Source organism: Capra hircus, chromosome 6, assembly GCF_001704415.2.
Source record: "Capra hircus breed San Clemente chromosome 6, ASM170441v1, whole genome shotgun sequence".
NCBI lineage: Eukaryota > Metazoa > Chordata > Mammalia > Artiodactyla > Bovidae > Capra > Capra hircus.
The window spans coordinates 110,634,300-110,895,492 of record NC_030813.1 but is presented as its reverse complement, the minus strand read 5'-3'; the positions used below and the strand labels follow the sequence as shown (position 1 = coordinate 110,895,492).

Genomic DNA, 261,193 nt, shown 5'->3' with positions numbered 1-261,193 from the left:
GATAGTTAGGGAGCTGGGATGGACATGCACACTCTGCTATATTTAAAATGGATAACCGACAAGGACCTATTGTACAGCATATGGGACTCTGCTCAGTGTTATGTGGCAGCCTGGATGGGAGGGGAGTTTGGAGGAGAATGGATACATGTATATGTAGGGCTGAGACCTTTTGCTGTTTATCTGACACTTTCACAACATTGTTAATTGGATATACCCTAATATGAAATAAAAAAGTTTAAGAAAAAAATACATAAATAAGGCAAAAAAAAATCTACATCAGAAGATAGTTGTCAAGTTTTGCTCTTAATAGTATGGAACTAGGTATGATCTTGCTATTTAGGTTTGAATTTGGAACACAAAGGATTCCAGATTCTCATTGGAGCTGCTCATTTATTTCAAGGAAGGCAAGTGGATTTCTTGTCAAGGGTGTAGTCTTGTCCATGGATGGTGGCCTCCTGGAGATTTTGCCAAGCAGAATTCTGGACACAGTGGGAAGGAACACTGTGATCGCTTAGCAATGTTTGCTGTGAGTTCAGAGAAAGGACGGCAATCACTTGTTTTCTGCTTCGGATGTACTATGGAAACAGACTTACAGGGTTTAGGGGGCTTGTCTCAAAGTCATGCAAAGCTGGTTATTGGAATTGCCAGTACTGAGGGAGTCCGAGCATGGGTTGGAAAAGCATTTCCAGATATAGAGCATTTTAGAAGGGAGTGGGTTTATTAAGAAGAAAAAGCAGAGATAATGTGAGCACTGCAACACAGCAGGCTGACCTCCCAACAGACCAGAGAGAGTTGACAGTTCTTGTGGTAACCTACTAGCCAATTTTTATAGCCTCAAGACAAAGTAAATTCCTGGATGCTCGGCATTAGGTGATTGGTTGAGACACTATAGTGTATTTACTGAGTGGGTATCTTTGCTTAATTGGGAGACAGGAAACTTGTTAGTAATGATCAAGGGGCTTTTAGTAACAATTACAAAGGGGCTCAGCCAGCTTTGAAGGTGACCTGGGTTCTGGGCTCCACTTCGGAGGCCTTGGTGTGAGGTCTCAGATCTGTGACCCTGGGACTCAGGACTAAACAGTCGGGACTAGGTCTTCTGTCTTCTGACTTTCCATCCAGCATTTCTTATGTCTTTCTGAATCAGTTAAATCTGACTTTGATGCTGTTTCAGGAATCTAAGAATCCCTTCTCATAAGAAAAGCTGCTTTTTATTATAGGAGAAATTAATGCGTAGCCCTTCTGAAAGTCACTTGGATTCATGTCATGCCTTTGCAGGAGAATTCTAGTGGGGTAGAGTTGCCAGATTTAGCACATAAGAATACAGGCCACCCCGTTGAATGTTTGGTTTATTCTTAAACAGTTATTTGTTGCACTAGATGAAACTCAAATTCGATCGAACATCCTGAATTTAATCTGAATTTTGTGCCTAGGAGGAGTCAAGTGGATAAGGACTTCTTGGGCATGTATTTAACTTTATATATTGATGTATATCAGAGAAGGCAATGGCAACCGACTCCAGTACTCTTGCCTGGAGAATCCCATGGACGGAGGAGCCTGGTAGGCTGCGGTCCATGGGGTCGCTAAAAGTTGGACACGACCGAGCGACTTCACTTTCACTTTTCACTTTCATGCATTGGAGAAGGAAGTGGCAACCCACTCCAGTATTCTTGCTTGGAGAATCCCAGGGACAGAGAAGCCTGTTGGGCTGCCGTCTGTGGGGCCACACAGAGTTGGACATGACTGAAGCGAATTAGCAGCAGCAGTAGCAGCAGCACTGACGTATACATATTCTGGTTTGGGGTTTCCTATGTGGCTTAGTGATAAAGAATCCACCTGCCAATGCAGGTTCGATCCCTGGGTCCGAAAGATCCCCTGGGGAAGGAAATGGCAACCCATTCCAGTGTTCTTGCCTGGAAAATCCCATGGACAGAGGAGCCTGGAGGTCTACAGTCTATGGGGTCACAAAAGAGTAAAACATGACTGAGCGATTAAACAACATATGTATCCGGGGTTCTGACCATCTCATCTACCAACCATCAGATTATTATTTGCCAATAATCTGACCACGGGAACACTTCAGGCACCTGTACTTTAATTTTCGTTCTCAATACAGTTGCTCCTCAGTATAGCGAGGGGTTGTTTCCAGATGCCCTGTGGATGCCCAAATCCCTGGGTGCTTGAGCCCCTTCCAATCAGCCTGCAGTATCAGCTGAAGTGGAATGGGCATACCAAGGCCCGATTGCACAGTTAAACCTGGGGGTTTTCTGCAGAAAATCCTTGAAACACCATCATTGTTTCAAAGTAATTTCAGTAACAATAGGGATGCACTGCTGTGCTAAGAATGTTGTCTGAAGCTGTGGCAGGGAGAGACTATAGAGACAGATTTTTCCCGTTGTTTATTTCAGCAGGGGCAGTCTCTCACAAGCAATCTTGTAAAAGATAGTGCTGTAATTTAAGAGGATGGCTGCAACATTTTAGGATTTATGATTTTTCTGCATTCAGTGATTTCAGATTATTTCTTGGAATTCTGACCAGATTGAGCAAGGCTTGAGTTCCATAAATCCTGCCACCTCCGTGATGGTCCTGGAGCCAAGCCATGATCCAGTCTTCTTCATATGGCTGCTCATAAACGCCTTTGCCAGCCAGGAAACACTTTGGTTCTAAATGACTTCATACTGTGGGTAACCCTTTGGATTTATAGTTCCTGACTAATAAAACACAATAAAATGATGTCAATTCAAGACTCATTTCCTTCCCTGTTTAAGCTAGGGTGGGATAATTTAAAATATATATAAACTAGGATTGTTTTGATTTATTTTTGCTTTAAAGAAATCTCTGGATTGGACAAGCAGTTGTGTCACCAGAAAATTTCAAAGATGGTGTTCATGCATACTTCAGCCTATAGTGTCAAGATTTTTTTTCCTTAGACTTTTTTCTCTGCAATCCTTTGGAAGTGTAATCATGTGTGAAGACACTGACAATCTAAGAACTTATATAAAAATTTTATGCAAAATATATTATAAAAATTGAAGTTCAAGATCAAAAGGGTAGAAATAAAAAAAAAACTCTGTTAGTAACTACTTTTGATGCAGACTCTTTCTATGCACATGCAAACAGACGTTAAAAATGGGATAATCACTGAGAAGAGCTTAAAAATGGGATGACCACTGAAAAGATTCTCTAGTAACCTACTTTGTTCTGTTAATATTTCTTGAACATCTTACGGTGCTGAGGCATTTCCATCCTCATAACTTTTAATGACACTGTATATATTCTACTGGATGAGTGTATCACAGCTCATTTAACCACGGTTCTATCATCAGACACTTAGGCTGTTTCCCAATTTCCCATATTATAAACCTTGGTGCAGGTTCTTTCTTGTAATTAAATCTTTGTACACACGATCAATTATTTTCTTGGAATATGTGCTTCGAAGTTGGAGACTCTGTGAGTTTTTTGTCCTAGACAAAACAGAAAGGAAATATGTTGGCTAAGGTGAGAGGGAATGGGGATGAGGGCATCCTTTCTGGCTGCTTCTTGCGTGCTTTCAAGACAGGATACAGTTCAGCTGGGGGTTCTCAGAAGGGAGCCAGTTTCTTACCTGAAATGGTAACCAGCCACGTGGGTATGTCTGTGAATAAAAAGATCATTTGGAAGATGGCTGTTGGCAAACAGATTGTGGGGACAGAGTAGACTCTGTCACTGAGAACATACTGTACAGAAGTTCTCAGCTGGGACGATTTTGACCCCAGGGATGTTTGGCAGTGTCTGGAGATATTGCTGATTTTTCGCTACTGAAGGGGAGCTGGGTGCTCCTACGACCCCAGGGTAGAGGCCAGGAATGCTGCTACATGTCCTAGGGTGCTCAAGACAGACCACACAGAGAAGATGCTCTGTCTTCAAACGTCAGTGTTGCTGATGTAGCAAAGAAAGCAGAGACGTGTCCGCGTCAATGTGTCTTTTGGAAACCATGGCACAGAATTTAAGCAATCCTCATGGCAAATTTCTTTTTTTCTTTTTTAAATTTTCTTCTCCAAAAAACTCTGGTTACCCGACATACTCAGTACATCTTACACTTGATCTTGTTCCCACATTGAGGGACGCATGAAGCCCATGAAAAGTGTGGTCCTGCATGCTCCTGGCTCTGTGTGTGTGTGTGTGTGTGTGCACACGTATATGTGTGCGAGTGTATGTGATCACGTACGTACAGTAGAGACTGCCTGGTGAAGAAAGCCAAGAGGCATTGAGGCTGCCTGGTTTTTCTAAGCCTGTGATATAATGATGATAATGGTGAAAGATTGCCCAGGTTCTCCTTGGCAGAACTAAACCAGACCCATGGACCCGGCACCAGTCTCTTAGGGCCAGTCTTTGTCCTGGGTGCAGAGCAAGGGTGGTGGGTGCAGTTTTCGCTAAGCAAAATTTACATGGTCTAGCCAGAATGAATATTTTGGTCATGCTTGAGCACGTCCTGATAGTGACAGGCTTAGTTACCCGTTGAAGTAGGAAGTATATTAACCAGCATGAAAGGAAGACAGTTGAGGAATGGGGCTTTTCGCTCATAGCACAATGATCTGTCTATAAAACAGGGTCTCTGTGAAGTGGTCTTGAGAGGCAGGGAGTAAGCTGTGTGTGCTCATAACAGAGCAGGGGTGAAGCAGGCAGGAATTCCAACCCCATGTATATTAAGGCTTGACTGTGTCTTCTTGTTCAGTGGCTCTCAGAATTGCTTTTCTCATCTCTAACAGGGTAAGAGGAACACTTAACTCCTGATGAGCTGGAACTCTGGTAGAAACTTGAACCCTTGAATGTGCAATCAGCTACCTGTGGCTTTTGCAAGTTTAGGAGAAGGATTTACGGAGGGGACACTTCTTCAAAATCTGTTAATCATGGCCAGGTCTTGGCCCCAGACTCTAGTGTAATCTTCTTGTAATTGGACCGGAACCACTCTGAGGCGCGAGGGCTCCTTATGCTTGAACTGTTGACAGCCCTAAGCAGCTCCAGGAGGCGTTCCTTCTGCTCTTCTCAAGATGGGGCAACAGAGCTATTGCACCCCCTCCATGGAGCTTTGAAGAGAAACTAGAGAAGGAAGGGATTAAGGAGAGGGGCCCTGGTGGTCCAGTGGTTAAGACTCTGCACTTCTACTGCAGGGGCATGGGATCAATCTCTGATTAGTGAACTAAGATCGTGCATAACATGTTGTTGTTGTTATTTAGTCTCTGAGTCGTGTCCAACTCTGCAACCCCATGGACTGTAGCCCGCCAGGCTCCTCTGTCCATGGGGTTTCCCAGGCAAGAATACTGGAGCGGGCTGTCATTTCCTTCTCCAGGGGATCTTTCTGACCCAAGGATTGAACCATGGCTCTTGTATTGCCAGGCGGATTCTTTACCATGGAGCCATCAGGGAAGACTTACTTGTCATGTAGTGAGGCAAAAAAACACACAAAATAAACAAACCAAAAAAAAGAACCAACCAACCAACCAACCAACCAACAAACAAACAAACAAAACAAGCAACCCCTTACAACAGAAAACCAAAAAAAAAAAAGAGGAGTCCTGCGCTGTTTAATTTCCACTTGCTCCCACCCCGATTCTTGACTCCTCTTCACTTGTCTATCCTTCCTAGCACAGTTCTTTTCCCGGGAAGCCCCTCTCTGCACACAGCATTGCCCAGCCTCCCTTTCTTCCTGAAGCTGTTGGGTTTGTCTGGGGAAGGAGAGAGAGAGGATACTGGAGGGTGGAGGAGAGCAGGGTCAGAGTTTCCCACCTTGGCTCGCTCCCCACTTCTGCTTGTTCCTAGTCATGGCCAGGTGCTACCCCAGGCGTGCTTCCTGGAGGAAGGTCTTCGCGTCTCCCACTCTCGACTGCGTTCAGTGTCCACTGTCACACCCCTCCCCTCCAGGCCTGGGGCAGTGATGGCTCCTGCCCTGGAGAGTGCTTGGACCTTAACACTTCTGCTTGCTTCTTTTCACCTTGCCTGCCCTTCTGAATCCAGTTGTTCCACTGACCTTTCTATAGTGAAATCCTTTTTAGTGTGTCCTGTTTGGATGCTGAGTGGCACATTCGAAGGAGAGAAGAACCCATAGAGACTGTGGTAGGTGGCCTCAACTTTGATCTCATCCCGTGTCATTCTTAAGCAACATCCCAGCATTGAGGGGCCTGATGTGTCCATCCTATGCTGCTCCTTCGAGGGGGAGATGGAAGTGGGAGAGGCACTGCTTTTCCTGAAAAGGAAATAAGGTGCAAAGCTAAAAGGACCCAGGATGGTACTGGTTACAAAGACAGAGAGCAAATGGCGGCTGCTGGTGCCTTTAGGAATCAACTGATGATCTCTCAAGAAGCAAGAAGGAAAACAGGACGATAGTGATGCAGCCAGACTGATGAACTAGGATAGCATTTCAGTGCCCAATAGCAGTGCTATTATTATGTTGGCCAAGGAAGGCATTGGGTTTACTGGCTCTTCTTTGATTCTACAAAGAGACTAATCTCCAAGGATGCTTTGCTCCTTCTTGTTTATAATTATCAAAGATAATTGCGTAGATTTTTGTACATATTAGGATATTGATATAAAAAATCAGAAGATTTTAGGGGAAGAAGAAGATTTCAATTGAGCACAATCCATTCTTTCATTAAAAGTTGACTGGGAGCTAGCATTAAGACAGCCTGTAGTGAGTGATCATCTCAGATGCCAGGTTTGTAGAGTGCACAATATTGAGCAAGTCTGACAAAATACTGGTGTTCCTTGGTGGCTCAGAGTAAAGAATCCACCTGCAATGCCAGAGACCCAGCTTTGATCCCTGGATCAGAAAGATCCCCTCGAGAAAGGAATGGCTACCCACTCCAGTATTTTTGCCTGGAGAATTCCATGGACAGAGGAGCAAAATTAGATTATCTCAGAGAAAAGCCATTTTGGCAATGGATTGATTTTGTATAATGCAGACAAAATAAATATGGTTTTGATTTTATATGAAATCAGCCTACAGAGGTCACCTGTTGCTTTTGACTGACCATCAATAAGCTCTCTTTCCCTAGACCTGGTGCCTTTATCTTCCGTATGACTTAGGTGGGGCTGATTCTGTCCTTTGCTCTAGGAATGGACATGTGACATGGCCTAGCCAATGGGAACGCCACCTTCCCTTAGCCAATCATTGATTAAGGAGCGTACTCATGACTTAAGCAGGACCAATCAGAACTAAAAGACTGTCATCCTTAGATCTTTTGCTAGGAATATGGAGAAAAGAGAAAAAGAAAATGTATATATTTTTTCTGTTGAGACTGCAAAATGCAAACCTGGAGCTGTTGGTGGTTGTCTTTGTCACAAAGGCAGGTGTCTGCCTGAAAGTGAAATCTACACTGGGGAGAACCCATCTGTGAGATGGGGAGAGATGAAATCCTGGTGACAATGAATGAGAACCCAGAGATGGCTAGAGAATTTAATGCTACTTCATTGAGTTCCCCATTCCTGAGCCCTTTTGAACTGGATTCTATCCATTGTAATCGTAAGAGTCTTGGTTAATGCACAGGATGGTCACAGGGCTTTTCTGGGGTACTATTTCGCTCTTCACCTCCAAGAATTTGGGATAAATTGGGGAACTGGGATTGACATATATACACCATTATTTATAAAATAGATAATTAATGAGAACTCACTGTATAACAGAGGGAAAAAAAGAAAGTACAACCTGTTTGTAGGGCGTATATTGTTAATCTTGAAATGCATTCCAATATATAGCAGGTGCAGAAAATAGTGTTTGACTTCACATATATGAGGTATAAGGCTCCCTGGTAGCTCAGCTGGTAAAGAATCCACCTGCAATGCAGGACACCCTGGTTTCATTCCTGGGTGAGGATGATCCTCTGGAGAAGGGATCTACCCACTGCAGTATTCTTGGGCTTCCCTGGTGGCTCAGCTGGTAAAGAATCTGCATACAATGCAAGAGACCTGGGTTCAACCCCTGAGTTGGGAAGATCCTATGGAAAAGGGAACAGCTACCCACTCCAGTATTCTGGCCTGGAGAATTCCATGGACTGTATAGTCCTTGGGGTCATAAAGAGTTGGACACCACTGAGAGACTTTCACTTTCACATATGAGGTATCTTGAATAGTCAGATTTGTAGAGTTTGAAGGCACATTGGTAGATGTCAGGGGTATGGAAGGTGGGGTAGGGAGATGGAACAGGGACTTAGTGCTTATTGGGGACAAAGTTTCAGTTTAGGAAGGTGAAAAATTCAGGAGATGGATGATGGTGAGAGTTGCACAAAAATGTGAATGTACTTGGTGCCATCAAATCATACAGTTAAATGTGATTAAGATAGTACTTCTTATATATGTGACTTTTATCACAATAAGAATCATTAAAAAAAGAAATTAAACATACATTTTATATCACATGGTATAATCTATTTATTGAGATAAAAATGTGAATTGTTTACTGGTTAATACATGATAAATGACTAATTTTTAAATATTCAGGAAAAAGTAGGCAGAGGCTAGATCTCAAAGAGTCTAATGCTTAACTAAAGGCTGTTTGCAATAATATTAGGAAGGATAAGATCTTTTACAAGTGACTGAATACCCTCCTCAAAAAGACTTAAGTGAAATGGCATTTAATGGCAGCCATAACTGAAAAGTCCAAAGGAAGAGCTGGATATTATAGACATGTCTAGATCAAGATCCAATTGATCTTAAATTTCTCTCTTTATCTCTGTGTTCTGACACCATCTGTGCATGTTTCCATTCTCATGTGGTTTATGTTTTATGATTGTAATACGGTTGTTAGAGTCTCACAGGGTCAAGTCCAATGGGAAAGAAAGAGAGTCTCTTTTATACACATACCAGCAAAGTCTCACAGTTCTGTTTAAGGTACCTGAATGAATTATTTTGGTGAGCAGAATGCTATGCTTTGATAGATCAGGCCTGAGATTAACAAGCTGCAAGAGTCAATTCTACCTAGAAGCTCAAAGATGTAGCATGTGAACGAAGGTGGTCTGTTAGGAAGACACGAGATATGAATACCAGAAAAATGATATGCATGTTAGGTAGTAAATAAATAAATTCAAATTGTTGTTCAATCACTAAGTTGTGTCCAACTGTTTGACACCATGAACTACAGCATGCCAGGCTTCCCTGTCCTTCACTATCTCCTGAAGATTTCTCAAACTCATGTTCATTGAGTTGGTGATGCTGTCTAACCATCTCATCCTCTGCTGTCCCCTTCTCTTCCTGCCCTCAATCTTTCCCAGCATCAGGTTTTTTTCCAGGCTCTTCACATCAGGTGACCAAAGTAATGGAGCTTCAGCTTTAGTATCAGTCCTTCCAGTGAAGATTCAGGGTTGCTTTTCATTAGAATTGATTGGTTTGATCTCCTTGCTGTCCAAGGGGCTCTCAAGAGCCTTCTCCAGAATCCAGTTTGAAAGCATCAATTCTTTGGTGCTCAGCCTTCTTTATGGTTGAACTCTCACATCCATACATGACTACTGGGAAAACCATAGCTTTGACTACACGGTTCTTTGTTGGCAAAGTGATGCCTCTGCTTTTTAATACGATGTCTAGGTATGACCTAAATAAAATCCCTTATGATTATACAGTGGAAGTGAGAAATAGATTTAAGGGACTAGATCTGATAGATAGAGAGCCTGAAGAACTATGGAATGAGGTTCGTGACATTGTACAGGAGACAGGGATCAAGACCATCCCCATGGAAAAGAAATGCAAAAAAGCAAAATGGCTGTCTGGGGAGGCCTTACAAATAGCTGTGAAAAGAAGAGAAGCAAAAAGCAAAGGAAAAAAGGAAAGATATAGGCATTTGAATGCAGAGTTCCAGAGAATAGCAAGAAGAGATAAGAAAACCTTCTTCAGCAATCAGTGAAAAGAAATAGAGGAAAACAACAGAATGGCAAAGACTAGAGATCTCTTCAAGCAAATTAGAGATACCAAGGGAATATTTCATGCAAAGATGGGCACATTAAAGGACAGAAATGGTATGGACCTAACAGAAGCAGAAGATATTAAGAAGAGGTGGCAAGGATACACAGAAGAACTGTACAAAAAAGATCTTCATGACCCAGATAATCACGATGGTGTGATCACTAATCTAGAGCCAGACATCCTGGAATGTGAAGTCAAGTGGGCCTTAGAAAGCATCACTATGAACAAAGCTAGTGGAGGTGATGGAATTCCAGTTGAGCTGTTTCAAATCCTGAAAGATGATGCTGTGAAAGTGCTGCACTCAATATGCCAGCAAATTTGGAAAACCCAGCAGTGGCCACAGGACTGGAAAAGGTCAGTTTTCATTCCAATCCCAAAGAAAGGCAATGCCAAAGAATGCTCAAACTACCGCACAATTGCACTCATCTCACATGCTAGTAAAGTAACGCTCAAAATTCTCCAGGCCAGGCTTCAGCAATACGTGAACCGTGAACTTCCTGATGTTCAAGCTGGTTTTAGAAAAGGCAGAGGAACCAGAGTAAAAATGCCAACATTCGCTGGATCATGGAAAAAGCAAGAGAGTTCCAGAAAAACATCTATTTCTGTTTTATTGACTATGCCAAAGCCTTTGACTGTGTGGATCACAATAAACTGTGGAAAATTCTGCAAGAGATGGGAATACCAGACCACCTGACCTACCTCTTGAGAAATCTGTATGCAAGTCAGGAAGCAGAAGTTAGAACTGGACATGGAGCAACAGACTGGTTCCAAATAGGAAAAGGAGTACATCAAGGCTGTATATTGTCACCCTGCTTATTTAACTTCTATGCAGAGTACATCATGAGAAATGCTGGACTGGAAGAAACACAAGCTGGAATCAAGATTGCCGGGAGAAATATCAATAACCTCAGATATGCAGATAACACCACTCTTATGGCAGAAAGGGAAGAGGAACTAAAAAGCCTCTTGATGAAAGTGAAAGTGGAGAGTGAAAAAGTTGGCTTAAAGCTCAACATTCAGAAAACGAAGATCATGGCATCCGGTCCCATCACTTCATGGGAAATAGATGGGGAAACAGTGGAAACAGCATCAGACTTTATTTTGGGGGGCTTCAAAGTCACTGTAGATGGTGATTGCAGCCATGAAATTAAAAGACACTTACTCCTTGGAAGGAAAGTTATGACCAACCTAGACAGTATATTCAAAAGCAGAGACATTATTTTGCCAACAATGGTCCATCTGGTCAAGGCTATGGTTTTTCCAGTGGTCATGTATGGATGTGAGAGTTGGACTGTGAAGAAAGCTGAGCGCTGAAGAATGGATGCTTTTGAACTGTGGTGTTGGATAAGGCTCTTGAGAGTCCCTTGGACTGCAAGGAGATCCAACCAGTCCATTCTGAAGGAGATCGGCCCTGGCTGTTCTTTGGAAGGACTGATGCTAAAGCTGAAACTCCAGTACTTTGGCCACCTCATGCGAAGACTTGACTCATTGGAAAAGACTCTGATGCTGGGAGGGATTGAGGGCAGGAGGAGAAGGCGACGACCGAGTATGAGATGGCTGGATGGCATCACGGACTCGATGGATGGGAGTCTGAGTGAACTCCGGGAGTTGGTGATGGACAGGGAGGCCTGACGTGCTGCAATTCATGGGGTCGCAAAGAGTTGGACACGACTGAGCGACTGAACTGAACTGAACTAGGTTTCAAGAAACAGTTTATTTTGTAGAGATTGAAGCGCCACTGATGGCTTTCAGGCTGTGGAGTGACCTGACCATGTATGTAATATAGAAGGACAGATCAAGCTTAATATGGAGAATGGATTGGAGGATTGTGGCCAGGGGCCAAGATTCAACTAAAAGTTTTATTTTTACTAGTTCAGAGGAGATGGTAAATGTACAAATGAAACCTTGACACTGGCAATGGAAAGCTACAATGATTCAGAAATGAACTCTTCAGTGCTAGAACCATAAACACTCATGGTGAATGAAATTCACCAAGGAAGGGAAAGAAGACATCCAGGATGTCCCTTAGGTTTTTGCTTTGGTGACAGGCTGAGTAGTGATGTCATCTATTGATAGCAGAACTACAGAAGGAGAGAGAAAGGAAGGTATATAGTAACAATAGCGTTAATCACTCGGTTGTGTCTGACACTTTGCGATCCCAGGGACTGTAGCCTGCCAGTCTCCTTTGTCCATAGAATTCTCCAGGCTTGAATACTGGAGAATCTCTTCTCCAAAGCAACAATAACTAATATTTAAAAAGCATTTTGAATACAAAACATCCATGATCTTTTTCATTGGGTGGCTGAGAAAAACTGTATTTAAAAATCATGGAATCTTTTTTATTTTTTTCCATTACAAACATCATTCGCAATGATGAATGACCTGGCAATGCTCTTCTGTATACCCCTATACAAGGAAACACATGTGTTCTGTAAATGTACAACATAGGTACATGCATGTTCACGCAGACACAGTTTTATATTAATCTCACCCTTTCATTTGTATTTGTTTTGCCCTTTTGTTCTCATCCTCTTTTGCCTCGTGTGTCCTTTCTGTATTTTATCAATCTTTCCAAGTGGCTTTAAATCCTCATGGAATGAGACAGTACATTGTCAACCAACATTTCTTGATACATGTTCATTACAAGTCAGCTCTTACGAAGAATGACTGGAATGGGACTTGGAGTTTTTTAAACCAAAATTGTTCTTCTTTCTCTACACAAATATCAGTAAAAGTGAATAAATTGTATCTGTCATTTTTTTAAGGAGTAAAAGACACCTGCTTTTGCTTAAAAATTTATCCTTTTAAAACCAAAATAACCTTTCCTTTCCCACTTTAGCTCTCTGATCCCTATCACAATCCTGCCAGATATTTCAAAATAAAATTCATTCCTTGGCCTAGAACCAAGACTCCAGCTAAAGAAACTTCAGTTTAAAAAGCTACTCAAAATAAGCGTTGCAAGAAACATGTAAGAGATAAGTAAATAAAACGGAGTCCAAAAAATGAATGCATTAAAAGATCATGATGAGAAGAAAGTATAAATTACATAATACTCTTCTGGGTCATGACTGTCTTCCATGACTTCTCCATCTTCAGTTTCTTCAGCAAATCACACAGTCTTCAAAGGGCCTGTATTTTGTTCTTCCCCAGATAAACTTTTCCTATTGGCTAGTTGTTGTTTTTTTTTCCTTAAAAAAAAAAAAAAAACAACTTTGCAGCTTGGAATTCTAGGTTCAGCTGCTGTTTAGAGGCAGATGACTATCTCAAAAAAAAAAAAAAAAAAGATGTCCTTTTCATTATAGGGGACTGGAATGCAAAAGTAGGAAGTCAAGAAACACCTGGGGTAACAGGCAAATTTGGCCTTGGAATACGGAACAAAGCAGGGCAAAGCTAATAGAGTATTGCCAAGAGAATGCACTGGTCATAGCAAAAACCCTCTTCCAACAACACAAGAGAAGACTCTACACATGGACATCACCAGATGGTCAACACCAAAATCAGATTGATTATGTTCTTTGCAGCCAAAGATGGAGAAGCTCTATACAGTCAGCAAGAACAAGACTGGGAGTTGACTGTGGCTCAGATCATGAACTCCTTATTCCCAAATTCAGACTTAAATTGAAGAAAGTAGGGAAAACCACTAGACCATTCAGGTATGACCTAAATCAAATCCCTTATGATTATACAGTGGGAGTGAGAAATAGATTTAAGGGACTAGATCTGATAGCTAGGGAGCCTGATGAACTATGGACGGAGGTTCATGACATTGTACAGGAGACAGGGATCAAGACCATCCCCATGGAAAAGAAATACAAAAAAGCAAAATGGCTGTCTGGGGAGGCCTTACAAATAGCTGTGAAAAGAAGAGAAGCAAAAAGCAAAGGAAAAAAGGAAAGATATAGGCATCTGAATGCAGAGTTCCAGAGAATAGCAAGAAGAGATAAGAAAGCCTTCTTCAGTGATCAATGCAAAGAAATAGAGGAAAACAACAGAATGGCAAAGACTAGAGATCTCTTCAAGCAAATTAGAGATACCAAGGGAATATTTCATGCAAAGATGGGCACATTAAAGGACAGAAATGGTATGGACCTAACAGAAGCAGAAGATATTAAGAAGAGGTGGCAAGAATACACAGAAGAACTGTACAAAAAAGATCTTCATGACCCAGATAATCACGATGGTGTGATCACTAATCTAGAGCCAGACATCCTGGAATGTGAAGTCAAGTGGGCCTTAGAAAGCATCACTATGAACAAAGCTAGTGGAGGTAATGGAATTCCAGTTGAGCTGTTTCAAATCCTGAAAGATGATGCTGTGAAAGTGCTGCACTCAATATGCCAGCAAATTTGGAAAACCCAGCAGTGGCCACAGGACTGGAAAAAGGTCAGTTTTCATTCCAATCCCCAAGAAAGGCAATGCCAAAGAATGCTCAAACTACCGCACAATTGCACTCATCTCACACACTGGTAAAATAATGCTTAAAATTCTCCAAGCCAGGTTTCAGCAACATGTGAACCGTGAACTTCCAGATGTTCAAGCTGGTTTTAGAAAGGGCAGCAGAACCAGAGTTCAAATTGCCAACATTCACTGGATCATGGAAAAAGCAAGAGAGTTCCAGAAAAACATCTATTTCTGCTTTATCGACTATGCCAAAGCCTTTGACTGTGTGGATCATAACAAACTGTGGAAAATTCTGCAAGAGATGGGAATACCTGACCACCTGACCTGCTTCTTGAGAAATCTGTATGCAGGTCAGGAAGCAGAAGTTAGAACTGGACATGGAACAACATACTGGTTCCAAATAGGAAAAGGAGTACATCAAGGCTATATATTGTCACCCTGCTTATTTAACTTCTATGCAGAGTACATCATGAGAAACACTGGACTGAAGAAGCACAGCTGGAATCAAGATTGCCGGGAGAAATATCAATAACCTCAGATATGCAGATAACACCATTCTTATGGCAGAAAGTGAAGAGGAACTAAAAAGCCTCTTGATGAAAGTGAAAGAGGAGAGTGAAAAAGTTGGCTTAAAGCTCAACATTCAGAAAACGAAGATCATGGCATCCGGTCCCATCACTTCATGGGAAATAGATGGGCAAACAGTGGAAACGGCATCAGACTTTATTTTGGGGGGCTTCAAAGTCACTGTAGATGGTGATTGCAGCCATGAAATTAAAAGACACTTACTCCTTGGAAGGGAAGTTATGCCCAACCTAGATAGTATATTCAAAAGCAGAGACATTATTTTGCCAACAAAGGTCCATCTGGTCAAGACTATGGTTTTTCCAGTGGTCATGTATGGATGTGAGAGTTGGACTGTGAAGAAAGCTGAGCGCTGAAGAATGGATGCTTTTGAACTGTGGTGTTGGATAAGGCTCTTGAGAGTCCCTTGGACTGCAAGGAGATCCAACCAGTCCATTCTGAAGGAGATCAACCCTGGGATTTCTTTGGAAGGAATGATGCTAAAGCTGAAACTCCAGTACTTTGGCCACCTCATACGAAGAGTTGACTCATTGGAAAAGACTCTGATGCTGGGAGGGATTGGGTGCAGGAGGAGAAGGGGACGACCGAGGATGAGATGGCTGAATGGCATCACGGACTCGATGGACGGGAGTCTGAGTGAACTCCGGGAGTTGGTGATGGACAGGGAGGCCTGGCGTGCTGCAATTCATGGGGTCGCCAAGAGTTGGACACGATGAGCGACTGAACTGAACTGAACTGACTATCTCAAACCACCTCTTATCTCTCTTCTCTAATCTTTATTGTCCTTGGCCTCCCAGACCCACGTTCTGACAAGGAAGGAGAACCATGAGTGGAAAATGCATGGCAGTCAGAGGAAAAGGATGAAAGCAAGATAGGTCTGCAAGATGGGAGAAGGGAGTATTGCCCACAGGTACAGCTTCTTGATCATCATAAATTTCACCCTCAATAATAGTAGTAGCATCCAGCTCTGGAACACACAGGGGCTTCATACTTTCTTATGAATAAAACCTCCAGTTCTCAGGTTGCCATTCGAGACTCTTGCAGATACAGCCTATGGATTGGCCTCTTTTGGGTCTCTGCACTCACTCTCATGCTTTGTCCCCATTGTTCCCCCTATTGGAAGTGCCCTCCCTCCACTTTGGCCATTCCAAGTTCCATCTGTCACTTCAGGCCAAGGGGGCAGAGATTTCCCTAATTGTTTTTTCTCTCACATCCCAGTTTTGGAGTTAACATTTTCCCCTCAGCATTCCTTCCAAAGTATTTTTTCTTTATCTCCAGTTTGCTGCTGCTGCTGCTAAGTCGCTTCAGTTGCGTCCAACTCTGTGCGACCCCATAGACGACAGCCCACCAAGCTCTCCCATCCCTGGGATTCTCCAGGCAAGAATACTGGAGTGGGTTGCCATGTCCTTCTCCAATGCATGAAAGTGAAAAGTGAAAGTGAAGTCGCTCAGTTGTGTCCGACTCTTAGTGACCCCATGGACTGCTGCCCACCAGGCTCCTCCATCCATGGGATTCTCCAGGCAAGAGTACTGGAGTGGGGTGCCTTTGCCTTCTCCTATCTCCAGTTTAGTGCTTGTCATATTTTAGCATGATTATTTCCAGAATTCTAGGTATTTTGTGTGTGCATGCATGTCATTGCCTTTCTTAATTCCTTAGAAAGTGGATGGCAGGGGTTGCACCAAATTCATCTTCTGTGAATATAAATACATCTGTGTTGTATTATCTTCACAGAACCCAGTGTATTGATTCATGAATAGAGGCATTGAATGATACTTATTATATGAATGAGCAAAGAATGTGGAAGGATGGACAGGATGCCGAAAAAAGAGGGAGCTAGGGAATACCGATACTATTGGCCAGGGGAATGGGCGTGAGAGTATTATGGGCGAGATTATCTGAGGAATTGCAGTTCCGTGGGGAACGATGTTGACACTGAGAAACAGTGGAACTAAAGGGTGTGTGAGACTTAGAGGGGACAGTTATTTGCTCAGATGTTTGGCCATGCCTTCTCCTCCTGTTCTCCCCTTCCATTAACTCATTCGTAAATCAGTGTTCATATGCTTTGCTTTATTAGAATTTATTACCTGGGAAACCCATGAGAAACAATATCTTACTACAATGGAAAGCCATGCCCTTACCTGTGTTAAAACTAAATCGACAAATATTTGTCCTGAGACATTATCATGATAAAGAATTTAGGAAAATAACCTACTGACTAATCTCTGAAACCCATTTCTCTTCATTGCCATTACCACTCCCAGGGTATCTCTAGATTTTTTTCACCCCTTCCTGATTGCAAATACCACTGGTGTTTTGAGGATGAGATGGGAGAGACTATAGCTGTTGAATTCCTTGTTTTATTTGCATATCTCCCACCTATTTAAAAATACACATCTTAGCACATACAGTATTCTTCTAGGTATAAAATCTTCTCTTGTTCCAACCCCCAGGAATAACAAGCCCCATGTGCCTCCAGCACTGAGTCAACCTATTTGCCATGGCACTTATCATACTGAACTGTGACAGTATACTCAATACTCAATACACATTAGCCTAGGGATTTTGTCTTAACTCATTATTAAATCTGACCCAGCAATATAGTGTCTGGATCCTACAGTCTCATGAAAGAATTATTGAGTATACTTCATATATAAGCATGAAGGAAAAAATAATACAGCAAAATAATCACTTTAGTTTTTTTGAAATTACTTGTCATCTCTCACCTTTGTGTTTTTACTTATTACAGTCTTTTGAGAATTGTCAAGGACTTTGGGATGTTTTGATCAGGCAAAAATGCAATTTTATGAGGATTTAATGAGACAATATCATTGCCAGCTGGTTTTAGGACTCAAGAAATTTAATAGAAAATTTGTAACATTGTCTTTAATTTGTTTAAATATTTATGAACATCACTTTTGAGAGAACATATGTGGGGTTTTTTGATATAATTCATTTTAGTGTGGTTTCAATGGTTTGCTGGTTCAACTTGTGTTAACAGATTCTGCTAGAATTGTCTGTAAATGCTCTGGAATCTGAGTGGGTGTCTTTTTGGATCTTATTTCCGCTGCTTCCAACTTCCAGGGCCCCAGATTAAATCAAAGTGTCTGCCATAAGGATCTTGGGACATTTCAGACCAACAGTCCTCATCAGAGCTCATCGTCTTCTGATATGGAGTCTAGATAATCTGTGTCAACATACAGGAGAAATCCAGAGAACAAGCTGTCAGCCCAACCTGGGTCTGAGAAGAGCCCATTCTGGTCAGTGAAGAATATCTCCAGCCAGACTTCATCCTCTGGCTGCAGATAGATGACTGTGGACCCTGAAGCCACATCATGGTTTCCTGTGTTGGCATCAAAGGTCTTTATCCGATACTGCCCATTGTGTACCAGCCCAATGGCCAGGTGCTTATTTGCCAATGTGATATCATAAGAAAAATAATAGATCCCTGGGAAGGCACAGATGAACTTTCCCGTTGCAGGGTTGTAGTGCTCTCCCTCATTGAAGAGGACCTTGTTAAATATAATTGGCAGCCTTTCTTCTGGGTAGCTGGTTGTGATGCCAACAGAAAAGGCAGATTTGAGCACGATGCTTCCACATCGACACACTCCAGGCAGCCCCGGGTCCCCTTGCTCTCCTCTGTCTCCTTTTGGTCCAGGAGGCCCAGGAGGACCTACTTCTCCTTTCTCTCCCTCAGGTCCTATGGGTCCCTTCTTCCCAGTCTCTCCTTGGTCCCCTTTCTCTCCAGCAAGGCCCAGGGGTCCAGCCTTACCTCTCAAACCTTCAAAAAGAGTTTAAAGTTTAGTTAATAGTTCCTGTAAATATAGAGTCACAAACAACATGCCCACACACCACAAGTCTGTCTTCCCAACTTTCAACAGTATACTACTGAATAACTCATATATTTAAAAAAAAAATCACTGATGTGCTGCAATGAAGACAGAAAAATTTCATCAAAATATCAAGAAAATTTTCCTGATTATATGAGAAATCATCTAAAACTTACTAATTAAAAAAAAATTAACCATCATTTTGATGATGAATCCCCTGCTGCTAAATTAGATACACACAGACACTCATCATTACTGGAGGAATTCAAAAGCATGATGATATTATTCCCCAGAGTGGGGTCATGCAGGTAGGCAGGACAAGATGAATCCTAGAGGCTACTTAGTTCCATGCCCCATTCAGCTTTTATCAGCATTATTAATAAAAAGTTAATTCAAGTTAGATTAGCTCATATTTATTAAACATTTACAGTGTCCCAGCTGCAAGCCTTATGTGGATGCGTCATCTGCTTTAAGTCTTGCAACAGCTTTGTTAACTAGGAATTATTATTACTTCTAACCGTAGATGAAAAAACTGTGCCATGGAGAAGTTAGTTTGTTCAAAGGAACAGAGTTAGTGAAGGATGGAGAGGTGATCTGAACTCCAGCCTGCCTAACTCTGGCACCTGGACATCTCTTGAGAGATGTGTAAATTGTGAAGTGCAGCACAGAGAGGGCTCTTCAGTATGTCACGATAACCAAACAGCTGTGACTGCCATCACTGTGTGGGAGTTCTTTTTGGTGGAGAAAGCTGAGTCCCAGAGAGGGAAAGAAACTTGCGTCAGTAGCAAGACTAGGACTGGATGTCAAGCTTAATGATGTTCTGCCTTCATCACAATGCCTTTTACCTTTGGGGCTGAAATTAAAAGAAAAAAACTTTTTTTTTTGACTCTACAGCTAAGTGGATGTGTTATTTTATTTTATTTTTTATTTATTTTTAATTTTTTAAAATTTTTTAAAACTTTTTATTTTTACTTCATTTTACTTTATAATACTGTATTGGTTTTGCCATACATTGACATGAATCCACCATGGGTGTACATGCGATCCCAAACATAAATGTATTATTTTAGTCAAGTCCTTTAATTTCTCTGGGTCTCCATATATGTAGGAAAGACATAAAGGCTGTGAAAAATAACAGTGACCTACAAGTATAAAAAATGTCATTCAGTGCTATGGCCAAACCCACTTCATAAATAGCTTCTTGAAAAGTATCCAGATTATTGGTAATTTGTAATACATTTTTATAGTCAGAGAAAGTATATTATTGTTATACTGTGTAATTTTACTCTTAACTATGTATCTGTTCTCAGGAATTTTATTAAGCTAGGTCTTTTATCTTGATGGAAAAGGAAATGGCAACCCACTCCAGTATTCATGCCTGGAAAATCCCATGGACCAAGGAGCCTAGTGGGCTACAGTCCATGGGGTTGCAAAGAGTCAGACACGACTAAGTGATTTCACTTCACTTCACTTTATCTTGATAGTACTTTGATATCACTTACTTGGCTATTAACACATACATCAATTTATGAGTTTTGATTATTATTTTTTTTTTCAGTTATTTGGCAAATTTAGCAATGAAGTGTTCTGGATAATACAAGTTTCAGGAGAATTAAAGCTGTACTCTTAAAGCATCAAGTATTTTGTCTCAATGATTTGTTTAGTAATTTATGATGCATAGAAAAATGCTAGTAATGAATGTAACCCTGTTTTGGCAACATGGGGTTGAGAAGAGCTGGACACAACTTAGTGACTTGACAACAGCAACAACCGGATACAGCAGCAACAGCACAGTCAGCATTGTTAGTGATCATAGGGCTGTTCTCCAGCTCTGGATGACCTTTGCTGTTAAGTTAAAATTCTGTTACAGGGAAAAGCCAGTTCTGACTCCATGTTGGAACTGTTTCTCTGACCCATTTTTTATTACTTTTCTTATTATAATCATACATAACGGCCCATCTCAGAGAAGCCTGTCCCTCTGCCTGAATGTTAAAGTGCCTTGTTTAACACCCAGCCCATCTGTAGAAGGCAGGAAGAAAGAAATTAACACATCTCCTGCCTGAGGCTTGCCATTTCAGGAGATATTTGCAAGATTAATGGCCTTTTTACTTTGTTTCCTCACCTTCCCTCTTCTCTGGTCTATAAAAGAACCTGAAATCCAGTCCCATATATGGTTATTTTGAGACATTAGTCTAACATCTCCTCAATCAGCTGGCCTCCAAATAAAGTCGTATTTCTTGCCTCAACACCTCGTCTCCGATTCTTTGGCCTGTTGTACGGTAAGCAGAGCAAGCTTGGATTTGGTAACAATTCCACTAGCCCCAGCCAAAACAAACTAGTATCTATTTCTTGAAATAAGGCCATGATAGTCTGATCTTTTGATGTTTGTTTCTGTTTGGTAGAAAAGGAATATGAATACTATTTTACTGTGAAATTAACTTTTGAATCAAGGACTACGACTTACACATGGCTATTTTATTTCCAATAGGAGCTGTCTTCATACATGACTTTGATGTATCAATAAAAAAACATTTTGGCATCAGTAGCAATTCCTACCACTAAATTTCATTATGTACTAAAATTCCTCTGCCCCTATAACTTTGGGCAAGTCAACTCTTGTCTGAATTTCAAATGCCACGTTTATACTATGAAAATATTGGATCTAAATCCACTCTAAACCCGGCGGGGAAAGTAGCAAAAGGTGACTCAGCAGACCCAATAAGCTCTGGTTCAGCTGTGGATTAGTTGGGTGAGTGCGAAGAAGGGGCTTTATCTCTACAACTTTAGTTTCTCAGTCCTTGAAATGAAGGTTTTGGACTAGATTTCTTGAAGTCTTATTCTCTTGAAAATCTTAGCGACCAGACCATAAATACTAAGATGCAGTTTTACCAAGCCAAAAAAGGTCTTTATAATCTCAACACTTGGATCTCTATAGTTATTGAATATTTTGAACTGCTGGGAGTTAGATAACCAGGGACTAGCTGTAATAATTTATAGTAACTCTTCCTGTGTGCTTGAAGGATTTGCCCTGTGATAAGGGCCAATTAATGAAGAATGGAATGAAGGGATAAATCACTCTCCCCTCCCTATTCAGTCAGACATATCCTCGGTAGAGAGGAGAATTATGGAGTGTTAGTCTACACTTAGATACTGAAACTTGGAGAGAATGGATTTCTTCTTGGTCCTCCATGAAATGAGCTTAAAAGGATTTTTTTCTTTAGTGCTATTTTTTTTCGATCCATCCACCCATGCACTCATCATACATGTATGTGCACAGGCATAGATCCATCTAAACCATCTAATACTGATTGAGCATCCGCTACAGGCTAGGTGCTGTGCTGGGTCTGAGTGCCCTTGACTTGAATGACAACTGTCTTATCCCCAAGTTAGCTATTATGACATGTTACATTGTGATCTGCAAATATGGGTCATAACTAAGTTCATAAACATCCAAAGCAGTATAGCAAAACAGAATGATCTCTTCACAAGGTGGTTCTAGTGTTTCCTCTGTCCATGAAATTTTGCAGGCAAGAATACTGGAGTATGTTGCCATTTCCTCCTCCGGGGGATGTGATTTCACATTATATTAATTAAAAAAATATGCTACCACAATAATTGCTATACAGCAGTTAGGGAGATGGGCTTCCTTGGTGGCTCAGATAGTCAATAATCAGCCTACAATGTAGAAGACCTGTCCCTGTGTCAGGAAGAGCCTCTGGAGAAGGAAATGGGTACCCACTCTAGTATTCCTGCTTGGAGAATTCCATGGACAGAAGAGTCTGTGTCCATGGGGTCACAAAGAATCAGACATGCCTGAGGGACTAACACTTTCTGTTACAGTGAGGGAGACATATTTTAATGGAAGGTTAATAATTCAAACTCTGTAATTTAGAGTAGGGAAGCTGGACAGAGCATATACTTGACCGTGCCAGGGGGTTGAGGTGGATGTGGTGGGGATAAATGAGAAGACATACACAGTATTAAAGGGAAAACAGGAAGCAGAAGCTCCCAGCCTCTTTGTGTCCAGTTCCAGACACATTAAAAGCTAATCCTCAAAGCCCCAGGGTTCTGTCCTTATTGTTTGTAAATGAGATGTGCCTTCACTGACCACACAGACATTCTTGCTTTTCTTAAATCCTTACCTATACGTATGTATACACTGGATTTATATAAAACTGGGAAAGTCTTTTTACTTTTGAATATCAATTTTGTCTTTTGTAACATTATTATTGATTATGATTTTTGCTAAGAAGGTTACAGTTGAAATTAAGTACCTAATGTAAAAATCACTGGTACAGTAAATTCTTAATAAATAGTGATGATGATGATGACATATTGTAATCCTGTGCTCCCATTGGCCTGCCCCACCCAATGTTTGCTTATCAAGATTGCAGCAATGTTGTGTTCATGTTCACATTCCCTAGAATGGGGTTCTCAACCAGGTGCAATTCAGCACCCAGGGAAAACTGGCAATGCCAGGAGACATTTTTGGTTGTCACAACTGGTGGGGAATGCCCTGGCATCAAATGAGATGTGGCTAAATGTCATTCAACGCACGAGATAGCCATCCCACGGCAACAATTATTTGGATCCAAACATTATTAGTGTGGAGGTTGAGGAACTTTGGTTTAGAATAATACTGGAGAGCAAGAGGTGTGCAAAAAGTTTGCTGAACAAAAAATGCATGAATGGATGGATGAGTGAATGGACTGATCAGTATGGGGGTTACCTGAGCTCATATATGGTTAAAATTGTAGCAGTTGTTGTTGTTCAGTTGCTAAGTCGTGTCTGATTCTTTGGGACCCCATGGACTGCAGCACGCCAGACTCCCCTGTCCTCCACTATCTTCCAGAATATGCTCAAAATCATGTTCACTGAAGCGGTGATGTTATCTAACCATCTCATTCTCTGCTGCCTTCTTCGCCTAATGCCTTCAATCTTTACAGCATCAGGGTCTACTCAGTCACTCAGTCGTGCCAACTCTTTGCAACCCCTGGACTGTAACCTGCCAAGCTTTTCTGTCCATGGAATTTTCCAGGCAAGAGTCCTGGAGTAGGTCGCCACATCTCTTGCATATCCTGCATTGCAGGCAGATTCTTTACCACTGTGCCATCTGGGAAGCCCCCAGGATCTAACTACTAACATTCTATTTCAGCACCAGGGTCAATTACTAACATTCAGTTTACTCTGAATGCATATCCGTATGTTTAAATAGCACTACAGTTACCTCATGAAATAGATAGGTCATTTCTAGTTTATTATATGGCTTTGGAGAAGACTCTTGAGAGTCCCTTGGACTGCAAGGAGATCCAACCAGTCCATTCTGAAGGAGATCGGTCCTGGGATTTCTTTGGAAGGAATGATGCTAAAGCTGAAACTCCAGTACTTTGGCCACCTCATGTGAAGAGTTGACTCATTGGAAAAGACTTTGATGCTGGGAGGGATTGGGGGTAGGAGGAGAAGGGGACGACAGAGGATGAGATGGCTGGATGGCATCATGGACTCGATGGATGTGAGTCTGAGCAAAAACTCTGGGAGTTGGTGATGGACAGGGAGGCCTGGCGTGCTGCGATTCATGGGGTTGCAAAGAGTCGGACATGACTGAGTGACTGAACTGAACTGAACTTGGATATTCACAAATGTAGCTATGACTAATATTCGCAGATCACAGTGTAATAGATAATAACAGCAAACATTTACAGAATGCTTATCACATGGCACTTATTCTTGAGCACTTTGTATGTATTATTTTTCTTAATCTTCACAATCACACTTAACAACACCAATTTACCAAGAGGAAACTGAGATTCAAAAGTTTTTTCTCCCCCAAGGATGCAAAGTTAGTAATTGAAAGAATCATTATCTTTCTGACTCCAGTGCATTTTTGTGTGACCACTACATTACTATTTCCAGACACAGTAAGCTAAAAAGGCCAGTAATATCTAACTATGATCATGGTGTCATTATAGAATTTCAAGCATATTCACGACACAGTAGTGTGTTCACAGGTGTTACCAAATAGAAGACATTGAAAGATGACGCGAGAGCTCCAAATGAAAGTTTACCTGATGTTGAAACTTCACCTAAAGATACTTTATCTAGTGTTGATTAAGGGCCATAGATTCAGTAGCTGCTGATTTGCCAAATATTTTCTGCATAAGAAATTCAGCAAAGAATTATTATCTAATCACTTGAATATATCTATAATGATATTGTTTCCCATAACATCAGTAAATCACTTGCAGTGACTAGAGACATATTGCTTAGATCTATTGATTTTTTTCTTCCTATCTTTGTCCCACATTTTACACTCTGAAACTTGTTTTCAGAGATTGATTCCATCCAAAACTTCCTTTTATTTTTTATCATTAACACAGTCTCACTAGAATTTTAATTTGTTTTACTTTGAAGCATTGCAGAATCTGGCAAGCTTCATGAGCCAACTTATTTGTGGGGGGAAAAAGTGACAATTACTGAAAGAGTAGGGGACAATCATCTTGCTGTATAGAGCTGTAAGAAATCTAGAGTTTTAGCTGCTATAGGACAGGTGGGAGAGTGTTGAACTAAGAAAGATCAACAAAGGTTATACAGTACTACTGTCATTTCACCTGTTTGAGAAGTAAAATCTGGAAGCCTTTTGTGTCTTTTTGAGGCTCTAAGTGCAGAGAGGATGGTCCTTGTGCCTCTGGCTCCTAATTCCTGCCCCCTGCTTCATCCGCCCGTCTCCCCAGCCATCTGTCTGTCTATCCATCCATTCCCCCTCTCACAGGCAGCCACTGTACCAGCCCAGAGGTCGTGGGTATCAGATGTTCCAGGTGAATTCAGCTTTGCCAGGCATTACCCTGCTCTTCCATCCTCCTTAACTTATTGAATCATCTACCACTCTGCATTCTCATTTATAAACGGGACCACATCCCCCTGAAAGAGCTGTCATGGGGAAGCTGCAGTGAGATTGCAGTTAGAGGGTTTAGAGCAGCAACTGCGGCATAGCAAGGGCTCAATAAATGGTTCTGATTAATGAAGGTGAGGTCAGGAAAGGACTGAAAGGGAGCTTCTCATTTGAAAAAGCAGCAAAGCAAGGGAGTCATCTTAAGGTGGGGGCGACAGAGGGTTTTTACGGAACTTCATTCATTACCTGCAGCCCCCTTTTCACCTTTCTCTCCTTTCCTGCCGTCTCTACCATCTCGTCCTGGAAGGCCGATCCGACCATGGGGCCCGGGGGAACCATTCGCTCCAGGGGGGCCTGGAGGCCCAGGCAGGCCAGGAATGCTACAGATATACCTTGGGGAGTAGCTGTCTCCTTTGAACTGATTACCCCGCGGTTGTCCACTGGCGCAAATGGCAAAACTTGTAACATAGAGCAAGACAAACATCTTTGGCTCTGAAAGAGAAACACACGGACATCAGTGCACCCTCTCAGGTGGGGGTTTCAGGATAAAGGAACAGGAGAGTGGGCATTGTCAACAGCTCACCCCAGGGACCACCTCATCATGGGTGGCTAAATGCCGTGTTTGCCCTCATAATTCCACTTGAAGTTTATTGGCACATTATTCCTTATTATAATTAAATTTATTTACCTTTAATTGAAGGATAATTACTTTACTTTATTGTGCTGGTTTCTGCCAAACATCAACATGAATCAGCCATAGGGATACCTATGTTCCTTCCCTTTTGAACCTCCCTCCCACCTCCCTCCCCATCTCACCCCTCTAGGTTGTTACAGACCTCAGCTGAGTTTCCTGCATCATACAGCAAATTCCCATTGGCTCTCTATTTTACATATGGTACATATTACTCTTTTTATTAATAAGCTTTATTGTAAAATCAAAATATTAACTTAAATCAGAAGGAAGAAAAATGTATTTATTGAACAAAATTACTTTGGTGGAATGCTTTTGTAAAATTCCTAGTGACTCAGAAAACATTGTCTGAATTAGCACATTACTGATAGTTCTCAGTTGGTGGAGATGAAACACTGATTTTTAAAATTCCAAAATAAATCATTTTGTTGCATTTTTTCCCTGCAGGAATTAATGATGGACTTTGAAAAATAATGTTTGTGTGTGTGTTTTTTTTTTTTTTGCAGAAGTATGCAATTTTTAGCTTCCCTGGTAGTTCTGCGGTAAAGAATCTCCCTGCCAAGCAGGAGACTTGGGTTCAATCCCTATGTTGGAAAGATCCCCTGGAGAAGGCAATAGCAACCCATCCAGTCTTCTTACCATGGACTGAGAAGCCTGGTGGGTTACAATCCATAGGGTTGCAAAAGAGTTAGACACGACTGAGTGACTGAACAACAACATGCATTTTAAAAAAGAAAAAGAAATGCAAATGAAAAAGATAAACATCAACATTATTCTCACCATGCAGAGATAATTACTGTTTATACTTTGATGTATATGTTCTTCTGGTCTTTTTTTTTTTTCCTGTACTATGAAGAAAAGTGATATTATGACATTCCTGGGAGTCTTTAACTTTTTTTCACTGGACAATATGTAAGGAGTATCTCCCCATGTCAGAAATTTTCATAACATTAAAAACATTTTTGCATTTGTCTCCGTTGTCTTTTATGTACACCATTTCCCCTTATAGATCTTTGTTTCCAGTTTTTTTTTTTTTTTTTTTTTGCCAGGATAAGCACCATGCTAGATAGACACCTTTATGTCTAATCTTTGTATGCATCCACGGTTGTTATTTTTAGAATATATAGACTTTTTAAAGTAAGAGAAGGGAAGTGACATTTTCAGGAAAATCATGTTTTCCACTTGCTAATCATGTGTAATGCCAATTAGTGTTAATTGGAGTTCTTTGCATGTCCTGAGTGGAGGGTGTCTCAAACTTTAATTTAAAATCTGCAGGATAGAATACTTCAGTGTCCCATTAAGCTGTTAGTCTTGGGGCTCAATTAAATAGCTGAGTGAAATTAAACCATGCAAGTTGCCATGTGCTCTGAGTGAAATAGGCAACAGGTCTCATCAGCTCTGATTTAATAGGATTTTTTTTTTTTTCTCCACAGTGCCTGGATGCTGACAATGATGGATCATCTATTAGCATCACATTCGGCATATAGACGGAGTGGTGGGTAGTTAGGCTGGGGACAGTTGATTTTCTAGGCTAACGGCCTTAGAGGTATCTGCCTCTTGGGTGGGGGAAGTATACACGTGTATTTGGAATGGTGTAAATGAGTTGTTTTTGTGTGGTTGGACCTGCGCTTTAATAAGAAATCTGTACAATGCCTGATGTCTATGCCTGGAATATACTTGTCCAAAGGAAATAATCATAGCTTGTGAGAAAAGCAATTGGATAGAGTTCCTTTATTTTTTGACAGCCACATGAGAAAATTAACCAGCACACTGTACCACTTTTAAGGCACCCATGGGGAAATTGCAACATCTTGGAATCACATCCAGAAATTTGCCAGAGCCTAGGAATGACAAACTGAGAAAAACACAGAGTGTACATGTGGTTTGCAATAAGTCTGATTCCTAGAAATCTTATTTAATGAAAAACTGAAGTAACTTATCCAAATATAGGCTCTGTATCTTTGACCAAATCTCCATGTTCCCAGTGCCCCTGCCCTTCATCAAAAAAAAAAAAAAAAAAAAAAAAGAAAGAAAGAAAGCGAGTATTTTTGCTATGCTCTGTTTAGAGCACAAACTCAAAATTATTTATCCTATTACTTTACTGGAATTAAGGCACTTTCTGAAAACTCCAACAGATCAGATAAACATACCAGTCTTTCCAAAGGTGCCTCAGATGAGAGAAAGTGGAAAGAATCTTTTTATCCAAACCCTTGTCAGTTAAAACAAGACATGGTTATTAAATTGCTACTTTCTTCCCCTTTGTAGAAAACTGATTAGAGGAAGCTTTGAGAAGGGATTTGAAAGAGAAGAACAGGTACTTATAAGGAAGATTTTAGTCAGACCTGGAATGGATTGTTGTAGCTGAGCCCACTAGCTGGTCTTAGGAGGGACCTGAAATGATTTGAAGGGAAGATGCTTTGGGCAATGGCATCTCAGACCCTGAAGGAGATGCTGAAACACACATGCCCATCGTTGGGGATCAGTCTATGGAGAAGCATGTGGTCAGAGTTGAGGTTATGATGGATAGAGGGTGTAGACATTTTAAAGATGTGCTCAGAAGAAAGGATATTAATATTTCCTCAATGGTGAAGAATCCTCTTGCCAGTGCAGGAGACCCAGGAGATGTGAATTTGATCCCTGGGTGAGGAAGAACCTCTGGAGAAGATAATGGCAACCTACTCCAGTATTCTTGCCTCAAAAGTCCCATGGACAGAAGAGACTGGTGGGCTACAGTTCATGGGGTCACAAAGAGTCAGACATGACTGAGTGACTAAAAAACAGCAAAAGCAACAAGCCAGACCACGGTGCTCAAAGGAAGGATAAATGAAAACTAAAACTGGTCCAGACAGGGGGAAGAGGCAGTGTGAAGGTCCTATGGCAGAGCAAAGCTGGTATCTTCGAGAATCATCAAGCAATACAGTTGTGGTACCTGATGAATGATGATAACACGATGATGAGTGCCTATTCAAGGCTTGGGACTTGAGTCATCAGGATAACAAGGGAATGTGGGTTATAATAGAAAACTACAGGGGCTTCCCTGGTAGCTCAGACAGTGAGGAACCTACCTGCAATGCAGGAGACCTGGCTTCAATCCCTAGGTCAGGAAGATCCCCCTGAAGAAGGGACTGGCTACTCACTCCAGTGTTCTTGCCTGGAGAATTCCGGAGACAAAGGAACCTGGCAGGCTACAGTTGCAAAGAGTCAGACACCACTGAGTGACTAACACACACACACACACACACACACACACACACACACACACTGTGGGATCACCTTGTAATTGTCCTTCATTTAAAAGTCAAAAGCCTCGTGGTACATGGTCTACATGTACCTACCTTGTCCACTTTCCTTACCTCTCTGACCTCATCTTCTTCTACTCTCTTTCCCATTCCCCCAGCTTCAACCACAAACTGTATTGCTTGATGCTTCTCGAAGATACCAGCTATGCTCTGCCATAGGACCTTCACACTGCCTCTTTCCCTGTCTGGATCTCTCTTCTCCAGGATGCCTACGTGTCTCATCTCCTCATCTGCTTGTGTCTTTGCTCAGATGCTTCCCTTTCATTAAACCTATCTCCTTTGTCTAACATCACAAACCATCTCCTACTCCCTGACCTGCCTCATGCTGCTCTAATATTTCTCTTGTCCATTGTTCTCATCATTATTAGATTATTCTTAAATATTCTTATTTTGTTTATTATTAGCAATAGATTGTTATATGAAATATTTTATTAAAATTTTTTTATAAATAAAAAAAAATATTCTTTCTGATAGAATGCAAACTCCATGAGGGCAAGGATCTTTGCCTTAGCCACTGATGTCTAGAATAGTGCTTGGCACACACACACACAAAAACTCAGGTTGGGGCAGAGGAGAGAGGTGTGATTTTTGAGTGGAAGAAAAATGAGAGGAATTATAGAATATGAAAATATTACAAAAGGAAGAGGAAAGAGAGGACTTAAAGAAATATTCCTGGAGTCTGTGGGTTCCTTTCACAGTGTTTGAGAAATACAGATAAAGGACTTCAGTTGTTTTAATTGTGTATAGTCTAGCGTTTTAAAAATATTTATTTTTTTGTATAGCTAAAGCATGCACCTTCATAAAATTAAAAAAAAAGAGATGTACAATAAAAAGGAAATCTCTTCTCCTTCCCCACTGTCTCCCAGACATCCAGGTTCCCTCTCTAGAGGCAATTCCTGTTGCTTGTGACTTCTATGTCCTGCCCCTTATAAAAGTACTGTATGCAAATTCTTGCAACTTGTTTTCTCACCTAGCTTGGAGATCTTTCCATATCAGCATATAGATAAGCTGCCTCATTCTTTTTTTAGTGGGTATAGAATATTCATCATAAAGGTGTATTATATTTAACAGGTCACCTACTGATGAATATTTGGGATATTTTTATCCTTGCGCTGTTACAAACAATAGTGCAATGGATATTTATATATATGTTTCTTTGCATGTGGTTTATAACATGAGCAGCAATAGCTTTTCCTAGTTTGTGTTTTCACTTCATTTGTGTATTTTTAAAAATCTTTTTATTGTGAAAGTAATTTTTGAAGTTCAATTTCCTATGCTTAGAAGGCCATTCCCATTTCAAGATAACAAGAATAATTCTTCTTTTCTTTTAGCTTTTTGTTGCATTTATATACGTAAAAATTTTAGTTGCTCAGTTGTGTCCAGCTCTTTGTGACCTCATGGACTGTAGTCCACCAGGCTCCCACCAGAATTTCCCAGGGAAGGATACTGGAGTGTGTTGCCATTTCCTTCATCTTTGTTTCATTTTTCATGTTTAAAATTTGAGTTACTGGAATTTTTTCTGATAAAAAGTGTGAGGTAGGGATGCACCATTATATTTTCAACACTTTGTATTAAATGATCCACCCTTCACCCATTGGTTTGCAGTGAATTTGGTTATTTTGGATGAGAATAAACTATGTGAGTCATGACTCTATACACATTACAATATTTTCAAAGTTTTTTGAGGTTTAATGTGAGCATCATAAAACTGATCAATTTAAAACATACGATTCAATGTACACCACAATCTGCTTCAGAACATTTTCAAAACCACAAAAGGAAACCTTATACACATTAGCACTGACTCCTCATACAAAGTATCCTGAAAGATTGCACTGAATTATGTAAATTTATGTAGAATTTGTGTTAAAATGTATTTTTTCCCCACTATTGTGCTCCTTTGGAGTTATAAAATTAAAAATCTGGAACTACTGTTAATTTGAACAGATCTGTCCTGGGTATTAACTATAAATGACTCTCTATGCAATTTTTCTTAAGGATTACAAAGTAACAGAACTTTAATTCTTTTAAACATATATTTTAAAAATTACTCTGTGGTACTGTAGATTTCAAAACCTTCATGTTAATGTGCATTTTGGATCTGTAATGTAGGAATGTAGTATGCAGTGTTTTACAAATCTTCTTGGTCATAGAACACTTTGTTTTTGTTAAACTAGCTATGTAAAATGCTTGGAAAACCACTGGATAAATTAGAGCAAAGTTTCAACTTTTGGAACATCTGTCCACAGTTGGAGATCTTTCTGTAAATAGCATGGTCTTCCTTTATTGTAAAATAAAATAAACTCATGCATACATGGTCAACTAATACTTGACAAGGGAGCCAAGAATACTCGCAAGGCAAAATGTAGTCTCTTCAATAATAAATGATGTTGGAAAAACTAGATATTCTCACCCCCCCCTCCCAAAAAAACAGAAAAGAAACTGGAATCATGTCTCACATCACTCAGAAAAATAACTCAAAATGGGTTAAAGACTTAAATGTAAGGCCGAACATCATAAAACCTCTGGAAGAACACATAGGAAAAAAGCACAGTAACATTGGTCTTGGCAACAGTTTTGGGGATATAGTACCAAAAGCATAAGCAACAACAGCCAAAATAAACAAATGGGACTATATAAAATTAAAAAGTTTCTGCACAGCAAAAGAAATGACAAACAAAAGGAAGAGGCAAATATGGGAGAGAAAATATTTGCCAATCATGTATCTGATAAGGGGTTAATATCCAAAATGCACAATGAGCTCGTATAATTCAATAGTAAAAACCAAATAATCCAATTAAAAATGAGCAAAGGATCTGAATAGGCAGTTGGTCTTTCTCAAAGAGACATATGAATGGACGGCGGATACATGAAAGATGCTCAACGTCACCAGTCATCAGGAAAATGCAGATCAGAAACACATCGAGCTATCACATCTATGAGAATGATTGTCATCGAAAAGAGAAAACAAGGGATGAGAACCTTGATGAGAAAATGAACGTGTATAGCCATTAGAAGAGACAGTATGGAGATTCCTCAAGAAATTAAAATGAGAACTACCATATGACTCAGCAAGCCCACTTTTGGGGGATATATCTGAAGGAAATGAAAATCATTACCTTGAAGAGATATCTGAATTCCTACAAAAAATCTAATTCAAAAAGTATATCCACCCCAGCATTCATAGCAGCATCATTCACACTAGCCAAGACATGGATGCCACCGGTTTCCATTGACAGGTGAATGGATAAGGGAAATATATGAATGAAGAAAGGAAATATATAGAATATACAGGGTAATATTATTCATCCACAAAAAAGGAAACTCTGCCATTTGCGACCACATGGAGAGCCTGGGGGCTCAAGTGCACATAGCCCTAAAACCAGCCTGGGTAGGTAGGATGTGAACCAAGCTCTTTTGCCTCTGAACACTTGGGTTTCTTCCTGACATCATGAGAGGGAAACTGTAGCATGGCTTCACGGCAAAGGGCTCGATTACTAATTCAGTTTGAAAATGTGCTTTGCCTGGAAGTCATTAGGATAGGTAAGCATGGCTGCCAAAGCGAGACGCAGCCTTGGCTTACAGGGGAAGGGATTTCACAACAGTGGGCTGTGTCCTCCTCTGGGCTGTGAGCAGGACAGGACGGGAACTGAGGTGCTCACACCCTAGAGCCTTCTGTCTGTGCTTCCTCAACTCTGCCTTGGGGGCCTGGGTTTTCCTTCTCAGACCGCCTTCTTCTGTTGACCATGAAGCCCCTCCCTCTCCTGTCTCTACTCCACCCTCCATGATCGCGCAGCCACATGGTGTGTTGGCTGACTATTGGCTTTTCTCCACCAGAATGTAAACTCCATCACTGACCCTTAGGGCAAAAGCCTTGTTGAGCCTCTACCGCAGAGGCTCAACAAGGGTTGAGTGGAGGAAAAGAGTTAATCGATATTTATTCTTATCAACAGCTTCTGATTCATAAAGCTCTGGCTGCTTTATATAAAAGGCAATGATGCTACAGCAATAATCAGTGCTGACATTTGTCAAACAGTTTGTTGTCTGTTTGACACGTGAAGCCCTGTCTTCCCAAAGACCCTCTCCTGGTAGGTCAGATAGAAAAGCCATGTGCAGAGAAGTCAGGTGACTTGTCTGCAGTCACAAAGCTAGTGCTACACCAGGAATTTGAACCCAGGTCTTCAGTTTCATGGATTCTTCTCCCAGAGCTGTTTGATTCATAAACTTAAAAGCTACCCTAATGAAATAAGATGTTGCAGCTGCCATCTGCCAAGATTCTAAAAAAAGAGTAAACACCATACCTTGCTCTGGGGTGGGGGTTGCTCCAGAATTCTAAATCCACAATAGACTGAGGATCTTTCATGAGAGCTCAGAGAAAATCTTGCTTTGGTACCAGACAGAAAAACAGATCCAAGTTCTCAGAGATTTTCAAATAGTTGTGCTAAAAATAATTCCCTCCTCTTGGTCCCAGAGAGACAGAGGCACTGGAAGTCATTCATCGGGTGAGGCTCAGTCAGGGCCAGTTGAAACCACGGTTTTGTTTGATATAAACCTGGGAGCGCCGTCTTCTCTCGCCCGTTAAGTGTAGAGGCGCCTCCATCTCTTGTGTGTCGTGGCCTCGTTTTCAGATTTGTTTACTTAATTTTTTCCCCTCTTCATTTGTTTTCCACCGAGTGGATGTTTCAGGAAAAAAATTACTCACTGACTGGAAATTAGTTGTTAACTTAGAACAGTTACGTCCTATTTGAGCATTTTCAATGTAGAATCTTCAGATTCTGGACTTGGGCTGTGTCTCCTGGGATAGCAAGGGGAGTGGTCCCTAGTCTGGGTAAATACGGCAGGAAAATGGTCCCTCATTCTGCACGCTGCAAAGTGAAAGAGGGGGACGAATCCTCTACTGCTGTTTTCTTTGTTCTCTGCTGAATGGATAAATGATTGGGTATTTTTAGAACATGAATAGTCTTTGTTCCTGTAGAGAACTGATCACAACAACTCAAAAAGGCAGATGGTTCTCCAAACCCTATGACGATTCCTCGTCACTGCAATTAGTCTCCTTTTGTCCTTTTGGTACGAACTTCACGTATCTTCTCAGCAAAAGTAGTATGTAATTTATGATGGCATTTATAGAAAATAAGTCACCGAAAAATTTTGTTTTTTATCTTGCTTTCCCCACTCTACTTTTCAAGCTACTTAGAATGCAAACTGGAAGAAGTACTTCGGGTTGGGGAAGTGGGCACAAGTCACAAATTTGACCAAGAAGACTGGTGGACTCCTTACTCTGAGAAGGTTTATTTTGCCTTGGCTATCTGTCCTCCTACATTTGGGTTAATTGCTCAGTGGGTAAAGAATCTGCCTGCAATGCAGGAGACACAGGAGATATGGGTTCAATCCCCAGGTTGGAAAGATCCCCCGGAGAAGGGAATGGCAACCTGCTCCAGGATTCTTGCCTGGAGAATCCCATGGACAGAGGAGCCTGAGAGGCTAAGGTCTTTGAGGTCTCAAAGAGTCGGACATGACTGAGTGACTAAGCAAACATGCGCATCCACCATCACCCCGCAATCTGAAAAAAACAGTCTTTTGAATTTGTTGGCTGTGCAAAATCTGAGTGCTAACATAGGGTCACAAAATCAATGCCTTGAGCACAGACATGAAGCAGAGTTTTTGTTAATCAGAGAGAATCCCTGGGCTTATTTTTCTCATCCTCAAAATAAGATGGTTGTGTTTAATTATTCCTAAGTTTTCTCATAGTTTTTAAAATTGTTTCATCTCATGATTAATAAGGTAGAACTTAAAAACGAATGCCAGCTTCAGCATACATGCAGGTAGAGAGACAGGTCACTTGGAAGGAGGTGCTTGTTATTGAGAGAAGTCCCTCAGGTGACCCTGTTAGTGCATAAAGGGATGACTTGATAGTGGCTTGATGAAGGCTTGCCTCTCAGGGACCTTTGGAAGGAGAGGGGTTGAGATTGTTTACTTAAAGCCTCCACAGCCTTCAGGAAAGGAAGGAATCAAGGGTGTTTACTTGGAAAGGAAAGAATCAAGGTCCCAGTTCCTTCTCTCCATGATGCAAATTTAAAGAGTAGTCATGGGTGACAGGATTGGCCCGATCCAAAGTCTGCTGTGAAGAAAGGACACTGTGGACCAGAGGATGCAACTGAGCTGGTGATATGTGGGAATCTGGGCCAAAAAGCCTAAAGGATTTGTAGTTGGCTGGTTTTGGAAGAATACGTGGATGAGGCTGACTGTTCATCTGTCTTCAGTCATTCTGTCATGGCGGCTCTTCTTTAGGAAACGGTGGTTGAACACACCGCGGTGAATTAAGAGGGTCATTATATTGAAGCCTGGTGAGTGAGTAATAATGTCAGCTAGAACATCTCCTGCAAATGGACAAGCATCCCCCGGACTCTGCACAGAGTGAGGCAGTTTGGTAGAAGCTAAAACAACAAGGCAAGTGGACCATCAGAGGTTTTTTTTTCTCACTTTCTGCCTGAGTTAGAAGTAGAAATGACCCCATTCAAACCAAGAAAGCCCCTAGACTTCTTAAATTGTTCACGGAGGGAGAGGATTTAGATCTTGACTAGTGTATGTGTGAACTTAGTCACTCAGTCGTGTCCCACTCTTTGCAACCCCATGGACTGTAGTCCACTGTAGCCTGCCAGGTTCCTCTGTCCATGGGGATTCTCCAGGCAAGAATACTGGAGTGGGTTGCCATGCCCTTCTCCAGGGGATTGTCCTGATCCAAGGGTTGAACTGGGGACTCATGCATTGTAGGCAGATTCTGTATCAGCTGAGCTACCTGGGAAGTCCCTTGACTAGTCTACCTACTAATAAAAGCAAATGGAAACCTGAAAAGCAATTGGAAGAAAAAAATGGCATGACTATATTTGACCTTGAATTGGCACATAGATCTAGAGGCTGAATGCTTTCATTACTTCACTCCTAGGGTCGCACCACAAAACAACTCACTGTCATATGTAAGAAAATCCGGACTATCTGAACTTAAAGGAATCTCCCCACACTCCCCTCTGAGGCCTTCTAAAAACCTGGACTGGAATTTCAGTCCTTATAATCTTAATTACCAGAATGCCAGCCTGTGGATATGTATATATACATTTGTATACAAGTGATGACTTTATTTCTATTGAACTATAGTTGATTTACTAAGGTCCGTCTAGTCAAGGCTATGGTTTTTCCTGTGGTCATGTATGGATGTGAGAGTTGGACTGTGAAGAAGGCTGAGAGCTGAAGAATTGATGCTTTCAAACTGTGTGTTGGAGAAGACTCTTGAGAGTCCCTTGGACTGCAAGGAGATCCAACTAGTCCATTCTGAAGGAGATCAACCCTGGGATTTCTTTGGAAGGAATGATGCTAAAGCTGAAACTCCAGTACTTTGGCTACCTCATGCCAAGAGTTGACTCATTGGAAAAGACTCTGATGCTGGGAGGGATTGAGGGCAGGAGGAGAGGGGACAGCTGAAGATGAGATGGCTGGATGGCATCACGGACTCGATGGATGTGAGTCTGAGTGAACTCCGGGAGATGGTGATGAACAGTGAGGCCTGGCATGCTGCGATTCATGGGGTTGCAAAGAGTCAGACACGACTGAGCGACTGAACTGAACTCAACTGAACTGATTGGCTTCTGGTATACAGCAAATTGACTCAGTTATACATATATTTTCCTTTATAGTTTCTGACAAGATACTGAATATAGTTCCCTGTGCTATACAGTAAGATCTTGTTGTCCATTTATTAAAACATTTTATGTGAAGTGGTTGTTGTTTTTCAGTTGCTAAGTCGTATCTGACTCTTTGTGACCCCATGTACTACAGCATACCAGGCTCCTTTGTCCTCCACTATCTCCTGGAGTTTCCTCAAATTCATGTCCATTGAGTTGGTGATGCTATCCAACCATCTCATCCTCTGCCGCCTCCTCCTCCTCCTTTTTTTTTTTTTTAACTTTCCCATGAGTTTTCTTCAAACTCTTCCAGTGAGTCAGTTCTTTGCATCAGGTGGCCAAAGTATTGGAGTTTCAGTTTTAGCATCAGTCTTTCTAATGAATATTCAGAGTTGATTTCCTTTAGGATTGACTGGTTTGATTTCCTTGCAGTCCAAGGGACTCTCAAGAGTCTTTTCTAGCACTACAATTTGAAAGAATCAATTCTTTGGCACTCAGCCTTCTTTATGGTCCAACTCTCATATCTTTAATGAACACTGGAAAAACCATAGCTTTGACTATAAGGACATTTGTTGGCAAAGTGATATTTTTGCTTTTTAATATGCTGTCTGTGTTTTCACAGCCTTCCTGCCAAGGAGAAAGTATCTTTTAATTTCATGGCTGCAGTCACCGTCCACAGTGATTTTGGAGCCCAAGAAAAGAAAATCTGTCACTGCTTCCACTTTCTCCCCTTCTATTTGCCATGAAGCGATGGGACCAGATGCCATGATCTTTTATGCGTATTGAACTTCAAGCCAGCTTTCACTCTCCTCTTTCACCCTCATCAAAAGGCTGTTTAGGTCTTCTTCACTTTCTGCCGTTAGAGTGGTATTATCTGCACATCTGAGATTTTTGCTATTTCTCTCGGCAATCTTGATTCCAGCTTGTGACTCATCCAGCAAGGCGTTTCACACGATGTACTCTGCATATAAATGAGTACATGTCTCTTATGTCTCCTCCAATGGCAGTTGGGTTCTTTACCATTCGCACCACCTAGAAAGCCTCATGTAAAAGAGTATATATCTGCTAATCCCAAACTCCTAATTATTCCCTTCCCTCCCCTTCCCCTTTGATAACCGTAAGTTTATTTTCTATATCTGTGAGTTTGTTTCTATTTTTTGCCTGTTTCTGTTTTGTAAATAAGTTCATTTGTTTTTTTTTTAATTCTTAAAAAATTTAAATAAGTGCTATCCTGTGATATTTGTCTTTCTCTGATTTACTTAATATGATCATTTCTAGGTCCATCCATGGTGCTGCCAATGGCATTATTTCCTTCATTTTTAATGGCTGAGTAATAGTCCATTGTACATATGCACCACGTCTTTATCTATTCATCAGTCGATGGGCACTTGAGTTGCTCCCATGTTTTGGTTATTGTTTATAATAACAATAAACGTTGCTATGAACATTGGGGTGCATGTAAGTGATGATTTCTTAAAGGGCTTTTCTCATTTACTTCTCTTTGTGTTGACACCGCCTCTGCCAAGTAGCTTAGAAATGGATGAATTTGTTGACTACCAGAGAGATAGACGTGTTCTTATTTTTCTGTTTTAGCTTGGCCACGTTTTGATACAATTTATGGATGGCATCACTGACTCGATGGACATGAGTTTGAGTGAACTCCCGGAGTTGGTGATGGACAGGGAGGCCTGGCATGCTGCAATTCATGGGGTCCCAAAGAGTCGAACATGACTGAGTGACTGAACTGAACTGAACTGAACTGAACTGATGGGTGTTCATATTTGCTTTTCAGTAACATTCATAATTTACTTAAGTTCCCTATAGTGTTTGATGGCAAGGTTTCTTATATTATTAAAATCACAGTATTTTTTTCATTCTGCAATATTTGATTCTTTTCTTCATTATTTTTCATCTCAGATAAATTTTTATAATCTGTTTTCCTGGATTTATGCTTCTTCACAGAGAGAATAATTCTTTGAAATAATCTCCTAGTGTTCAGACCTTGACAGAATTAAAGGTTGTTATTGCCTATTTCACTCAGCTATTTTCACTCTAATTTTAGAGACAGAGGCAAAAAAATGATGGGTAGAAAAATATGCTGAAGGGAGTATGGTGGTTGTTGTTTAGTCGCTAAGTTGTGTTTGACTGTTTGCGACCCCCAGGGACTGTAGCCCACCAGGCTCCTCTGTCCATGGGATTTTCCAGGCAAGAATACTGGAGTGAGTTGCCAGTTCCTTCTCCAGGGGATTTTCTCGACCCAGGGATTGAACCCAGGCTTCCTGCAAGTCTCCTGCACTGACAGGCGGATTCTTTACTGATGAGCCACGGAGGAGAGAGTGACTGAGGGTAAGAAGTGGGGTTCTATTTTCACCTGCCACCCATGCTCAGGCCAAGGTCTTATTCTGTCTTTCAAAGGCAGATTTTTTTTTTCCTTTCAGCTTGTGATTTTTTTTTCCCTGTGGCTTAACTCACTTTTCAACTGAATTCAGTTCAATCTAGACCAGTCCAATCAATGTTCATGCAGCATTTCACAGTGTGCTGGTGAAACAGCTCTCAAGAAAATGGCTCAGATTGGTAGTTTTGTCAATTTCCTTGGTGTAAATATTCCCATCAGAACCAGTTTCCAGCTACCAACCTGATTTACTGAAAGCAAAGCTGTGAAGAATTGCCCATTGCTTGCTGGTCTCAGCGAATTCGGCACAACACTGAGAATACGTACATACGTACATATCTATATGTCGATTCTAGGTACTAGAATTATTTTAAAAAAGAAGATCCTAGCTTATGTTCTAGGGCTTCCCTTGTGGCTCAGCAGATAAAGAATCTGCCTGCAATGTGGGAAACCTGGGTTTGATCCCTGGGTAGGGAAGAACCCCTGCAGATCTCCTGCAGAAGAGAAAGGCTACCCACTCCAGTATTCTGGCCTGGAGAATTCCATGGACTGTACAGTCCATGAGGTCGCAAAGAGTTGGACTTGGCAGAACGACTTGCAGTTTCTCAGCTTATGTGTGAAGACATTACATCATTTTCTCGTTTAATCCTCACCCTAACCTCTTTTTAAAAAATATTCATTTATTTTTGGCTGTACTGGGTCTTTGGGGCTGTGTACGGGCTTTTCTCTAGCTGCGGTGCATGGACGTCTCATCGTAGTGGCTTCTCTTGTTGCTTCCGTAATTGTGATGCAGGGGTTTAGTTACCCCACAGCACGTTGGATCTTCCAGGACCAGAGATCGAACTAGTGTCCCCTGCATTGCCAGGCAGATTCTTAGCCACTGGACCACTGGGGAAGTTCACCATAACCTCTTAAGGTGATTAATTTTATCATCCTTCTTTTGAAGATGAGGAATTTAGGCAGGCTGACCCACCATGGGCCCAAGTAACCCTTCAGCCATGTGCCCTAAGGGCTCACTGACTTTACAAGACCAGGTTCCTGCATCCACATGCTCAGCTGGCAGTCTGTCTTACACACCTGACTCTCCTGATCCCCTCTTCTCTTCCCCACAGCTCTAGATTCGGGTGGGAATCTAGTGCTTTTAGCCTCAGAGCCTTGCTTATGTCACTTTCTCTGGCTTGCAAGTCCCTGCTAGCCATGTCTGTCCAATGTCCGTTTCTTCATCTCCTCGCTTTTGTCCTCCGTATACATCACATTCTCCAGAGAGCCTCCCTGATGCTCTCAGCAGGTGCAGCCTTTCCTTCCCTTGAACCTTCTTACCATATTGTTTAGATTTCTCTTATGCTTCTTAACTCATGGGTTCTTAACTGGATCTATGGCATCTGCACACTAGTAGATTGGGTGGAGGTACTTAACTTTTTTCAAAGACTGTACGGGCAATTCTGAAAGCCTCAGTGGCCAGGTATCAGGAATCTTTCCCTTATCTACTTCTGCACAACTTTCCAAGCCAGGGAATGTTAGTGATGTAAATCTGATCTGGTCTTCTTACTCTTTCATCCTGTTTTTTTTTTAATTCATCACTTTATCACATATTTATTGAGCTCCTATCATATGCCAGATACTGAGTGTTTGATCTTGGTATTCAACAGCAAGCAAACATGGAGTCCTTGGAGACAAAAAGTCTAGGGGGGAAGACAGACATCCATCAAATAATCACAAGACTGTGTTGAACAGATGTTAACTGGGAATCTCCATCCTCTTGGAGTCTCAGCTGAGGACTCAAGACAGAGAATAATGGGCAATCTGTGCCCATACATTCATTTAAGACTTGCCAAAACCCAGTTGGATCTGATACTAGCCATCTCCCATTTTTACCACTTTTTATAAGAGAAAACTAGAAATTCAAACCGAATGAATAGTTGAAGCAAGTCATCAAGGTAGAGAGGTATTAGTTGATAAGGGAATGCCCTCTCCCTTCCCTTTGTATGTGGGAGGGTAGGGAGGAATAATACTGTCCAGCTCCTAACCTGGTGGCATGGTCCTCAAGACATCGCTGAGAGTGTCAGAGGTGACTGCAAGAGAGAAACCATCTGTTCTCCAGGTGGATGTGTACTGAGTTTGAACCTGAAAGCCGTTCAGCTCTTATGGGATCAGAGAAATGTGAGGGAGCTTCACCCACCCCCAGTGTTTGAAACTGGGGAATTCTGAAGGCAGAAGGCTATTTGGACAAGAGAGAGCAGTGTAGAAGCAGCTATTAAAGAGGCAAGGATGTATGCATTTCCCTAGAGATACAAGGTAGTAAGGATGGCAGCTGGAAATGGAGCACTTCAGTGGGAACTCTTGAGCCAGGAGGGTGTTCTCCTGGGATGAGGAGGCCAAGAAGAAGCCATGTAGTGTATCACCAAGTGCAGAAGCTGAGGCTGGTGTGGGGACAACTCAGGGCAGCCTTCCAGAAGTCTATCACCCTTTGTTGTTGTTGATCAGTCCCTAAGGCCTGTCTGTCTCTTTGCGACCCCAGCAAAGAGTCTGCACTGCAGCATGCCAGGCTCCTCTGTCCTTAACTATTTCCTGGAGTTTGCTCAAATTCATGTCCACTGAGTCCGTGATGCTATCACCCATATCAGAAGCCTATATACTACTGATACTATGTATAAAACAGATAACTAATGAGAACCTACTGTGTAGCACCCGGATCTCTACTCAAGCTCTGTGGTGACCTAAGTGGGAAGGAAATCCAAAAAAGAGGGGGTGGATGTATATGTATATATATGGCTGACTCATTTTCTTGTACAGCAGAAGCTAACACATTGTAAAGCAGTTATATGACAAGAAAATTAATTTAAAAATAAAACAAAACCCATTGGAAGGACTGATGGTTAAGTGGGAGCTCCAATACTTTGGCCACATGATGAGAAGAACTGATTCATTGGAAAAGACCCTGATGTTGGGAAAGATTGAAGGCAAAAGGAAAAGAGGGTGGCAGAGGATGAGATGGTTAGATAGCATCCCCGATTCAATGAACATGAACTTGAGCAAACTCTGAGAGATAGTGAAGGACAGGGAAGCCTGGCATGCTGCAGTGTAAGGGCTCACAAATAGTCGGACATGACTTAGAAACTGAACAATAATAACTCCTCTGGGTAGACAGCATCGCCGATCACCAGGACCTGATTCCTGAGTTCCTGACTGGAGAAGACACAGCAGTATTTTTCATACACATAAATACCTATTATTATGGATAACTGAGAATTAACATAAAGATATTATCCCAGATCATAATACTTTATTCTCACCTTTCTGCCCCAAACGTCACTTCTTATATTTTAAGTCATAAGAAAATTCATAAAAATTACAGAAAATATTGAACATACAGAAAAGTAAGAGATCAAATGGAAAATGACTTGCAGCATACCCACTACTCCAGCTCAATGGTTCCCAGGGGGAATATTATTTCATCAACACCCCTAACTCACTGGTCCCCCACCCCTGCATTTGGTATGTTTGGAAGCAAATGCCATATATCATATTATCTAACTATTTCAGGAAAACCTAGGAATTTTTATCATCTTGGATAATAACAGAGCGATTGACACCATGCAGCCTTGTTGGCCCTGGAGACCTTTAAAAAAAAAAAAGGCATTCTTTAGGCAATTCAAAAATGTCTTAAGAGCACTTTACGCACAAACTGTTAGACTGTGCACTAAAAGTTCCGAAATATAATTTTATGCAGCTGTCAGGCTTTCTCAGTGGTTTTCAGAGTTCACAGGGAGCTCTCTGATGACTTGTTACAGAAATTCCAAGAAGGTTTGAGCTCTTTAAAGGCCTGTCTGTGGGCCCGTGGGTTTTGGGAAAGAACACAGTTCAGGGCTGGCCTTTGGTCCTGCTGCACGTGCAGGAGAGGTGAGGCTGCTGCCAGCTGCTCTGGGTCTTGGCTTTTGCTAATGTAACCTGTCATGCCGTCCGAAGATTGTTTAGGAAACACAAGAGAACTAGCGCCGTCCTTAAAATGTTAGGGAGTCCTGGGATCTTGGGATGGGAAGGCCAACAGAGTGGTGTGCATTGCCTCGGGAATTTAATCAGAGTTGGCAGGCACAGAATGGAGCCTGTCAGCCCTGGGGAGGGATCTCAGCGGGGCTGGACAGGCCTCCTCCATCCATGCAGTGGTGCAGACAGAAAAGAGAGACCGGGGAAACGCTGACCTGGAAGGCAGACCACAGGAACTAGAACTACACGCCTTTGCATAACCACGTTTGTGCTTCCTGTAGCACTGACTTCAATTCGAACATCTCCCTGAGAAAGATTTGGCATATGAGAGATTCTGCATCTTTTTTTTTTTTTTTAAATTTTTATATTCTGGTGTGTGTGTTCTTTTTTAAATTGACATTAGCCGACATATGACATTTTATTAGTTAGAGATGTACCAAATAATGGTTTCACATATGCAACACTGCAAAATGATCACAGGTCTAGTTGACATCTAACACCGCATGTAGTTACAAACTGTTTTCTTTTTTTTCCTGTGATGAGAACTTTTAAGATTTACTCTTTACAGTTCAGTTCAGTTGCTCAGTTGTGTCCGACTCTTTGCAACCCCATGGACTGCAACACGCCAGGCCTCCCTGATCACCAACTCCTGGAGTTTACCCAAACTCGTGTCCATTGAGTTGGTGATGCCATCCAACCGTCTCATCCTCTGTCGTCCCCTTCTCCTCCTGCCCTCAATCTTTTTACTCTCTTAGCAACTGTCAAACATACAATACAGTATGATTAATCATGGTTGCCATGCTATATGTTATATCCCAGGACCTATTTATCTTATAACTGGAGGTTTGTGCCTTTTGACTGTCTTCACTCATTTCACCTACCTCCCGCCCCCACCTCTGGCCACCAACAATCTGATCTCTGTGTCTGTGATCTCACCATTTTTTAAAAATAATATTCCATATAGACATGAGGTGATAAGGTGTTTTATTTTCTGTCTTGCCTATTTAATTTAGCAAAATGTCCTCAAGTTTCATTCATGTTATGGCAAACGGTACGATTGCCTTCATTTTTATAAGGCTAAATAATGTCTCGTTGTATAAATGCATGTGTATACACTAGATTTTCTTTATCCATTCATCCACTGATGAACACTCAAAGTGGTTGCTGAGATGCCATATCTTTGAGCAATAGACAATAAAATATAGTTACCATTCATCAAGAGTGTATTAGGGCGAGGCACTGTCCTAAGTGTTTTCTGTGCATTTCTTCTTTATTCTTTACCAAGAGCACATGAAGCAGCAACTATGATTTCCTCATGATAAGGGAGGAGGGCTGAGGTTAGGGTCAGGTGGGCAAGGCTGGTAAGGGGCAGAGCTGGACTCCAAAACCCTCACCTTCACTAGTGACCACCTCATCCATATGGGTAAAATCCAAGGATTGCTCACATTTTGGATTAGGAGTCTGTCTTTCATGACATTCAACATGCTCAACAGCAATGAGAGTGGGAAGCTTCTATTAAAATGTGCTGCTTCAGAATCAAGCACAGAAAGGAGACGGGGTGATGGTGGAGGAGACAGCCTTGCCCCTGCTCCTTCTGTCTTCAGGAGGAGGGATTTCCCCAAAACACTCCACCCCTTCATTTATTCTACCCCACAGAAGGGGTATAGATGGATTTGGGACATTTGGGAAAAACTAGGTTGTGCTCCACTCAATTGGCTGGGGATGAAAATCTGCTCGGTTTCAGGGAATCTTGATTAAGAAGCTCCTTTGCCATCACACTAAAGCAATATTCCTAAAAAGGTATAATTTATAGAGAGTATAAATCACTCATTTCTGTGTACTGTCCAATGAGTTTTGACCAACGTATATAGTTGTGTAAGTCACAGATTAAAGACAGAGCAGTTCCATCCCTTCCTAAATGTTTCTTCATGTCCCCCTGTAGTAAGAACTCTCCCCGTTTCTAACCACTGGCAGGAACTGATCTTATTTCTGCCCCTACAATTTTGCCTTTTCCAGGATGTCATAGAAATGGAGTCATACAACATGTGGGCTCTCGAGTCTGTATTCTCTCTTTCACTGAGTGTAAGCTTTTGAGAGTCATTCACGTTCCTTTCCCTCCGGAGGACTATTCTGCTATATGGGAGCACCACGGTTGGTTTGTCTATGTACCAGCTAAGGGATGTTAGACTTTGCTCCAGCGTTTGACTCTTCTAAATTAAAGCTGCAATAAACATTCATGCACTGATCTTTGTATGGTCTTTCCATTTCTCTTTCATTGGTCTTTGTGTGGACACATATTTCCATTTCTCTTGGCTAAATACCTAGATTGCTGGTGAATACCTTAAGTGTATTAAGTGTATTGAGAGTTTGGACCATAAAGAAAGCTGAGTGCCAAAGAACTGATGCTTTTGAACTGTGGTGCTGGAAAAGACTCTTTGAGAGTCCCTTGGACTGCAAGGAGGTCAAACCAGTCCATCCTAAAGGAAATCAGTCCTGGATATACATTGGAAGGACTGATGCTGAAGCTGAAGCTCCAGTACTTTGGCCACCTGATTCGTCTAATTGATTCATTGGAAAAGACCCTGATTCTGGGAAATATTGAAGGCAGGAGGAGAAGGGGACAACAGAAGATGAGATGGTTGGATGGCATCACTGGCTCAATGGACATGAGTTTCAGAAAGCTCAGGGAGTTGGTGCTGGACAGGGAAGCCTGGCCGTGGGATCACAAAGAGTCAGACACGACTGAGCGACTGAACTGAATTGAACCTTAAGTGTATATTTTACTTCATAGGAAACTGCTGAACTGTTTTCCAAAGAGCCTATGCTATTTTGTATTTCAGCAGCAATGGATGTAAGTTCTTATCTCCACATTCTTGCCAGCACTTGGTATTACCGGTTTTGCATTCAAATTTTAGCCATTCTAATTTGTATATGGTGGCATTGCACTGGGCTTGCCTGGTGGCTCAGTGGAAAATAATTCGCCTGCAATGCAGGAGTCACAGGAGACACAGGTTGGATCTCTGGGTCGAGAAGATCCCGTGGAGGAGAGCATGGGAACCCACTCCAGTGTTCAGGCCTGGAGAATCTCATGGACAGAGGAACCTGGAGGGCTATTGTCCATAGGGTCACAGAGTTGGACACGACTGAAGTGACTTAGCACGCATGTCCAAATGGCATTGCGCTGTGGTTTTAATTTGCATTTCCCTAATGATGTTGAACATCTCTTCATGTATTTATTTGCCATCTGTATATCTTCCTTGTTGAAGAATCATTTAAAATATTTTTTCATTTTGGGTTATCTGTTTATCATTGGTTGTAAAAATGTATATATCTAGATATAAATCAGATGTGTGTTTTACAAATAGTTTCCCTAGTCCGTGATTTGCTTTTATGAACTATGTCTTTTGAAGAGAAGCATTTCAAATAGAGTTCATGAACTTTTTTCTTTTATAGTTAGTGTTTATATATCCTATTTAAGAAATCTTTGCCCAAATCAAGGTCACAAATGTATCCTCCTAGAAATTTTACAGTTTTAGTTTTTACATTCATGTTTATGATCCCTTTTAATTTTTTTTATATGGGGTAAGGCAAGGGCGAAGTCTTTATTTCTTTGCACATTAAGGGTCAAGTTTTTATTTTTTTTGTGAATACATGGAGAATGGCCAGACCATATTTACAATGGACTTTGACCCACAACCTGGGGCAACCTGCCCAGGAGACCAACCCTCTTACCTACCATGACCGCCAAGAAAGCCGGTCTGTTATATACTAGATTCGTGGGAAGTCACACTGCTATTTCCAGTAACAATCCAGGAAATAAACAATAACCTCTGCAACAGTCAGCCTCAAGTGTACAGAACTTGATTAACAACTGACAGCTTTCCTAGTTATTATCTCTACTTCCAACTTAAAGTCCAGCCAGAGAAAGCCAAATATACACTGCAACCAGTCATATAGGATGCCCCACTTCTAATTACCCCACCTGCAACTCTCCTATGCAATTGGGGCATGCCTGAAGCCCCCTCTGTCTCCCACCATAAACTTTTCCACTTCTCTGCCAGCCTTTGAATCTCTGCCAAAATTCAAGTGTTGGTAGCTGACTCCCTTGCTAGAGCAAGCTCTGAATAAATAGCTTGTCCTTCTCACTTGGTCTTCATTTATTTTCACAATGTGAATGCCAACAATGCTTTGTTTATTTCTCAGTTTCCATAAAGCTCTGGCAGGGAACGTGGGTACTGTTTATTACAGTCCTCAATAAATGTGGATGCTTTTGAACTGTGGTGTTGGAGAAGACTCTTGAGAGTCCCTTGGACAGCAAGGAGATCAAACCATTCAATCCTAAAGGAAATCAACCCTGAATATTCACTGGAAGGACTGAGCTGAAGCCCCAATACTTTGGCCACCTGATGGAAAGAGCCAACCAATTGGAAAAGACCCTGATGCTGAAAAAGATCATAGGCAAATGAGAAGGGGGCAGCAGAGGATGAGATAGTTAGATAGCATGACTTACTCAATGGATGTGAGTTTGAGTGAACTCTGGGAGATGGCGAAAGACAGGGAAGCCTGGTGTGCTGCAGTCCATGGGGTTGCAAAGAGTCAAACATGACTCAGTGACTTTACAACAACAAAATGCACTCAGGTTCCATCCATGTTGTCTCAAATGGCAAGATTTTCTTCTTTCTAATGGCTGAATAATATTTCATTATGTATACCATCTCTTCCTTATCCATTCAACCTTTGATGGGCACTTAGGTTGTTTGCATATTTTGGCTGTTGTGAATAATGCTGCAATGAACATGAAAAGGCAGATCTCTCTTTGAGATCCGGTTTTCCTTTCCTTTGGATAAATACCCAGAAGTGGGATTGCTGGGTCATCTACTTGTTTTTTCTTTAACCCAGTATTATATCATAAGTATTTCTCCTCTGTTATTCTTTGGAACCATTAACAGCCAAAGAATATCCATCAAGAAACTGTACCATCATTTAATCTCTACCCCCTTTTATTAGACAATTAAACTGTTTCCATTTTTTCCTATAATAAATGAGATTATATTGAAAAATTTTGTGCAAAAGCCTTCATCCCTATTTAGGATTATTTCCTTAGGATAGATTCCCAGAAATGGAATTACTGGGTCAAAAATTTTGGATGTTTTATGTCTCTCTTGGTACATGCTGACAAACTGCCTTCCAAAAGGCTGTGTGAATTTATACTGCCCCATCCCTTTATGAAAACAAAGGCGCGGGAATGTAAGCCCCTTCACAGCCAGGCACTGATAGTCCCTGGAACACAGGCAGAGCCAAGAATCTCTCATTTGGAAGTAACGCTAAAGGTCAGCAAATCTGACCTCCACTGAGACTCAATCCTAGAGGTGTGTTTTGTGGAGAGAAAGTCCAAATTTGCTTCACAGCATTGTTGGTAATTGTACCCTCTCTGGGATGGGTGGCCCCAGAGTCTTTACACAACCCCAGCCTGGGGCTAAGCCCTGGTCTTTGCAATTTTGTAGAACTAGTCCCACGATCGCAAAGAGTCGGACACGACTGAGCGACTGAATTGAGCTGAACTGAACTGAGTCTCATGATGGGCACACAGTGGGCACTCCACCCATCTGGGCAGATGAGATAAGAGGCTCAGAGCCTGATTGAAGCCCTCTCATTATCCCCCCGGGTAGACAGCACTGGCAAGACACTAGCGGCACTTTTGTGTTGGGACTGAACAGTTGCCCCTGGTATTGCCAGAGCTCAAGGGCACCAGAGACCTTAAGTCCCCAAGACTCCTCTTCTAAGGGGTCTTGGTAGTATGGGACACTCTTAAAAAGCTCTATAGGGATCCTTGCTCAAAGAGTCCCATGATCAGGGAGGAATCACCTGACCAGGGAGGAATCACGTGACCAGGGATGTAGACTCCATTTCTATGTCTTCTGCACTCAAGGTGTCAGGCCTTCCCGGCCCTCATCTCAAGGTTCTATCCTGACTTGGACCTACCCATGGCTTTCACCCTAATCAGGCCTTTCAACCTGGCCTTCCCTCAGCTCACAGGCTATTTAGAACCGGTCACTTTTCCAGATCCTGCTGGAAGCTGGCTCTGCCAACTCCAGGCAGTTGACTCATTCCATGGAGACCTATCCAGCACCCCCAGGACCAGCCACTGGCCATGTGCTCAGGGTGGGGGGTGGACAAGCCCACTCTAGTCCTTGTATACACTTGATTCTCTTCATGCTTTGTGACTTTGCACATTGCTCCGCTCTTTCAACCTGCAAGATCTTTCTCTCTGTTTCCTTGCCTGATTCACCCCCACATTCATTCAAAAAAATCTCATTAATTTTCAGCTCTGTGCCCAGGCATTGGTCAACACTCGGTCATTTCCTCTTCTTACAACCTTGGAAGGTAGTTACTGTTACCAGTATTTTCATTTTATACAGGAAAAAGCTGTAAGAGGTGAGTTTCTCATCTGAGGCTGAACAGTCTTAGACTCTTAGCCACTATATTTTACTGCCCCCTTCTAGTAGCTACATATGCTGAAGACAGCAAGAGCTACAAAGCAAAAGAAGAGAGGCTGGTGACAGAGAGGAAAAATAGGGAAACTACTTTAGTTTGAGGGATCAAGGCAGACAACTCTAACACTCAAGAGGATTCCTAGGGGTGACTTCAGTAGGTAAAGACAGGAAAATAGCCTTCCAGGAAGGGAGACAAGCATGTATAAAGGTCTTGTGGTAGGAGAGGGCTTTGGGAACTCTAGGAAATAAAAGGACAGCGAGTTGGAGCTTATATGATAAGATAGCCTGCAAGAGAAAAGGTCAGAGAAATTGGCAAGGTGATGTCATTTCAGAGCTTGAAAAGCTTGACTTTTATTATAGCAGCAATGTGAGCCATTAGTCAGGGGGAAACTATCATCTCTATCATGCTGAAAATGAGGCTTTTGTTGTGTGGGGAATGGGTCCAAGGGGGCTGGGCTGGGGAGATTTCTGATCAGTTGGGAGGCTGATGCAGATAAGCGGGCAAGAGATGGTTATGTTGGTCACTGTGGTGGTAGGAGATAGAGAAAAGGAGAGATTTTTGAATAGGAGAGATTTTTGAACATATGCTTAAGTCCTGGAGGATCAGACAGGGTGTCCTGGGGGAAGCCCCTTCTGCACTCCTCAATACCAGCGGGCCCCAGCACTGTCTCTCTGCTCCCACGGGACCTCACTCTCTAATCAGCCTCTTGCCACAGGGCTGAAGCTCTGCATCTTATCTCCTCTGCTTCTTCTCTGGGCTGTGAACTATCTGGTGTTTATTGTTCTGTCCACGGCTGTACCCCTACTCTAGAGCATGGTCGGTGGTTGATAAAGGTTTTTAAAATGTGCTGAATGGGTCATTTACTGTGTGCCATCTCTGAGCAAAGATTCATACGTATCATCTTGTGTACCAGGCTCAGCAAGCTCATATGGGGTGGTTACTATTTCATCTCCATTTTACAGATGAGGAAGCCTTGTCCACACTCATGTACTGTGAGGTGTAGAGCCAAGGCTGGAATCCAGGTGTGCTGGTGACAAAGACCCGATGTGGGTCACCCAGCTATGCTTCCTGCTTGCATCTCCCCCAGGTGCACCCATCAGGAAAGCAGGGCTTTTCTTGGATTGCCATCACATTAGACTACCCGGCCCAGGGCAGGAGGCACCAAGGAGGTGTGCATGGCACTCAGTGTGTGTGTCCTTGCTCAGTTATGTCTGACTCCATGACCCCAGGGACTATAGCCCTCCAGGATCCTCTGTCCTTGGAATTCTCCAGGCAAGAATACTGGAGTGGGTTGCCATTTCCTCCTCAGGGGATCTTTCTGACCCAGGATCAGACCTGTGTCTCCTGCACTGCAGATGAATGCTTTACCAGCTGAGCCACTGGAGAAAGCATGGTACTCAACCAAACCTAATTAGACAGTGTCAACATTCAATGGAACATTGTTCAGCCATTAAAAGGGATGGAGTGCTGATACTTCTTACAACATGGATGAACCTTGAAAACATTGTTCTGATTGAAAGAAGCTAGACACAAAAGACCATGCATTATATGAGTTCATTTGTATGAAATATCCAGAATAGATAAAGTCATAGAGACAGAAAGCAGATTGGGAATTGCCAAGGGCTGGAGTTGGGACTGAGACATGGGGAATGACTGCTAAATGGGTTCAGAGATTTCTTTGGGGATGATGAAAATATTTCAGATCTTAATAGAAGTGGTGGCTGTAAACATTGTTAACACAGTGGATGCCACTGAATCAAGATGGTTAATTTTAAGTTATGTAAGTTTCACCTTGATAAAACATGCATTGGAATGAAATGTACCAGCTTCCAGTTAGTAGTTAACCTAGGAGCAAGAAAAGGATCAAAAATGGGATTTTAGCTAAACCTATCATTTTTTATTTCTTTATAAATAATCTTTAAATTTCTTTATAAAAGATCTGAAGCAAAAAAAAAAAAATCTGCCATTCCTTAAGTGGTTGCTGGAAATTCTTTCATATAGAGAAACGGAGCTTAAAGACAGTGCAGCAGCTGAGCGAGAAGCAGAATTGGCCACAGCTCAGCCCAATTCTCTTTCCGTCGAAGCCTCTGACTTCAGTGTAAAAGGAGGGAGTTCACACTGTGTGTTGTGGCCACAGTTCCTGTCGCAGGATGAATGCAGGGTTGAGGTGAGACCTAACCAATGGCAGGGATCTGCTTCCCACCACTAGCCTCTCTTCTTTCCAGTGGAAGAGGAGCTGTCAAGGCACCCAGGCACATGAGTGGAAGGTTGAGTCTCCCCACCTGAAGCCAAATCCAATGGCGTGGAAAGAGCTGGTGCTGCTCAGGCTTGTAGGGGAGCGGGGTTCAGGCACCAGCACTTACTGAGAGCCCCCAGAACCCCTCCTGGATCCCACCACTGAACACGTGCCAACATGGCTAACTTTCAGAGCCACCTCTTGGGTAGGTTGTATTTGCCTGCGTTCTGTAGCTGAGAAGATGATGGCTCAGATGAGAACCATTCTCAGGGTAACAGGGGAACAAGACAGGGATGGGATTCAAAGAGAGAGCCTGTGTTCACTGCAGTGCCTCCAGCCTGAGAAAACCCCTGGCACGTAGAAGGTGCTGAGTCAACATTTGTTCAATGAATGAATGAATGGCAGCAAAACAAGATACACTTTCTAATCATCCAATAGCTTGGCAAAGATGCAGAGAATCCAAACCTGCCAGGAGGCAGGGTTGTTCATAGGTCGTTTGTGCAAATATGAAGTGACACACTTAGTGGTACCATATTTATATTGACGAAGACATACAAAGAGTCTGAAATTTTACAACCTTTGTCTCAACATTTCTACTCTCAGGACTTAATTTTAAAAAATTGTAGGCAAATCTATACCTGTGATGATGATGCTCACAGAATGAGATGCCTTTCTTTTTCGTCATTATAAGTTACTTGTTCTACAGTTATAGATTGGTTAAGTCAATGGCGCATCAGCAAAAGGACCACTTTGCAGCCATTAACATCTATGTTCTGTAAGAACATTTAATAACAAAGGCAAATGATCACAATCTATTACTTAAAAGAAAAAAAAGACTAATGTAGTGTTAGTTGCTCAGCTGTGTCTGACTCCATTTGATCCCATGGACTGTAGCCCACCAGGATCCTCTGTCCATGGGATTTTCCAGCCAAGAATACAGGAGTAGATTGCTATTCTTTACTGTCTGAGCTATAGGGAACTCATTTATTTAAAAGAAAAAAAGAGTAGGTGACCAAATACTGTCTCTAGTGTTAGAACACTCATTTTGATTTGCAAAATAATATATGTATCAAAAACATGAGTTGCCTCAATTCTGAAATACTAATGTGCCTGTGGAGGGGTTATGGATGATTTGTATTTTCTACTTTTATTTCTAGTGTGTTTTTCAGGCTTTCTATGAGGGGCAATAAGCATATTCCTTTTGGTTTTTACAAAGGCAATAAATACTACATAGAAACAAAAACTCACTTTGCCCACACAATGGCCAGTATCCTGTGTAGATGATAAGAAAGTCCCTTTTCTCAAAGAAATAGAAAGTTGGTAATATAAAAGATCATTTGCAGATGTTTACCTCAGTGAATTTTATCTTCTTCTTTTTTTTTTTTTTTTGGCTACTTAATGTATAATTTGAACTTTTTCTCTTCATGATACCAGATTTAAACATTTGATTAAAGTCCCAAGTTCTCTTCTACACTTCTTCATTGATGAATTTGAGAGCAAAGGGTCTTGAATTTTAGGCATCTAGGAAAGGCCACGATTTTGGATTTGTTTTGTGAAACGATGTATTTGTTCATTTGAGCAAGTGTGAAGCAAATGCTTTCAGCGTGTCTGTTAATCTTAGGGGCCTGAGTGATGTAAGTGTACACTCACTCGTGTTTTATAGTGTTTGGTTTCATAAAAATATGTTTAGTTTCAAGGCATTGGCCCCTGTTCTCTGTTTACTAGGAACAAATTTGGAGTATGGAAGGCATCTTGAATTTTTTCCCAAACCTAGTTTGTTTTTTAATCATCGACTGGAACTGTGTGATGGTTATGACTAACACATTTTGTAAGTTCATGAAAACATTTATTTTAATAGGAAAAGCCTCAATAGAATAGTACTAGAACCAGAAGTGCCCAACACCACATTTTACCAAAAAACTCCTGCTGGAGGGTTTTAGGGATAGATTTGAATGGCTGTTCCTGCTCACCATACCCAGAAATCATGACAGCATCTTCATTTGGGTCATGGATTCTGAAAGGTAGAGGAGGTGAGACAAAGGGATTTTTCTGGAGAGCTGAAGATCTGAAGCCTGATTTATAATAGTTGGAATGCAGGTGAAATTCCCTTTGGATTGCACCAGAATTGTGGTTAATAATGTACTCAATGACATTAAATTATTTTGTGCCTCCAAGAAACATGTTAGACAATTCTTTATCTTCATCAGGGTTCAGAAGTATGAGATGGCACGTGGCAATGCTTATGTTGTAATGTTTAGTAAGAAAGTTCCAACACAGAAATGCATGCATAAAATTTTATAGGCAGAAAATAGAAAGAAAGAAAAAAACATTTTATATTTTTAAAAAAGATCAGAAAGAAATGTAAGAGAAAAATTTTTTTAATGATTTGGAACTGTGTTTGTTGCTCTCTACCTTTCTCTATTTTCTGACGTTCCTAATGATCAAGGATTTGTTTTTAATAATAAGAGACTTATCCATTTAGCCAACAGACAAATGCCAATCACTAAGATTAGAGATTCAAAGATAACTAAGTCAGGGGTCTGTCATGAATAAGGTTGTAGCACCCACGGGGAAAGACACAGATAGAAAAGAAATGAAGAGCTGCCGTGAAGGATGTATATTTGAGGTCAAAGTGGGAATTATGAAGCCAGTGGCCATTATACTTGTGTGCAGAATCAAAAGTTTACAATAAACGAATGCGCATGAGTTGACCTTAAGACACAGTTCTCTATGTGTGAAAGCACATAATCTCTGTGACTCTGGGTCATTCTAGTTGTGTGTATTTGAGAGCGTGGAACCTCATGTCTGAGGTGGTCCATTGTGCAGGGGGCTGAGTGAATCACACAAATGCTGGAGCTGAAGCTTGGCAACTTGTCAGGTTGAGGAAAATGTCATGAATTAGTCTCTTAGATCTCTGTCTCCATCAACAGAGGCTGTAAGTTTAATGATGTGTCTCTTGAATATTATAACAGTGAAGTACAGTTATCTTGCTCCTTTGGCTCCTGTGTTTCAGACGGATAACCTTCCTTTACTATTTTGACTATAACTGAAGTGTATCCTTTTAAGCAGGAAGTAGAGTGATAAAGAACTCAACAAATTGGTTAGAAATCACTTTTCAGAATGAGAGCACAGGCTCTGCATTAGGTCTCTAGGGGTTTCCCAAAGAGATAGAGCATTAACTTGGATTGAGAGCTGTTTATTTTGGCAGCTGAGAACTCTTATGGGGGGTTTTGGTTAATTTTTAGCATCCCATCCGTGTTGTAAGTGGTTGAATTTGCTCAAACTGGTTATCTCTGCATCAAAGGACTATTATTAATTTATCACAGAAATATTTCTTTAGTGTCTGCTCTGTTCTGGCCTGTCACAGAGCTGACGGGATAGCAGTCAGAAACAGACAAGATCCTTACCTTTGTGGAGCGATCGATAATAAAGACATAGACAAATAATAAGGAAGTGGGTGACAGAGGGGTGGTGTGCAGAGGGCTGCCCTTGTTAGATCCTTGTTGCTGGCGGTGTTCATTTTGATAAATTTTGGTGTCAACTGTCAGGGCAGAGTGAACAACACCTGGACTTTGGGGTCGGAGTCATCTGAGTCCTAATCATAGGCCTGGTGCCCAACACCATTGCTAGCTGTGTGACCTCAGGAGAGTTACTTAACTACTCTGAGCCTCAGTTTTTTTTTACTTCTATTACGGGGACAAGGATACTCCCCATCAGTGTTGTGAAGATGAAATTGGTTAAGGGAAGTGAAGTACATGGATCATAGTGGGTGCTCAAAACTGAGATGCCTGCTCTTTTGTATTTAAAAAGTTGTTTGAAATTAATTTTTATTGGACATAGTTGATTTACAGTGTTGTGCTAGTTTCTGCTATACAGGAAAGTAAATAGTTTACATAAAGCCACTCATTCCCACATGGGTCATTAGAGAGTAAAGAGCAGAGTCCCCTGTGCCTCACAGCAGGTCCTTGTTGATCATCTGTTTTATATACAGTAATGTGATACCTGCTCTTTTTACACTCTCTCCATCTCCTATTGTTGGTTCTGCTGGGACCACTGGAATCCTACATTCGACAGCTTTCCCCGATTGTGTCATCTCCTGAAAAATAACTCTGCAGGTATACTTGTGACTTTTCCAACTGTCATTTAGCTCTCATTACTGATTGTAAGCTGAATAATGTCCCCCAAGGATGTTCACGTCCTCACCCCCTGCACCTGTGAATACAGAGAAGGGGCTTAGCAGATGTGATTAAGTTCAGGGTCTTGAGAGAGGGAAGAGTATCCTCAGTTGATCACATCGGCCACTGAGTCATTCATTGCAAGGGTCCTGAGAAGAAGGAGGCAGGGGGGTCAGAGATGTAGAGAGAAGGTGATGTGAAGACAGAGGCAGAGGAAAGTAGAACTGGAGGGAGAAGGTGCTTCGATGCTTTGAAGATGGAGAAGGGAACCAGGAGAGGTGAAATGGAGGTGACCTCGAGGAGACAGAAAAGGCAAGGAAGCAGCTGCTCCTCTAGAGCCTCCGAAAGGAGCACAGGCCATGAACCCGTTTCAGACTCCTGGCCTCCAGACTGCAGGACTGATAACTGGTTGTATTAAGCCACTGAGTTTGTGGTAATTTGTTACAGAGGCCACAGAGGATGGACACGAGTGACACCAGCAGACCAGGCCTGAGCCGCAGGCAACAGCGAGAGTAGGGGTCTCTGGGGCTGGGCTTCTTAACATGGTTTCTGAAGCTAGAATGTATGATTTGAAATTCACCCTACCACCCACTAATAGTGTGGTCTTGAGAATGTGACAGTCTCTCTGAGCCTCAGTGTGCCTTCTATACAATGGGATGAAACTTAGCATTCGTTTAGAAAATATATTAACCCATTTGTACATGGTGAGCACTCAATCAACAAAAATGGTTGGAATAAACGAGTTCTTACTGAAATGAATGACTGTCTCCCTGGAATAGTGGAGGATGAATGAACTGTTGTTTTCAAGGTGCTAGTTGAAACTCTCCAGCTGTTTGAATGGTATGAAAAATGATTTTAGTTAGTATATATGTTCATTGGGCTTCCCAGGTGGCTCAGCAGTTAAGAAAGAATCCACCTGCCAAAGCAGGAGCCACAGGAGATTTGAGTTCAATTTCTGGGTCTGGAAGATCCCCTGGAGGAAGAAATGGCAACCTTGCTCCAGTATTCTTTGCCTGGAAAATTTCATGGAGAGAGGAACCTGGCGGGCTACAGTCCATGGGGTCACAAGGAGTCGGATACAACTTAGTGACCGAGCGCGTGCACGTATGTTCATTTCCTTAGCAAGTTTCTCTCCACGGGGGCCAATGGCGGTGCCTTTCTCTTCTTGTTCATGTATGGAAAGGGTTGCAAACTGGTAACAGGTGTTGATATTTCTCAAAACTCTGTTTTGTCTCTTTCTTAAATTCAGAATTGATTTTGAAGATAGAGCGAGCAAATAAAATGTTGCCCTTTGAACTGTTTGCAATTTCGTTTGTCTCTGGTAGATCACAGGCTGCCGCATTTCTGCTCTGCAAAAATTAATTCCCCTGATCACTCTGAAAACCAGGGAGATGGCACGTTCACATGAAATGGCTGTAATTTCTCTAGGTTTATCTAGTTAGATTCATACTGTTCTTTAATGCAGTTTTATTTTTGAAAAACAGAAGGCACCATTTGTGTGAAATTAGCCTAAGGAAATAGTTCTTGATTCAATAAAAACATCTACACAGAAAGATGTTCATTGCAGCATTAAAAACAACCAAAAAAAATCAGAATAAACTATAATGTAACACAATAGAATTGTTAAATGTGTTATGGGATAGTCACTCAGGGGAATACCAGGCAGTTAGTTGAAAATATGGTTATAATAAGGAAAATATTTGGAATACACTGTTAAAAGAAAAATCAGAAGATGAGGTTTGTTTGGTGTGGATATAACACTTTTTATGATTATAACTCACACATTAGCAACCTAGAAGGAAATATACCAAAATATTGTCATCCATTGTGTTAAGGTGATAAAATTTTGAATTGTTTTTTTCCCCTCTTCTCTTTATTTTCCAAATATCTAATAAAAGTTATTTACATATCTAAGGGAAAGAATTAGTTTAAAAATGTAATAAGCCAAAGCTTCAAAATGGTATGGAAGAGGCCCAAGAAAATTATAAATACTCATGCTCATCTAAATGAAAATGTCTCAAGAGCTCTGATTTCTTAGATCAGTACTGATGACAAGAAAACTGGGGTGAGAAATCATGGCCATTGGCACTTAGGGCAGGCGGGGACCTTTTATTCTGGCGCATATGCTAGGTTTCTAGCTTAAAGTCAACTGATTTGGTTTCATGAAACAAAGAAGAGCTTTTCTTTCCAAAATAATTCAGTTCTGATCATATCAGTATCCCCATTCCAGTGCGAGGGTTGTGGAGAAAAGGAAGAGAAAGAATAGCGATTATTCCCTGCGGTCTGGCTGTGTGCCGAGCTCTGTGCTGAGCACTGTGCAGTCCTTGCTTTCACTCGTTCTCACAGGTGTGCTAGGCGGGTCCGCCCACATGGATTTTACAGGTGAGATGCTCAGAACAGGGAATACTCACTGGGTCAGGGGCAGGTTCAGACCTGGGCTGTCGGACTCCTAAGCTCATTAGCTCAACTGAGGACTTGACTGAACTAGGCTGCCCAAGACCCTAAAGCTGATTTTGCATAATGCCCTATTTTTAATTTGGAGTATAATTGCTTTACAATGTTGTCTTAGTTTCTGCTGTACAATGAAGTGAATTGGCTATGTGCATACAAATATTCCCTCCCTCTTGAGCCTCTCTCCCATCGTACCCCTCTAGGTCATCCCTGAGCACTGAGCTGAGCTTCCTGCGCTTACAGCAGCTTCCCACCAGTCAGCTGTTTCACACACGGTAATGTATGCTTGTTAACGCTACTCTCTCTACTCGTCCCACCCTCCGCTTCCCCTACTGTGCCCACAGTCCATTCTCTACATCTGCTCTAGTTTCATGGGATGCAATGTTGTCTCACTAGGTCTGTGGTTCCCTAGTGTGGCTATGCAGGGGGAATTTTTAAGTTTAATTTCAGATAGGCAACATGCGACAGTGTTTGAAAAATTCATACAATGAAAGCATGTATAATGACAATGCCTCCTTTCCACATTCATTCCTCATTCTCCAGCTTGTCTCTTCTGAGAAAATCATTGCAAACGGGGAGCACTAAATAAATACGGGTATCAGGGACCCATTTTTAAGTTTTAATGATGTAAAATCTAGGTTCACCCGGCAACCTGGATTTTTAGCCAGCTTTCCAGATAATCTGGATGAAGGGCCTGGGGCTAAGGATTATTGTTCCATGGATGCAGTGATGCCTAATCAAGTAAAAAAAAAAGCTAATAGCAAATAATAATATTTCACTTGCATACAGTCTTTTGGGAATATAGATGTTTGATAAAAACGAGTTCAACTTTTCTTGGATTTGTGCAATCCGGCAATTTTAGAGTGGTACATTTTAGTTGGAAATGTTTCTGAGCAGACGTGGAACTGAAAATGATCTCAGGATTCTGTGTGTCCTCAGACCCCAGCTGGCGTCCTGGAAGGAGCACTCCACCTAGCAGAGACTGGGTGTCTTGGTCAGCTCAAGCTGGTGGGTAACAAAATGGCACACACTGGGTGGCTTAAAGAACAGACATTTATCGCTCGCAGCTCCTAAGACTCGGAAGCCCCTAGCGAAGATCCCAGACAGCTTGTTCCTGGTGAGAGCCCCTCCCTGGCTTACAGATGATGCCTTCCTGTTGCGTCCTCATATGATGGAGAGAGAGAGCTCTGGTCTCTCCTTTACTTATAGGGACACTAATCCTAGCAAGGGGGTCCCATCCACGAGACTGCAAGTAAACTTAATTACTTCCCAGATGCCCCACCTCCAAATGCTATCACATTGAGAATTAGGGCTTCAACCTGCGAATTTTGAAGGACAAACATTCAGTCCAGCATACTAGGCTTCCAGTCCACTCTGCCAATGGCTGGGCAAGGGCTCTTAACCATGTTACTCCAATTGTCGGGCTTGTTTCCTCACTTATAAGGTAAGCTGATTGGACCAGCTCAAGGGTTTCCAAAGTGGTCTGGAGGGAGATCTGGAGCTCTCTTTGAGGTTGAGATGGAGGGAAGTGGTGGTAATTGAGTAGGTAGGTTTCTACCTTATTTGATTAGTCCCCTCTTCATCCCCATCATTCCTCAAGAGCACTGGCCTCTTTATCTGTCTACCTACCTATCCATTTATCCATCTATCATCTATCCGCTTATCTACCTATCTATCTAAATATCTGTCTAATCGTTTATCTATCTAATCTATCCTCTATCCATCTATTGGGCTTCCCAGGTGGTGCTAGTGCTGAAGAGCCTGCCTGCCAACGCAGGAGACATAAGAGATGCTTGTTTGATCCCTGGGTTGGGAAGATCCCCTGGGGGAGAAAATGGCAACACACTCCAGTACTGTTGCCTTGAGGATCCCATAGACAGAGGAGTCTGGAAGGCTGCAGTCCATAGCATCGCAAAGAGTCAGACACGACTGAAGTGACTTACCACATCCATCTATTGGCTATCTAATCATTTATCTATCATCTAGCTAGCTAGCTAATCATCTACTCATTTATCTTTTTTCTACCTACCTATTCATCATCTTTTTGAAAAGTGAAAGTTAGTCATACAGTCATGTCTGACTGTTTGCAATCTCATGGATGGTAGCCTGCCCAGCTCCTCTGTCCATGGAATTCTCCAGGCAAGAATACCGGAGTGGGTTGCCATTTCCTTCTCCAGGGGATCTTCCTGACCCAGGGACTGAAACCGGGTGTCCTGCATTGCCGGCAGATTTGTTACCAACTGAGCCACTAGGGAAGCTAGTTTAGGTTAAACTTCAGACTGTTCAGATTTTATCACTAATGCTCTTTGTCTTTTCTGGGACCCAACCCAGGATACCACATTGCAGTTATTGTTTTATTTGATTTTGCCTCTGATTAGATTGTATTCAAACTAAGAGTTACAGAATAGCAACACGAAATATTTTATCTCCACTGGGTAGACTGCTCACTAGGGGTTTTCCACTTGTTTGGGGTAGAGGTTGACACATATGAAGATGAATTGATGCACAGAAATAAGCAAGGTCTTTGGAATCAGTCTAGCTTTTACCTTGGAAGACATTGAACAATTCACTGAGCTCCAGAATTCTCATCTATAAACTGGGTAACACCTGAGTTGCACATTCTGAGGATAAAGTGAGTCTGACACAAGATGCAACTCTAAGTGACATTTTGACTCTGGGGGCTATTTCCCAGGTCCGTATGGTGTTGCTGGCCCTCACTTTTAGTGCTGCAAGGCCACCTCCTGGCTGGACCCTTGGTCTTGCCCTACTGACACTTCTGCCCCATCTCAGCCGAGCCTTTTAAATGTGTGCATGTGCCTGGAAGAATATTTAACAGCAGGCTGTTCTGCTCCAAGGAAAGGCCTTCTGATACCTAGCGCTTCTTCATGCTGTTAAGATGGGCTTTAAAGCATGCATCCTGATTTGGTTATTTGAAAGTAGGAAAAAAATGGCCCAATTAATATCTATTAATCATGGGAAAATTAGACTATACAGATAAACAACAACAGAAGAGAAAATAGAAATCAGCTGTTAATCAGACCACCCAGAAATAATCCTGTTCTCATTTTGGCATCTACATCTGGAAAAATACATATTCTTTCTCTCTTTTAAATTACCATTGTTCTATGCATTATGTTTTTTTTTGGGGAACCTTTGTGTCACATACTCTATATTTACTCATATTTGCATATGAGTTCAGTTCAGTTCAGTCGCTCAGTCATGTCCGACTCTTGGCGACCTCATGAATCACAGCACGCCAGGCCTCCCTGTCCATCACCAACTCCTGGAGTTCACTCAGATTCACGTCCATCGAGTCAGCGATGCCATTCAGCCATCTCATCCTCTGTCGTCCCCTTCTCCTCCTGCCCCCAATCCCTCCCAGCAGCAGTCTTTTCCAATGAGTCAACTCTTCACATGAGGGCCAAAGTATTGGAGTTTCAGCTTTAGCATCATTCCTTCCAAAGAAATCCCAGGACCAATCTCCTTCCGAATGGACTGGTTGGATCTCCTTGCAGTCCAAGGGACTCTCAAGAGTCTTCTCCAGCACCACAGTTCAAAAGCATCAATTCTTCAGTGCCCAGTTTTCTTCACAGTCCAACTCTCACATCCATACATGACCACTGGAAAAACCATAGCCTTGACTAGATGGACCTTTGTTGGTAAAGTAATGTCTCTGCTCTTCAACATGGTATCTAGGTTGGTCATAACTTTTCTTCCAAGGAGTAAGCGTCTTTTAATTTCATGGCTGCAATCACCATCTGCAGTGATTTTGGAGCCAAAAAAAATAAAGTCTGACACTGTTTCCACTGTTTCCCCATACATTTCCCATGGAGTGATGGGACCTGATGCCATGATCTTCATTTCCTGAATATTGAATTTTAAGCCAACTTTTTCACTCTCCACTTTCACTTTCATCAAGAGGCTTTTGCGTTCCTCTTCACTTTCTGCCATAAGGGTGGTGTCATCTGCATATCTGAGGTTATTGATATTTCTCCTGGCAATCTTGATTCCAGCTTGTGCTTCTTCCAGTCCAGCGTTTCTCATGATGTACTCTGCATGGAAGTTAAATAAGCAGGGTGACAATATATAGCCTTGACTTACTGCTTTTCCTATTTGGAACCAGTCTGTTGTTCCATGTCCAGTTCTAACTCTTGCTTCCTGACCTGCCTACAGGTTTATCAAGAGGCAGGTCAGGTGGTCTGCTATTCCCACCTCTTTCAGAATTTTCCACAGTTTATTGTGATCCACACAGTCAAAGGCTTTGGCATAGTCAGTAAAACAGAAATAGATGTTTTTCTGAAACACTCTTGCTTTTTCCATGATCCAGCGGATGTTGGCAATTTGATCTCTGGTTCCTCTGCCTTTTCTAAAACCAGCTTGAACATCTGGAAGTTCACGATTCACGTATTATATTTGCATTATATTTGTGTTATATTTGCATATAATAGAAGATAATTCTGCAATGTAATTTAAAATTATAAGTATGTATGGAAATTGTCTTAATTCGCTCCCCATTGTTGGAGGGTTTGGTTGTTTTTAACTTTGGCTTTTGCCAGTAACATTGCAATACATCAATTTGGTGAGATCTTTGTGCATCATTCTCCAGTTTGGAAATTCGAAGCTGGCGGCTGTCATACTCAGCCCACACCCTCCTTTCCTCTTGCTTCCCTCTGCAGAGTTCCCTGGATGGTTTGTTATGTGTGCAGTGGAGGTTTGCTCCTTTGAGGGCAGTGAGCATGTTATTCATCTTCTTCTTTTCTTTTTTATGGCACCATTATGGGCTCTCCCTGTGTTCCTCCCCTATCTGCTACCCTGAATGCATGTTGCTGTTGCTGGTTTTGTCTGGATAGTGTCAACTACAAATTGGCACTTGCCACGGGCACCTGGCATCTGCTGCTACAAGATTAAATCATGTGCTGCTGTAGCTGCTGATTTTCAGCCCTCCCCAGAATAAGTTCAGGGTGGAGAAGCAGAAATGAGACATTTCGTTCTCTGGGAAAAACTGGCAGAAGAGATCTTCAGATAGTTATATATTTTAAGGAGCAGATTGTATCAGCCCTATTCTTGCATCCCTTCATATCTAGAAAAGCATCAAAACCTTCACAGTGACAACTGCTCCTCGTGACAAGCAAAGCTTCACAAGACTAGGAGAAACTTTCTGGAAAAACATGTGCTTGATTGCATGTATTCCCCACCACCAAACTCATGTCTATACTGACATTCCCTTCTGCCTCTTTGAGGCAGTTTCTCAGAGCTATCTGAGAGGCTGTCTCCCAGGCTATAGTCCTCATTTCCCCCAATAAAACTTAACTCACAAAATGGATAACCAACAAGGACCTATTGTAGAGAACATGAAACTCTGCTCAATGTTACGTGGCAGCCTGGATGGGAGGGGACTTTGGGGAGAATGGATACATGTATATGTATGGCTGAGTCCCTTTGCTGTCTATCTGATATCACCACAACATTGTTAATTGGCTATACGCCAACAGAAAATAAAAAGTTTAAAGTTTTAAAAACAAAAACTTAACTCTCAACTCTGACATTGTGTATTTTTTTTATAAAGTGGCAATATTGTTGTCTGGACTCTTAACTCTGGTCCATCCTTTTACTCATTCAATAGAGATCAATTGAGAACCTAAGATGTGCAAAGCAGGGATCCAGACTCTGGGAAAACAGGGCTAATTCAACAGAAAATGGTCTGGCTCTTGGGGAGTGGTGTGGTAGAGTGGAAGGCAGACATCAGTTGATGGAACAAATCCAGTGATAACCTCAAACAGCGGGAAGCGCTGGGAAGACTAGAAAACGCTTAGGAGGATGGCACGTCTTGGGGAGGAGATCAGGTAGGCTTCCCTGAGGAGGCAGTGACAGACTAGAGACCTAAATGAAGCGAAGATGAGACCTATGAATCTGGGGGGATGCCACTGCCAGGACACTGCGGCAGGAAGGACACAAGATGACCGGAAGTGAGAACAAAACAAGATGAGCTGGATTTTGCCGGGCTACATCATGCTGGGTCTTGGAGGTCATGCTGCTGCTAAGTTGCTTCAGTCATGTCCGACTCTGTGCGACCCCAAAGACGGCAGCCCACCAGGCTCCCCTGTCCCTGGGATTCTCCAGGCAAGAACACTGGAGTGGGTTGCCACCTCCTTCTCCAATGCATGAAAGTGAAAAGTGAAAGCGAAGTCGCTCAGTCGTGTCCGACTCCCAGCGACCCCATGGACTACAGCCTACCAGGCTCCTCTGCCCATGGGATTTTCCAGGCAAGTGTGCTGGAGTGGGGTGCCATTGCCCTTTCCTGGAGGTCATGGGGAGGAGTTTAATCATATTTGAAGTTCAATGGTAAGATCTTGAAGGAAGCAGGAGAGGAACATGTTCTGGTTTTCATTTTCAAAAGATTGCTCTGTTCAAAATGTATCCTACATCAATTTTGTCATTACCCAGAAAACAAAACACTCAGCAGGGAGAATGATAACTCCTCAGCAGATATTAGCTAGGAGAAAGGAGGAGGGGATTTCTGAATTTTCAGTTTCCTGAGCTTTCCACATTTCTTTTCGTGGTTGATACTGTTGTGAAATCAATATTTGTCCCCCATCTACTTTTGCTGCCAGATTCCAATTTTGTCAGATGGCAATATAAGCCCATTACATAGCTTCATTTGCAGCTGGGTTCAGGAGACATGTGACATGCCTTTAGCCAATCAGGTATAAGAAAACATTGAATGGAGAATTCTGGAAATGTTTGCTTTCCTGATAAAAGCTCCAGACACAATTGGCGCCTCCTCACTTTCTCCTCTGCCTGTCCTGTGAGGAGCACAGAGGTGACGTCTCAAGTGCAGAGTCATCTTGATGACAAGCTCAGGGGTGAAAGATAACGTGTTAAGGGTGCAGTGGTGGGAAAAGAGAAGCAGCCTGGGTCTCAGTGACTTTAATGAGCAGCTGAACCCATGCCAGCGACCGTCTGACTTTTTGTTATGTGAAAAAATAAAAACCCTCCCTAGTTTAAGCTGCTGGTTCCTTGGATATGCTGTTGGTTGCAGCCAACGCATTCCTAACTGATGCATTTATCACTGAGAAAAAGTGGGCGCTGACTCCATTAGCAACTCCCCAGAATAATATGCAAATCATTAAAATTCCAAATAATTCAGTGTGTATTAAACTGAGACACTTACTGAGCCCAGCTTGGGAACCCTGAGTGCTGTGGGTTGGAGTCTGTGATCTCCATGCTAAACTTAATGTCTACTTGAAACGACCTGAAGAAAAATAAACTAGGATCGAACTGAAGGAATGTTGAACTTCTGATAAACACTTGTTCGTAACGACTGAGATTAATGCCTAAAAGAAGCCTCTAAGGTTCAAAGACAATTTTGAGAAAATATAAAGAGCTTATTATTATTTTGCTTAAAAAAACAAACAAACAAACTCTTGTGTGTTTCCACTTTATATGATACATACTTACTTTCTGCCATGAAGGGGGAGGATTTTATGTACTTCCTGCTCCCTTCTATCTCCAGTCTCCTGATTTTTGGTTAGTTTCATTATTATTTTTGGATTACCTAGAGTTATCATGTTTATATTCTGTTCTGCCAGCGGATTCCCACTGTTCCTTATCCTCAGTTCTGTGATTAAATGAATCCAGTGCTTACTGTTGTCCTTTTCTCCACGGCTGGGTGTTTAATTTTGAATCAAGCCTTGCACTCTGGATTTCATCATCAGCTATTTCTCAAGAAGCGCTTTGTTACCATAGTCCTTGAATTCCTGAATGCTTAAGAACATTTGCCTGTTTCTTTTATAGTCACAGCAGAATTTGGCTGAGTGCAAAGCTCGTGGGTCACCCTTCTCCCCTTAGCACGGGTAGATGCGATTCTGTTTTCTTGTGTCGAGTGTTGTACGGGACTGAGAAAAATTGTGTGGTTTCTGTTCTTTGCATGATGCAGATGGAACACTTCCCCTTGAATGTCAGTGTCTTCACAGTGCATATCCCTACATTCCCAACTCTACGTTTTTCCCCCTAGCATATGGTGCATGCTTTAAATCTAGAGACATAGTTATTTTTAATTTTTTAAGAGTCTTTTAAGTTTATTCCTGTTCCTTTCTCACCCTCGTTCAGAACACCAATTTGTGTCCGTCAGTTTTGTATTGTCTCGTCTGTCATCATTTATATCTCACTGTTCTTTCTATTTCGTTTTGTGTGATTTCTTTCACTTGCTTGGCCTGTGCTTTCAACAGTATTTATCTATTTTCTGTCACTTCTAAGTTGTTTCATCTTTCTAATTGCTTTATTTTTCATCTTCCATTTATTTCCTGAGCTCTACCAGCTCACTTTTCAACTGGTTTTCTTCTTATTTCTCGTTTGATCATTTCTATTGCTTCTTTGAACTTTCTTTCTGAAAAACTGTACGGTCAGTTCCTTGAAGACAGACGAGGACTAAACTCTGTTCTCTGGAACAGATCATTTGTGCCGTATATATTTGTCATCTGCCTTCTGTATTCGTTTCTTCCTTCTTGCAATACCCGTGCTGGGGTCCTTGCTGCCTGGTTTATTTCTTGGTGTTACTCAAATAGGAATAGGTGAGCCTAGCTTTTTGATCGACAGTTGTGTGGAAGGGGGACAGGGGGCATGGTTAACTGGGCTCAAAATTTGGTTATGGTCTCTGCCCTTCTACCCAACAGGCCCTGGTGAGTTGCCTCCTTCAGGCTTTGGTCTCCAGAGGGTCAGTGTAGCTTGTAATGAAAGACTTACAGCTATGACTCCAGGGCTGTCTCTCCTCTGACCTACGTACCCCTTTGCATGCCAACCAGGATTTCCTAACCAGAGACTTTTCCTAAACAACAAACATGGTGTGTCTTCCTGGTTCCTTTTCATTTATTTGCTATTCCCTTCCCCTGCAGCTGTCTGCAATGTGATATAGATTTTCACAATGTATGTTTACACAGATGTTCCGACTTCTCCTTTGTGAGGTACACAGCACTGGTGCCCACCAGTATCTCCATTTCTATCCTCTTTGGAGACACCCCCTTCCTCCATTTTCAAAGCTAGACATGGCCAGATGGATTGTCTGGCCAGCAAAATGTGAGCGGAAGTGACATGAGTCAAATCTACATGCTCTCCTCCCCTTCCACAGTGAGCTGTGAAGACTCATGATATGATGGTGATACAGGAGGATGGGGGAGATGGGCAGGCCCTGCGTGCCTACTCTGTAATCGCCCATGAGCTTGTGGCTATCACAGTATTGTGGCAACAACAAAACGTAGCAATAATAACAACAGCAGTAAACCATGTAGAAACTTTGCGGTCTTAAGCCACTGAGGTCTGGTATTTGTTACTCCTGCATATCCTAGCCTCTTCGACTAATAAAGGGAGAGAAAAGCCAGCAATTTCTGCATGAAATGTTAGGACGTGCAGACACTGAAGAGGTTGGAAGGGCTGGTTGGAAAGGTGTGCATCACAGCACACCATCCATCACCCGCCCTGGACTCTGACCAGCTTCGTGGTTTCCCTAGTGTCAGAGGGGGAATCTTGTAGACTCGTTGCAGAGGGTTTCAGATTTCCTGTGTTCACCAGGAAACGAAACAATAGAGCCTAGCCCTGTTCTGTTTCTCTCTGCTTACTTTCATATATCTTCTTGTGCGCTGAATTTAGTGCCGTTGACAGCGATATTTACTACCTCTGAACAAACTTGGCTGATTTCTGATGGGCTCCCCTGATCATCTAACCCTGTGAGAGCCATGGGAACTGTTGTCTTCAAGTCTTCCTGCCATTTGCCATCTGTAAATACCTTCTTCTTTTTTTAAATAAAGTGTTTCTCCTTGCCACAATTAAAAAATGAGTGTGCAATCCTAGACATTCTCTAAGAAGAGAGGATTACATCTTTGATTTACTATTGTGCCTAGAGATGATGATCTTGGCTCTAGTCTCATTTCCCTAAACTCCAGCATGCATGTTAGACCACAGTCGTATCTGGTTCCTGGAGCCAGGCAATTTGGGCTCAAACCCCTGTCTTGCCATTCTTTAATGGCACAGCCCTGGAAAAATTGCATAAACTTTCTGGGCTTATTTATCTCATCTGTAACAATGTGATCATAGCAGTGGACTTTTTCATCCCTCAGGAGTATTGTGGCGAGCAGATGAGCTGATACCTGGGAAAACCCCTGGAGCAGTGCCTGGTCCCAAGTGGGTACTCAGGACAGATTACTTGAAAGCATCTTTCAAGGTTTGCAAGTGGTGTATCAATTGATTCATTTATATACTCAACACCTATATAATTATTTCTAGTAACATAAGGAGGTGACGAGGCTTCCCAGGTGGTTAAGAATATGCCTGCCAGCGCAAGAGATACTTGAGACGTGGGTTCAGTCCCTGGGTCAGGAAGCTCTCCTGGAGTAGGCAATGGCAACCTACTCCAGTATTCTTGCCTGGGAAATTTCATGGACAGAGCAGCCTGACAGGCTACGGTCCATGGAGTTGCAGAGTCGGACCTGACTGAGCAACTGAGCATGCACGCTTGCAAGGAGTTGATAGTCAAATTAAGGTACCAGTTAAAGTCAAGGATATGTATTCTGAGATTCCAGCAGCTGACGTTTGAGTGATTACTCTGTGCTCAAGCTCCAGGCTAAATCTTTATGTGGACCATTTCATTCAATCCATATGACAACTCTACATGTATTACTATCATAATCTTCATTCTTTTTTTTTTTTTTTTTTTTTAGTCTCTAAGTCATGTCTGCCTCTTTGCGGCCCCATGGACTATAGCTTATCAGGCTTCTCCGTCCATGGGATTCTCCAGGCAAGAACACTGGAGTGGATTGCCATTTCCTTCACCAGGGGATCTTCCCAACAAAGGAATTGAACCTGGGTGTCCTGCATTGCAGGCAGATTCTTTACCGTCTGGGCTATGAGGGAAGCCCCTTCATTCTAGACAGAAGGAAACTAAGCCTTAGGAACACGAAGGGACAGGTGCAGGTCACATAGAAGCCAGTCACATAGAGTTGGGATGGTCAGTGCAGGCAGTGACACTCAGAATGTGTGTGCTTATCTAGAGCGCTTACAGAGATACCACAGACCCTGGAAGCTGACTGCTGCCTCCGGGTGGATGGGCGGATGTCACCAGAGGTCTTCTGGAGAAATGGCTGGGTGAGCTCAGGCCTGAAGTGTGTGTAGGAGGTGCCCACTCAGTAGAGACCTGAGCTTGGGTGAAGATGGTCATGGAACAGAAATGCTGAAAGCAAAGTTTTCGAAGGTCAGCTTTGAAGGAGAAGCCTGGAATAGCAGGCAGGAATCTGATCAAGACATCAAATAAAGGAGTTTGGACATTTACAAGACTAATGATAGAGGTGTGTTAGTCACTGTGGCGATTTGTAACCGTCTGAGTCACCATATGGGTGGGGCTTTTTTAGGCGGGCTGCTAGGTGCCCTGTGACTATCTAGGATCTAGGGGGAAGCTGATTTCAAAGAATGCTACTTGTTTTCATTTCTCAGGAAGCACGTTTCTCAGCCTATGGAGCCATCACGACTCTTGGGCATGTTCGTGGACTGGAGGGCTAAGATTGTTTCCCTCACATGACTGTGAGCCCCTTGAAGGTAAGGGCCATGCCTTGGTGTCCTCAAGCCCAGTGTGGCTCACAGCATATCTGTGGAGCCTCTAGTGATGCCTGGAGGAACTGGGAGCAGATGGTCACCTGAGCGGGGATGGTCGCCAAAGGCTTTCTGGAGAAAGGGATGCCTGAGATCAGTCCTGAAGTGTGACGAGCGAATTCCCAATCAGATGAGGGCCTGTGTGCTGAGCTGGTGTGCCAGGTAATTGCAGACAGGTCAGCGTGGAAGCACAGAGTCTGCAAGGGCTTTCTGAGGATCAGAAGCTGGGCTTGCCCTTCCGCATGGCCCTCGACCAAACCTACCCTGACAATTGCCCCAGAGCTGCCCATGGGGCTCTGCTTCCTTGCCCGAGGGGCCTACTTCCAGGCCTTTTCAGCCAGACTGTGGGCTGCCAGGAGGTACTGGAGATGGGAAGCCCAGAGGAGAACCTCAGGCCTTGTAAGATACGGGATGGTGAATATAAATAAATAGCCAGCCTGCCATGTTTGATGAGACCACTCTGAGGCATGTTCTGTGTGACTCCTTAGGGTCCCTGGAGGGATGGAGCCTCAGCTCCTCACAGGGTTAATCTATTCAACAATATGCCATTTTCTGGCTTTCTTATCCCTTTCTCCCTCACTTCCTGCTTTATGCTGCCAAACCTTCGTCTTAGGCTTTGCTTTCGTTGTTGTTGTTTAGTCGCTCAGTCATGTCCAACTCATTCGTGACCCTGTGGATTTTCCTCCCAAAGCTCCCCAGTTTGTGGAGATAGCAAAGGGCTGGCCTGGGAAAGTGCCTCTCCATTCGAAGTCCAATCCAGAGCCCAGAACCTCAAGCAGCTCCTTTATCCAGCTAACATACCAAGCCAACATTCTCCCTGCCCTAAATCACCCAGGGACAGGTGCCAGGCAGCTGGGGGCAGTCCCTTGGCCCCTAAGCTGGCTAGAAGTTTTGAAACCAGCCAATCCTCTTTATCCCGTTCTTCGGAAAATGCAGTAAAGGTCCTGGTCTAGGGTTTTCTCTCTCCTTCAGCCTCCTGACCAGCCAGGGGCTTCCCCAGGTGGCCCTGGGGTCATGACCTCTCTGTGTCATCGTCAAACAGGTCCATAACTTAAAATCCTGTGGGTCTATTTTGAGGCACTTTTACTTTGGGGAAACTGATGGAGTGTTCAGATTGTTATTAATGATTAGAACCCCTTGGGTGCAGATTTCTTTCCCAAGGCCCTTTAGGCCGTTCTAGGTAAGACAGTGCTAGAACCAGGTCTCATGACCTGTGAGGTTCTTCACCATCTCATCTGTGATTGCTGAAATGTGAATTCCTGTTCAGTTTGGATCAAACAGCTGTATGGGTGCATGTGTGAGCTTAGTTGCTGAAGCAACTGAAGTTCTGTCCGACTCTTTGTGACCCCATGGACTGTAACCCACCAGACTCCTCTGTCCGTGGGATTCTCCAGGCAAGAATACTGGAGTGAATTGCCATGCTCTCCTCCAGGGGATTTTCCTGGCCCAGGAATTGAACCTGAGACTCCTGTGAATCCTGCATTGCAGGTGGATTCTTTACCCACTGAGCCACCTGAGAAGCCCCCAGTCGGCATTTTTGTTGTGAAAATTAAAACGATCTGCTGCTGCTGCTGCTAAGTTACATCAGTCGTGTCCGACTCTGTGCGACCCCATAGATGGCAGCCCGCCAGGCTTCCCCGTCCCTGGGATTCTCCAGGCAAGAACACTGGAGTGGGTTGCCATTTCCTTCTCCAACGCATGAAAGTGAAAAGTGAAAATGAAGTGGCTCAGTCGTGTCCAACTCCTAGCGACCCCATGGACTGCAGCCTACCAGGCTCTTCCGTCGATGGGATTTTCCAGGCAAGAGTACTGGAGTGGGTTGCCATTGCCTTCTCCGTTAAAACAATCTAGAGGTATAGAAAGAAAACTGTGAACCCCTTTTTCACAAACCCTCTCCTTTGAATCCTAGTTCTCCAAGATTCCCATGAACAGACCCATAGGCACAACACTCCACACTTTTCTTTTTTTTTTTCCAAACTCTGCACAAACACGCGCACATACTATGATAATTTTCTTTAGAAAGCTGGATGTTTGTTTCCTACAACTTGGTGTTTTACTCCATGGTGTTCAGTGAGTGTCCGTCCCTGCCCTCGAGTCTGAGGTTCTGTGTTCTGAGAGGAGTCTGAGTCATCCAGACATTCCCCTAAGGATACACATCAGGCTGCCGAGTTTTGTCAATTCAGCAATTTCTTTTAAAGAAATTTTTTTAAAAATTGGAAGTTCGTTGCTTTACAATGTCGTGTTGATTTCTGCCATACAACACAAATCAGCCATTGGAATGCATACGTCCTCCCCCGTCTTGAACCTCCCTCCCACTGCACGCCCTCTTCCCACCCCTCTGGGTCATCGCAGAGCCCCAGGTTGAGCTTCCTGAGTTATACAGGAACGTTCTGCTAGGTATCTGCTTTACACATGGCAATGTGTATGTTTCCCTGCTGCTCTCCCCATTCGCCCCACCTTCTCCCTCCTCTGCTGGGTCCGCAAGTCTGTTCTCTATGTCTGTGTCTCCACTCCTGCCCTGCAAATGGGTTCATCAGCACCATTTTTTCTGGATTCCATATATGTGTGTTAATATACAGTATTTGTTTTTCTCTTTCTGACTTACTTCACTCTGCATAACAGGCTCTAGTTTCAGCCCCTTCCCTAAAACGGACTCAAATTCATTCCTTTTAAGGAATTTAGTGATTTCTTATGAGCTCTCTCTATGCCCCAAGCTCAGAGAGGTGATCTGCCTTGCCCTAGGTCACACAGCAAGGGAGTGACCAGGAGTGATGGTTCTCAAACTCATAAGAATTTTCAGGGGGCCCTCTTAAAACCACAGATGCCCAGACTCCACCCCACCGGTTCAGAAGCAGGATCTTTAGGGGTAGGGCTTGGGAGTCTGCATTTTAACAAGCTCCCAGGTGATTCTGGGGAAGGTCTGGTTGGGAACCCGCTGTTCTAAAACACATGTTAGCTTTCCCAGAGGGTCTGCTCCCTCCTGCCCTCTCACAGGCAGTGTAGGAGAGTCCTGCAGAGTGGGCCCAAAGGATGAGTATCCAGTTAGGGAGACTGTGTCTCCAGGCAAACTCACAGTCTTATTTCTGAGCTTTTTCTGCCATTGTTATGACACCTTGTGGCTCAGCTGGTAAAGAATCAGCCTGCAATGCGGGAGACCTGGGTTCCACCCCTGGGTTGGGAAGATCCCCTGGAGAAGGGGAAGGCCCACTCCAGTGTTCCGGCCTGGAGAATTGCACGGACTGCATAGTCCATGGGGTCGCGAAGAGTTGGACATGGCTTAGCGACTTTCACATATGATCCTTACTTGCTGGAGGTTAGCAGGCGCCCAGACTTTGACATTCACCTCTCTTCCTGGTTTCTCTCACTCTGCACTTTCACTGAAATCCCTCTTGAAAGTGCCCTTAATGCTTTTTTTTTTTTTTTAAAAGAATGAGAATTATTGTGGTTTCTTGCTAGGAGATGGAGAAAGGACATATGTTGACAAGGAGACAGAGCAACTTCATAAGGAATTCCTGGCTCAGGCACCTCTCCCATTATACCCTCTAATCTCCCCTCCCTGGGAGCCTCATGATCTCAGTGCGCACTCTGGGAAGGAGCCTGCCTCTCAGGGAGGTCCCGCAGGCCTTGTGGACTGTGCAAGGCAGGGCTCACACCCCTGGGCTGGGGGGCTCTCTGGGTCAGATGTGTGTAATGGAGCTGAAGGGGCACTGGGCTTGGGAGAGAAGGTTCTGTTCTTCTACAGGGCCTGCCCCTCCTTCCTTTTCAGGCCCTGTGGGGCTGACGTGAAGGTTGGATCCATGCTGGGCCACTGTGGTGAGGAGTGAATGAGATGAGGTAAGGTAAGTGCCTCTAGATACAGAGATACACATGGCATGGACTGCGATGGGATGAATGTGCAATTTCAGTCTCCTGGGAGAAAATGGAGCTGGGTTTCTCCATCTCTGGAGTGGAGTCTAGGGATTTTGATAAGAAGAGCATTTAAATGCCATGTGGATGAGACAGAGGATGAGATGGTTGGATGGCATCACTGACTCAATGGACATGAGTTTGAGTAAACTCTGGGAGTTGGTGATGGACAGGGAGGCCTGCTGCAGTCCATGGGGTCTCAGAGTCAGACATGCCTGAGCAACTGAACTGAACTGAACTGAAAACTTCCTCTAACAAAGCCGTTCAAACACTATCATTCAATCCAAGGCAAAAAGAAATATTCTAGAAGACCTGGTTTACTCCTGCTTAAAGTAAGTCCAGGCATAATCTAGACATGATGAATACTTTCTCCTATCCCTCCTTCCCTCCGTGGTCTCTTGCCTCCTGCCCTCTGCCTGTGTGTGTGGGACCCTGGTGAAGTTGAGAGTTGAAGTCTGTAAGATCAGGGTTCAAGTCTTACCTTATCTACTCAATTTCTTTATGCATCAGCTTTTTAATCCAGGAAAAAAAAAAAGAGAATTAAAGTACCTACTAATCCAGATGATTTTGAGGGCCACTAACAATTGCTGATATTTATAAGACACTTTGTATATGCCCCCTGGAGAAGGAAATGGCAACCCACTCCAGTATTTTTGCCTGGAAAAGTCCCATGGGTAGAGGAGCCTGTCGGGCTACAGTCCATGGGGTCTCAAAGAGTCGGACATGACTGAACATGAGTGTATGCCCAGTGCCTTACCTGTATTGGCACATTCAGTCTTTATAGTTATGCTATGAGGCAGGACTACTATGATCCCATTTTGCAGATGAGAAGACTGAGAGAGTGAGAGATTAAAAACTTGCCCAAAGTCATACACTGCTGCTGCTGCTAAGTTGCTTCAGTTGTGTCCAACTCTGTGCGATCCCATAGATGGCAGCCCACCAGGCTCCCCCATCCCTGGGATTCTCCAGGCAAGAACACTGGAGTGGGTTGCTGTTTCCTTCTCCAATGCATGAAAGTGAAAAGTGAAAGTGAAGTCGCTCAGTCGTGTCCGATTCTTTGCGACCCCATGGACTGCAGCCCACCAGGCTCCTCCACCCATGGGATTTTCCAGGCAAGAGTACTGGAGTGGGGTGCCATCGCCTTCTCCGAAGTCACTAGTAAGGAACAAATCCACAGTTCTCACTAGTGTGTGTGCTCAGTCGTGTCCATACTTTTACAACTCCATGGACTGTAGGCTGCCAGGCTCCTCTGACCATGGAATTTTCCAGGCAAGAATACAGGAGTGGATGGCCATTTCCTCCTCCTGGGGATCTTTCTGACTTAGGGATCAAACCCATGTCTCCTGCATTGGCAGGCAGATGCTTTACCGCTGAACTACCTGGGAAGCCCAGTTCTCACTATTTCAATTTGTTTTCTCAGATAAAAATTCTGAATGTAAAGGATCACCTGCATTGACTATGTTAATAGAAGAGAACAAGTCTCTCAACTTGTGGGTAATTTTGCCCAGATAGTGATACTTTTTCCTGCTAGCTTTTTTTCTTCCCACATCCCCTTTGCAATACAAACTTAAGCCCCACCACATGGATAAAGCTCTCTCCATATCTTATTTTCAAATGGTTTATGATTTACAAGGCATATTTGCATAGATTGTGCTTGATTTTTAGTAACACTTGTAGCCATGAGACACAGTAGGGGTTGTTATGAGCCCTTATTTGGAGATGAGGAAATAGAGCCTCAAAGGAGCCTGTCCTTAGGGCAGGACACCCAGTGGGATTCTCAGCTCTCTTCTGACTGGCACTGGTTTCTGGACTGTGAGTTGTAACGTTCCTACAGAGAGCCCTGCTTTTTACTGTCTACCCGCGATCTGTTCCTGCTTCTGGAAGGGCCTCTTGATTTTCCACGGGGGACCTTTTTCTCCCTCCACCCATGTTCCAGCCTTTCCAGGTTATTACATTGCTCTGGTCACAGTGATTCATTCGTGGGGGTGGGGAAGTGCTAGTGACTTACACGAGTCCAGGGAAACTCAACACTGGGATGACTGCTCTAAGATGTGAGCCTGGTACTGTTGCTGACTCAAGAGACCTGATCAACCACAAAACCATCTCAGAGAAAAGCAGAACTAAGAGATGCAGAAAGGACAGGAGTTCAGTCTGTATTCCTTAGAGTACCTGGATCCAACCGAACCTGAAGTTGGACATCTACCCGAGACTTATGCATCATGAATTCCTCCTCCCCAATTTTTTTTTTTTCTTGCTTTGAAGCATTTGAATTGGGTCTTCTCTCACTTTAAGTTGAGAGAGTGCAAGCTAATAGCTTTTCCAGAGAAATTGCTTCTCAGGGCATTATTTAATTTTATGATTTAATTATTTTTCCTCTATTTTCATTAGAATGCCTGATACTGATTAGGTGCCCATAAATATCCATCAATTCATTAATCATAAGTTTAGCAGAAGATGGGAATTTTGAACTATTGCTTAAAAATCTTTGCACACTGGGCAAATTTGACCTTTCTTGAAATATCCAGAGAAATTTGGAATAACTTTTCTTTGGGGTTCTTTCCAACTTGCTTTATTTCCCTCTGAGATCAACCATAATTCACATGGATTTACACTGGAGAAAGTCATATTTTATTTTTAGTATGGTGTGCTCAAATTCCTTCCTAAGAATTTTTACCACTTAAGCCCCAAAATCTGATTTTTCTGAAGTACAAGGTGGACCATCTTGCTCCTCTTCGTATAATGCTCCATGAATTCTTGTTTACAGAAGGAACCCCTAAAATGAATCTATAGATTTTAAGGAATATGCCGATGTCACGCTCAGTTTGATATATCAATTTGGTTACAGTTCAGTTTCCAGTTTTTCACCAAACACTCATCTAGCTGTTGCACAGAGGGTATTTTGTAGATGTGATTAGAATCTGTAACTGGTTGACTTTAAGTAAGGGAAGGTTTCCTAGATAATCTGGGTGGGCATGAATCAATCAGTTTAAAGGTCTTAAGCACAGAGCTGGGGCTTCCCTGAGAAAGAAGAAATTCCACAGATAGACCTTAGCATCAGCTCATCCCTGACAATTCTAGTCTGCCTTTCCTGGAGGTCTCCCTGACAGATTTCAGACTCTCCAGACAATCTTCCCAACCACATAATCCAGTGTTTCACAATACATTTCTTAATACATATTACCTCCAACTGGTTCTGTTTCTCTGGTTGAACACTGACATATATAACTGGCAAACCCCTCATTCCCCAAATAGTTATGTGGGAGGGGAAACAAAGCCATCATGTTCATAAGGGCCCTTGTTCCGTCACAAAGACCAAGTCTATTCGATAAAGGCTGAAGTTTTCAACATGATGCACAGTTCTCCATAACCTGCCTCTGCCGACCCCATCAGCCCAATTTCCTGCCTCCCCAGCCTTTTCACATCTCAGCCAGGGTTACAAATTCAGCTGGGCCTCTCTAGAGGGTTCATGAAAATCTACGTTGGGAGCAAGGAAGGCATCTCAGAACTTCCTGGGGGCTTCAGGTAAGGCTTTCCACTCTCTCAGCTCCAAGCCTCTGTGGATCTGTCAAGGTTCTTGCTTCTCCTTTCCTCACCAGCCTCACTCACCACCACTCTGCCTTGAGACCCTCAGGGAAGCCTCATCACATCCTTTATGCAACTTCATGTCCTTCATGGTCCCAGGTCATCACTCATCCTATGGACTCTCATTCTGATGGCCCCTTCTGCAGCCCTGGTGGCTCAGACGGTAAAGCATCTGTCTACAATGCGGGAGACCCGGGTTCGATCCCTGGGTTGGGGAGACCCCCTGGAGAAGGAAATGGCAACCCACTCCGGGACTATTGCCTGGAAAATCCCATGGATGGAGGAGCCTAGTAGGCTACAGTCCATGGGGTCACAAAGAGTTGGACACGACTGAGTGTCTTCACTCACTTCTGCAGCCCAGCTCCCACTCCTTCCAGGGGTAGACCAGATGTCCTTCCCTGGTTTCCCTTGGAACTCAAGTTCCATCACCTACCCTGGCTTGAGAGTTTCTGTTGGAGTGTAATAAATACACAACATACATTGTATAGAAATAGAAATTATCTGGGTGGTTATATATACATATATAATCATACAATAATGTGTAGAAATATAGAAAGTAAATTTTATATATGTAGTAATTTATATTACTCTATATACTAGGTACATTACTCATGTGTTAGCTTCTTCAGACATTTCCCCTCCAGTCACTGCCCCATTTCATTGGTCTTCTTTATTGTTCAGTTCAGTTCAGTTCAGTTCAGCTGCTCAGTCATGTCCGACTCTTTGCGACCCCATGAATCGCAGCACGCCAGGCCTCCCTGTCCATCACCAACTCCCGGAGTTCACTCAGACTCGCGTCCATCGAGTCAGTGATGCCATCCAGCCTTTTCATCCTTGGTCGTCCCCTTCTCCTCCTGCCCCCAATCCCTCCCAGCATCAAAGTCTTTTCCAATGAGTCAACTCTTTGCATGAGGTGGCCAAAGTACTGGAGTTTCAGGTTTAGCATCATTCCTTCCAAATGATCTCTACACCTATCTACAATTTCAGCCCTCATAGTCTCTCCCAAACCTAACCCGCCTGGCTTCAGCCCACCACTCCTCTGAAATCACCTTTGTCAAGGTCATCAACAATCCCACGTGTCTAAATCAGTGGTCCCTTCTCAGTCATTTTGGTGCTTGACTTACTGCTCTTCCTTTCTTTCCCAACTTGTCCTGAGGAGCCACTGTCTCTTTGTTATCCTCTTGTCCTTTGTTTTTCATTGCCTCCCTTCCTGGGTTTGCTACTCCTCCTAACCCATAAATGTGGAAACCCAGGCTCAGTCCTCAGATCCCTTCTCTTCTCTATCGACATTCTCTCGCTTGGTGAGCCCATCCAGTCACATGACTTGAGATGTCTAATTCCAATTCAGAGCTTCCTCCTGAACTCTGGACTCACATCCTATCACCCCTAGACATCTACACGTGTGTGTCTAATAGATTCCATGACCCTAACATGTGCGACAAGGAGCTCCTGATGTCTGCTTCCCCAATTGTTGTTGCTTCTCCAGATCCCTAGTTGATAACAAACTCAGATGTCCAGGCCAAATAACTTGGAGAGCCTTTGATGCTCTTCTTACCCATGAATCCTTCTGAGTCTCCTTAATGTTATCTCAAGCATCTCGCCACTGCTCAGCATCTCTGTGGCTGCCACCTTTGCCCTTATCAACAGATTCTCCTGCCTGAATTAGTGATTGATCTGGACTTCTTGCTCCTGCGCTTCCCTGGTAGCTAAGACAGTAAAGCATCTGGCTACAATATGGGAGACCCAGGTTCTATCCCTGGGTCAGGAAGATCTCCTGGAGAAGGGAATGGCAACCCACTCCAGTACTCTTGCCTAGAAAATCCCATAGACCAAGGAGCCTTGTAGGCTACAGTCCATGGGGTCGCAAAGAGTCAAACACGACTGAGCGACTTCACTTCACTTCTTGCTGTGTGAGTGGGAAGCCACTCACAGAGAAATATTGTTATGATTCCCAGATTGAAATGAAAGGCCTAGAATGAACCACAGGTCTGCCCTTCTCCACCACGTTACCTCATAGCGTACTTCTCTCTCATTCACTCATTGCGGTTCCAGCCATACTGCCTCTGTGCTGCTCCTGAAGCATATTCCTGTCACAGAAAGATTGCTTACATTCTTCTTCCTGCCTGGAAAGACTCCCCTCAGATGTGTATCTCTGTCTCTATCTCTATTGCATCTCTATTTCTATGTCATTGTGATATTGTGATATATGTATATTTGGTCTTCCATTAGGTTCTGACACAGAGCTTCTAAAACTCTTGGGATTTCCTAAGTGATGAGACCCATAAAGATATCTTCTGTTATGTTACTGTTGTTGTTTAGTAGCTAAGGTTTATCCAGGATCAACAGAGAATTGCAATCTGTGCTCTGCAAAACCACACTGAGCTGTGTGCAAGCCCCTGTACAGCGGGGGAAGAACATTTTTCTTCTTTTTAAAAAATTTTACTGGAGTATGGTTGCTTTATAATGTTGCATTAGTTTCTACTCTGTGGCAAAGTGAGTCAGCTATTTGTATACATATATCCCCTCTTTTAAAAATTTCTTTCCCATTTAGGTCAGCCCAGGACATTGAGTAGGTTCTCATCAGTTGTCTGTTCCATACATAGTAGTGTATATAGGCCAATCCCAGTCTCCCAACTCATCCCACCTCCCTGTCCCTCTTTGATGCCCAGATGTTTGTTCTCTATGCTTGTGTCTCTATTCCTGCTCTGTGAATAGGTTCATCTGTACCATTTTTCTGGATTCCACATATATGTGTTAATATATGATATTTGCTTTTCTCTTTCTGACTTCCCTCTGTATGAGTCTACAGGTCAGAGGAAGAGGAAGTTGGGAGGGCTCTGGTAAAGAGTCGGTGGCTTTTAACTGGCTGAGCCCTTGCCAGGAAGGAAGAGGAGTCTTTGATCGCAGGGCATGAGAGCGTCCCCTTCTAGTCTCCTAATTTTATTTAATTGAGGTTTCTGTTTATTAGTTTTTTACATTTATTCTCTACGTTTATCATCTGTACTTACCTGTAACTCCATCTATACCAATACCTACACCAACGCTTACATTGACGTCTACACCTGTATCTGCACTTGTATCATCATTTTCTACCACTTTTTAACGATCTGCTCTCAAGCTGCAGTTGGTCAATGAAGCCTCTCTGGACCATTATTCTAAAAATTGCAAATCAAACTATTCCACACCCTTTTAAACTTTATTTTCTCCATCACATGTGTCATCATCTAACATGCTATTGTGGACAAAAAATGTGGCCTGCCACTTCAGTAAACAAAGAAGGTTGCCTGCCATTCCTGTAAACAGAGGATGTTGTGGTCAATAAGCTCTCAGCCATTTCAGCCACCGCAGACGGCACACCCTGAGAGGATTCAGCATGGAGAAAAACAGGCCGCTGGTCCTAGACAGTTAAGATGCGTAGCTCAGAACTGGTTTCAATGAGGACAGACACTTGCGTCTTCCAGTACATAGGAGAGCAGTAAAATCATTAAGTTGTTTGTTTGTGATTAGCAGTAATCTTTTGATGTTTGATTACAGCAAAAACTCCTATATATCCTGGCTCCCTCTTTCCCTCTTTGAACAGTTCCTCAGGATTATCTGAGAGTTTGTCTCTTGGGCTACAGTCTTTAGCAAGTTCTCTGAATAAAATGTGACTTGCAACTCTTAGATGGTTCATTTTTTGCATTGACACTGCATGATTACTTATTTATTTTTGTATCACCTTTTCTCCTCATAAGATGTAAGATGCTTGAGGGTAGGCATTTTCATTCATGCTTTTGGTTGCTGAGTACAGAGCATTTAGAACAATATCTGGTGAGTTTTAGGGATGTGTATAGGTTGATGAAATAATTCAAGCTAGCACTATTGATACTATGCATAAAATAGATAATTAACAAGAACTTACTGTACGACACAGGGACCTTTACTTAATGCTCTGTGGTCACCTACATGGAAAGGAATCTAAAAAAGACGGGCTATATGTCTACATAGAGCTGATTCGCTTTGCTGTACAGAAGAAGTTAACACCACCCCGTAAAGCAACCATTGCTGTTCAGTCGCTAAATTCTGCCTGGCTCTTTATGACCCCATGGACTGCAGCATGCCAGGCTTCCCTGTCCTTCATTACCTTCCATAGTTTGCTCAAATTCATGTCCATTGAGTCAGCGATGCCATCCAACCATCTCATCCTCTGCCACCCTCTTCTCCTTTTGGCTTCCATCTTTCCCAGTATCGCTCTATTCCAGTGAATCAGTTCTTTGCATCAATTGGCCAAAGTACTGGAGCTTCAGCTTCAGCATCAGTCTTTCCAATGAAAGTTAATTTTAAAAAAGCTAGCAGTGTTGATAAACACTATTTAATGGGGACCCATGAGTGCTTACACACATCTAAGTCTTTAATTATACAGTTTCTGTAGTCAGCCTCCCTCCACATGGGCCCTGGAGGAGTCTCAAGGGAAAGAGACAGGCCAAGCAAAGGAAGATTTTGTTAGAGCTGGGGCTTGGGTCACAAACAAGGAAGAAGGACCCCAGAACCCTAGTGGGTTGGGCTGGGACTCAGGCATGGTTCGTGCTCTCTGCAGATATTACTCCCATTGCCAGCAAAGGCAGGTCCAGGGAAAACAAAAACAAACAGACAGCTTTTTCCTTTGGCTTCTAGGTCTGGGTTTGAACATAACAGTCTGGTATTTAAGCTTTTTGGCTGGTGAAATAAAATGCCACAAATAGAATGTTCTTAGTCAACTTCATTACATTTTATGATTGGGCTTATGATGGGGTCTGTCTGTCCTTAGGCTGCTGCTAAGTCACTTCAGTCGTGTCCGACTCTGAGCAACCCCATAGACACCAGCCCACCAGGCTCTGCCTTCCCTGGGATTCTCCAGGCAAGAACACTGGAGTGGGTTGCCATTTCCTTCTCCAGTCCTTAGGCAGAGCGGCTTAATGTAAGATGTAATCTGTAAGGTAAAGGTTGTCAGACTTTCAGTGTATGTCCACTTTATTGTGAATTGTTTGTCAAGGGAGTCTGCGATTGGTATTGAAACCATAAGTGTCCTGGCAAGTCTACTGAGTGCCAGAGTGAGGATGATGTCATCTCTCTAGCCTGGCCACCCGACAGTCCATTTTCAGAACAATGGTCCTAGTGGTCTTGGAACTTAAGTCTGAACCTGTCAGGGCTCTCCTGTTCACAACCCGGGAAGAGCTTTGAGCATCCCTCAGGATGAAGCTCAAAGCCCTACGTCTGAGATGCTCTGGACCTCCACTCCCTTCTGACCTCATGTGTCCAGCTCATGTGCTTCTTTCCAGTCACCTGGCATCCTCATATTCCTGCAACAAGCCAAGCATCATCAGTCCTGCCTCCTCTCCTGCTCATACAGCCCAGCCCAGGTGCTGGTGGGCTCATTCCTCTGCCTTCAAGTCTCAGCTCAGATGGTGGCTTTCCATGACCCCAGCTTCTCTGACCCATCTGTCTAAACAGCACACCTGCCCCCTCTTGCTTCACTTTCTTCTTCATGGTCCCCATCACTTGTGGCACACACACACACACAGACACACACACACACAGACACACACACACACACACACACACACCCCTGTGTTTTCTTTGTCTATGCTTCAAATGGGCTCCGCCAGGAGGGAATTTGTTTTCATCACAGGTCTGTCCCAAGTGCCTAGAATAGTGCCAGCCCTTTATAGAGTCTTAATCCTGTTTCCCTATGACTCTAGTGGTTTTGTGGTAACCAAAAGTCCTAACAGGCAAAGCCAAGTGTCAGCTGCTCAGTTGGGTCTGACTCTTTGCAGCCCCATGGACTGTAGCCCACCAGGCTCCTCTGTCCATGGGATTTCCCAGGCAAGAATTCTGGAGTGGGTGGCCATTGCCTTTTCCAGGGGATCTTCCTGACCCAGGGATTGAACCCAGGTCTCCTGCATTGTGGGTAGATTCTTTACCATCTGAGCTACCGCAGAAGCTAACAGGCAAGCCAGAGAGACCAGTAATTAGTTACATGAGATGAAAGAGGGGCTCCTCTAGTGGCTCAGTGATGGGAGGGTGGAGGGTCCACTTGCCAATACAGGGGACATGGGTTCAAACTCTGATCCGGGAAGATTCCCTGTGCCACACAGCGACTAAGCCCATGCCTCACGACTACTGAGCCTGTGCTCTGGAGCCTGGGGGAACGCAACTGCTGAGCCTGTGAACCTCAGCTACTGAAGCTGGAGGGCCCGGCGAGGCCATGTTTCCGCAACAAGAGAGGCCGCCATAATGAGACGCCTGCGCACTGGAGGAAACCATCACGGCACAAAGACCCAGCACAGCCAAAAACAAATTAAACAGAAATTCTAAAAAGAGATGAAAGAGAGGGGAATAGAGAAGAAGAGGGGGGCAGGGGAAAGAGAGGGAGACTGAGATGGAGGGACAGAGAGACAAAGAGAGAGGCTGAGGAAATCACTGCTCAAGAAACCCGAAACTCCTTCCCTTGTCCTCACAAGAGAATTCTCCTGGGATTTCTGAAACCCTGGCTGAGTCTAGACCTGGTTCTCTCTTGTCTGTGCTCTTCCCATCATAATGTGGGTGAGGGGAGGGCGGGCCAGGAAAGGAGAAGCCAGGGCTCCCAGCAGAGGCCACCGCCTGCTCCATTTCTTCCACCAGCTGCCCCTCAAGTCTGAGCACAAAACTTCCCCTAACTAACCCTTACGATTTTAAATAATCCGAGGGAGACAGTCTAAATCTGAAACGTTTGGGAGCAAAGAACCTGATCTGGCTCCGGAAAGCTGATGCTTATTAAGATCTTCAAAGGCCAAACAGGCGAACAGCCCGTGTTTTAAATTATCCCCCTCTTGTTTGTCATGTCGGCAGCAATTTCCACAGCACTAAAATCCAAAGCTTCAAGAGAGCACGTCTCCTCCTGCACACACCTCTTTGCTGGAGAAGTTCCAGAACGTTCTCCAGACTCGCGGGTCACGGAGAGAGAATCCGTGTGGTCACAGGGCCTCTCTGACACAAGCTGCACTTGGTCCAAGTTATTTCTAAAACTGAGATGAGTTTAGAGAGGCCTTTATAGTTCCTAGTTTAAAAGTTTAGGGAAGGTTCACGTGTTTCACTTAAAATGCAGAATATATGGATGGTGTCCTGGTGGCTATTTTTATACGAGGCCTTTTGTAGACAAACATTTACTATCGATTTCAACCTGCCAAGGGGAAAGAAGGGACTATAATTTTTTTCTAGTGCTTATTTGCTTTCTTACAATAACTTGTCTGGATGCTTGCAATACACACTTAGCTAGCTCACTGTCCTGATCTTAAGCAATGGTCCCAGTTCCAACCTTCTAGAGAAGAACAAAGAGTATCGTCATGATTCCTTCAGTTTCCCTCCTATCCTTAATTTGGGCTTCCCTGGTGGCTCAGTGGTAAAGAATCTACCTGCAATGCAGGAGACCAAGGTTTGATCCCTGAGTCAGGAAGATCCCCTGGAGAAGGGCATGGCAACCCACTCCAGTATTCTTGCTGGGAAAATCCCATGCACAGAGAAGCTTGGTGGTCTACAGTCCATGGGGTCACAAAGAGTCAGACACGACTGATGAGACTACGTGCATGCACGTGTGCCTGCGCACGTGTGTGCGCGCGCGCGCGCGCGCACACACACACACACACACACAGGACCTTCCTAATTTATTCACACTCCCATCTATCCTCTCTTGCTTCCTGCCTGTCTCAGTGGACACAGGTGTGACTCAGGACTCATGATTGTTCAAGCCCAAGCCTTTCCCAGTTAATCCTAAAGGAAGTCAACCCTGAATATCTATTGGAAGGACTGATGCTGAAGCCGAAGCTCCACTACTTGGCCACCTGATGCAAAGAGCCGACTCACTGGAAAAGACCCTGACGCTGGAAAAGATTGAAGGCAGGGAGAGAAGAGGGTGGCAGAGGATGAGAGGGTTGGATGGCATCACCGACTCAGTGGACATAAATCTGAGCAAACTCTTGGACATAGTGAAGGACAGGGAAGCCTAGCATACTATAGTCCGTAGGGTTGCAAAGAGTCAGACACGACTTAGTGACTGAACAACTGCAACAGCAAAGCCTTTCAGGGGTGGTTGTTTGAACCCACCTCTCACTTCACCTGGATGACCTTCTCTCATTCTCTTGTATCTTCAACCTCCACCACTGGCTGGTTGCTCTCAGCCTGTACTAAGGCACAAGTCTCTTTCTGCCCTTGAAATAACCTTGACCTGGCTCCCGTGACCCACCTCTAACCACCATGCCTCTCTGTTCTTCTAAGGAAAACAAAATTTGTTGGTTAGTGGCATATTGTAGACCCCAAGAGGAGATGACTTAGTGACTGAACTATACCAGAAGGGGTGAAGGGGACAAACCTACTTTTCAGAGGTTACTCCCTAAAAGCATCTATGTACGTCCAGCCGTCCTGTGCTTGGGAGTAGGTGGTGATGACTATTTCCTAACTACATCAAAGTGAAGGCCCAAACCTTGTGAAAAATTTCCCAGATCTCCTTGGTTTCTAGAGTGTTCTAGCCAAGACCAGCTAGAAATTAGAGACTGACCTAATTAAGGGTGAGAGGCTTGGGGGAGGTGTCTGCAGAAATATCTAAATAGGGCAAGGATCATATAAGGACAGTGGAGGGTCTCCATGGTTTCTGTTCTGGTTTTGAGGCTCTATGGACTGAGTAATCAGTGTCAGGAGGGTTTGAAAGGAGTGTTTCCAGGAAAACTTTTCAGGAGGACATTTCCAGTAAAGACTGGAGTCTTCGAGTATAAGCGCAGCTACTATGGGGCCAGGCGACCCAACGTGTGGACATGGTTCTCTCCCTGGTGGCTCAGATGCTAAAGAATCTGCCTGCAATGCAGGAGATGTGGATTTGATCCCTGAGTCAGGAAGATCACCTGGAGAAGGAAATGGCAACCCACTCCAGTACTGTCACCTGGGAAATTCCATGGACAGAGGAGCCTGGTGGTCTACAGTCCATGAGGTCACAGAGTAGGACACAACTGAGCGACTAAATGACAACAACTAGCATGTTGCTAGTTGATCTTCTTATTAACAGGTGAGATAGGAGGGGCAAGCATGTTCACTTTTTTGTTTTTCCAGCTAAGAATCCAAAAAATAAGTTTAAATAGATTGTTAAAAGTCACAGAATTCATATGTGAACAAGAACCTGTGGCTTCGAATTGCATTCTCTCATTTTTCCCTGCCTTAAAATAGTGCAGAAATCAGACTTTGGCTGATGGCTAGATTCCGACTCTGCAAATCTGTGAGCTCTTTTCGGTTTGTTTCGTTTCCTCGTTTTAATTTCACAGCGGTGACTATGAGGTGATAAGCTCTAATCATCCATCTTTGACTGGAAAGGTTGGAGTGACATGGGCAGATAATTAAAACGGAAAGAAAGTCAGTTTAAAACCTGGCTTCCTGGGGTAAGATGAAGATAATGTATTGAAACAGCTGAACGTCTCTGTGAAGGTTTTAGTTCACATCTCGACAACACAGAACAAACTGCACAAATTCTAGGAACCATATCCCTTGGTAACAAACACTGAAGTCACTTTTTAAAAGGTCACCAAATGGCTCTATTGACTCGGTTTTGTAACATGTCACAAGCAGATGGCACTTTGAAGCAAACGAAGCAGCTTGAAAAACAAAATTGCTTAGACATTTTTGTCTGGTTTGCTAAGATAATGTGATGAAGCCCCAAATGAAAGAATCTTGGCGTGTGTTCATCAAGAAAGCCTACACACCATTCAGCGGCTTTGTTCTAATTTCTTGCAATCAAAGGGTTGAGCCTTCAACTGTCAGCTCTTGGCTGAGTTGGGTTTTATAAAGGTTTTTGCACTTGCAGAATAAACGGTGCAAAGCAAGAGACGAGAACGACTATTTCTTGAATGTCTATTACCTGTCAGACTCTTTATATATTATTTAATTTAATTCTAATTCAATCCTATGGGTAGCTATTATTACTCTTATTTTGAATAAAAGAAATTGAGGTCCAGAGACATTCCTCATCTAACTATTTACTGAGCTGGGATTCACACTTTGGTCTGACATCCAATCCACTTCTTTCCATTACTTTGTAGTACTTCAGATAGAATGCTGTCCCCACCTACTTCTTACCACTTTTTTTCAAAAACTATTTTCATGCTTCCAATGGAGTACTAAAATAAATGCAGCTAAAATTTTTTATGTAATGTAGTATCAATTACAAACATAGTTATAGCATATTTTGACAAATACTCTAGGTTGGCTCACTTGCAACCCATCCTAATCCACTTCTCCCCTGCCTTTTTTCTACATGGAAGACTGGAAACAGTACAAAAGTCCCAGAAGAGGGTTTTCCTTCCCAAATAAAAGCCAAAGTTTGACAAGAAGGTTTTTGCTTTCTTGTCTGGGATAGGCACTCAATGCCTGGAGCTGCAGCAGCCATCTTGCTCTCAGGAGGATGAAAGCCACCTGCTAACACTGATGAAACAGGAATATAAAAGGATCCTGGTTTCTTGGTGATGAGTGAATGTTATACCATCTTTTGATCCCCTACTTCTCAGCTTCTTCTTATGTGAGAAAAACAAACCTCTTCCATGTGAAAGAAACTGGGTTTTATAATACTCACAAATGCAATCCTACCCGATATACATAATAGCTAGAATTTTAAAAGACAGTCTTGCTTTCCAACAATGTTCCAACTTTGGTCCTGATTTTATAGTTCTGAAGCATTGGAAGTACAGGCTCAAATTAGGTAATAGATTCATTGGAATGGTGTTCATTTAGTTGGGCACAAAGTAGGAGAGAGCTGAGATCTGTCCCTAATTGTGGGAAAAGGACTAGCAGTGACTGAGTGGCTACAGTTCTTCCAGAAAGTCTAGCCATCCCTTCAGCCAAGGCGATTGGCATGGAGCAGGGGAGGGACAGTAGGAAATGGGGACTAAACCCGTCACCCCCATTTCTGCCTTGCAGTGATAGAGTTCATCTTTGGATGGGAAAACGAGAAGGAAACTTGGGAAATCATTTTGTTATCTTTTCACCTTGGGAAAGGACCACACTGGAGTCATACCAGATGTATATGCTAACTGATCTGGTTTTAATAGACCTCCAAAGAAGACAAATCCTCTGCCTCTTCCCTCAGGAGGCCATTTCAACGTTTAAAACCTTGCAGTAAATTCTGTTTTTAACTTAAATAGGATGTGTAGTGCATGTGGGAATTAAAAAGTCCTTTATCTTTCTGAAGCAGAGTAGTCAAGTGGCATGCTGATTGGCTGCGGACTAAGGCAGCCCTAGATTCAAGTGGTAGTTCCACCATTTACTGGCTGATGAACTTAACTACTGTTACTCAATGACGCTGTGTCTCAGAGTCTCATCTGTAAAGTAAGCAGAGACAAAGCCACACTACGGTAGGATCGTGGCAAGGAGCTAATGTACGTAAAAGGCTGAAATATCATTCGCATTAAACATAAGTGCACAAGGAGGTGAAGGGAGCGTGGGATGAAGTTGGAGATTGGCATTGACACATATACACAATTGTGTGGGTGCGTGTGTGTGCGCGTGTGTGCATGCGTGCTCAGTCACTCAGTTGTCTGACTTTTTGCAACTCCATGAACTGTAGTCTGCCAGGCTCCTTTGCCCATGCAATTTTCCCGGCAAGAATATGAGTGGAATGCCATTTCCCTACTCCAGAGGATTTTCCCGACCCAGGGATCAAACCCTTGTCTCTTGCATCTCCGGCATTGGCAGGTGGAGTCTTTATCACTAGCACCACCTGGGAAGCCCCATATACACTATTGACATTTTTAATCTGTATAAAATAGATAGGGTTTCCCTGGTTGCTCAGTGGTAAGGAGCCCATCTGTCAAGGTAGGAGATGCCAGTTCGATCCCTGTGTCAGAAAGACCCTCTAAAGAAGGAAATGGCAACCCACTCCAGTATTCTTGCCTGGGAAATCCCATGGACAGAGGAGCTTGGCAGGCTATAGTTCATAGGGTCACAAAAGAGTCAGATAAGACTTAGTGACTAAACAACAACGTAAAATAGATAACTAACGAGAACCTACTTTATAGCTCAGGGAACTCTACTCAGTGCTCCATGGAGACCTAAATGAGAAAGAAATCCGGAAAAGAGGGGATATATGCACATGCATAGCTGATTCACATTGCTGCACAGCAGATATTAACACGGCATTGCAAAATAACTACACTGCAATAAAAATTAATTTGAGAAAAGTAAGTGCACAGTAGTAGTTCCCTACCCCATTGCTCTCCCTACTGGACAGCAGTTCCCTGCTTATGATCATTTTAGAGCTTCAAGGAACATCACAAAGTTGCCCACAAGTCTCTCTGCTATAAGGGCTTCCCTGTGGCTCAGCGGGTAAAGAATCTGCCTGCAATGCAGGAGACGTGGGTTCGCTGCCTGAGTTGGGAAGATCCTTTGGAGAAGGGAAAGGCTACCCACTCCAGTATTCTGGCCTGGAGAATTCCATAGACTGTATAGTCCATGGGGTCGCACAGAGTTGGACACGACTGAGCGACTTTCTCTCTCTCTACCGGTTAATTAACTCCAATGTCCCAGTCTCATCCTCTTTGCTCTAATACTTCAGCCTTTTGATTCTAACTCTGGATTTTCTAATATTGGACCGTGTCTTCAAAACAACTTTTAAAAATGTGTTTGCAATTTGGACAGATCACGATTTTATAAATTGAGCGCCAAATATCAGCGTTTGAGAATCGAAAATATTGACCTGTACATTTTAGATATGAACACAAAACTCTCGTTCTAAGCCGTTGACCCATGATTGGGGTTTATCCCGTGGTGCTCACAGTAAAGTGGAGTAATTAGACAGTCATCTGGATCACTACAGCCAAGAATACTCTGGCCACAAATATTTGGCGAATTTAGAGACAATGACTCCTCGGGTACAGGTTATCTGCACTGCGACCTTCGCTTTGGATGGATGCCGTCTCAGCCCCACAGGAGGTCTGCTGCACCATTTTAAGAAAGGAAATGTTTCAGACCAGGCATTGTTTTTTAAAGCCATGCACATGACTCTTGGCTAGTAGAGCGTTGGATCAACCAACTTCTGGCAGCTTCGCGTCTTGGCTGCACTGACATGTGCGATTTCAGACTTGAAGCCACACATGAAGTCATTGGGAAGCTACACAATTCATCCCTAAAAATCTGCCATACGGTGGTTCTTGTCTTTTCCAGCAATGTAATCCCTAGGAATTGTGATGATTTGAGCTTTATGAAAAGAATCATTAATTAATCTTCATTCATTGAGGACCTACTCATTTATCTATGTTAGGAAAAACTTTTTGAAAAAATCCCCAGGAGATGGAATGAAAGAATGAAATAACTGTAGTATAGTTTAGTTCAATGATTTTTTTTTTTCCCATACAATTACTCATGGCATAGGATCCCAAGACAGGCAAAGGAAACTACTAAACAGACTTTCAGGACTAACTAGATTTCCTCCAGCTCTGCAGTTTGTAGGTCATGAAGCCCAGATCTAACAAGTTTCAGTGACTTGCTTGGTGTCACGTGGTGAGTTAGTGGCCTAACATGGCTTTGGTGTTTTCCTTATGATTCCAGACTGTGCTAACTACCACTTCCTCAGTGAGGCAATGGCTGACCACCTTAGGTGAAGAAATAGCCCCATTTCTGCCCTTGCTAGTCACTCTGTGTCGTGATCAGATTTTATTTTTTTCATAGCACTTTTCAGTTTCCCAAATTACATTATGATTTGTAATTCTGTCGTCTCCTCGTCTAAAGATACGGAGGCATAGACTTAGGCTCTTGTTTACTGTTCTATCTACGATAATACTTGGCACATAGTAAGTGCTCAATAGGAGATCCAACCAGTCCATCCTAAAGGACATCAGTCCTGGGTGTTCATTGGAAGGACTGATGTTGAAGCTGAAACTCCAATACTTTGGCCACCTGATGTGAAGAGCTGACTCACTGGAAAAGACCCTGATGCTGGGAAAGATTGAGGGCAGGAGGAGAAGGGGATGACAGAGGATGAGATGGTTGGATGGCATCACTGACCCAATGGGCAGAAGTTTGGGCAGACTCCGGGAGTTGGTGATGGACAAGGAGGCCCGGCGTGCTGCGGTTCATGGAATCTCAAAGAGTCGGACACGACTGAGCGACTTAACTGAACTGAACTGAACTGAAGTGCTCAGTAAATAATTGCGGCTTGAATGGACCACAATGGAGAGGAAAGGAACCCCTGTTCGTTGAGCACCTACTATGCTGGGTTCTATGCTGAGATGTTTATGTCTGTTGAGAGATGACACACCAGCGAGTCTTGGAGTTAAAAAGTGGTGAAGCCAGAATACAAGGCCAGAGATACGTCGCTTCACACCCTGAAGTTTGCCATCACCAGAAATTATTCTCAACGTTCAGTGGTTCCTGTTCTCCCATGCCCTCTGCGGCCTCTTTCTGAGGCATCTGAAGCTCCCAAACTGGGTTATGACATCCCCCTGTTGTTGCTTGTATCTTTCTGTGCTGCCTTAGTCTCCAGAGGAATGGATCTGATGATACTTTATTCAGCACAGTAAACATTCCATGTTGCTGGTTCTCGGTGTAAAGCTGATTGAATCATTTTCTCATATTATGGACACAGCTCATGCTACTCGAATATGGTGGTGAATTCCACCAAGTTGTACTGACTTGTGACAAAAAGCCTCCAAAGGGAAAGAAATGTATCTTCTGCTAATCACCAGAGACTGATGCAATCAGAGGGGTTGATGACAAGCAGTTCAGATGGTCACGGCTTAGAAGGTGACGTGTGCCAAGACATGAGGAAAACACTGGGATAAAAACAAGGAGTAAATAACTCTGAAATAACATTGATTCTGACCACAGGGTAATCCATAAATTTGAATGGGGGAAAGAGCTCTCTTGTCCTTAACAGAACTTTTCACCTCCTTCAGGTGAAGTTTGTATGAGATGTGGTGATCCATTGTGGTCCAGTTTACAAAACATGTTGAGGACAGCAACTGCTCAGCTTGGATGCATCCAAACCCTCTGAAGAACTATTAATGCAGGGACCTGGGGACCTGCCTTAGTTAATAGGCATACAGGGAGAGCCTTCTAGAGGATAACCATCACCATCTTTCACTGGGCTTCCCTGGTGGCTCAGCTGGTAAAGAATCTGCCTGCAACGCAGGAGACCTGGGTTCCATCCCTGGGTTGGGAAGATCCCCTGGAGAAGGGATCTTTCTACCCCAGTATCCTTGCCTGTAGAATCCCATGGACAGAGGAGCCTGGTGGGCTACAGTCCATGGGGTCACAAAGATTTGGACACAACTGAACGACTGAAAACAACAAAACAGTAGCTTGTGTATGACAGACGAAAACATTACTTCCATTCATTCTCAAGCTTCACATGAATAGTGAAAGTGAAAGTGAAGTGAAGTCGCTCAGTCGTGCCCGACTCTTGGCGACCCCATGGACTGCGGCCTACCAGGCTCCTCCATCCATGGGATTTTCCAGGCAAGAGCACTGGAGTGGGTTGTCATTGCCTTCTCCGTATGCTGCTAATTAATCAATTAAGGTTAGTCACTCAGTCATGCCCAACTCTTTGCGACCCCATGGACCATTACCTGCCAGGCTCTCCCATCCATGGAACTTTCCAAGCAAGAATACGGGGTTGGGTTGCCATTCCCTTCTCCAGGGGATCTTCCTTTGATCCAAGCATCAAACTTGGGTTCTCCACTGTCATTACCTTTATTTTATGGACAGGACATTGAGGCACAGACGAGTTAGATAACTGACAGTGGGTCACACAGAGGCTAACTGGGGACAAGCTGCCGAGTGCTCTGGTTCCAAACACACCGCTTTTCACCAGAGCCACCTGCTCCGCAGACCACGAGACACATGGCAAGCAGCGTGCCAAATGCATGGCAAAGGCTCAGTACACGGTTCCCCATATTTGAAGAATTTCCTTTCACATTCCAAGCGTGCAGCCGTCCATCTCATGACTCCCTGCACCACATATGTTCCCGCAGCCATGGGGTTCTTGATGAGGGACCCTGGAAAAGCACATGAGGTCCCGGGGGAAGCTGTGGGAACTCATGGAAAAAGGCCCATCAGAACAGAGCTATTTCTTTTAAAAGAACTACATTCTGTCAATGACTTCTCAGATCTTAACCACAGTCTGATTGAAAGCCATGTGTTAGTTATGAAACTACGTGATCCATTCATGCAATTACATTTATACAAACCCATAGTTTTACTAACACAATCTAGATATTTACATTCATATATTGCGATGAATGTATTATCTCCCTTACAGCCACGTGCAGGGACAGGCACATTTATTTAATAAAATAAATAATAATGCATTTATTATTTATTTTAGTAACAAAATAAAAGTAATACAAGTAAATACACAAATAAAAGTAAAAAAAATCAGTACCCTTAGCCCAAAACAAATTGAGGGGGGTATAAGCGCAGTGGTATAGCATTTGTTTGCAAACATATAAATTGAGCACACAGCTTATACTGCCACAAGGCAGTCTCCACAGGAGAATAAAAGGGCTAACGCTTTCTTTCTCCTGTACTCAAAAGCCTACAACACAAAGGGAACGCCTTTCACTCAAATTATTTAGGCTCAGAGGCGGTGATAATTTTGTGTTTCGGGGGAGGCAATGGAGCCCCTTCCGTTTGTTCCACAAGTGCACACATGCAGCTCACACTCCTGTTGTTTATGGATCTATAACCACGAGGGAGGATGTCTACCCAGTCAGGGCTTTTTGTAAAATGAAGCCAGCAAAGCCGATTCTGACGACTTTTGCTTGCTTTCTTCGGTTCCGCAGGAGCAGCCCTCAGAGGAGATGTGTCATTGAGTAAGTCCGGGTCAGTAAACACCCTCTCACCCTCAGAGTAGAGCAGAGAAAGAGAAACACCCGCCCGAGCCAAAAAAGACTCATCTCTGGGAGAAAAAATGCCTACAGTTGTTCATCTGAATCGCAAGAGCGGACGCTGTACTTACATCCCTTGCAAGACCTTCCGGCAGCTGGCGTCTTTGAACTCTACTGCACACAGATGCGGAGCTTTCCTGTGAAATCCTCTTCCCGTTGGCAGTGAGGAGGACGCATAGCTCTTTGGGGCTTTAGATTGATAAGTAATTTCCTGGTTTATTTCCAAAGCATCTTCCCAGACTTTGAGCAGAGGCAGGGGGAGAGAGAGACCAGCCAGCCCCACGCAACGCAGAGATGCTGCGGCCTACACAGACCTCCCAATGGTTTGACTGAGCCTGAAAGAAGGGTTTGTGAATCTCACAAACAAAAACAAATCTCCTCCTCTCTCCGTTGGCTCACTCCCCGAATCGCACTTGAGAAACAGCAGAGTCCAGATGATATTTGCTCTACAATGTAAAATTCAAGTGAAATGGTGTCTCACGTTTCTTGCTGGGGAAAAACCGGGGGCACCTTTGACAAGTCTTCAGGGCGAGTGGTGAGTGTTTTCTCACAAACCTCTTTAGAGATTGTTCTTGGAGACCAGGCCACCCAGCCCCTTCGGTTTACAGAGGGAGGAGATCAAATCAAGGGGTAACAAGTCTAAACTAGGACCATATGGGTGGTGAGGGGATGGAATGGAACCAAAGGACTTCCTGGTGGTCAAACCAGAGCTCTGTCCCCTGTTTGGAGGTGAAGACAGATACAAAGGTTTGAAATCTGGCTCTTGATGTTTACCATGAGACCCCATGGACTGTAGCCCACGAGGCTCCTCTGTCTATGGAATTGTCCAGGCAAGAATACTGGAGTGATTAGTGATTCACTTCTCCATGGGACCTTCCCAACACAGGGGTCAAACGTGGGTCTCCCACATTGCAGGCAGATTCTTTACCTTCAAAGCCACCGCGGAGACTGGAGACTCTGCCTGGAGAATTCCATGGACAGGGGAGCCTGGCAGGCTACAGTCCACAGGGTCCTGAAGCGTCAGACACCACTGAATGACCAGCGTTTTCACTTCTTTTCACTTACTTGATGTTTAGTACACGTCCCTGGATACTTCTGTCCTTAGTTTTTCTGTGTCTCACTTTTCCCAGCTACACAATGGGGATCCTAATAACGGCTCTCCCTGCTTGGTCATATGTTGGGCTGGCCAAAAGTTTTGTTCAGGTTTTTCTATAACATCTTACAGAAAAATCAGAATGCACCTTTTGGTCAGCCCACTACTATGGTGATCACTGTGAATAAGCATCAAAGAAGAAAGCAATTACACTATATGACGGATTTTTACCAACCTGGCCCACATTACATGCTTCTCATCTTGTGATGCTCATGTTCCACCAAAATTACTTTCTGTGCTAGAAGAAGCTGTCGAGTGACTTGGAGGGAGGAGAATATAGGTTGGAAAATGGGATGGAGCATGGAGAAAACTTTCAATTCAGAAAATCAGATCAAGATCAGACGACAAGGTAGAGCAAAGTTTAACATTTGCCGTGGAAAGGATGCTGGTTCTGAAATCAGAAAAGCAGGGCCTGGCCACTGCCTCTACACTTGCCAGCCAGGGGTGGTGGTGATTTAGTTGCTAAGTTGTGTCTGACCCTTTGCGACCCCATGGATTGTATCCTGCCAGGCCCCTCTGTCCATGGAATTTCCCAGGCAAGAATACTGGGAGTGGGTTGCCATTTCCTTCTTGGGGTGGGGGTGGGGGGGTCTTCCCAACCTAGGGATCCAACCCACACATCCTGCTTGGCAGGCAGATTCTTTACCACCAAGCCACCCTGGCAGCCATATTAGCCATGGGAACCTCATTTAAATATTTCCAACCATAGTTCCATCCCTGAGGACAGGATACCTCTCTGCTGTGCTCGCCTCTGTAGGCTGTGGTGAGATTCAAATGAGGTCCTCACTGAGCTGCTACATGTCAGCCTGTGCAGGCTTTGGAATTGGAAAGCAGTGTTTGCCCGTGTCCAACACAGCACTTTACAGAGAACACACTGACAGGGGTATGGTCCCACAGTCACATCCAATTCATCTGTTGGATCAGTTCACACTTCTTAGTGCCTGGGGTCCCGGGCCCTTGACTTCTCGTTTTTCTCCTTTGAAGGAGAATATTTCTCTTTTCCCCTCATCATCCCATCTCTTGATGCTTGTCTCCCCATGCTGGCCACTGCTTGTTTTCTTAGAGTCTAAGTGTATTTCCATTTCACATGCAACAGTAAGAATAAAAACAAGGAGAAAACATTTCTGTTCAACCAGATAGGAAAGCATCATCTGTAGTCTTGACCCAGATTGGGTCTTTATTTTGGAAGTCATCACAGCCAAATACCAAATGAATTGAAGCTTCCCCTGTGGCTCAGCTGGCAATGAATCTGCCTGCAGTGCGGGAGACCTGGGTTCGATCCCTGGGTTTGGAAGATCCCCTGGAGACAGGAAAGGCTACCCACTCCAGTATTCTGGCCTGGAGAATTCCATGAACATACAGTCATGGGGTTGAAAAGAGTAGCAAATGACTGAAGGACCTTCACTTTCATGTTTACCTTTGGAAAATGCTCAAGCCTGAAGCTAGCTCAAGTTTAATGATTACACTCACTTCTTTTGCCTTTTCAGAAATCCATTCGTTGGATGTCATTGCAGTTATGATCTGAACTTGATGATCTGTTAAGAGCAAGTTTCTAATGGAGACTTGTTTTAGTTGGCTTCGGCTGCCATAACAAAATTTCATAAGCTAGTGGCTTCAACAACAGAATCAAAAAAAATTTTTCTTTATTAATTTATTTTTGGCTCTACTGGGTTTTCGCTGCTGCGTGCTGGCTTGCTCTAGTTGCGACAGGCATGGCCTACTCTCTAGGTGCAATGCACGGGCTTCTCACTGAGGCGGCTTCTCTTGTTACGGAGCATGAGCTTTACATGTACTGGCTTCAGCAGCTGTGGTGCTCAAGCTTAGTTGCTCCAAGGCATTTGGGATCTTTCCAGTCTAGGGATCGAACCTGTGTCCCCTGCATTGGCAGGTGGACTCTTAACCTCTGGACTACATGGGAAGTCCAGCAATTGACAATGTCAACTGACAATTGACATTCCAGCTCAAGAGGCTGAAAACTTGAGATCAAGGTGCCTGCATAGTCAGGTTCTCATGGGAACCCAACCGTAGTTGAAGATGGCTGCCTCTTCCTGTGTCTGCTCACAAAGGAGAAAGGGAGAGACCTTTCTCTCTCTTTCTCTTTTATAAAGTCACGATACTGTTGGATCAGCCCCGCTATCCAGCCCTTATGACCTCATTTAACCTTAATTACCTCCTAAAGACCTATCTCTAGATACACCAGATACAGCCACATTGGAGGTTAGGGCTTCAGTGTGTACATTGCAGGGCAGGGGATATATTCAGTGCATATGGAAGCTGGAGAAAGTGAGAGAAGAGAGCGAACATTTATTGAGTCCTTACTGGTGAGAAATGGAGTATTTCAAGAAATAAAATATTTCCTGCCGTATCAGTAAACAAGGATGTCACCATCATCAGGGTGAGCTGGTGAGCCCTGAGGGAACTCAGGAAGAAGAATACCTGCCGTCTGGCGGCCGTCAGACTGCAGCCACTCCCAATGGTGAGCCCTGAGGAAACTCAGGATGTGAAGATACAGGACACTGACCCCAGATCACTGAGGTGAATATCCAAGGAATGATTTCAGTGAGCCCAGACTCCTGTATCTTCCCATACATAGAAAAGCACTCAATTCTTTAACTTGACATATCTGGTTTCAGATTAATTAAAGGTAATTTTTGGATGTTTCTGACTATTTACTCCTTGTTGCAAAACCCTTATATGTCCTAACTCCTCCCCTCACCTCCTCAGAGCAGTTTCTCAGAGCTGTCTGAAACACTGTCTCCTGGGCTTCAGTTCTCATTTTGTCCCAAATAAAGCTTAACTTGCAGCTCTCACATTGTACAAGTTTTTTCAGCACTGGATACAGTGTCCTGCTTGTTTCTATTCTCAGTCAATCCTCACAACAACTATGAGATGTCATAGCACCTTTTCCAAGGTCACAAAGCTAAGATGTTGGCTGTTTCCAAGTGTGAACTCTGGTAACCAAAGCCCTGCTCTTTCCATGACACATTCTGCCTCCATCTCCATTTCTCTCCTTGATTCAGGGCCATGAACCTCCATTTCTCCTTCCTGCTAGGTCCCAGCTCAGTTGCCTGGAAAGATGACATTGTCACCCACAGCACTCTGTGAAGGACAGCAGTGTAGAGGCAGCTCTGAGGATTCCCTTGGGATCCCCATGGAGTTTAGACTGACAGCTTTGGAAAGCCTGCCCAGAAGGTTCTCTCTCTTTCTTCTCAGCCTCCTTTATGTTGATACTTAAAAAAAATTGGCTGCACCAGGTCTTAGTTGGTGGATGCAAGATCTAGTTCCCCGACCAGGGTTTGAACCTGGCTCCTCTGCATCGAGAGTATAGAGGCTTAAATACTGGACCACCAGGGAAGTCCCTAGACTGATACATTTTCTCCCTCATCATTTCAAAGTCAACTTGTGTTCCTCCCTCAAGGATGCTTTCTTTGACTTGCCCTTCTACCTGCCTTAGCTCTCCCTTACTCTCTCTTATATATTATCCTAAATTGCCCTTTCATGGTTTTTTCCCTTTTGTATAACTTCATAAATGTTGCTTCATAAATGTAGTAGTTCTAAGATAATCTGCATAAAGTTTGTTTTCCTACTGGTCTGTAAACTCCCTGAGAGCAGCAAGGTTTTGCCCCTTGAAATATCTGTGGCCATCAGGACACTGACATGAAGACCTACAGGGGAGGGAAAGGTGACTCAAGGAAAGTTAATGGCAGAAATAATCTACCAAATTCATTTACAGTTGTGTGACGGGCACAAATATGCCTGAGAGAGAGCTCCTTCTAACTGGGACCTTTATTAAGTCCTTGCCTACCACCAACTTTATCCTTCTCCTTTTTATTTGGCATGGGGGTGCTAGATTTGGCTGGCCAAGGATTAAGTCCTTGGAGTAGGGAGAGGTGGCTGAGGAATAGATCTTGGTGTGCTGGTCAACTCTGGACTCTCCCAAGGGCAGCACATCTGGGGATGCCTGTTTATATCTTATCAGACTCAGTCTCTTTCAGGAAAAGGAGGAAGCAACGTCTTGGTGGAACAGAGTATAAAGAGGCACAGGGCCTTCCAGGAGACATTTGTAACAGCTAAAGAAGCCACATACATGAAGACATGAAAAGATGGTGCTTCTTCTTCAGAGAACTACAAAATGCACACTTTTACTGGTGAGTTGCATGGAAATGTGATAACGTAAATGAAAGAGTTAGACGAATATTCAGTGTTTTCATTATTATCTATTTCTATTTCAACATGGTTTGGTGGGTGCGTAAAACCGTTCATGTGGAATTGTTTTATAAACTGGAAAAATCCTATGAAAACTTGCTTACTATAAATTCTTTTGGGTGAAGATACCTTAGCCCAAGAGATACCAAGAAACTATGCTGGGAACTTGAATTATTTATGAATTTATTTTATTTATAAACTGAAAATTTTGTCTAATTTCCTTTTTCTAATCCCCTTTTCAAAGATTAGATTATAAATCTATGGATCTATGGTATCTGTTATTGTGAATATCAGTGGTCTGGGACTTGTGATTTTAGCTTGGCATCATCCACCCCTGGACCTTTCTACTCATACATCAGTGTGGCTTCTTAGCAATCCTGCCCTCCTGGGTTTCCAGCACAACAGCGTGTTCTTCCTCCAAGCTGGTTCCACAGTCCCCTTGTAAAAAAACGTTTTTTATTTAGAAATAATTATACACAAATCAGTGTATATACTATAACTAACATACTCTGTAATAATCAATGTTATGATAAAGAACTGATGTAAAGCAATCATTTACAATGATGATTTTAATTCAGAGGAAGTGAGGAAAAAAGCTGCATAAAAACCCAAATAAAACAAAAACTAACCTCCTTCAGTAGGGACATCTTGTGTGCATATGTGTTCAATTGCTTAGTCATGTCTTACCCTTTGCAACCCTGTAGCTCACCAGGTTCCTCTGTCCATGGGATTCTCCAGGCAAGAATACTGGAGTGGGCTGCTATGCCCTCCTCCAGGGGATCTTCCCGATGCAGGGACTGGACCTACATCTCCTGCACCTCCCGCATCTCCCGCACCTCCTGCATCTCCCGCATCTCCCGCATCTCCTGCACCTCCTGCATCTCCCGCATCTCCTGCACCTCCCGCATCTCCCGCATCTCCCGCACCTCCTGCATCTCCCGCATCTCCTGCACCTCCCGCATCTCCCGCATCTCCCGCATCTCCCGCATCTCCCGCACCTCCCGCACCTCCCGCATCTCCCGCACCTCCCGCACCTCCTGCATCTCCCGCATCTCCCGCACCTCCTGCATCTCCCGCATCTCCCGCACCTCCCGCATCTCCCTCATCTCCCGCACCTCCCGCACCTCCCGCATCTCCCGCATCTCCCGCACCTCCTGCATCTCCCGCATCTCCCGCATCTCCTGCACCTCCTGCATCTCCCGCATCTCCCGCATCTCCCGCACCTCCTGCACCTCCCGCATCTCCCGCATCTCCTGCACCTCCCGCATCTCCCGCATCTCCTGCACCTCCCGCATCTCCTGCACCTCCTGCATCTCCTGCATCTCCTGAATCTCCCGCATCTCCCACATCTCCATCTCCTGCACCTCCTGCACTGCGGGTGGATTCTTTACCCACTGAGCCACTTGGGAAGCCCAAGGACAACATACATCCCTGTAATAGGGTATCACAACTGGAAACTGGCATCACTGCTCTATTAACTAGACTACAGAACTTATTCAGAGCACAGTTTTTTTCATGGATTCATTTGCATATTGTATGAAAGTGTAAGTGGAGCTGCTCAGTCATGTCCGACTCTTTGTGACCCCATGGACTGTAGCTTGCCAGGCTCCTCCGTCCATGGGATTTTCCAGGCAAGAATACTGGAGTGGGTTGCCATTTCCTTCTCTAGGAGATCTTCCCAACCCAGGGATTGAACCCAGGTCTCCCGTATTGTAGGCAGATGCTTTACCGTCTGAGCCACCAGTGAAATTTGACCCTACATATATATTCTCTACAGTTCTTTCAGTGATTGTTTAAGACTTGGATTTTTCATCCTAAATTCCTACCTGGAGTGATTTTCCCCAATTGGTTGTGATTGGTTTGATGGATAATTTTCTGGTTTTATTTCATATTTAAAGCCTTGTGGTTAAGTTTTATTTCTTACGTTCCATTGTGTTCATTCATTTACTCAACTAAAATGTTGCTCACTGGGGTACCACCTCACACTTGTCAGAATGGCCATAATTAAAAAGTCTACAAATAACAAACACTGGATAGGGTGTGGGAAAAGGCGATGCTCCTCTCTGTTAGTGGGAATGTAAACTGGTGCAGCCACTGTGGAAAACTGTATAGAGGTTCCTCAGAAAACTAAAATGTGACCTAGCAACCCCACTTGCATGTATCCATACGAAACTATGCATCTAAAAGATAGGTGCAGCCCTGTATTCATAGCATCTCTGTTCACTCTATGTATATATGAAACTGGACTAAGGTCCGTCTAGTCAAGCCTATGATTTTTCCAGTGGTCATGTATGGATGTGAGAGTTGGACTGTGAAGAAGGCTGAGCGCCGAAGAATTGATGCGTTTGAAGTGTGGTGTTGGAGAAGACTCTTGAGAGTCCCTTGGACTGCAAGGAGGTCCAACCAGTCCATTCTGAAGGAGCTCAACCCTGGGATTTCTTTGGAAGGAATGGTGCTAAAGCTGAAACTCCAGTACTTTGGCTACCTCATGCGGAGAGCTGACTCATTGGAAAAGACTTTGATGCTGGGAGGGATTGGGGGCAGGAGGAGAAGGGGATGACCGAGGATGAGATGGCTGGATGGCATCACGGACTCAATGGACACGAGTCTGAGTGAACTCCGGGAGTTGGTGATGGACAGGGAGGCCTGGCGTGCTGCGATTCATGGGTCGCAAAGAGTCGGACACGACTGAGCGACTGAACTGAACTGAACCACTTTACTATACAGCAGAAATTAACACATTTTTAATTGATTAATTTTTTAATTGGAGGATAATTGCCGTACAACGTAGTGTTTGTTTTCATTTTACAACAATGTGAGTCAGTTACATACATATAATTATATCCCCTCCCTCTTGAACCTCCCTCCTGCCCCACCATTTCACCCCTCTAGGTCATCACAGAGCACCAGGCTAGGCTCCCTGTAACCCAACATTGCAAATTAACCATACTCCAGAAAAAAATATTGCTCAGTGGTAGTTTTTTCTGCCTGTTTTTCTATCCATTGTCTTTGCCCAGGGCATTGTCACATTACGTCATTTACTGCAATGCTCTTTTAGCTCTCAAATAGCTGAGAAAAGAGGAGAAGTGAAAGGCAGAAGAGAAAAGAGTGGATAGGCCCATCTGAATGCAGAGTTCCAAAGAACAGCAAGGAGAGATAAGAAAGCCTTCTTAAGTGGACGCTGCTGTGCACGAGCCCTAATGAACTGCATTGGCGACATCATCTTATTCTAACTAATTTAAAAAGTAAAATTATAAGAAAATGTTTTGTAAATAAATGGTACGAGTGGTACTACATAATGACAAAAACTGTGAAAGTGATGTGAAGGCTGTTATCTGGAAAACCCAAATGTAGTGGAAGTCCCGTCCCAAGGCTATGATCCTGATCTGTAGGTGGAAGCCCTGTCACGAGGGACTGTTTGGATTTGCTTCCAAAATTGGAGTTAATTCTTTAGAACGTCAGCACTTTAGTAAGGGTAACAAAACTCTCATTTCTTGCCAAAGTTTAATTGAGAATGCTTTGTTTTCCCCAATGATAGCTCTCCTTCAAAGACTAGACATTGCTTTCTTCCTAAGCTTACTTTTAAGGTTTTGATTGAAGACATTCAAATGCAGGCCTGGCTTCAAAGCATAGTTTGTAACCAAGAAGGATTTCCTGGTTTACATTGCTTAATTAATGATAATATTGATTTGAAAGAAGAAAGAGTTTCCAAATCTCAGCAATTTCCATTAGTGGTAGATGTAACTCCTGTGTAAACAGATAAACCAAAATGTCCCTTGAAAGAATTCAATCTCAAGCTCCTTATTTCACAAGCATCACCCTCTGCTTTGCTTTGCTTTGCTTCCCCCGACCCCTGGTTTTCTCATTCTCCACATTCAGCATCATGCCCATGCTGTCTCAGCCAGTCCACGCTAATTGCACATGTACTTCTTGTCCTAATCAACAGGGAAGTTTCCACTTAGTGGATTAACCACAATAAATGTATTTACTGAGGCTGGCGTGTTTTAGTCAAACAACACATAGCAGCTCCTCTGAAGATCAGAAGCAAAATCTAAATCACATGTTATTTGAAAGGTGACTATATTGCCAAACAAGAAAGGAAAAGAAAACGAAGAAAATAAGAGAGAGAAGGGAGGAAGGTCAGAAAGAAGGAAGATGGGAAGAAAGGAAAGAAAGAAAGGGAAGAGGAAAGGGGGAAAGAAAAGCACTAAAAGGAAATGAAGAAAGCAGAAGAGGAAAGGCACAGAAAAGGGGGCAGATGCTGTAACTTTAAATAAAAATTTGAAGTTGCATTTTCCCATGGGACTATCTACCTACAATTTCAATGGTTTTGGATGTACCATGCACATCATTCTTCTGCTGATGCAAGAACTAAGAAACTGACCTAACAGGGCTTCCCTGGTGGCTCAGATGGTAAAGAATTTGCCTGCAATGCAGGAGGCCATCTGCAGTGCGGGAGACCCTCTGCAATGCAGGAGACTCAGGTTTGAGCCCTGGGTTGGGAAGATCCCCTGGAGGAGGGCATGGCAACTCACTCCAGTATTCTTGCTTGGAAAATTCCATGGAGAGAAGAACCTGGTGGGCTACAGTCCATGGGGTTCCAAAGAGTTGGACACGACTGAGTGATTGAGCATGCATTAATGCAGGCAATATTTCACTGTGTATTTACCAACAAGACCTCAACTGCAGCTAAGGTTTACGCTTTACAAGTGCCATCTTGGAGCAGGGTGACCAGCTGTGCAGGTCTTCCTGGGACTATGGAGATTCCCCAGTTGTGGGATTTTCTGTTTTAAACCAAGCATAGTCCAGATGAACTGAAATGTTTTGCCTGGGCCTGAGGAATTTTCCAGGGTGAAATTTAGAGTGTTAATACCAAGAAAGTGGTGGGCAAATTGAGAAAAGTTGGTCACTTTGTCTTGTGTCTCTGACTATAGTGTAGGAAACTCTCCAGTTAATTTTAGGGCGTCTTCTGCTTGCCAGCGTCTGTACTAAGTGCTGTACATACGGTAGAGGACTTTCTTCCCCTGCCTGCCTAGCACTCCAGTGTTCTTTGGGAACTGTTTCCCTAACTTCTGTGGCTCTAGCCAGGCTTCGTGTATGGGTCCCTTTGCTCCTGTCATCTCTCTGGAAGTGAGCAAGTCAACCAGGCTGGACCAAGCCTAGTAGTTGGCACCAGACACAATGGAAATGGTGATTAGTTGAGGGCCGAACATGTCACACAAGAAAGACAGCCTTTGGGAGAGAACAGTTCCTTTTCCTTCTGGTGAAGACTATCTTTGGTCATCCTGCCCATCATGTATGACCAAGTTAACAGATGCGAAGGAAGTGGAGCAGCAGAGAGAATGGGGATACAGAGCATCCTTTGAGCCCCTGGATCCTGCCATGCCTGAAGCCGACACCATTCCTAGATTGTCCAATTTTATGAGCTAATGCATTCTCTCCCCTTTTAAAGACCTTCTAGCTTTATTGATGTATAATTGACCAATAAAATCAAAAGACATTTACAGTGTACACTGTGGTGATTTGATATATATTCCCTTTTCTAAAGCTAGTCTGAGTTGGGTGCCTCCCACATATAACAATAGAGTTGTGACTCATAAAATTACATGGACTTAGTCTTCTATTCTGGACTCGATCCTGTGCCACAGGTATAGGATGAACCATATGAGATCATGGATATTTGACTTCTCTTGACTTCAAATATGGCAATTTCACTTGGTTCAATTTAAGTATTTTCATTTTGTAGATAAGGAAAAAACTCAGTGGTGGTAAGTAGTATGCCTCCTGTTACACATTTATTCTATAGCAGACCCGGAATCAAATCCAAGTCTGTTTGATTCTAAAGTACATGAATACATTTCCAGTTGTTTATCCTGCCGGACAAAAAGAAATCTCTTGAGAGTTGCCCTTTGCTACCTAACAAATGCCTTGAAAAGACACTGTGTTATGACTCATACCCCGTGTGTAGGAAGCTGTATGCGGTCCCAAATTCATTTCACTGAATGTATTGTAAAGAGAGGTCAGATACCTAAATGTATCAAGAAAGACAGAAATCCCATACTACACTGGTGTGAATTTACATTCTGGTCTCCAGGAGACCACATATCAGATTTCCAAATTTACTCCAGCTTTGGTTTTCACTGACAATCAAGAGATGCAATTTTTGACAAAGGAAAAATTCTTTACCCTACAGAGGTTGCTTAATTGCTTCCCATAAGTCAAACCTAACGCATTTGTCATGCATTCATCAGTGAGATAAGCGTTCTGGTTATTTTCTTTTATGGTAGGCACCCTATGTGTTTGCCCACTGATACAACAAAACGATGCTTTGCCCAGAAAACATTTCTTTCCATGGTGGTGTTCTGCATGCTCTAAAAACCTCCGAGTAGGGGTTGGAGAAGCTCCTGTGTCACTTTTTAGCATTTATTGTATGTGAGGTTATCACAATTCAGGATTGTCTGTTAATTTTAACAAATTCTAGAAAACAAAACTTGTTAGAGCATGGATGCTATTCTGTAGTACCTGTCTTTGATGTTATCTGATGATCTCTTTTGCAAGAATTTCCCTCCCTCACTACCTGCTTCTTTGCAGGTGGCACTAGTGGTAATCTGCCTGTCAACACAAGAGATGCAAGAGGTGCAGGGTGGATTCCCGGACCAGGTAGATCCCCCAGAGGAGGGAATGCCCACTGGCTCCAATATTTTTGCCTGGAAAATTCCATTGACTGAGGAACCTGGCAGGTTACAGTCCGTGGGGCCGCAAAGAGTCGGACACCACTGAGTGAAGGTATGCACTCCCTGGCTGTGGGCTGCAGCCTTCAGCCACCGCAGCTATAATGCTGAAGCACGGTCAGCAACCTCAAAACAAGCCTTTCTTTTTTCTCATCACGGCAGGTTTGAAACGCCCAAGCTCACGCAGCTGGCAAACAAGGAAACTGAGATTCACTCGTTCAACAGATAACATTGAGCTCCTACTAAGTGCCAATCAGAAGATGCTGATTAAAAATCCAACCAAAGGCTATTTATGTCTTAGCTAATGAAGTTACAAGTGAAAACAATATCATGACAGCTCTGGAGAGAAAATTCAAAAGAGGGACTATATCAAGCAGGAAAAGATCTGACATGATCTAATAACGTCAGCAGTGCTGTTTGCCAGAAGTTGCGGATATGGACACACTGGCCAGAACAGCAGCCCGAGTTAGATCATAGCAAGACCAATTAGTCAATGCACATATGAAAGCACTGCAAGAGAAAGCTGGTACTGCGTTCCTAATTTCACTTGTGAAAGAGGACAAAGAGAAGGGGAATGTTTGAAATCGTTTTCGAGCGTCTCTTCTGAGCCAGGCATTGTCACATGAGAAAAATTCAAATGGAGCTCCTCTGAGGAAAAGGCATGTCATTTCACATTTTACGTCTCTCTGGATATCATTTTTTTTAGGTCTAATGCAAGAATAATGTTTTTTCTTTCTTAGCATTGTGTTGTTGTTGTTCAGTTGCTATATCGTGTCTGACTCTTTGTGACCCCACCGACTGCAGCACACCAGGGTTTCCTGTCCTTCGCTATCTCCTGGAGTTTGCGCAAATTCATGTGCATTGAGTCAGTGATGCTATGCAACCATCTCATCCTGTGGCCCCCTTCTCCTCTTGCCTTCAGTCTTTCCCAGCATCAGGGCCTTTTCCAATGAGCTGGCTCTCGGCATCAGGTGGCCAGAGTATTGGAGCCTCAGCATCAGCGTTGTCTTAGTTTGTGTCTGACGTGCTGCAGATCTCCGATCAATGGTCGTCCTCCCAGCAAACTCTTAGTTGATTCCCAGTGTCGATGTCACTATTCGTTTTTACTAACGGAGGCCTTGTCTGCTTGGGGGCGGAAATGGCACCCAGTAATACCCATCTTCCCAGACTCCCTGTGACCAGGGAAGGTCATGTGAGCCACCCAGCAGGAACAATGATGCACCCAGCAGGGTTGATGGAAGAGGTTGCCAGGAAACCTCCTAAAGGAGAAAGACGGCTGGTGCCACCTGTTCAGATTTTGCTCTTTGTATTTTGCCTTCATGCAGAAGGCAGTCTTGACATTGATGTAGACTTGACATTTTGTGATTGTGATAAAGAGTTCCATAGGCCAAGATGGAAGAGCAGAAAGGCAGTAGGAACCTGGGTCTCTGATGACCTTGTGAAGCCATTGTACCAACGCTTGACTGAATATCTCTAAACTCACTTCTGTTTAAAAATAGGTGTACCATAAACAAGCCACTGTTGAGTCAGGTAACTGAAGTTGCATTTCTGCTACATGAAATCAAACATTTTCTAATGGCCCAGCTTTTCTCCCCCTCCTCGTCCTGTTCTGAATATGGACAACCTTCACATTTGCGTATTGTACTTCATGGTTGCAAAAGATGCGGCCTCTCTTTGAACAAACTTTCTGGAATAGCTCATTGTTCTTTCTAGGTGAGGCATTATTTGGCTGCCAGTATAACAGAATTCTGCTCGAAAGAAAACAGCAATTAAACATGTCTTTTTTTTTAAAACCAGCCATCCAATACACAATTATGATAGCCTACAAAAACACCTCCAACCTGGCTAAATGACTATGCTGAGCTTGGTTTTGCCAACCATGGCAACATCAGATAAAACAGAAGAAAAAATCAGAATTTAAAATAAGATAGGACATCCAATGGAACTGATATAAGCCAAGAATTCGTGAGGCTTCTTTTGAGACTTGCACTCCTATAATGTCAGCAGTGAAATTTGGTAGAAGAAAAGCAAAGACTTTCAGGGCAGAGAATCCAGGTTCAAATCCCCACTGAGTCCCTTACCAGCTGTAGAGTTTGACAAAGTCTTTTCCTTGTGGCTCAGCTGGTAAAGAATCCACCTGCAATGCAGGCAGATTGGGAAGATCTGGGATTGAGAAGATTCCCTGGAGAAGGGAAAGGCTACCACTCTAGTATTCTGGCCTGGAGAACTCCATAGACTGTATAGTTCATGGGGTCACAAAGAATTGGACATGGCTGAGTGGCTGTCACATTCACCTTTCATCTGTTTAGGCTTTGGTTTTCTGCATTGCAAAATTGCGAAAAATACCTCCGTAAAGAATCGATACAAAAGAAAGGGGGAAATATGTGAAAGGGATCTGTAGGTACTAAAATATGACGCAAACTTTCATTGCTACTGAGAGGTGAAAAGATACATTAATTGTGGAGTAGCACCAAAATTGCCTAGCTGCCTTCTGCCATGGATGCAAGGTCTAGAGGTGTGAAGCTGAGATGCTGAAGGGTATATGGAGTGTAGATTCTCTGTTGAAGGTGAGCAGTGCAGGTAGGTCTTTCATGGCTATAATTAAATGCTTCTTGCAAACACAGGCATCATTATTGACGTCAGCAGGGAAAGGAAGGAAGAAAACAAACAGCTTTGAGCACTTATTATGGCACTTTGGTGGGGCTTCTCTGATGGCTCAAGCTGTAAGGAATCTGGCTGCTAATGCAGGAGACACAGGAGACTTGGGTTTGATCCCTGGGTTGGAAAGATTTCCTGGAGGAGGCAATGGCACCCCACTCCAGTATTCTTTTTTTTAATTAATTTATTTTAATTGGAAGTTAATTACTTTACAATATTGTGGTTTTTTTTGCCATACATTGACATGAATCAGTCATTGGTGTACGTGTGTCCCCCACCCTGAATCCCCCTACCACCTCCCTTCCCATCCCATCCTTCAGGGTCATCCCAGTGCACCAGCTCTGAGTGCCCTGTCTCAGGCATTGAACCTGGACTGGCGATCTGTTTCACATATGGTAATATACATGTTTCAATGCTATTCTCTCAAATCATCCCATCCTCGCCTTCTCCCACAGAGCCCAAGAGTCTGTTCTTTACATCTGTGTCTCTTTTGCTGTCTTGCATATAGGGTCATTGTTATCATCTTTATAAATTCTATATATATGTGTTAATATACTTTACTGGTGTTTTTCTTTCTGATTTACTTCACTCTGTATAATAGGCTCCAGTTTCATCCACCTCATTAGAACTGATTCAAACGTGTTCTTTTTAATAGCTGAGTAATATTCCATTGTATATATGTACCACAGCTTTCTTATCCATTCATCTGCCAGTGTACATCTAGGTTGCTTCCATGTCCAGGCTATTATAAACAGTGCTGCGGTGAACATTGGGATGCACGTGTCTCTTTCAATTCTGGTTTCCAGCAATGTCCAGCAGTGGGATTGCTGAGTCCTATGGCAGTTCTATTTCCAGTTTTTTAAGGAATCTCCACACTGTTCTCCATAGTGGCTGTACTAGTTTGCTTTCCCACCAACAGTGTAAGAGGGTTCCCTTTTCTCCACACCCTCTCCAGCATTTATTGCTTATAGGCTTTTGGATCGCAGCCATTCTGACAGGCATGAGGTGGTACCTCATTGTGGTTTTGATTTGCATTTCCCTGATAATGAGTGATGTTGAGCATCTTTCATGTGTTTGTTAGCCATCTGCACGTCTTCTTTGGAGAAATGTCTGTTTAGTTCTTAGGCCCATTTTTTGATTGGGTTATTTATTTTTCTGGTATTGAGCTGCATGTGCTGCTTGTATATTTTTGAGATTAATTCTTTGTTAGATGCTTCATTTGCTATTATTTTCTCCCATTCTGAAAGTTGTCTTTTCACCTTATAGTTTCCTTTGTTGTGCAAAAGCTTTTAAGTTTAATTAGGTCCCATTTGTTTATTTTTGCTTTTATTTCCATTACTTTGGGAAGGGGGGTCATAGAGGATCCTGCTGTGCTTTATGTCAGAGCCACTCCAGTATTCTTGCATGGAGAAACACATGGGCAGTGGAGCCTGGTCGGCCAGGGTCCATGGTGTTGCAGAGTCGACATGACTAAAGGGGTTGAGCACACAGTGACACACGCAGGCACTGGCCTCTGGTATCTTGCATACGTGATCTCCTAGAACTAACTGGAGATGTGAAACTGCATCTGCAAATCCTCTGAGGACAGAGTTCCATTTTTAGTTAATTTTCGTTGCATACAGTTGCTTTACGATGCTGTTAGTTTCTGCTCTACAGTAAAGTGAATTAGTTATGCATATATCCCCTTTGTTTTAGATTTCCTTCCCATTGAGGTCACCGCAGAGCTTTGACTAGAGTTCCCTGCACTATAGGCTAGGTTCTCCTTAGTACAGAGCTTTCCAATTTACAAAAATGGAGTTATCCTGGATGCAAAGTTGGTGGGATAGCTTGACTAAGACACAAGGTTCAGGGATGTGGACACAAGAAAGGAGGTCTGGGTCTGGACCAGGCTTAGGTGAAAGGTCTGGGATCTGAAGTTACCTTATCAGGCACTCACAAAAAGGTGAGAGCCTCCTTAACCTTGGATTAAGCCCTGCTCATCTGGAGGAAAAGAAGGGAAAAAAAATTTCTAGCCATAGAGACCCGTTCCATCAGCTTGCCATATACCTCTAGGTAATAATGGGTGCAAACATTTGCTGTGTGGCTGGCACACACAAATACTTTAAATTATTAAGTCACTTATCTCTTCAACAACCCTGTGAGGTGGGTATGATGATTATCCCCATTTTTCAGATGAGAAAACTGAGGAACAGAGAGGTTAAATGACTTGCCCCAAATCACCCAGTTGGATTGGAATCAAGGCAGCCTGACTCTGGGGGCCCCACCTTTAATGATGATGTTATTTTACCTCTTCAAGGGAGAAATAAAGTAGAACATATATCAGACAGCTGTGCTGTGGATCTTGAGGACTCTGCTCCTTCAGTCAGTTCAGTTCAGTCGCTCAGTCATGTCCGACTCTCTGTGACCCCATGAATCGCAGCACGCCAAGCCTCCCTGTCCACCACCAACTCCCAGAGTCCACTCAGACTCATGTCCATCTAGTCAGTGAGGCCATCCAGCCATCTCATCCTCTGTCGTCCCCTTCTCCTCCTGCTCCCAACCCCTCCCAGCATCAGAGTCTTTTCCAATGAGTCAACTCTTCGCATGAAGTGGCCAAAGTATTGGAGTTTCAGCTTCAGCATCAGTCCTCCCAATGAACACCCAGGACTGATCTCCTTTAGAATGGATTGGTTGGATCTCCTTGCAGTCCATGGGACTCTCAAGAGTCTTCTCCAACATCACAGTTCAAAAGCATCAATTCTTTGGTGCTCAGCTTTCTTCACAGTCCAACTCTCACATCCATACATGACCACAGGAAAAAACCATAGCCTTGACTAGATGGACTTTGTTGGCAAAGTAATATCTCTGCTTTTCAATGTGCTATCTAGGTTGGTCATAACTTTCCTTCCAAGGAGTAAGCTTCTTTTAATTTCATGGCTGCAGTCACCATCTGCAGTGATTCTGGAGCCCAGAAAAATAAAGTCTGACACTGTTTCCACTGTTTCCCCGTCTATTTCCCATGAAGTGATGGGACCAGATGCAAGTCCAAAAAGTTCGTGTGTTTTCTTGGTGAGATAAAGGCTGAAGACTTGTTCAGCGATCCTTTCAGCATTTCAGTGAATTAAAATGTAACCCACAACACACATACAGCAAAGTTTCTCCTTATTTTAATGGGAGATTTAGGGATTTGAGAAGGCATCTGGAATTTATTTATGATGTTTGGGTTTTGAAATTCAATATTAACTTCTTATAATGAAAAGAGACAAAGAAGTCAGAGTGGGCCAGATTAGTGAAGTGTGACACACAGGGCATAGGCTTGAGAACTAGACGTTAATGTCTGGGTAAAATATGGCTCCAAATACCCTGGACCTTTTGTCTTTAAAAGGAAAAAGTCCACATTTTAAAAATCATTTTAACTCTCTGTATATATGTCAATGGAATGGCCTGTATGTTAGGGTTTTCTTTCTCTTCCAGACAACACTGTAGATGCTCAAGTATTATTAATTCACTTGCCAATGCTGAGATTAAATATGGCACCAAGACAATTAGAAAAATATCACATTGACTGTCTCAGTTTTTCATTCTGATCCAGAGGAGGCAACATGGGTTTCAGAGTCAGCCAGCTAGTACTGGTTTTACCAGTAGTAAAATATTTGGGTAATCTCGTCAAAGGAAGAAAGCTCAAGTGTTAGTCGCTCAGTCATGTCTGACTCTTTGAGCTCCCGTGGACTGTAGCCTGCCCGGCTCCTCTGTCCATGAGGATTCTCCAGGCAAGAATACTATTCTCCAAGGGATATTCCTGACCCAGGGATCAGACCCAGGTCTCCTTGCAGGCAGATTCTTTACCATCTGAGCCACCAGGGAAGCCCCATCTCCCCAGACCAGTTGGGGAGATGGGGAATAGAGGATATCTCAAAGCAGAAGGTATAAGGTGGAAAGCAGGGATAAAAATTGGGCATAATTTAAGTGGTTCATTATGGTCAACGTGGAAAGTATCAATACTTGTAAGGCCAGGTAGTTTATGGAACCTGAGAGATAAGATCATAAGAAGTCTCATGTCCCAAGCCAGATGTGTGGACCTTTTTCTGAAAGCAACAAGGAACTACCAAAGTGTTGCTTTAATTGCAGTCTTTTGGAACACTGAACAGAATTGCTTTTCCTTACTATGAATGTAATAACAGCATAGGAAGAAATAAAGAAGAAGGGAAATACTTTGAATTTCGAGAGCTTTTACCAAATTCCTGGGAATGTTCTCCTTTCTTGTAGATGGATGTTTTAATAACATGTAACCAGGTTACAACCACTCTTTTACAATCTTTTGTATTACAATTATGTAAATACCTATGTAAGTCAATGTAGATTTATTCATATTGTCATTTTAATGGTTGTATGGATATGCCATAATTTCTTTAATATTGTTCTATTCTTGGCTGTTTCCATATGTTGGGATAGTAAAGGTTCCTGTAATGAACATCTTTTCATAACTAAGTTTTACCTTACTTTTAATTTGTGTGTGTGTGTGTGTGTGTGTGTGTGTGTATTTTTGGTCCTGCTGCATGGCTTGTAGGATTTTAGTTCGCTGATCAGGGATTGAACCTGGCCCTTGGCAGTGAAAGTGCAGAGTCCTAACTACTGGCCTGCAGGGAATCCCCTATAACTAAATGTTAGCCCACGTCCATAATAATTTCCTTTAACTCCCAAGGTGGCTCAGTGGTAAAGAACCTGCCTGCCAGTGCGGGAGAGGCGAGAGACATGGGCACAATCTCTGGGTGGGGAAGATTCCCTGGAGTAGGACATGGTAACCCATCCCAGTATTCTTGCCTGAAAAATCCCATGGACAGAGGAGCCTGGCGGGCTATAGTCCATGAGGTTGCAAAAGGGTCAGACTCAACTTAGTGATTGAGCATATACATTTCCTTAGTATAAATTTCCTTAGTATAAATTTCAAGACGTGGAATAGTGTCCTTATTTTGAAAAGTTTCACATAGATTGCTATGGTATTCATCAGTGAAGCTGTTTAAAGTAACAACTTTAACAGCAGAGTTTAGGCTACTCATTTCACTCTAGAGCCTAAGGAGGACATGGCAGTTGATTTCTGATAGATTAGACACACTGTTCAAAGAAAACAACAGAGAGGGTGAAATTGGAGTAACTGGGAGAAATGGGGATGCCAACAGTGGGAAAGTGCATCTTGAAAGGGAACTGGTTGTATCTTCAGATATTTGAGACACCACCGTGTAGAAGGAGGCTTGGCTCCATCCTAAGTTCTCAAGCACAGAACTAGTTAGTGAAAGTGTGAGTCGCTCAGTCGTGTCTGATTCTTTGCGACCCCATGAACTGTAGCCCGCCAGTCTCCTCTGTCCATAAAATTCTCCAGGCAAGAATACTGGAGTGGGTTGCCATTTACTTCTCCAGGGTATCTTCCCAAGCCAGGTATCAAACCTAGGTCTCCTGCATTGCAGGTAGATTCTTTACCTCCTGAGCCACCAGAACTAGGATCGATTTGTAGAAGTTCCAGGGAGAGAGTCTGCCTTAATAGGAAGAAGTTTTTTTCAAAATCAATTTCATGCTAAAATAAACAAGGGGCTGATGTAGTATCTTGCTAAGATGTCACAGGGATAATTTCGTTTGGTGTCTGTGTCCTTTCGAGGGAAACAACAACAACAAAAACCAATTCTATACTGCAAACATTGTATCTTTTATAATCGCCATGATGTCCTCCAGGCTAGTACTCATAGATCTTAAAAACAAATTGAGTTGTTAGAAATTGACCAGAGTCTTGCCAGGCTGAGTTTAAATGCAAATGGTAAGTGTGTGAATAACTTTTAGAGACAGTCAATACTCATTATCTATGAATTCCTCATTTGCAAATTCACCTACTTGCTGGTATTTGTTTGCAACTCGCAAATCAATACCCAGAGTGCTTTCCTGGTCATTTTCAGACACGCACAAAGCTGCAAAATATCTGAGTCACCTGACATGCATGTTCGCAGCGGAGGTCAGCTCTCATACTGTAAACGAGTATGTGTTTTACAGTCTCTGTGCTGCCATGCTCTTTGGTTTTTGTTGGAGATTTTGCTGTTTAAAATGGCCCCCAAGCAGAGGAGCGCTGTCTGGTGGTGCCTGAATGCAGGAAGGCTGTGGTATGCCTTACGGGGAAAATATGTGTGTTAGGTAATCATCTTTCAGGCATGAGTTACAGCTCTGTGGCTGTGCATCCAATGCTAATGAATCAACAATATGTACTAAATAAAGTGTCTTTAAACAGAAACACATGTCGCACCAGGGTATGTGTAGATCAATTGCTGAAAATGCTGTGACCAGAGGCTTGCAAGAACCTAACTCTGTTTTTCCCCGAGGAGCAATGAACTTGCTAATTCAGTCTTTGGAATGACCTGAAATAGAACACAGCTACTGTGAACAGCAAGAATTGACTATACTATGTTCACAAAAGACTGATGGATTGCTTTTGTTCATAGAACCCAGCTCTCATATGCCTGGTCACCCAGTTCAGCCCCCAAGCCCTGATGATTCAGAGGAAAGCTGGCTGTCCAAGTGGAATACCTGAGGCTTTTCAGAGGGCCCAGACCACCCTCCTACATCTGCCAGACCTTGATGAAGGAGGCCAAACCCAACCAGGTCAGGGCTCAGGGACAACCCAAGTCTAGCGACATTGCTCTTTGCTGTGATGGAGGGCTTTGAGGTGGCATAGTAGTAAAGAATCCGGCTGCCAATGCAGGAGATACAAGAGATGTGGGTTTGATCCCTGGATCGAGAAGAGTCCCTGGAGAAGAGAATGGCAACCCTCTCCAGTATTCCTGCCTAGAGAATCCCACGGACAGAGGAGCCTGACAGGCAGAAGTCCATGGGGTCGCAAAGAATTGGACATTTAAATACTGTCTGTCCTCTGGTAGTCACGACCTGTGTTTTCCTCATATTTTATCCCCCTTAACACAGAGCACAGTTTCGAGTGACACGAAAATCTTTCTAGACGGGGAGCAGAGTGAACCTTAATGGAGCCTTAAAAACAACTGCTGTGATAAGACCAAAACTTTCATTTGAAAAGATGCATGCCTCCCGTGTTCATAGCAGCACTATCTGCAATAGCTAAGACATGAGCAACCTGAGTGTCCATCAACAGATGAATGGATAAAGAAGATAGGATACATATACAAAAGGGAATACTACCCAGCCATAACAAAGCATGAAATAATGCTGTTTGCAGCAACATGGACGACCTTGAGATCATCATGTTAAGTGAATGTCAGACAAAGGAAGACAAATATCTTATACTATTACTTATTTGTGGAATCTAAAAAAATGATACAAATGAATTTATTTACAGAACAGAAACAGACTCACAGACAGAGGAAACAAACTTATGATTACCAAAGGGGAAAGGGGGTGAAGCATAAATTAGGAGCTTAGGATTAACAGATACAATCTACTATATATAAAACAGATAAACAACAAGGACCTGCTCTATGGAACAGAGAACTATATTCAATATCTTGTGATAGCCTATGATGGAAAAGAATCTGAAAAAGAACATTGAATCACTTTGCTATACCCCCAAAACTGATACAGCATTGTAAATCAGCTATGCTGCTGCTGTTGCCAAGTCGCTTCAGTGGTGTCCGACTCTGTGTGACTCCATAGATGGCAGCCCACCAGGCTCCCCTGTCCCTGAGATTCTCCAGGCAAGAACACTGGAGTGGGTTGCCGTTTCCTTCTCCAATGCATGAAAGTGAAAAGTGAAAGTGAAGTCGCTCAGTCGTGTCCAAATCTTAGCTACCCATGGACTGCAGCCTACCAGGCTCCTCCATCCATGGGATTTTCCAGGCAAGAGTCCTGGAGTGGGGTGCCATTGCCTTCTCCAAATCAGCTATACTTCAGTTATTAAAAATTACTGTGGTCACTTGTTGACCATTAAAGAGATAGAGAGCTGGATGACGGGCTTTGGTGAAAGACGTGCTGCCTACCTCTCACCCACTAGACCTCCCTGAAGACCTGTAACTAAAGGGTTAGTGTCTGGCACAGCAAGGGGCTTCCATACCCAGCTCTAACCTGCTGACTGTGGAGCCCTGTGCATCATCTCAGTTAATCTCCACCGCTGCTCTCTGCATTGCCCTTCTTATCCATGTTTCTTTGATGAGAAAAGTAAGATTTAGAGAAGGTGCGAAAGGTGTCTAAACACACACAACTAGCACGTGGCAGAGCTGGGATTTGTGCTTAACTGTTTGCAATCAGCTGATCCATGTCTGCAAACTGGCAGCCAAGTTTGATCCACAGCTTTGTTTGGGGTTTTATAGATGATCTGAATTAGTTATTATTTTTACATTCAGGAGCAAATTGAGTGTGACTGAGAAGTTGGTACCCTGTTTGGGCTGGGCATGGAAGCTCTGGTTTTCAGGTCTTCCCTCAGGCCCCTGCATTCGTTTGCATTCCCTGCCTGGCCTTGGAGAGAGGCACGTGCTGACCTCTGTAGTCAGCCCCTTACTTTGTAATGCTGTCATCCGTATTATTTCATCCGACCTTCATGCTTTTACGGCTGTTCTGCAGCCAAATGAATTTGCCCCAGATCAGATGTCTAAGTGAGCTGAGATGCAATCTTCTCCAGGCTTTCCTCCCATATTGTTTTCTTATATTTTTACAACCTGTAAGATGCATAGATCCACTCAGCCCCCACAAGCAAGGCTTAGTTAGGATGTTTCTAGTTCAAGGGTCTCTGGAGATAGCTCTGAGCAAAGCAAGAATTCAGTGGTGCAGATGTGAGCAGGGCTGCGGTGAAACAACAGTGTCTCTATGGAAAAGAATTCTTTCCCCAGTAGTACAGTGGCTAAGACTCTGAGCTCCCAACACAGGGGCCCCAGGTTGGGTCCCTGGTCAGAGAACTAGACCCCGCAGGCCGCAACTAAGAGTGTGCACGCCACAGCTAAGAAAGATCTCATGTGCTGCAATGAAGACCTAGTGCAGCCAAATAAATACATGAAATAAACATTTAAAAAAAAAAAGAAGAAGAAGCAGCAAGCACATTTTTTCCCCTAAGCAGTTTGCTTCTCATCACCATCTCCTCGCTTCCTAAGGTTAACATGCCGGTCACGGGGTCCTCTCTCTTTAGTGGGTGATCTCTGTTGGAAGAGTTCCTGGAATTCACTCACTGTCAGGATGACATTTCCACATCAAAGGCCTGGGTAATTAGGCCATTTCAAGGGAGCACATTAGAGCACAAACAGCCTGAAGTTGCATGCTGGGACCAAGCAGCGCAAGGCACAGCACGCAGGGCACGCGGAGTCTCTCAACGACCTCAGCCTTGAGTGGCACGGAATTCTTCTCAGGAAAGTCCCCAGGCTGGCCTCCCCACTTCCAGTCCCTCTCTCAAACCATGGCCAACTTGAAGTGCTAGTGTTGGTCACTCAGTCATGTCTGCGTCTTTGTGACCATGTGGACTGTAGCCCTCCAGGCTCCTCTGTCCGTGGGATTCTCCAGGCAAGAACACTGGAGTCGGTGGCCATTCCCTTCCCCCGAGTATCTCCCCGGCCCAGGGATCGAACCTGGGTCTCCTGCGCTGCAGGCAGATTCTTTGCTGTCCGAGCCACCAGGGAAGTCCCGTATGGCCAGCTTGGAAGTGAAAGAAAGTGAAAGTGAAGTCGCTCAGTCATGTCCAACTCTTTGACTGTAGCCAGCCAGGTTCCTCTATCCATGGGATTCTCTAGGCAAGAATGCTGGAGTGGGTTGCCATTTCCTTCTCCAGGGAATCTTCCCTATCCAAGGATCGAACCTGGGTCTCCGGCTTTGCAGGCAGATTCTTTACTGTCTGAGCCACCAGGGAAGTCCCATATGGCCAGCTTAATTCTTCTCAAACTCTGTTCCCCATGTGCCTCCCTCACTCAGAAGCCTTTGATGGGGTCCCAGTTCTTTGAAAATAAAGTCAAAATCACCTCTCCCATACAGTAAGTTCCCTACATATGAACCTTCAAGTCGTGAACTTTCAAACACAAGTTTCATAAATGTTAGGCGTGAGTGAAATCGCAGCTTACCCTCCATCTCCTATTGCTGACGATCCTTCAGCTCTACCAGCCCCCGTCTCCTCTCCCTCTTCTGACCAGCAATTCTTCTTGCCTGATCACTGGATGCCAGATCCTGTATGAGAGCTGTTGTCCCGTACCACTGAACTTTTAAGGTACTGTACTATAAGATTAAAAATGCTTTCTTCGTTTTTGTGTTTTGATGTATTATTTGTGTGAAAAGTATTATAGACTTATTATAGTGCAGTGCTCCATAGCTGATTGTGCTAGTTGGGTACCTGGGCTCACTTGCTTGGACTTATGAACAAATGGGACTTAAAAACACGCTTGCAGAATGAAACATTTCAGTATGTAGGGGGCTTACTATATTCTGAGTCCTTCACGGTTTGAACCCTATCCAGCCCTTGTCTGACTTGCATCTCACTACTTTCCTTCCGGAATATTCTTCTCTGATCAAACAGGGCTACTTGACCATGGCTAAGGGATTCCATCTGCAAATCTTTTTTTCTCCTGTTCTCCACTGGGTGTGTGGGTCCGTATCATTTCCAGACCTTGTCCAGCCTTCTCTCTTCTGATGTTTAAGGCTTCTGACACTCATTGTCCCTAGATGCAAAGTGGGTTGTGATGAGCATTAAGCTCACTTAACTAGTCCACCACAAAACAGCTGTGGAGGAAGAGGGGCTGGCTCCTCTTCTCCAGGGAGATCCATGCATATTGGGATGTGCCTTGACTGAAGGTTTAGGTTTGAAGGAGACATCAGCTTCCAGTTTCTAAGGGTTGAAATGGATACAGGGCTTATTGAGTCCTTGTATATTTCTCTTCTTTTTTGTTACTTTGTAAGGTTCATTCATTTATTGATTCAGACCCATTTTGAATAAATAGTAGTTTCAGTCTGAATTCTTCAGCTCATATCTCACCCATACACTAGCCATACTTATTTTTCTCTCTTGATAAATGGAGCTAATGGGGCTTCCCAGGTGGCTCAGTGGCGTAGAATTCAGCTGCCAATGCAGGAGACACAGAAGATGTGGGTTCAATTCCTGGGTTGGGAAGATCCCCTGGAGGAGGAAATGGCAACCCACCCCAGGGATCTTACCCAGATAATCTCATAGACAGAGGAGCCTGGCAGGCTACAGTCCATGGGGTTGCAAAGAGTGGGACATGAGCGAGTGACTGAGCTGAGCATGCATGCACCCAAATGGGACTAAAACCATTCTGAAGGTGTAATTGTGAGGACTGACTGGTACAATGCTTGTCCAGTACCTGTTAGGATGCTGGGCACGTTCTAGACACACAGTGGACACCGAGAAAATGCCCCATCTTTCCTTTCAGTGAATTTTGTAATCAATCTGGCACCTCACATATAAGAATCTCATTCAAATTAGCACAAATACCCCGGAATGATTTGTTCTGAGATACAAGCTCTATTTGAAGTGTTTGTTTTCATGGGTGTATTGCATGGCTTCTCTTCAATTTTTGTCAGACTAACTTTTGAAGAAAATCTGAAAATAAGAGCCAAAAGAAAATATTCAGCCAACCCTTCCTTTTATGGACATGTTGGCAATTTGTCTGTCCAAACTAAACAGTCTGTTATGGTCTTGCCCAACTTGATTCTCAAAGAGTCTAAAATGTGTCCTTGAATGACCTTGCTGGCCAGTTTCCTTTAAAATACAATATTAAAATATGTTTGAAAAAGGCAGCACAAAATGTTGCTGGCTCTTTCCTGCCGGACATTGCATCAGCAATTTCCAGGCCTTTGGATTGGAAGGAAAAACAATATTTTGCTCTCTCCCCCATCTGAGCGTAAGGATAACTGGTAATAATATCTACAGATGGCAGCCCAAATGGAAAGCATCTCTTTGACACAGATGATGCAGCTATTTGGAACTCATATTATACTTTTTATTACATTCCATTCCCCTCTAAGCTAAGATCCCAGAAATCAAAGCAGTCCTCTGGACCCCAGATACCTGGATGTACTTTTGTTGATGTTCAGTTGTTCAGTCTGACTCTTTGCGACCCCATGGACTATAGTCATCCAGGCTCCCCTGTCCATGGGATTCTCCAGGCAAGAATACTGGAGTGGGTTGCCATGCCCTCCTCCAGGGGATCTTGATTCAAGGGTAGAACCTGAGTCTCCTGCATTGGCAGGTGAATTCTTTACCTCTGAGCCATCTGGAAAGCCCCTGGATGTACTAGGAGGAAAATATTCCTTGCAAATGCAAGCTAATCGGTTTCCAGGGATAATCAGGGGATGTGGAGATTCAGTTTCAGCAAGAGAAGGTGGCCAAATGAGTGGGTGCAAGTTGGATGATTGGGTAGGCAGAAATTAGCAAGGATGACAAGTCCAGGGGAGGAGAAAGGCGTGGACAGATGGTGGAGGAAAACGATGTTAAGAGTGGCCGTTCCTGCCCAAACTCTGCTGCACTTGAGCACAGGGCTCAGGGCACGGTGTTTTCAGGTTCATATCAGTTGTGGGCAACCCCAATTCTGGCTGCCCCTCAGCTATCTTCCTGGGCACCTGTGTCACTGATGGCACAGACCTCATGCCTGCCTCTCTCTGGAGTGCTTTGTACCCTGCTCAAGTGCTTCTGCAACCTCTGATATACTTTCCATTGATTTCATCCAGAGGCCCTGGTGCTGGGGCACCACCCTTCCGGGCATTGTTTTTTCAGTCGCTCATTATGTCCAGCTCTTTGTGACCCCATGGACTGCAGCACTCCAGGCTTCCTTGTCCTTCACCGTCTCCCAGAGTTTTCTCAAATTCATGTCCATTGAGTTGATGATGCCATCCAACCATCTCATCCTCTGTTGTCCCCTTCTCCTCCTGCCCTCAATCTTTCCCAGCATCAGGGTCTTTTCCAATGAGTCAGCTCTTCGCATCAGGTGGCCAAAGTATTGGAGCTTCAGCTTCAGCATCAGTCCTCCCAATTAACATTCAGGTTGATTTCCTTTAGGATGGACTGGTTTAATCTCCTTGCTGTCCAAGGGACTCACAAGAGTCTCCTCCAGACTCTTCACAAGAGTCTTTCAGGGCATAGTTTTTGTCTTTTTGTAGGTTTCAAAGGAAGCATGCAATTCTCCAAGGATTCAATTTGTGCTTTTTCTGGAAGTACAGAAGCGAGGTACAAAGGCTGTGGGCTTTGGGGTCACTCAGATTCAGGTGTGAATCTCAGTTTGTCGCTTATTGACTCTGGAGAAATGGAGGGGGCCTCTCTGAGTCTCATTTCCTCATCTGGAAAGCTTCCTCATCTGTAAAGTGTGAGGCAGCCTCTTTATGGGCTCTTGTGAGGATTAACAGAAGCCATCAAGTGACATGTTTGACCAGAAAGCAGAAAGTTGAACAAATGACAATTAAAATGAAAGGAGTCACGAGGCATAAAGCAGAGTGCATGCTTGGTCAAGAGCCTGCTATGTATCTGAAATCATCAAAATCAAATCTACCGGGTCAATGTAAATATGTTTTTACTATTTTCCCAAATTTATATTTCACTTTTTAAAAATGTATTGACTTTTTAATTGGACCATAATTGCTTTACAATGTTGTGCTAGGTTTTGCAGTTGTTGATATTGTTGTTTGGCCACTCAGGCATGGTCAGCTCTTTGCAGCACCATGGACTGTAACCCACCAGGGGCTTCTGTCCATGGAATTTTCCAGGAAAGATTTCTGGAGTGGGTTGTACAGTTTTTGCTGAACCACAATGTGCATCAGCTATCAGTATACTTACATGCCCTCCTTTAGGGCCTCCATCCCACCACCCCCCGTCCTGCCCCTCTAGGTCATCACAGAGCGCCAAGCTGAGCTCCATGTACTGTACAGAAGCTCCCTGCTCACAGTCTAGTTTACACGTGGTGGCGTATAAATGTCAGTGCTTCTCTCGCAGTTTATCCTGCCCTCTCCTCCCCGTGTCAACAAGTCTCTTCTCAATGTCTGCATCTCTATTCCTGTATGACAGATTCTAGGTTCACCCACATCTCTTCAAATGACTGGATTTCATTCCTGTCGTCAAGTAATATCCCAGTATTCCATTCTACTGTGTGTGTGTGTGTATACACACACATCTTCTTTATCCATTCCTCTATCAATGGACATCTAAGACGCTTCCTGGTTATTGTAAATAGTGCTGAAATGAACATTGGAGTACATGTGTCTTTGACTTATGATTGTCTCGGGGTATACACCCAGGAGTGGGGTTGCTGGCTCATATAGCAGTTTTCGGAGAAGGCAATGGCACCCCACTCCAGTACTCTTGCCTGGAAAATCCCATGGACGGAGGAGCCTGGTAGGCTGCAGTCCATGGGTCGCTAGAGTCGGACACGACTGAGCGACTTCACTTTCACTTTTCACTTTCATGCACTGGAGAAGGAAATGGCAACCCACTCCAGTGTTCTTGCCTGGAGAACCCCAGAGATGGGGAAGCTTGGTGGGCTGCCATCTATGGGGTCGCACAGAGTTGGACACGACTGAAGCGACTTAGCAGCAGCATAGCAGTTTTATTCCCATTTTCTTAAAGATTTCCCCAAACTTTAATTGCAAATGTATAAGATGTGGTAGGCTCATCTTTGACTGAAACTTGTTTGCGTCTCCCCTTCTCTGGAAATAACTTGCTTTGCTGTTGCTCACTCCTCAAGCCACCTTCCTCCCTCTCGCTTTCTGGGTTCCACCACATTTGCGGAAGGATGCGCCTACTGCGTACTCTTCTTGGCCACTCACTCCTTCCTTTCAAGCCTGATTTCTGACCCCAGAGCTCTCCTGAAAGGTCTCGCCAGCGTCTAGGACGTTATCGATGTGCTCATACTTTGCATACACATCCAATCTTGGCAACTGCCACTTTCTACACCACTGGCCACTAACTTTCTCTAAAACAGCAGTTCTCAACCTTGGCTGCACATTAGAATCAACGGAGGGACTTTAAAAATAAATTATGCCCGAATTCCAGCATCAGGGGTTCTGAGGTAATGGTCTGGGTTGCAGTCTGGGCGCTGGGATTTTTCAAAGCTCCCTTGAGGGTGATGAAGGTGCAGTGAAGGTTGAGAACCACAGCTAGGAGTCTCTCCCTCTCTCTTTTATTTACATAATTTTTCAAAGCTCTGTTTCATATCTTCTGAATATCTTTTGGGGTCTCATTCAAATCCTGCTTTTAGAGTGTGGCTTTAGGTAATAAAGGATGCAAGTGCTGTAATTAAGGCAATTTATAGCTGGAGCTTTTGTTTTGGCATTGCTAAAGGAAATCTGCTACTCCTGGTTAATCAGAAAGCTTACTGAATGGAAATTCAAGGTATGACTGAATATGGATATGATGCATAAAGAATGAGGGGAGGAGAAAAGGAAAGAAAATCATTGGATCTTATGATCCAAACAATAGCCCTCTCTATCTAATGCTTTCTCTTCTATTGTATTCCAACAAAAGTACCAAGAATATTCATCTTCGCTATGATTGATTTACCACCATGTTATGTGGTCACGGCAACCTCGGCCAGATGTATGCTATTATCATAATTGTTCACATCAAAAAAGTGGAGATAGACAGAGTTCCTTCCCCAAGGACCCAAGCCTAGAAAAATGACAGAACTATGATTTTAACTCAGGTCAAAAGCTCCTTGGATTAGAAACTGAGGAAATTGATGCCAGTTCAGTTCAGTCGCCCAGTCGTGTCTGACTCTTTGCGACCCCGTGAATCGCAGCACGCCAGGCCTCCCTGTCCATCACCAACTCTCGGAGTTCATCCAAACTCATGTCCATCGAGGTGGTGAAGCCATCCAGCCATCTCATCTTCTGTCATCCCCTTCTCCTCCTGCTTCCAATCCTTCCCAGCATCAGGGTCTTTTCCAATGAGTCAACTCTTGGCACGAGGTGGCCAAAATATTGGAGTGTCAGCCTCAGCATCATTCCTTCCAATGAACACCCAGGACTAGTCTCCTTATAATGCACTGGTTGGATCTCCTTGCAGTCCAAGGGACTCTCAAGAGTCTTCTCCAGCACCACAGTTCAAAAGCATCAATTCTTTGGTGCTCAGCTTTCTTCACAGTCCAACTCTCACATCCATACATGACCACAGGAAAAAACCATAGCCTTGACTAGATGGACCTTTGTTGGCAAAGTAATGTCTCTGCTTTTTAATATACTATCTAGGTTGGTCATAACTTTCCTTCCAAGAAGTAAGCGTCTTTTAATTTCATGGCTGCAATCACCATCTGCAGTGATTTTTCTTGGAGAATTGCTTCCAAAATCTTACTTGAGGGAGACTGACAAACACCTGAAATCATTCTCACATCTCCCATCAGTTTTGCCATCTCCAGGGTGAGACCTTTCATCTTTGTCTGTGCGCTTTGGTCTAATTCTTCTCGTCCTCTTGTCTGTCATGCCACCTCCATTTCAGCTTGACAGTGACCCTACTGACACGTCCTGTCCAGAGTCTAGAGTAACAGTGATAGTCCTAGACACTGACCAGTTATCACACATGTCCGGGGGTCATGGCTAAGTTAGTAACCAAACAGAATCTTTGTGATGATGGTAGATGGGTTCAATAAAGGACAGAAATGATATGGACCTAACAGAAGCAGAAGATATTAAGAAGAGGTGGCAAGAATACATGGAAGAACTGTACAAAAATATCCTCATGACCCAGATGATCACGATGGTGTGATCACTCACCTAGAGCCAGACATCCTGGAATGTGAAGTCAAGTGAGCCTTAGAAAGCATCACTACACACAAAGCTAGTGGAGGTGATGGAATTCCAGTTGAGCTGTTTCAAATCCTGAAAGATGATGCTGTGAAAGTGCTGCACTCAATATGCCAGCAAATTTGGAAAACTCAGCAGTGGCCACAGGACTGGAAAAGGTCAGTTTTCATTCCAATCCCAAAGAAAGGCAATGCCAAAGAATGCTCAAACTACCACACAATCTCACTCATTTCACATACTAGTAACGTAGTGCTCAAAATTCTCCAAGCCAGGCTTCAGCAATACGTGAACTGTGAACTTCCTGATGTTCAAGCTGGTTTTAGAAAAGGCAGAGGAACCAGACATCAAGTTGCCAACATCCACTGGACCATCCAAAAAGGAAGAGAATTCCAGAAAAACATCTATTTCTGCTTCATTGACTATGCCAAAGCCTTTGACTGTGTGGATCACAATAAACTGTGGAAAATTCTGAAAGAGATGGGAATACCAGACCACCTGAGCTGCCTCCTGTGAGAAATCTGTATGCAGGTCAGGAAGCAACAGTTAGAACTGGACATGGAACAACAGACTGGTTCCAAATAGGAAAAGGAGTACGTCAAGGCTGTATATTGTCACCTTGCTTATTTTACTTATATGCAGAGTACATCATGCAAAATGCCAGGCTGGAAGAAGCACAGCTGGAATCAAGATTGCTGGGAGAAATAACAACAACCTCAGATATGCAGATGACACCACGGTTATGGCAGAAGGTGAAGAGGAACTAAAAAGCCTCTTGATAAAAGTGGAAGAGGAGAGTAAAAAAGTTGGCTTAAAGCTCAACAGTCAGAAAACAAACATGATGGCATCTGGTCCCATCACTTCATGGCAAACAGATGGTGAAACAGTGGAAGCAGTGGCAGACTTTATTATTTTGGGCTCCAAAATCACTCCAGATGGTGACTGCAGCTATGAAATAAAAAGATGCTTACTCCTTGGAAGGAAAGTTATGACCAACCTCGACAGCATATTAAAAAGACATTAAAACAAGTTAAAAAGAGACATTACTTTGCCAACAAAGGTCCTTCTAGTCAAGCCTACGGTTTTTCCAGTAGTCATGTATAGAAGTGAGAGTTGACCCTAAAGAAAGCTGAGCGCCCAGGAATTGATGCTTTTGAACTGTGGTGTTGGAGAAGACTCTTGAGAGTCCCTTGGCCTGCAAAGAGATCCAACCAGTCCATTCTGAAAGAAATCAGTCCTGAATATTCACTGGAAGAACTGATGTTGAAGCTGAAACTCCAATACTTTGACCACCTGACGTGAAGTGTTGACTCATTGGAAAAACCCTGATGCTGGGAAAGATTGAGGGCAGGAGGAGAAGGGTACGACAGAGGATGAGATGGCTGGATGGCATCACCGATTCAATGGACATGAGTTTGGGTAAACTCCAGGTGTTGGTGATGGACAGGGAGACCTGGTGTGCTGTAGTCCATGGGGTCACAAAGAGTTGGACACGACTGAGCAATTGAACTGACCTGAACTTACATTCTATGTTCAGGAGAAAGTGCTAGAAATAAAGGACTAGGTTTTCATGAGAGGTGGGGGTGGGATGGGAGGGTAGTCTGAGATGGAAATAAGAGTTTTTCTGTAGGTGTTAAGAGTGAAAGTGACAATCACAGAAAAGGAGAAAGAGTGAAAATGTGGAAACTGAATATCTTTAGAGGAAAATAGAAAAGGATTCAGAGACCGGGGCTTCCCTGGTAGTCCGATAGTTAAGAATCCTCCTTGCAATGCAAGGGGCACTGATCTGATCCCTGGTCTGGGAAGATCCCACATGCCTTGGAGCAACAAAGCCCTTGTGTTGCAACTACTGAAGCCCGAGTTCCAGAGTCCGTGCTGGACAACAAGAGAAAGCACGGCAGTGAGAAGCCTGTACATCACCAACTAGAGAGTAGCCCCCACTCGGCCCAAATAGCATGCAGCAATGAAGACCAGCCCAACCAAAAGCCAAAAGTAAATAAATATAAATCTTTTCAAAAGAGGATTTGGAGAACCCTTTCCTCCCGCCCTCTCTTCCCTCCCTTCTTTCCTTTATCTGATATTTTTCTTCTGTGAATCACACAGCTGTTGCTTGAACCCTCATTCAGTAAGCTTTCTGGTCAACCCAAGATTGCAGCTTTCCTTTAGGAACCTCCTAGCAACCACTTCAACGCCAAATTGCCTTCATTATCAGGTTTGCATTCCTTACGACACAAAACAACCTTCTAAATAGGACTGGAGTGAGCTTTTAACACCATACGGGGCTGGATAGTCAGTGCGAGATGAATGGAATGTTGAAAGGAAAGCTGAGATATAGAGAAAACAGTTGTTCCAGGGCAGGACGCGGGTCAGGGCAGGAGGGACGGAATTCATTTCCTTTCCTCAGAGAACACATGGGTCACTTTAAGTCTGAAAGGACTCTGGGTTTGGCTGCCAGGAAGTGAAATTTCACGCTCAATCACAATAACCAGATTGGGCCTTATGGTTCACATAGTTTGTTTTCTTTTGTCTCATGGCTTTGATTTTTTAATTTCCACTTAAACTGCTTCATTTTGCACAATTCTTTTAACTTGCCTCAAATCTTGTATAGCTGGAGCATTCTGACATTTACAAGATTTCTGCTACATCCCAGACACTGCTCAGGGTGTTGTAGAGAAGAACCAATTCTGATTCCATGTTGGAACTGTTTCTTTGACTTGCTTTGTGTTGCTTGTGTTATTATTGTCATTGTTGTTGTTCAGTCGCTGAGTCATGTCTGACTCTTTGTGAACCCATGAACTGCAGCACGTCAGGCTTCCCTGTCCTTCATTATCTCCCGGAGTTTGCTCAAACTCATGTCCATTAAGTCCATGATACCATCCAACCATTTCATCTTCTGTCCCTCCCTTCTTTTCCTGCCCTCAATCTTTCCCAGAATCAAGGTCTTTTCCAATGAATCAGTTCTTCTCATCAGATGGCCAAAGCTTTAGAGCTTTGTTGTTATAATCATGTATAATGGCCTGTCTCAGAGGACCCTGCCCCTCTGCCTGACTGTTACAATGCTTTTGTTCAGCTCACAGAGAGATAATCTGACCCTGCCTGCCTGTGTATGGCTGCAAGAAAGATGAGGTTAACACATCCCTTCCCAGAGGCTGGTCATTCCTGGAGATGTTTTGCAAGACAGATGGCTCTTTTTACTTGATCTCCTCATTGCCTCGCCCTCTTTATATTGTCTTTTGACTTTAGTTCCTCACTGCTCTTCTCTCCGGTTCTGTAAAAGAACCTGGCATCCAGACCCCAATAAGATGGTTATTTTGAGACATTTTCTGCCACCTTCTCTGTCAGCTGTTTTTCGGAATAAAGTCTCTATTCTTTGCCCCTACATCTCCTCTCCTATTCATTAGCCTTTCGCATGGTAAGAAGATCAAGCTTAGACTCAGTAGCAAGGGCAGTCCACTCAGGGTGCGCACATACTGCAGGGTCTGAAGTGCAGAGAAAAGCAGGCAAAAACACAGAATTTACACTCTGGGGGTTGTTCTGGAGAAGAAAATGAAGAGGAAGGAGGACTTTGGAGAAGGCGATAGCTGGCATTAAAGAGAAAGGCTGAGAAAGAAGAAGAGAGAAACAAGTGGAGAAGGCGTGAGGACTTCCCTGGTGGTCCAGTGGTAAAGACTCTGCACTTCCAATGCAGGGAATGTGGGTTCAGTCTCTGGTTGGGGAACAGATCCCACATGCTGTTGGGCCAAAAAAAAAAAAAAAAAAAAAGAGAGAGAGAGAGAGAATGAGTGAAGAGGGGTTAAGCAAGTGAGAAGCTGTGTTGAATAATGAATTGCAGGACTCAAAGAACGGGGTTGAAAGAGGGAAATGGCTGAATGATGTAGGCTGGGTGGATTTAGGAAGATTTAGGGTGAGGGTAGAAAAGAGAAAAAGGCAGGAGAGGCTGATTATCCACAGAAGAAGGTTGGGTGTTATGGATTTAGTTGTGCCCCCACCCCAAATTCATAGGTTGAAACGTCAAATCTTCAGTGTGACTAAACTTGGAGGCGAGACCTTAAAGAAAGTCATTAAGGTTAAATAAGGTCATAAAGATGGGGCCCTGATCCAACATAACTTATGTCCTTACAAGAAGAGGAAGAGACATCACAGCAGATTTCTCTCTTTTTCTCTCTCTGCGCCACATGAAGACACAGTGGGAAGGTGATCACCCGCAAGCCAGAAAGAGAGTTTTGGACTTCCCTCCTCCAGAACCACAAGGAAATACATTTCTGTTATTTAAGCCCTCAGTCAACGGTGTTACCCTGTTGTGACTGCCTGAGTAGACCGCCACGAGGCATATGGAGCTTTCAAGTCACCAGAAGAGGCCAGGAGAATCATTGTTCACCCCAATCTGCCCATCTCTGGGCATGTGAGCAGCCACACACACTTTAAATTTCTTCCTGAAATTCAAGAGATGGAAGACTTCGGCTCTGTTGGTGAGGGGATCGTGTATTCACGTTCATGTGCGTCACTGCTAACTGATGGTGAGGCTTTGGATTCTACTTGTAAATCAGTCATGTCTGACTCTACAACCCTATAGACTGTAGCCCTCCAGGCTCCTCTGTCCATAGAATTCTCCAGGCAAGAATGGTGGCGTGGATAGCCATTCCCTTCTCCAGGGGATCTTCCCTACCCAGGGATTGAACCTGGGTCTCCTGCTTTGCAGGCAGATTCTTTACTGTCTGAGCCCCAGGGAAGCCACATATGTGTCACTGCTAACTGATGTCGAGGCTTTGGGTCTCATTTGTAAAATAGGGTTAAACACCTTACCAGCCTGACTGGTGTGTTGGGAAGATTTGATGAAGGTTTGCTTAGAAGAAAATGGGAACTCGTTTTATGCCTCTAGATTGTATTAAATGGAACAATATGACACTGTCTTTTCTATAGGACTAAGACACATCAAATATTTTTTTCCACTTGTACACATCCTTCTTTTTAAGGTTCTTTCCCATTATAGCTTATCATAGGATATTGAATACAGTTCCCTGTGCTATCAATTAAAACCTTGTTGTTTATCCATTCCAGATGTAATAGTTCACAGCAATTGTTTTTAAAATGGGAACATGCCACATAAAACCCCAGGTACATGGATTTTCCTGCAAAAAAATTTTTTTGAAAATCTGGTACCTTAGAACTACAATAACCCTGGAGAGCCCTATGGGGTGGGTGATGACTGCCCATGTTGTTTGGAGAGTGTGGTTTCAGGCCCCCTGGGTCTCGGCCACATTGTAGATTTCGGGTGTGGCCCCTGATGGAGTGTATGGTATAGAGTTATGATAACGTGTGGCTGACAACATCCAGAGAGATGGGTATATTTTCTTTTCTGGCAAAGCATTAGGTCATCAATGTCGATCTGTGTAAGCAGATGGCAAGCACAAATCATCCCAAACCAAACATCTTTGACCTTGAATAATCAAAACAACAAGGGAAAGGCGCTCTGGATTTCACTTTGACAACTCAGTGGAAACACTTTGGTCTTGGCCAGAATTCTTTCCCTTGACAAGTTTATATTCTCATGCAAGTCCATTCACGGCGTACCTAGTGTGTGTCCACGCCTCTTGCTTATACTTTTGTTTTTAATCCCCAAGAGTCGACTCATTAGAAAAGACCCTGATGCTGGGAAAGATTGAAGGCTATAGAAGAGGTGGGCGGCAGAGGATGAGATAGTTGGATGGCATCACCTACACAGTGGACATGAATCTGAGCAAAATACAAGAGATAGAGAAGGACAGAGGAGCCTGGCATGCTGCAGTCCATGGGGTCGCAAAGAGTCGGACACGACTGAGTGACTGAACAGCAACAAGAGAAGCTGTCAGTTTGTCCATTGAGAAGAAATCCCCTCAAAGAGGCCGAGGTAAAAAATGAGCTGGCTGGCCGAAAGCAACAGCTCCTGACACTGAGCAGAATGTGTATTTCATCTTCTGACTTACAATCGTTTTCTCATATAATATTTTACTTAAGATACCAGTGGATCCGCTGGAGTAGGTACTTATTTTTCTCATTTTCAATGATGAACGGAGGCTCAGAGTGTTCAGATAACTTGCCCACAATCACACAGCCAGGAAGGATTAGGACTGAACATGTCATACCCGCAGGTCACAATTTCTGATTCCTCATTCTTTTTAGCTAACTACGGAGAAGGCAATGGCAACCCACTCTAGTACTCTTGCCGGGAAGGTCCCATGGATGGAGGAGCCTGGTAGGCTGCAGTCCACGGGATCGCTAGGAGTCGGACACGACTTCACTTTCACTTTTCACTTTCATGCATAGGAGAAGGAAATGGCAACCCACTCCAGTATTCTTGTCTGGAGAATCCCAGGGATGGGAGAGCCGGGTGGGCTGCCGTCTCTGGGGTCGCACAGAGTTGGACACGACTGAAGCGACTTAGCAGCAGCAGCAGAGAGAAAAGCAGAACCGCAGCATGGATGAAAATCAGCTTTGCTACAACTAAATTGAAAAAATAATCTGGGGCTTCCCTGGTGGCTCAGTGGTAAAGAATCTGCCTGCCAACACAGGAGACATGAATTCGATCCCTGATTGGGAAGATCTCATATATTCCAGACAACTAAGCCCGTGCGCCACATTTACTGAGTCTGTGCTCCAGAGCCTAGGAACTGTAACTAATGAAACCCACACCCTAGAGCCCGTGCCACATAGCAAGAGACGGTGCTGAAAGGAAATAATCTGAGCAACGTACTTGATCTTTTTTTTTTCCAAAATGGGCTGACTAGCAAAGCTGATGCAAATTTAGCATTAAGGAAAACAGAGTATTTAAATCACAGAGTAATAGCTTCCCTGTGACCTGGACTGTCAGACAGTGTCCAGTGTAGTATTAATAGTTAAAGCAGTTCTGGAGAGTATCTGCTTCTCCTTAAGCTATCGCTAATTGAATTTTACATTCTTTCCTGCGAACCCTAGATTGGGTTCAGATTATTTCTCCATACAGGTTTCTGCATAGCTGCCACCCATCCCAGGAAACTGATGTGGAGTTAGCACTGACTGTGAAAGTCATCTGGTATCCGGTGTCGAGGTCTGGACGTTATTTCCAGAGGGGCGTGGGTATGTTTGGTGAACCACATAGTGTCAGGGACATTTCTCCCTGCAAGTCCATGGAGACCCTGGAGAGGGTTAGGTAGGCAGATGGTGATGGTCTTTAAATGTTTAAGAAGCCAGAGGAAAGTGGTGGTATTCCTGCTACTTCTAAAAATAGAACAAGACCAGTGGAGAAACATTTAAAAGGGTCAGATTCTGGCATAAGAAAGAACTTTCTGGTGACTGGTGGTATTTTAATGGAAAGTGAAAGTAGCAAAGAGTATCCAATTCTTTGTGACCCCATGGACTATACAGTCCATGGAATTCTCCAGGCCAGAATACTGGAGTGGGTAGCCTTTCCCTTCTCCAGGGCTATTCCCAACCCAGGGATAGAACTGAGGTCTCCTGCACAGCAGGCAGATTCTTTATCAGCTGAGCCACAAGGGAAGCCCAAGAATACTGGAGTGGGTAGCCTTTCCCTTCTCCAGGGGATCTTCCCAACCCAGGGAGAGAACCCAGGTCTCCCACATTACAGGTGAATTCTTTACCAGCTGAGCCAGGGAAGCCCAGGGCTGCCTTACAAAAAATGAACATTTCGCTATGATTGGTGTTGAAGCTGAAGGTGGAGTTTGTAGTGTGGATAAATTCTCAAAGTTTGTCTGGGACCATTTCATCTCAGACTCAAGAAAAGACAGGAGGATGGAAATATGACAATTTCTGTAATATTATAAGGACTTTGTCCCTAAATTGTTTTTAGGAAATGAGAGTTTTTATGTCTCTAGGTTGTACTGGAGTAATATAAAATTGCCATTTTGTGTAGGGTTTCCCAGGTGGCACTAGCGGTGAAGAGTCTGCCAAGGCAGGTTTGATCCCTGGGTTGGGAAGGTCCCTTAGAGAAAGGCGTGGCAGCTCATTCCAGTATCCTTGTCCGGGCAATCCCATGGACTGAGGAGTCTGGCAGACTATTGTCCAAAGGGTCACAAAGAATCAGACACTATTAGCTCACAGCACGCACGCAATAGAACGGTTGAAGGTCAGCCGTTGCATATGGTTCAACATAATTCATGCAAAGGGAATAGACATGACTCTTTAAACCTACGTCACACGGAGAGAAGGAAGGCCTGGGAAACTGTGATGACTTCACTGTGCATAGCTTTTGGGGTGTTCTGCAGCGAACGGGGCTTCCCTGAAAGTCACCTGTTGACGTACCTCACCAGCTGACTGTACTTGGAGATAAGGCCTTTAAAGGAGTGATCAAGATAAAATGAGGGCCTGAGGATGGGCCCTAATCTGATCTGACCAGTGTTCTTATAAGAGGGGGAACTTGACCACATGCTCTCTACAGAAAAATGGCCACATGAGGACACAGTGAGAAAGCAGCTGTCTGCAAGCCAAGGAGAGAGGGCTCAGAAGGTATCAAACCTATGGCACCTTGGTCTTGAACTTCTAGCTTCTAGAACTGTGAGAAAATCAATTTCTGTTGTTTAAAGCACCCAGTCTCTGGTATTTGGTATACATGGGTATATGGATATATGGAGGCCAGCAGTAGGGATAAATGGGATGAGGAAAAGGGTAAGAGACAGATTTTCAAGACCCCCACCCATCCAGGATCATACCAAGAAATGTGGTCTTTATCGGAAAGGAAGAGAGAGAGGTGAGGCAAAGGATCGGAGGAATGCATATGAACACCCGTGATAAAATAAAATGGGTTGGTAACTCAAAGAATCCCTACACTGAGATGCTACCGATTTCAAATTAGATTTTACAGCAGCCTGGGGTCAAAATTACCTAAAGAAGTCTTTTTCCAAAAAAATTTAAAGGTGCAAGAAAGAAACTGAAAAAAATAACTTCCTAGTTTAAGAGAGTAACCTGGTTTGAGGATGCTGGCAATTGGCAAGGCCAACAAGTGAAGTTTTAATGACACCTCTCAAATATCATTTGTGTACGTCTAGCAGGATGCGTTTTAAGGCAACAGTGTCAGCTATGATTTTCTGTTACGGGCCGTATGAGCAGGCACTAAACGTGCAAATATTTAACGCTGTCTTATAGATGACTTCTGATTAATTAGGACTAACTCCCCCCCTTGCTGGGGAGACAGACTGAGAAATGCATGTGGGACTTTGAGCTCCCGTCTAATCCTTTGGCCGTGGACAGGTCACTTTACCTTGCTCTCATCTTTCAAATAGGATTAAGTCTCCATCCCTGCTGCCTCACAGATGGCTGATGAGATGGGGTAAAAAGCCATTCCATGAGATTGTCAGTATTTCAAACAGAGTTAGACTATGTTCGTGGTGAAAAAAATCTCCACTTTAAACAAATGTTGTAGAGAACAGATCTATAGGTTGCCAAGGGAGAGGAGGTTGGGGAGGAATAGATTAGGAGTTTGGCATTAGCAGAGGCAAACTCTTATACAGAGAATGGATAAACAACAAGGTCTCACCGCCGTAAAGCACAGGGAACTAGATCCAACACCTTGAGATAAATCACCATGGAAAAGAATATGAAAAATGTTTATATGTATGTGTGTGTATGCATAACTGATCACTTAGCTATACAGCAGAAATTGGCACAGCATTGTAAATCAACTTTACTTTACCAAAATAAATTAAAAAAAAATGTTAATTGGAAATATCTCCTCTGGGATGAGTCAATACCAGGGCTCTGAACTGCTAGTTAGAGAATTAGGAATCCTTGCCAGAGTCCATGTGGCAGGGTCGGAAGGGTGTGGGTTTTGGAGATGAGTACAACTGGAATTTAACTACCTATGCTGCCCTACAGTGCTCGTAGGGTGTTAAGTAAGTGATCCACCTCTCTCATCTGAAAAATGGGGACATGTAGACAATATAGGCAAGGTACAGGCACATAGTAGGTTCTTAATAAAAAGCCTGATAAGCTCTGGTGATCAACTGAGCAACTTTGGAGATGCCGTTTCATCAGTTATCAGAAGATGTACTCCACTACCACTGCTGAATGCCTGTTGGGTTATGTGTCAAAATAACTTAGGGAAATACCTATTCATGTGTGTTCTCTACTCCCAACTTATCGCAAGAAGGTTGCCTGGCTCTTTGGGCTCCTTTGTTTCAAGGTTATACAGGCAGAGCAGGAAGCAGACATTTCTTGAAAATAATATTTCTTCCTTTCTTTCCTAAACCCAAGTCCAAGAGTAGACACTGGGAAAGGCAAGAATGCAGGGCTTTTGACGGGTGACTTCCCCAGGGGACCAGGGCATCCGTGAGAAGTGGAAACATTGTGGCCAGACTGCAGAGGACAGGACAGCTGAGGACCACTTGGACCCCAGCTTCCCGGCTGGACAGTGACCCTCACTTCCTAAGCAGGGCTGGAAAGCTGAGTACACAGACATCAAAGGGACAGGCAATTTATAAGAGAGGGCACAGTGATCTGAAGGAAGACCTCCCCAGTTCTGGTGACGATGGGGGTAGGAGCCTGATCACTTTTGAAACTAAACTTCCTGCTGTCACGAACTCTTGGAATCAGATTTATGTTGTACGAAATAAAATGGAAAAATGTGAGATTTCCTGCAGACCTGTGTTTGTAGATTGATTCAGATCTGCTAGAGTTGCAAGGCACTGGAAAATCTACATGATTTCACTCCTGCTCTCTGAAGCTCACCCTCTGTGGGAGCTGAGTGCTGAGTGCTAAGTCGCTTCAGTTGTGTTCAACTCTTTGCAACCCTGTGGCCCCCATCCCACCAGGCTTCTCTGCCCATGGGATTCTTCAGGCAAAGAGTACTGGAGTGGGCTGCCATTTCCCATGTGGGAGCTGGTGGGAGCTCAGCACGAATAACTATTATTCAAAGCACCACAAGGGGGCTCCCTGGGCGGCTCAGCGGTAAAGAATCCACCGGCCATCTGGGAAGATCCCACATGCTGTGGAGCAACTAAGCCTGTGAACCAACTAAGCCTGTGAACCACAACTACTGAGACTGAGCTACAGCTCACGAATTGCAACTACTGAGCCCATGTACCAACTACTGAAACCCAAGCACCCTAGCGCCTGTGCTCCTCAATAAGAGAACCCTGGTCTCCTGCATTGTGGGCAGATTCTTCACGGTCTGAGCCGTCAGGGAAGGCCACAATAAGAGTAGCCACTGCAACGAGAAGCCTGTGTCCTGCAACTGAAGTATAGCCCCTGCTCCCTGCAGCTAGGGAAAAGGCCTCACAGCAACAAAGACTCAGCACAGCAAAAAAAAATCCCCAACCCCGCACAAGATCCTGGGGTGGTATCGCACCACAATAAGTGTTCTCGGACACAAGGGGGGGACAGCTGAATTTTTGCAAAAGGCAGACAGCCAAGAAGATGGATAAAAATTTATCCTGAAGGAATATACGAAAAGAAATCCTCCTGTAATCCCTGCACGCCAATCTCATTATTATGCAATTGCTATAGCTGTAAACTCATAAAAATTTTGTAGACTCTCAAGTTCTTTTGGAAACAGGCCTGTTTGTAGGAACAAGTCTGGAAACTGGTGATTGAATGGTGAAATGTATGGGTAATGATGTCCATAACAGCACTCGGAGTTTTTAGCTCCATGGAGTCTGAAAGCTGAGAAGGCCCTCAGAGGTCCGCCTGCCCCTCTTGCTCCTTCCATTCCACCCCCTGTTATTGTAAGGGTTAAATCTGGATGTAGTAAGGCCTCAAGGTCGTTTCTTGGAAAGATCACTGTGGTGGTCATGGCTTTGGGGTAGCAGAATTAGGAGCCTGGGTCTGACGAGCATCCGCATCCCTTAGGGATTGTGGGAGCAAACAACTGCTGTCTCCCACCTGGACAAACATGGCTTCCCAGTAACTGGAGGTTTCCTCTTTGCCCCTGCTGCACTAATCATCTTTAGTTATCTGCTCTAAAGCACTGCCAGGCTGTTACTTTCTTGTTTACAAAGTTTTAATGATTCCTCTATTAAAGAAATCCAAACTTTGTGGTTTGGCATTCAAGGCTTTCTATGATCTGATTCCAAACACATCTTTTTTTTTTTTTTTTCCCAACCAAGTCTTTTTTTTTCCCAGAAAATAACATAAATTTTCATCAATTACACATTTCTATAACAGCATTTGCCAACATTTTTGTAATATCTTTTTGAGCATTTTCTAGCTATTTTTTTTCTTTTTTAGAATTTTATTAATTTTTTCTGTTTTTTAGTTCAGATACAATTAACATAGAACATTCTATTAGCTTTAGGTGTACAACATAATGATTCAACATTTGTATGTGTTGTGGAATACTCACCACAGTAAGTCTAGTTAACATCCACCACCAAACATCAAATTTTTGTTCTTGTAGGTGCCAAAATGGTAAAGAATCCACCTGCCAATTCAGGAGACTCAAGAGATGAGGGTTTGATCCCTGGGTCAGGAAGATCATCTGGAGAAGGAAATGGCAACCCACTCCAGTATTCTTTCCTGGAGAATCCCATGGACAGAGGAACTTGGTGGGCTACAGTCTATGGGGTCACAAAGAATCAACACGACTGAACACTCAGACAACGAAAACTTTTAAGATCTAACCAAGGCTTTTGAGCTCATTTCCCTCTTCTTTCTATGCACACCCTTTGTTCCATCAGGTGGATTTTCTGACACTCCCCATACTGGTCTCTTCCATGACTTTGTTAATTTTCTTCTCACTGCCTGAAATTCCCCTCCCATTAATCTGTATCCATCCTTCAAGGCCACACATCTCCTCTGAAAAGCCTTTCCTGGGTGAGGGATACAGAGAATCAGATGGACCTGAGTTTGAGACGATACTCTACTTCCTGGAAGACTTCAGGCAGATTACTGCCTTTCTCTAGGGCTTAGTTTGTTCATCTGTGAAATGGGCAAGTCAACATTCACCTTATAGCCTTATAAAGTGCACATGAGTTATCATTGCAAAGTACTTAGCGCAGTTTCTCACACTTGGTAAATGTCAAAGAAAGTTACTTATTGCTCTGATCATTCCAGAGACTTGAGGTCTCGCTTTTCCAGAATTCACTTTGAGCCCCTCCTATACTCTTCCTTGAAAACCTAATTTCACATTTTAGAAATGAGAACACACACTTTATTTTCTCTACCTGATTGACAGAGTCATTGACTCAACGGTCATGAGTTTGAGCAAACTCTGGGAGATGGTAAACTCTGGAGATGGTAAAGCCTGATGTGCTGCAGTCCATGGGGTCCCAAAGAGTCGGACACAGCTTAGTGACTGAACAACATTCTGACTGATGGCTCCTTGAAGATGGGATCATGTTTTATTCTAGCTTACGTCCTTGCCTTTGCCCACCAAATATAGGCCCTCAAACCAGAGGCAGAGGTTGGCCTTTTGGGTGTGAAAGTGAAAGAATTTGCTTTGCTCTTATTTTTCTCTTCCTTATAAAAACTGACAATAGTTTTAAGGAGAAAAACTCAATTTTTTAGATAGGAGGAACTCAGTTTTGGGGTTTCTGTTTCATTGTAATAGGGTGGCATTCATGCAGTGGCAGGTGAAGACTGATAAATTTTGATTAAATCTTAGAAAACTTCATGGGCTTGCAGGCCTCGGTAGTCTCAACTCCTTGGGCCAACCCAACCATATTCCAGCATGCATTTAGAGTTCCCCATGTGTGACACTTTTTGGGGACCAAAAAAAAAAGTGGTCTCATATTCTAATGAGTTAGAAAATATTAGATTCTAATGACCCACTCATGGAAAGATAGAGGACAAACCAAGGAAATAAAACATGTGAGAATTCCTGCAGCAAAGAAAGTAGCGTCTAATAGCTAGTCAGAATAACTAACGTTCAAGGGGCCAGACACTTTGGCCCCACGACTTTGACCAGACACTTTGATAGTAGGCCTTTTTCATTAACACTCTAATTAAATCCTCCAAATGTCCCTATAAGAATGCAGATAATGGTCCTCACTTGACAGATGGAGAGATCTGGGTCCAAGTTTACAAGGCAGGTAAGGGGTGGAGTTTGGATTTGAGTCACGTGTTTGCGATCCCGCAGCCTGAGTTCTTGGTCCTCTGCGGTGTATATTTTCAGGCTTTCCCACATTTGCCTGACCAGGCGGTGCTTCTGGTTATCCTCTTATTAATGACCCATGAAACTGACCTGAAATACACTTGGGGAAACAGCCTCACCACCTCCCTGGGAGCAGCCATGACCTTTAATCTCTCTTTGCTCCTTGGCTTCTGCCTAGATGCTCTTGACCCTCTGGTCTCTCCCATGATATTTCACTCCTCCGCCAAGGTCTAGCTCAGATGCAGCTAGAAGCTCTCTTTGATTTCAGTAGGCTGATTTACAAAGCCCCTCTTAAGTTTTCCATAAACCTTCCAGGCTGTTACCACTTGGTGTCTCCATCAAGGGCCAAGTTCACGAGCCCCGGCAAAGCTTCTGGACCTCGTGGACACATAATTAAGGTCTACTGAGTTGCAATAGTGTCTCCTCCCCAGGCGCCCGAGTGGCTGAGTCCCGAGTCTGGGGCTTCCCGGGTCCAGATCCATGGACTCGGGGTGTGCTGCTGTAGCTGGCAACCTGGTCTAAGTCTGGTTCCAACGTTTTTCAAGGTTCAGACAGCGTGGCGCTCGCACTCCGGCAGTTCATTAGTTAACGCTCTCGTCCCTCACAGATGTGGCCTCTGTCCCAGCCTCTGAGGTGAGGAGGCACGATTAGGTCACACTGGGCCGTACCTCACCATCCTTTTTGGGGACAACCCTGACCCGTCTTTTCCAGGTTTCATCACAAAGCCCCACACCCCGACTCCCGCCCCCTGTGGCTGCGCCCCAGATGAGTCATCTGGCTTGGGGCTTCATTAGCAACTCTAATTGCCTTTTTGTTTTGGTCCTCTCTGGGGCCTCCTCAGGGCCCAGAGGTGGGGCCTGGGGCCTCTGGCTTCCAGAAATGCCGCCAGCCTCTGTGGGAGCCCGAGATGGGAAGTGCGCCCTCCATCCCGGGGCGAGTCCCTGACGCCACGCCGCGCGCGCGTGGCCGCACCCATCCCCGGGGTGCACTCAGGCGCCACGCAACCCCTGGCCATCCCAGCTCCCCGGCTGCCTGCAATGAGGTCACGGGGTGGGGTCCTGGAGACCCCCTCCAAATAGGGCGGGGGCTTCCCCAACTGGCCTGGGAATGGTCGGAGAGGATGAGAAGGAGGAGATGCTAGCCTGTCTGTCCAACCCACTGTTCCGCCTCTGGAGGTTGCGTGGCTGGCGTGGATCGCCCAGGAAGGGGAGAGGGAAGCAGCAGGGACAGTGAAGGGGCAAGGCGGGGGTCCGATTTCCTCCACTCACCCGCGGGGATGGAGAAAAGGGCTAAGCTTTCTCCCCACCACCTTGCCAGTGAGCAGATGGAGCTGCCTTCTCAGTTTCTCTACAATCCCTGTCCTTCCGTTTGAGCTTAATCTCTCTCCCATCCCCAAGAACCCCAAAAGGCGGGCAAGCCGCTGTAATCCACTTCATGTCATTAGAATTTGACGCAGAAGGAAAAGCTTTCCAGAAACAGATCAACTGCTGGTACCCGAAAAGCCGATAGACCCCTATGGACGCCGAAAGCCAGGGCTCCCGGGAGCACCCCACTTTCTCACTCAGGCCTGAGAGACCTGTGATCAGTTTCTGCCAGCAGTGGGTTTCACAGATCGAGGTCAGCTTAGTGTCCCAAACCACTCAGACTCCAGCAAACGCACAGGGTTTTCTAACCTCTGCCTGCAAGTTCATGTGTGTGCTTGAGGAATGAGTGTGAGCTCTGATAAAATCTCAACCTGCATGCGCGGGGCTGGGGGGCACATTTGCAAATCTCTTTTGTTCTGTATCAAGTGTTTTTGCACCTGGAACTCTCTCTTGAAACGATGGCAAGACTGATATCACAGACTTTCTCAAGGAAACAGAAACACACATCACCTACGTTCCCCTTCATCTAAAACCACAAAGATGCTTCTCCTACGATCCTGGCGCAGAAAAACAGCACTGTCATAATCTCTCTTCCTCCTACCTGCTTCTGAGGCACAACCAGGAAGACCCAGCCACCCGATCCAGTCCATAGCATTGCCTATCAACCGCGACTTCGCAGATTTTGAGCTGAACTCTTTCTCCCTCCCCAGGATATAATATCTGTAACAGTCTTGTCACTCCAAAAGGGAAGCCAAATGATTTATTTAACTTTTAAAAAACGTAGGCTGCAGAACAAGCTTATAAGCACACTTCAGAGAATTTCTGGACTAATGTTACAGTCTTCCATGGGAAAGATTTCTGAGTTAATAGCAAGATCACGGTTTCAGAAGTTAAATTGCCTATAACGGGATAAGAAAACATAGACACTGTGACCTTGGCAATACATGAGCCCGTCAGCACACTGGCAAATGCTGGGCACATCAGATTGGAGACCTGCACACAATTTCTGAGAGAAATGGCATTTTTCATAGACTCAAAAATGGTTCACAGAGGTTCCTGTGACAAGCAGAATAGAAAGTGGGAGAAAACACCACAGCTGAGGATTTCCGACCTCTGACTTATCATTTGTTGACATACTTTCTACAAGTTCCCCATTTCCCTACAAGTAGCCGTCTTAAATCCTTTCAGTAAATATTGTTGATGAAAGCCAATAGGAGGGGGGTGGGGAAAAAAAAAAGAGAAAAAACGCAGAGAAAAGGGAAGCTTACCTTTTCTAGGCATTGCTGATATCAAACCTTCCACCAAATCATGAGGCTTTCTTGCTTCTCTTGTCCCATGAATTCAGAAACCATTAAACAATGTTTCCAGCAGAAATATGTGTTTATTATTTGAAGCGGCTTCAAAACAACTCAAAAAATAGCTTGATGAAAAATACAGTGCTGGTCCGCGCGTGAGAATACTTTTGAAGCCTGGAGCTCATACTGTTGTACAAAGTTTTGCAACTGTCTTTCTCGGTTTAAACAACCTCCTGCTCCTCCCAGGCACTTGCCAACTTCTATAATTTAAAGCAACTGCGATCCTTCCCATAATACTCACATTTCAAAGAGCTTAATATATACTCTTGTTAGGAATGAGTGGGAGTGGGTGACGTCCTGCAAACCCCAGGCTGAGGCAAATGAAAAGCGAGGGTTTCAGATATCTAAATGGTTCTATTTCTCTCTTTTATCCATTGCTCTCCTCACCATGTTCCTTCAAGTGGCTTTTGCCTTTTAAAGTGATGCTTTAAGACCAAGTGGTATCACTTCATTGGAAGCAAATAGCACATAGGAAAGTTTAGGTCCCTATTTATGGAACAGTGATGCTAGTGAAATTGTGTTTAAACATCACTTTTACTAGCAATTATTTCCATACAATTTCTCCCTAATGCAGCTGTTTGAAAATTTAAATTAGTGTACACTGTGTTTTACTAAGAGAGGAAAATATCTAAAGTGATGTTATTTGCATTCTGCAAGAAAATTGTCGTCTCTGGGAAGGAAAATTTGTTTTGCAGTCTATATCCATGTAGCTGAATAAATCTTCTGACATTAGACCTGTAATCGCTGTTAGCAGTTTTTACTATTTTCACCACCCTTCCCCAACTGCCATTAAACATACAGATACACGCACGCACACACACACACACACACATTTGTGAGTTGAAATTTCAGCCAGCTTCAAGTGTGGTCAACTGAAACTGGTGATTTAAAAATATTTATAGTCTATCTTAAAGCATGTCTTACTTAGCACCTGATAGATGGCAAATATTTAATAAACATTTACTGAATGAATAAAATATTGCATGGATTCAGATCAAGTAACGATTGTAACAATTTTGGTTTGCATTTATGTTCCAGTAGGGAAAGTTAATATGTGGAAGCTTGTACAGAGAGTAAACATTGGACAGCGTGCACCTTTGCCAGATTTAATGAATGTTTATGACATAATAAAATTCCCTAAATGAATACAGAAAGCATTCATTAAATAAACCATTCGGCGGAGAAATGGCGGAGAAATATTGACAGAGGCACGATCTATTAAGTAAGCTCACTGTGTAAACTTATGCAAACAAATTTCAAGACAAGAACCTCATTCATTGTTTCAAAAACTACAGATTATTTTTCCACTGGGTTTTTGAGTTGTCTTGAGTAACTCTTATTTTTCTATGGATAGAGGGTAATGCCTCTGAAATAGTGCGAAGAGAGAAGGGATCTACAGCTTCAGGGAATGCTCGGGTTTCCTTTGCTATAGAAGCAGAGAACATGGTGGAACATATTTTTGTTTTGGCTTATACTGTGTAGCCGTCCAGAGACACAAGCATAGGTGGTGTCATAGACTTGGATCAGTTATCCCAGATATGTGAACTCTGATGTGTTACTTACTTTCTTTCTTCTCAGTCCCTTCACTCATATCCAACTCTTTGCGACTTTATGGACTATAGCCCACCAGGCTCCTCCATCCCTGGGATTCTCCAGGCAGGAATACTGGAGTGGGTTGCCATGCCCTCCTCCAGGGGATCTTCCCAGCCCAGGGATAGAACCTGTAGCTTCTGCAGCTTCTGCATTGCAGACAGATTCTTTACCACTGAGCCACAGGGGAAGCCCAATTTCTTTGAGCTGGTTTCTTTAATTAAGAAAGATTAAACACAATTATGTTCAAACAACTAATTTGCATATAACACCTAATACTGCATTTTCAGTAATACTAATAAACATTATAGCAGGCTGTGTGGCAAAGAATTGATGCTTTCACATTGTGGTACTGGAGAAGTCCTTTGGATTGGTACTTGAGAGTCCTTTTGATTGCAATAAGATCAAACCAGTCAGTCCTAAAGGAAATCAACCCGGAATGTTCACTGGAAGAACTGATGCTGAAGCCAAAGCTCTAATACTTTGGCCACCTGATGCAAAGAGACAGCTCTTTGGAAAGAGACAGCTCTTGTTGCTGGGAAAGACTGAAGGCAAAAGGAGATGAAGGTGGCAGAGGTTGGATGGCATCATTGACTCAATGGACATGAATTTGAGTAAACTCCAGGAGACAGTGGAGGACAGGGGAGCCTGGTGTGCTGCAGTCCATGGGGTTGCAAAGTTGGACATGAGTTGGCAACTGGACAACAACATGTATAAGGTACTTAGCAAGACCTGATTATGGGATCATTGTGATTTGTCTCAGCACCTAGAGTTATCTCCCCTGACAACTACCAAAATCGGTAATGCACAAGGGATACTGCTAGCAAAATCTTAAACTTGGAGGCATTGGCCTAATAGTCAGGATGTGGTATCTTAGTTCCCTGACCAGGGATGGAACCCAGGCCCTCTGCATTGGGATGCCGATTCTTAACCACCAGGGAAGCCTAATAGTCAGGAAGTAGGTGTTAATTCGATACCAAATGCTGGAAAGATGAGACTCTGTGTTTTGCAGTGACAGCACATTTGATGAAATTAACACCTGCCATAACGTGAAAGTTCATATGCGCCAAGTAACCTTGTAGCTCTAGAAGGAGAAAATTGGGGAAACATCATTAATTGTGTGTGTTGGCCACTATTGACCGCATTTGGCAAATGTTTCAAGAGTGACATGAGCCCAGGAATGAAACAGCTAAGTTACAAAGAGAAATAAAAGGGAATACAGAGACGGTACAAGATTTAATGGCTTGCAAGAGCCTGAAGATTTTTTGAGGGACTTATGTTGCTAAAATAACCATAAACCTATATGGAAAATGTCATGAAAGAATGAAAATAACTTCTTCCACAAATAAGAAGTGGACTGCCTGGAGAGCTGGCTCTTAAACACACATCTTAGAGGTAGAGGAACTGCTGGTCATTGAGAAAAACAAAGGAGTTCCCCAAAAGAGCAGATCCAAGGCCGCATCCAGAACCTTCTCTGTGCACAAGGTAGAGGGTGGGTATATCAGCCTGGCCACATGTAGCATCAGTGCTGCTGTGATTTCTGTCATTTTTCCTTCCCTGGATGGGGATTTTTATTATGGTTATTCTGTTGCTGTTATACCATTTGTATTGTGTGTATGTGTGAGAGAGAATACACTTTTGGTTTCTCCATCACTTTCCTTTTCATTCATAGGACACTGAATCAAGAGATGCCACATCCATGGGACTTCCCTGGTGGACCAGTGGCTAAGACTCCATGCTCCCAATACAGGGGGCCAGGGTTTGATCCCTGGGCAGGTAGCTAGATCCCAATGTCACAACTAAAGCTTCCACATTTCGCAGTGAAGACTAGAACATCCTGCCTGCAGCAACTAAGACTCAGCACAGTCAAATAGATAGATATTAAGAAAGATATTATATCTGGACTTAACAACAAGAAATTCACAGAACCCAGAAGACCTGGACTATGAGCTGGTTGCAGTGACCAGATGGAAGTCGAAATTGTTTCCTTTGAAAGGAGTTAAGTGTGCTCTGTTTTTAAAGAGAGGGAAGGAAATATATTCCATGACCACAGGCTAAGTTACATGGCAGATACTTTTAGTATTTACTGGTGTCTGCATTTTCCTCACCATTTCCCAGCTTCCCTTGCAGTACAGTTGACCATGTGACTGATTTCTGACTAATGGCGTGTAAGCAGAAGTAATATAGATTAATTATGGGCTGCAGTATTTAGAAACTGATATTCCCTGATAGCACAGTTGATTAAGAATTTGCCTGCAATGCAGGAGACCCCGGTTCGATTCCTGGGCGCAAAGATCCGCTGGAGAAGGGATAGGCTACCCATTCCAGTATTCTTGGGCTTCCCTTGTGGCTCAGCTGGTAAAGAATCTGCCTGCAATGCGAGAGACCTGGGTTTGATCCCTGGGTTGGGAAGATCCCCTGGAGAAGGGAAAGGCTACCCACTCCAGTATTTTGGCCTGGAGAATCCCATGGACTGTATAGACCATGGGGCCCAAAGAGTCAGACACGACTGGGCGGCTTGCACTTGCTTGCGCTATACCTCCTCCGCGTTCTTCCTCTCTCCCCTGTCTATAGAGCAAGAAGCAAAAGACTCAGAGGTGCTGGAACCCCATAATAGAAGGAACCCCACACCGCAAGGCATCCCTTAGAAGAGTGCTACCTAGGAGACTCACCTGGCCTGCAGCAGACATTGTTTAGTAATATGCAAATGTGTACTGGGTCGGGGGGAGTTCCCAGGTGGCCCTAGTGGTAAAGAACCCAACTGCCAATGCATGAGACTTTAAGAGACACTGGTTTAATTCCTGGGTCAGGAAGAGACCCTGGAGGAGGGCATGGCAACCTACTCCAGTACTCTTGCTTGGAGAATCCCCATGGACAGTGGAGCCTGGTGGGCTACAGTCCATGGGTCACAAAGAGTTGGACATGGCTGAAGTGACTTACCATGCACACAAATCTATACTGAGTTCCCCCACTGAGTGGGTTAATTTGTAAGGATTAGCTAGCATCAGTTATTCTAATACACATAGCTATCTTGAAAGATTCTTAGAATACTGATTGAGATAATAGATGTAAAAATGCAGAAAGGGCCTAACACAATAATAAGTGCTCAACAAATGATAGTTATTTTTATATTAGGCATTATTTCCCACTTTCTTGCTCTTGCAAAATGAATCTAGCTAAAAGCCAGTTGTATTTCTATAAACTTAGGTTTTCTGCATTGTGTGCTAATGGGCAAAATAAATTGGAAACCATGATAAGATTAGAGACCGAAATAGATGTTGAAAATAAAATTTATTCCCTGTCTTCTAAAACATATGCATTTATTAAGAAAGCTGTCAATACTTTCTTGTCAGATTTTACAAGCAACCTTCAAAGCAGGGCATAAAGAAAGTTATAAATTCCAAGTTACAAATTAAGTACTCTCCTTAGCTTCTAACTGGTATAAACTCCATTACCCAAACATTTGTTTTACTATGTGTACACAAACAAAGCCATCCTTTTGACATTGACGGTTCCAGGCTGCTCTTCTGTAGGAATGGGTGACTATCTCATTAATACTAGTTGAGAGCTAATTTTTCTGAGAATTACCCTCTACTCAGGCCATATTTTTTCTTTTTTTATACGGTGTTGAACTGCTCCAGGCGGAGGTACAGAAAGATCTAGTGGATACATTTTGTTTCTACCTCAGTTATTTTGAGCAATTCCCAATAGACATGTGGCTTTCTTCATTCCACAAACTCTTTCAAAAAAGAGCCAGACCTTTTTCTCTTCTACTATTTAAAAGCAACAGCAATGATCAGTACAAACATTCATTGAGCACCAGCTGAAGTGAGGTGAAGTCGCTCAGTCGTGTCCGACTCTTTGTGACCCCGTGGACTGCAGCCCACCAGGCTCCTCAGTCCATGGGATTCTCCAGGCAAGAATGGAGTGGGTAGCCATTTCCTTCTCCAGGGGATCTTCCCGACCCAGGGATCGAACCCGGGTCTTCCACATTGTAGGCAGACGCTTTAACCTCTGAGCCACCAGGGAAGCCCTGAGCACTAGCTATGTACTAGGAATTGTTTTATTGCTCTGTAAATGTGTTAACTCATTTCATTCTTTCAACAATTCTATAAGGTAGATACTAATTTTATTCTTATTTTATGGTTGGGAACCTAGAGTTCAGAGAGGTTACAGGACTAATTCCAGGTCACACAGCCAGTAAATAGAAAAACTGGGATTTGAACTTAGATTGCCTGGTTACAGTACCTGAAGTTTTAAATGCGGGTTAAAGCACATTTTTCATGCCAAATAAAGAGAATATGCATATATCATGTATTTTCCTTAGTATCCATTGCCCTGGAGATGAGTACTGATTACCTCTGAAAAATACTCTAATTTCTTAGAGGCAGCAGATTGTTTTCTTTGGAATATATTCACTTCCCTATCTGAATATAAAGTTTGACCATTTTTCATTTATTAAACTTTGTGTTCCTATAGTTGACTTTGTTTCTTTTCTTTTGCGTGCATAAAGCAGCCAAGTTTCAAATTATATCCTGAAGCCCAGGTGGCTTCATCTGGATTTTATAATCAAGCCTTTGCTGAATTTTGTCAAACATGTGAAGATGTTGAGGAAGAGGCCAAAGGAGAAATGAACCTTGTTGGGAAACTGTCTTCCTCTTGGAAGAGGTTATTAAAGTTTGGAGATTGGAGACCAAATAAAATGTTATTTATTGACAGTGGTAGGAAACACAGTCATACCTCAGTATCTAGGGGACTGGTTCCAGGACCTTGGTAAATTACTTGTTCAGTCTTTGTGACCCCATGGACTGTAGCCAGTCAGGCTCTTATGTCCATGGAAGTCTCCAGGCTAGAATACTGGAGTGGGTTGCCATTTCCTTCTCCAGGGGATCTTCCCAACACAAGGATCAAATCCAGGTCTCCTGCATTGCAGGTGGATTCTTTACCATCTCAGCAACCAGGACCCTGGCAGATGCCAAAATCTGAGCATGCCCAAGTCTCTTACGTAAAATGACGTAGTATTAAAATTTGCATATAACCTATCACATTTTTCCTGTATACTTTATATCATCTCCAGAATACTTACAATATCTAACACAATGTAAATACTATCTAAATAGTTGTAAATATAGTGCAGATGTTATATAAACATTTGCTCGTGTGCAGCAAATTCAAATTTTGCTTTTGGGAACTTTCTGAAATAAAAAAAAAATTTTTTTTTCTATTTGTGGTTGATTGAATCTGCAGATGTGGAACACATGGATATGGAGGGCTGACTGAATGTAATTCAATCCTGACCTCAAGGTGTAGCCACATAGGATATACTGCTCCTCTCCCAATTGGCAGGTGGTACACAGATGTGTACTGTCTGCTCATCACTGTTGGGTGTGAGAGGCGCAGATGGAGCAGAAGACACTTCTTTGAGCCTGAAGTCTCCAGCTCACCTTTTATGAGTTTTGGTCATGGGGACCCAATCTGAAGGCCCTTGTTTTGCTTTCTTGGTGATATAAGGTAGCAGATCTGCCTGGTGAGAATAGTCTAAATTAGGAAAAGAGACAGCTTATTTGTATTAATAGATGCAGGATCTCAGATTTGGAAGAAGCCATGAGGGTATTTTCATTCGCTCTCATACTCGTCATCATCCGTCTGCAGAATCTTGGGAGATGGCTACTCCACTCCCCTTGATGATTCCCTGGGGAAGGAGCCGTGCCTTCACAAGGCATAGAAGAATCCTCTGAGGCACAGCAACTGTTCCTGCTCTGCTTTCCACCCATAAAAGCCTTTACAGGAACTGAAAGCAATGCCCAGCTTTCCCCTCCCCCACTTCTCCCGCGTCCTTTTTCCAAGTTCAAGGATTCTGGCTCTTTTAGACTGTTCTTCAGGCAGCATGACTGCAATTAGGTCACTATCTTGGTTGGTTGCCCTTCTGTGAATCAATATCCAATTAATGGCTAAATGACTCACGAACGCTGTTGTCAGGTTACCAGGAAATCAACAGTTGGAGGTATATATAGTCTTGAATCTGCCTCAAAATGTACCTCAAATGAGAAGCGGTCTCGTTTGCCTGTATGGCCTCTGTATGTCTGGCTCACCGGTGTCACCGCGTTTGGAGATGCCTCACTTAGCTCCTAAATTTCTTCCCTCGGCAGGATCTTCTTTCATGAGTTGATTGTTCACCATTTAGAATCTTCAGAACCAGTCTGATCTCTCCCTGGCATTGTTCTTGTTTTTTTCCTGATGCCTGCTAAGTCTCATTTATTAAAGATAGAACATTGCCGTCGGGTTTAATCTCTCTAAAGCCTATCTGTTGTTGTTGTTCAGGCTCTGAGTCATGCCTGACTTGGCGACCCCTTGGACTGCAGCACGCCCGGTTTCCCTGTTCTTCACTATTTTCCCTCAAACCCACTTCTCCTGAGTTGCTTGATTCTGTCTTCAAGTCCACAGTCTGCTCAGGTTCTCTGGTTTTTAAACATGTTATTTGTTTTACTCCTTTCACTCTCCCAGAACACTCCATCATTAAATCTGGATTGTCCTTTCTTTATTATGTCTCTAAAATATGACATCCCAGGGCACTTATTTACTGCAATTTATTCATCCCAGTATCTCCCTGGATTGTTGTCTATGAAATCATATCCTGAAATGTTCCATGGAGAGGGACATAATGGTAAAATAAATTTGTGAAAGTGTTAGTCGCTTTAGTCGTGTCCAGCTGTTTGCAGTCCCACGGACTGTAGCCTGCTAGGCTCCTCGGTCCATGGAATTCTCCAGGCAAGAATACTGGAGTGGGTGGCCATTTCCTTCTCCAGGGGATCTTTCTGAGCCAGGGATCGAACCTGGGTCTCCTGAATTGCAGGCTGATTCTTTACTGCTGAGCCGCCAGGGAAGCCCCAAACCCGTCTGCATGACAATTATACATGATACTCCCTTAGCCTACGTGGGCCTCCGTAACAGAGCAGTGGTTCAAACAATAGCTATTTCCCTTCTCACAGTTCTGGAAGCTGGAAGGCGGGTCAGGGTGCTTGCATGCTCAGGTTCTGGGGGAGTCTCTTCCCATTGTGGCGGGTGCTTTCATGCAGTCATCCCATGGTAAAAAGAGATATGTCTGCAGTCTCTTCCTTTTCTAAAAAATAAACAAATGGTTTGGCCTTGAGGTGAGGCGTATGGGGTCTCGGGTTCCCAACCAGCGATCAAACTTGTGCCCCCTTGCTGTGGAAGCACAGAATCTTAACCACCGGTCCACCAGGGACGTCCCTCTTCTTTTTCTTAAAGGGCACTAATTTCATGATGGCCCTCCTCTCAGGACAGCAAAACCTAAATTACCTCCCAGAGGCCTCATCACTGAATATTGGGTTGTCCAAAATGTTCGTTCATGTTATGGAAAAATCCAAACTAATGTTTTTGCCTACCCAATGCCATCAAGTTGAATGTTAGGATTTCAACATATAAATTTTTGAAGAACGCAATTCAATCCATAACATTCTGCCCCTGACTTCCCCCCAGTTCATGTTGTTTTTACATTCAGAATGCATTCATCTCATCCTAACAGCCCCCACCATCTTAACTTTTTCAGGACCAAAAAAAGTTTAAACTACAAATTCTCATCTCATATCATTAAATCAAATATGGGTGAACCGTGAAGTAAAACTCATCCTAAGGCAAGATTCCTCTCCTGCTATGAACTTGTGAAGCCAGATGAGTTACATGCTTCCAAGATACAATAGTGGTGCAGTATGAGAAAGACAGTCTCATTCCAAAAGGGAGAACGAGGGAGGAAAGACGAGGTGATTGACCTGGGCAAGCCCCAAACGCATTATGTCGGTCTGCATTAGATTTAAGACTCTGGAATAATTCTCTTCAGACTTTGGTTCAGTGCTCTGCTCTTCAGACTCACTGAGGGGGTTGTCATCCCCATGTCTCAGTGGGGTGACCCCACCCATGTGTCTTTGCTGCCAGTGGTCCCACCCTGTCAAACTGAAGTGGCGGCAGCTTTGATTCCTGTACCTGTGCCTACTGAGGTGGGAATGGTGACCTTGATGGTATCTGAATTGCCTTGGATATTCTTCTTCTGTCTTCTTGAAAGATAACACACATTTACAGACAATTAGCTCTATGAGGGGGGCTTCCCTCATGGCTCAGCTGGTAAAGAAACTGCCTGCCAACGCAGGAGATGCATGAGATGTGAGTTCCATCCCTGGGTCGGGAAGATCCCCTGGAGAAGGAAATGGCAACCCACTCCAGCATTGTCACCTGGAAAATTCAACGGACAGAGGAGCCTGGCAGGCTACTGTCCATGGGGTTGCAAAGAGTCGGACACAGCTGAGCATGCACAAACATGCACAGCTCTATACACCTAACTTGTAATAGCGAAGATGTCTGACAGCCTTCCTTAATTTATCTTGACATTTTCTGCCCCAAACTGGCAATATTTCTGCTAACATCATCTCATATCTATTCACGGCTTTCTATTGTCTGATTAAGTTCATGTGTTTCACCTAGGATGCTTTTGTTATACCCTTAATGTTTTTAAAATAGACGTTAAAATTTTTTTTACAATATGGATCAACTGAGAATTTTCTAAACCTTTGAGTTCTGGCCCCTTTTTGCTTAACAATTTCTCTTAATTTCTGTCTTTTCACATTTTACTCCAAGCAGTCAGGAAGAACCAAGTCACTTCTTCAGCACTTTCCTTAGACATCCCCTTAAGTAAATACTTAATTTCCTTCCTCATGAGTTCTACGTTCCACACAATAGTAAATTCAATTCAACCAAATTTTCTGACAGTTTATAACAAGGGTCACCTTTCCTTCAGTTTGCAATGTCGCGTTCCTCATTTCTGTCTGAGAGCTCATGGGAATTGCCTTTAATGTCTGTATTTCTCATGCATCTCAAAACTCTTCCAGCCTCTACCCTTTACCCAGGTCCAAAGTTGCTTGCACGTATTTAGATGTTTGATAGAGCAACCCACTACAGCTTCGTACCAAAGCTGTCTCAGTCTGCTGGGCTGTCATAAGAAAATACCATAAACAGGTGGCTTAAACAACCAAACAGTAATTTTCTCACAGTTCTGGAGGCTAAAGTTGAGACCAAGGTGCCAGTGTGGTTGAATTCCGGTGAGGGTTCTCTTCCTGACTTTTACATGGCTGCTTTCTCATGGTGTCATCCCAAGGCAGAGAGAGAGAGACAGGGGTCTTGTGTCTCTTCCTCTTCTTATAGGGCACTGATCCTATCATGAGGGCCCAACGCCTCCCGTCCTCCTCTAAGCCTAATTGTCTCACAAAGACTCTATCTCCAAATACCATCACATCAGGGGTTAAAACTTCAACCTCTGAATTCTGTTGTTGTTCTTCAGTCACTAACTCATGTCTGATTCTTTGTGACCCCATGGACTGCAGCACGCCAGGCTCCTCTGTCTTCCACTATCTCCCAGAGTTTGCTCACATTCATGTTCACTGAGTCAGTGAGGCTATCTAACCATCTCACCCTCTGTGGTCCCTTTCTCCTTTTATCTTCAGTCTTTCCCAGCATCAGGGTCTTTTCTAATGAGTTGGCTCTTTTCCAGTCAGGTGGCAAAATATTGGAGCTTCAGCATCAGTCCTTCCAATGAATAGTTAGGGTTGATTTCCTTTAGGATTGATGGTTTATTCTCCTTGCATAAAATTCTGGGGTGACACAGTTCAGTCCATTGCAATCTTCAAGAAGGGTATATCACTTAGTTACATCTGTGTTTATAAAAAAAAAAAAAGGCAACACAGCAACCATTTATTATTCCTCATGAATCTGTGGGTCGACTGGGCAGTCCCATTGATCTTGGCTATGCTCAGCTAGGCAGCTCCGGTCTTGGCTTGTCTACATGTCTTGTGGCCTCCTGGCTGTGGGCTGACCCTGGATGTCCTTGGCTATGCAAGTGACTTCGTTCCATGGTTCTCATTCTCCAGAAGGATATTCTGGACATGTCTTCAGATAATTAGAAGAGTCCAAGGGAAGAATATGCCAAGAATATGCCACTCAATATGCCAACATATTTGGAAAACTCAGCAGCGGCCACAGGACTGGAAAAGGTCAGTTTTCATTCCAATCCCAAAGAAAGCCAGTGCCAAAGAATGCTCAAACTACCACACAATTGCACTCATCTCACACGCTAGTAAAGTAATGCTCAAAATTCTCCAAGCCAGGTTTCAGCAGTATGTGAACCGTGAACTTGCAGATGTTCAACTTGGTTTTAGAAAAGGAGAGGAACCAGAGATCAAATTGCCAACATCCACTGGATCATTGAAAAAGCAAGAGGGTTCCAGAAAAACATCTATTTCTGCTTTATTGACTATGCCAAATCCTTTGACTGTGTGGATCACAACAAAGTGTAGAAAACTCTGAAAGAGATGGGAATACCAGACCACCTGACCTGCCTCTTGAGAAATCTGTATGCAGGTCAGGAAGCAACAGTTAGAACTGGACATGGAACAGCAGACTGGTTCCAAATAGGAAAAAGAGTACCTCAAGGCTGTATATTGTCACCCTGCTTATTTAACTTATATGCAGAGTACATCATGAGAAATGCTGGGCTGGAAGAAGCACAAGCTGGAATCAAGATTGCCAGGAGAAATATCGATAACATCAGATGCGCAGATGACACCACCTTTATGGCAGAAAGTGAAGAGGAACTAAAAAGCCTCTTGATAAAAGTGAAAGAGGAGAGTGAAAAGGTTGGCTTAAAGCTCAACATTCAGAAAACGAAGATCATGGCATCTGGTCCCATCACTTCCTGGCAGATAGATGGAGAAACAGTGGAAACAGCATCAGACTTTATTTTTTTTGGCTCCAAAATCACTGCAGATGGTGATTGCAGCCATGAAATTAAAAGATGCTTACTCCTTGGAAGGAAACTTATGACCAACCTAGATAGCATATTGAAAAGCAGAGACATTACTTTGCCAACAAAGGTCCATTTAGTCAAGGCTATGGTTTTTCCAGTGGTCATGTATGGATGTGAGAGTTGGACTGTGAAGAAAGCTGAGTGCCGAAGAATTGATGCTTTTGAACTGTGGTGTTGGAGAAGACTCTTGAGAGTCCCCTGGACTGCAAGGAGATCCAACCAGTCCATCCTAAAGAAGATCAGTCATGAGTGTTCATTGGAAGGACTGAAACTCCAATACTTTGGCCACCTCATGCAAAGAGTTGACTCACTAGAAAAGACCCTCATGCTGGGAGTGATTGGGGTCAGGAGGAGAAGGGGACAACAGAGGATGAGATTGTTGGATGGCATCACCGACTCGATGGACAAGAGTTTGAGTGAACTCCGGGAGTTCGTGATGGACAGGGAGACCTGGCGTGCTGTGATTCATGGGGTCGTAAAGAGTCGGACATGACTGAGTGACTGAACTGAACTGAAGGAAAAAAAATGAAATTTGCAACCCATTTTTCAAGTTTTTGCTTGCAGCAAGTTTGCTTTTAACCCACTGGCCAAAGCAAGTTGCGTGTTTAAGCCCAGGGTCATCATTAGACTACCAATTTAGATATGGATTCAAGAAGATGCAAAAGTTCACGTTACAGGTGCAATCAATCTTTAACTAATGGGTTAAATATTCCATTTCTTCCAAAGAAATACTTGATTCAAAGACTGCTTATTTTGAGGCACACAGTATGTTGCAAATATTGTGCAAAGCAGATTTAGGAAAAGGCTTTTTTAAGGTAATGGCAGTCATGGGGAGAAAGATAATATTTATTTTCTATTTTTTAGCTTTTAAAAGTCATTTTTTTTAATTGAAGTATACTTGTTTTATAATATCATGTTAGTTTCAGATATACAGTACAGCAATTCAGATCTATCTGTTTTTGTTTCTATCTGTATCTTGTTTTGTTTTTGTTTAGTTGCTAAGTCATGTCCAACTGTTTGTGACCCCATGGACTGTAGCCTTCCATGTTCATTAGTCCATGGGATTTCCCAGGCAAGAGTACTGGATCAGGTTGCCATTTGCTTCTTCAGGGGATATCTTCCCGATCCAGGGATTGGACCCACATATCCTGTACTTGCAGGCAGATTCTTTGCCACTGAGACACTAGGGAAGTCCATTTATCTATCTATATGTTTCTTTTTCAGATTCTTTTTGAAAAGGACTATTTCTATCCCCCTGCTCACATCTCATCTCCAGGCAATAGGAGAGAAAGAGATAATGTTCTTGCTTTGTGTTTCTATAATCTCCTTTTCCTTGTCCTTCTAATGGAGAAAAGTTGATCCAGGACTCAGTCTGGTTGGTCCAAAACTGAAATTTGCTGGTCACAGTTGAGTAGTAGGTGGAGACATTGCCTTGACAGACTGGGGCTTTCCGGTCTGAGCTCCCTTCTGATTCTGTGATAGATCAGGGACTCATTTCTGTCCTCAGAGCTGGACAGAGGTTCTTCTCTGGTTTTACTCTTTCACTTCCTCTGCTCCCGGTGAGGGGTGTGGTTTTCAATTTCCTGTTTCCAGGTGATAACAGAAAAGTCACCTGCCCAGAGGTGGGTCCACCATTCCTTCACTTTGTTAGACTTTTGTCCCACACAGTTGCTTCAGTAAGTGGGTTCGGCTTTGGCTTTGTGGATTAGGGGGTGGAAAGAGGAATGTGTAAGAACTCATTAGAAATTTGAAGCAAAATCTTGTGCTTCGGTACTCTATATGAGAAAAGATCAACTTTGCTTCTCTTTGCCAAGGTAAGAATGGGCATTTGCAAAGCTATTAAACAGCATTACTTTATTCCCTACTTGGTGTGTGTGTAGTTTTCTCGTCCCAGCAAAGCCTTGCCTGCAGTGACACTCAACGCCTTCAAACTGAAGTCATTTATCTCACTCTCAGGGTACTTATCTGTTTCATGTCATATTTCTTTATGTGAGTGCCTTTTTTTCACATCAAAGTATAAGTTTCTTGAAGGCTGGGATTATGTCTTAGCCTTCATTGTAACTTTCTATTATTCCCATGGTGACTCACATAATACCTTGTATTTATGTGCATACAAAAAAAAAAAAAAAAAACCTGCCAAATGAAACCACATAAGGGTAAAACCATTTGGAAGGCTATGTTGTGAGAATGTGTTCAGAGCTATGAAGCAAGTTTGAGGTGAGTAACAGTGTTTTTACCCATTTTCAAGCAGTTGTAATACCAGATATAGTGCTTGGGACTGGATGTTATCACATTGTGAATCTTAAGAGGAAAGAGAAAGACTGTGAAGTTGAAATCATTTCATTCTGATGGTAGGTCATTGCCAGGATGAAAGAGGAAAATGGGAAATGAGTCAACAAAACGTTTTTGCTCGAGTTTGGTTTCGAGGATGGACAGAATCCCAGGATCGACTTTTTATTTTGCTCTCATGGATAAACTTGTACCTGATTGTGGACGGTGATTCTTTCAGTTCGCAAAAGGTCAAGATAAAATGTTAGGATAAATCTTCAGATTTATTTCAGAGTTGATCATAACTTGAAACAATATATTTTCATTGATGATAGTGGTTCTTGAAACTTGCTGTGTGCTTTATGGCTTTGCTCTTCAAAAGAAAATACTAGACTGGAAGAAAGCTAAAAGTTCAGTAATATAACATATATAGTGTTGTGTATCTTTTAATGTTAGAGCTTCCCTGGTGGGTCAGTGGTAAAGAACCTGCCTGCCAATGCAGGAAACCTGGGTTTGATCCCTGGGACTGGAAGATCCCCTGGAGAAGGAAATGGCAACCCACTCCAGTATTCTTGCCTGGGAAATCCCATGGACAGAGGAGTCTGGTGGGCTACAGTCCATGGGGTCGAAAAAGAGTTGAACACAACTTAGCAACTAAACAATAGCTTTTTAATGTTATCAAGGTTTGTAATAATTGTACCATGATGTGATGGAGTCTTACTGAGTAATTCCTTCTCTTGGTACCTGTCTTACAAGCACAAGTATAACCTCAAGTGTATTGGTGAGAAATATAAGTTTACTACAGGTTTTGTGAGAAGATAGAGAAGATTGCATCACACATGTAACAGCAAAACTTAACCCAAAATACAGGGCTGTTATCGCTTGACCTCCTCTCTCAAATCACTGGTGGCACAGATGGTAAAGTGTCTGCCTGCAATGCGGGAGACCCAGGTTCGATCCCTGGGTCACGGAATCATGACTGATCCCATGTGCTCAGTTGTGTTTAACTCTCTTGTGACCTCACAGACTGGGGCTGCCAGGCTCCTCTGTCCATGAAATTGTTCAGGCCAGAATCCTGGAGTGGGTTGCCATTTCCTTCTCCAGGGGATATTTCTGACCCAGGGATTGATGGAACCAAAGTCTCCTGCTTGGCAGGTGGATTCTTTACCACTGCCCACCTGGGAAGCCCAAGCAAACACTTCAGAGAACTAGTTGGCAGCTTCATATAAAAAGTAAACTGTAGGTTTATTATAAAACTCAGCAATTCCATTGCTAGGTTATTTGCCCAAGATAAATGAAAAAATATACCTGCAAGCAGTAAATATAGGAATATTCATAGCAACCTAGTTTAGTTAAGTTCAGTTCAGTCGCTCAGTCATGTCCGACTCTTTGTGACCCCATGAATCGCAGCACGCCAGGCCTCCCTGTCCATCACCAGCTCCCGGAGTTCACTCAGACTCACGTCCATAGAGTCAGTGATGCCATCCAGCCATCTCATCCTTGGTCGTCCCCTTCTCCTCCTGCCTTCAATCTTTTCCAGCATCAGGGTCTTTTCAAACGAGTCAGCTCTTCGCATGAGGTGGCCAAAGTACTGGAGTTTCATCTTTAGCATCATTCCTTCCAAAGAAATCCCAGGGCTGATCTCCTTCAGAATGGATTGGTTGGATCTCCTTGCAGTCCAAGGGACTCTCAAGAGTCTTTTACAACACCACAGTTCCAAAGCATCAATTCTTCAGCACTCAGCCTTCTTCACAGGCCAACTCTCACATCCATACATGACCACAGGAAAAACCATAGCTTTGACTAGACCTAGTTTATGATAGCCAAAATCTGGAAACAAAATATCCATCTATAAGGGAGTGGATGAACAATTCAGAGTAGATCCATAGCGTAGAATACTACTCAACAATAAAAGTGGAAACATTTCAAATGTCCATCAACACGTGAATGAATAAATCAGTTACGTTAAATTCATACAATGGAAGGGTTTCCCAGGTGGTGCTAGTGGTCAGGAATCTGCCTGCCAATGCAGGAGAAGCAGGAGACACAGGTTTGATCCCTGGGTCAGGAAGATCCCCTGGACTAGGAAATGGCACCCCACTCCAGCATTCTTGCTGGAAAATTCCATGGGCAGAGGAGCTTAGCAGTCTACAGTTTATGGGGTCGTAAAGAGTCAGACATGACTGAGCGACTGAACGCATACAATGGAATACTACTCGGGAAAAAGAATAAAGGACAGTTACATGTAACAACATGGATGAAACTCAGAAACACTAGGCTCAACCAAAGAAGCCATACAAAAGAGAATATACTATATGATTCCATTTACAAGATATTCCAGAATTGCAAGTCACCTATGGTCGCAAAGCAGATTAGGAGTTGCCTGAAAACCTAGGGTGAAAAATTTTGGGAGTAACAAGAACACTTTGTGTCTTGACTGTGAAGACAACTACAATGGTAGACAATTGCCATGGCTCATCAAACCGTACACACAGATGGTTGCAATGCGAATTATATTTAAATGAGGTTGATTAAAAAAAATCTGCACTTGTTTTGAGGATTCTGATTCTTCAGGTTCTCTGTCTGCTTCAGAAAATTGAATGCTGCCGTGGTAAGGCAAAAGTTATGACTATTTGTTGATATTCTCATATGCCTTGTGTTGCCTTCAGTTCATTGTATCAAGGGTGTTTGCTTGATAAACTTTAGAAAGCCTTGAAATGTACTGTAATTTGGTACTTGTTTTGAATACTTATCTGTAATCCAGCCTTACTTTTGTATATATTTTTTTTTTTTCTCATTTGTTTACTTATCCGGGCACAAGATCCTAAGCCGAAAATTCTTAAAACTTACGTTGGCTCCAGACATCCTACCCTTGGGACTATTTTCCTGACTCACTTTTGTCCTCTTTTCATTAAGCCTTCCTTAGTCTTGGATTTAAATGTCATGTGATAATAAAAGTCCAGCTTGGAAGTAACTATGCACCCACTTAAGTGAGTTTGGTCATTAAATCATTCCAAATATCAGCTGCTAACACAACTCAGGGGATGCAGACTGGCATCTGGTGGCCAGCTGTTCAGGATCTTCAGAGAAAGGAGACTTGAAGAAACTTCCAGATGAAACAAAGCATGCAGGTGGCATCATTTAGCTTGATGACATGGCTCACCATGCTTCCTAAGTGGGTCCCTAAGAGCTTTCCACTTGGGCTATTAAAATGCCAAAGGAGCAAGTAGCCCGGTGGTGGGCACTGAGGGGTCTGGTTCAGTGTTTTCAGCAGGACTCGAGTCCCAGAACCAGTAGACATCCACACTACCACTGAAGCCAGGCATCCTCCAGGTCCAAGGTAGGGCCACGTAGACTGCTGTCAATAACAGAGTTCCTCCAGACCACCTCTTTTCAGCCTACTCTAACGCTACTGGCTTTCTTGGCTTCTGCTCAATAACTTAGACCCAGCTCTCTCTCCAAGCAGGCAGACTGAGAGCAGAGCCAGCAGCCACCAGGGCTGGGATGGTCTCTGAGATATGGTTTTCAGATATTTGGTCTCCTCCTTCCGTATGCTCTTTTTTTTTGTTGTTGTTTTTACACCTTACTGCTGTCTCCATGGGAGAATTCTTGAACAGAAGGATCATAAAGTTAATTTACCAACCAAGGTTTTCCAAAACCTGAGGCTCAGAGGTAGCACATGACATCGCCTTTGATAAATGCAGATGCCCAGTTGAAAACCTGAATACTAGATTCTAGATTCCTCCAAGGCAAGTGTTCTTTTCTCTAGGCACAGACTCGTGGTATGCCTACTCAAATCCCAGGGTACAATGTGAAGTATTTAAGAGGCAAGTTCCTCCATCCAAAAATATCTCCTCAAAATTGCTATTGGAGTGCCTTGTTTTTAAATTGACTCTCTTAAATTGCAAGTCATTCTGGAAGGATTATCTGAGCTTCCAAGACTAGGTTAGAATCCCTCACTATTACCTGGAGCTATAAAGAACCCACTTACAATGCAGGAGATGAGGCAGGAGCCATGGGTTCAGTCCCTGGGTCAGGAAGATCCCCTGTAGAAGGAAATGGCAGCTCACTCCAGTGTTGCTGCCTGGGAAATCCCATGGACAGAGGAGCCTGGTGGGCTACAGTCCCTGAGGTAGCAAAAGAGTTGTACTTGATTTAGCAACTAAAAACAGCAGTTAGCTCCTGCAGTGCCCTGTCTGCTGACTGTTGACATCCTACTTCAGTGGGGACAGAGATGAGAGTCTGTCTTGTTCGCCAGAGCAAGTCACTCACCAAACATTGGATCATTTAATTATTCTGTTAGTCTTTTACATGTTACAGACATACAAACGAACAATATCAGAGTTTCTTTTCTAATAATCCAGGAAAACCAGTCTCCCTAAGTGTATCAGTTCAGCTCAGTAGCTCAGCCATGTCTGACTCTTTGTAATCCCATGGACTGCAGCACGCTAGGCCTCCCTGTCCATCACCAACTCCCAGAGCTTGCTCAAACTCATGTCCATTAAGCCGATGATGCCATCCAGCCATCTCATCCTCTGTTGTCCCCTTCTCCTCCTGCCTTCAATCTTTCCCAACATCAGGGTCTTTAACAATGAATCAGTTCTTCGCATCAGGCGGCCAAAGTATTGGAGCTTCAGCTTCAGCATCAGTCCTTCCAGTGAATATTCAGGACTGATTTCTGTTAGGATGGACTTGTTGGATCTTCTTGCAGTCCAAGGGACTCGCAAAAGTCTTCTCCAATACCATAGTTCAAAAGCATCAACTCTTCGGCGCTCAGCTTTCTTTATAGTCCAACTCTCACATCCATACATGGCTACTGGAAAAACCATAGCCTTGACTAGACAGACCTTTGTTGGCAAAGTAATGTTTCAGTGTATAGGAATGTTACTGGGGGGAAGGAGAGAGGAAGGAAGCATACTTGACTTAAAAAATGTTTTTACTGGAATATAGTTGCTTCACAATATTGTGTTTGTTTCTGTTGTACAGCAAAGTGAAGCAACTATGTGTATACATACACCCCCTCTTTTTTGGGTTTCCTTCTCATTTAGGTCACTGCAGAGCACTGAGTAGAGTCCCCTGTGCTATACAGTAGGTGCTCATTAGTTGCCTACTTTGCCCATAGTATCAATACTGTACATGTCAATCCCAGTCTCCCAGTTCATCCCATTCTCCATTCCTCCTTTCCCCTCTTGGTGTCCACACATTTGTTATCTGCACCCATGACTCTGTTTCTGCTTTGCAAATGATTTCATCTGTACCATTTTTCTAGATTCCACATACGTTCATTAACATACAATATTTGTTTTCTCTTTCTGACTTATTTCACTCTGTATGACAGTCAATACAAACAGCTCATGAAGCTCAATATTAAGAATAAAAATCAAGAAATGGACAGAATACCTAAATAGACACTTCTCCAAAGAAGATATATGGATGGCCAAGAAGCATGTGAAAAGCTATGCAGCTCCACTAATTATCAGAAAATGCACATCAAAACTACCATAAGATATCAGCTCACACCAGGCAGAATGGCCATCATCAAAAAATCTACAAACAGCAAATGCTGGAGAGGGTGGGAATGTGGATTGGTGCAGCCACTATGGAGAGCAGTGTGGAGGTTCCTTACGAAGTTAAAGACAGAGTTACCATATGACCCAGCAATCCCACTCCTAGGCTTATGCCCCGAGAAGACAATAATTCCAAAAGTTACATGCACCCCAGCGTTCATTTCAGCACTATGTACAACAGCCAGTACGTGGAAGCACCCAAAATATCTACCCACAGAGGAATGGATAGAGAAGCTGTGGTGCTTGTGACCAATAGAGCATTATCCAACCCGGGAAAGGGGTGAGAGTGTGCCATTTGTGTGCGCGGCTTTTAATCAGGAGTTCAGGTTCAAATGTCAGCTCTTCTGTGCATTTGACCTGTAACCTTGGCAAGAACGGCGTGGCACTGAGTCTCAGTTTCTTCTTCAGAAGGGGTGTATCCATGACCACATGTAAGTTGTTTGAAGAATGAAATGGGGTAATGCAAGTGTAATCTAAAATGAGCTGTATTTACTCATAGTTTGCCCTATGTGTTTCTCCCATCTGGCTGTTCTAGAGTTACACCCCTTCAAGATAAACTGGTCGTGTGTTTAGTAATAAACAATATATATATATATTATCTGAGCTCTGTGAGCTGCTCTAGAAAATGTACTGAACCTGGGGAGAACCTCTCACTCACAGCCAGTTGTTCAGAAGCACAGCCTGGACTTGTGACTGGCGTCTGAAGGGTGGAGAGGCAGCCTTGTAGCCTGCGGTATCTGATGCGCCTCCAGGGAGGTAGCAGCAGGAGTGAGTTACATGCGTGGCGTGCCCGGTCCGTGTTCACTGAGCACTGGAGAAACCCTCGAGGTGCTGGGAAAAAACACATATCATGCAGGCTCATCCCTGCATCCCATGGATGGGAGGAAATCTGTCTCTGGTGACTGTGTTTTAGGGCGTGGCACAGTTGACCTGAGGAGAGGGGCATTATCTGGGGGAGCGGGCAGGCTTATCTGATCACCTTGTTCTTGCTTGGTTGCTCACTGTGTCTGACTCTTTGCGACCCCATAGACTGTAGCCTGCCATGCTCCTCTGTCCATGGGATCCTCCAGGCAAGAATACTGGAGTGGGTTGCCATTTCCTTCTGCAGAGGATTCTTCCCAACCCAGGGACTGAACCTCTGTCTCCTGCACTGCAGGCAGGTTCTTTATCACTGAGCCACCCCTCATCTCATCACAGAAGCCCCCGAAAGCAGAGGACATCTTCTGGCTCATTGGTGGCAACACACATGTCAGAGAGATTCCAAGGGCGAGAAGGATTCAACGTGCTGCTGCTGCTTTGAATGTGGAGGAGGCCATCGGAGGAGAAGTGCAAATGCTGAGAGTGAACCCCAGGTTAGAGCCAGCAGGGAAGAGAAAATCTCAGTCCTGTGACTGCAAGAAAATGAATCTGCCAACAATCTGAATGGGCTTGAAGCACACTCTCCCTCAGGACCCTCACATATGAGTGGTCTGGCCAATAACTTGATCTGGGGCTTAGAAGACTCTGAGCATGAAACTCAGCCAACCCTGTTCCCCATCCCACCCCAGTTTTTGACCTGCAGGACTGGGAGCTGACAAATGGATCTCCTTTCCATTCACTAAGATCCATGTATATGTATAACTGAATCACTTCCTTATACACCTGAAACTAGCGGAGCATTGTAAATCAACTCTACTCCAATTTTTAAAAATTAAGAAAGAAAATTAAAAAAATAAGTTAAAAAAATTAAGAAAGAAAGAAAATTAAAATTTTCTTAATTTTATAAAAATTAAGAAAAATGTTTATGACAGTTTGTTACGTAGAAATAGAAAACAAATACACCCAAGGGTCTTGGTAAAACAATTCTTCTGAAGCTGCAGGTCTGGCATGGAGCCTGAGATTCTGCATTTCTAATGAGCTCCCCAGTGATGCTGCTGGTCTAGAGATTAAACTGGGTAGCAAGAGGCTAAAGAACACAAACATTACAGCAACCCTGGTCAAACTCTTTTTTCCACCAATATACCATTTAGGAAATAAATGGTTATTATTAGCCATACCTTTTCCCTAGGACTATTCTCATAGTTTGCTTATTTTACAAGTTAATTTGTCTCTCCATATTGTAATGTGCTGGAGTAGAGAGAGTGGCCTTCATCAAGGGTCAAGCTCTATTTTCCCCTGTCATTAGTGATGTGACCTTGGATAAATGATCTAATGTCCAGGGCTTCAGTTTCCTCACTCTAATGCGCCTAGTATAGCCATCCTTTCAGAAGTGGTGTTCAGTCTTGTCTCATCCTGGCTATGGTGTTAACTGTTTGGTCGAACACTGGTCTGGATGTTGCTGGAAAGGTGATTGACTATAGATAGGATTACCATCTATAATCAATTGATTTTTAAGTAAGGGAGATTAGCCTCAGTATTATGGGTGGCCCTCATCCCATCCAAGGAAAGCCTTAAGAGCAAAAACTGAGGTGTCCTTGAGAAGGAATTCTGCCTCAAGAGTGTAACATAGAAATGTTCATGGGATTTCCAGTATGCCAGGTTACCCTATAGATAAAGAACTTAGCAGCCTTCAATCACATGAGCTGATTTCTTAAGTGTGCATATATATACACACACACACACACACTCACATATACAGGGCTTCCCTGGTGCCTCAGATGGTAAAAGAATCTGCCTGCAAAGCAGAAGACACAGGTTCAATCCCTGGGTCAGGAAGATCCTCTGTAGAATGGCTATCCACCCCAGTATTCTTGCCTGGAGAGTTCCATGGACAGAGTTGCCTGGTGGGCTAAAGTCCTTGGATCACAAACAGTTGGACATGATTGAGTGACTTACACTTTCACTTTCATACACATATATACGTGGCAGGAAATGGAAACCCACTCCAGTATTCTTGCCTGAAGAATTCCAGAGACAGAGGAGCCTGGCGGGCTACAGCCATGGGGTTGCAGAGAGTCAGACATGACTGAGTGACTAGCACACGTGTACACAGAGAGATAATGTACATATATATTATATAATAATATATATGTATATATACTTCAATGAACTTCTTTCTATCTATCTGTCTGTCTCGTTGAGTTTTGTTTCTCTGGAGAATCCTGACTGATAACACAGGGGTTAAGAAAAATAGTGTTATATTGGAGGCACTAATAAGTGTTCATCATTATTTTTTTTTTAATTTGTATATTTCCACATCACAGTAAAGTAGGTGGAGGAATGTACAGAGGAAGTGTTCATTGATGGTTCCCATATTTCCTCCCTCTTATTTGGTCACATGTGTTGGCGATGTGCTTAGTCCTTATTCCTATTCCAAGAGTGGGTGGTGGTGGGAGATTCAGCAGGTTTCAACATGTTACAGACGACAGAGATGGTTACCACTGACAAGAGCAGCCAAATTGGGGACCAAGTTATAATGATTCTGTGAAGGGAACCTGAAAGCAATTTCTGGGACCTTATGGGCAGGAAGGAAGCACGTCTCCTGAAACCATACCAGGACCATGATGATGACGGTGCTAGTGTTTCCCCTTTGAAGCCTTGTCTCTGATCATCCCCATCTGTCTTCTAATGGACTTATCTGCAGCTTCTGCAGACTGAAGACGTCAAGGATTGTTTAGTGGTTCTGAATGTGGATAGAAGAATCACAGTGTGTAGGAGAAGCTGGAAGTGCATGGATTGAAAAATAGCAACAATCTTGTGTTTTTGTATAGCTATTGTACCTTAAGAAGTGGTTTCACTTCCATTGCCTCATTTAACTTTTAAAAGTAGACTGTGGCTGCCTTCATTTAGGTATGAAACCGTGGAGGCACTAAGACTTGAGGCTTCCCTCTGCACATTTTTTCAGCAAGCCAAATGCAGAGCCGGGGTCTGTCTGGTTTTAAGATTGTCCCTCTATCTCCTCAGGAGAAGGCAATGGCAACCCGCTCCAGTGTTCTTGCCTGGAGAATCCCAGGGATGGGGGAATCTGGTGGGCTGCTGTCTATGGGATTGCACAGAGTCGGACACGACTGAAGTGACTTAGCAGCAGCAGCAGCCATCTCACTATCAGTGCAATCCAGCAAGTTACAAAAATCATTGGCATCAAGGGGTCACAAACTCTTCTTTGATCTTCCTTCCTGTGGTGAGTAGAGAAGCCTAGAGAGAAGCTCTTGGGGCATGGAGCCCTTCAGTGTTGGAACCACTGTGAAGTGACTCAGGACAGGAAGGAGGGGGTGGAGCTGGCAGGGAGGATAGGGACCAACTAAGGCATAACGTGGCTGAGGCTATTAGTGCTTAAGAAATGAGGTCAGTTATGCAAGGAGCAGGATTACAAATTTTTAATGCAGACCAGACAAGACTTTTCAGAAGAAATATATCCTCTAGTGGTGAGGCACATTTAGCTTTGTACATCCCAGAGAATTTCAGGCTCTAGCTTTTGGGGGCCAGAAGGAGCTGGCTGTGTACAGGATGCTGGAGAGTCAAGGCTACTCTGGAGAATCCAATCAAACATGTCATCTGCAGGTCAGGTTCTTCAGGCCATGACATTCCTATCTCTGTCTCTAGGACCAAACAGTCCTGTTCTTCCTGATCATAAGGCAAGAGCTCGTGTTCATTCTCCTGGGCAACTGGAAAACCACCAGCTGGAGCCCAGCTCTCTCCTCCAAGTGGGAAAAGGAGACAAACCTATGACATTAAGTGGAGCATGGTGTCTGGGGTCCCTCTCAAATGGGAAGAAGCTCAGGATCCAAGGGATGGATGAGGTCACCAGGATACTTGGGGAGGATGTGACATTTTGAAGGGTTTGCAAAGAATGCGGTAGGAAATAAAAATCAGAGATCAGAGCTATCTTCAAACAGGGAGGGAATCCGCATGACTGGCTAGAGATTCACAGTTCAGGTTTGCAGTGGAGCCCATGTCCAGAGAAGGCTGAATGCTTGAACAGTCTGTGGACCATAACATCATAAGGTGAGTCTCCTATGTTACTTGACCTGGGTGGCTCACCAGCCGGCCAATTGTGCTTTGGCTGATTTTGGTTTTCATGGAATAATCTCTTTGTTTTCAAAAGTATTATTCACTGGATTTGAATATTTGTGTTTTCAACTTTTTGTTTTCTACGAATAATTTCCCTTGACTTATTTAAAGTCACATCAGTTCAGTTCAGTTCAGTTCAGTTGCTTAATTGTGTCTAACTCTTTGTGACCCCATAGACTGCAGCACACCAGGCTTCCCTGTCCATCACCAACTCCTGGAGCTTGCTCAAACTCACGGCTATTGAGTTGGTGATGCCATCCAACCATCTCATCCTCTGTTGTCCCCTTCTCCTCCTGCCTTCAATCTTTCCCAGCATCAGGGTCTTTTCCAATGAGTCAGCTCTTTGCATCAGGTGGTGAAAGTACTGGAGCTTCAGCTTCCATCAGTCCTTCCAATGAATATTCAGGATTGATTTCCTTTAGGATGGACTGGTTGGATCTCCTTGCAGTCCAAGGGACTCTTAAGAGTCTTCTCCAACACCACAGTTCAAAACATCAGTTCTTCAGCATTCAGCTCCTTTAGGGTCCAACTCTCACATCCATACATGACTACTGGAAAAACCATATCTTTGACTAGATGGACCTTTGTCAGCAAAGTAATGTCTCTGCTTTTTAATATGCTGTCTGGGTTTGTCACAGTTTTTCTTCCAAGGAGCAAGCATCTTTTAATTTCATGGCTACAGTCACCATCTGCAGTGATTTTGGAGCCCCCCAAAGTAAAGTCTGTCACTGTTTCCATTGTTTCCTCATCTATTTGCCATGAAATGATGAGACTGGATGCCATGATCTTTGTTTTTTGAATGTCAAGTTTTAAGCCAGCTTTTTCACTCTCCTCTTTCACTTTCATCAAGAGTACCTTTAGTTCCTCTTCACTTTCTGCCATAAGAGTGGAGTCATCTGCATATCTGACGTTATAGATATTTCTCCCAGCAATCTTGATTCAGCTTGTGATTCATCCAGTCCAGCGTTTTGCACGATGTACTCTCCATATAAATTAAATAAACAGGGTGACAATATACAGCCTTGACATACTCCTTCCCCAATTTGGAACCAGCTTATTGTTCCATGTCCAGTTCTAACTGTTGTTTCTTGACATGCAGACGGATTTCTCAGGAGGCAGATAAGGTGCTCTGGTATTCCCATCTCTTTAAGAATTTTCCAGTTTGTTGTGATCCACACAGTCAAGGCTTTGGTGTAGTCAATGAACTAAAGACACGCTGATGTTAATTAAGGGATGATGGCTGTGCATGTAAGTGCTGATAGGAGTAATAATGTGCTGATCCAAAATGGGGCAAGGCTCAAGTTCATTCTTTGAGAATATCTGGAAGAAATCCCATTTTCATAATTAAAGGCCTAATACATAGAGCTGGAGATTTGGCAGTTATCACAACAGGCCCTTGTACCTTGTCTCCCCAGCACTCATGGGGAGAGAGGTTGGGAGACACCAATCTGAGCTTGGAAGACTGTGAATTCATGTGACATTCTGTTTATACTCCTGGAGAGAACAGTCTGTTAAACTCATATTTGGCTAGAAGCTTGGGATTCTTTGGTAGGCTTATCATGATATATATAACTATAATGAATCAGGGACCCCTTTGAACTTTTAAGTGAGAATTATTAGTCACTTATTTGTCTTTTCATTTATTTGGCAAATGGTTATCAACTACCCATCTCATGGCAGGCTCTGTCCTAATTAAATCGATTCACAAAATAAGCAAAGTTCTCCTCTTCCAGAATGAATGTTCCAAAGAGCTGGGGCAGACCACGAAGGCCAAGTGAGCAAAGATTGCCTTCCATCAGTTCTTAGATGTGCACTTTTAAAGTGGAAGTCATATGAATGGGAAAAAAATGAAGGCATACTTACATATACACAAACTCAGTATATCTTGGTACATATTTCACAACCAGATTCATAAACAAACAGGCAAGACTTTGCTTTTTAGTGATTACTGATTTCAGTGCTATAAATAATCCCACTGCAGCCAATTTTAAGCTACCAATTTGATGTTTTCACTGAATGTGGAGTTGGGAAGAGGCTAGCAATAAATGAAAGTAACATCAAGAGCATAGAGTAAAATGTAGTAAAATAATGAAGGTGTTAGGAGTTTCCCATATTTGTTACCTTTTTTTTTAATGTAACTCATTTAATTTGAAGTTTATATAATTTGATTTTAATAGCAGTTGTTCTAGCAATGGGCTCACAGGCTGTCTGGAAATTTAAAAATGAGATCTCATGAGCAAGTACAGCTGTCTCTGCATGCCACTGACACACATACATGTGTACAGTCACGTGCACACACACACACACACACACACACACACACACACATGTTCATTCGGGGAATGATAGTATGCACTGACTAAAACCTCTGAGTCCAATCCGGATGGTGGCTCTTGCTTTTTCCCTTTCCATATTTATTTATTTATTCCATTTTTAAAAATGGAAATATAATTGATTTACAGTATTATTTAGTTTCAGATATACTGCATAGTGACTCATTTTTTTAAAGCAGATTATATTCCATTATGGGTTATTATCAGATATTGGTATCTTCTCTGTGCTATACAGTAATATTTTATTGCTTATTTATTTTATATGGTAGTTTCTACCTGTTAATCTCATTTTCTTAGTTTGTCTCTCGTCTCTTCCTCTCCCCTTTGGTTACTGTAAGTTTGTTTTCTATGTCTGTGAGTCTATTTCTTCTTTGTATATAAATTGATTCCTATTACTTTTTAGGTTCCACATACAAGTGTTATCATGTAGTATTTGTCTTTCTCTGTCTGATTTATTTCGCTTAGTATGATGTTCTCTAGGTCTGTCCATGTTGCTGCAAATGACAAGATTTCATTCTTTTTTATGGCAGAGTAATATTCCATTATATATGTATAGTATGTCTGCTTCAGCCAACCCCTGTTCCATATTTAAATTTCCTTTCTTCCCTAGTGAGAACCTTGGTATTAACAACCTCAATGACACACTAGTCATTGGCTCAGTCCTATTATACATCCTGAAAGTGCTCATACCACCAAGAAAAGCAAAGCTACTAACAGGACTTCAGTTGTTCCCCTATCCTCAAGCCTGTTCAAAACTGTGACATGCTGTGCCATAGTTATTCAAATTAGCTATCCACCTCCTTTATCCCATCAGTGCGGTTTGGGTATTCATGTTAAATATATTTGGCTTTATTTATTTCACTTTATTTTCTGTTTTAGGTTTTCTTTCCTCCATCCCATCCTCCTTGATTTAAGATTGTTTTTAAAAGATGTAGACAGTGAACCTAACTGTGAAAGTCAAATCTGTGCGGAAAGTGGACTCAGAGGAATGTCTCTCATGCCTGCATTTCATCCACCCCTTTATCCCACACTCAATATCAGTACATTCTGCTTTATCCTTCCTGGGTTTCTTTTTGTAAAGATAAACAGATATATGTTTCTTAATTCCTCTTCCTTTTTACACAAAGGATATATATATATTTTGCATGCTCCTTTCATCATTTAACACTATTTCCTGGAAGTCATTCCATATCAGTTCTTAGAGCTCCTCCTCATTCTTTTTCCCAGATGCATAGTACTCCATTGTCTATGTCTTCCAGTTTATTCAACAATATCCTATATTTAGTCACTTAAGTGGTTTCCAGTATTTTTAATTATAAATAAAGCAATGAAATTGCATGCATATATGTTTTTGTACTGTTGAAAGAGTATATTTGGGGTAAATGCCTAAATGTGGGATTGTTAGGTTGATGGACACATGCTTTATGCGTAGGTTATTTTGTTAACTATTACCAAATTTCTCTCTCTAGGAGTTGTATCACTTTGTATTTCCTCCAGCAGTGAATGAGTACATGTTCTTTCAAAGCCTATTGTATTTCTATACTTAAAGTGAAAAATAAAATTAAACATGAACTGGATTTGAAGTCTGGGAGTCTTGGATTTGAGCCAAACCTCTGATTTTTATCACCTGTTTGAGTTTAGGAATTCCCCAGGTACAAGTTTCAGTTTCCTTATCTAGAAAGCAGAGATGGTGGTTGCAGGATTGAAGAGATGGTGTGATGTATCAGACAAAGCTTTGGAACCAGAGAAGACGTGCACAAAGATTGCTTGCTTATACTGTGCTTTTGCTTGCTTTATATAATCTTGATTAAGATAAGTTTCACAAGCAAGAATTCTGGCAACTCAAGGTTCCAGGTAGATAGGAATATCCTGACTTACGGTTTTATTGTCTGTAGACCAGGGGACTGCCCGATAAAATACAAGACTCACAGTTAAATTTGAATTTCAGATAATGAATGGTTTTTAGTATGTCTCAAATGGTGTATAGGGCACATTTACACTCAAAATGTACGTGTATTTTTTTAAAACTGGAATTCAACTAAACATTTTTATTTGTTAAATCTAGCAACCCTATGAAGAAGATGGAAGAATAAAGATTTCTAAGTGAAATATCATGTCCTTGGTCCAAGAAGTTTAAGAATCCAAAGTCAATGCCAATTGATGAATGACTGAATAAACAAAATGTGATATATACATGTATGCAATGAAATGCTATTCAGCTTTACAAACAAAATTTCCACACCTGTCGAATCTTGAAGATGTAATGCTAAGTGAAAGAAGCCAGACACAAAAGGTTACATATTGTAAGACTCCATTTACACATGATCCTTAAAATAGTCAAATTCACAGAGACGGAAAGTAGAAAGAGTGGTCACTAGGGGCTGAGGCAGTGGGGTCACTGTGTGCTCAGTCATGTCTGACTCTTTGTGACCTCACTGACTGTAGCTCACCAAGTTGCTTTGTCCATGAAATTATTAGGCGAGATTACTGAAGCGGGTTGCCATTTCCTTCTCCAGGGGATCTTCCCAACCCAGAGGCTAAACCCACGTCCCTTGCCTCTCCTGCACTAGCAGGCAGATTCTTTACCACTAACCACCTGGGAAGCCCCAGGCATGGGAATTATTGTTGAATGGCTATGGAGATGACGAAATGTTATGGAGATGATAAAACGTTATGGAGTTGGATGGCAGTAATGGTTGTACTACAGAGTGAATGAACTAAATTTGTGAATTTTACGTATATTTGACCATAAAAAATTTAGGGTGTTACTTGCCTTTGGTTTTTCCAGTGATCATGTATGGATGTGAAAGTTGGACTGTGAAGAATGCTGAGTGCCGAAGAATTGACGCTTTTGAACTGTGGTGTTGTTTAAAACTCTTGAGAGTTCCTTGGACTGCAAGGAGACCCAACCAGTCCATTCTGAAGGAGATCAGCCCTGGGATTTCTTTGGAAGGAATGATGCTAAAGCTGAAACTCCAGTACTTTGGCCACCTCATGCAAAGAGTTGACTCATTAGAAAAGACGACCATGCTGGGAGTGATTGGGGGCAGGAGGAGAAGGGGACGACAGAGGATGGGATGGCTGGATGGCATCACTGACTCGATGGACATGAGTTTGGGTGAACTCTGGGAGTTGGTGATGGACAGGGAGGCCTGGCGTGCTGCGATTTGTGGAGTCGCAAAGAGTCAGACACGACTGAGCGACTGAACTGAACTTGCCTTTTCTTGTTCTCAGCTTTCCCATCCACAAAGCAGGCCGCTAGGCCAATGAAGAAAGATCAAAATAGAGGGCAGTTCCCTGCTTCAGAGTCACCTGTGGTCTTGTCGAAAATACAAGCTCCTCCCCCACCCCTACCCCTGCACCTGGACTTCTGATTCAGTTCGGTTCAGATATGGCCAGGAAATCGATAGTTATAATAAGCTTCTCAGGTACATTCTAAGCAGGAGGAGAGCCTCATTTCCAAGAAGTACCTGGACACTCTAACAAGGACTTCGGGAACTGAAATAATTAATGGATCTCACTGAATTCCTGTATTCACACCAAGCATCTCCTCTGGAAGAAATATCTCTAGATGTTTTTGGAAGACGTCCAAAGCCGTTAGAATTCAACCCAAACAAGCTCAAAAGCTTAAATAAAATATGTCTAGGTTGATTTTCTGCCCTGGCCTAGATTTTATGAATCCATTTTTTCCCTTCATCTTTCAACTTTCCTCTCATATATTTTGTATATTTTCCCTTCTGAAGTTTTCAGCTTTAACTTTGAGCTTCACTCTTGGAGAAACATCACCACACAAAAGATAGTGATCATTGTCTTATTTGTCCCTTTTATCAGAGAGCATAATTTCCAATGTGGTGTTAATCTATAGATTAAAGGGGATTTCAAATTGTCTTTAGAGAAACTGCTAAGCAACATCAGTTGTGTCCAACTCTGTGCAACCCCATAGATGGCAGCCCACCAGGCTCCTCCATCCCTGGGATTCTCCAGGCAAGAACACTGGAGTCGGTTGCCATTTCCTTCTCCAGTGCATGATAGTGAAAAGTGAAAGTGAAGTCACTCAGTTGTGTCCAACTCTTCGTGACCCCATGGACTGTAGCCCACCAGGCTCCTCTGTCCATGGGATTTCCCAGGCAAGAGTACTGGAGTGGGGTGCCATTGCTTTCTCCGAGGTCTTTACTATTCATTACTGGAAGAAAGAAAGGACAACAGATTTTAGACTCCTAAACATCACTTTTCAAAAAAAACCCCAAACAAAAACAAAACCCTATCCCTGCCTGCACTTTGGAACTCCAAAGCTGTCTCACTGGTTCATATTAAAACACTTAATAAAATCGCTACTGTACAGGATTCTGTGGTCCAAAATGGTTAATGAAAGCAAGCTGCCCCATCCTATATGACCTTCTTTGCTTGTTTTATAAGATCTAATATTGTCTGCCTAATCTATAAACGGGGCTAATGAGGTCAGCCTGGGAGTAAAAATTCCAAAGGCTGTGCTAATTCAAAGAGCTCAAACCAGTCAATCCTAAAGGAAATCAACCTGAATATTCACTGTAAGGACTGATACTGAAGCTGAAGCTACAATTTTTGGCCACTTGATGTGAAAAGTCGATTCATTGGAAAATACCCTGATGCTGGAAAAGATGAGGGCAAGAGGGTAAGAGGGGGGCAGAGTATGAGATGGTTGGATGGCATCACTCACTCACTGCACATGAGTTTGAACAAACTCCAGGAGATAGTGAAGGACAGGGAAGCCTGGCAAGCTGCACTTCACAGAGTCATAAAGAGTCAGAGATGACTTAGCGACTAAACAGCAATTGCCAATGATATCATTCATCTCCGAAAAAAATCAGGAAAACCCACTTATTAAGAACTTAAATGACTCTGAGAAAGGAACCATGTGATATAATTGTCTATACTAATCAATGTATACAAAATAATTTTTTTCTCAAGGGCAGGTGGAGAAGGAGCCGGGAATGTTTATAGTGGGTAAATTTTCAATATGTCAATTCTGGAGACAGATTTTGCTCAAATTTTGGCTCCGCCTTTAGACATTGTGTCATTTTAATAAAACTATTCAATCTCTTTGTAAAAGATAGACGGCAGTCCTTACAGCCAGCTCTGTAGCTGGTGCTAGCGTTACAGAAGGCAGATAATAATAATAATAATAATAATAATAATAATAATAATAGCAACAGCTATTATTTAGGAGGCAAATCCTTACATAGCCCCTATTCTGTGCCAGATATTGTTTGAAGTGTTTCATATTTAAAAATTGAATTTCCCTTACAACCCTGGGAGGAAAGTTCATTCCTTGTTGCTACGTCACAGATGGGGAAACTGAGGCATGCTTTGAGGATAAACAATGTCACTATAACAGAAGCTCCCTGAAGGCAAGGACTTTTGCTCTTACTCTGCTTTTTTCACTGCTGCGACCTCAGTTTTTAGAACAGTGCCTGGTTCCTAGAAAAGGCATAATAAAGCTCACTAAACAGGGCTTCCCTGGTGGCTCAGCAGCAAAGAATCTGCCTGGAATGCAGGAGACGTGAGTTCGATTCCGGGTCAGGAAGATCCCCTGGAGGAGCATTGGCAATCCACTCCAGTATTCCTGGCTGGAGAAAATCCCATAGACAGAAGGGTCTGGCGGGCCTCAGTCCATAGGGTTGCAGAGAGTCAGACATAACCAAGCACAGGTACACACACACACACACACACACACACACACACACACACTTCATTGAATAAATGGTTGCATGAGTGCCCAGTGGAGAACTCTTCGTAGCTGGCTGACCACTCCACCCAGTGTCTGCTGCTGCTACGAAGTCGCTTCAGTCGTGTCCGACTCTGTGTGACCCCAGAGATGGCAGCCCACCTGGCTTCCCCATCCCTCGGATTCTCCAGGCAAGAACACTGGAGTGGGCACCCAGTGTCCATGGCGCCCCAGTTGGCAGGTATTCATTAAGTGGTTGCCCTATGCCACGCAACATCATCAGATTCTCACTGTAACTCCATATGAATGGTACATTATTCCTCCTAATTTTGCAGATGTGAACACTGAGGCCCTGAGAGAGCCTTACTTGTCCAAGATCATACTCTTAATCAGAAGCACAGCCAGGTCTCAGAATCAGGTCCTTTTAACCTCAGAATTCATGTTATCCATACCGTGCAGTAACAGTAGAGAATAGCGTAGACCCTTTACAGAAAAGGTCTCTACTATTCATTACAGAAAGAAAGAACAACAGGTTTTCAGACTTTTAAAGGTCACTTTTCAAAAATAAAACAGCAAAATGCCATCTCTGTCGCTGGTCCAAGAAGTTTAAAAATCCAGAGTCAAAGTCCCTCTCCCCTTTGGTTATCATGTTTGCTTTCTATATCTGTGAGTCTATCTCTGTTTGTATATAAATTCATTCCTATTATTTTTCAGGAATAAACTTGTCACAGACCTGTCTCCCTTTTGTACTTGGCGGGGAGAGCTGGGCTCCAGCTGGTGTTTCTCCAGTTTCCTCAGGTCCATCCCTGCCACTCTCTTAGCCAGAGATTTAGAAAATCAGACTGAACTTGATAGAGGTGATGGAGACGCACACAGCTTAGCATTTGAGAGAGAAAAGGTTTAGGTACTTTTCAATTGGATAACAACACATTCTCTCCCTTTTCTTTCTGCATCTCAGCTCTGATTTTAACACAAAGCCCACCAATGACATGTGAGCCCTGACTCTTCACAAAGTCGCCAGCACTCACTGGTGTAGCTGGTGGTCACTAGATGTTTGCTGTGCGAATGGACCTGTTCAGTGTGTGGCCTGATTTCTCAGTTTCTCTGCATGTGGCCCATGTGTAGTTATGCTGGCCTCGAAAGGCTCATGTGCCTCCCTCAGGGTGAGCAGGACAGGACCTGGAGGACAGCAGGCTTTTTAAAATCAGCATTTTTTGAAAGAATGACAAGTTTACTAACTTTCAATATTTAAATGTGTACTGAGAGCAATTAAGTTCATTCATTCATTCGTTAGTTATTGACAAACAACATATTTCAGATTCTATGCTTTATAGTAGAAATGCAGAAATGAATAAAATATTATCCTTGTATGTTGTGAGAAACAGTTAAACAATCAACTTTAAAGAAAACCACAAAATTGAACTGAAAAGAAAAAAAAAGCCCTAAAATGAGGCTTGTATATACTTGGACTATAGTCCATCAGGCTCCTTTGTCCATGGGATTCTCCAGGCAAGAATACTGGAGTGGTAGTCATTCCCTTCTCCAGGGGATCTTCCCAACCCGGGATCAAACCTGAGTCTCCTGCATTGCAGGCAGAGGCACCAGGGAAGCCCATATACTGTAATGGAGTCTAGCAATTCACTTGTTATTTCTTCATAAAATTTCCTCCAAATTTTATTTTTAAAGCACTTTCTAGTCTATAACTCATTAATTCCAATTATGGTTGGATCAAGATCATCTTAGAAGCATTTCCAACTCTTTATTCTGTTGATTGTGGTGGCTCAGAGGTTAAAGCGTCTGCCCGCAATGCGGGAGACCTGGGTTTGATCCCTGGGTCAGGAAGATCCCCTGGAGAAGGAAACGGCAACTCACTCCAGTATTGTTGCCTAGAGAACCCCATGAATGGAAGAACCTGGTGGGCTACAGTCCATGGGGTCGCAGAGTCGGACAAAACTGAGCGACTACACTTTCACTATTATTTACACAAATGTGGGAGGATTTTAATCAGATTTAATACTTTGGTAAAAAAAAAACACACACACACAAAAACGTTCTAGGTAGTAAGATATATTTTCCCCTATCTGAGCATCCAGCTATCCATCCGAATACCTGTCCATCCATCCAACCATCCACCCATCCATTCACATACCTACGTACCTCTCCATCCATCCAGCCACTATAAAGCAGGAGCCTGAGGCCAGCAAGGATGATGTGAAGAGTGCCTGACAAATAGTAAACTTGCAACTGGGTGTGAGTGCTCAGTTGTGTTCAACTTTTGCGACCCCATGGACTATAGTCCACCAGGCTCCTCTGTCCATGGAATTTCCCAGGCAAGAATACTGGAGTGAGTAGCCATTTCCTTCTCCAGGGGATCTGCCCAACCTAGGGATCGAACCTGTGTCTCTTGCATTTCCTGCATTAGCAGGTGGATTCTTTACCACTGAGCCACATGGGAAGTCCAAACTTGCAATAACCACTGGATATTACTATTATTCACGTATTCGGTCAGCCTTTACTGAATGCTATTGATTACTATGCCAAACCCTGGGGATAAAAAATTTCACTCAGACCTGGGAGGCAGATATGCACAAATGTATCGATAGTAGAATAAATTCAATAAGAAGAGGCATCTGTGCTCAATGAAGGGTCTTAGAAGACTTAAGGGCTTCAGCTTCTTTAAGACAATAGACTTATTTTTCACCAAACTCTCCAGAGACATAAAGTTGGATAGAAGAACTCAGGTGTTGTTGCTAGGAAGATCTACCCTCGTCCTTTGTGACCCAGATGGCCTTTGGCCTCAGTTTCTTCATCTCTGCTTTCTGTCTAGAGGCTCTAGTTGTTGTTCAGTTGCTAAGTCTTATCTGACTCCTTGTGACCCCATGAACTGCAGCATGCCAGGGTTCCCTGTCCTTCACTATCTCCTGGAGTTTGCTCAAGTTCATATCTATCGAGTTGGTGATGCTATCTAACCATCTCCTCCTCTATTGCCTCCTTCTTCTCCTGCCTTCAATCTTTCCCAGCATCAGCGTCTTTTCCAATGAGTTAACTCTTCACATCAGGGACCAAAATATTGGAGCTTCAACTTGATTATTTTTGAATAATAATAACCTTCCAATGATTATTCAGGGTTGATTTCCTTTAAGATTGACTGGTTTGATTTCCTTGCAGTCCAAGGAACTCTCAAAAGTCTTCTCCAGCACCACAACTCAAAAGCATCAATTCTTTGGTGCTCAGCCTTCTTTATGGTCCAATTCTTCCATCCACATGTGACTGCTGGAAATACCCTAGCTTTGACTATCTGGACCTTTGTTGGCAAAGTGATGTCCTTGTTTTTTAATATGCTGTCTAGGTTTGTCATAGCTTTTCTTTGAAGGAGGAAGCACCTTTTAATTTCATGGTCGCAGTCACCATCTGCAGTGATTTTGGAGACCAAGAAAATAGGGAACTTATTTCTTGGTCTTTTCTACTTTCTAGAAGCTGATCTGATTTCTTGGCTTATCCCGTTTTCCATCTACAGTGTCAGCGGCGACATCTTGAGTCTTTACACTGTATCAAGCTCTTTCCTGCCTCTCTCTTCCATTTGTAAGGACCATTATAATTACCTTGGGGTTGCTCAGAAAACCCAGGGTAGTCTTCTCGTATCAAGGTCCTTATTTATTGATATCTGCAGGGTCCCTCTTCACCATGTAAGGTAACATATTCCCAGGTAGTGGGGGATTAGGTTGTGAACATCTTTGAGCTATCATCATTCAGTCAATTTCACTGAGTGACTACACATGAATTATCAGTAATTCACAAGGAACAATAGGGAGGAAATGGTAAAGACCCAGGTTTGAGAGGAAACAGTGACAGCTGAGTTTGAAAGAAGCACAGAGCCTTGGATGTTCATGGCTAGGATGTAAGATATTGGGGTTGCAAATATCCCAAAGCCAGAGAGACATCAGGGTGAGGTGGGGATCTCTGCACCGCAGGGCAAGTGCCCGGGCTGGCTGAAGATGGATGGAGGGAGGGCAGAGAATGCCTGAGGGACGAACAACAGGTAGAGACAGGATGAGAAATGGTTGCAGGTGTCAGAAAGAGAAAGCCTCAGAGAAGAGACATAACTGCACTCGGCTCAGTAACTGGGTTTTAATGGACTCCTTCAAGAAGACAGGTCACCCCTCTGCTCACCATCTACAGGGAACCCCAAGCAGTAAATCATCGTATCACCCCCGTGCAAAAGGAGAGAGGAGACTTTGGCCAAGGAGGTTTCTGGGGTCACTTTCCAATTGAAAGCCAATGACAGAGATAGAGGTTGGAACTCGAAAGAAGAAAATGTGGAAATAAAATTCACTTTGACCTGAAATTGCAGATGGGAGGCTAACCAAGCACATGTTTCTATATGAACAGCTAGGAGAGGAGGAGCTTGTCTAAATTCAGCCCAAGTAGGGCTGCTCAGGGCCACGCCTCCTGCTAGGCAGCCTGGAGGGGTCCTGCTGTTAGGTGTCAGAGAATGACTGTGGACTTGAGCCTCCCTTCCATCTCTCAGCAGTCGTGCAATGTTGCTCAAACGATTAAATCTCCAAGGGCCTCAGTTCTCACTGGAGAATGCAGGTAATGGTATCTAACTTCCATGGCTACTGTGAGGATTAATGAAGCTAAATGAGAGAACATATAGGAAGGACTCACCACATTATTGGACATACAACACATACCAGCTGACACGTAGTCATGAGCGTGGCTGCCCATCCTTACACTGTCTGGCTATTTTTCCGTGTTTTCTGGGTCCCTTCCTCTCTTGCTTGTTCTGCTCACACTTTTTTTTTTATTCAGCATCATGTAATTTAAACCATGGCTTCCGAAGTGGCTCAGTGGTAAAGAATCTACCTGCCAGGGCAGGAGATGCAGATTTAATCCCTGGGTCAGGAAGATCCCCTGGAGAAAGAAATGGCAACCCACTCTAATATTCTTCCCTGGGAAATCCCATGGACAGAGGAGGCTGGTGGACTCAGTCCATCAGATCGCAAAAGAGTTACATGAGCTAGTGAGGAAAACAACAATTTATACCAGCGCAGCGTATGACTCCTCTCCCCCTTCACTCGGTATAACACAAGATCGTTTGGTGAAAAGTCTTCTGAAGTTCCCTGTTGCCTTCAGGTTGGAAGCACAAATTTCTCAGCCTATTATTTAAGGTCAACCAGTGTCTGACCATCAGAGAAGGCAATGGCACCCCACTCCAGTACTCTTGCCTGGAAAATCCCATGGATGGAGGAGCCTGGTAGGCTGCAGTCCATGGGGTCGCTGAGAGTCAGACATGACTGAGAGGCTTCACTTTCACTTTTCACTTGCATGCATTGGAGAAGGAAATGGCAACCCACTCAATTGTTCTTGCCTGGAGAATCCCAGGGACGGGGAAGCCTGGTGGGCTGCCGTCTATGGGGCCACACAGAGTCAGACACGACTGAAGCAACTTAGCAGCAGTGTCTGACCATAGCCTTTCTGTTCCCCCGCCCCAACTTTACTGCTTCCCAAACAAGAAGGAACATTTGTTGCTAGTTCAACAAATAAATCCCTACTGTGATCCCCTCTCACTCCGACTCCCACAATCTGCCCTTAAGTCAGCCTTGTTCTCATCTTCAGCCACACCTTGACCTCTGTTTGGAATGTCTTTCTTGCCTATAAGTCATTCCATTAGTAATGTGGGCTGATAGAAGGGCAGAGATGAAGAGGGTTATTAGTGATGAGACCAATAATGATGGGAGAAATGGTGTGCAGGGTATGGGGGGATACGCTGATGGACATGTGGAGAGAGGGAGGTTTGGGGGGTGAAAACTGCTTACATCCTGAAGTTTGGTCTATAAAGTCAGGTAGGACAGGGACCAATGGTTTTCATCCATACAGAACTACTGCCAAGGGAAGCAGATGCCAACTCTGGGTTTTCCTGGGTCACCTAACACTCTGAAGCTGAGTTTACCAAGGAACCAGTGAAAGGCTGTACAGACCAGCACACAAACAAAACTCTTAGGTGAATGCACATCAAGACATCTTTTTATCTCAACAGGGGCATGCTTAAAGCTGAGGCAAGGGCAGCAGGGGGCCTTCAGCATTCCTGCGTTGGTCATTCTTTTCATCTTCCTCCCTATGTTTTCTTGAGTTTGTCCGCTGTTCCCCTGAAATACCCTGGAGAAGGAAATGGCAACCCACTCCAGTATTCTTGCCTGGAGAATTCCATATACAGAGGAGCCTGGCAGCCTACAGTCCATGGGGTCACAAAGAGTCTGGCTATCTGGGAGCAACTATCACTCCCTTGATATACACAAGCTTGTATACCATTGACCTCTCCAACTCCACTTCCCCTATGTGACTTTTAGTTTACAGCTTCAGTGGCTAGGAGTGTGGGGGGTGACTTGACTTCCTGGGGTCATTTGTGGCAGAAGATTTAATTTTTGTCTTTAAAGGTACCCTTTGCATGTTGAACATTGGCCCCTCGTGGTGCGTGTTTGCAGAACGTAGTTGTGCTTGGCATTGTAGCCTGTCCGTAGGATTCTCCTGGGCCTGGAGAGAAGCTGCCAGAATTTTCAACATTGTTAGTTTCTCAGATGAGGAACGGGCTGACCTTCCTCACAATGTGTCTCTTCGCTGTACTAATTTTTATCTTCTGAGGAAGAATGTGGAGGGATATAGCCTAACTCAGTTTTGAACCACTCAAGATAGGCTTTGCCAAGCTGGCTCTATTTCATGTCAAATTTCACATCAGATGCAGACAGCAAGGGATGGGATGATCTTACTCCAGGGACAGACCTTCCATCTTCCTCTTTGGATTCCAGTGTCCCAAACAAATCTGGGAGACTTGGCTCAGCCATTGAAGCTAGACAGGTCCCTCGTGGGCAATTAGCTCAAGCTCAATTTTTCAGCTTCAAAATTCTACTTCCTTTGACCTGAACTAGGCAGGAGAGTGGTTTTATCCTGCAGGTGTCCCTTGGTGAGAGAATTCTGCCAAAAACTCAATCTGCATAGTGTTCTGGATCTCATGATTTTTCTGCTTGGAGTGCTCTTCAAAGCATTTCTAGTCAGCCCTGGCTGGTTTTTTGACAGTCACCCCAAGGACCCCCTCCTCCGGAAAGCCTCGCTGTTACCTCCTCCGAGTCTGTCTGAGTTGGGTGGTCCTCCTCTGGGCTGCTACAGCCCCTGAGGTCTACTGCCTTCTCGGCATTCCCCACCCTTTGCTCTAGGACCCAGAAGGAGCTTCTTGGGTCTCCTCGGGCTGTGTCCTGGGCCAGGTCTTCATGCATCACATCTAATCCAAAGCTCAAGGTCAATCCCATTGGCTTCTTCATCTTGTAGGTGAGGAAATGGAAGGTGGCAGGGATTAAGGAACATGCTTCAGGTCACACACATGGTTAGCAACTGGCACTTTGGATTCACATCAAGGCAGCCCAACTTCACATGGGCTTCCCCACAACTCCCCCAACTGTACAGATTCAGGGACCGTGTGTGTCCATCTCTATGTCCCGAGTACCCAACAGAGTGCTCAGCACATGGCGAGAGCTCTAGAAGCTCTAGCTCCAGCTCTAGACTGATCCCAAACAGAAGTAAGCTACGTGCAGGTCTGTCTTGTGAGGCTGTGAGCTCTTTCATTTAGGGGCCATACTACTTATAACTGCTGGCTGGACATCAGCAAAGACTCTGGAGCAGAGCAGGGAAATAAAAAAGAACCGCATACGCAACAGTGAGCCCATTTCCTGTACGCCAGGCACTGGAAGCGCTTCACAAGTATAACATTTAAAATCTTGACAACAACCCTATGAGGCAAGTGCTCTTGTCATTTTTCTTTTACAGATGGATGCTGAGGTCCAGAGAAGCCAGATAACTTGCTCAAAGTTGCAGAAGGTTGGGGTTCTGATCTGCGGTCCTAGTCAGTCTCTAGAGAGTCAATGCATGTCATGAAATATGTATGAAACAACGAGTGGGTGACTTTCTGCAGTTGGTTTCGGTTGATACCGGTGTAGCTTCTTCCTTGAGTGTCCTTGGATTAAAGAGTTACCGAAGAGGAAACTGAAGTTCAGGACCCCTTTCTCACAGTTTCACCAGAGGTTCCTGTGTGAGCATACAGCAAAGAAGAGTCACTAGTGTGTTCCTTCCTTGTGCCTTTCAGGCAAAGTAGGCAGCGTTGTGGCCACAAGCAATAGAAAACCAGTGCTTCCCAGGTATCTCAGTGGTAAAGAATCTGCCTGCCAATGCAGGAGACACAGGTTCGATCCCTGGGTCAGGAAGAAACCCTGGAGGAGGAAATGGCAACCTATTCCAGTATTGTTGCCTGGGAAATCCCATGGACAGAGAAGCCTCGTGGGCTGCAGTCCATGGGGTCTCAAATAGTGGGACATGATTGAGTACACACACATACACATACACACACACACCACACCTCACATGTAGAGGGATAAGAATAACACCGGGAGGGTGCAGAAGCTGTTGCGCCCCTCCCTTGGGAGACACCTTCTCTGAGGAGGTCACAACAGCACAGTCCACAGAAATCCCAAGTTCCACCAGATTTCATCCTCTGTTGACAAAGAAGGAAAATAAGGCCCAGAGAGATGCTGACTTGCTTTTATCACACAGCAGCAAGGGGCTGTTATCAGAAGCTCATCTCTCCCCAGACCAGGTCAGAGGAAAAAGAATTCAGTTGTATTTGAAAGAGAAAGGCCACCAACTTCTTGGAGACTTAGTATGTTCTCTAGGGTCTTTCACAGAACCTTGAGAAACCTGATTTCATGGAATCCTCAAACAAACCTAGGAAATCTGGAAGATCAGATTTCAGACAAAGAAATCCACACTCTGAATACATTTGCTTAAGCTCATGCAGCTAGTATGGATTTGAACCAGTGGATTCTGAGTACGTCTAGAGGCTCTTAAATTTCCAAGGCGAAAAATTATTTGGCCTGAGACCAACTGCCCAGCATTTGCATCAGAATAAAGAATAATAAAGAATAAAATAATAAAGAATATTACTCAAAAGGCAATTAGTTTACTGCTGCTATAATGATAAAGAAGGCTTCCTCATCTCTGACTCCATTTCATTTCTGAATATATATTTCAAGAGCTAAGCACATTGATGGTTTAGTACAGATTAGAATCTTTCACTCAATCGGAATGTCCAGTTCAGTTCAGTTCAGTTCAGTCGCTCAGTCGTGTCAGACGCTTGGAGACCCCGTGAACCGCAGCATGCCAGGCCTCCCTGTCCATCACCAACTCCCAGAGTTTACTTAAACTCATGTCCATTGAGTCAGTGATGCCATCCAACCATCTCATCCTCTGTTATCCCCTTCTCCTCCTGCCCCCAATCCCTCCCAGCATCAGGGTCTTTTCCAATGAGTCAGCTCTTTTCATGAGGTGGCCAAAGTATTGGAGTTTCAGTTTCAACATCAGTCCTACCAATGAACACCCAGGACTGATCTCCTTTAGAATGGACTGGTTGGATCTCCTTGTAGTCCAAGGGACTCTCAAGAGTCTTCTCCAATACCACACTTCAAAAGCATCAATTCTTCTGTGCTCAGCTTTCTTCACAGTCCAACTCTCACATCCATACATGACCACTGGAAAAAACATAGCCTTGACTAGACAGACATTTGTAGGCAAAGTAATGTCTCTGCTTTTTAATATGCTATCTAGGTTGGTCATAACTTTCCTTCCAAGGAGTAAGCATCTTTTAATTTCATGGCTGCAATCACCATCTGCAGTGATTTTGGAGCCCAGAAAAATAAAGTCTGACACTGTTTCCACTGTATCCCCATCTATTTCCCATGAAGTGATGGGGCCAGATGCCATGATCTTCGTTTTCTGAATGTTGAGCTTTAAGCCAACTTTCTCACTCTCCTCTTTCACTTTTATCAAGAGGCTCTTCAGTTCTTCTTCACTTTCTGCCATAAGGGTGGTGTCATCTGCATATCTGATGTTATTGATATTTCTCCTGGCAATGTTGATTCCAGCTTGTGCTTCTTCCAGCCCAGTGTTTCTCATGATGTACTCTGCATATAAGTTAAATAAGCAGGGTGACAATATACAGCCTTGAGGTACTTTTTTTCCTATTTGGAACCAGTCTGTTGTTCCATGTCCAGTTCTAGCTGTTGCTTCCTGACCTGTATACAGATTTCTCAAGAGGCAGGTCAGGTGGTCTGGTATTCCCATCTCTTTCAGAATTTCCCACAGTTTATTGTGATCCACAGTCAAAGGCTTTGGCATAGTCAACAAAGCAGAAATAGATGTTTTTCTGGAATCCTCTTGCTTTTTCCATGATCCAGGAGATGTTGGCAATTTGATCTCTGGTTCCTCTGCCTTTTCTAAATCCAGCTTGAACATCTGGAAGTTCACAGTTCATGTATTGCTGAAGCCTGGCTTGGAGAATTTTGAGCATTACTTTACTAGTGTGTGAGATGAGTGCAGTTGTGCAGTAGTTTGAGCATTCTGGGGCTTCCTTGGTGCCTCAGACAGTAAGTGTCTGCCTGCAACGCGGAAGACCCGGGTCCAATTCCTGGGTCGGGTAGATCCCCTGGAGAAGGAAATGGCAATCCACTCCAGCACTCTTGCCTAGAAAATCCCATGGACAGAGGAGCCTGATAGGCTACAGTCTATGGGGTCACAGAGAGTGGGACATGACTGAGCTATTTCACTTTCACTTTCACTTTGAGCATTCTTTGGCATCGCCTTTCTTTGGGATTAGAATGAAAACTGACCTTTTCCAGTCCTGTGGCCACTGCTGAGTTTTCCAAATTTGCTGGCATATTGAGTGCAGCACTTTCACCGCATCATCTTTCAGGAGTTGAAACAGCTCAACTGGAATTCTATGACCTCCACTAATTTTGTTCATAGTGCTGCTTCCTAAGGCCCACTTGACTTCACATTCCAGGATGTCTGGCTCTAGATGAATGATCACATCATTGTTGTTATGTGGGTCGTGAAGGTCTTTTTTGTACAGTTCTTCTGTGTATTCTTGCCGTCTCTTCTTAATATCTTCTGCTTCTGTTAGATCCCTACCATTTCTGTCCTTTACTGAGCCCATGTTTGCATGAAGTGTTCCCTTGGTATCTCTAATTTTCTTGAAGAGATCTCTAGTCTTTCCCATTCTGTTGTTTTCCTCTATTTCTTTGCATTGATCACTGAGGAAGGCTTTCTTATCTCTCCTTGCTATTCTGTGGAACGCTGCATTCAAGTGGGTATATCTTTCCTTTTCTCCTTTGCTTTTTGCTTCTCTTCTTTTCACAGCTATTTGTAAGACCTTCTCAGATAGCCGTTTTGCTTTTTTGCATTTCTTTTTCTCGGGAATGGTCTTGATCCCTGTCTCCTATACAATGTCACAAACCTCCGTCCATAGTTCATCAGGCACTCTGTCTATCAAATCTAGTCCCTTAAATCTATTTCTCACTTCCACTGTATAATCACAAGGGATTTGACTTAGGTCATACCTGAATGGTCTAGTGGTTTTCCCCACTTTCTTCAATGTCCAGTGCATCTCAAATAAAGATGAGGGAGAGTAACTTGTTTAACCTCACAAAGCATACAATCCAAGAAAGCCAGTACGATGATGGAATAACCAGCCCCTCCTTAGAGGTGCTGTCTGTGATTCTGGAGATGCCTAGCATTCTGGGTGAACTGGGCACACTCCGGGCATGGTTTTGGCCCTGGCACAAGGCTTTCCCACTCTGCAGACCCCTTTTGCTCACCTGCAGAAGGTAGGGAAGGGCAAGTGTGGGCTGAGGTCACACCCATCTCCTCAGGGCATCTGGGTCTTTCTCAGGCCCTCTCTGGCTCTATTGCCCAGGCTGGGACAAGTCCAGATCCGGGACCGGGGGAGGTGGATGCTCCTGGACTGGGCTGAGGCATTTTCCCAATAAGAGGAGCTTGTTGATGTGAGAATCCACTCTAAGTTGACAGTTTAGTGTGAACTCTTATCAGGAGTGCAGTGATCTCCAAAGAAGGTAAGGGGACAATTTCAGTTTATGAGAAGAGAGGAAGGACATTTGTCTTGGCATCATCCTTAAATGAACTGAGAGACAGATTCGCTCTGGATCACATTTTGAAAAATCAAATTTCTTACACATATTGTTATACCATAGAGTGTCTTTAAGCAGCAAGTTGATAGAAACAGTGAAAGAATCAGAATATTCTCTGGAGGCGAAGCAGGAAGTTGGAGATATGGTTTCTGTCCACCTCGTCCGGGATTTATTAAGTGTTATCTTCAAATCATTTAGCTTCATCTTATCTCAGATTCCTCAACTCTCGAGAGGAAAGGAACTCATAGGCCAGTTAGCTTAAACTTGAAAATATTTGTGATTCTGGGACACTGTAGGATAGAAAAGAAAAGAGATCAGTGTTCCCTCATTTGGATTTCCCTGATGGCTCAGAGGTAAAGAATCTGCCTGCCAATGCAGATCAGACACAGATTTGATCCCTGATGTGGGAAGATACCCTGAGGAAGGAAATGACAATCCACTCCAGTATTTTTGCCTAGAGCACCATGGAGCCTGTCGGGCTACAGTCCATGGGGTTGCAAAGAGTCAGACACGACTGAGTAGGCACACACGCGTTCACAAATGACCTATCAGATACAAGGACTTTTTCTAGGCACTGAATCATTACTCATACGCTACTTTATGTATTTAAGTTATCTTGAGATCTTCATACATGTCTAACTCAAGCTGTTGTCTGGCACTCGCTTGCTGGAGGGGTTTCAGGCCCCAGATGATGTCATCTCCGCCTCTTCCTTTTATCCAATTACGGTGGTAACCTGGATGACACAGAATCACTTCTAAGCCATCAGTCATAGCTGACAAGCCGGGGCTGATTTATTGAAGCCTCTTTTTCCATTTCAGAGAAGTTAGACTCGTGCCAAAAAGCTGCTGGTGCACAAAAGCCTCAGGAAAAAATTAATCTGCGACTTGTCATCGGTAACAAAGCTACAAACATCATGATACACACACCCTCTCCTCCTTGTCCCATCCTCGTCTCAGGGCTCCATCGTCACATGCATCCCAGGTGATGAGATGTGTAATCACTCCTATTGTCACAGCATCCCCCTCCCACACAGCACACGTGTATGCATGCTCCTGAGTGATGCAGTCCAGGGACCGAAAGCGGGTGTGGTTCAGTCTTCATTTTCATCCCAGATCTGCTGTAAACAGATGATGCTATTCAAGTTCTCTGGAACACCAGCCATCATCCCTATGGACGCTTTTTTCCCATTAGCGTCATCAACCATTATCCACCATGGAAGATCCATGGGGCTCAAGGAGTCACAGTGTTTTTCCAAGTGGTTATATAAATTTGTTGTCGTTCAGTCACTAAGTCTGTCCATTGCTTTGCAATTCCATGGACTGCAGCACGCCAGGCTTCCCTGTCCTTCACCAACTCCTGGAGCTTGCTCAAACTCATGTCCATTGCATCGGTGATGCTATCCAACAATCTCACCCTCTGTCACCCCCTTCTCCTGCTGCCCTCAATAGTTCCAAGCATCAGGCTCTTTTCCAGTGAGTCAGCTCTTCACCTCAGGTGGCCAATGGAGATTCAGCTTCAGCATCAGTCCTCCTAGTAAATATTCAGGATGGGTTTCCTTTAGGATGGACTGGTTTTATCTCCTTGCAGTTCAAGAGACTCTCAAGAGTCTTCTCAAGCACCACAGTTCAAAAGCATCAATTCTTTGGTGCCCAGCCTTCTTAATTGGAAATCTCTTTGTCCACTCAGCTATAATTTTGCTTTTACCCATGGTCTGGATTGTAGATTAAGGGGACTTACTTTTTTCTATAAAGGTTTGCATCAGAGACTTAATGTAAGTCTTTACAGTGGATCTGAGCAGACAGCATTCTAAGATTGCAGTCCTGGCTCCAAGACACTTTTCACTTAGATTCTCCAGAAGGCAGCAGGGGTGCAATCATTCATTCACTTAAGCCTGTCAGGAAGGAAATTGCTTATGAGAGGAAGGGAGCTGTTATGTGAATTTCCATGAGATTGTGAGCCAAGACAATTACATGTCACTACTTTTCAAATATCGGGGAAAAAAACCCCACCAGCACCCTATCATTTCTCTGGCTAAGTGCAAACTGCTCTTCTATTTATTCAATTCACTGAAAAAATTGTATTGAGCTGCTTAGAAAATTGCAAGATAATCTCCCAGAAATCATGTACTGGATATTGTGTTTGTTACGTGGGTTTTGGCTTGTGCTCCACACACTTGCTTTAGCTCACTCTGCCAGCTGGGGTTTGAACTGTCTAGGGAGAAGGGGGGGGGGGGTGTTGTGGAGGAAAACCTCCTCCATCAATGGTTTTCATTCACCTGTTTAGGGAAGAGATGGTGCCCTAAGTATTTCCTGCTGTGCATTGATTCCCCTTTCAAGGTATCAACATCCCATACTTTGGGAAATTGCTCTTCCCCTCCCCATGGTCTGGGTAACCTGTTCTCTAGTCATTGAGATGCTAATCAGTTTCACCCTGGCCACAGTGACTGGCTCAGAGATGGACCTATGAGCAAAGTAGAGCCAATCAATCAGGGCCTTCATTTGGATTCATATACGACCATCAGGAAGAGAAGTCCTTCTTCCACTAGAATTGGTAAATCGGGAGGCTGTGAGTCCAAGGCTCTGTGTGGCTATCTTGTCAACCATGCGAAGAGGATAGGTGTGGTAATTAAGCCTAGAAGAGGCAAGTAGAGCTGAAGGATAAAGAGGAGACACAGCCTTGATCACCTCCCTTCAGTGCTGACTTTATCAGCCAAGACAGGCTCTCTGCCATCCAGAGAATCCACCCTTGAACTGATGGTTGGTTATGAGAGCCATACAGTCCATGTCAACTCCACCGTGTATCAACATGGTTGGAATTTGATTTATGTCCCTTGCATTAAAAAGAGACACACCTCAAAACATTACTTATTGCACAGCAAATGCCTAGACACCTTTCTCTCTGGATCTCCCTTAATCTTCACAACATCCACAGGCATAAGAGAACATGGTTTCTGTTTTAGAGGTGGGGAATATTATTCCCATTTTACAGCGGTTCAGAGAGGAGTGAGAACTCACCCATGTCCCTGAGACTAGGCGAGTACATCCAGTTTCATATTCAGGCTTCTTAAGCTTTCTCCACCCTGCAGAATGACTCTCTGAGTCATTTATCCTCACTATTTTTCAACATCATCTCCGGAAATCTAACTAAATGGAGACATGGAAATATGGGAAAAGCCACAAGGAAACGAGAATGAGGCTGCCAAAGCCGAGACATATCTTGGAATAGGAGCTGCTCTGAAGGGAAACCAGCTTTATTTCTGAACATTGTTGATACTAACTTTCTCCTAGGACTTCTTTCTATGTTTTACATGATATTAATGAACCATTCTACATTCTCTTTCTGAGTAGATTGGGTCAGCCTCATAAAAATCTGTCCTAAGGGGTTATTATCAGATGAGAAAGAGAAACCATTTGGAAAAAAAGCCACTCCTGATTTCCTTCAGTAACTGGATTAGGACAGATTAGGATAAGATTAGATTGGGAAACAGTTTTCACAGCAGGAGCATAAATCATAGCTCACTGATAGCTCTTGGAGAGCCTGTCTGTATTTTTTTGTTCTTACCTGACACCATTTTTTCCAGCATCTGGCCAGTAAACATTCATCTGGAAATAAATGCTAAAATAGATGTGTCAGGCATACATAGCAACCAGCCTATTCCCAAGCCTTATGTTCAACAAGGCCACAGGAAAAGGATGATAGAAGCCTCTATCGTACTTCTTAAAGTGCTCAATGTGCTAATTAGCTGGCTATATTAAACACTTAGCATATTAAAAAAACAGAGATATCACTTTGCTGACAAAGATCCATATAGTTAAAGCTCTGGTTTTTCTAGTTGTCATGTACAGATGTGAGAGTTGGACCTTAGAGAAATCTGAATGCCAAAGAATTGATGCTTTCCAACTGTGGAGCTGAAGAAGACTCTCGAGAGTCCCTTGGACTGAAAGAAGATCAAACCAGTCAATCCTAAAGGAAATCAACCCAGAATATTCACCAGAAGGACTGATGCTGAAGCTGAAGCTCTAATACTTTGGCCACCTGATGCAAAGAACTGACTCATAGGAAAAGACTCTGACATTGGTAAAGACTGAGGCAAGACAAGAAGGGGACAACAGAGGATGAGATGGTTGGATGGCATCACTGACTCAATGGACATGAGTTTGAGCAGACTTTAGGAGATAGTGGAGAACAGGGGAACCTGGCGTGCTGCAGTCTGTGGGGTCACAGTCAGACATGACTTAGCAACTGAACAACAATAGCATTGAAAGTGTGAAAGTGTCAGTCACTCAGTCGTGTTTGACTCTTTGTGACCCCATATTTCATGGATTAGGATATTAAGGTTCAAAGAGGGCGAGGAATTTTCTTGAACTCCCCTAAATGAGGAAGGCAGGCAGCAATCCTAGAGATCCCTGATTTCAATGCCTGAGGTCTTCCTGTTGTGTCCTCTGACATCTCTGATCGAGTTCTGGACTCTGATTGACCAAGTTCATTTTTGAAAACATGATTTCCACCTCCATTGTATGTACTGTGTGTGTGCTCAGTTGCGTCTGACTCTTTTCGACCCCATGAAGTATAGCCCACCAGGCTCCTCTAGCCATGGAATTTTCTAGTCGAGAATTCTGGAGTGGGTTACCATTTCCTACTCCAGGGGCTCTTCCTGACCGAGGGATCAAACCCATGTCTCTTGTGTCTCCTGCATTGGTAGACATGTTCTTCACCACTGTGCCACCTGGAAAGCCCCCAGTGTATGTGTGGACAAGGACATAAATTGATGGCGTGAGGGTGCCTGGTGTCAGGCTGGCTGAGGTTACTCTGGCTGCCTGGTCAAAGCTAAAGCCAAAGCACTTGTTGTTAGACAGACATCAGTCCAAATCGTGGCTAGCTACTTGACCTTGGGAAGTGTCTGGCCCTCTTCGGACACTGTCTCACCTGTGAGATGGGGCTAATCAGCTGCTTCATGGAGTTGAGGAATGAGTCCAGTGAGCTGACGTATCAACTCCTTAGCACAGGACCTGACTCAGTGTAATAAACAGTCTGAACCCATTTTTGATATTTGACTGCTGACAGCTCTTAAGCTTCACCCTCCTTTCCTCCCCTCCGCCTCACATCTGGGCAAGCTAATTAAAAACCCAGGGTGGTCCTTCCTCTGGAACTGATGGGAGATTCAAACTATATAAGCTTCTGAAATCCTCACCCAGCCCCACCCCTTAACCACAAAAGAAACTTCAAGCCAGTTTCCTTCCTCGCTGTTTCAAGCCAGTTTCAGACCAGCCTGAGTGGCTTGCTCTGCTTTCCCTGAAAAGCCTTACTATGTAAATAATAAACCTTTTCATGCTTCCTTGGTTTGTGTGCCTTGTCAGTCTCAACATCTGAACCAAATTTGGGGTGAGTGGGGACCCTCCCATTTCTGATGGGTGTCCACAACCCACTGAGTATATTGGCTATCATCAATATTATTGTTATTAAAAAGTGGAATTTAGGGGTTTTGTATTTCATGCAGGAGCCTCATCGTTGACACTATTAACTTGAACTTATACATGTAATTGACTATAATCACTCTGAAAGGAATGGGCGCTTGAGGGGTTAGTAGGGTTGGGTTTTCAGAAAGGCTGGTATGAAGGTCATTTAGGTTTGCACAGCTGTGGATCCAGGGTGTTTAGCAGGAGGTAAATATTCCTGGGCTGGGCTGGACTGGGGGCTCTGGCATTTTCCCAGAGTGGCCAGAAGTTGACTGAGGCAAGAATTCACCCTAAGTTGCTGATTTAGTAGGAAAAAATGAAGGTCAAGATGGAAGAAGAGGTTTCCCTTGTCACATCTGAGGAGAAAATGGGATGTATGAAGGAACCAGATCAGTAATCATATGGCAGCTGAGTTTACAGCTATCAGAGGCACAGAGTTTGACTCATAGACTCTTTTTTTTTTAATGGAAGTATATTTGCTTCCATAAAAAAAGCTGAGCACCGAAGAACTGATGCTTTTGAACTGTGCTGCTGGAGAAGACTCTTGAGAGTCCCTTGGACTGCAAGGAGATCCAACCAGTCCATGCTAAAGGAGATCAGTCCTGGATATTCACTGGAAGGACTCATGTTGAAGCTGAAACTCCAATACTTTGGCCACCTGATGCGAAGCACTGATTCACTGCAAAAGACCCTGATGTTGGGAAAGATTGAAGGCAGGAAGAGAAGGGGATGACAGAGGATGAGATGGTTGGATGGCATCACTGACTCAATGGACATGAGTTTGAGTAAACTCCAGGAGTTGGTGATGAACAGGGAGGCCTGGCGTGCTGCAGTTCATGGGGTCGCCAAGAGGTGGATATGACTGAGCAACTGAACTGAACTGAAGTGAGTTACTGATTTGCTTTACAGTGTTAATTTCTGCTGTACAACAAAGTGAATGAGCTATTTGCATACATATATCCATACATCCCCTCTCTCTTCCCCCCCCCACCCCAACACCTCTCTAGATATCACACAGCGCCAAGCAGTGCTCGCTGTTTGGTACAGTGGGTTCCCACTAGCAATCTATTTTACGGACTTCCCTGGGGGCTCAGATGGTAAAGAATCTGCCTGCAAAGCAGGAGACCTGGGTTCGATCCCTGGGTTGGGAAGATATCTTGGAGAAGGGAAAGGCTACCCACTCCAGCGTTCTTGCCTGGAGAATTCCATGGACAAAGGAACCTGGTGGGCTACAGTCCATGGGGTCGCAAAGAGTCGGACATGACGATACTGTGTATGTGTCAATCCCAACCTCCCAATCCATCCCACCCTCTCCTTCCCCCATTGTGAACTCAAGTCTGTTCTCCCCATTTGCATCTCTATTACTGCCCTGCGAACAGGTGCATCAGTAGCATTTTTATAGATTCTAAATATATGTGTTAATGTGGATGAACCTAATCTCTCATACAGAGTGAAGTAAATAAGAGAAAAATAAATATCATACATTAACGCATAGACTCTTATGAAGGTAAGCTGGTCGGTTCCTCTTTAACACCCCCACTAAGCTGTCTCCTTACTGCATACCAGACTGGCTTAAAGCAAAAGCAATCAAATTAATAATTTGCCTGCTATTTCCTCAGGCAATCGACCAATGAGTAGCTGTCTATCAAAGACTTAACATATCAGTCACCTGGAGGGAATTTTGCCTGAGCTCATCAGTTCGTAAAAAGCTGCATGTACACCCGTGGTGGATTCATGTCAATGTATGGCAAAACCAATACAGTATTGTAAAGTAAAATAAAGTAAAAAACAAAAACAAAAACAAAAACAACATTTAGCCATTCTGAGGCTCTCCATGATTTTAATTTGAACTTCTTTCATGATGACAAATATAGATTTATATCCTAATCAAAAAAAAAAAAAAAGCTGCTGGGACCTTCAGTTCAGTTCAGTTCAGTCTCTCAGAAGTGTCTGAACTTTGAGATCCCATGAACTGCAGCACGCCCAGGCCTCCCTGTCCATCACCAACTCCCGGAGTTATGTCCAAACTCATATCCATCGAGTTGGTGATGGCATCCAGCCATCACATCCTCTGTTGTCCCCTTCTCCTCCTGTCCCCAATCCCTCCAAGCATCAGAGTCTTTCCCAATGAGTCAACTCTTCTCATGAGGTGGCCAAAGTATTGGAGTTTCAGCTTCAACATCAGTCCTTCCAAAGAACACCCAGGCCTGATCTCCTTTAGAATGGACTGGTTGAATTTCCTTGCAGTCCAAGAGTCTTCTCCAACACCACAGTTCAAAAGCATCAATTCTTCGGCGCTCAGCCTTCTTCACAGTCCAACTCCCACATCCATGCATGACCACTGGAAAAACCATAGCCTTGACTAGATGGACCTTGTTGGCAAAGTAATGTCTCTGCTTTTTAATATGCTGTCTAGGTTGGTTATAACTTTCCTTCCAAGGAGTAAGTGTCTTTTACTTTCATGGCTGCAATCACCATCTGCAGTGATTTTGGAGCCCCAAAAAATAAAGTTTGACACTGTTTCCACTGTTTCCCCATCTATTTCCCATGAAGTGATGGAACCAGATGCCATGATCTTCGTTTTCTGAATGTTGAGCTTTAAACCAACTTTTTCACTCTCCTCTTTCACTTTTATCAAGAGGCTTTTTAGTTCCTCTTCACTTTCTGCCATAAGGGTGGTGTCATCTGCACATCTGAGGCTATTGATATTTCTCCCAGCAATCTTGATTCCAGCTTGTGCTTCTTCCAGCCTGGCATTTCTCATGATGTATTCTGCATAGAATTTAAATAAGCAGGGTGACGATATACAGCCTTGGCATACTCCTTTTCCTATTTGGAACCAGTCTGTTGTTCCATGTCAGTTCTAACTGTTGCTTCTTGAACTGCATATAGGTTTCTCAAAAGGCAGGTCAAGTGGTCTGGTATCCCATCTCTTTCAGAATATTTCACCGTTTATTGTGACACAGTCAAAGGCTTTGGCATAGTCAATAAAGCAGAAATAGATGTTTTTCTGGAACTCTCTTGCTTTTTCCATGATCCAGCGGATGTTGGCAATTTGATCTCTGGTTCCTATGCATTTTCTAAAATCAGCTTGAGCATCTGGAAGTTCACAGCTCATGTATTGCTGAAGCCTGGCTTGGAGAATTTTGAGCATTACTTTGCTAGTGTGTGAGATGAGTGGAATTGTGTGGTATTTTGAGCATTCTTTGGTATTGCCTTTCTTAGGGATTAGAATGAAAACTGACCTTTTCCAGTCCTATGGCCACTGCTGAGTTTTCCAAATTTGCTGGCATATTGAGTGTAGCACTTTCAAAGCATTATCTTCCAGGATTTGAAATAGCTCAATGGAATTTCATCACCTCCACTAGCTTTGTTCGTAGTGATGCTTTCTAGGGCCCACTTGACTTCACATTCCAAGATGTCTGGCTCTAGGTGAGGGATCACACCATCGTGATTATCTGGGTCATGAAGATCTTTTTTGTACAGTTCTTCTGTGTATTCTTGCCACCTCTCCTTAATATCTTCTGCTTCTGTTAGGTCCATACCATTTCTGTCCTTTATCGAGCCCATCTTTGCATGAAATAGTCCCTTGGTATCTTTAATTTTCTTGAAGAGATCTCTAGTCTTTCCCATTCTGTTGTTTTCCTCTATTTCTTTGCACTGATCGCTGAGGAAGGCTTTCTTATCTCTCCTTGCTATTCTTTGGAACTCTGCATTCAGATGCTTATATCTTTCCTTTTCTCCTTGGCTTTTCACTTCTCTTCTTTTCACAGCTATTTGTAAGCCCTCCCCAGACAGCCATTTTGCTTTTTTGCATTTCTTTTCCATGGGAATGATCTTGATCCCTATCTCCTGTACAATGTCACGAGCCTCCATCCATAGTTCATCAGGCACTTTATCTAGATCTAGTCCCTTAAATCTATTTCTTACTTCCACTGTATAATCAGAAGGGACTTGATTTAGGTCATACCTGAATGGTCTAGTGGTTTTCCCTACTTTCTTCAATTTAAGTCTGAATTTGGCAATAAGGAATTCATGATCTGAGACACAGTCAGCTCCTGGTCCTATTTTTGCTGACTGTATAGAGGTTCTCCATCTTTGGCTGCAATGAATATAATCTGATTTCAGTGTTGACCATCTGGTGATGTCCATGTGTAGAGTCTTCTCTTGTGTTGTTGGAAGAGGGTGTTTCCTATGACCGTTGCGTTTTCTTGGCAAAACTCTATTATCCTTTGCCCCACTTCATTCCGTATTCCAAGGCCAAATGTGCCTGTTACCCCAAGTGTTTCTTGACTTCCTACTTTTGCATTCCGGTCCCTTATGATGAAAAGGACATCTTTTTTGGGTGTTGGCTATAAAATGTCTTGTAGGTCTTCATAGAATCGTTCAACCTCAGCTTCTTCAGCGTTACTGGTTGGGGCATAGACTTGGATAACTGTGATATTGAATGGTTTGCCTTGGAGACGAACAGAGATCATTCTGTCGTTTTTGAGATTGCATCCAAGTACTGCATTTCAGACTCTTTTGTTGACCATGATGGCTACTCCATTTCTTCTGAGGGATTCCTGCCCACAGTAGTAGATATAATGGTCATCTGAGTTAAATTCACCCATTCCAGTCCATTTTAGTTCACTGATTCCTAGAATGTTGATGTTCACTCTTGCCATCTCCTGTTTGACCACTTCCAATTTGCCTTGATTCATGGACCTAACATTCCAGGTTCCTATGCAATATTGCCCTTTACAGCATCGGACCTTGCTTCTATCACCAGTCCCATCCACAGTTGGGTATTGTTTTTGCTTTGGCTCCATCCCTTCATTCTTTCTGGAGTTATTTTTCCACTGATCTCCAGTAGCATATTGGGCATCTACCACCCTGGGGAGTTCCTCTTTCAGTATCCTATCATTTTGCCTTTTCATACTGTTCATGGGGTTCTCAAGGCAAGAATACTGAAGTGGTTTGCCATTCCCTTCTCCAGTGGACCACACTCTGTCAGACCTCTCCACCATGACCCACCCATCTTGGGTGGACCTTAGGCCTGACTAATTTTCCTTCTCCCGAGGTTAGACACTGAAGCATCCTGAGATGATTTCAATCTGCTCCAAATCACCTGGCCAAACAGTGAATACGATCTGTCCACTGGGCAATGTTTTTCTAATTTGAAAGCTGTTGAAACGGGAGGCAGATAATTTATGCTTTTAGCTCAGTCAGCACAGTAACATGAGAAGGTTATATAAGATCCGTATAAACAAAGGTATTAGGTTTGGACCCAGAGTGAAAGAGGCAAAAATATGAAACTTGGATGTTGTGTGCTATTGGGTGTGTGCAAAGCCTCATATTTCTCAAAACAATGAAACACGTTCAGAACCAGGCAAGCACTCTCAAATGGGTTCTTTCAGGATGAGTCAGCTTGCTCTGTGTACAGATGACTATATGTTACTCGAATGGGCTAAGGAGACAAGTGCTCAGGGGAAATCCTGAGGGAGGAGGGAAGTTCCATTTCTTGTGGAAACCAACCCTCCAGGACACCAGCTATGCGCCTCAGTAATAGACATAAATTGTCTTAGCACCTTTTTAAGAACTTGGCTTCTATGCAACATTCTTTCTGACTGCCTGAAGGGATTTTTGAAAGGCTGGCCCACCCCAAATTGGTTTTGCAAAATTTATTTTATATGGTATGATCATAAAAATTGTTACTCATAAAAACATTAGCCTGGGAGTATTTTTCCCCCTAAAGACTTCTTTTTTCCTCACCAGGGCAGAAGAAGCCATTGGGAGGAGAGTGTGAGTTGAAAGCTTTATGCCTTTAGTTGCTTAGGTGTTTCTTTTTCACAATTGACTGTCTCATCATTTCCTTACCTTCCAGAATAAATATATTATTTATTTGCTTATTATTGAGGTATGGTTGATTTACAATGTTGTGTTAGTTACTGCTGTAATTAACTCAATTTACCACTGAGTAGCCAGAAGACAAGGGAAGGCCAACCAAGACAAGCTAGAATCCCTTCATTGTCTTAAGAGGTGGAGGAGTCATAAAGGGATCAGGATCATGGCCACTGTTATTGGCCCGCCCACCTATGGTCCTTGTGATATCCATCCTCCTCAGACCAGTCATCTATAATTTTCATTTTGATTTCCTGATTTGCCACTTTAATCTGACTTGGATAATCATTTCCAGAAGGGTTCTTGCTACTTGCCACCAATGGCTTCTAAGCAGCTAGATTCAAAGGATCTTTTTCAATTATAATCTCACTTGATGTCAAAAGAATTTCATGTTTTTGCAGCACGCTCTTCCTTTTGTTTTCAGTGATACAATACATTCCTTGTTTTTGATAGTCTTTGCAGGCTTGGCCTCCTCTTTCTCTTCCTTACAAATTGGAGCTCGTTGAACTCCACCAGAGCATTTTCTTAGTCTCTCCCACAACTTCCTCATCTTCATGGCTTCATTTTCTTCATCCGTATGTTGGTGACTTATGTCTTTATGTCAGTCCAGGCCTCCCTTCCATCTCTCCACTCAGCTTCTGCACCAGGGAAATTCAAAGGCACCTTGTATTCACCAAGTCCAAAGCCAAACTCACCATTTCCCTTATGCTTTCCGACCTAAGCCCCTTCTGCTCTCTTGTTCTCAATGAATGGCGGCAGAATCTTTCCAGTTCAGTCAGAAATCTAGGGCCACCCTTGACTCTCCTATATTAGTCATTGGAAGGACAAATATATTTTTTGCTGGCCAAAATCTTAGCTTTCTCTGCCCATCAAAGCATGTGAAATAAAAATATCTCCTGCCATATTCCCTGATAGCTCATTTGGTAAAGAATCTTCCTGCAATGCAGAAGACATCGGTTCGATTCCTGGGTCAAGGAAGATCCCCTGGGGAAGGAATAGGCTACCCACTCCAGTATTCTTGGGCTTCCCTTGTGGCTCAGCTGGTAAAGAATCGCCTGCAATGCAGGAGACCTGGGTTCAATCACTGGGTTGGGAAGATCCCTTGGAGAAGGGAAAGGATAACCATTCCAGTATTCTGGCCTGGAGAGTTCCATGGACTGTATAGTCCATGGGATCACAAAGAGTTGGACTCAACTGAGTGACTTTCACTTCACTTCACTTCCTGCCATATTAATAAAAAGAAAGGTCACAGCCATCAGTGATTTCTGGCCTCCAAGTGTGAATGAGAGCTCCCAAAACTGCAATCCAATGGATGCTGCCACCCCCATGGTGATTGCTGAGGAGCTGGGGAAATGCAAGAAGCAAGGTGAGCAAGGAAACAGATTGAGCCCAGATAGCTGAGGAGCCTATGCAAGGAACGGACTCAGTGAGCCCCAAGGCTTGCATCTTCCCACACACAGAATGCTAAGTTCCTTAAATTGATACCTGATCTTTGATGTTCAGACTGCCTGCTTCTTTTGTTGCAAACTTGCATATAGCCTGACTTCCCCTCCTGGCTCCTTGAGCAGCTTTCTCAGAGCTACTGGGATGCTGCCTCCTGGGCTCAGAGTCCTAAATATTCCCTCCAAATGAAATAGCTCTCTACTTGCAGGTTGTGACTATGTTTTTTAGTCAATGGCAGAATAAAAAATGCGGACATAGAGTTTGGAGGAAATAGAAAGGTGGCTTTAATTCTGTCTGCAAAGAGGGGAACAGAGTAGGCTTGTGCCTCAAGAACTGTGCCCACCTCTCCACGAGAAGTCTAGGCTTATATAAGATGAGAGATCATAGTCAGGAGTCAGTGATGAGGAGCAAAGGTGATAGAATCCTGTCTTCTTCCTCTTGCATTGCTTCAAAAACAGTCATAGGCTGGAGTGAGTAATCCAGTAATTGAGTCTGGTAGTTCCTGGCTCTGTGGACTTCTTTCTGATATGTAAAAGAGAAGAACTACAAGGGGAAGACATAATAGGTGTGGAACGAAGCTCCTGCAGAGTTAGGGGGCAGAAACGCTAACTTAGTTACAGACAGGCAGAGTTAGGGTAGGTTAAGTAGGAACGTTCAGGCCTGCTCACTGTTCTCTTTATCTTCTTTGTTTTCAGGAAAGAAGAAAAGAAACTCATTCCTCTTTTTCACTGCACCATATTTAAAATTGTCTTTAAAATACATCATAGGCTGGATATTGGGGGTCGTGGTCCTCCGTTGCTCAGTTGTGTTCAACTCTTTGCAACCCCGTGGACTGTAACCTTCCAGGCTCCTCTGTCCAGTGGGATTCTCCAGGCAAGAATACTGGAGTGGGTTTCATGGCCTCCTTCCGGGGATTGTCCCGACCCAGGGATCGAACCCGTGTCTCTTGCATCTCCTGCTTGGCAGGCAGATCCTTTACCACTGCACCACCTGGGAAGCCCAGGGGGTCATGAAGCACCAAACAAATTCAGAGCAAGCACCACCAGGACACAAGGACAATGAGGATGGTGGCTTTGGAAGCAAGGTTCAGGGATCCTGAGTCCTACTAGTGTTCAAATACCTAAGAATAAGTGAGATTTCCTCCCTGACTAACCAGTTTTGCAGAAAACCCTCAGGAATGCTTGGAGGTCACCACTGCACCTCTTAATGGGCAGGCATACTTTCTGGAGTCCAACCACAGTCAGAAAGATGGGAGAACATGGACTCTTGCCCCTCCACCAGAGCCTAGTGAGAACGGCACTCTCTTGTATCACATGCGGTGTTAGTGTTGTGGAATCTGGAGTCGCAAAACACACCTCAGAGGACACTCAAGACAGTGGAGTACAGTTTATTATGCCAGAGGGTCCAAGGGGAATCAATTCCCAACAAGGACCCTGAGGTTTCTGAGAGGTCCAGTTTTATACCCCCCACTACATGACTGGTTGGTTACATGTTAGCAACCTCTTTGTTGGATATGATTGAGATTTATAATACGTAGGTGCTAGGAGAACAAACAATGAAGGTTGGGGGTGGGGGTGGGCAGTGATTATACATCAAGAGGGGATGTCTCCATGGTTAATCTAACAGGGGCAGCCTGACCTCAACTACAGTCTCCATTTGTCGTCTGTAGGTGTTGCAGAAACCGGTCCTCAAGAAGCCAAGCACCACACTCTGAGAGTTGGCGAAGTCAGGCTTATTATGCTGGCGGGCCCAGAGGAGTTAACACTTCAAGCTCTGAGCTCTGAACAAAGGTGTTACAGAGTTTTTATAGGCCTACTATAGGGCACAACACGAGCTGCTAATAGGTTGGTTCGAACTAAGGAGTTTTTCATGTGCGTGTGGGAACAGTGGTCAAGACTGGGAGGGGGATGTCTGATCTTTACAGGGACATTCATGGTTAAGCAGATTTGCAGAGGCTGCGATTACAAACAGCAGGACAAGGGTGAGTAAGATAAGCTCCAGTTCCCAGTATTTTGAGTCCCCGCTTTCTGAGACTACGTGACCTACGTGATCCAGACTTTGCAAGGAGCAAGCTGAGCTACAAAGGCAGAAGGAGCAGGAGGTTATGTAAAAATTGAACTTTCCCTCTTCATAAGGAGTGAACAGAGAAGGCAACGGCGCCCCACTCCAGCGCTCTTGCCTGGAAAATCCCATGGACGGAGGAGCCTGGTGGGCTGCAGTCCATGGGGTCGCTAAGAGTCAGACACGACTGAGCTACTTCACTTTCACTTTTCATTTTCATGCATTGGAGAAGGAAATGGCAACCCACTCCAGTGTTCTTGCGTGGAGAATCCCAGGGATGGCGGAGCCTGGTGGGCTGCTGTCTATGGGGTTGTGCAGAATCGGACACAACTGAAGTGACTTGGCAGCAGCAGCAGCAGCAGCAGCAGCAGAAGCTGGGAGGGAAGTCTCCAGGAGACCTGGTTTTCACTAGTAATGGTCTCCTCACTCTTGGGCAGGACTCAGGCCCAGTTCACGTCGTGTCTTTAAGATGGATGACAGGCTTCGAGATGGAGTCTCTCCTACTTTCCTCACACTGGCCCCAACATTAGCACCCCCATGGGGAAATGGGATGCTGTCCCTCCAACCAAGAATACGCTGTGGTTCCTCCTGCTTTGAAGATTTATGCCATGCAGAAACTTCCTACCTCCTTTGCCACAGAATAAACACATTGCCTCTGACTATTGTGTTGGGCTCTTCTGATGATTGCATTATGAAGCATAGTTCACACAGATGGGTAGGATTAGAAACTCTACATTGTAGGAGCAGTCATTCCAGGTGGAAAGGACTGTCTGCAAGCACAAAAGCACAAAGGCAGCAAGGTAACAGTGTATTGAATAAAAGATGGCCATCCTTGGCATCAGTAGTGACACATTCATGAAGGGGATGAAAGCGAAAAAGTGTTAGTTGCTCAGTCATATCTGACTCATTTCAAACCCATGGACTGTAGTCCGCCAGGCTCCTCTGTGGAATTTTCCAGGCGAGAATACTAGAGTGGGTTGCCATTTCCTTCTCCATGAGATCTTCCCAATCCTGGGATCAAACCGGGGTCTCCTGCACTGCAGGGATTCTTTACCATCTGAACCATCAGGGGGATAAATGAAGCTAAATCAGGGAAGAAAATTTGGCACAAGATCAGGAGGGGTCCTGAGTTTTTCTGTAGAAGAGCATTTTCTATCTATTGACCTATCTGTCTATCTCTTGCAGGTCGTACAGAGTCACTGGAGACTTTTAAGCAGATAACTATCAAAATGGCTTACATTTAACAAGATTGCATCAGTATAACAGAATGGTTAAGAAAAGCACCCATATTTTGGAATCAGACTCAGTTCAATTCAGTCGCTCAGTCGTATTCGACTCTTTGCGACCCCATGGACTGTAGTACAACAGGCCTCTCTGTCCATCACCAACTCCTGGAGTCCACCCAAACCCATGTCCATTAAGTCGGTGATGCCATCCAACCATCTCATCCTCTGTCGTCCCCTTCTCCTCCTGCCCTCAATCTTTCCCAGCATCAGGGTCTTTTAAAATGAGTCAGCTCTTTACAAAAGTCAGCTCTACAGCTTTCTTGTTGGAAGACTGGGGCCATGCCCTTCTACTTCCCATGGCCTCAGTTGTTTTATCTGTAAAATGGAAGTAGTAGTTGTATATTATTTCACAGAATTCTCTTCAAGATCAAAAGAAAGAATAAAGTGCTCAGAAGGGTAGCTGCTCAGGAACAACATCTCTGATGGTAGACACTGAAGCTTCCTGAAAAGAAGGGATCTTTACTGAAAAATAAAAGATGGAAAGAAATTTTAGGGAAAGTGCAGGTGACTTCAGTTTTGGAATTGTTGAACTTGTATTCCTTTGCCATAATCAGATGGGAACATAATTCTAGCACTTGGGAGCAAGTTTGGGGCTAGAACTAGAGATGTGCAGAAAGTATCTGCAAAATAATTATATGTCAAGTTACTAGGTAAAAGGTCTATTTTTACCTAGTATGGTCCATTAACTTTATAAGTGCTCGATCGTAGAGATAGCTCATCTCCAGATAACTATGAAATCCATATTTGCAGGGGAGTCCAGATTGGCACTGGCTTCCCTATGGTTCAGTGGGTAAAGAATTCGACTGCAATGCAGGAGATACAGGAGACATGAGTTTGATCCCTGGGTTGGGAAGATCCCCTGGAGAAGGGCATGGCAACCCACTCCAGTATCCTTGCCTGGAGAACCATAGGGGCAGAGAAGCCTTGTGGGCTACAGTCCTTATGGTCTCAAAGACTCAGACAAAACTGAAGCCACTGAGCACACTCACAGCGCACACACCAGGTGGTGCCAGTGGTAAAGAATACATCTGCCAATTTAGGAGACCTGCATTCAACCCCTGGGTGGGGAAGATCCCCTAGAGAAGGGAATGGCAACCCACTCCAGTATTCTTGCCTGGAAAATTCCATGGACAGAGGAACCTGGAGGGCTATAGTCCATGGGGCTGCAAAAAGTCAGACAGAACTGAGCATGCATGCACCATATTTGCAAATGTGCCTGCTTGCTAAATTTACTTGTAACTCCCAAATGATGGCACTTTCCGTTTTGTAGATACACACAGATCAGTGAAAAATTCAAGTTCCCTGACACACATTTCCAGCTGAGGCTGGATCAAGGGTTGTTTTGCCTTCTTGTTTTAACTCTCCTGTAAACACGTTGTTCTTTCCATAGTCTGCTTAGTGCCATTTATTTTGCATTTTTGTGCCTTTTGTGGTGATTCTGCTGTTAAAAATGGCCCCCAGGAATAGTGCTAATGTGCAGTCTAGTGTTCCTGAGTACAAGAACACTTAAAATGTGGTGTGCCTTTTGGAGAAAATACTTGTGTTAGATAAGCTTTTTTCAAATATGAGTTACAATGCTGTTGGTCAATCGTGTACAACTCTTTGTGACCCTCAGGGTCTGTAGACCTCCTCCGCCCATGGGATTCTCCAGGCAAAAATACTGGAGTGGGTTTCCATGCCCTCCTCCAGGGGATCTTGCAGACCCAGGAATGGAACCCATGTCCTGAGCCCTGCAGGTGGATTCTTTACTGCTGAGCCACTGGCAGTTTGGTGTTAATGGATCAACCAAATAATATATTGCATAAGTTGTTCTAGACAGAAATGTACATGAAACAAGGTTATGTATTGATCAGTTGACAAGAATGTTGTGACCAGAGGTTTGCAGGAACCTAAATGCATCTTCCTTAGAAGCAACGGCTCAGTACTTACCAAATGAGTTCTAATGGTGACCTTATAGAAAATAACTCCTGAAAATTATGATACAAAAATACAGGTTGCAATAGAAACAGAGAACGAAAAAGGGATCCATTTTCTTTGCAAAGGTTAAATGTTATTAAGGAGGGGCTTTTCCTAAAAAGCATCTGGAGGTTCATTAGGAAAATGATGTCCAGTTGGCCTCAGGGCAGTCGGAGCGGGAGGAGTGATCGATAGTCTAACATTCCTTTTTTAAATTGAGCTCTTTGCCACACACTAGATTTTCCAGTCATAGCACAAAGTTGCATGACATTGAAAACACATGTGTTACCCAACTGCATGGGGAGGACTAGCCTTTTAGGGGATAGTTGAGAAGTGGTGAGGCTTGGAAGGTCTGCTGCTGCCCTGCTGACAGCTTGACCCAAGGGAGAGACTCAGAGCATCACTCCAATCAGCCTCTTCAGTCTCATTTGTTCTCATCCCTGTTTACTCCAAGTTGCTGAATTTTCACAAAGCTTCCCTGAGTCTCTAAGATACCATCTCTAACATGGCATCCCCTAAATGATCAGGGTCTTATTAATGATAAAATACCTTATTTATACTAATCAAAGCTATGACAAATCTAGACAGCATATTAAAAAGCAAAGTCATCACCTTGCCAGTAAAGGTCTGTCTGGCCAAAGCTGTGATTTTTCCAGTCGTCATGTATAGATGTGAGAGTTGAACCATCAAGAAGGCTGAGAGCTGAAGAATTGATGCGTTTGAATTGTGATGCTAGAAAAGACTCTTGAGAGTCCCTTGGACAGCAAGAAGATCAAACCAGTCAATCCTAAAAGAAATCAACCCGAAATATTCTTTGCAAGGACTCATGCTGAGGCTGAAACTCCAATACTTGGACCACCTGATTTAAAGAGCCGACTCATTTGAAAAGACCCTGATGCTGGGGAAAATTGAGGGCAGGAGGGGAAGGGGCAATGGAGGATGAGCTGGTTGGATGGTGTCTCTGACTTGATGGACATAGTGAAAGTGAAAGTGTGAGTCGCTTAGTCACGTCTGATTGTTAGCAACCCCATGTACTGTGGCCCACCAGGCTCCTCTGTCCATGGAATTCTCTAGGCAAGAATACAGAAGTGGATTGCCATTCCCTTCTGCAGGGGTTATTCCCGACCGAGGGATTGAACCCAGGTCTCCTACACTGCAGGCAGATTCTTTACATCTGAGCCACCTGGGAAGTTGTGAGTTTGAGCAAACTCCGGGAGATACTGAAGGACATAGAAACGTGGTATGCAGCAGTCCATGGGGTTGAAAAGAGTAGGACAAGACTTAGTGACTGAACATTTGATACTAATGACCCACATTTGTACGGTTTGACATTTTCCAAAACAGTTTGCATCCTAGTGACCTTGAAAATAGACTCTTAATTTATAGATGACAATCGGAGGGGAGATTCAGAAGTGTTAGTGATTTGTCTGGAGTAAACAGCTCATAAATGTAATAGCTTATATTGGAACCCAGGCCTTCTGCCCCAGAGTTCATGTTATGCCTGTTACTTGAGTGAATTTCTAGGTGGATTTCAGGGTGCTCCAGGTTTGTGCTGACATTTCTCAGTGTGTTGAGAGGTTGGTGTTGACCAGAAATGTTTGAGTACACCTTCTCAACTGACACTTTAGCCTGACCAGCTCTGCTTTTAGTTTTAAAAATTATTAATCTATAAGTTTAGGTTTATCCCTGTCATTACAGTGAAAGGTGGAAAACTTACTTTCCTCTGCCTTCAGAGCTTTAGAATCTGTGGAACCACAGCACCGAAGATAGACTGAACCGAAAGCAAGTCTTTGATCTGGGAGGGACTTTCTTGGTGTTTAGTCCAAGCTTTTGATTTTGTTAATATCAAAACCAAGAGCAAGAAGGGGAGGTTAGTTCCTCAGACTGTGTTACAAAAAGAAGACTGCTGGTTCAGGTTAACTCAGCTGGAGCATTTGCTTTCTGGAATGGCAGCTTTGCATGAGCATGGGCCATAGGCTTTGAAACCAGAAGGACTGGGTTCAATTTCACCTTTATGACCCGCTGTCTCAACAGCCCTGGGCAAGTGACTTAATTTCACTCAGCTTTAGATTCTTCATATATTAAAATGGGGAGGGAAGTACTTGCTTGGGGGGCTTAAGGGAAGCATTAAATACCATCCTTGTCACTTCCACCATGTCTGGAGCCCCTTGAAAGACAGCTACCAGAAGCACACAGGTGGAGCTAGAAGCCTCAGCTTTATCAGCATCAAGGCTGACTTGAAACAGTGGGGTGTGACTCTACACCCAGATGGGTTCTCTGAAATGTCCTCCCTGAATCCTATCTCCTTTGCTAGTCCCAAGTGGAGTCCAAGAATCACTTAAATGTCTCAAGAAGGGGCAGAGTGGTCCCCTGGAAGCTTGTCAAATCCAAGATCAGAGAGTATGTGTGTCCATGAATTGGGGTAGGCCCCAGGCGTTGTGGCTAAACTCTTTCTCAGAGCACGCATTAGGGAAGGCTTTCTTTCTCCCTTGGGGAGGGGACAGGAGGATAGGAGAAAAGCCCTGGGTGCTCAGATCATTGTCCTTTAGGGGACTTTAAATGAAGTGCTGTATGTAACATCCTCCTTTGATACCATTGGCACTGCGTGTTCTTGGTATAAAGACAACATATAGTGTTGGCAGAAGCAAGCCCACAAACCCAGAGCCTTAGCCCCTTCTTCTTTATTCCATGATTAAACACACGAGTCTATTACACAGGGTTGGGCGGCCTTCAGTGTGGTTAGCACTGCATTTCTAACCATTTTCTGTAGGACAGTGCCTGGTGGGGACACAGAATCAACATAAAGCACACACTGCTGGACGGCCTAGGGTTTCAGTGCTTAAGAGTCTGCCTTGCAATGCAGGGAACGTGGGCTTGATCCTTGGTCGGGGAACTAAGATCCCACCTGCTGCAGAGCAACTAAGCCCAAGCAACGCAACTACTGAGCCCGCCTGCGTGCCGCGACTAGAGAATGTGCTGCAGAGAAGCACCTACCTGCCGCAGCTGAGACCCAAGGCAGCCAAATAAGCAAACAAGCCCATCACACACACACACACACACACACACACACACACACACACACACACACTGCAATGCAGAGACCCCGGTTCGATCCTTGGGTTGGGAAGATCCCCTAGAGAAGGGAAAGGCTACCCACTCCAGTATTCTGGCTGAGAGAATTCCATGGACTGTATAGTCCATGAGTTCACAAAGAGTCGCACACGGCTGAGTGACTTTCACTTTCAACACACACACACAGACACACACACACAGAGACACACACACAGACACAGTTTTTCCCTAGTTTGTCCACCCAATGAGATCAGGAGATTCAGGGGTGTGTGTGTGTGTGTGTGTGTGTGTGTGTGTGTGTGTGTGTGTGTGTGTGTGTGTGAAGCTGGTGGGGTAAGGAAAGAGCCCAGCCCAGTAAAATTAGGAACACGGGTTGTTTCTTTAGAATCTGGCCCATATGAGCACATCCTGAGAAGACTTCATGCATTGGCCGTACTCCTCATAGTAACTCTGTAGTCCTCACAATAACTCGACAGGATGGATGGGTATTATCCTTGAGAATGAAGAAACTCTCAGAAAATAGGTTTCCAAGTCAGGTCCAGCTTGTTTCCCAGTCTCCCCTCTGACCGCTGCCTCCTGGTGTAATAGCTCATCTCTTCCCTAGCTTGGAAGGAGGTGTGTGGAAAGAGGGTGACGGCTCTGTAGATTTCACAGGAACACAGCAGCAGGCGCTGCCGGAACAGAAAGACAGTGGAGCCCACAGCTCCTGCATGCAAACTCCCTGCAGGGGAGATGGGATTCTGCTCTCAATGACAGAAACCTGGATTCCCACCGCAGGATGACTTGCACTTAGAAAAATCGAATCTGGCATCCAGGGCCACACACAGGGTATCGCCCTGCCTAATGACTTGGTGAGAAAAACAGGGCCGATTTCGAAATGTCCTAGGCCTACTTTATCAATGGAACAGCTACAGAAACTGCTGTTGCTGGGGTTTGCCGGGGATGGCTGATGCCCAGCAGGTGGGCGGGTCTGTGCCCCCCACCTTCCCACGCTCTGCCTTTGGTGTGGGTTTCTTTCTTTTGCCAGTGAGTTTTCATCCACATCTTGGTATGACTTGGCTTCAAATAGATCAGCCCTAAGACGGTAAAAGATTCTGCCTACAATGAGAGAGACCTGGATTTGATCCCTGGGTCAGGAAGATCCTCTGGAGAAGGAAATGGCAACCTACTCCAGTACTCTTGCCTGGAGAATCCCATGGACGGAGGAGCGTGGTAGGCTACAGTCCATGGGGTCGCAAAGAGTCGGACACGACTGAGCGGCTTCACTTTCACTTTCAGGTAGGATGTAGTCCTTCTTTTCTCCCTTCCAAGCTCCTTTAAAAATGATCTTCTCTGTTCTGGCCAGAGTCAGGTCACCAGAGCCACGGACGGCACTGCTTGTGAAAACAGCACAGAGAACCCTGGGGTAGAGACAGAGAAGGGGTTTGAGCCCGGCCTGGTCTCAATCAAGGACCTCTAGACATTTTTCCTCTCGGAAGGAGATGTTTCAGCCTCTTTTCTTTTAAAATCAGACTTTAAAAATTCTTTTTAATTGAAATATAGTTGATTTGCAATGTTGTGCCTGTCTCTGATGTACAGCAAAGTAACTCAGTTATACACACACAGACATTTTAAAAATTATATATACATTTGCACTATGGTTTGTCACAGAATATCGGATATAGTTCCTTGTGCTACACAGTAGGATCCTGTTGATGATCCATTTTATATACGTTAATTTCTGTGCTCAGTTGGTTCAGTCGTGCCTGACTCTTTGAGACCTCATTGTCCAAAGCCTGCCAGACTTCTTTGTCCATGGGATTTCCCAGGCAAGAATACTGAAGTGGGTTGCCATCTCCTTCTCCAGGGGATCTTCCGGACCCGGGGACTGAACTCTCATCTCCTGTGTCTTTTGCATTGCAGGCACATACTTTAGCTGCTGAGCTAGTGAAGAAGCCCATATTCACTAGTTTCAGTTCAGTTGAGTCGTTCAGTTGTGTGTGACTCTTTGCGACCCCATGAATCGCAGCACGCCAGGCCTCCCTTTTCATCACCAACTCCCAGAGTTCACTCAGACTCACATCCATCGAGTCAGTGATGCCATCCAGCCATCTCATCCTCGGCCGTCCCCTTCTTGTCCTGCCCCCAATCCCTCCCAGCATCAGAGTCTTTTCCAATGAGTCAACTCTTCACATGAGGTGGCCAAAGCATTGGAGTTTCAGCTTTAGCATCATTCCTTCCAAAGAACACCCAGGACTGATCTCCTTTAGAATGGACTGGTTGGATCTCCTTGCAGTCCAAGACACTCTCAAGAGTCTTCTCCAACACCACAGTTCAAAAGCATCAATTCTTTGGCACTCAGCCTCCTTCACAGTCCAACTCTCAATCCATACATGACTACTGGAAAAACCATAGCCTTGACTAGACGGACCTTAGTCGGCAAAGTAATGTCTCTGCTTCTGAATATGCTGTCTAGGTTGGTCATAGCTTTCCTTCCAAGGAGTAAGTGTCTTTTAATTTCATGGCTACAATCACCATCTGCAGTGATTTTGAAGCCCCAAAAAATAAAGTCTGACACTGTTTCCACTGTTTCCCCATCTATTTCCCATGGAGTGATGGGACCACATGCCATGATCTTCGTTTTCTGAATGTTGAGGTTTAAGCCAACTTTTTCACTCTCCTCTTTTACTTTCATCAAGAGGCTTTTTAGCTCCTCTTCACTTTCTGCTGTAAGGGTGGTGTCATCTGCATATCTGAGGTTATTGATATTTCTCCCAGGAATCTTGACTCCAGCTTGTGTTTCTTCCAGTCCAGCCTTTCTCATGATGTACTCTGCATAGAAGGTAAATAAGCAGGGTGACAATATACAGCCTTGATGTACTCCTTTTCCGGAACAACCAGGCTGTTGTTCCATGTCCTGTTCTAACTGTTGCTTCCTGACCTGCATACAGATTTCTCAAGAGGCAGGTCAGGTGGTCTGGTATTCCCATCTCTCTCAGAATTTTCCACAGTTTATTGTGATCCACACAGTCAAAGGATTTGGCATAGTCAATAAAGCAGAAGTAGATGTTTTTCTGGAACTCTCTTGCTTTTTCCATGATCCAGCGGATGTTGGCAATTTGATCTCTGGTTCCTCTGCCTTTTCTAAAACCAGCTTGAACATCAGGAAGTTCACGGTTTACGTATTGCTGAAGCCTGGCTTGGAGAATTTTGAGCATTACTTTACTAGCATGTGAGATGAGTGCCAATTGTGTGGTAGTTTGAGCATTCTTTAGCATTGCCTTTCTTTGGGATTGGAATGAAAACTGACTTTTTCCAGTCCTGTGGCCACTGCTGAGTTTTCCAAATTTGCTGGCATATTGAGTGTAGCACTTTCACAGCATCATCTTTCAGGATTTGAAACAGCTCAACTGGAATTCCATCACCTCCACTAGCTTTGTTCATAGTGATGCTTTCTAGGGCCCACTTCACTTCACATTCTAAGATGTCTGGTTCTAGATGAGTGATCACACCATCGTGATTATCCGGGTGGTGAAGATCCTTTTTGTACAGTTCTTCTGTGTATTCTTGCCATCTCTTCTTAATATATTCTGCTTCTGTTAGGTCCATACCATTTCTATCCTTTATTGAGCCCATCTTTGCATGAAATGTTCCCTTGATATCTCTAATTTTCTTAAAGAGATCTCTAGTCTTTCCCATTCTGTTGTTTGCCTCTATTTCTTTGCGTGGATCGCTGAAGGAGGCTTTCTTATCTCTTCTTGCTATTCTTTGGAACTCTGCATTCAGATGCTTATATCTTTCCTTTTCTCCTTGGCTTTTCACTTCTCTTCTTTTCACAGCTATTTGTAAGGCTTCCCCAGACAGCCATTTTGCTTTCTCGCATTTCTTTTCCATGGGGATGGTCTTGATCCCTGTCTCCTGTACAATGTCACGAACCTCATTCCATAGTTCATCAGGCACTCTATCTATCAGATCTAGGCCCTTAAATCTATTTCTCACTTCCACTGGATAATCATAAGGGATTTGATTTAGGTCATACCTGAATGGTATAGCGGTTTTCCCTGCTTTCTTCAATTTATGTCTGAATTTGGTAATAAAGAGTTCATGATCTAAGCCACAGTCAGCTCCTGGTCTTGTTTTTGTTGACAGTATAGAGCTTCTCCATCTTTGGCTGCAGAGAATATAATCAGTCTGATTTTGGTGTTGACCATCTGGTGATGTTCATGTGTAGTCTTCTCTTGTGTTGTTGGAAGAGGGTGTTTGCTATGACCAGTGCATTTTCTTGGCAAAACTCTATTAGTCTTTGCCCTGCTTCATTCCGCATTCCAAGGCCAAGTTTGCCTGTTACTCCAGGTGTTTCTTGACTTCCTACTTTTGCATTCCAGTCCCCTAGAATGAGAAGGACATCTTTTTTGGGTGTTAGTTCTAAAAGGTCTTGTAGGTCTTCATAGAACCATTCAGCTTCAGCTTCTTTAGCGTTACTGGTTGGGGCATAGACTTGGATAACTGTGATATTGAATGGTTTGCCTTGGAAATGAACAGAGATCATTCTGTCATTTTTGAGACTGCAACCAAGTACTGCATTTCAGACTCTTTTGTTGACCATGATGGCTACTCCATTTCTTCTGTTTACGTCTGCTAATCCCAGCTTTCCTCTGCTAATCCTCTCCTGCCCCATCCCCTCCTTCTTGGCAACCACAAGTCAGTTTTCCATGTCTGTGAGTCTGTGTCTGTTTTATAGATAGGTTCATTTGTTTCATATTTTAGAAAATCAGACTTTTAGTATTGTTAAGACATATTTAATATTGTTAAGACATTACATATTGTTGTTGTTTAGTCGCTAAGTTGTATCTGACTCTTTTGCGATCCCATGGACTCTAGCCTGCCAGGCTCCTCTGTCCATGGGATTTCCCAGGCAAGAATACTGGAGTGGGTGGTCATTTCCTCCTCCAGGAAATCTTCCCAACCCATGGATCGAATCCACGTCTCTTGCATTGGCAGGCAGATTCTTTTCCACTGAACCACCAGGAAGGCATGTCACATGTTGATAAATTGTGACAATGTTGATAAATATACATCAATGTTGATATATATATATATATATATATATATATATTTCTTTTTGTTTTCTAGCAAGGCTTTATTGGCTCCCTGCTGCAGCAAACATCAAGCCCCTTGGCTCGTTTGCCCCTTGAGGGGGCAGTGAGCTTGTTCCTTACATGACATGAGTAAGGATGTGTCCAGGGGTTGGGGTGGAAGGTGTTGCTTAAGTGGTTCATCCACTCCTCTGGTGGTGTTGGGTGCAGGTGTATATATTTCTGAATGAATTTCTAAAGAGTCCTTAAAAGCAAAACCCAGTCACCAGTTGCAGTCTCTTTACTCTTGAATGAAGCCTGACCACATTCCACAGTTTCTCAACAATGCAGAGAAGAATGGTGTCAAACCCCAGCCATGTGGCCAAAGGGTACCCTGTCTTCCAGCTCAGTGGCTGGTTCCTTCTTAGCTTGCTGTCTGAAGACTGCCGTGCTGCTGACACATCACAGAAAAAATTTCATCCAGGGGTAGGAGGGAGGGTTCCTCTGCCTACGGGTAGTTAAGAGCCTTGGTTCTATTGGGAATGAATTTTGATTTGGTGGGGAGAGGGATTTGAGAAGAAGCCACTTTTCCAGCTGTTGCATGAGGCAGACCATGGCATCCTGGTCCCCTTTGTACTCCTTTTCTCTGGCCACCATAGCTTCTTAAAAAATTTTTTTCTTTTGATGTGGACCAGTTTTTAAAGTGGAGAAGACAATAGCACCCCACTCCAGTACTCTTGCCTGGAAAATCCCATGGATGGAGGCGCCTGGTAGGCTGCAGTCCATGGGGTCACTAAGAGATTGGACACGACTGAACGACTTTTCACTTTCATGCATTGGAGAAGGAAATGGCAACCTACTCCAGTGTTCTTGCCTGGAGAATCCCAGGGACGGAGGAGCCTGGTGGGCTACCATCTATGGGGTCGCACAGAGTTGGGCATGACTGAAGCGACTTAGCAGCAGCAGCAGTTTTTAAAGTCTTTATTGAATTTGTTATAGTATTGCCTCTGTTTTCTGTTTTGGCTTTTTTGGCCAAAGGCACATGGTTTCTTAGTTCCCCAGTGAAAGTGAAAATCTCTCAGTTGTGTCCAACTCTTTGTGACTCCATGGACAATAGAGTCCATGGGGTTCTCCAGGCCAGGATACTGGAATGGATAGCCTTTCCCTTCTCTAGGGAATCATCCCAACCCAGGGAGCGAACCCAGGTCTCCCACATTGCAGGTGGATTCTTTACCAGCTGAGCCACAAGGGAAGCCCAAGAATACAGGAGTGGGTAGCCTATCCCTTCTCCAGGGGATCTTCCCAACCCAGGAGTCGAACCAGGATCTCTGGCCTTGCAAGCAGATTCTTTACCAACTGAGCTATCAGGGAAGCAACCAGGGATCAAATCTGTACTTCCTGCATTGGAAGGCAAAGTCTTAACCACTAGATCACCAGGGAAGTCCGTATCATATCTTTCTTCAGATTGCGACCTTTGAGATGTTATGAAAATGAATTTCTTGCTTTGTTCTCTTGTTAACTTAGGATATTTCAATTATTAAAAAAATTTTTTTTCTTTCTTACGTTCTTCTCCTTCCTGTTAGGTTCAAATCCCTTGTTTTTAAATGGAACTGACACAGATTGGCTCACCTAAGCCTCCAAAGTCAGCCCCATTTTCCATAACTGCCTCCATTATAGAGGTTATAAAAGTGAAGTAGTTGATTTTCCAATCTTCCTTGTAGCTCCAAAAATAGTTTGACTTAGTTCTGACCAGTGAGAAATAATTTAAAATTTGCAGTGTCTATTTTGAACTTTTTGTCTTTATTCTTGTCTTGAATGGAGGTCTGATGTCTAAGCCTGAAGCCACCATCTTAATCTCAGAAAGATTACTTCTGGTATTATATCAGATTTTAGTTATTTTTTACTTTCTATCTACCTAAGTGCTCATCTGCGCTATTTGCTTCACACACATGCGCACACACACACACACACATATACACACACACACAGCATTTACCATGGCCAGCCACTATTCTAGTAATTGGAGATTCATTAGTAAACAGAATAGACAAAGAGTCTTGCGCTCAATGTCTTTTCTCTTCTCAACGTTTGGAACTTGCGTTACATACCTGTTCAACCCTGTCCTTTTCTCCTTACTCTCTCTCAACTTCACGTTCATATTTCTTGTCTCCTTATCTCCTTGATTACTTTGTGGTGGAATCTTCAGTTCTCTTCTTGTTCAGTCATTCAGTAGCATAGGACTTTTTGCAACCCCATGGAAAGAAGCACACCGCACTTCTTGTCCTTCACCATCTCCCGGAGCTTGTTCAAACTCATGTCCATTAAATCGGTAATGCTAGCCAACCATCTTGTCTTCTGTCATCCCCTTCTCCTCCCACCTTCAGTCTTTCCCAGTGCCAGGGTCTTTTCCAGTGAGTCAGTTTTTCCCATCAGGTGGCCAAAGTATTGGAGCTTCAACCTCAGCATCAGTCCCTCCAATGAATATTCAAGATTGATTTCCTTCAGGATTGACTGGTTTGATCTCTTTGCAGTCCGAGGGATTTTCAAGAGTCTTCTCCAACACCACGGTTCAAAAGCATCAGTTCTTTGGTGCTCAGTTTTCTTTATGGTCCAACTCTCTCATTCACATGTTGACTGCTGGTAAAGCCATACCTTTGACTGGACATCCTTTGTCAGCAAAGTAGTATCTCTGCTTTTTAATACACGGTCTAGGTTTATCATAGCTTTTCTTCCAAGGAGAAAGCATCTTGTAATTTCATGGCTGCAATCACCACCTGCAATGATTTTGGAGCCCCCCAAAATAAAGTCTCTCACTGTTTCCATTGTTTCTCCATCTATTTGCCTGAAGTTATGGGCCCAGATGCCGTGATTTTAGTTTTTTGAAAGCTGGGCTTTAAGCCAGTTTTTTCACTCTCCTCTTTCACCTTCATCAAGAGGCTGTTTAGTTCCGTTTCACTTTCTGCCAAAAGGGTGGTGTTGCACGCATCTAAGGTTATTGATATTTCTTCATCCAATCTTGATTCCAGCTTGAGCTTCATTCAGACCAGCATTTCACACGATGTACCCTGCATATAAGTTAAATAAGCAGGGTGACAATTTATAACCCTGACATATCCCTCCCCCAATTTGAACTAGTCTATTTTTCCATGTCCAGTTCTAGCTGTTGTTTCTTGACCTGCATACAAATTTCTCAGGAGTCAGGTCAGGTGGTCTGGTATTCCCATCTCTCTCAGAATTTTCCACAGTTTGTTGTGATACACACAGTCAAAGGCTTTGGCATAGCTAATAAAGCAGAAGTAGATGTTTTTCTGGAACTCTCTTGCTTTTTTGATGAGCCATCAGATGTTGGCAATTTGATTTCTGGTTCCTCTGCCTTTTCTAAATCCAGCTTAACCACCTGGAAGTTCACGGTTCACGTATTGCTGAAGCCTGGCTTGGAGAATTTTGAGCATTACTTTATAAGCATCTGAGATGAGTGCAATTGTGTGGTAGTTTGAGCATTCTTTGGCATTGCCTTTCTTTGGGATTGGAATGAAAACTGACCTTTTCCAGTCCTGTGGCCACTGCTGAGTTTTCCAAACTTGCTGGCATATTGAGTGCAGCACTTTCACAGCATCATCTTTTAGTATTTGAAATAGCTCAACTGGAATTTCATCACCTCCACTAACTTTGTTTATAGTGATGTTTCCTAAGACCTACTTGACTTTGAGCTCCAAGATACGAAGTTCTATTCCACTGTCTTCAACTGTGTTTAGTTGAATGTAATTATTTAATGAGTTTTTATTTAATCTACTGTAATTCTTCATTTCTAGTTTTCTTTTAGGGTTCATTTTTAAATCTGCAGTTGTCCTCAGTATCCATGGTAATCCTGGAACTAATAATATTTGATCAAAAGTCAGTTGACGCTGCAGAGATGAAACTGACAGATATGGGGGACTGATTATACCTCCTGTTTTAGTCAAAAAGTTCTGTGTTATATTATCCTCTTATTTCTTAACTTGACTATTTAAACATGCTTTACTTATGTTTAACTTCCTTTTATGTTACTCTATGATCACTTATTATTTAGGTGTGAATTGTACTACTTACTGACTCTATTAGTTCTTTCCTTTAACAGTTGTGATCTTTGGGTGCTTTGTAAATTTAAAAATATGAGTTCATTTTTAATAGGAGTTGTCTTCCATTGGAGTCTCTCTTGTACCTGGGATTGAATGAACCCTTAACAGGCTGTTTTACTTATTTCTCTGCATGGGCCCAAAAGAAGATGAAATGTATATAAATGAAATAAAATATTAAGTACTAACCGAGGGCCACACTAAAAGAAATGTGTATGCCTTTAAAATTTATATATATAATATATATATAATATGCACACAAATATAGCATAAATATATGTACACATGTATGATATACAACCAGGCATAATATAATGAGGTTTTTTTAAGAGAAGCTCTCAGAAGTATCACTGATAGCTGGCTTAAGGAATTTGGAAGAGAGTGTTAGTGAAGAGTTGAACTCCACAGGTGATATATTCTGCCATCAATGTATCTTGAGAATGAAACTTTTATTATGAACAGACACTTTTCAAGAACATTTTCAAAGATGTCAAACAATTTTGTAGATTTAGTGGAAGAACCGAAGCAAACGTGGGAATTGAGGCTCATGAAAGTGTTATCATTTATCATGTCAGCATGTGGGATGTTTCCAATATGGAAAAAGCTTTTAGACGCTGAGAAGTCAGGGACTCTAAGGAGGTTTCCAAGGTTAGCTTTTTAAACCCATCCTGCAATCCAGTGATACAACATATTGACTAATACCCTTATTGCCTCGAAGAGCTGCTATCCAGTTAATCTAAGAAAAATTTTAAAATACACTAATAGCATCATCCTTGCCTTTACAGCATATAAAGCATAGCCAGCATTAATTCAGAATTCTGCCTTTAATGCTTGCATTTGCTTTTAATTGTGCACTGCTAAGAGTTCCATGTCAGCTTGATTACTTACCAGTTCTATTTCCTTTGCCAAGTTATCATCTGAGACTCAGTTTTCTTATTTATAAAACCAGGATATTAATTGCAGCTACTGTTAGGGCAGTGGGAGGATTAATTGAGATGCATTTCACAGAGTGCTGGCATGGCATCTAGTCCCCAGAGAGAGTAATTATTATTATTTTTTATTTTCAATGTTCCAAGCCAGCCCAATTGTACAAGGTTTTTCCTTTCTTGTAAATTTCACATCAAAGACGCAATCCAAACTTTCAAGTACCAAGAAGATTTATTTCCTGCAAGAGCCACAGCAAAGGTTCGTCCCATTCATTCAGTACCTTTTATATTATCATCGGCAGCAGCACACAATTTAATAATTCTGTTCTGGGCATGGTGCACATTTTCAAGTACAGAGAAAACATCCTGAGAAGAGAACCAATGAGGCTGCTAGTCCTCTCACCCCAGGCCTGCAAGCCATCTGCACCATGAAAGGATACGGCCTCTGAGCATTTGAAAACCTTCTGAGGAATGTAGACATAGGCATAAAGCAGACTATTTTTTAAGCTTGCTGACAACCCAGAAGGGAGAGTAGCTGTTGCCAAAGGCCCACAGAGAGAAAAACTGTGAAAAACTGAAAATGTCTGGGCTTTACACTGTCTGCAGTCAGATGCTGCAGACGCAGAGTTGGCGGTTTAAAAGAAGGCCCTACGACACTCTCTGCAGAGGAGTGTAGTCCAAGGGTCTCGAGTTTTGGGCTCAGATGACTTAGACCAGTTAAGATCAGCTCTGTGAATACCAAGTTGGGATCAGGGAAGTGAGGACAATGATAATCCATTTCACAGAGCCATCCTGAGAATGACTTTCCATGGACCAACTCCATTCATGCACTATTTGCTCAGATATTAGTAGAGACCTTTACCGAGTGCCTCTGCAGGGGTTGCTCATGTGCCTGAACGCTCAGTCATGTCTGACTCTTGGAACCCCATGGACAGTAGCCCACCAGGCTCCCCCGTCCATGGGATTTCCCAGGCAAGAATACTGGAGCAGGTTGCCATTTCCTTTTCTAGTGGATCTTCCTGACCCAGGGATCGAACCCATGTCTCTTGTGTCTCCTGCACTGACAGGCAGATTTTTAACCAGCTGAGCCACTGGGGGAGGCTCTGTAGGGAGATTCTGTGTTAGGGAACTTGGGAAACAGATGCAGGAGGATTGGACCATTGGATCCCTTTGCATCAGACTCGAAAATTCTGTAAGTGTTCTGCTCTTTTAACAAACGTTCCTACTCGTGATTCCAGGCTATGAAATAGTCAATGGATAGCTGCTCTGGTTGATGTGCTGTTGATATGTCTGGAACTGACTTCCTCTTGACTCCAAGGATGCTCCTGAATCCATTCCCCGGGAACCCCTGAGCAGCCTAGAAGACCTGAAAATTCACCTCCCCACAGTGGGAACTGCCTTGATGTGTGACTCAGTGACGTTTCTCATGTTCTGTGATTCCCAAGCACAGGCCTTCAGAGTTTAGAGAATCAGAGGCAAATACTGGCAAGAGTGGCCTGCCATGGGGGCCATGAGAATATGCCTCAGACCCCCTGACTGCTGACAGCTGAATCCTACAGAGGCTTTGAAATCCACTGCTGTGTTTCTGTTCAGGCTATGTTTTCCACTGGCGCTCCTGCCTAGGTCTGACCATGATGCTGGAGATGCTAAGGAAACTAGGGGCTTCTCCGATAGGCAACTTTATCTCATGGACTCACTGATGCCTTGGCCAATTTCTCTTTTGATTTGATGGCAGATCATCCATGATGCCTCTACATAACCTCCTCTCCCTTTCCCCTTCAATTAATTAGACTCTCATCATGTTCGAATGCCCCCCCCCCCCCCCCCAGTTTTTCCCAGCTCCCTCTTCATTCTGCTTGACTGGCATCTTCCCAATAAAACCCTGGGACACTTAATCTTCCCTTGTCATCTGCTTCTCAGAAAACCTAGACTAACACACCTGCCAATTGCCTCATCCTGCTTTCCTCCAGGAATTCAGATGGAATGATCCAGCAGCCGCTTGCGGATCCCGTGAGAACCAGCCCAGGACAGTGAGCACCAGGGAGGCTGGCTTGGAGAGGGGCTGCTGTGGGGGTCGAGTCAATGGGGGACAGTAGTTCCCCCAGGATGGAGAGTGGAACAAGCCCACCTCTGAAAGGAGAGAGAAGCACAGGAACTGGCGAAGGACAGAGTCAAGTCAGTAGCAAAGAGAGATAGCATGAAATAGAATCAGAAGAGAATAGAATCAGGAGGAATAAATGGACCGAGGAGGGCAGTTCAACACGAAGAACCTCAAGTGCTCAGGGAAGATCACTTTATGGGGGTGCCTGATGTCAGATATGCAGATGACACCACCCTTGAAAAAGTGGAGAACTAAACAGCCTTTTGATGAAAGTGAAGGGGAGAGTCAAAAAGTTGGCTTAAAGCTCAACATTCAGAAAACTAAGATCATGGCACCTGGTCCCATCACTTCATGGGAAATAGATGGGGAAACAGTGGCTGACTTTATTTTGGGGGGCTCCAAAATCACTGCAGATGGTGGTTGCAGCCATGAAATTAAAAGACACTTACTCCTTGGAAGGAAAGTTATGACCAGCCTAGACAGCATATTCAAAAGCAGGGACATTACTTTGTCAACAAAGGTCCATCTAGACAAGGCTATGGTTTTTCCAGTAGTCATGTATGGATGTGAGAGGTGAACTGTAAAGAAAGCTGAGCACAGAAGAATTGATGTTTTTGAACTGTGGTATTGGAGAAGACTCTTGAGAGTCTCTTGGACTGCAAGGAGATCCAACCAGTCCATCCTAAAGAAGATCAATCCTGGGTGTTCATTGGTAGGACTGATGTTGAAGCTAAAACTCCAATACTTTGGCCACCTGATGGGAAGAGCTGACTCATTTGAAAAGACCCTGATGCTGGAAAAGATTGAGGGCAGGAGGAGAAGGGGACAACAGAGGATGAGATGGTTGGATGGCATCATCAACTCAATGGACATGAGTTTGGGTAAACTCCAGGGGTTGGTGATGGACAACGAGGCCTGGCGTGCTGCAGCTTATGGGTTCACAAAGAGTTGGACATGACTGAGCGACTGAACTGAACTGAACTGATGTCCACCATCAGGATGATTCTATAAATTTAAGTAGACACAGGGTTCTTATTAACACAGGGGTTAATAAGAAATCTTTGGCATGCAGATTTTGATTCAAGGCGGTGGTCAAGATCAGGGAGGCTGCAGGAGCTGGTGGGAGTCCTTAACAAGAGCCAGATGAGGGTCAGCAGTGCATAAGTGTCACCAGCCCTTGACCAGACTGTCTGCCTGAAACAGACAAGGGTCCAACACACCTCTGGAGAGGAAGATGATCTGGGAGATACTTGCAGACAAGTGGCAATGTACCATGATGGAAAAGCATGTATAGTAGGACCAGACACTGGGGCATCCATGGGCCAGCACAGCCAATTGTAACCTGGGATACTGGGCAAGTTTCTTCATCTTGTTTCACTTCACTTACCCCATTTATGAAACACGGATAATGATACCAACTTTGAAGGTCACAGTAAAATGAGAGATAATGCAAACATAGTACTTAATACAGTATTTACTGCAAGGAAGTCCAACCAGTCCATCCTAAAGGAAATCAGTCCTGAATATTCATTGGAAGGACCGATGTTGAAGCTGAAACTCCAATACTTTGGCCACCTGATGCAAAGAACTGACTCACTGGAAAAGACCCTGATGCTGGGAAAGATTGAAGGTAGGAGGAGAAGGGGACGACAGAGGATGAGATGACTGGATGGCATCACCAATTCAATGGATGTGAGTTTGAGTAAACTCCAGGGGTTGGTGATGGACAGGGAGGTCTGGCATGCTGTGGTCCCTGGGGTTGCAAAGAATCAGACAAAACTGAGTGACTGAACTGAACTAAACTGAATACAGTATTTGGTATTTAATGGGTGCTCAGAATATGGTGCTTATTATTAATATCAGAAACCAGAAAGTCTGTGTTAGTGGGGATATGTCAGACCAGGTAGCACGCCAACAGCCCCCAAATTCTGTAATTAGAAGAGTTATTCTGAGTCCCAAGTAGTTTTTCTATACTTTATATTTCACTGGAATTCACTCCTAGAATAAGACTTATTCTATTAATCAGGAATTTCTCATTTGCAAAGGCTTTTCATCCAACTTTCAAAACCAAGCGAAATGACTTTAATCAAAAAAGAAAATTTGTGTTAAGCAGTTGAGAATTTCAAAGGAGGCTCTTCTGAACTAGGGGGCTGGACCAAGGGCTCAAATGATGCTCTGAGGCCTGTCCCTCTCTTCCTGAGTCTGAGTATTGCTTCACTTTCTTGAGGAGGCTTAGATGGCTCAGGGCAGCTCTAGGACTGCAGTGTTTTCCCAGATTATGATCCTAGAGGAAAGAGGGCATCTCTTTCCAGATAATTACAGCAAGTTACTTGTGGAGTAACTGGTCTAACTGGTTCATATGTCCGTCCTTAATCCATCACTGCAGCCAGAAAGTAGATGCACCTTCGATTGTCCAGGCCTGGCCTGCTGGTCATCTCTGGAGGCAGGGGTGAGAATGGATGAGGAAAGTCTCCAGAAATGGTTGTTTGGATAAAATCACATACCCAATACATCTGCTCATTAGAGGGCTTTTTTTTTTTTTAATCTACTTTTTTTCTTCATTATCAAAAATTCCCTAGAGGGCCATATCCCTCTGGAGAAGCAGAGATTTTTCACAATTAGCAATTGGTTCTATTCAGTCTCACAGATGAGGGACCTGCCCAGAGAGACCTTTAGAAATTCAGACAGAAGAAAAATTCAGATCCTCATCCTTAGAGATGGACATTAGGGTGGAAGCTTTAGTCATAGATTATTTCAAATCAAGGACTTAAAAAATTCATCTCCTTTCTAGCCGAAGGAATAAAATGTGCCTTCTGGGACTTCCCTGGTGGCTCAGAGGGTAAAAGCGTCTGCCTACAATGCGGGAGACCTGGGTTTGATCCCTGGGTCAGGAAGATCCCCTGGAGAATGAAATGGTAACCCACTCTAGTACTCTTGCCTGGAAAATCCCATGGACGGAGGAGCCTGGTGGGCTGCAGTCCATGGGGTCGCTAAGAGTCAGACATGACCGAGCAACTTCACTTTCTTTCACTTTCTTTCTTTTCTGGGACTTAACTGTATAAAATGACTGTCCTGAGTGCTTAGTCATGTCCAACTCTTTGTGACCCGGTGGACTGTAACCCACCAGGCTCCTCTGTCCATGGAATTTCCCAGGCAATAATACTGGCGTGGGTTGCCATTCCCTTCTCCAGGGGATTTTCCCAACTGAGGGGTCGAACCCAGGTCTCCTGCGTTGCAGGCAGATTCTCTACCATCCAAGCCACAACTCAGACCAGTTCCTAACTTTTTGGCTCTGAAAAAGCCAAAAGGTGTGGGTGGTGGTTTTGTCTCCCCTCCCTCCCCCGCCCCCTCTCCTGTTCCTGCCCACATTCCGTGATGTGTGTCATGAAGGGCCTGTCCCCTCAGGAGCCAGCTTCTGGGGGAGAGGAGAATCGCCCAGTGAGGACGCCGGGCACATCTGTGCTGCGTCAAGCCACCATGACACCCTGGCGTGAGGAAATGTCTCAGACGTGCAGACGCTGCTGGCTTCAGCCGTCTCCTGCCTCTGGCACTAGTACTGTCTTAAAAACAGATTATGTAACACTTCATTTATTTATTTACAGTCAATAAATACTAACTTTTAAGAACTAGAAAAAATATAAAGAAGAAAATATAAACTACTCATTTTATCCTGTCCCCAAGAACCTGCCACATCTAATATTTTGATGTATATCATCCCAGCTTTAATCTACATAATCCCATTTCATTTGAGGGATGGGTTTCTGAAGAGCTCACCTAACTTAAAAACAGTAAACCTTACGAATTCCCTGGTGGTCCAGTCGTTAAGACTCTGCTTCCAATGCAGAAGGGCACAGGTTCAATCCCTAATCCAGGAACTAAAGTCCCATAATAAGATAAAAATAAAAATAGCAAACCTTTGAAAGAATCTGGTTCTTTCATAAGAATTAAATATGGAGTACCAGGGACTGTGCTCTTGGGTCACATGAATCTATAACCCTTATGTTAAAGGACACTTTTACCACGTATGTCTTGTAATCAAGTAATCAGCATTTTTTTTTTTTTTTTTTGGTCCAGTCTTTCGTTATTCTTTCCTGGCTACATGATGACCTTGGTAAAGCATTGTCTCATTTCAGACTTTTCTCACTCCAGAGTTCACACTGCAACATCTCATTTCAGGTTCCTTTTATGACCTTCTTTGTAACACTTAATTGCACCTAATAAAAGTTGTTGATTATTTAGAAACATTCTCCCATTAAAGTAGCACTGTCTAATGAGTTTGGTTAACATTATTTGAGGATATCATATCAAATCAATTATGAACAACAAAGTCCTATTGTAGAGCACAGGGAAGTATTTTCAATATCCTGGGATAAACTTTAATGTAAAAGAATATAGCAAAGAATGTGTATATGTGTAATCGAGTCACTTTGCTCTACAGCAGAAATTAACACAACATTGTAAATCAACTATACTTTTTTGAAGCATTTTTTTTTTCTTAAGAGTGTGTCTTAAACTAACAATGTGATGGTCTGGCACCAACAGCCATGTGGACCCAGGATGGTGAAGATTCCTAGTTAGCAGCAAAAAGGGTCCTCTCCACAGCACAGTCATCGACGAACATTTCTTCAGCCTTCTAGATTTCAAGTTCTTTGAATCTTGACAGTTTTTAAAAGTCTTGAGGGATTTAGAGTATTTTGATTTTATACCGAGACTCTGAACATATTTTATATGGATTTTATAGTCTTGACTTTGTTACGAGACTCTAAATTTCTCTAATTCCACAGCTATAGATTCACAAAAGCTGTGACCTCCTTTTGTGTGTGTGTGTGGATAAGCCTTTTCTCACACAAACAGGGTTCAGAGCCTACACTGTTTAGAAACTTGCTCATTCAACTTAACAACAAATCATTGTTTAAAATGTGTGACAGAAAATAATTCATAATCAGCCAGAACAGAGACTATGCTTTTTATCACGCCTTCTAAAGTGGCCCCAGGCTTCCCTAATGGTGAAGAATTCACCTGCCAGTGCAGGAGATGTAAGAGACTCAGGTTCAATCCCTGAGTTGGGAAGGACACGACATGACAACCCACTCCAGAATTCTTGCCTGCAGAATCCCATGGACAGAGGAGCCTGGTGGGCTGCAGTCCATGGGGTTGCAAAGAGTCAACAAGACTGAGCGACTTAGCAGGCACACACACCAAGTGGAGACAGATATCTAAAGGCACCCAATGCCTGGGACAGGTCATTTTTTAAAGCTGTGAAGTAAGGTGTTCCTAGGTCTCACTCCAGTTTTTGTGGACTCCAAAATTCTTAGTGAAGCCCAGGTCTTCTTGAAATCCCTCAGGCCAGAGGCAATTAACCAAGCGTCCCTCCCTGGTGCTCTAGGTGCTGGGTTAGAGCAGTCCAAATAGTATGGGCTCCCCTTAGCGTGAGTTTGGAGGGGAGACAAGTGATGGAGCAAAGGCAGGTGACCACTGCTCAGCCTGGATGACAGGAGAGGACCCCGCTGAACTTGGGGTTGGAAGCCTGCCCCACGAGGAGACGTCTGTCCCGCGAGGAGACGCTGCAGCTGAGACTGGAAGTACGCTTTTGGGAGGGAGAAGCTGGGAGCTTTTAAGAGAGGAAGAGAGCGGTGTTCCAAGATGATGGAATGGAGAGTCTGAGAATCTGGAGGGAAGAGGGAAGAATTAGGAACTAGTGGCAATTGGTTTCTGAAGGGCATCCAGTTCCATAGGACAGGAAGCAGAAGGATGGGGAGTCAGATGGGACATCCTGGAGACACAGGCCACTGATACAAGGGGACATTCTGAGAAGCCAGAGTTGACTGGTGACATTGTAGCCTTTCTTGGAGCTTGTCCCTGCTGCGTGTCAGCTGGGTGGTGGTGTGGGAGGGCAAATCGGGCTTTGGGAGGGGGTCAGAGAGATGACCCAGATACTTTCTGATCCTATGAAACACACTCTTCCTAAAAACCACAGGCACAACTAGAGCTTCTTTCCTTAGTTTTACAGCAAGTTGGTGTTTTTCCTTTGGCCAAATGCCAAAGAATATCATTTAATCCCTGTAGAACTGTGCATAGAACTCAGCTTGGGCTCAGCACGGCTCTCATTCAACTGCCATTCATCTGCCGAGCTAAAGGAAATTTAACTTGCTCTTGGGCCTTCACGTGGCAGAAAATAGAATTTTGAAAAGTGTTGAAAAGCGTCTTTAAAAAGATAAATAAAGTCTATGACCCACACTGGATTTTAGAAATGGAAGGGACTCAGGGCCAGCAATCATATATTTCACTTTTCAGATAGAAAATGGCGGCAAAGAGAGGCCCAGTGATCTGAGCCTCATCTCCTGGACAATGAGGGCCAGACCCAAGGCTGTTGGAGCAGGCCTTCTGACTCCCAGGCCACTGTTTTTCCATCTGATCTGGGCACTTCTGAGAGTAACTGCTAAGAAATAATAGCCATGTATTTCATGGAAATTCACATTAAGTTCAAGCAATCAGGGTTTCCCTGGTGGCTCAGATGCTTAAGAATCCACCTGCCAATACAGGAGACCAGGGTTCAATACCTGGGTTGGGAAGATCCCCTGGAGAAGGAAATGGCCACTCATGCCAGTATTCTTGCCTGGAGAATCCCATGGACAGAGGAGCCTGGTGGGCTACAATCCATAGGGTCATAAAGAGTTGTACATGACTGAGCAATTAACACTTTCTATTTTTCTCAAGCAATCAAGTATCTGAAGAGCTGTATGTGTTGGAGGCCTTTGTCCATGCTCTGCCTCTCTCTGGGAGGCTGATTTTGCATCATCCACTTGGCTGGCTCAGCTGAAATGTATATCCACAGAAAGACCTCTGGACATCCAATCTAAAGTGGATCCCTTGGGACCTTCCTGGTGGTCCAATGATTAAGACTTCACCTTCCAATGCAGGGGGTGCAGGTTCCATCTCTGGTCTGGGAGGTAAGATCCCACATGCCTTGAGGCCAAAAAAATCCAAAACATAAAACAAAAGCAATATTGTAGCAGTACTCTTGCCTGGAAAATCCCATGGATGGTTGGGGTCGCTAAGAGTAGGATACGACTGAGCGACTTCCCCTTCACTTTTCACTTTCATGCACTGGAGAAGGCAGTGGCACCCCACTCCAGTACTCTTGCCTGGAAAACCCCATGGATGGAGGAGCCTGGTGGGCTGCAGTCCTTGGGGTCGCTAAGAGTCGGATATGACTGAGCCACTTCCCCTTCACTTTTCACTTTCATGCATTGGAGCAGGAAATGGCAACCCACTCCAGTGTTCTTACCTGGAGAATCCCAGGGACAGGGGAGCCTGGTGGGCTGCCATCCATGGGGTAGCACAGAGTTTGACTCGACTGAAGTGACTTAGCAGCAAATTCAATAAAGACATTAAAAATGGTCCACATCAAAAAAAGAATCTTAAAACAACAGTTGATCCCTTATTATTACATCCTATGGTGCCCACTCTTTCCTTCAAACGTTTAGCCAAGTTCGTGGGTGCAGGCACTGGTTTATTTCCTCTTTCCCTCACTGACCTGTAAATTCTGTGAAGTCATGGACCAAGACTTTCCCCCCAACTCCTCCACCTTCAAGGATATGCCCACCAGGCTCCCTTGTCCATGGAATTCTCCAGGCAAGAATACTGGAGTGGATTGCCGTTTCCTTCTCCAACATTCAAGGATAGTGCCTGGCAATGACAGTGCCTGGCTTGGCGTTCTCCATCTGCCCCTCCACACCCACGCCCTCTTCTTCTTCCTGTTCTGGAACAGAGAAGTTGACTTTCATTGTTGTTGTTGTTTGGTCGCTCAGTTGCGACCCCGTGGACTGTAGCCCGTCAGACTCCCCTGTCCAGGGGGTTTCCCAGGCAAGAATACTGGAGTGGGTAGCCATTTCTTTCTCCAGGGGATCCTCCCAACCCTGGGATCGAACCCGTGCCTCCTGCATTGGCAGATTCTTTACCACTGAGCTGCTGGGGAAGCCCGTTACCTGCATCAGTAAGACCTCTGATTTCTGGTCAGGTTCTGACAATGAGAGGGGCAGGCAGGAGAAGGGAGATGTCTGTTTTCCTTCCTCTGCCCCTTATCAGGTAGGTCCAGGAGTGCTGGCCGAATCTTTCTATCTCAAACCACAGGTTCCGTCTTTGGCTCTTTCCTGGAGCTAACCACTTTCTACCCCAGCCACTCCTGGGTGCTGATCGTGGTAATGGCTCTCCTCTGTGGTCAATGCTGGTTAAGGAAACAATGCTGGTGTTGGGAAACAACACCGTTGTTTCATTTTTTAATCCTATCCAAGTCTTTGGGCTTCTCTGGTGGTAAAGAATCTGCCTGCAATGTGGGAGGCCTGGGTTCAATCCCAGGGTTGGGAAGATCCCCTGCAGAAGGGAATCGCTACCCACTGCAATATTCGGGGCTGGAGAATTCCATGGACAGGGGAGCCTGGTGGGTACAGTCCATGGGACTGCAAAGATTAGGACACAACTGAGTGCCTAAGTACTTTTATAAATTTTTTTCAGCGGCTCCATCTGAATGTGCTGGCTCTGACTTGCTGAGATTCCCAGTGGATGCAGTGTTTTTTTTGATAAGATTTAATCACATATATGAAAATGGAAGAAAGATCAGACATGTTCTGTAGAGCTCCAGGAAGGAGAACCAAGACCACTGGGGGGTGGCAACTGAAGTGAAACTTAGCATCAGGTTTAAAGAAAAAGACATGGGAGAGATGTGAAGGGTGATCACCAAGGAGAGGGAGTGGGTCTCAGAGGCAAGAGTTCAATAGGTACTTGTGAAGTGAAATAGTTTTAATCATTTCCATGCCATGTAGATCACATATCAAGCGAACAGGGCTGAACACAGATCTTGGTGTAAAATGTGAGTCTTTGGGGCTGGTCTACCCACGGTCCTATGGGACTTCCTTTCCTCTGCTGAAAACAAAAAATTCCAGACTCAATGATTTATAAGAGCTCTTTCAACTCTTAAATTCCCCAATTCAGCATTTCCACAATGTGGGCTGGCTCTGGGATGGCTTTAGAACTCTTAGGAAGGATGGAAACAACCTCAGAAGAAGGGGCTTTCATTTGAAAGAATCTTCAGTTCAGTTCAGTCGCTCAGTCGTGTCCGACTCTTTGCAACCCCATGAATCGCAGCACGCCAGGTCTCCCTGTCCATCACCAACTCCCGGAGTTCACCCAGACTCACGTCCATCGAGTCGGTGATGCCATCCAGCCATCTCATCCTCTGTCGTCCCCTTCTCCTTCTGCCCCTAATCCCTCCCAGCATCAGAGTCTTAACTCCTGTTAAAGCTGTCATTTTGTCAGAGCTCCTCCTGAAGAGCTCTGCCTCTCCCCTTGACCTTGAACTTGAGGTCAGACTTGCTTACCCAAGTACCACGCAGAGAGTCCACCCAAAGAGAATGCTGGGTTCCTGCAGGCAGAGACTGACTTCTCCCACATGGAAACTGGCACATACAAGGTGCTTAAGGAACATTTAGAGACTGCAGAAAGTAAATGTTTGTGGCAGAGTTTCCTGGCTCCTCATGGCCACTGCCTTCAATCCTACGTTGATTCTGTATTTTCCTGGCTCTTAACCCCTTTTGACTAAATTTTCTATTTCCGGCTGCATATTTTCTGCTTGGACCCAGCGACGGGTTTGACTGCTCTGAACTGGCCCTTGATAATTGCCACCTGTGCAGTCGACATTCACCCACTGCCTCTGCCTGATGCGGGAGGCTACAGCCCAAACGCAGCCTTTCTGATGCCACCCAAGAAGCAAACGGTACAAACGGATTTCCCTCTTTCAGCCTCATCTGATTTCTGACCTTTACTTCCTCCCTAACTCACATTTTCTTAACTTCTACAGGAAAGGTGAAGGGTTCGCTGAACAGTTAAAGCGCTTATGTGTATGTGTGCTAAGTCGCTTCAGTCATGTCTGACTCTTTGCCACCCCATGCATGGACCGTAGTCTGCCAGGCTCCTCTGTCCATGGGGTTCTCCAGGCAAGAATCTGGAGTGGGTTGTCACGCCCTCCTCTAGGGGATCTTCCCAACCCAGGGACTGAACCTGTATCTCTTAGACTCCTGCATCGACAGGAGGGTTCTTTACCACTAATGCCACCTGGGAAACCCCAGTTCAAATACTTAGACTATTTAAATGTCTTTGGCAACAAAAAAGCCATAATTATCTGTCCTGAGAAACTGTCATGCACTGTCATAATAGCTGCTCAATACATTTGGTAATAAAGAAACTGCTGTGCGTTCGTCAGGGCTTCCCTGGCATCTCAGGGGTGAAGAATCCTCCTGCCAATGTAGGAGACATGGGTTTGATTCCTGGGTTGGAAAAACCCCCTGGAGAAGGAAATGGGAACCCACTCCAGTATTGTTGCCTGGGAAATTCCATGGACAGTGGAGCCTGCTGGGCTACAGTCCATGGGGTTGTAAACAGTCAGACATAACTGAACGACTTAACACACACACACAATGTGGTATGTGTTGTTACAGCTGAAATGACCCAAATAGAAAAATAACATCTTAAGGGGATAGAAGAAGCTATCTCCATCGCCTCTGGTGGCCAGTGATTACTATGGCAAAATTATGGTCTGTTCTTCCAGCCTGTGCTGGTTTTGGCAGAAGCTCCAATTTATGACCTTTCTAAATTAAAGTTTTCCCTTGGAGAAGGATTTTAAGAGGAGAATTTAACAATGAGGAAAGAACAGATAGGTTTCTGCCCTGTAGAACATGCCAGCTACATCATGTCCAAATCCTCGGGTAGGGAATGCTCCCCCTAATTAACCAGCAACCTCATGCATCTCAGCAATTTGGTTCTCCACCAGCTGCTGCCCAGGGCATGTGAAGTGAGGAAAGCATCAAGTGGTTTCCTAGTTGTTTCGATCATTTCTCTAAGAGATATCATCAAAAATATAATAGGGGAAAAACCAAGGCAAGTTCAGCTTGACTTTGTTCTCTGTGGTTTTTTGCTCCAATTGATATCTGCCTTTTCTTCTGCCATGTACAGGATGCAATGAACTGGCCAATGTTACGACAGCTGAGACGATCAGCCAAAATATGGGAATCTCCAAATCCTTGTATCTGGGAGAATTCCAAAGGCTACTTGGGATTGTTTACCACGAAGTTTGTTGTTAAATCTAAATGATCTGTTACTCTACAGGACCAACATGGCTAAATTAACTTGTAGATCAGAAAAGCATGAGCATTCATATTGGAGTTGGAAAAACCAGTATTAGAAGCAGCAGGACTTGGTGTCAGTCCTTCATAGAACAAAGGCCCCTGACCTTTACAGAAGAATTTTCATTCTCCGACTTGAGATTGTCTGGGGGCAGGGATGGTTGAGAAAGAGGTCGATGTGTGTGGAGGTGTAGGTTCTGCCACCTTCAGTTAGTGTGACTTTCTGACCACGCTTTCAGTCTGTTTCCTCCTTCATAATCTAGTGATCGCAGAGTTATCACTAGATATCTTGATAGCATCAGTTTTTTTTTGTTGTTGTTGTTGTTCAGTGGCTAAGTTGAGTCTGATTCTTTGTGACCCAATGGGCTGCAGCAAGCCAGGCTCCTCTGTCCTCCACTATCTCCTAGAATTTGTTCAAGTTCGTGCCCATTGAGTTGATGATGCTATCTAACCATCTCATCCTCTGCCACCCTGTTCTCCCTTTTGCCTTCAATCTTTCCCAGAATCTGGGTCTTTTCCAGTAAGTCGGTTCTTGGCTTCAGTGGCCAAAGTATTGGAGCTTCAGCCTCAGCATCAGTCCTTCCAAGGAATACTCACAGTCAATTTCCTTTAGGATTGACTGGTTTGATGTCCTTGCAGTCCAAGGGACTCTTGAGAGTCTTTTCTAGCACCACAGTTCAAAAGCATCAATTCTTCTGTGCTCAGCCTTTTCCATGGTCCAACTCTCACATCCATTCATGACTAGTGGAAAAACCATAGCCTTGACTATACGGACCTTTGTTGGCAAAGTGATGTCTCTACTTTTTAATATGCTGTCTAGGTTGGTCACGACCCTTTGGCAAGTGTTACAGACAGACGTAAATGGGTTCACAAAGACAGTATCTGGGTCAATGGCTACCATGTAGCAGATGTTCAATAAATGCTATCTTCCTCCCAGAGATGAGCAGTGGAGACCCAGAAGATCTCCATCTACAGGACTGATCCCTCTGAGAGTTTTAGAAAGCCCGTGTAGGTGTGCCGGAGATAGGTGGTCATCTGGCAGGAGATCACAGCGGTCAGAGCCCCCGGAGAAGGTGATATTTCAATCTCCTCCCTCCCCGGAGGAGGAGGAACTCAAGCCTGCAAGAAGGGAGTGACGTGTGGACTGCCGCTTACCTAGCAAGTGGGGGGGCAGACACCCAGCTCTGCTCCTTTGCAGCGTTTTACACCACTGATTGAGCATATGCTAAATGCCAGATGGCACAGTGGTTAAGAATCCACCTGTCAATGCAGGAGACCACTGGCTCAAACCCAGTTTGATCCCTGGGTTGGGAAGATCCCCTGGAGGAGGAAATGGCAACCCACTCCAGTATTCTTGCCTGGGAAATCCCATGGACCAAGGAGCCTGGCAGGCTACAGTCCAAAGGATTGCAAAGACTCAGACACGACTTAGCAACTTGACAACAACAACAAAAAAAGTCAGATGTTTACAGCAGCCCCATGAGAAGGGCTTTGTTTTGACTCAGCTGAGGCCACTGAGGCTCAGACAGGTGAAGTCACTTGCCCACACTGATTCACTGGGAAGAGCATCCTGGTCCTTGGACTGTGAAGCTTTAGTTCATCACGTTGTTTTTCATCATCAGAAAGAGGCACTGTGAGTCACCAGTACCTTCTAGTTCCAGGACTCAACAGCTAGACATCCAGCGAGGAACTAAAGTATAGAACTAGTAAGCCAAGCCTTTTCTGTTCATTATTTCAAACCAGATGCAAAAGTTCAATCAGCAGGAACACCTCCAGCCAGCGTAAGGTCTGCTTCCTGTCTGTCTTTTACACCATGTTTCTCCCAGTGAGTTTCAAAGGGACTCTGAGCCCAGAACCATTGGACAGAATAACCAAGCAACCAGCTTCGTTCCCACAAACATCGTGTCCAAGTCTCTATGTGGTAACCTCAGTGCACCATCCACTTGAGCCTGGAATGACCAAGCTCCAGGGAGCCCCCCACCCCATGCCCACAGCAGAGCTGGCATCTGGATGCCCAGATGGAGGGATGGGCAGAGAGACAGTCCAGCACATCCTCTGGCCAGTTGACTCAGTCTTTTAAAGAGTTATCTGGGAGCAGCTGTGGCATCAGGGAAGATCTTGGCAGATGACAGCAAATCAGAAGATGTGATTGGCATCCTGGGCAGCTTTTGCCCCCTCCTCCTCTCTTCTGCCCAGCTTCAGACCTGTGACTTTCTAAAGAAAGGATTCTGGCCCAAATCTGTACCCTAATTAGGCACCACGGTGGGGTCACATGGTACCAATGCAGCCCACTGTTCCCAGCCCCTGTTTTCTGCCGGGCAGCAGAGCACGGGAATAAAACATGTGGCGGCTTTGCCATTTCATAGCAGAGTGGCCTTGGACAAGCTTCTTATCTTGCTCAGACTTCTGGGTCCACATCTCTGCTAGCGATAACAGCTGTACTTACTTCAGAAATGCTGGAGGGAATTAAATGAGCTCTATGCATGGACCCCTTGGGACAACCCTAAGTTCCCTCGAAGTGCCATGTACCTACAATGTACACCATTATTACAGCTTCTCATCAGTAAAACGGGGGTGATAGCAGTATGTATGTAGCGGTGTTGTGAGAAACACATGGCTGGCGGTTTCTGAAGGACCAGGCACAACGCAGGTGCTGGGAGCTGAGGGTTGGGTCTCCGGCAGAGAGTCTGATCAGGGAAGCCTCCGAGAGCACTGGTTTGGGGAATCTGGAAGCAGACACCCAAGTCTTTTCTCAGTCAATTACCAAATATGAATAAATGTTATATAGATCAGATTAATGAATGCAGCTTACTCTTTCAGGAGAGGATTCCTAAGGAAAATGAAGAAGTCGGGTCAGCAGCGAGGGAAGCAGAGGTCAGGAGTCCTGGCTTGGGGTGCACTCAGCCATGCAAGATGGATGTAGCCTTGGGCAAACCTCTCCTCCGCTCAGGCTTCACTTCTCTCTTCTGCCAAAGGAGCGTCTAGCTGACGCCCCCATGTTCCTTCAAATGCGCATGTCAAATAACCTTCCCTTTGGGCAGTGCTCCCATCCACAGCTGCTGCTAAGTCACTTCGGTCGTGTCTGACTCTCTGCGAACCCATAGACGGCAGCCCACTGTGCTCCCTCGTCCCTGGGATTCTCCAGGCAAGAACACTGGAGTGGGTTGCCATTTCCTTCTCCAATGCCTCAAAGTGAAAAGTGAAAGGGAAGTCCCTCAGTCATGTCTGACTCTTTGCAACAGCATGGTCTATACAGTACATGGAATTTTCCAGGCCAGAATACTGGAGTGGGTAGCCTTTCTCTTTCTCCAGGGGTTCTTCCCAATCCAGGGATTGAACCCAGGTCTCCCTCATTGCGGACGGATTCTTTATCAGCTGAGCCACAAGGGAAGCCCAAGAATACGGGAGTGGGTAGCCTATCCCTTCGCCAGGGGATCTTCGCCACCCAAGAATCGAACCGGGGTCTCCTGAGTTGCAGGAGGATTCTTTGGTTTAGCAACATCTAGTTCACGAGGAGAATGCGCACGCCCATCTTCACGGCAGCCTGTGTCCCTACCTTGGTGTTTGTTCATTCCGCAAATGGGTTTTGAGCCCTCGTTATGTGCCAGGCACCGTTCTAGGAGACACTGGTGAGCAGAACTAACGTCAGGTCTTAAGGGGCGGGGTAGACACAAAATAATAATAATAATAAGGTAGAATAAGCCAGTGAGTAAGACTTAAGAGGAGCTGAAGAAGAGGGAGGGTTGCGATTTTAGACGAGGCGGCTGGGGAAGCCCCCGGCAGGTAGTGCGGTCGTGAGTAATACCTGGCACGCAGCAGTTCTGGGCACAGGCCAGATGAAAACATAACTGAATGCGTAGAGCCTGAATCCTGAAAAGACTGATGTGGAGGCGAATGTGGATAGTCAGTATATTTTGTCTGAAATGAATTAGCTCTGACAGTTTCCAGAGCAAAACTGAAGTGGTTGCATTACCATTATTTAAAACCTGAGACGCTCACGGGGAAATAGGAGCCAGGTTCTCCCAAACCAGGCCAAGTGATGGAAACCCGGAGCGTTAGAGGCGTTATTTGCACATTGCTGCCCCCTCGTGGTTGTATAAAATATAACCACATCTCTACATTGTGTGGAGAAGGAAGTGGCAACCCACTCCAGTATTCTTGCCTGGAATAATCCCATGGCCGAGGAGCCTGGTGGGCTACAGTCCAGGGATTCGCGAAGAGTCGGACACGACTGAGCGACTTCACTTTCACTTTCTACATTGTCTAGTTCTAGGGAAAAATATGGTGGCTCTGATGGTAAAAATATCTGCTTGCCATGCAGGAGAACTGGGTTCCATCCCTGGGTTGGGGAGATCCCTTGAAGAAGGGAATAACACCCCACTCCAGTATTCTTGCCTGGAGAATTCCAAAGACAGAGGAGCCTGGTGGGCTACAGTCCATGGGGTTGCAAAGAGTCTGACAAGACTGAATGACTAAGCACAGTACAGTGTAAGACATGCCCGTGGGCATGCCCCACCATCACTGGAGCAGAGAATGGTGAAAAGAAGACCAGCTATTGTGAAGTTTTGCAAGGGTAAATTAATTTTAACAGAGTTGCTTTAATAGGTGAGAAGTGACTGCCCAGGTTTAGATGGGAACACCTAAAACCATCAAAGTGGTCTAAGTACCTGCTGCTGCTGCTGCTGCTGAGTCACTTCAGCCGTGTCCGACTCTGTGCGACCCCATAGAAAGCAGCCGACCAGGCTCCCCCGTCCCTGGGATTCTCCAGGCAAGAACACTGGAGTGGGTTGCCATTGCCTTCTCCATAAGTACCTGAGGGGTACTGAGGGGTACTGATAGAATAACCTGATAGAATACTTGCTTTGATAGTTGCCTTGGTACTTGCTTATTCAGTATCAAGTAGCTGACAGCACAGAGGTGGACACTTAATAAACAAGAACCTCATGCTTTTTACATATTTTTGTTGAGAAAGTTAACAGTAGGAATGAAGATTGATTGAAAATCTAAGCCATTCAATATTTCTTTCAACATAATAAGAAAATAAGGTGATAAAGATATGGGAAAATCAAGTGTCACTTCATAAACTTCTCTGAAAGTACTAGTCACTCAGTCATGTCTGACTCTTTTCGACCACATGGACTGTAGCCCATCAGGCTCTTCTGTCCATGGAATTCCAGGCAAGAATACTGGAGTGGGTTGCCACTTCCTTCTCCATAAGTACCTGAGGGGTACTGAGGGGTACTGATAGAATAACCTGATAGAATACTTGCTTGATACTTGCTTTGATAGTTGCCTTGGTATTGCTTATTCAGTATCAAGTAGCTGACAGCATAGAGGTGGACACTTAATAAACAAGAACCTCATGCTTCATACATATTTTTGGTGAGAAAGTTAATGGTAGGAATGAAGATTGATTGAAAATCTAAGCCGTTCAGCATCTCCTTCAACATAATAAGAAAATAAGGTGATAAAGATATGAGAAAATCAAGGGTCACTTCATAAACTTCTGTGAAAGTACTAGTCACTCAGTCATGTCTGACTCTTTTCGACCCCATGGACTATAGCCCATCAGGCTCTTCTGTCCGTAGAATTCCAGGCAAGAATACTGGAGTGGGTTGCCACTTCCTCCTTCAGGGCATCTTCCCGACTTAAGTATCGAACCCATGTCTCCTGTGTCTCCTGCACTGCAGGCGGCTTCTTTACCTGCTGAGCCCTCAGGGAAGCCAGTAACAGCTCATGTCAGAGCAAATACCACCTGTCACGAGTTTACAGGGATCATGATGGATCAGGGTTCCTAGGAATCCAGCCCCTAAACTCCAGGAATGTTTCCTAGGGAATCTAGGTGTGGACTTCAGGGACCCTCTGGACTTTTCTTTGGGAGCCCCATTCCCAGAACATTTAGGGAGGTATCAGGTCCAAATGGTTGGGAAACGCTAGGCCGGTTGTTGAAGGAGAGTTCTCCATGAAATAGGAGGGTGGTGTCCACTTACCACTGTGGGTCTTCCGGCTGGAACATTGTTTCCTTTATACACACTTTCCTTAGTTTACCTCTTATCAAGGGGATCAGTAATCAGGTCACTTCTGTTACTAACTGGACTTGAGACAAGTTTTGTAGCCACTCTGAACCTCTGTTTTCTCACCTAATGGAAGAAGAAAGAACAATCTACTTGCTGCTGTTGTTTAGTTGCTAAGTCGTGTTTGACTCTTTTGTGACCTCATGGGCAGTGGCCTGCCAGGCTCCTCTGTCCATGAGATTTCCCAGACAGGAATACTGGAATAAGTTGCCATTTCCTTCTCCAGGGGATCTTCCAGACCCAGGGATCAAACCTGAGTGTCCTGCATCGGCAGGCAGCTTGTTCACCACTGAGCCACCTGGGAAGTCCAGATAATCTACTAGATAAGACATGAGTCAAGACATGAACAAGAATAGGCTCCTGAAAGAAGTACTGAAGTGAAGTCGCTCAGTCATGCCGACTCTTTGCGAATTCATGGGCTGTAGCCCGCCATGTTCCTTCGTGCATGGGATTTTTCCAGGCAAGAGTATTGGAGTGGGTTGCCATTTCCTTCTCCAGGGGATCTTTCCAACCCAGGGGTCAAACCTGGGTCTCCCGCATTGCAAGCAGACGCTTTACTGTCTGAGCCACCACAGAAGTACTAGTGATAGGTTAATAAATGCTTTTAAGGGCAAGCTTGTTAAATTGGTGTCTATATAAACTTAGAAAGCTCTCAAGATTCAAAAGTGATGTGAACTCTTCTCTGATGAATAATTCCTGATGCTAGGTTCCTAGTAAGCTATGGACAGTCTATCAAATAGTGAAAATTTCTTACTGATGGGCTTTGTCCACTTTTTTTTTTCCAGGTATATTTCTGTCAGAGAGTAATTTGAAAGCCATTAAGGAAGAAAATTCTACTTTTTTCTTGTTTGAAGATGACACTGCTGACCCCATTTTTATGCATATTTAGTTCCAATTGGATGTGAGTGTTGGACTATAAAGAAAGCTGAGTGCTGGAGAATTGATGCTTTTGAACTGTGGTGTTGGAGAAGACTCTTGAGAGTCCCTTGGACTGCAAGGAGATCCAACCAGTCCATTCTGAAGGAGATCAGTCCTGGGTGTTCTTTGGAAGGAATGATGCTGAAGCTGAAACTCCAGTACTTTGGCCACCTCATGCAAAGAGTTGACTCATTGGAAAAGACTCTGATGCTGGGAGGGATTGGGGGCAGGAGGAGAAGGGGATGACAGAGGATGAGATGGCTGGATGGCATCACTGACTCGGACATGAGTTTGAGTGAACTCTGGGAGTTGGTGATGGACAGGGAGGCCTGGCATGCTGCGATTCATGGGGTCGCAAAGAGTTGGACATGACTGAGCAACTGAACTGAACTGAAGACTAATATTCTATTGTAAAGGTCGATGTTTCTATACCGAACTGCCCTGGGTCCGCTTCTCAGGGTTCTTGTTTGCAGAATCAACTGTTTTTCTTCTTTTCTTCAAATCTGTAAACTTCTTATTTTTATGACTACAACAGTAAGACATGATTGCTGTAAATAAAGCTGGAACAAGTACAGAAATGCATGGCCTATAAAAAAACATTTTCCCTAATTCCAAAGTTCTCTCAAAGGGTTAGCATATGATAGTGTTCATTTTATTTAATGAATAAACTGATGTGTATGTCTGGTTTAACAGAAATGGGATCATACTAACACATTTTTCTGGAATCAGATATTTTTTAAAACTGTATTTATTTCGTTAGTTATTTTTCGCTGTGCTGGGTCCTTGTTGCTGTTCCCGGGCGTTCTCTAGTCGTGGTGAGTGAGGCTACTCTCTAGATTGCGGTGGGCAGGCTTCTGATTGCAGTGACTTCTGTTGAGCAGCGTGGGGGCTACAGCACGCAGGCTTTGGTAGCTGTTGGGGAGGGGCTCAGTTGCTTTGCCTTGTGGGATCTTCGCAGGCCAGGGATTGAACCCGTGTTCCCTGTGTTGCAAGGTGAACTCTTAACCACTGGACTACCAGGGAAACTCCAGATTTTTTTTTTTTTGACTTTACACATCAGAGATAAGTTCTCCATCAATCTGCCTCTTCTCTGTCTCCCTGCCTCTGTGCAATTGTTGCAAATTCCACAGCAAGGTGTGTGTGCGTGCGTGTGTGGGTGTGTGTGCGTGCGTGTGTATGTGTGTGTTAAGTCACTTCAGTTGTGTACGACTCTTTGCGACCCCATGGACTGTAGCCCACCAAGCTCCTCTGTCCACGGGATTCTCCAGGCAGGGATACTGGAGTGGGTTGCCATGCCCTCCTCCAGGGGATTACCTGTTCTAAATGCAGTTTGCCTGCCAGATTGCCTGCTAGTTTTAAGCAAACCGGATATGAAAGATCTCATTCATGCAAAGTATCTCAAAGCCTGGAGGAAAAAGAAACAGTGAGCGAGGCCCTCTTTTGAGACTGCAGAGCAGTGCGCAGCTGTGAGCGCCTGAGCCGTGGAGGATGGAGGCCCTGGAGGCACCGTGACAGTGTTTCTTAGCAACTTAAAGATGAATAGTGCTGTGTTATTCTCATCTTACCCGTATGAATCATAGACTTCATATTACAAATTTACACAGTAGTCATTTATCTCTGATTTGTATAGAGTTTCCTTCCATGGAAGAGTTAAAGGGGAGGTAAGTCAATTATTAGTGTGACATGTAGGTATCGGGCTGGCCAAAATGTTTGTCTGGGTTTTTCCGTAAGATGCTGAAGTGAAAAGTTAAAGTCGCTCAGTCATGTCCGACTCTTTGCGATCCCATGGACTATACAGTCGATGGAATTCTCCAGGCCAGAATGCTGGAGTGGGTAGCCTTTTCCTTCTCCAGGAGATCTTCCCAACCCAGGGATCGAACTCAGGTCTCCAGCATTGCTGGCGGATTCTTTACCAGCTGAGCCACAAGGGAAGCCCAAGAATACTGGAGTGGGTAGCCTGTCCCTTCTCCAGCAGATCTTCCCGACCCAGGAATCGAACTGAGGTCTCCTGCACTGCAGGCAGATTCTTTACCAACTGAGCTATCAGGGAAGCCCAGAAAGACTCAAACAAACATTTTGGCCAACCCAATATATGAACTTTGAAGGTAGTTGACAATTTATTCTCTTTGGGGTGAAAATATGCCTACCACTCTTAACAGGAGTATAGCAGCATTTTTATTGAAGTGCAGCTGACCTACAGTGTTATATTAGTTTCAAGTGTACAGCATAGTGAATCAGGATTTTTATAGATCAAAGTCCACTAAAAGTTATCACAAAACATTGCCTATAATTTCCTGTGCTGTACCACATATTCTTGTTGCTTGTTTATTTTCTACATAGTAATTTGAATTTCATAACCTCATATTCCTATCTTGCCCTTCCGCCCGTTTCTCATCCCCACTGGTGACCACCAGTTTGTTCTTTGTATCTGTGAGTCTGTTTTTGGTTTGCTATATACAGCAGTTTTATTCATTTATGTATTTTTAGATTCCACGTATGATGATATTATAGAATATTTCTCTCTGTCTGTCTGACTCATTTCACTAAGCATAATATTCCTTCCTGCTGCGCTAAGTCACTTCAGTCGTGTCGACTCTGTGTGACCCCATAGACGGCAGCCCGCCAGGCTCCCCCGTCCCTGGGATTCTCCAGGCAAGAACACTGGAGTGGGTTGTCATTTCCTTCTCCAATACATGAAAGTGAAAAGTGAAAGGGAAGTTGCTCAGTCGTGTCTGACTTTTAGCGACCCCATGGACTGCAGCCCACCAGGCTCCTCCGTCCACGGGATTTTCCAGGCAAGAGTACTGGCATGGGGTGCCATTGCCTTCTCTGAGGTCTATCCATATTTCTGCAAATGGCAGAATTTCATTCTATTTATGACTAAGTAATATTTCACTGTGTGTATATTTATTTTCTTTATCCCGTCATTTATTGATGGGCATTTGTGTTGCCCCTATGACTTAGCTATTGTGAATAGTGCTGCTATAAACGTTTGGATGCATAGATCTTTTCAAATTAGTATTTGTTCCTCTGTGCACTCCCAGGAGTGGAATTGGGGTCATATGGTGGTTCTACATTTAGTTTTTTGGGGCCTCCATACTATTTTCTGTAGTAGCATAAAACCAATTTATTGATACATTGTACCAGCAGTCTGCAAGGGCACCCTTTTCTCTACATCCTTGCCTACATTTGGTACTTGTAGATAGCTATTTTGGTTGGTATGAGGTGATATCTCATTGCTTATTTGATTTGCATTTCTCTAATAATTAGCAATGGTGAGCATCTGTTCATGTACCTGTTGACCATCAGTACGGCTTCTTTGGAAAAAAAGTCTATCCAAGTCTACTGCCCATTTTTTTTTGTTTGGGTTGGGCTTTTTTGATATTGAATTATATTAGCCGTTCATATATTTTGAGTATTAACCCCTTGCTGCTCATATTTGTATCGCTCCTTCGATTCTAGATGACGCTCTTGCTGAATAAAGTGCCTACGTTGCAGATCTTTCCCTTTCAGCACTTTGACTGTATCTTGCCACTCCTTTCTGGTCTCCAAACTTTCTACAGAGAAGTCAGCAGATAGCTTTATGGGGGTTCCCTTGCACATGACACTTTGTTTTTCCTTGCTGCCTTTAGAATTTTCTCTTTATTTTTAACTTTTGCTATGCTAGTTATGGGCTTTCCGGGTGGCGCAGATGGTAAAGAGTCCACCTGCAATGCAGGAGGCCCAGATTCGATGCCTATGGCACGCCTAGGGGTGGGTCTGTTTGGATTCATCTTCTTTTGTGCCCTCTGTGCTTCCTGTACTTGAATATCTGTTTTCTTCTTCAGATGTGGGCAGTTTTCAGCCACAATTTTCCCCAATACATTTTCAATCCTCTTCTCTCTTCTCCTTCTGAGATCCCGATAATGCAAATGTTGGTATGCTTATTATTATCCAAAACTCTCGTAAGCTGTTTTCAATATTTTGACTTGTTTTTCTTTTTCCTGTTCTGACCGCGTGATGTCCATTATTCTATTTTCCAGATCACTTATGTGTTTTTCTGTATCACTTAGTCTCCTATTCATTCCTCTTACTGTGTTTTTTACTGCAGTTCTTGAACTCATTAACTTCACTTCTGGTTGAGTCTTTTTTTATATTTCTAGCTCCTTGTCTGGAGAGTCCCATGGACGGAAGAGCCTGGAGGGCTGCAGTCCATGGGATCGCTGAGGGTCGGACACGGCTTCACTTTCACGCATTGGAGAAGGAAATGGCAACCCACTCCAGTGTTCTTGCCTGGAGAATCCCAGGGACGGGGGAGCCTGGTGGGCTGCCGTCTATGGGGTCACACAGAGTCGGACACTACTGAAGTGACTTAGCAGCAGCAGCAGCAGCTCCTTGTTACATTTTTCACTGTGTTTATCATGTTTACGCTAATTTGGTTAACATGTTTATTGCCCATCATTGAATTCTTTATCTGGGAAATTGTTTATCTGTGTTTCATTATTTTTTCAGGAGTTTTCTTTTGCTTTTTCAAGTGAGAGCAGTTTGCTTGACTTTCTCTGCCTCTATGAATTTAGATGAAATGTGATGTTGAAAAGGGTGTTCTCAGGTGGAAGTGTCCCTATACCGACCGCATGCGCCCAGTGTCCCTAATGAGAGGAATAGACTGGACTGGACTTGGAGGAGTCGCACCCTTTCTCAGGGTGAACCGACAGTGGGTGCCTTGGTAGGGGTGGGGCTCGAGAGGGGGTGCTGGGATGAGGTACTTTAAGGCTTCTCCTCTAAACCTTCTATTGGCCTTACGCTAGCTTGGTTTATAAACCACCACGGGTTGGCCACAGGCAGAGTTCGGGGCTGCCCTCAATGCACTGTCTGCGCAGCACCTGCAGTTTCTTTCTCTCATTCTCCTCAGAGTGAGCATCACACGGAAGTCACCTTTTTCCTTCATCACTGCCCCAGCCCCACCACCCCTCCCCGGTGGGGAGCCACACCACAGGGCTGGCGGCGCTGGCGGGGCTGGCGGGGATTCCCCAGGTGTGGCTGGTGGCCGAACGGTCGCGGCCGCAGTTCTGGGGTCTTCTGACGGGCTGCTTGAATCAGTGCCAACAGTGGCTGCAGCGTCCCCACCCAGACTCTCCTCTGTGTCCACAGCTGCGGGTTTGCCCCAGCTGTGGCTGCCCCATCTCCAGCGTGGCTCTGTGATGTGGGCTGCAGCGAGCCCCCTGGCACCACCGGAAACCTGGCAACCTCTAAAGCAGACCTCTAACAGTGCCTCTCTACCTGGCCAGGGGGCAAGCTGGCACATGTGCCCCTCGTGAGCGGAGTCCAGGCTTCCCACAGCCCTCCTGGAAGTCCCAGGGGACCCCCAGAGGACCGAGGAGGCTTGTCATTCTCACGGCTCACTCCCCAGGTGGAGCCCACGTGTTCTCCCTTTTCCTCTGAATCCCTTCCTAGAGGCACACGTGCTGACCTGATCACTTGTCTTTCCTTCCTGCCAATCACTGTGACTCTTTCTTACAGCCTGGGTTGTGCTGGAGTCTTTCTGCCATTTCTGAGTGAGTTTTCAGTGAGGCTTGTTCTCAGGCAGAAGTACTTTTGATGTGTTCCTGGTGGGGAGGTGAACTCCATGTCCCCCTACTCCACCATCCTGATCGATCCCCCAAGAGATGGCCAAGAATCACAGACTTTAGTTGGTGGGTTCTTATGGTTTATATATGAGGCTTCAACGTCATTTATTCAGTCAACAAACACCTTGAAGTGTCTGCATGTGCCTGTCTGTGTGCTTAGTTGGATGTGCCTCTTTGCGACCCCGTGGACTATAGCCTGCCAAGCTCCCCTGTCCATGGGATTTCCCAGGCAAGAATGCTGGGGTGGGCTCTCCCATTTCCTACTCTAGAGGATCTTCCCAACCCAGGGATCAAACTCCCATCTCTTGTGTCTCCTGCACTGCAGGCAGGTTCTTCACTGCTCACCACTGGGGAAGCCCTGAAGTATCTACTATGAGGAAATCAAGAGTGCTGAAATAAATGTACTGGCCAGGACCCAAAGGGCAGTAGTCAATTGCATTTCACCAAGAACACCATTAACTTGTGTTTCTCTGGATGAGAATGATCTGAATTATTATTATTTTTACCATTTACAGAGTGGTAAGATTGTTCAAAGACAATGAAGGACAGAGGTAATCCAGAAAAGTATGTTAGATTAAAGACTCAAGAATATTTTCTGCCTATTTCAAAGTCTTTCACTACTTTTCCTGAAAATGTATCATATTAATATACAGCTGGAGAGACGCAGCAGATGGATGCCAAAATAATGGAGATATGGCAGTCCAGAAGCAATAGAATTACTCCATTTGAAAGATGGGCTTCAGAACAGGAAGAAATAGCAGCTGAGAAGCTGTTGTACAGAAAGAGAAAGAAGTATAGTGAGTGATAGCCGAAGCACATATTGTGAGTCAGCTTAAGTGGAGCGCCTGCGTGGGGCATTCGATGTTTATTAATAGGTGACCGAGAGTTTATGGGTATTCTCCTCAACCTGAACTTCCAGGTCAGCCCAAACCTCCTGTGCATGCGTGCTAGTCCAACTCTGTGCGACTCCATGGACTGTCCATGGGGTTTTCCAGGCAAGAATACTGGAGTGGGTCGCTGTGCTCTCCTCCAGGAGATCTTCCCAACCCGAGGATCAAATCTATGTCTACTGTGGCTCCTGCATTGCAGGCAGATTCTTTACCGCTGATCTTCTGGGGAAGCCCCCAAACCTCCCAGACAGCAGCAGATACAAGCCTGAGCATCCTCCTGTTCAAGCACTACGGTTTACCAGCTACTCCTTGCTTCACTCCTGGTAACAGCCCCATAGCTGAGCTTCTTGGCTTCAGATTGGATTTCCTTTTTGAACTCAACTTCCTTGGCTTTGACCCTTAGTTCTTTCTGAGAAAACTGACCTTTCTTTTTTTTTTCTTTATTAAGGTCATTCCTAGGGCTCCTGTTCTGACTGGAGGCTCATATCCAATCACTGAGCCTCTTGGACGAGGCTGGACATGGCCCTCCCCACCCCCATCTTTCACCTGGTGAATTCAGAAAATAGAGATGAACCTCAGGCTTCCCTAGTAGCTCAGACAGTAAAGAATGCAAGAAACTGGGGTTCGATTCCTGGATCGGGAATATTCCCTGGAGAAGGAAATAGCTACCGTCTCCAGTATTCTTGCCCGGAGAATCCCATGGACAGAGGAGCCTGGCAGGCTACCATCCAATGGGGTCACAAAGAGTTGGACAACACTGAGTGACTAAGACACTTTGCAGGTTTTTGAAGATGCTTCAAACACCATGTCTTAAGAATAATTCCAGTTAATTCTTTCTGGTCCAGCTCTTGTTTTGAACCCAAATGTCAGTTGAGGCTGTCTTTGGCAATTCAAATGAAAAGACTTGAATTCTATTCTGTCTACAGAGAGTTCTTCATCTTTTCCAATCTCTGAAGGGAGTTTAAGGGTGAAAGAAGATGGGGTTCCATTAAGACTTTTTCAACTGTCTCTAAATCTTCAATTGCACCTATGCAAGTTTGATTTATAAATTGTCACAGTGCTTGGTTAAACCCCATCTTTGTTCTGTTCCACGTGGAGTCACCTCCTTCATGGATTTCCATCAAAAATCTCCACTCACATAAGATCTAAGTGACTAAGTCTGACTTCATTGGTTGCTTGGTCTGATGGTGATAGGGATTCTATAACAACAGTGCAAATCCCTTAAAACTGAATTCTAGTCACCAAAATCCTTTCCTTAAATGTCTTTTAGCCACTCTGTCAAGCTGCTTGGGTATTTTCTCTCTTTCCTTCCCATTTCTTCATCTTTTTTCTTGTCTTCCCAGAAGGAAAAAAAAACCCAAAGCTTTCTCCATCTTCTTAATCTTAGCCAAAAGGCCAAGAGGCGATTTTCTCCATCTTCTTTTGCAGAGTAACCCAACTCATTCCAACCCACTCCAGTATTCTTGCCTGGAGAATCCTATGGACAGAGGAGCCTGGAGGCCTACAGTCCATGGGGTCACAAAGGGTAAGACATGACTGAAGCATGGCATGACCAACTCATTCCCAACTCCTTTCTCTGCTCCCAAGTTCAAATCCAGACCGTCTTTCGCATGTGGCAGACTCATGTACACAACACCGTTCTTATTTGCAGTTAACAAAGATGGATTCTAGATGAATTAAGCAGAAGAGCATATTGAGGGGAAATGAAAGAGCTCAAGAACTGACAAGGCTGTGGGAGACGTAGGCCCAGGAAATGAACAGGCAAAAGTGAGGAGTCTGGGAGACCAGAGTGAAATCACGTAGAGCCACTGCTGGATGGCAGATGGCCCGCTGGCAGTGCCACCACCACTGCGGGTCTGCTGTGACACAAGCTCCCTGTGGGCTGGTCCTGGCTCCCATGGGGACCCATACACAGAGAAGGGGTTTATGATCCTGGAGAACCAAAGACAATGACCACTGGCCACCATGACTCATTAAAATGCTTTGGTAAAAGAGGAGCTGTCAATTCTGCATCTCTTGCTATCTGTCCATCTCTCCTCTCACCCAAGATTCTATAAGAGACATCTTCCTGGACAGAAGCCTTTCCCACCACGGGATCTAATTTGTCTTCCTCCTTTGCTGCACACTTGAGGCTAATACAACATTGTAAGTCAACTATGCATGCATGCATGTTAAGCCACTTCAGTCTTGTCTGACTCTTTGTGACCCTATGGACTGTAGCCCACCAAGCTCCTCTGTCCATGGGATTCTCCAGGCAAGAACCCTGGGGTGGGCTGCCATGCCCTCCTCCAGGGGGTCTTCCCAACCCAGGGACTGAACCTGCATCTCTTATGTCTGCCTGCATTGGCAGGTGGATTCTTTACCACTGATGCCACCTGGGAAGCCCCAAGTCAACTATACTCCAATAATACTAAAATTAAAAAAATAAGGAAGATTAAAAATAAAAAAAATTAGGTAAGTAGTTCTTCTGTGTCTCCTATCTGCCTCTAAGAAGGAAGAATTGGCTACAATCATTTTCTTTCTTTGTTTTGGCTACAATCAGTGTACGTTTTAAGTATTCTGTTGCCCATGACTCTATTTTTACCTACTCCAGTCTCCATGAGAACCCTATGAAATAAGTGCTATTATTCCTATCCTACAGATGAAAAATCTAAGTCTTGGGAATATTATATGATTCCACCAAGGGTAAACAGCTAAAAAAAATGGAAATGGATTTCAAACTCAGCGCTGTCTGATTCCAACGTTCATGTTCTTTCTTTAAAGTCATTTAAATTAGTCAAAACTATGCAACATATGTCAAAACTATGCAAATATGCAAAATTTGACAAAAATATGTTTTTGTCAAAACATATTTCTACCCCTACATCCCTAAATAAACTATTTACATTGCCAATGGTTGATCTTGTTCAGTCTTCACCCTCTTACTTCCAAACACTGGATTTGGGTGTTTAACTCTCTTCCCAACTCTTGTCTCTGCTATGTTTTTACTATCCCATCATTATAATTCTGTCCTAATTTGCTTATAAATGGATATCAATATTCAATGGATATTTTACAATGACTATGCAAATTCTGTTGACAGTTAAGCCATGGAGTATATTATAATGTTATTGTAAGTGATACTATTTCTTGGATATCATTTTCTATCTGTTGTTCATAGAAATGCCAGGCTGGATGAAGCACAAGCTGGAATCAAGATTGCCAGGAGAAATACCAATATCCTCAGATACGCAGATAACACCACCCTTATGGCAGAAAGTGAAGAGGAACTAAAGAGCCTCTTGATGAAAGTGAAAGAGGAGAGTAAAAAATCTGGTTTAAAACTCAGCATTCAGAAAACTAAGATCATGGCATCTAGTCCCATCACTCCATGGCAAATAGATGGAGAAACAATGGAAACACTGACAGACTATTTTCTTTAGCTCCAAAATCACTTCAGATGGTGACTGCAGCTATGAAATTAAAAGATGCTTACTCCCTGGAAGAAAAGCTATGACCAACCTAGACAGTGCATTAAAAATCAGAGACATTACTTTGCCAACAAAGGTCCATCTAGTCAAAGTTATGATTTTTCCAGTAGTCATGTATGGATGTGAGAGTTGGACTGTGAAGAAAGCTGAATGCCAAAGAACTGATGCTTTTGAACTATGATGTTGGAGAAGACTCTTGAGAGTCCCTTGGACTGCAAGGAGATCCAACCAATCCATTCTAAAGGAAATCAGTCCTGAATATTCATTGGAAGGACTGATGCTGAAGCTGAAGTTCCAATACTTTGTGCACCTGATGTGAAGAGGCAACTCATTGGAGAATATTCTGACACTAGGAAAATTGAAGGCAGGAGGAGAAGGTATTGACATGATGGACATGAGTTTGAGCAAGCTCCAGGAGTTGGTGATGGACAGGGAAGCCTGGCGTGCTGCAGTCCATGCGCTCGCAGAGAGTCAATTGATTATTGTGATACTGACCACATATTCAGCAACCTTGCTGTATTAACTTATTAATTTCCATATCTTACAGGTATTTCCTTTGGCTTCTCTACATCTTTGAAAGTGGTGGTTTTTCTCTCACTTTCTAATCATTGCTACTTTTTTCCTTAAATTTTTCAAGATATAATTAATAGACAATAGCATATATACATATGTTATTTTTATAACATATATAAAGTATGTGTTTATATAAAATATAGAAATTCCTATACAATGAATAACTTTTAAGTGTACAATTTTGTGAACACGGACAAATGTGTGTACCCAGGGGTATTACACCAAAGAAGATATAGAACCTTTCCTGTCTCCCTGGCTAGCCAGTAATGTCCCACATCTTTAACCCCAGGAAACCACTGATCTGTTTTTCTTTTCTAGAGTTTTCTGCTTTTAGCATCCTTCTCACTTGTGATGTTGGTTTTTCAACCTTCTCTTTCTGTTCTTTCTTGCCAGGAGTTTATCAGTTGTCTTAGTCTTTTCAAACAGCAAACTTTGAACACTGTTGATTCTGCTGTGTGTCTGTTTTCTATTTCGTGGGTTTCTGCTCTGTTATTTCCTTCTTAGGATTTAATTTACTGTTTCTTTTTTTTTTTAAACGTCTTGAGATTGATGCTTAAATCATTGATTTTTAAATGTATTATCTTTTTCTGATAGACTATAAATTACCCTCTAAACATAACTTATCTACATTCTAGAAATTTTGATATGTTTTATTATTATGAATTTCAAGATTTAAAAAATGGTTCACGTGATTTCTTATTTGACTTGGGAGTTAATTCAAAAGAATTCTTTCTTATCTTCAAGTATAATATTATTTTCTAGTTATCTTTTTGTTATTAATTCCCAGCTCATTTCTACTACAGTCAGACTATACTATTTGTGATTTTAATCTCGAATAAAAATGTTGGCAAGTGCTTCCTGTGTATGCTTGACAGCGTGTGCAGTAAGCAGTTACTGTTTGTATCGTTCTGCGTAAGTGAATTAGATGGGCTGTGGTTATCATGTCATCAAATCTTTTATATCTGTACTGCTTTTGTCTATTTGTTCTATCAATTACAGAGAAAGCTGATTAATATCCACCATTTTGAAACTTCCCTGATGGTCCAGTTGTTAAGACTTAGCCTTCCAATATAGGGGATTCAGGTTCAATCCCTGGTCAGGGAGCTAAGATTTCACCTGTCTCATGGCCAAAATATCAAAACACAATACAGAAGCAATATTGTAACAAACTCAATCAAGACTTTAAAAATGGTCCACATCGAAAACATCTTATATAAAAGAAAACAATCCAGCATTTTGGTTTTGGATTTGCTTATTTTTCTGTTTAGATCTGTTTATTGTTACTTCTCTACATGTCTTGAAATCATTTATTTCATGTTTGTTTATAAATACTACATCTTCCTGGTAAACAAAACTTTTATTTCATAAAATGACCCTATTCCAATTAACAATTTTCTTGCTGTAAGGTCTATTGGTGAGTGGGTTAAGGGGAAGGAAGGCCAGAGGTCCCCAAGCAGCAGGAGGAAGTGAACTGCGAGTGGCTAACATTTTCCCCTTCTCTACACAAAATTAAACGAGGCTTCTTTTAATTCTGTGTTGATGATACCTGGTTCAGCCTGAACTTTGCTCAAACCTTGATCCAACCAACGCATATTTCTTATGGAAATATTTTTTCTTAAGCAGTGTTAATGAAACTACATATTTGCTTTGGAATCTGCCTTTCTTCAAAATGGTGCTGCCTAAGACTAACTTTTTTCTTTTCTCAAACCTTGGGCTGGTAATGACTCAACAACCCAGTATTCATGTCAATTGTTTTATGGTCGATGATGACACACCTCACGCCATTCTATCTCAAAAATACATATTGTGGAAGAGAGGCCTCGTGAAACTCCCTCAGCCTTGAGACGTCTCTTATCTGATTACCAGCTCTCTAACAGACATAAAACGCCTTGCTAAAAACTAGCAGGGGAGCATTTTCTGTCCCCTTCTTATGTCTATGTCAGAACCTCTCCCTATCTCTATTATATTTTAATAAAACTTTGTTACACAAAAAGCTCTGAGCAGTCAAGTCTCATCTCTAGCCCCAGAATGAAATCTCTCCTCCAGAGGTCATGAATCCCGGCATAGCACACGGCTCGCAACAGCAACCTTTCACTGGGTCACACCAGTTTCTTTTTAAATACAACTTGTTGAGGTATAATTTCATACAATTAACTCACCTTTTATAAGTATTATTGCTGTTGTTCAGTCATTCAGTCCTGTCTGACTGCAACCCCAGGCTGCAGCATGCCAAGCTTCCCTGTCCTTCACCACCTCCAACTGGTGTCCATTGAGTTGGTGATGCCATCCAACCATCTTGTCCTCTGTCATCCCTTCTCCCAACTTTTATAAGTATACAATTTAATTAATTCAGAAAAAATGCATATAGCTATGTATGTACTACTGCCATCAATACAGGGAACTTTTCCTTCAGTTCAAAAAGCTCCCTCTTGCCTCCTTGGAGTCAATTCCATCTAAATACTTGCCCCACCTTTTTCTCTTTTTTACTACTTTCTTTAAAAAATGATTGCAATCTCTTCTCCTATTAGCATGTTATTATAATTTACTTGGGCTTCCCGGGTGGCTCAGTGGTAAAGAATCCATTCGCCTGCCAATGCAAGGAGACATGAGAGACACGGGTTCAACCCCTGAGTTGGGAAGATTCCCTGGAGAAGGAAATGGCTATCCACTCCAGTATTCATGCCTGAGAATTCCAAGGACAGAGGAGCCTGGCGGGCTACAGTCCATGGGGCCCCAAAGAGTCCAACACAACTGAGCATGCATGCATAATTTTCTTACTGCATTGTAACTTTTTACACTATGTATAATTGTTATATAAATTGCATAAAATGAGCTTTACTAAAGAAGAAATAAACTACTGATATTTTCTTTTCTTGGTTACTCTGAGCTTTATATGTTTTTATGACTTAAAAAAATCTGATATAAATAATTGTCTTTATCATATTCCAGCCCATATAAGGGTGATAAAACTCTATAACTGCACTTACCTATTCTACCTATACCTGACAAACCTGTTATAGAACAAACCCCATAAAAATTTTATATTTATTTATCCATCTATTCATTTAGAGTTACACATATTTTCTCTTCCATACAGCTTCTATTTGTGACCATTTTCCTTCATTTTGGTATTTCTTTTAGTCTGTTGATGACAAATTCTATTTTTGCCTAAAAGTAGCTGAGCACCGAAGAATCAATGCTTTTGAACTGTGGTGTTGGAGAAGACTCTTGCAAGTCCCTTGGACTGCAAGGAGATCCAACCAGCTCATTCTAACGGAGATCAGCCCTGGGATTTCTTTGGAAGGAATGATGCTAAAACTGAAACTCCAGTACTTTGGCCACCTCATGAGAAGAGTTGACTGACTCATTGGAAAAGACTTGATGCTGGGAGGGATTGGGGGCAGGAGGAAAAGGGGACGACAGAGGATGAAATAGCTGAATGGCATCACCGACTCAATGGACGTGAGTTTGAGTGAACTCCAGGAGGTGTGATGGACAGGGAGGCCTGGCATGCTGTGATTCATGGGGTCGCAAATAGTCGAACACGACTGAGTGACTGAACTGAACTGAACTGAACTGAACTGGTCTTCATTTTAATCTTTTTTTTTTTTTGAAGGGTATATTCCCTGGGTAGAAGACTTTGCGTTGACAGTAATTTTATGTGCCACTTTGAAGACATCATACTGTTTTTATTTTTATTTTTTAGCTCTTATTATTCTGGTGAGGGTCAGGTGAAGATAATTTTATTTTATATCCATCTCCATCTAGTCAAGACTATGGTTTTTCCAGTTGTCATGTATGGATGTGAGAGTTGGACTGTGAAGAAAACTGAGTGCCGAAGAATTGATGTTTTTGAACTGTGGTGTTGGAGAAGACTCTTGAGAGTCCCTTGGACTGCAAGGAGATCAGTCCTGGGATTTCTTTGGAAGGAATGATGCTAAAGCTGAAACTCCAGTACTTTGGCCACCTCATGCGAAGAGTTGACTCATTCGAAAAGAGTCTGATGCTGGGAGGGATTGGGGGCAGGAGAAGAAGGGAATGACAGAGGATGAGATGGTTGGATGGCATCACCGACTCGATTGACATGAGTTTGGGTGAACTCTGGGATTTGGTGATGGACAGGGAGGCCTGGCTTGCTGCAATTCATGGGGTCGCAAAGAGTCGGACATGACTGAGCAACTGAACTGAACTGAACTGAACTGATCCATTTCCCTTTTTGATATTTTCTCTTTTTATTTATTTTTTATCAGTTTTATAATGGTATTATGATTGGGAGTTATAGTGTCTTTTAAATCTGTGGTGAAGTATATTTCTATAGTTCTAAGATATATATCTTAGCTATCATTTATCTTCAGATTTTCTTCTGCCCCATTTTTTCCCACTAATGTTTTAAAATGGGTGTCTGTGCTACACTTAATATGGCACAAATGTTTACTTTGACTTAACTTGCTAACAAGTCTTTCTAAAGAATTACCTCAGTTCTTATATGAGGCTTCTATTTTCCTGTTCTCTATATTTTTACTATTCCTGTAACAGATTACAACAAAATTAGTGGCTTGAAACGGCATACATTTATTGTCTTCCAATTCTGATTAGAAGTCCAGCACATTGGGATAAAATATGTCTCAATGGGGTAAAATCGAATAGAGCTGTGATACTTTCCAGAAGGTCTCGGGGAGAGTATGTTCCCTGACTGTCAACATTCCTTGCCTTATGACCCCTCTCTTCCATCTTTAAAGCCAAAAATGTTGGTCCACTGGAGAAGGGAATGGCAAACCACTTCAGTATTCTTGCCTTGAGAATCCCATGAACAGTATGAAAAGGCAAAATGATAGGATACTGAAAGAGGAACTCCCTAGGTAGGCAAGTGCCCAATATGCTACTGGAGGTCAGTGGAGAAATAACTCCAGAAAGAATGAAGGGATGGAGCCAAAGCAAAAACAATACCCAGCTGTGGATGTGACTGGCGATAGAAGCAAGGTCCAATGCTGTAAAGAGCAATATTGCATAGGAACCTGGAATGTTAGGTCCATGAATAAAGGCAAATTGGAAGTGGTCAAACAGGAGATGGCAAGAGTGAACGTCGGCATTCCAGGAATCAGTGAACTAAAATGGACTGGAATGGGTGAATTTAACTCAGATGACCATTATATCTACCACAGTGGGCAGGAATCCCTTAGAAGAAATGGAGTAGCCATCATGGTCAACAGAAGAGTCTGAAATGCAGTACTTGGATGCAATCTCAAAAACGACAGAATGTTCTCTGTTTGTTTCCAAGGCAAACCTTTCAATATCACGGTAATCCAAGCCTATGGCCCAACCAGTAATGCTGAAGAAGCTGAAGTTGAATGGTTCTATGAAGAACTACAAGACCTTTTAGAACTAACACCACCAAAAGATGTCCTTTGCATTATAGGGGACTGGAATACAAAAGTAGGAAGTCAAGAAACACCTGGAATAACAGGCAAATTTGACCTTGGAATACAGAATGAAGTGGGACAAAGGCTAATAGAATTTTGTGAAGAGAACGCACTGGTCATAGCAAACACTCTCTTCCAACAACACAAGAGAAGACTCTACACATGGACATCACCAGATGGTCAACACCGAAATCAGATTGATTATATTCATTGCAGCCAAAGATGGTGAAGCTCTATACAGTCAGCAAAAGCAATATTGGGAGCTGACTGTGGCTTAGACCGTGAACTCCTTATTGCCAAATTCAGACTTAAATTGAAGGAAGTAGGAAAATCCACTAGACCATTCAGGTATGACCTAAATCAAATCCCTTATGATTATACAGTGGAAATGAGAAATAGATTTAAGTGACTAAATCTGATAGAGTACCTGATGAACTATGGACACAATTTCTTTAGGTCCTCTGGATAATCCAAGATAGTCTCCTTATATTATTAACCTCATAAATCCATCTACAACCTTAACTCTCCTTTGTTTTATAATCTAGCATTTTCATAGGTTGTGGGGATTAAGGTGAGCACACCTTTGGGGAGCCATTATTCTGGAGAACTCATTCTTGTTTTACCTGGATTTACATTATATTAAGGAAATTATACAATTGTCAGTGAAAATCAGGTTTGGGAGCTGTTAATGGCTGAATGTTTGTGTCCAAATCATGCCCTTCCTGAACCACCAAATATGTGTGTTGAAGGCCTAACCCCTAGTGTGTCTTTTTTAAAAAAAAATTATCTGTTGGGGTATAATTGCTTTACAACGCTGTGTTAGTTTCTGCTGTACAACAGAGTGAATCAGCTATACATGTACACATATCCCTTCTCTCCTGGCTCTCGCTCCCTGCCACCAATCCCACCCCTCTAGGTCACCGCAGAGCACCGAGTTGAGCTCCCTGCATTACACAGCAGGTTCCCACTATCTATCTGTTTTACGCACGGCGGTGTATATGCCAGTCCTAATCTCCCAGTTCATCCTGTTTCCATGCCCCCACGTCCACATGTCTGTTCCATACTCCTGCCCTGGAAATAGGTTCATCAGTACCATTTTTCTAGATTCCACATGCAAGCAGTAATATGAAAGCAAAATAAACAAATGGGACCTAATTAAACTTAAAACCTTTTTTTAAAATATAAATTTATTTATTTTAATTGGAGGTTAATTACTTTACAATATTGTATTGGTTTTGCCATACATCAACATGAATCCACCACGGGTATACATGTGTTCCCCATCCTGAACCCCCTCCCTCCTCCCTCCCTGTACCATCCCTCTGGGTCGTCTCAGTGCACCAGCCCCAAGCATCAAGTATCATGCATCGAACCTGGACTGGTGATTCGTTTCATGTATGATATTATACATGTTTCAATGCCATTCTCCCAAATCATCCCACCCTCTCCCTCTCCCACAGAGTCCAAAAGACTGTTCTATCCATCTGTGTCTCTTTGGCTGTCTCGCATACAGGGTTATCATTACCATCTTTCTATATTCCATATATATGCGTTAGTATACTGTATTGGTGTATTTCTTTCTGGCTTACTTCACTCTGTATAATAGGTCCCAATTCCATTCACCTCATTAGAACTGATTCAAATGTATTCTTTTTAATGGTTGACTAATATTCCATTGTGTATATGTACTACAGCTTTCTTATCCATTCATCTGCTGATGGACATCTAGGTTGCTTCCATATCTTGGCTATAAGCAAGGTGAAAAGACAGCCTTCAGAATGGGAGAAAATAATAGCAGATGAAGCAACTGACAAACAACTAATCTCAAAAATATACAAGCAATCTTGCAGCTCAATTCCAGAAAAAGAAATGACCCAATCAAAAAATGGGCCGAAGAACTAAATAGACATTTCTCCAAAGAAGACATACAGATGGCTAATAAACTTAAAAGCTTTTGCACAGCAAGGAAAACCATAAATGAGATGAGAAGACAACCCTTAGAAAGGGAGAAAATATTTACAAATGAACCAGCCGACAAACAGCTCATGCAGCTCAATATCAAAACAAAACAAAACAAAAGTATGTCTCTACTTGTAGAGAGGACCTCTAAAAAAGTTTTGGTTCAATGCATGATACTGGATGCTTGGGGCTGGTGCACTGAGATGACCCAGAGGGATGGTATGCGGAGGGAGGAGGGAGGGGATTCAGAATGGGGAACACATGTATGCCTGTGGCGGATTCATGTTGATGTATGGCAAAACCAATACAATATTGTAAAGTAATTAACCTCCAATTAAAATAAATAAATTTATATTTTAAAAAATTAAAAAATAAAAGGCAAAAAAAATGTAATTAAGGTTAAATGTCTTTCCAGATGGTGCTAGTGGTAAAGAATCCACCTGCCAATGCAGGTAGACATAAGAGATGAGGATTCAGTCCCTGGGTCCAGAAGATCCCCTGGAGAAGGGCATGAAAACCCACTCCAGTATTCTTGCCTAGAGAATCCCAGGGACAGAGGAGCCTGGTGGGGCACAGTCCACAGGGTCGCACAGAGTTGGACAGGACTGAAGTGACTCAGCATGTATGCACAAGATCATAAGGGTGGGGACATGATCTGATGGTGTCACTGTCCTCATAAGAAGAGACACCGAGAGCTTGAGTGCTTGCTTGCTCTCTCTCCCCCTCCTCTCTCCCTCTCTGTCCCCACTTGCCTACAAAGAGGAGGTCATAGAGTACACAGCAAGATGGTGGCTGCCTACAAGCCAGAAGAAGGGACCTCACCAGAAGCTGAATTGCCTGGATCTTGTAACTTCTAATCTCCAGAACTTTGAGAAAATAGATTTCTGTTCTTTAAGCCACTCAGTCTATCGTATTTTGTATGACAGCCAGAGCTAAGACAGGAGCAAACCCCTCGGATCCTTGGTCAGTAAGACCCTAAGTGATGGGAACAATACACGCAGAGAGTTGTCCATATATAGATAGGGAATGCAGGGAATATAGATAGCTCAGCCTCAGTTGGATCTTTTAAAACGGAAATGAAGAGCAGTATTTAAGCTGGTGAATTGGTGAAGAGGAGGTTAGATGAGAGAGCTTCTGTTGTGAATGTATTTTTCACTCTTCCATAAAACTTTTGTTAAACTTCCCTTAAATATTTGCAACCCTAAATCTACACGTAGAATTAAATTACAAACAAGCGGATGGTATGAATATGGGCATTTTCCTGGTGAGAGTGTCTATGGCTTTCATTACATCAGAAAGAGGGTTTTGACCCAGAAAAGATTAATCCTTGTGGTGGCCCACCCTCTGTTTTTGTTATTCAGGAACAGCCTGCTTCCACTATTACATTCCATATCCTTGAGACACAGCAGGAGTTTATGTCTGATAAATGAGTTTTTCAGCCAACTCATAGCTCATCTCATAATGCCTGGTACATACTTTATGCTCAATAAATATTAACCCGTTTTTAAGTTTTAAATTAATTTAGCCCATTGTTTTTGAGAGTTGCACAGTTGCAGACTTAATGATTTAGCCAGATTGCTTTAGTTTCAGTTACTTTACTCTCCAAAAGCTAAATACGTTTATAATAACATACTGCTCACAGAACTACTTGGCAAATGGCAGCTCATCATCCTTTAAGGGGAAAAAAACCCTCTAATTCATCTTTTTAAAAAAGCTTGTTTTGGAATTTTTAAGAGGTGTTCCAGGGCTCTGTGGTCAGATTGTACTCATGTCTCCAACTGCAGCGCCACACTCTAGATCCAGACTTGGCGCTGATGTGTCGCTGAAAATATTATCAGTAGTGAGGGACCTGCTGCTGAGAACTTTATTAACACAAATGGGGGTCCCTAGGATGAACTCTGAATAGGAAGTTTATTGATTACAAGCCTCCTCTGTCTAGAAATGTAAACGGCCCCGCCGTTTAGATTCATTCGATTTGTGACTAAACCACTGAAATAATACTTTCTTGCTCAACAATAATGGAAGACTTGCTGGGCTTTGCTTCTGCAGCTTCCCCCCGGAGCTGATGCGCACGGCCAGGCAGTGCGCTTGCAATTACTGCATGGTTGCTGGCTTGCTTCTCATGTGTGTGTTGGAGCAATGAGGGATGGCACACCATCTCCTTGGTCTCAGAAGAACCTTACATTGTTTTCTTCTTTGGTGCTAAGAATTCCAGAATTATTCCAAAAATTAGGTCATTACCAAGAACTTAGGGGTTATCTCATTCAAACTCCTACCTACTGTGGGAATTCCTTCTACCACTGTGTTTCAGAGATTCTTAAACTGCAAATCATAAAAGAAATAAATTTTGTATGGCAACCAGGGATGTTCATATACACGTGCATACACACATATTACTGAAAAACTTTTCGGGAAACAATACTTACCCCTTCCCATATATACCAATCGATTCAACCCTATTCTAATTTATTCTATTGTATTCTAATCATACATGATATAAAATGTATACGATACAATAAATGCTAATGCCGGTTGGGTAACCACTAAATGGATTTCATGTCTCACTAATGAGTTGCAACTGCAGTTTAAAAACACAGGATTACAGAATTACCGGCAGATGCTTGGTTATGCTGTCTTCATTTGAACAGTTCTAGCATCAGTTCAGTTCACTCTGTCATGTCTGAGTCTTTGTGACCCCATGGACTGCAGCATGCCAGGCCTCCCTGTCCATCACCAACTGCTGGAGTCCACCCAAACCCATGTACATTGAGTTAATGATGCCATCCAATCATTTCATCCTCTGCCATCCCCTTCTCCTACCTTCAATCTTTCCCAGCATTAGGGTCTTTTGTAATGAGTCAGTTCTTTGCATCAGGTGGCCAAAGTATTGGAGTTTCAGCTTCAGCCTCAGTCCTTCCAGTGATTATTCAGGACTGATTTCCTTTAGGATGGACTGGTTAGATCTCCCTCCAGTCCAAGGGACTCTCAAGAGTCTTCTCCAAAACCACAGGTCAAAAGCATCAATTCTTCAGCGCTCAGCTTTCTTTATAGTTCAACTCTCACATCCATACATGACTACTGGAAAAACCATAACCTTGACTAGACGGACATTTGTTGGTAAAGCAATGCTCTGGTT

At 43.6% G+C, this 261,193-nt stretch overlaps 1 protein-coding gene across 4 annotated transcripts; it reads right to left on the bottom strand.

The window, feature by feature from the left end:
• On the bottom strand, positions 17,707 to 143,535 carry C1QTNF7 (C1q and tumor necrosis factor related protein 7). 4 transcript variants are annotated; one of them, XM_005681904.3, is made up of 3 exons: positions 143,183 to 143,535; positions 25,873 to 26,118; positions 17,707 to 18,688 (listed from the first exon to the last, which is right to left on the bottom strand). In XM_005681904.3, exons 1-3 carry the CDS (start codon positions 143,193 to 143,195, stop codon positions 18,057 to 18,059), a joined length of 891 nt encoding a protein of 296 aa, XP_005681961.2. In that variant the 5' UTR covers positions 143,196 to 143,535; the 3' UTR covers positions 17,707 to 18,056. The 4 variants fall into 4 exon arrangements, with proteins under 4 accessions (XP_005681961.2, XP_005681963.2, XP_005681960.3 ...); XM_005681906.3 differs by lacking the exon at positions 143,183 to 143,535 and adding an exon at positions 95,129 to 95,441; XM_005681903.3 differs by lacking the exon at positions 143,183 to 143,535 and adding an exon at positions 43,884 to 43,993.

Bases quoted from the DNA above. Each gene is read 5' to 3' on its own strand.
- C1QTNF7 (XM_005681903.3), bottom strand. From the start codon at position 43,992: ATGCCAAATCTTTCTCAGGGAGATGTTCGAATTGAAGTCAGTGCTACA. The intron at 26,119-43,883 runs GTCAGCGTTTCC...TTTCTCTTTCAG, and splicing joins TCCTGTGGTCTGCCTTCCAG to AGCCAAAGATGTTTGTCTTG. The intron at 18,689-25,872 runs GTAATGAATGAA...CTCTTTTTGAAG, and splicing joins AGGTGAAAAGGGGGCTGCAG to GTTTGAGAGGTAAGGCTGGA.